Source organism: Aulonocara stuartgranti (genome assembly GCF_965226115.1).
Source record: "Aulonocara stuartgranti genome assembly, chromosome: 11".
Classification (NCBI taxonomy): Eukaryota; Metazoa; Chordata; class Actinopteri; order Cichliformes; family Cichlidae; genus Aulonocara; species Aulonocara stuartgranti.
The window spans coordinates 12,930,143-13,181,163 of NC_138947.1; the positions used below are offsets into that span (position 1 = coordinate 12,930,143).

Here is a 251,021-nt window from a genome sequence, read left to right on the forward strand (position 1 = left end):
GGGGACGGTGCTCTGTTTGATAAGTCATGCAGTGAGGCGGGGGATGAAGCTCAAGGCCACCAGCCTCTATTTGAGAATGCTAAGCAGGGCAAGCTTCGCACTAAAGTGGAGAATGGTGAGGCACGATACTGAAGGAGAAATTGGCTTTTATGTACATGATCTGTCATGAAATGTAGATGAAAGCAAATGATACCACATCCCGGTTTGTAAGCAAGAGTGTGCTGTTGGTCTTTGCCAGGTGAGGGCACCATCCCTGTGGAGTCAAGTGCCATTGTACCCACCTGGGATGGCATCCAGCACGGTGAAAGGCTGAGGACAATGAGCTGCAGTGATAAGATCCTGCGCTGGAATGTGATAGGCCTACAGGGGGCACTGCTTACCCATTTCCTGGATCCCATCTACCTGAAGTCCATCACACTTGGTAAAATATAAAGATTTCTTTGTGCAGATAAGAGTCAGTGAAAAATGGTGGACTCCCATTGCATTGGTTCTGGACTTGGATACCAGTTTTACAGCATGTCTTTGCGTCTCTTATCCAACAGGCTATTTGTACAGCCACGGTCACCTGACACGCGCCGTTTGCTGTCGGTTGGCCAGAGACGGCGAGGCTTTCACGCAAAGTCTCCCCGCTTCCTTCAAGCTGAACCACCCTGAGGTAACCGCACAGGTTTTTGGCAAGGTCACACTTGGAACATTAATCATGAACATTAAGTTTATTCTCACTAAATCCATCAAGCTGCCAACAATCCTATTTGTGCCTGCACAGCTTTCTTTTTTTTTTTATTGCTCATATTATTTTAAATTTGGCTCATCCATCAATTAACAAAAAGCCAGCAGGTTGCTGTTGTAACGCCAAGAGAAAAGGAAGAAATATTGCAGCTGCCACACTTTCAGTTTTTTCTTTTTTTGAGCCTTTTTTTTTCTTAACATTTTCTTGGTTTGTCATTTAGTTTGACACTAATCAACACAGTGTGACGCCTCTGACACATCAGTGATGCACGTGTTACTCATCTAATTAAAGAACTGCTAATTTACAAAATGTGCTCTCTCTCCCCATCCCTTCTCCCACACCACCTGGTTGGACTTGTAGGTCGGCAGGGTGAGTGTGTATGACTCCACACGTCACACAGGCAAGACCAAGGAGTCCAGTGTGAACTGGAGCTTTCCAGACCAGCACAGTGTTGAAGTGCTTGACGGGACCAAAGGAAAAGTAGATGGGTATGTAGCATGTAGGGACTGACATGTATTATCTTTACTGAATTTTTGTTTTCTTTTTTATTATTAATAGTAAGAATTGTGAGTTGAGTCTAAATCTACAATTGACATTACATTCAACAGCTTCAAGACTTATTGTATTATCCTTTTTGATCTTTATTTTCTTTAGTATAGATTATGTTTGTACATATAGCTGTTGGAGGCAAAATGCAAGTAGTTGCAACAACCAACTCATTGCCTAGTGGTTTAGGATGTTGCATACTCAACCTCTGGGTGATCAGTTTACTCACAAGGTGTTTGTACAGGTTGTATGATGGGAGGAAGCATGTCACAGTCTTGGACTGACTGCAGTCAGTCTCAGACAAACTAGTGAAAGCATGCAAATTATTGCTGTCTAACTGATCCAACACACTGCATCAATTGGAGTCAGACTGCGTTGAGTCAACTTCTCTGCAAAGCATCACTTTGCAACTGTTCAGGTTACATTCCAGTGTAAAAGCAATCAGAGCACCTGTGTCATTTTACAGTTGAATGGTCGTCCTACAGCAACTACGTCACTATTTGTGGAGGAATTTCTGGATTTCTGTTCCATGTGTAAGATTTGCACTCTGCGTATAAGTAGATAATGTCAATTATCAGTACATAGAAACAACAGATTTGCAGTTTTTGCTGATTTATTACAGTTAATCATCATGGTATTACAAACAGAGTTCATGCAGTTGCCAACTTGACCACATTCAGTCACAGACTGATAGCAGACTGACTCAATCTTCCTTAACCACAGTCACTTGAAGACAGCAGATGATGGCGAGGAGTCGCAGACCTGGTCCCTGTCATTAAAGAAACCGTTTTAAATGGCCTGTATTTGTATATGCAAGAGGAGTCCAACATTGTTGCACATGGTTGCAGTAATGTTGGTCACGCTGAGGTGTACAGCCACTGCTTTTCCTAGTGTGACTTTTGCATAACAAGGAAAAAGAAGTCAGACATTCTGATTTTAAATTGGATCACTTAATAGCTCCCAAAATGCTTTGTTGCTATCTTGAGCTGTTGTTCAGTGTGGGCCACATAAAGCTTTGAAAAGAAGTGTCTTGATGCATGCTCAATAATTCAGATAAAGGAATCCAACCAAGTTAATTCGGTTCATGTGGACCTACATTTTCAGTAGCAGAAATGTTTTATCGCTCATCCAGGTAACCACTACAGTCTCAGGAAATGTCTGGTGAGACTTCTTCAGCCTCACTGGACATTTGTGACATCGCTCATCCAAGTGACTTCCTGTCACTTGGATGAGCGATGAAACGTTTCTCCCACTGAAAACGTTGCATCCAGATGAACTGAATTAACTTTAGGGGATTTGAATGGATGCTGACACCCACTCTGGGGGAAACACTGAAGCAGGTTGTGATAATTCAGTTTCAGTTTGTGGAGTTTTTTCCCCTTATTTATCTTTATAACGTCTTCCCACACCCTCCTATACCACATTAGTAATAAAAACTCTTTACAAAACACCATAAACTGAAAGCTGTTTGCAGATTTTTTGCTTCATTGAATTTTAATTAAGCGAGTCAAAACAGAGCAGCAGGGAGCGAAGTAAGCTAAATAAGAAACACTGCATGATCTGAGGAAACACTTTGTCATGCCAGCCTGCCAGACAAACCATAATGCTTTTCCTGTCACACTTGTTTTGCATTTTTTTAAAACACTTTGCTAATGTCTTTTTTGTCCAGGACCAAACTGGCCGTGTCCCGCGTGTCCAAGTCCAATCTATTCCATCTTTTCCGCTCCCTGTGCCAGCGAAGCGGTCGCACTGACCTCCTCTCCCTGCCCTCCTACGCTCAGGCAAAGATGTCTGCTGTGTCCTTCCAGCAAGCCAAGCAACAGTTTTTCCAAGCTCTCAGCGCCCACGGCTATGGAGCCTGGATCGGAAAACCCCTGGAAGAAAAGAGCTTCGAGGCTGGGGAGGGAAACGGGAACAATGGGGCACCTGTGGGAAACAGCAACAATGTAGGAGCAGTGGAGGCGTAGAACTGTTGTGTCGAGTGCTTCATAAAATAATACCACTGGGTGCAGGGAGAAAAGCTCAAAGTGCAAACGGGTTAAAGACAAAAGGATAATCAAACAATGTGACGACGCTAGTGCCCCAAACTATGGAAAGACTAAAGAGAGAGTGAAAGAAAGGGACACAAGAAGTGAGTGGAATAGGTCAAGGAGGGCAAACCCTAAAGGATGAGTGAGTCCACAGCTGACAAGACAGAGCTCCGCGGGGTGTACAGAATATTGTAGACACTACATGCAAAAGAATTAGTCTGAAGTCAGTAAACCAACATGGCAGGCACTGCTCGGAAGCTCAGACAGCTTCAGTTTTTCTTTGTCACCGTTTGGCATTTGTGGTTCTTGCTTTCCTATTGTACTACTCGATGTTCCCGTTGCAAATGTCTGCACCCAAATCACTTGTTTTCTCTGCAGAGGAGAGAAACTGCTTATTGGAATTCAGCCTGGTGTGACCAGTGCCATGTAGCAGTGTTTGTAATTGTGATTAATTTACTTTGCAGTGGGAATCTTCTATAATGAAGTATCCCCCCCCCCCCCCCCCCCCGGTTCATTATGCTTTTATTGTGTTTAATGTGTTTTTTAGGACGAAGAGAAATAATGGGACACCCTCAGCGGGAACTTTTGGGTTGGATTTTTGAAACTGCATTGATTTAATTTTGATGTCAAAAGGAAAATTACAAGAATGTACATAAGCAAATCATTAATGTTCATTGTTCAACATTTCAGTCTTTAATTCCTGTACATGCTTTAAAGTCTTCAGTCAGACTTATTTTTAGTTAAACATGCTGATCGTACGTCTGCTGGCTGTTGTTGCAGTTTTTTGTCTTTTTTCCTTGCGTTTTGAGTATTTCTCTTCCTCCTGAGCTCCTGACCCTCTTCTGTCAAAGTGTTCATCAGTAGCTGGGTGTGTTTTTAAATCCTGGGAAGCCTCACGTGTCCTGCCTGTGGGGAAAGCCACCTTATATTTTTGAAAATATAAATCTAAATACACAAACTTTTGAAGCTCTGGTAAACTGGGTAGTTTTAGTTTTGAAAACTGGGGCTTAAGTTTTGTCTTTGATTTGAGTGTATGATGCTATATGATGTGTGTGTGTGTGTGTGTATACATATACATACATATGTACGTACACACACACACACACGTATACACATACACATATACATATATATGTATATGTGTATATGTGTATGAACACAAAGATGTACGGTGGGTTCCAAAAGTTTAAGCCTGGTTACAGAAGCTTTTATTTTAATGTGTGGCTGTTTTGTTTTGGGTTTTTATGTTTGTTTGTTTTTTGAAAATTTGAAATACACTTTTAGAAAGATGAGCAGTTTTAAGATTTGAACGAGCTGCTGTTTCCATTAAACAGACCTCGGGTTTTGGGAAGAATTTGGACGCGTCGCCTCATGTCAGAGATGTAATGTGACGCCGGATATCTCTCTCAGATGTTTGTGCTTAGTGTCTGATAACTACGGAGGTAAAGCTATGCAAGTCAGCTCTCTGATCCTTCAAACGGTTTGGGGTAGCTTTGATGCATGTATAGAGCCATTGTTTTACTGGAAAATAAATCTCTTTTTTTTGTCATTGGTTTTGAAGTTGCCTCTGTAAAAACAAGAGCAGCACCTCCAGTGAATTCTTGTCTTCAGCAGCGAGTTATGCAGCTGTGTATACTTTTTTTTTTTTTTAAACTCTTGGTAAATTCTGATCTATATTCGCTGCACTGAGCTCTACATGTATGTGAATCACTTAGCTCAAAAACTCAGACTTGTGGGCCCTCACTATGATAAAATGGGCTTTTTGGTTTAACGGTGTATAGCCGGTGTGTCTGTGTGTGTATGTATATGTGCAGGATTAATGTATATAAATCATTCTCAGTTGCTTTTCTATATTTTTCCTGATATTTTAATTAACTGACAGTGAAATTTATTCTTTTTTTTTTTTTAACAATGACTTTAACAAAAGTTAAAAATAATAAAAAAGTAGCAGTCTGTCATATTTTCATATTTTTCATCTTATTTCTTTGTGGGAGGCCTTGAAAGGCCTGGGGTTTGAAGTGTCTGAATGATACAAGGGCATTTAAAATTTGCAGCTCAGAGCTGCTGTTGAAGTGTTTTATGAGTGCTAAAAAAATTACTTGCAATGCCCTTATTGCTCACTCTTCATCTGTGACTAAGCTGTGGATTACACCTATGCAGAAACAATGAGTGGAGAAGAGAATTTCGAGTGTGAGGACGATGGTAATTTCTACAGCAGGGACTCCTTCCCTCAGGGTGGTGTTTTGATCCAATCTGCCTTCTGATAGCTGCAAAGCCTATTGCAGTGCTCCAAAGGATCAGCAGATGGAAACGTGTGCACACCTTAAGCCTGCGGGTCTGTTTTTGAATGCATGCATCAGGGAAAGCCTACATGAAACCAGCCATGGGTGACCTGATATTCATGGTGGATGCAAGACAGATCTCTGGGTAGATATGATTTGTGACTTGCAGAGTTTTGATCTGTAGATTAGCTCATTGCATTCAGCGATACGCCAGCATTAACTGTGTCATTTTCAAAGCTAGAGATGCGCTTATTTTCACTCATATTTTGTAACAGTACTTATCTTTTGTGACTAACTGCATTAGACTCGCACTGAGTAGAGAAATAGTGTACCCTGGATTCAACTTGATTGTCAAAAAATTAACTTGGATATTAGAATATTGGGGAGAAATTGCATGAGATTTTAGTTATGTGTAAATCATAAAAGCAGATTTCCTGGTACTTCACGCTGTTTTAGCAGTGTCATAATAGGATGCAATAACACAGCAAACATTTAAGCAAGCCGTTTAGAGCTGTCGCTCTCTGCAGCATCTCACTGGGAGAAAACAGTGAGTGGCAGCGATATCACGAGCCAATCAGTGCAGTATTTTTATTACATTTTATTAGATGTGGGTGCACACAAGTTGAATCACGAACACCCTAAGAAAAATGCTTTTTAAAAGTCATTTAAAGGCATGCCCCCGCTGATTTATGTGTACACAATCATACTTAACTACAGTTTGGAGCTAAGAAATAAGAGAGATTTCTCTGGTGTTGTATTCAAAACCTGCACATAAGCATGTTTTTGCTGTTCTCGGTGGTCGGTGTGCTATAGAAAAGGCCTGTTTCACTTGGGATCTCGACCCATCGAGTTGGATTCCTACTGTCTCTCAAAGCAAGTGTTTGGATGGTGGGAGGGCAGGACTAATGATAGGGGGAGAGGAGTAAAGCATGGGTGGAGGAAAGGATAGACGAGTGGAATGAGGCTGCATGAAGTGAAATATTAGTCAGGACCGAGGGGCTTAAACAAGCCAATCGATGCTCTCCAATAGAAATAAATGAGAGAGGGTAGGGAGAGAATACATGGAGGCTGAGAGGGGAGAGGAGTGGCTTAAAAGCCAAGCTAAAAAAGCACAAGATCGTGGTCATCCGAAGCGTGACCGGGTGGAGTGTCAGATCATTGAGGCACCAGGGAGGAAAAGAGAGAGCCTGAAAAGTATCACGGTGCTGTGAGGGTAATGGATGGTGTTTTGAGTTAATGGCAGTTGTACTGCAATGCTTCTTCTGATGCCTGACATGGTTAATGTGCCTAAAACTTGCAGTGTTAGTGCTGCAGTGGTGTAGTCAGTGCAGGAGCATGTATGCATGTAGAGCATTGTTTGCAGTGCTATTGATCACTTTGAAGTGGTTCTCAGAGAACTTATACTTAAAGACTAGTACTGCATTAAAACATAATGACAAGCTGAACCACTGGAAATGTATTTTGCCACAGGCTGAACCATGAGTAATGCCACAAAGTGTCATTATTAGAATGGTCTGGTAGCTTTTGTATTGACTAAATCTATGAAACATATCTAATGCTTTATTGATAATGCAGATGTAGTAGTTGAGGTTGAATGCTTAAAAACCTATACATGGTATTTTAGTTGTGACCTAGGATTGGGAGAGGTAAATAGATTTTGTTCTGCTACTGCAACCAGTAAAGCAGAAATACAATAAAAGCCCATTTATGAAATGAAAAATGAGGGGCATGCCCCCGATTTGGAAATTATTAGTATGTACATAAAAAAAATCTGTCCTCAAGACATATCAGGAGGACAACAACCAATGGGAAGACCTGAGGAGTAGGGGGTGGTGAGTCTATTCCTGTAATATAATAAAATGAAAACTGTGGATTGTAAGAAGCAATGCAAAAATTGAAGACTGTATAGCCTTTCTATGGCTCTGGGAAATCTTAGCCTGGTTTTGTGGTCTAAAGTTCTGGATCAAGTAGTTTTTTCCCTTTTTGTTACTTCAGATCGGCCAACTATGAACCTTTTTTCCAGTTCATTTGTGAGCGCTACAGTATATTGCTAATTAGAGACATATTTTATAGCCTAATTTATCAGGTTATCCAGCCATAAAAGGGTGAAAAGCAGAAAGATGAACTTGCTAATAGGGAAGAAGCTTAAGAAAACCGTTTAAGAGCCTGAATAGTTAAAACTGTATCTAACTATCTATGTACTTCTATCTACTGTTTAAGCCATAACGAATACATAGGACCAGTTATTTGTATTTTACTTATTTCATATTAACATTACACACTGGCCTTTGAGGTGTTGATTCTTTAGCAGTTTGCTCATTTGACTCTATGTTACCAGTGATTTTTTTTTTTTTTTTAGATCGAGTGACATTGTAATTTGGACTCTGCCGTACCTTAAATCAAGGAAAATGGATTTTATTGTGCACTGGTACTGTTGTGACCAAAATAAATCCGCGTCGCTCAGCTGAGAGACAGTAGACAGCTGACTCAGGAATATTGCGGTCACCTCAGAGACATACGATCACCAGCGCTGCATGGATTTTACTGTCATCGTGACGCTTTAAAGCTGGGCTTCGCCTCTGAACTCCCTGTAATACTTTAAAATGTTAGAATGAGGTCATCTGCACACACTTGCAGGCATACTTAGTGAGCTGTCTCTTCAATCCAGGGTGGCACGTAGCACACAGCATACCACGGCATTCCTTTTCTCGGAGGCCTGGAGGGAGCCCTTGACCTCCTGCTGCCTATACATAAAAGATATCTAAATTTGACACCACCTCTCTGATCTGTGAAGAAAGAGAAAAGGCCACATATCTCTCACACCCCCTACATCACAAAAACCATGACCATCGTTACTATCAGTGGGGAAAATGAGTAGCCATTAAAGTAGGCATAAAGAAACTTCCTATGGAGGGGGAAGAAACTTAGAATGAGGTAATTCCTCCTTTTCCTCCTGTTTCTCTTCTCATGATACTAAGTGTTTCTGTCTATTTTCTATGCATTAATCTCCCCAAAAGACCATTTCTGCATGAGAAAGCCTGGTCTCACAAAATTTCCATAACAAGCATGACTCCAGATACAGCTCTCATATTTTCATGGACTCAACTAGGCTCCTTAATGGCTGCTTCAGCTGGTTGGAGAAAAAAAAAACACAGATTAGGGGACAGGAATGTCATTTTCCTCAGGCTTGCGGGTTTAAGGCACAAACCATGAAGCGCAACATCCCAACCAGGTACATTCACTTATTATCACTCACCATTTTCGACACCAAGTAAGAATAAAAAATCCCTAAAGATATCAGCAACAATTCTTTAGTCAGTACAGCTTGACAATGACGTCAATGAGACAGTAAAGTCATTTATTTTTGGAAAAAACACTGAATATGGGGACAATAATTATGCTGTGAAATGAATTCTATCCATCAACCCAGATGAAGAACGTCTAGCTCGAGTCTTTGCCACAAAATAACTTTGTTGGGGTCTGTTAGAAGCAGCTGTAGGCAACAAGAGCTGGAGAAGCAAGAAACAGCACATCAAAACACTCCTTTACACATCCAAGACATCTTGAAAGCGTATTGAATTTCATTCAGCAGAGAGGATACCAAGCCAAAAATTGTTTTAGAGGAGCTGAGCAGCATGGACTATAAAATCTGGAAGAGAGACGTTCAATAAAGGAGTTACCGCCTCCAGCCACGAGCTGGGTTGACAGTGCACCCTGGAATATGAGCTTACCAGCTTCTCCGACCCTGTGATAGATTTCTAAATCGAAAGCCAAAACTAATTACTAATTACCTTACTTGTGGTATCCCTGACTTCGAACCTTAAAGCCATGCATGACTATGAAAGGGGGGAAATGGTCCTTGAACTTGAAAGTGTCAGGAAAAGTGTGAATAAGTGAAAATCCGGCAGTGACACTAGTCTGCTGACTGCTGGGTTTTTTTCCTTCTTTTTTTTAGTCAGCAGACAGCTGACACAAACACTCATCCAGTGCATCAGCATCACCACAGCACACACTTTGGTTTCATGCTGACACTGTGAAACTGTAGTTACCCCCTGAACTCTTCAAACATCGACTGTTACTAACAGGACAGCTGCACACACTTGTGAGCGGCGCACTTAACCAACCGGCTCTTCAGTCAGGGGGTGATGATGCCCTTTTCTATATACATTTTAGAAAAGATGGAGTGGTGACTAATATTTTGCTTGGCGTATGATACAGTTTCTGACAGACGCAGATTCTGATAAAGCTGCGCAAATATGCTGTGTTTACATATGTTTGTGTGTCTGAATGTGTGTCAGTCCTTTCATTAAAAGGGCACAGTTGTTTGGAGGCAAGATGTTCAGCTCTGATTGCCCGCCTCTTGAACAGGAGAGCGCGGACGCATTACCCGCGGCTTTCAAGCTCCACCATTCACTCCCCCTCTCTTTACGCCTCTCCCTCCCTGTATCTTTTACCCCCTGCAGGCTCCCATTCTCTGGATTTGATTAGTCTGTCTCAGGCAGCAGGTTCAGGGAGCTGTTTGCTCTGCAGAAATCCATCTGCATACATCCATCGTTTCTAGGCTGCGGGTTAGACTACACAGCTTCTAGGGCTCTATAGTGCAATCTGAGCCATTAGGATACAGTGGAGTCGGTGTAGGGCAACGATTAGAGCATGTCTGATAGAGTGAGGCCAGCCCAGTGGTCTATTAAGAAGAGTCATGCAGCTATGCAATGCACTTACTCATCACTTCCCTGACATCTATCATAAATGCAGTCAACAACAGGTTCATTATTTGGACAGAGAGAAAAATCGGCTTCTCCATTTCCTGTTATTCAGTGGCTTTGTAGTTTGGCCAGAGTGGGTTTATCTTTCAGAAAAGGAAATGTTTGCAGAACATTTCCTTTGTTCCATTTTTTTCTTAGCTTTACTTGTGTATTTTGCAACCCCAAGTCCAAAAAGCTGTCACACTGCGTGTAAAAAAAAAAACAAAACACAAAAAACCCAGAAGGCAACGATTTTCAAATCTCATAAACCCATATTTTATTAACAAAAGAAGATAGGAAATGTGTCAAGTGTTTAATCTGAGATTTTACTATATCTTAGCTCATTTTGAATGTGACGGCAGCAATACATCTCAAAAAATTTGCGACAGGGCCATGTTTACCACTATGTAGCATCCCCTCTTCTCCAAACAACATCAGTAAACATCTGGGAACTGAGGACACCAGGTGCTGGATTTTTTGGAAGAGGAATTTAGGATTCTCAGCAATTTTTGTTGTGTGTTTTTTTGGTTTTTTTTTGTTTGTTTGTTTCATGACATGCCAAACGTTTTAAATTGGTGTATGCAGTGTGCAGTTTATTACTGATTTGCTGGGATGAGCGCTATGATCCAAGCTCCCAGTTCCATAGGCACTAATGCACCCCCATACCAGCAATATGCAGCCTTTTGAACTGAGTGCTGCTGGATGGTCCCTCTTCTCTTTAGTTCAGAGGACACCGCATTCATATTTTCTAAAAGGAATCTAAAATTTTAATTTTCTGACCACACGACAGCTTTCCATTTTGCCTCCGTCCATTTTAAATGAGCTTGGGACCAGACGAGTGTTTGTGGTTCACGTTCACGCGGCTTCTTGTTTCGTTGACAGAGCTTTGATGTGCATTTGTGGCTGGTACAGCGAACTGTGTTCTCACTCAGTGGTTTCTAGTCATCAAAATTAAAAATGATATAATGTTTTTTCATTAATGATTAAAGTATCTCGGTTCAAACATTTGATATGTTTTCTTTGGGTTTGTGAGATTTTCACATCATTGCATTCTGTTTCTATTTACATGTTACACAATTTATACCTCCTCCTTCATTCCCTCCTTCCTTTCCTACTTGCACTCCACAACATTTCTTTAAAAGGTTTTAGCAGGTCTGCTCTGTTTTTGTGTGACAGCGGAAAAACTCATTACACACAAATATCTGTAAATATTTAAAAATATGATGAGTTGTAATTCATTAAACTGCCCATTGGTGTATGAACTCCTTGAATTGCTTTCTTCCCCTAGCTATGCCATTAAAATGATGGCTATACATCGATGCAAGCACAAGACTGATTCAGTCATAAAAAATGCATATTATAGAGGCATTTGGTATAATGATTTTTTATGCAGTAAATACACTTTTCTGTTTATATATATTTAATATCTTTATATGGTTTCTCAAGCAAAACCTTTTACAGCAGAACTTTTACTTGTGATTGAAGTTTTCAGTGTGCTACTTTTGATTAAAGAGGGAAAATTCAGATATAATAAATGTGTGTTTCTTATCACCAATGAAAATTTAATGTCTAAGCAATAAAGCCCACCTTTCAAAATGCAGAACTGTCGCAGTCCTTATCTTTGCCCTGCTTTTGTTTTTATTCTTCCACTCCTTCCTTTACCCTATCCACCCACTAGCTCTCCAGCGCCTTCCTTCTGTTCCCAGTCACCTGACACACACCCACGTCACTTATTCCCAATTTCTCAATCAGCCATGTTGTATTTATACCTGCCATCTTGCTATTGTTTTCTGCCAGATTCTCTCACACGCTCATGCTGTGTTCTCAATTCCTAATTCTTTTCTCTTGCCTGCCAAATTGCCTGTAAATCTGTACTTTGCATTTTGAATTAAACCAGCTGGACAAGTGAGCATTTATTTCTTCCGGCTTAGTCACAGAAATGTTAACAGAAAGTGAAGGTAGCACCTCTTAATACAATCTGTGACTTGGGATATAGTTTCCAAATATTTGCTATATAATTCTTTAAGTTTCAGATGTAATTTTTAAGTACCTAAAAATACCAGGAGGTACAGCAGAACAAGGGGGTAGAACTGCAGTGTCGAAGGAAAGGAGGCACAAGTTTTCAACATGCATGGTTAAACTGAATGTTAAAATTATGGATTCTCCTTTCCTTTAAATCGGTTATGTTCTCTTGTGTTTGTGTCCTCTTTCCTTCTTTTCTCTCCTTTCTCTTTCTCAGCTGATTGCACAGCCCCAGACTGGAAAAAGCTTGTGACCAGACCGTGCAGCTCTCCAGCTTCCTCAGATCATTGGGGGGGTTTTCATAAGTATTTAGTTTTTTATTTCCTTTCAGGATTGAGCCTGAAAGGTAGTCAGTTTTTTGTGGCTTTATTTGATAATCCAGTTTTGTTATTTCATTAGTTTAGGAGGGAATTTTCTGGGTCCTACAGCCCATTGTGTGTCCTCTTTATATGTTGCTGTCACTGAGATGAGTTGAGCCTTTATGTTTGTGGCTATAAGTCTGTCAACTGTTACTCCCTTGTTCTACTACACCAGTAAATAGTAACGGCCCTAAATTTATTAACAGTAAATGTTGGGACGTTGGTTTTTGGCCGTAGTGAGACGTGCACCCAAATTAGCACACATACTTTGTTTGTGTTATTGTTTCCTCAGGGGACGGGCACCAAAACCCTTTTGTACCATGCGGTAAACATGTAAAAACTGGGCGTTTTAACATGGTGACTTTCAGATTTAGCCTCATTTGAGGATCTGCAGTTTTTACCACTTTGTATTGGCTTCATTTTCTTTTCATATCTAGAGGTTCCTGCTTCAGTGATCAGCAGCATATGGAAATCCTGGTAATGTTTGTAACCTTTAGATAAATACTGTGCATTATGTATTAGACTCACTGAATCAGAGTGCTTACATTAACAATCTCCCCATTCATATAGTTTTTTATCTAAATAGTCTCTACGTATCAATTGTGCTGAGAGTTAAATGAGAAGACCACTTCCACTCACATGTCTGTAGTAAACATGAATGTACGTTACCCCATCTGGTGAAAAAAACCACTTCCCACAACCCTAATGGTTCACTGTGTCACATCTTGTTCAAGATGGCCTCAGCTATATGTGCCTCCCCGTTCACTTCCTGTAATGACTACACTGCAGGAAGCTACAAGGCTACACCTGCCCAAGAAATAGTTCTAGTGGCGGTCACATAAAACCACAACATGCAATACATTTCAGCTTTTTATGCAGTACTGGTAAGCTGATTTTGCTTCTTTAAGCAAGGCCAGCCTCACTATTTCCCCTGTTTCCAGTCTTTGTGCCATGCAAGCACAAGCAATTTCATATTTACTGGAGAGACATGAGAGTGGTATCGATCTTCTCACTCTCATCTAGCTATCCCTTCTAAGTACAGGACTTGAATGGAGTACTTCTTCCACCCCTCTTGTTGTTGAAAGGGAGACTTAACAGCCAGAAGATGTAAAGGGAACAGCAAACCAGTGTTTTCTGAATGAATGGACCTGTATATTTCAGCAACAGGAAATAAAATGTGTAAAACAAATATGAGTAGGTTTGTGAGAAATATGAAAGGAGGAAATGCATGTGTGATTGCTGCTTTGTGTGTGTGTGGAGGGGCAGAGGGTCAGCTGTCCTTTCAGTTAGAATCTAATCAGCCCCTCTCTCTTTTCACTCATGAGCTTCCTCGTCCAAATTCTCACATTTCCTCCACATCGCTTTCTCCTCCGTCCGATTGCACATTACTCCCATCTTCCATTTCCTCTTCCACCCACCTGCTTGTTGTGTCATTTAGAAGTTTTATGTGATTTATACAGTATCATTTCCTGTAGTCGGGCTTTTATGTGGCTTTAAACTCAGAGGGAGACCAGGAAGAAAGATGGATTGGCAGAGTGAGAACTCATCTGTACGCTACAGCGTTGGCATAGCAACTGTCAACCCACTTTATTATTTCTCTTTGTATTCTATTATTCACTTTCTCTTTTACATATTTCTCACACCATACATATGACACATGCTGCAGGGCAAGACTGTGGACTAACCTTTTCATTCAAAGGGCCCATCATTTCTCTTTCTCGTGACTCCCCACTCTCCATCTTTTCCTCCTGCCCCCTAACCGCTGCGCACAATATTAAGACTTGTGAAGGGTATACATTGTGGCCGGCCACTCTTCCCATTTCCTCTCAGTTCTAATCTCCCTCCGGGCCTCTGACACTCCTTTTTCCATTTACCAAGCTTCACTGTGTTGTGTTGCGTTTGTCAGACTCCCCCTCTTTCTCTTTCTCTTTTTTGTTTTCCAACTTTCTCGTCTGTGTTCTGCTGACCAAACACCTGTTTGAAAAAATCATGCCAGAACATTCAGGTTCAGGTGGGATTAATGCTGTTTTACATAATGTACTTAAGGGTTTTATTTCAGCAGATGAGATGAAACAACACATAAGAGAGAAACAGACCGACTTTGCCGGTTAACGCTCCTTCACAATCAGCCTTCGCACCGTCTATTGTGTCATTTTAATCGCCTATTTCTAAATATAATACGGTTGTTTGAAAAAAAAAATAGATCTGTTAAATTTTGAGGAATTGTAAAAATGTTCTCGTCAAGAACAATTTTTATGCAACATGACATCTGAAGGAATAGTTCAAATAGTTGCTATAAAGGATGGAGCTGGAACTGAAAAGCGTTTGATGAAAGACATAAAAGACGTGAATTATATTAAAAAAGATTTGTCGAAATTTTTAATAGAAACATTTTTGCAGCTTTGCATTCCTCATTTGAAACTTGAAGCTTAATCATAAAACTCGCTTTCTACACTAAAACCCACATATCCTTTTTTTCCCCTTGTTGATCTAACTAACTCTCACTCTTAGGCTGCAGCAACCCCATAAATAATCAAATAGATATTATTTGTAGAGGAGCATGCAACAAACCCTTACAAATAATGTGTTGAACCAGCCACTTTCCAACCGTTACCCACAGAAAAAGACACTGGTACAAGTCATGGCAATGAAAATCATGAATAAAATATCACATTTAGAGCATTCAGACTGGACAAGATATACAAATACAGAGGCGTACCGAGAGAAGATTCAAACTTAGATGTATAAGGTCACCATCATTTTCTGTATCACTGAAGGACTACGGTCTTTCTTTCACAGTGAGCGCACAGTGAGCGAGGTGTTGGTGTATGGCTGCTGCTGTATAAATACTTGGACTCATCCTTCACATGCTATGATTTGCTTTATTGATGTCTGTCATGTTGCATAATGGCAGGATAGGCTGACCTGTCATAAGGAAACGGTCTAATCCACTCCCACACAGTTCTGTGTCTGCTCTCATCAGATTATACCGTACCCAGAAAGCCACAGCCTAATGTTAAACCGATTAGGCCAGGTAGAATAGTCTAATTATATAAGATTATACCTGAGGATATACACTTGGCTGAATTGGGATTATAACCTGATAAGTCTATAGGAATCAAATCAGAGAATCCCAGTGGAAAATCTAGTATAAGTAGTCTCTTATATATTGCAGATCTTATAGATTTCTAAAATTATTTTCCTGTAGAATAACTTTAATATGTCAGTGATGTCATGTAACAATCTAAAACCCATTGCCCAGCAGGAATATCATTGCAATAACACAAGTAGTGATACTCGTGTTATACTTAACCCTGGTCAATATGTGGCTATCATCCATGACTATGCATGGTACCTTGCAAGAGGATACATTTGAGAAAAAATATATCCATCTAGATTTCTTGAAGATGAAACATTTTCCTGGTGCTTTATAAAAGAAAAGTGCTGGATGCCAAGACTGCAGATCATCACAGCTTTACGGAGTCTGACAATAGAAGCGGCACAGCAGCACAAAATGAGAGGACAACAACTTAACGAGAGGACTACAGGAGGAGAATTCAAAAGATTCTCAACCAGACCACAAATTTCTGCGTGTTAAAAAAAAATCTGCATTAAAAATATTTTGACACAGAAGGAATCACAACTTGTTTTGACCATCCCACGTGGTTACACAAACTACACTTTTTCAAGTTTTCTTCTGATATATCCTCATGATCCTGACACTCAAAGTTTGTCAGAGAAAAAAGATGCTCTGGGAAAAAAATAAAACCAGGTTTTGGCTTTAGATTGTAACACTTGGAGTTGGAGTAAGAGTGATTTGGTCACAGTTTTTAACAGAACCTAAATGTGTTTTTCAGCTCTACAATTTTCATGTGGCTCTCCTCCGCACTTAAGAAGTTATGACGCATCATAATGCTGGAAAAAATAAGGCTCACAGAAATTGCCAAATTTCAACTTACCTCTAATGTGTGCACTTTTGGGACTGTAACTTGGAAAATATTCACAGTAAGAAGTTATATCTAAGGAAACTATTCTCTCACAGTTGTCACAAAATATACATACAGTACTGTGCAAAAGTCTTGAGCAACCCTTCATTCTTCGTATCTTGCTTTCAAGGCACCAGAACCTCACATTTTTTTAAGTGGTCTCGATCAATAGTTCTCTTTGGACATTGGCTACTTTTTCATTTTTTCCAGTCCCATCCTTATAGCCGAACATTTTTTGTTTGTTTGTTTGAAAAAAATCACCTAGTTCAAGGGATGAAGCAGTGTTGCGTCTACACAGACAACACACAACTTAGCCAACATTTTTCCCAAAGGGCTGTGGGCTGAAAAGTTGTCCTATTTTAGCTTGATGTGCAGTGTGTCCTTATAATTCTGAGCAAAGTGGCAGCCTTTAAAAAGCTATCTACACCAGATGAAAAGTACCTGAAAGTCGTTTCCTTAAGCAATAATAAAAAATCCCTCAAAGATCTGACACAGGACCAGAGAGATCCAGCTCTCCCTTCAGTCGATGCATCTACCATTCACTGAAGCCTCATCAGAGATGGTCTAAATGGAAGGGTGGCTGTCAAGAAGCCGTTCTTACAGAAGGGCAACAGGGGAAAGGCTGAGGTATGGCAAATTACAGGAACTTCAATCAACAGGATGGAGTGCTGAATTCAAATGCAACATTTTTGGTTTACATTATTGTCAATATGTCCAGAGGAGGTCAGGAGAGAGGTACACCAGTGTGTGTTCAGCCATCTGTTCATCACAGTGGAGGCTCTGTTGTGGTTCGAGGCTGCATTTTAGCCAGTGGTGTTGGAGATCTTGTTGAAACTGTTGGAATTATGAATGCAGAAAAGTACCATCAGATTTTGATCCACCATGCAGTGCCACCTGGAAAGCATCTGATTGGCAGCAGCTTCATTCTGCAGCATGAGAATGATCCCAAACACACTGCCAGTGCAGTAAAAGCCCAGATAGAAAAACACACAAAGGAGAACTCTTAATCGTACCTCAACATTATTGAGGCAATGTGAGATCATCTTGACAGAGAAGAGAAGAAAACTCAGCCAATATGAAAGAAAAAAGCGAGCGTTGACTGTCCTTCAAGAAGCCTGGAGAACTGTTTTGGAGACTACTTAAAGACAACTACAAGAAAGTTTCCCTAAGAGAGTTCAGGCTGTGCTAATGAATAAAGGTGGTCATACTAAATCCATTTCAACCTCATTAGAATTGAAAAACGATATTTTTACCTTATATAGTGTATTTCCATGTAAGTCTCTGAACCCCTCTGAAAGGTGGCTCAAGACCAGAGATGGGCAGTAACGCGTTACTTGTAACTTTTTTCAAGTAACGAGTAAAGTAAGGGATTACTATTGCAAAAACGGTAATTAGATTACCGTTACTGTCCCGTAGGAACGCTGCGTTACTGCGTTACTAAAACCGTGATTTTTTTTGCGAGAATGTCTCATGACAGTGACATAAGCGAGTGCTACGTTCGTGGCAACAGCTGTGTGCAGATCAACAATGGATAATATATCCAGTACGGGAGAGAGTATGAGCGTGCAGCGTTTAAAGCGTGGAAGTACTGACCTTACTTTGAGTTTGATTCCATAAAAGGTGACAAAAACATTAGTGTCCGTTGTGCATGAGAAGAAAACTTCTTTTTGCAGCGAAAATAAACCCCTAAACTTCCAAGCAAGCGCTGAGTACGCTGAGGTAATGGGAAATTCACAGAGAAACTCGCGGATTCTTCCACTGACCGCTGCGGCACACCTGCACCAGGGTAAACCTCCGCCTCCCCTACTCCTGCTTTACAGGTGAAAATAGAGCAAAAGGACCGCTAGTCTTTGATTTTATTTATTTTCTGCTGTGTTTTACTTGCATCTATTTGAAAGACTGAGTGTAAACACATAAAAAAAATTATTTTATGTGCTGGAATGTGCAGAAAATAGGTTTAAATGTTAAACAAATTTCTTCCAATCTGAGAATGTTGCATATAATTAAATTTTTGCTTGATGCATAAAGTTATAAGGTTAAAACTAATAAAACAAGTTTTAAAAATAGACTTTTCCATTTGATTACATTTTGCATGATGGATTATGCAGAAAAAGTAGAATTAGGCTGAAAGATCTATCACTTTATCACCTATTCAGGTTGTAAATCGTGTTTTTAAAAAGTAACTAAGTAACTAAGTAATTAATTACTTTTGAAAATAAGTAATCAGCAAAGTAACGGGATTACTTTTTTGGGGAAGTAATCAGTAATTAGTTACTGATTACTTTTTTCAAGTAACTTGACCAACACTGCTCAAGGTTCAAGGTTCTTTATTTGTCACATGCATAGTTATACAAGTATAACACACAGTGAAATGTAGCCTGACACGCTCCTCGACATGTGCAAAAAAATTGGGGGGGGGGGGGGGGGGTGTAGAGGAAAAACATTATATATATATATATATATATACATTGGGTGAATGTGCAGTAGTAGCAGCAAGCAGGAGAATTCTGTACATTAATATGAATAGACATCTGACTATTTTACAGGATAGACAATATAAACATATTTAAAATTAAAGGAATTGAAATGTACATTGTGCCTTGGTTTAGTGTCTGGAAGAGTCCTGACTCAGTCCTGACTCAGTCAATTATAGATGATGTGAGCGGGCGGGTGTGTGTGTTTAGGGCACGGATGGCTTGGGGATAGAAGCTCCTCTTGAGTCTCTCTGTCCTTGCCCGGAAGACAAGGACAAGACAAGGACAACATACCAGCCAATGGTCTCAGATTAAATGTATCGGCATTATCTAAACTGGTTTTCTGAAAGTAATTCGTTTCACCTTATAATCAATCAAAATTTGATGAAATGATTTCAAACATATATTGCATAAGCGATGTTGCAGGATTGCTTTTATAGACCCGCATTAACATCTATATTTGTCTTAGGCATGTGTCTCCCCTCCACTTCAGTTTTGACTTACACGTGTGTTTGTTCTGGAAATGTTTCTCTGCGTGTTTTTCTGACGTGGAGTTGGCGGTCCCAGCATCCTTCAGTGCCGTGTTCCAACAGGTGCCATAAAGAAAAAAAACAACAACAAATGGCTCATATAGTCTTTATTACAGAGGCAGCAGCTACGAATGCCACACGGATCACTGGTTTTAATAATAACCCCGAAATAACCCGGTACAATAAATCTAGACAACCGTTTGGTGGCCACATCTTAAAAATCCTGCCACCTGTTATTTCGCCTTTCCGACTCCGTCCAATGGGAGTGAGCGGCAGGTCTGGAGGCGGAGAAAAGAGGGAGAGAAGTTGGAGGAGAGAGTGAGAGACAGAGTCGGAGAGACGGAGAGCCGTAGATTGAGTGTTTGTCGGTGGAGTCACATATTAAATCGCAGACTTTACAGCTCATCTGGGGACTCTTACTTCACATCCACGCCGTCGTCTTTCCCCCCCACCACCTCCTGTTTCATGCTGCTTACGTGCAGCCACAGGTTGACCGATTTATCCGAGTCACCATGGATTATTCCGCTTCATCCACTGCCGATTGCCACTGACAGGATCAAAATGGGAACGATCAATACATCACCGATGACTGGGAGAGAGACAAACTGATCTTATCAGGTGAGCGGAAGACGGAGCCATCATCAGCGGGGAAGCGACGCGCATTTTCGAGAGATAAGACCTGTGGAGGACCTATATGAAGGGAGACGAAGCGAAAAGATGATGGGATGGCCGTGACAACATGAAAAAGAAAAAGTGCTGTGGTCTGCTTTCATCCAGTCCGTGATTCGACACAACTAACCTGGGGGAAAAGGGACCGAGGCAGAAGAGGTCGGAGGTAGGTATATGGGAAACAGTCAAGGAGGAGATGGGTGGTCGTGAAGGTGTCTGGTTATATCATACTGAAAGTAGGCTGTTGTTTTGGATCAATCAGAGGATACTAAAACGCAAGCCAACTTATGGTTAACTGAGGCTTTCGCACTTCTGCTCTGATCTGGAATTATTATCCTTTAGTCTCTGAGGCTGATCTCATTTTCATAGTGTAAAGCCAGAGGATTTGCACCATCCTCCTGGCTAACAACACAGATGACATTTATGGAATAGATTGCTGGAAGCACTGTGGGATGTGAGAGAACAAGAAGACACTGGGAAACCGAGAGGGGAAGCGCTGAGAGAGGCTGACTGGGCAACTGACTCAAATGTGACTCAAGGAATAACATATTCCCCAATTATGACCACTTGTCTTCACTCTGTGTTCCCTCTTTGTCACACATCCTCAGCTTTTGGAGTTCAGTCTTCTCCCTCATTTGTTTTAACCATCCATCACAATGTTTTCCTGCTCCTTCCTTTGTTTTTTCTGTATGTCCTTCATTACCACATTACGATAAGGAACCTGTATTCTCTATCGTTTTCTCCGCGGGCCACTTTATATTTCCTCTCTTTTCTCTTCCTAGACAGGTGTGCGGCCACAGCTGTGATCATGGAGCCTCCCCCTTCTCTGAGCTTGGCTCTGCTAGGAGGGAGCGAGGATGAGGACCAGCGATTCCTCCTTCCCCTGGGCAGTATATCCCATCCGTCCACTGCTGGCGCCCAGCCAGGATCAAACCACTCCAACCACATGGGAGGATCAAGCCTCGACCGTCTAAACGGCAGCACCTCATCCCCCTCGCCCGCCACGCCCAACTTGCCCCCAGCATCTCTCCCGAAGTTACCACTTTCCTCCGCTGGAGCTCAGCCTTTGCCTCCACCCATCCCCAATGCCCTGCACCCCACCAGCACCCCACTCTCTTCCTGTCTGGGCTCACAGCACAGCCTGAGTGGGGACAACTCCCCAGTCTACAATGCCCTTTTTTACTCGTCCCATTCGCCATCCATGGAGCGGGAGAGGGACAGAGAGCGTGACAGGGACAGGGAGAGGGGGTGCAAACACAGACAGGCCAGCCCTCTGGTTCACCGTAGGGACAGTAACCCCTTCACGGAGATTGCCATGAGTTCCTGTAAGTACACAGGTGGCGTCATGAAGCCCCTGAGCCGCCTCAGCGCATCCCGGAGAAACCTAATCGAGTCAGACAGCAGCAGCGAAACCAAAGAGGGCGCCGTTTCAGCTGTTGCTGGCGCAACTGCTGCTGGGGGGCATGACCGGCAGCGAGAAGCCCCCCCTACCTGTTCGGTGACCCAGTCCTCCACCAACCAACCCCCAATTCAGAGCCCACCAGAGATTGTGATTTCATCCAAAGAAGATTCCCCGTACCTCAGAGGAGGTTATGACATCACCGACTCCACATCCAACCAGATGTCCATCTACCACCAGAACCACGCACTAGTGGAGAGCAGGCGTTCGCAGTCAGGGAGGGGCAGCAGGCAGGGAGGAGTTGGGGCAGTGGGTACCGGGGCCAGGGGCAGCACCTCCAAGGCTCCCAAACGAAAGAACCAAAACATTGGGTATAAACTGGGGCACCGCAGGGCGCTGTTCGAGAAGAGGAAGCGGCTGAGCGACTACGCCCTGATCTTTGGAATGTTTGGCATCGTAGTCATGGTGATTGAGACAGAGCTGTCGTGGGGCGTGTACACGAAGGTGAGGGACACAAATGAGTGACACTTAAAAAGACACACCAATAAAAAGATCACTTGTGCTTAGTGCTGGGGCTGGGCCATGTGTTGAAATGTTCTAACCATCAATAAAATTAATTATTTCCTGAGTTGAAATCTTAAGGAGGCAGACCACAAAATTAGAAACATAAACTGACAGCTCTCCCTCAGAAAATACTGCCCAGAAGTCATCTAGTCGCTGATAACTGAGCGCAGTCGTTGTCTTTTGGGAAACCAAGCTGCACTCCAGCCATGTCTTAGAAAATAAGCCTGATGATGACATAGCACAGTGAAGAGGGTTACCTCAGCTCACACTTGAAAATTAATACAAGAAAGCATGCGTTAGAAACTTGGAGTGTGGACAAGCCTGTGAATTTATCAGGCAGAGGGGTCTAGAGAAAGACATTATGAAGTTCCCCTGTGGGAATTGTAGGAGCCAGTGTCTTTAGCTAAGGACTGATACTCACAATATCTTTGCCTCTGCTGCTTTAGTTTTGGCTGTTGTTTTGTTTTAATTTGTCTGTCATCAATCCCCCCAGGCTTTTAGAGGTATGACACAAAATTACCACAGTGTCACGTTAATGTAGCTGCATTGCATATGCGTAACAATTATGAAACAAGGCTGTCGTTTCCCAGAAAGTTGATTCTGTTCATCTGGACGTGGCGTTTTCAGTGGGAGAAACCTTTTGTCACTCATCCAAGTGACTTCTTCAGTCTGAGCTGACTGCAGGTTTCCCCAACCTTATAAACAGTGCATTTGCATAATGACTGACGGCTGTCATGTATGTCATGGTTATATCTCTGGTGCTTATCTAGAATCTCCTGGGTTAACTTTGTCTTATTTGGGCTTTTTTGCCTTTTGCTTTTTTTATTATTTTATTTTACAAGCAGCCCATAAACACTGACAGGAAATGTAGGGGATAAAGAAAGAAAGAAGATTACATGTCCCAAAGGTCATCAGGCAGATTTGAACATTAGGTAGTACGATTACTGACCCTCCAAGTCACTAGGACACCCCATTTTTTACCCGGTTTAGGCGGTGCAGATGAACCTTTTAGTCACTGAATTCATGATTGCAACAACTATTGCAATGACCAAGCTTGACAGTTACTGCTTTTGGGTGATGTAATGCAAGGATGCTAAGGACATGGAGGGGGCAGATTATCAGAAGGAGGCCAGGATCTCATTTGTTTGTGTAATGGGGGGTGTAATAAGCTGAATAGGCCCCTGGCTGCTGTTCTCTGTTTATTTTGTGTGTGCGCGTGTGTGTCAGGAAGCCTCGGACCATGTTGTGCTCACCTTGCTGTGAGACACTTTTGTCCTCATTCTAGCCTCCCTTTTTTGGTCAGAGATATGACACAGGCTTTGCTTTCTTTAGTTCATAAGGTGGAAACATGACTTCTGCTTATGCAGCTTGTCATACATGGATCGCCAATGATGTGAAATAATCTGTGAGATCAGCTGAGTGCACAGATTAACAGGTAGCTTGTTAGAATAGCCCAACTGGGTGTGTTTCCCCATCTTTCTCACCCTCCACCTGTGTTTCTGTTTGCAGTCTGCGATCTCCGGACTCTTTCTGTTAATGCCGTTGCTAGAAAAATCTCCCTGCTGTGTCTTTTCTTCTACTTTACAAAAATCACTGCTTTAGAGGTCCTTTTTTTATTAATGAAAGTGCACGGTCTCTAATTCCCTTTCAATCCCTCCTCTTCTCTTTTATTCTCTTCTGTCTGCCTTTTCTTTCTTTTTTCCCCTGAAGGAGATGGCAGAGACTTATGCCCTCTTTTTCTGCCTGGGCCTTTTCTATTTCAACTCCACGCCTGTCTCTTTGTCCTGTTTTCTTCATTCCTTTCTTTCTTTCTTTTTTTTTTCCTCCTTCACTATCTCTCTCCCTCTGCTCCGCTGCTCTTCCAGTGGGCGTCAAACTGGGGGAGTGTGATCGGAAGAGAGAAGCGGCTGGGTGAGAATGAAAGTCTGTGGAAGGAGAGAAAAAAAGGAAAAAGGCGATAATGAAAAGCCTGATTTAGGTTCTTAAGCTACAATCAATTTAGCCCTCATCTCAAACAGGCTGCGTTATCTATCAATACGAATCAATGGAATGAGTGAATTCGAGCAGGGTAATCAAAGTGTTTGTCAGCACTCTCACCATATTAATTAATTTCTGATCATCAGGGCATATTGGGGGGGAAAACAAATCGTATATGAAATGTAGCAAAACATCGCGGTCTGTCTTCAGCATCTTGCATTTCTAAAGAGAGAATCCAGAGAGTTAAGTGTGCATCAAAATTCATCTTAAATGGAGACTGTAAAATTTTCTGTCTTCTTTATGGCTGCGTATTTGGTTTGACTCCAACAGACACTGGAGTCCCATCAGACAGCTAAAACCCTCACTTAGATAATTGAGGTGGATAGAAGCCTGCTGGCTGTTGTGGAAAAAAAAAATGGATTGAGATCCCGAGGATGAAAGAACAATCGTGCTGGGAAGATGAATGGGTGGAAGGAGGAGAGGTTCGCGCGCTGCTTTAAACGAGTCTAGGGGGCGAGGTTTGAGTGATTTCTTCCATTGATTATTGATAATCACACCCACGCACATGCACCGTGCACCTCCGCATACACATGCTGTGCAAACTGCTTTATTGAAAATGGATGCTGCCTTTCAGAGAAGCCATCCTTGAGAGCTCGTGTTGAAATACGATCGGTTAAGATCATTCGTCATAGATTGAAAATATATAATGCACGTGTATAAATATAGCCTCTTAATGGCTCCTTTAGGTCTCCCTTCTTTGACAATGGCTACAAAGCAAATGTCACTGTATACTGATCAGTCTGTGTAGCTCTACCTAAGCTTCTGCACTTTTTTTCTGAAGGTCCAGCTGCTCTAGCTTTTCTCCCAAAAATAGAGATGAAGAATAAGAATGGAACCAAACAGAGTTGGCTGGATTGTGTGGAGCGTGCATGTTTCTGTGTGTTGGAAGGGTAAATGGAGAGAGGTTAACTGAGGAGGACACAGTGTTTCGTGACTGTGGGTATTGTGAGTAAGCTATATTCCTGTGCAGAAACAGCACAAACCCTATCAGCACACTCTTATTTGCCACATCTAAGACTTTTCCATTCATTGCTGTGCAGCCTCTATCTTCAGTTATCAGCCTTTGCAATTTAAGTTAAGTTCAAGTCCATGATGAAGGCCACTTCTGTAGGACAAAGTTTGATTGCAGATAAAAATTATTATCTTGTACAGCCTTCAGCGCTCTAAGGCACAGCTGTAAATTCCTGCATTGTAAATATTCAGGCACGGTTGTTGAGCCTAGATAGATTATGTAGAGAGAATATTAAATGATGAAATAATTCATGAATGTGAAATAATTTAATTTTTGGCTCATGGTGACTTTTTGCCCAAAAGGCTTCAAAGAAAAAACCTGAGCCTTTAATTTGTTGTCATGCATTTTTAACTCTGCATGTTCTGTGACCTCTCCTCATGATCAGTGTCACTGCCACACACCCAGGATCGTGACATGTCAAAATGTTAACAGCAGTGTGAGGACAGCCTTCTATATGCTTCTATTATTATTTTGATGAGGAACAGGGGGTCCTGGTCTGACACGTGTCTCTGTCTGAGAATAACTGGGGCCCTTGGACACTTGGGACCTTAGCATGTGGGCTGTCACAGTCAGATCAATAGATCTTTCACAGAGGCTCACATAGCTCCTCGGGGCCAAGCTCCAAGCCACATTTCAGGCTTGCAACGCTGCTATTCTGAGGCGATGCCCTGCAGTTGTTGACTTCACCTGTCACACTATCAATGCGTGCATTTGGCATGTGTGAGGGTATCAAGTGTGAGTATGTACCCTCTGTCTGCTTCTCAACACAAGCATCAGCAATGCTGCCTCCTATTTCCCCTTTGCTTCCTCGATTCCTTCCTTCCTTTCACTGTCAGAGAAAGTCCCTCCGTTGGCGAGTCTTAAATATGCCTCCATCCCCCCACGAGAGTCATTGCCTTCTCAGCAGCCTTAAAACCTCTTCCTCAGTCCCTCCGCAGCACCACCATCCCTCCCGTTCTGCCCTCGCTCTGCTATCTCTGACATTTACTGGTAGACCTTTCTGCACATTTTCTCTGTTGGTCCACTTACAGTGGCTGCACGCTGCTTTAGAGACAGTACATGAGGTCGATCAGGGAATTAAACTCCCACCATATTCTCTAAAGAAGCTATCAGCCATCTCTGCATTTTTGTGCAACTGCACCTACTCTCCTTCTCAACCTTCTCCCTTTTCCTTCAGTCCATTACACACTGCCTTCATCTTCTAGATCACAGACTTCTAAGCGACTGTAGATCCCAGAGGTCCTACAACTAACAGGTACAAATATGCTTGTTTGAGCATAACAAGGCTAAGCAACCTCTGGCTGTATGTGGAAGTGCTGGTACTTACATGGTTATGTTAAAACTTGTGTGCTCTGATGGTAAACATTCACGTCACAGGGTCTCCTCTGTGTACACACACACATATGGAGTGTGTGTCTTTATGTATTTAGCTCTGTCACGTTAGTACCCATGGATGCACCTGCTAATGTGTGTGTGTCCACATCTCCCTTTGTCTGGATTTAATTGAGTGTGTATGGCCGTAATGGTGTATGCCGATGTGCATTCGAGTGTATGCGTATGGTGCGTGTGTGTGTGTTTACCCTGGAAGGGTGACATCGCTTCTGTCTATTGCCTGTTTCCCTGGAGACTGATTGCAAGAAGGCATCACTCTGACAGGGAGAGACCCCCAAGGCTAAGGCATTACATCACACGCAGACACATGTGCACACACGCACATACTCATTACAACCGCGTGGTAAGTGACACGTATTTTCTCTCATGTCTGTGTCAATAAGGTTGAGGTAGGGGCAATTGGGGGAAACCCTCTAGATACTACCTGTCTGTGTTTGTGTGTGTGTCTCCCTGCTAATTGAACTAAAGAAGCTCAAAAAGCTCATTATCCCTGCATGTTGTCCACAGAGCCAGTGATCAATATACGCTAATCACACACTTATGCACAGCTGGCTAAGAAAGAAAGGAAAAAGAAGAAACACAAGCATATGTAAGTTGTATTTCCAACAAAGGAGCACCAAAGAGCCAATCATCAGCTTCAAAACAGCCAAACCAGGAATCATGTCAGTCAGTCTGGGCCCTGTTAACATACGCAGGATATCTTTCTGTTATCTGGCTTCACTTACACTAACATTGGCAATCAGGCTAAGCGGTCACACTAGTGACAGTGCTTATTGACTCAATTATCAACCTAGCTTCGAGCACGTTCACATGAAAGAGTGCCATTAGTAGCATCTGACCAATCACAAACATGGATGCGTGAACTGGCAGCAGAGCGCCTGGTTTTACAAAAGATAAAAATATAATAATACAAAAATCTGAAGACGTTAAACACACAGTGCAGATTGAAACCGTCGCGGTAGTTGAAGGCAAATCAGCATGAGCATGAGTGTCTGCAGCAGGAGAAGCACTGAACTGTAGACGAGACTTAAATAGTGCTGTATGCACGTGCGAGTGTTTTAACTGCTTTAGTCGGTAATGAATGCTCGGTCATTAGGGCACAGGACAATCTGTGTTATTCCACCAAAGTAATATTGAGATGTGCATGAGATAGTTTTAGTGTGTATTTTTTCTGCTGCAGCCCTGGTGCAGTTTAAGGCTCTGAGAGTAGCCGAAAGACTAAATATAAAAACAAATTCAGTGTAGGAAAATACAATTGTTTCATCTAAGAATCTTCGAATTCTTATTGAATTTTATCAGAGAAACAAAGACTTTAGACACTGTTAAAAAACTGCAGACCCTCATGTTATCCTTCCACAGAGTCCAAGAATGGTGACATTACTTTGTAGGTGGTGATTTTATACCTCTTGATTTATAATCTTGAACATCGTTGTATTTTTACTCAGTTGTATATAGTATTTGTATTTGTATTCTATTTTTATCTTATTGTATATTTATTTTATTTTATTCTACTGTATATAGTATTTTATTTTATTCTATTCTGTACAGTTGTGTACTGTATTTATTCTTATTGTATTCTAATTTTTGCCTCATAACTTTTGCACTGTCCACTTCCTGCTGTGACAAAACAAATTTCCCACGTGTGGGACTAATAAAGGTTATCTTATCTTATAACCCGCTCCAGAACAGGTCATATCAGCAGCAGAAGTTACCATGACGATGTCCCCCAGTAGCAACTGAACCACTTTTTTAATACTGAAAACCCCGAGTTACATTTTGAAGTTACCTGGATAAGCCCAAATCATGCTTCCCAGTTTTTGCAGAGATGGACGCACAGTTCATTTTCACAACTGTTTAAAAAAAGTCCTTAATTTAAATTGGTGTATTAAACCAAATGTGTGCACATTTTGGAAGTTTGCTTACTTCTGTAAGCTTGAAGACTCAATGGACTGTTTTTACTTAGAAAACCTTAATTTAGCCATGCTGAGTTCATTATTTAACTGTTTAGGCTTTGATTATGGTGGATGTGCAGTGCGGTTTCTAGTATCCATGTGGCTAAAAACAGTGTATTAAATAACCTCTATAACTAAGTCTTCTGCAGCCATTAATGAAGTTCAGTCATTGTTGTTGGTGGGATGGGCCAGAGGCATCGAATAATGTTAGCACCGTGGATTGAGCCATAAATTTAGCTGTAATCTTGTGTATAGTAAAAGTAGAACATGCAGGGAGTTTTTTAACACCTTATTTTGAGACTATTTACCAAACTTTTTTTTATCTGCTTTGTCTGTTTTCATCACATTTGAATGGTGTTTTATGTCCCAGTGGCCATTGAAGTAAAAGTCATGCCTCTCCCTGTTTTATTACGCAGTTATACAGGCTTATTGACCTAAAACAGTCAGATGCACAAGATATGGTCTATATGAACCATATCAGCCACTTTTGTGTGGGACGGTGAAGTGTTAGGTTAACATTCACCCATTTTTTATCAACGCTGTTATCTCTGAGGTCAAAATGCTTCTATGTTTATGTTCCAGTTTCCTAAACTGTGCTTGTCCAGGATGAGGGTAAAGCGCAGCCTAACCCGAAACAGGTCACAGGTGACTCTATGAATGTTAAGAGGTTAAGTGCGACACAGAAAATTTCCCTTCAGCTTGCATATATGATTTGTGGTAGGGAGCTGCATGCTGTTTCCATAGATGAGCACCGCTAAAGCACAGGTGTTACTAAGAGCATTTGCAATGATTGCACTTTTCTCAGGTCTCACTATAAGCGATGGCAGTGTGTTATTGAGCCTACAGTAAAAGTACTATTAAAACTAAAGCAGCCAAATGAAATTCAGCCATTTATCACTTTTTTTTAAATGAATTACACCTGTGTTTGCACATTGCTCGTTGCCTGGCAACCCCACTGTGACAAAAATCCAGTTGGTGTTATTCATCACGAAATCACTTGATGAGCATGTAACTCAATAAACAATTAATCCTTACATTTCTGTTTATGAGCAGATTAAACCTTAAATGCATTGCTTTTCTCTAACCAGCAATCCAGCACCAATACGAGGCAGGTTAAGCCACGTATCAATATCATTCTGCTTGCAAACATAATTTAAAATAACAATACCAAATAAAGTTGAAGTCTGTTTTGATCATTTGTTTCTACAGGCAGCCTACTCCGTCATATGCTGTTGTAACAAAATCCTTTTGGAAGCAAGTTTCACCAATCAGCACCTGTCTTATTAACGCAGCTGGGAAGTTACTTCGTCTTAAAAAGATTCAGACCAAATCGAGATGAATCAGAAGAGGCGTTGCCAACACATTACAATCGACTTTTATTTCAAGTTAAACTGAACAAAAACTAGCAAACAATCCCGAATATGTCCTCAAATGAATTCAATTAAAGTGAAACTTTTCATTTTTAGATTTTGTTGTACTACACACACTTCGACACACTTAATGTTTACAGTACGCCAAGAAAAACTACGACTTTGCAACATGTAGACATTCCTGCTACCACACAGAAACTGATCCTCGACTATTAGCTGGGGTCAGTGAATTAACATGATTGGTTCATTTGTTTCCTGATAAAGGTGATTGGCTCTTTGGAGGGAGTGGTAGCATCATTGTATTCAGCACTCTTTGAGTGGCATGTCTCTCTCATATAAGGTCTGTAACACTGTATGGACTGGGATCTACAATCCAAAATTAGTCAGCACAGATTTACTTTTTATTGGAGAAAAAAATGGAAAAATGAACAAAGCTTTTTGTCATTTATGAAATCTCTACTACAGGACATTAATGAAAAAAAAAACACTTTGAAGAAAACAAGGAAGCTGAGAGCTTAATTGAATTACATGATTTAATTAGACAGGGTGTAATATTGTCTCATGGTATATATATTTAAGGATTAAACAAATCGTAGGTAAGGAAAGAAAGCCGTCAGGACACGCCCAGAAATTTCCCTGCACATAATCCGCCTGTGAAACCGCAGCTTGTCATTAATTAGTGAGTGCTAGAGGTGCCGGCAGGTGGGAGCTTTTTGAACTTTGGACAGACCATTACAGTCGTTTCCCCCACTGCTTCCAGCCTTCACGCTAAGCTGCTCTCTCAGCAAGATAGCAAACATTTTCCAAGTGGCAGAAAGTTAACTTGTTCCAGAAACATCACAGTTTCAAAGCTTTTTAACTTTTTTAATTAAGGCACAAGTCCTGCTTGTTGTAAGGAATCATGTGATGTAAAGTTCATCATCGACCCGTGTCTGCAAATATGTGCACAGGCTCTAGAAGTCGAAAGGAGCGCGCATGCACAGAGTACAGACTGTAGCGCGTGTGCAGTACGTGCGTGCCGTCAAGCCTGCATCCCACCAATTTCGCATCTGCACTGACATTAAAGTGAAGCTGCTTTTGTCTATAAAGACTTTAATGCTGGCGCATTCATTTATAATGCAAACACTTGAATCAAAAGGTGGCACTAAAAACTAATAGACCCATGCCAGCCTGTTAGAGTTTAAAAAAATCATGACTGTAAAAAAGCTGAAATGAACAGAAGGCGCGCCAGTAGGAGCATATATCTCCTTTTTGCAGTTAAGTTATTCACTATACAGGTGGAATAAGTGAAGTGCAAACAGGCAAACAAAATGCTTTTGACAGTGTAATGAGACAACTGTCAAAAAATCCCAACGACCAACAGAGTGCTGGGTGTAAACGAAGAAAGCGAGAAGGGAGACCGTAGAGAGAGAGAGAGAAGGGGGACGTAATCTCCCATCACATTGCAATTCACTAGTGTGACTGTGTTTAAACAGATATGGTGCTGAAAGCCAAGAGTGAAACCAGCATTTTTCTCATTAGCACAACAATGTTGGCTTCCTTTGCACCTAGTTTGCTTCAGTGGGTACAAATGAGATGTTAGCAACAGTGGAGAAGGAGACCGAGACAAGACAAGCAAGCACAAGCAAATAAAGACAGAAAGACAACAGCTTCGGGTAAGCTGATAGAGGAAATCAGTGCGAGGCAAAGCTAGATATTTTCCCAGTGTTGTGCGCTGGCTCATAAATGCACTGACATGAGTGACAAATGTGAATACATCCATACAGCATGTGCATTTTAGTGTATTATATGAACGGCGGAAGGGGAACCCAGCCTCAGATTCATTCTCAGATTGCTCTAATTACAGTCAACAGAGGAGCACGTCAGTGTGTATTAACCAACTAGACTCTGTGCGTGCTTCTGTGTGTTTGTTTGACATTGAATTAATACCATTAAGGCCACGAAGCATAGACAGAGACCCTAAATAAACACAATAACACACTAACACACTCTATTTTCCAGCAGGCTGAGTTGCAATATATATTCATGAACCCAAAATGCAATGTGGATTCTGTCTAATAACACCACGGAGGAAAGACTGAGTAATATGTGTCTAAACTCAGAGTGCAGACCCGGATTAAAGAGTGGTGATTAATGCTCAACAGTCTCCCACTTTACCCCCAACCTACCGCCTAAGTCTTAAGGTGGCTCAGGTCTTTCCTGGCGGAGGACATAAGGCTGTTGCGCTCGGTGTGTGACCTTGCTGGTCCCGCCAATGTGCTTTGAGTTTCTTATTTTTTCTTTTGATATGCGTGTGTCTATTCAATTGTGCATTTCAAAACACAGACCTTGAGCTGATGTGGACAAATGAGTCGGATTGGCAAGCTTTATTTTAAAGAATTAGAAAATGAATCAAGCTGACCGGTTTGTTTGAGTTTCTGAGCTTTTGCTTTTATGTGCTGATTTTTTATTTTTATTTTTGCCTTTGAAACGGAACATTTGCAATGAATGAAAATGTAATGAATTCCTTAAACCCATCCAGTGTACTGCTATGAAACAAATGCAATTTCTGATAAAAGGTCATACACTTAAAACTTGTTTAACTGGTGACGGATGAAAAGGAAGCGTGAAAGCAGTGTAGTTTGATCTGAAGCTTATGAAGTTTTTATAGGTTTAGTAAGTCTGTGGATCTGCATTTAATACTGTTAGCAAATGTACACTGAAATCTTTCTTTCTCACATTCATCCACTGATTCATTCCTGTATTTACGTTATATTAACACAACCAGATACGTCATTATCAGTATAGATGTATTCTCCAATGGACGACCAGACTCTCCGGAGAGCAGCTAACAAATTAATCGAATGCACTTTCCCCTTTGAATCTCTTTGTGTAGATCAGATGTGTGTAGCCCAGTGTATTCTGACCAAATGTACAAATGTGTTGTGTACCTGTGTGCAAACATGCGTATGATAGCACACGTAAGTGTTGCTGCTCTCGCAGTGTGAAAGGTGAGGGGGTTAGAGAAGCCAAATAAGTGCTATGAGTCGTATTGATTGGAAGATACTGGGCGTTGATTATAAGCCCTGTGAAACCAGACAAGGAGTTAACGCTCGACTGCAGAAAGATATTGATAGGCGAAAAGCAACCATTCAACTTCTGTTCTTTGAAACTGGCTTTTGTTTTGTCTTTGCTGAGAAATTGCAACAACAGTGCTGATGCTATTTTAGCAAAGGAGTGAGAGAGGAGTGAGTGAGTGGGACATCTGTGAAACCAGCCTAGTGACTGAGTCTGGACATTCAAGTTTTTTTTAAGACTGTTGTTTTAGGTGAAGCAGACTGAACTGAGTGGAAATAAAATCAGTGTAAAATCAAACACACAGCTAATATAAAACATTTTTCAAGGATCAGGATTTGGGCTTAGTTACAGAAGAGGTTCTTTCACTTGGTTCCAGTGAACCAAACTCTTAATGCTTCAGCATAACAAGACATTTTGGACAATTTCATGCTCTTAACTTTGTGGGAGCAGTTTGGTGATGGCTGTTCTTGCTGTTCCAACATGACTGTGCACCAGTGCACAAACCAAGGTCCATGGACATGGATGAGATGTTTTTCTTATTTTTTGTTTTGTATGTATGCATGCACACCTGTTCAACTGCTCATTAACATAAATATCAGCCAATCATGTGGCTGCAGCTAAATGCATTTAAGCATGTAGACATGTACTCATAAAAGACAGGCTGAGGTTTAAACTGAACATCGTGGGGAAGAAAAGAAATTGATGTGACTTTGAGTGGCACGATTGTTTTTATCACACAGTATTTGAAAAACTGCTGATCTTTTGGGATTTTCCTACATACATCTGTAGGGTTTACAGAGAATGGTTTGAAAAAGAAAACAGCCAGTTAGCAGCAGTTTGGACAATAGAAGAAAAACATAGCCTGGTCTGATGAGTTTTGATTTCTGCTTTGACATTTGGATGGTAGGGTCATTCGATTGTCACAAACAGCATAACTGTATGGATCCATCCTGCCTTGCATCAGTGGCTCAGGCTGCTGGTATTGCTGCTGACCATGTCCATCCCTTTATGACCACAGTGTACCCATCTTCAGAGGGCTCCTTCCAGGAGGATAATGCACCATGTCAAAAAGCGCAAATCATTAGAAATACCGGTTTCTGGAACACAGAAAGGAGTTCAATGCACTCAAATGAACTCCACAGTGAACAGATTTCAATCCAATAGAGCCCCTTTGGGATGTGGTAGAACAGGAGATCCACATTGTGAATGTGCATGTGTGATGTTATCATTGTAATATGGAGCAAAATGTGTTTCCAGCACCTTGCTGGGTCTATGCCGTGAAGAATTAAGGCAGTTCTGAAGGCAAAAGAGGTCCAACCCAGTATGAAGTGGGTCTGAGTGTATATATAAACTCACCGGCCACTTCATTAGTAAGATTTGCTGTGGAAATTCTCCCCGTTTCTGATGCTAACTTTGAATTAACACGTTGAAGTGCTTAAACACTTTTTTGACTGCACTGTGCTAAGTGTTGTGGAGGGGAATTATGGTGTGGGGCTGTTTTTCAGGGTTTGGGCTTAGTGTATGAAGAGTTCCTTTCACTTAGTTCCAGTAATACAAACTCTTAATACGTCAGCATACCAAGACATTTTGGACAATTTTATGCTCCTAACATTGCAGGAATTTGGGGATGACCCCTTCTTGTTCCAACATGATTGAGCACCAGTGCACTAAGCAAGGTCCATGAAGACATGGGTGAGCGACTTTGGTGTGGAAGAACCTCATTGGCCTGCATAGTCCTAACCTCAACCTGATAAAACACCTTTGGGATGAAGTAGAGCGGAAACTGTGAACCCATCAGTGTCTGACCTCACAGTAGAATGGTCAAAAATTCCTACAAACACACCCATAAACCTTGTGGAAACTCTTTCCAGAAGAGTTTAAGCTGTTGTAGCTTCAAAGGGTAGGCCGACATCATATTACACCGTATGGCTTAAGAGTGGCATGTCACGCACGTGAAGACAAACAAGCGACAAACATCCATTGTTTCAGACAATAGATGAACCAAGAGACGGCACCACAGCCCAGCATCAGATTAATACGTATTACTTTGAACTGTGAATCATGCTGCCAAACATAAAAACATACAGAGTTGGAAATAGTCATAGCTCCCCTCTTAATCAGAGGGGAGCTATAACCTTGTTCATGCAAAAGTTCACCTTGTTCATGCAAAACTAAATTTTGATGGCATCTCTTGTTGTAGCAGGTACCAAACTAGTTTTGTGACTGAAAAGCATGTTTAGTTTTCAAAATATCCCATGCCTATGGATGCACTCTGCACTATTAAAAATCACAATAGCAGTAGCACATACTCACACAGCCTTGTACGTGTTATAACTACCCCTTACTTTTTATGAAGATCAACATCCATAGTTAGTTTAAATGTTAAATAATTTTCTTCCTATTCAACCATTAAACATTTTAGTCTCAAAAAACTGCATCCAAATATGCACATCGCTCACTATAATAATATAAGCAGTATAAGTAATAATATAAGTATAATAATATAAGGCTATGTAATAATATAAGGCTAATTGTGTGTGCATGTGTGTGCGTGCCAGTCTGTGTGTGCTTTAGCAGAGGTCAGTGCGAGGTCGTTCCTGCATGCTACGTATTGCTAGTCAAGATGACTGTTCGTGGCAGGTCAGAATGACCCTCAGGCCACGGAGAAATGTCCCGGCGCTCCCGAGGGGCTGTTAGCGTGTGTTGTCGTCCGTCATTGTACTCTGAATATTAAACCAACCGTCATGGCAAAGTCAATCTGTGCATATTACATTTGTGCTCTAATGTCGTGTCTCCAATGATAAGTGTTTCAATTTTCTCTCTACAGAGCTCCATGTACTCTCTGGCCCTGAAGTGTCTGATCAGCCTGTCCACTGTCATCCTGCTGGGGCTCATCATTGCTTACCACGCGCGGGAGGTTCAGGTAAAACATATGTGCATGTGTTGTGTCTCGCTTTACTGATCCAGACAAAAAGATGAAGTTAAAATTTAAAAAAATCACACACACATAGCAGACTGTAATACAACAAGTTGCTATTAAATCTCTGGGTAGGCAATATCTCTTTTGCACTACTGGACAAAGAAAATCCATGATAACCTTTCTGCATATTGTGATTCAAATTAAGAGGGAACCAGACGTCTGCACCTCCCCTGGGCTTTGCTTCCGGGCTTTAGAAAATTTAGCTCATAATGCCAGCCTTTGGTCAACAAAGGGAGTCTGACAAATGAAGGTTTGTACCCCTTAAACCTGCACTTTTTTCTACTGGCCGGCCGGGGGCAACCCCTCAGGTCACAAAAAGAAGCCTGATTTTTATTGCAACATACAACAAAACAAAACTCCTTTCTTTATTTACAGCCTCAGTAAACACGTTCTAATGAGTGGCGTCAAGTCTTATTTTGTAATTTATGGTCCAATTTAGAGTAAAGTAGTCAGTCTGGAGCATCCTCAGTTCTCACTCAGATATGTCTTTTACATACAGTCTGAGGTCTCTTCAGGACAGACGGAGTGACTTGTGTAAGATGTTATAAAAACCTAAGAAATCCAAGGATGGAAATAAGATGTGATGCAGTGGGTTAGGCAGAGAGCTGTCAGTTTGGAGACCAGGGGTTGAATCCTCTGTGACGCCAATAGCATATGATGAGCCCATGCACGGGTGTCTAGTTTAAAGTTCAGGCATTTTTTTTTCTTTTTCTAAATTTCTACATTTTAGAATCTGGGAAGTTCCTGAAACGGCAGCTATGTTTATTGTGTTTCTCTTTAGGAGTGTTTTCTTGTGAGCCTCATCTGTGCTCTGTCCAAATTGTACACATTATGTTATCATCCCTTAGCCCTCTGAGACAGAGGGACCCAGATGTGTGTCGAATCCAGCCAATTAATGGCATTAATGACAGTCTTTGTGGGATCAACAAAACAGTCTTTGCGTGAAGTACATACACACTGAATGTTAAATACATATTCAGCCAATTACAGCCCTGTCATTCAATAGCTGCACAAAAAGCACAAATAAATATGCAAACACTCACACACGAGTCACACAAACACAGCCTTACAACCCCTTGTAAGTTTGAAATGATCAATCAGAAAGGCTTTCATGCTTCATGATATCTGTTTTGCTGTTTTGTCATTTTACTAATACAATGGTAGCAAAGTCATTTAGCCGGGGATTTCATCCGAAGCCATTTGCAATCGATGTGCATTGACTATTTATGGGAGCCTTGCGGGAATCAGACCCAATGAATACCCCCACACCAGCTATTACACCCACCAACGAAACCACGGAGCCACACTCATCCATCTAACGATGTGCTGGTTTAATGCTGTGATTTTTTTTATTACATCACAGCTTGGCTGTTGCTGGAAATGTCTATTAAAGTTCTGCTCTGAGGTTCAGGCTCTCCGTTCGCAGATCGATAACTGCTCGGTGATTTTTTATTCACTGTCGTACACAGGCACTGATAGGCTGGTAATTAGTCTTGGACAGTATTAAGAAGCCAGAACAGTGCGCGGAAGTGGTGCGAGTGAATAAACGTAGATGCGGTTTAGCGTTCATTGATAAAAGACCCTTCGTTTCTGCTCACAAATGTGTTGTCTCATTCACATACAGAGTCAGTCATCCACCCACACATGCTGTGGCTTCCACACGTGACAGGAACGTTAATACTGACAGAAGAACAGGAGATTGAGAGCGGCTACTGTCAGGCCAACAGAGAGAGATAAAAGGGTGTTCTGTTAATCTACTTCAGGAATAATTCCTTTTGATTAAATGAAGTTAGGAGTTTGGGGAAAATACCTTCAAGGTATACTTGGGTGGGAATGCCAGATGGATGGGGGTGGTAATGTTGGGGTTTACCTACAATCACTTTTCATGGGTGAATTAGAATGGTGATCATTTACACACATTATGTAAGCTGACAGACGTTTATATATTTGTTCTTTCTTCCTTTGGATGTTGTTTCTAATACTAACAGTGGTAACACTGTACTTACAAGAATTGCTAAGCCTAGAGACCTGGTTGCCGAGTTCCTGTCAACCAGTAGTTGCTGAAGGTTGCTGGGAATCACGATGAAATTGGTTGCTAGGACCCAGCCACCTGTAATACAGCCTCCCCCAATCCCCGTTGCTAAGTGAAACTGGTCGCAAAGATGTGTATATGGTGGTGTACTGTAAACCTGCATGCAATTGCTTTGGTTGCTAGGAGACTGATGCAGTTGCCCATAGTTTGTATGGAAGATATCAACTTGTCTGCAAATGATTCGCTAACAGTAGTTAGCACACTTTCTGTGCAAACACTTGCAAACTACACATTTTACTAATTGTGAAACTGATGCAAACTGGAAACAGAGAAAGTAAAAGTAAAAGCTGCCCCTTTTCAAACATGTTGGTTTCAGCAGTAAGGCACAATTTTTAATTTGAAGATGAATTGTCTTTGTATCCAGTAAGTAAATGGCTTCTGCATTAGCCTTATGCCATATGGGTGACTTACAAGTGAGCTAAACCAGCGCTATCAGATTTCTTACGTTTCAGTATTGCTAGCTGGTTAGTTGGCAAGTGTTTGCAGCGTCAACGTCTTCCATGCAAACTACAGCCGATAATGGCAGTCTACCTTAAACCAAAGCAAATGCAAGGAGGTTTTTAATGCAGCATCATCTTCACAATCAATTTCTCCCAGCAACAGCGAGCAACCTCTAGCAACCGCACACCAACTAGGGGTAATACATATTTTTGTGATCAGATTTTCTAAAACATTCCATTAAGAGTCAAACCAAAGTTGAGGAAACCTGAAATAATCGTAACTTTTCCTCAAATGTTTGACCAGAAACGCTGCATATAGAAACACAACTAAAGCATAGTTAAACTTTAAATAAACAAATGTCGACGTGAAAGCCTTAAATTCCAGGTTTTTCTGGTCTAGAAGTAATAATACTTCCTGGAACAGAGCCTTTCTCAGCATTATATCATGTAGAGCTCATGACGTGTCTGCCTGCTCCTGGTGCCTCGCGAACTAGAGCAGCCACAAAAAATTAAGGATGATTAAATATTGATTGTGTGTATCTCCTGTTTAGAAATGTTACAATGACTGATGCTGACTACCGTTTTGAACCTTAGGGTGTGTTTTGTCTTTCCACTTCTCCATCGACTCAGTCACTCATCCTGCGTTTGCTACAAAGTGAACTTATAGAGAACAAGTGCTGACAGCTGCTGCTACATTATTTACACTCCACTTGATGTAATGCTGCCACATAACTATACAGCAGATATTTATAATTATATCAGTCACATAAACAAACTATAGAACGGCACGTGTACTTGAGGCCTCAAAGCGCAGCTGTTTTTCGAAAAGTACATGTTGGAATTGACATATTTCTTCACAACACAAAAGAAAAATTTATAACACAAACCTCTCTACAGGTAAACTTTATTTACAAAGTGAACTGTTTCAACCTACACAAACACAGTGGAGACTGTACCTGTACCAATATATAATAATCTTATAAATGATAAAATTATAAAAATAAAAGTGAATTGAGTACTCATTCAGAGCACTCACATGCAATAAAATAACACTTTTTATTTTAGTTCCATAGTTATAACCTGTGTGCAAATATATCTTTAGCTACTTAACTCATTTTAATAATCATTTTTGAAATCCTGATGCCCAGAAAGAGACGAACCACTGCAAAGGTTGAGACGGCTGAGAAGTGTTGTGCTTACCAGGCACTGATGACCAGTAACAAAATCTTTATTTCACTGCTGCTTTTGTTGCATCTAAGCAGAGGCAGATAGACCTAAAAAAACCAGCTCGCTCATTATATACTAGCAAACAACTCAAATACAGTCCTGTAATTTGGTATTGTGGCCGTCAATTCATTTTTTAATGTGTTTTAAAACCACAACTGGCCAGTTTGTACTACAGCTGGGGAATTATCAGCTAATCCGATCACTGGCTTACTTGCCTATTTAGCAAGGTGTACTATAATTCACTACAATGCTAAATGCGATGTTGATCTTTTTTTCTAGAAAAATAGGCTTAGATGTGTGTACCTGCTTGAGATACTGAGCAGCTCTCTCTTCAGTGTGCTTTTCGTTAATGTAGAAAATGAGGCCCTTGATTATGGGTGACTTGGATAAAAGTTTCTTTGTACACTCATCACAAATGGTGAAGTTAGCTTCAGAGGGCAAAACGGCTTTTATATGAGACTGTAAACAAGTTTATTTCCACTGTTAAACTGAACATTTTCACAGTAGATGAGTCAGTGCCATTGAATGGATCTTTTTCCCATAAATTTGTGATTTTTTTTTTTCTGTAAACTTGCAGGACTTTTCTAAGATGTAAAACTTTTCAAGTGTTCTCTCATAAATTTTTAGTTCTTTCTTGTAAATTTGCATGGGTTTTATTTGTGGGGTTCACTCCTAAATATGTCTTTGTTTTGTTTTTTCAAAACAAAATGTAATTAAAACAGGAATTAGAATATAAAGTGTGTCATTAGAGTGAGAGGTAGCAGTTTATTTTCTTGTAGTTTTTTTTGTATGCATACAAATGTGCTTAAATGTTGAGATGCATCCACTAAATGCATGCTAGTTATGCTGGCTGCTCAAGGCTGCCTGTTTGCTTAGATGCATGTCAACATAAAGTGTGCCTGTGTGCCTCTGCCTTTTATTGTTGGATGGTTCAAACACACACACACACACACGAGAAGTAATGCTGTGCAAAATGAAAGGTATTGTTCAATAAAGATCTCATTTTCAGATTATGACACACTCTGCCGGTGCATTTTGTCCAGCATGTAACAGGATATTACAAGTACACACACGTACACACACGTACACACACACACACACACACACACACACACACACACACACACACACACACACACACACAGACTCATTCATGCACACAATAACCAGCAACATTAAAACTGCCAAAACAGCTGCAGCCCATCAGAGGACTGGCACAGGACCACTCAGGGTGTACTGTGATATCTGGCACTGGGATGTTGGCAGCACATCCTTTGGGTCCTGTGGGTTGCAGGGTGGGGCATTCATTGATCGGGCTTGGTCCTGCTCATCTCCCAGACTGGAGCTACTGGACAACACCTCGGGCTCTTCTTTAGTAATTTTTGGGGTGTGGTGAGGTGTATTTAGAAACCACCGAGTGTGCGCTTGTGCTAATGTTTAGGTACACTTCAAAGTAACATCCAGATGAATGCCACCATCCAAGGAACATAACAAAGTGATAAGTGTCATTCATCAGTGGTTTACTGTTATGGCTGATCAGTGTTCAGAGTAGCTGCAGAGTCACTTGAGAGCAGGAAACTGTTTTGGGTTTAACTGGTGGTTATTATTCCACATTCATCCCCCTCACTTTCTTTTACTGCTCTCTGTTCATTTGTTCCTGTGTAAGTCTTTATTCTGCATTTCTGTTTACCACCATTAAGATGTTTCTCTTTGCCTTTCTTTCTTCCTTCCTCCTGCTTTTCCGTCATTATCACATTAGATCTATCTCCCTCCTTCTCTACTGAGCCTCAATCCAATTTTGTTGTTAAGTTACATATCCTCCTTCTCCCAGACAGCTCTCCTCCCTTGTTACACAGCATTCAGCTTCTCACCTATTCACCCTTCTCCTGCTGTACTTTAACACTCATCCACATTTATCTTCTTCTTTTATCTTGCCCCCTTTTCACAGTGTGTTTCGCTGCATCTTTCCTCCCTGCCTTCCTCTTTTGGAAGTTTCTCTCGTCTTCCTCCTCTTTCTGTCTTGTCTAATCTGTCAGGGGACAGCCCAAAGTAATTGTGCTCAGCATGAAACAAGGAAAAACAATCCATCTTGACTGCAGTGCAGCTCATCGGTAATCATCACAGATTACAAATATTTCCCCTTATTCGCAGCCATCAAAGGGGAAAAAAAATAGCTCTGACAGTAATAATCTTGTTGGCTAAAAGTGATAATTAATAAAATGAAGCAAGGCCACATTGTCAGCCAAATATAATGGGTGGTTTAATAGAGACCAGGATCACCTCAGTACTTGAGTCTGTTTTGATTAAGTGGTGATTTTTGTTATAAATATCCTCTACTTCGAAATACAGCTCTGCGGAGCTCAAACTGATTGTGACGACTGTATATATAATTTTAGACCATAATCATTTGTCGGTAGCACTTTATAATGTCACACTATTAAGCATTAGTAAGCTATTAGCAAGCACCTCATATCATTACTCCTCCTTAGTATTATTATTAGTAACTTTTGATATGTTTATCCATCTTTTACTGTTGCACCCTGTACACCTATAACTGCTAGTAATAATATAACTGTAAATACTAAGGAGGACTGATGCTAAATAAATGATGAAATAAGCACTTGCTTATACCTTAATAGGGCTAATAGTTAGACAATAAATAAAAGCGCTACCAATTTGTCTTTTTTTGTTTTTTTTGCTTGTACATTGCTTTAAACCTCAGAAAACCTTCGCCAAAGTCTTATTACTTAATCATGGGCATACTCTATGGTTGCAACCACTGCATACTGTAATTCTAATCATGTGACATTTGCTTCCAAAAATTGGTAATTTCACTAAAATCTGTTAGTGATTTGTTTGAAAAAATGATCTGTTCATTGAGATTGGTTAATTCTCTCCAACAACAAAAAGAGGAGTTTATTGTCACAACAAACTCAAAGTTACAGTCAAAAAATTACAGCTACGTGAAAAAAGAAAGGCCATATGCAGTCCTGCTGCTGCAGTGGTCCAGCCAAAGTTCAGGCCTTAACCCAACCGAAATGCTGCGGCGTGACCTTAAAAGTGCTGCGCATAAACAAATGCCTCCAAACTTCAATGAACTGAAGCAATATTGTAAAGAAGAGTGGGCCAAAACTCCTCCACATCAATGTGAGAGACCGATAGAGTCGTACAGAAAATGATTACATCAAGTTATTTTGCTAAAGGTGGTTCTACAAGCTACTGATTTATGAGGTGCGCTCAGTTTTCACAGCGCTGCACAGAATCCTGCGAAAACTTTCTTTTTTGCATGAATGTATATTGAAACTGGGGGGAAATGAGTAACAGTAACTCAGGAGGCTCAGATTTACACTGGGAGTAACCAGAACGGACAAGATTAGAAATGGGTATGTCAGTGCTCAGGTCGAGTTTGATGGGATAGTTAGAGAGCCGAGGCTGAGATGGACACGTGTAGAGGAGGGGCAGTGGATATACTGGAAAAAGAATGCTGAAGATGGAGTTTTCAGGCAGGAGGAAAAGATGAAGACAACAGAGGAGGTTTATGGATGTAGTGAGGGAGGGCACACAGAGGGTGGTGTGACGGAGAATGTAGGGATGGAGATGGAGAAGGAGGCAGATGAGCTGCTGTGTCGGCCCCTAAAGGGAGTAACAGGAAGAAGAAGACTGAATGACTTAAGTTGCCTGCTTAGCTAATTGATTCGTTATTTCAGTGTTTCGTTCAGCTGGAGCACTGGTTGGCATCTGGGTGCCGGCAGAAATAAAATAGGGGTAAGTAGGAGTTCAAGATTCAGTGTTAAGTGAAGCAGAAGTGTTTGTGTGTGTGCGTGTTGTCACTTTTGGCTTCACAGTGAAAAGTGACAGTGAAAAGAGACAAGGAGCTGACATGAGAAATGTTTGATTTGTCAGAACATTTTGTGCTCTGTCAGCTGAGCTCCGCTGACATTCCTGGGTTTGCTTCTTTTATTTTTAATTCAGCAAACTGGAATGCTACAATACCGTCCCCCTCCAAAAAAGACAAATACAAACTTTCACAAGATGCTCCTGTTGTAACTTTGATTTTCATTACTTCACTGTATGTTTAGATGCAGTCATTGGAGTACAAATTGGCCTGTTCACCAAAACTGCCAAACTGCTAAAATACCCAAATGTTCCAATAACGTTCCAGAATTATTTCCCAGATTGCTGTTGGTTTTCACAAAAACCTTCTGTCTTATGTTTTCTCGGTTGTTATTGCACACTTTATTGAGCTTGTGCACCTCAGAAATCCCCTTTTAAACCTTTAAAAATAAACAAAGAAGCATCTTAGTCTTCTTTGAATTATTAATTTTAGAAGATTTCTAAAGCTAATTCGTGAATTGTTTTTGCAGCACAGATGGGTTTGAGACCTTCAGTATTAGAGCGTGCGAACTGTATTTGAATGTCTACATTCTGTTTTATTTATTTAAAATTCCTGACAGATGCTGGTTTAATCTTTAACATTAGTAAATTATATTAAGCTTTTACTAATTATAGACTTATAGAAGAAACTGCCTTCATTGATAAAATAATACGGGATAAATAAGGCTGTGTTTTTACCCTATATTTTTTTTTTATCCACGATGCTGCATTAATCTGAGTCCTTATGTCACAAAAACCTACAAATTGGTGAAATGTTGATATGATCCTCGAAAAACGTGCAAATCTGTACAGTTTTCTCCTTATTTTCCTCAGTGAGGAATAATAAAGTCTCTTCTTGTTCTGATAATGTCTCTGCAAAAATCTACACTTCTCAAGTGCTCTTTCAGGTGCTCATTGGTACCTCTTGCCTGATATTTCCAACTCCACTGTATGATTTGCATCAGAGCACAAGAATCAGAATCAGAATACTTTATTCATCCCGAGGGAAATTAGGGGTTACAGCAGGCAGCACGCTAATGGCGCATGCGCACTCACAAAGGAACCTTCTGACCAACTTTACACAAACATCACATTGGGCAGACATGTCAGAAGGTAGGCTGATAGGAAAAAAACAACGAAAATACACTACATGAGGTAAGAGGAGGAGAAAAAAAACTCCACTCAGACTGAGCTCCTAGTGGGAGAACAGTTTGATAAAAGAAAAAACACCTCAGCACAAAAGCACATGACTATCAATACACCATAGAAACACGAGACAAGCAACAGGGGCGGGTAAAGGGTAAGAGAGAGCCGGCGTAGACAGCGCATCCGGTCCTGCAGCATCTGTGCTGGTCCAGTTGACTGCTATCATCCCCGGTAGGGCACAAGCATCGAAGGCGTTGGAAAGGGAGGGGGATGAGTGAGTGCTTATCAGTGTAAGTGTGTGTGTGTGCATGTCCATAGTTTAGCTGAGACAGTGTCCTTCGGCCTATCAGGCTAAGTAAACAGTCCTCCAGCCAATCCAGGTGTCCTTCATGGGGCGGGAAGAATAGTCATCACACAGTCGTTATCAGGGAGTTGTTTTGGTGGGCTCCAGCCTTGGGCCTGCAGCTGGGGCCGTGGTGTCCAAATGTTGAATATTGTTGATTTCTCCTTTGTGAGCAGCTCGAATTCTAGCACTCCGAGGCTGGTCTCTCGATCTCCCGTTGAAGAGCTGCGAGCCTCCCCATGATGGTATCAAACTTCTGTTCCGTGGTGTTGTCAGTCTTTTGATTCTGAGACCTCACAACTGCAGTGATCCGTTCCGCGATGTTTTCCAACTGTCGCTCAAGGGTCTCATTTTGAGCAGGCCTCTCTCTGATGTTTCCCCTCATACGCTCAATGGTGTTGTTTTGAGCCTTCACAGCAGCTGTAAGCGTCTCCAAGGTGTTGACCATATTACGTTCGTTGTGAGAGGTCGCACCTCGTCCCGTCGCTTCGAATCCAGCGGGCAGCCTTGTGGGGGTTTGAACAGCCGGTTCCGCTTTCTTATTTCTCTGATAAACCAGGGCTAAGCCAACGCCGATCAGCATGAACCCTGTTATCATGGTTCCGAATAGGTAGATATCTTCAGCGTCCTCGATCGACAGTCCCGCCAGGCACACGGTCCTCCAGTTCTGCCACCCGTCCATCGTGTAACCGGCAGGGAAAGTCCCTCCAGGGCACTCAGGCTCTCCCGAGCCCCGACTTCTCGTTGAGAAAAGGGTGTCAATAGCACTCAGAGACCAGTTGATCAAATCCATAATTCTCTTTTAGGTTTAGAGAACGACAGGACTGCAAGTGGCCATCAGACCCTGCTGCATGGGGCTTGTTGAAGAAGTGATGACATTTTACCAGAGAGCCGTCTGGAACAAATACTTTGAGCATCTAATGGAGCAGTTTATTCCTTCCAGTTCCAGTTCAGATGCCTGCTGGGTAGTATTGCATTAACAGCTGTGATGCGTGTTTTTTGTTGTTTGTTTTCCTTTTTGGGGTCTTTTTTGTCTTTGTAGTAGTTTTAAGACTTCTTTAGAGGGTTAGTGCACAGATTTAGCTTCTCCTGCATTTGTCAGAAAAGCATGAAACTGTCCACAGGTCATTTTTGCAAATTGTGTTATGGCCTATAGTTACATTTTAATGTTAAGTGACCTTCAGTGGATGAGGGAAAAGTGCATGTTAAATGTGTGCTGGGTACTCTGCAAGTTACCACCCTGGAAATGTTTTTCTCCATTTGAACCTACATCGTGATGCCTAAATCTGGTCAAAAGTCAAATGTGTGCATACTTTTCTTTTTGTATTTTGAGCAACACTTACTGTACATGTGTGCTTCAATTACGGGGAGGAGGAACATATAAGATTGTTTAGTTCAAATAAACAATCATATATGTTGTTGTATTTCTGTCATTTTGGTTCCAAATGAATCTGTGTGAGGTCTGTTTATTTGCCTGAATTGATGTGATCCCAGTCAGTGGCTACATAAGCATGTGCTATCATAACCAGCGTTGCTGTCATTACTCCAAGAAAAGTGATGTATTACACATTACTTGTTACTTTTATAAAAATGAATGCAGTACATGACTTAATCCCTCACCAGAGAAAGTAAATTGTTAGTCAATTTGTTACGTTACTTCCTCATTACTCTTTAACAGGAATTCAAATGCATTTTCACACAACCACCACAGGAATCCCAATCCTAATCAGGACACACGGTCTGTCTTTAAGTGCATCCATCTGAACACAAAGCAGTTGAAAACCAACCCAAAAAGACTGAATATGATTTGCACTGTGATTCTACTTTAGAAGCACGAATAGATAGAAATGAGGTCTACAAAGCTGCAATCTGACAGCTCATCACTGCCTTTGTTACCCATTGAAGATCAAGCTCTGGCTGCTGGCCTGGGGGTCAGTATACACTCAGATTTAACATGGTTCTTCACCACTTTATGTCAGCATGCTGCCCGTGCAGATGTTTGCAAAGAGCCAAAGCGGTGTTGTTTCTGTCCAGTTTGCACTTTACCATCGCGCACTTGTCTTTACTTGCAATAAAACTAAAAGGGTTCATATATCCACCCGTCACGCAGATAACTGAGGATCTTTTATAACAAAAGTAACAACATAATTCTGACTTTAATGTGTTTACTGAATTTAGTACGGTAACTCGTTAAATTACTGCATTACTGAAAAATGCAAAGGTATTATGGTGACTTCTTACAGCCGACACTGTTCATAATATCGACTCGTATATTGACTCGTATTAGTCGCCAGTTTCTGAAGACTGTGTGTTGTCAAAAGTTCCAAGTTGCTTCCGAGTTCACAGTTTATGTTTGGGAACTTGATATTGTTAAAAAGTAAGCAGGCATAAGGATGAATGATAAATTCAGCAAAATTGGGTAGTATTCAAATTAATTCCTGGGCTTCAAGGAGAATTTTAAGTGGCAGTCGACACCTTCCTGTGCACCCCTGCCTCTTGCACTTGCTTAAAGGTCCACATTCTGTTTTAAAACACCTGCTCTATTTGGCTAATGAGTAGAAAGATTTTGTTACCTACTGATCGCGGAGAAATATTCCCAAATGAATGTCACTATTTGAACCAACTCAATTACCAGAGCACTCTCCACTGAGCGAATGCCCATCAAAGGAAAACTTTTACTTTCCAGTTCTGACACTCTCCATCTTCTCTTTCTTTATCTGTTCACGTAGGTCCCTTCTTCCCTTTTGCCTTCGTAGAGTTTCCAGAGTTTCTCCAGTTGTTCTAACATCTGCTTTTTGGCAGTTGCTGTTATTTTCCAACTTGATTTTGTGACCAGTGGTAGTTGCAGAACTTAGAAGTGGGGGTTAGAGAGAATCAATCTAGGTGCTGATGTTGTCGTTATTTTATAATAACAATCAACATTGTGCAGTCATGTGCTGGAAGTAATATTTGACAGGATAGTGTACAGATAATGTGCATTATCATGTCAGTTATTATCCTGTGAGTACAGGATTAGAAAAGAGCATATCAGAGGGACAGCTCAGGCTGGAGCTTGGAGACAAAAGGCTGAGCTGGTTTGGACATGGACAGGAAGGATCGTGGATGTATTGGACAAAGGGTGTTAAAGATGGAGCTGCGAGGCAGGAGGAAAAGAGGAAACTCTCAGAGGAGGTGAAAAGGGGTTGGTGTGACAGAGGAGGATGCTTGGAATAGGTGAGATGGAGGCAGATGATCCGCTGTGGTGACACCCACAGGAAGCAGCCAAAAGAAGAATCATTTCGTCATTTTCTTGCACGCATAACAGAAAGCTCCGTTTATTGTGCTTGCTATCTGAAACACCTGTCTGATTACTGAAGAGTGAAGTGTATCAAAAACGCAAAACAACCAGGGTTTGGCCTCTTTGGCCTTCAGCATGAAAATCAACACTGTCCAATAATCTAACCATAGTTAATTTGTCATCCTTGACAATACGTTTCTTTAATGAATGATTTCTATTTTTGATGATTGAGGTTGAACTTGCTTTTGTTTAACTGTAACCAGATAAAGTCAGTAAACAGACTATAGAAGATTTTTATCCCAGTGTTGTGGTTATTGAGCGTCAGCATCACCACACACCTTTAGTATAAATTTAATAGATGCATGAGTATGGATAGAAATAATGGAGCATTACTGGAGATTTATGTACAGTAGCATTAGTCTAGCCAGTGATGAATTTTTAAAACCAAAGTTTGCAAGCATCCTTTGGCTGATTCGAAAGATAATGATAGATGATTTCAAAGGCTAAATGTTTGCTTAGAAAAAGAATATTTCAGAAAGTTTCACCTTATCTCAGCTGTGTTTGATGTGGCGTCCAGAGACTTCCATGTATTTGAAGTTCTGTTATGTGATTCACTCTGATAACTCACGAGTCGCCTCTGTTCTTCACAAACACACACACACGCACACGCACACACACACACATGCATCATTTTTTTAGCTCATAAACTTGAAATAAATCCAGACGTGAAAGGCAAAAATTGAATTGTTGTTGAAATTAATCAAATAGAAACGCTAAGAGAGTGTGTGAGAAAGGGATGTTTCTCCAGTCCATTAGTGCACTTTAAGCATTACAGAGCTGTACTATTCAGTTACTTTTGGAAAATTTTAGAAGCAGTCCATTGATCAAGAAGACACGAGCTTGGCACTCACAGCTACTCAAATGCAGGCAGGATGGCATTAGGGTAATAAAGTGAGCAGCAGCCCTCCAAAAAGGCTGTGTCCTGTTATTTAAAGTGAAGTGCAGCCATAAGATGTCTAATAGTGGGACGGTTATTTTATGATGTCTTGCTCTCATTTTTGGCACAATGTACATTTGCCCTTGAAACTACAACCAAGAGGTAAACTACAGCATCCACTTTAGACTCGTAACGCGCAGGAAGCATTTTGACCATTTACTTCTAGGAATTGTTAATTTATCACATGGGATTTGAAGCCTCTGGCCATTGCTCACATCTCAGTTTGTCTTTCGTGTATTCGCGCTGAGGAAATTCCTGGTCTCCAGACAACGCTGCTGGAAACCTCTCCTCACTCTCTCCCACTTACTGTTTTTAGACTGGTGGCAAACGAGGCAGCATCACACATGCACACATACCTTTCCTCATCTCTCGCACTTTCCAACACTTCCTTTTCACTTTGGTGAACCCTCTCCCCTTCGTTTCCTCTTTCATAGAAACAGCCACAGGGGTGTTCCCTCAGAGCTGCAATCACAGTCAGGGAAAGTGTGTTATCCTCTCTGAATATTCACGTATATCAGGGTGTGTGAATCTATTTTCTGCCTGTTCTAGGGATTTCCATGCTGTAGGACCCAGACATCCCCCCAGAGCTGTGACTGTGTGTAAGAGTATGTGTGCATGCTTTTTAGTGTACGCTCTATCATCATCTCCTTCAGTGATTAGGACTGTCTCTGCCCCAGACTGGGGTTTAGTCTTTTTTCACTCCCATGGGAAATGGAGACTTGAGGCTGATTTGCATGCAACTGTCTCTTTTTTCAGTCTTTGCTGCACTTTATAGGATCGTCTGGATGTGTGCATGTGCACGCGTATGCGTGCTTGTGTGCATGCGAGTGTGCAAAATTGTCCTTGCTTGCTCGCTTGGTAGGGTCTGACCAGTGCTGCATCTGGTTCCGTGATGAGAGACATCTGCAATCGGGGACTTAACCCGATTAGAGAGGTACGATGGCCTGGGGGGAGCAAGAAATGGTTGAGGCATGGTTGGATGGCTGAGAAGAAAAGATGGAGAGGTCACAAACTGACCAGCGGGCTACAGACGTAGCAGCTGGAGCAGGGAGTGCTTTAGGTGGAGAGTGTCCTGTCAGACCTCACACCTTCACCTGTGGAGAAATCTCAGTCTATCTTTGGTGCTGTCATTTTTGCACATTTCTCCTTTTCCTTTTTATCCCCGTTGTCTTTTGCTGTCAGGCTTATTTTTTTCCTCTTCCTTTAACCTCCTTCTGTCCTGTCTGCTTTCCATTATATTCTTTGCCCCTTGCCCTCAGCCTGTAATGGCACAGACTTTAAATTTATCTATTATCTCTTCATCCTCATCATTGTTACCAGGCGCTTTATGGGTTTTTTTCACTCTCTTCCTGTCTTTTTTGTCTCCTGATGGCTGTGCACACATGCATACACTTTTCCCACACTCTCTTCCCTCATCCTTTCCCTCTGTCTTGGTCATGTGGGGGCAGTGGCACTCACTCATTCCAATTGACAGATTACTTTCCTAATGGAATTTAATTATTTATCCCTTCCTCATGGCGATTTAGCCAGGAAAAGACCGACAGCAGCAGCAGCAGTGTGCGGGAGGACAGGGCAGAAGGGGAAGGCGAGGAGGGGGGGAGAGAAAGAGAGGAAGGGAGAGGTGCTCATTTCCTCCTGTGGCAAGAAACTGGATCACCTCCGTTTTGATTTGGAGAAATGTCATTCAGCGAGAAAGGGAACAGGAGTGAGGGATGGTGAAAGAAAAATGGAGGCAGAAAGACGCCAAGAAACACAAATTCATACAGAGGGAGAAAAGAATGAATGACAGGTGGCTTGTGGGCAAAACGTGTGAGTATGAATGAATATATACATACATTTTACTGCATGGATAACACTCATGTGAACACGGAAAACCTGTTTTTATCACACAGGAGTTCATGACTTACACCGGATACTTATTCTAAACTTAAACACAACTATGATTACACAACTCCCAAACATGAGCCATAAACATTAAGTCTATTGCTCTAAATGGCTGGTGAGTCCCAATAATGTGACACTGTGAACAGATTTTTGTCACCTAAATCTGAGGGGTCACTCACACCCAAAACCATTGCGGGGAAGGTGGGTGCTAGACAACCTGTCTGTGCTTTCGTCTCTGTACCTCTTCACTCGCTGTCGTACACACCTCAGTCTCTTTTCTTGTGTCTCCTTTTTCCGTCTTCTTGCCGCGTCTCTCCCTTCCATCTTTTTGGCTCTCTCTCTCTCCCTCTCTCTCTCTCTCTCTCTCTCTCTCTCTCTCTCTCTCACACACACTGGGGATCCTAATTAAGCTTGGCTGCTCTTTGATGTTGTCGCCTTGGCAACAGTCACCATGACGAGGCTGGGTCTGCACACTCTCTCACCAACTCGCCCAGGCATACACAGATACACACAAGTACAGTGCACGCACACACACACACACGCACATGCAAATACGCGCACGCACACATAGGCTGTGTGAGACCATTAAAGAGTACAGCCAGCGTTTGACCCTTGGTGCAAATGATAGCTTGCAAAATGGCTCAGGTGTGTGCGCAGGCTACATATGTGTGTATCTGTACACATGTAGTCAGCATGTGTGCATACATGTAATAGAAGTAGAACAACATGCAACCGACCGTGCTAGACGAAGGTGATGATTAATGTGGAGGTGCATGCATGTAGGTGGTTGAGAAAGCTTCAGTTCGGCTTCATCACGACGGTGACCAGGTGGCTGTGACACACATACAGCTGTCATGGCCGCTTGCTCTTTCATTTGACCTCTTGTTGTATTTGTTTTGTTTTCCTAAATAAATGTTGGTGTGGGTTAAAAGCCCTTGAGATGAATCATGTGGTAAAGAGCAATTGTTAGCACTGGCTGTTTCTCCAGGCAGTACATCAATTGGTAAACTCAGCTGACTTCCAGCGGGGGAGTTCCTCATTTCTCTCCCCATGCCCCGACCTTTCTCTTTAGTCTCTGCTTTCTGGTTCTCTCTCGCTCCTTAACCTTTTCTCCCCCCAGCAGTAATCTCTTTACAAATTTTACAATTGAGTCCTAGCATTTTGTTTTGAGAGGTGAAAAATGTATGCCAGTGCACTGCAAAATTCCAACTTATCCCAAATGCAGAGCTTCAAAAATGGTGCTTTCTTAAAAAAAAATATTATTTTGCGTTAACAAAAATAATCCTCAAATAAGTCAAAAGTGTCTAAAGAACAAAGAGATTTTTTGCAGTGCCCTTTCTGACCTGATATTTCCTCATTCCTATCTTTATCTCTTCATTTCCTCTGCACTTCATCCATCTCTTTCCTCCTCCGCCTTCTCCTCTCATCAACCCCACCACCTCCTCCTCCCTAACCCCTAGCTCTTGTCAGCACCGTCTGGAGGACGGCCCCCGTAATGAAACCTGCTCTTACCACTTCCTTATAACGATGGCTTTGGTGACAATATCAAGTGTAACCACAGCAATTACAAACCCGAACGTCAACATACGAGGAGGGAAAACCACAATTAAAGTGGCCTTCTTTATTAAACTTAAACTTTCTGGCCCACTTACACAGCTGAAAAATGTTCACACCCTACAACACAATTTTTCTAATTTTTTTTTTACCAATAGTTAACAATAAAAAAAAGGATCTAAGTTTAATTTTAATGAAAAAAGTCCGCTCCGTACCATCTGCAGACTCTTGTTTATTTATTTTCCCTGCAAAAAATAAACAAATAAATCACATTCATTCAACTTAGTTTCGCTCCATATTTTTCCCCTGGTCGTCCGAGCCCCATCTGCAGTGGCTCAGTGTCCCACCGGTTTCAGAGTCATCGCTGGCATGTGCCCATGAGACCGGCTGAAATCACAGCATACTGCCCTTGTTTTTTAAATATTGTCTCTCTGATCATTAGAAACCTGTTTAGCTTAAGAGCCACTGCTCCAGATGAATCAGCATCTTTGGTTTAATTTTAGCAAGAGAAGAGTTTCAGGTTATATGAAAATGAGCCAAAGCACTGTGTGGGGACTGAATAGATTACTGATTAAATGGATGGTGTTTTCCATCTCAGGGAAGACATTTATTCTGAATTGCAGGTGCGTTCTTTAATCATCAGATTAGTCAGCTGTACTGATGAGAAAAGGACCGTGCCAACCGAGCATCACGATGAAAAGTTTTCTCAGCGACACATTAAAAGAAGCGTAACTCCTTTCCCCAACTGACTATCCACATGTCCTTCCTGTCCCCGCAGCTGTTTGTCATCGACAACGGAGCAGACGACTGGCGAATCGCCATGACGATGGAGAGGGTTCTGCTAATCGCCCTGGAGCTGCTCGTTTCTGCTGTGCATCCGGTGCCTGGGGACTTTAAGTTTCAGTGGCGGGCACGGCTGGCCTTCTCGTACGCGCCTTCGCAGGCCGAGGCTGACCTGGACATGGTGCTGAGCGTGCCCATGTTCCTGCGCCTCTACCTCATTGCCAGAGTCATGCTTCTGCACAGCAAACTGTTCACCGACGCTTCCTCCAGGAGTATAGGTGCCCTCAATAAGGTCAGGAGAGTTTTAATCTTGTAGATGTTTCTCTGAGCGGTATGCCTTCAAAAGTGTGGATGTGAAAGGTTTTGCTGGAAACAGGTGATGGAGTTGTAAAGGTATTAAGGTCAAGAGTTCTCTCCTCTGAATTAAGCCTGTGTCTATGTTGTGCCTTTTATCCTTGGCCTCTTTCGCTCTAACTATCTGAAGTTCTTCCTGCCCCTTCTGTCCTTCTAGTCCAGCTGTTTCTTTTCATCTACCGCTTCAAATCCCCTTCCTGTCCTTTTGTTGTCACTGTGCTTAGAGACTTAGATCTAAGCTGTGGTGGATCTTTCATAATACAATATGAGATGAGAGTGTGAAATGGAAACAAGTTATTGCATACAGCTCAAATGGGCCATGAAGAGAAAGAACTAGAATGAAATTGCAGTATGAGTGCAGAAATATGTTGAAGTCGTGCAACAAATGGCTGATGCCAGATTTGTAATGACTTTATACGACAAACATTGCTGTAAGATCAGGAAGTAGAGATGTTGCATGTTGCAAACGTGCAAACTAGATGGAGGAGAGCAAGTGCAGCGGGCGAGATATAGAGGAGATTTTTTTAGACGAGTAATTTAGCAGGTGGCGCGTGTATCGGCGACGGCTCTCTTCTGACCCTCAGGCAGCATCAACGTGGAGGGAAGGTGAAGCTGCCACTGAAGTGCAGCTGTAAATGACAACTCATTTATCAGCTGCTTTAGCCTTCCAGGGCTCAAGCATCAAATGATCCATCTGCCAGAAGTTGATTGTCTGCCTCTTATTGATGAATGAGCCAGAGATAAAAAAGTACACTGACACAGGCCAGTTACTCAAAGACACCGTATAACCTGACCCGAGTCAGAGGGCAAGCCCTGATCTCGACTCCAATTATAGTGGAGATTCTCTGAGTGCTGCTATCAAAAGCTACTCAGAGGACTAATTAGTAAAACATCAAGTCCGCTTGGGAAACAGTGTGCAGGATAAGGATTCAGAGCAGCACAAGATTAACTCCTGGGGAAAAAAAGTGAAGCAATGTGTGTATGTGTGTGTCTCTAAATGTCTTTTAGGTCCATTTTAACACGCGGTTTGTAATGAAAACCCTTATGACGATCTGCCCTGGGACGGTGCTGCTGGTCTTCAGCATCTCTCTGTGGATCATTGCTGCCTGGACCGTACGAGTGTGTGAGAGGTTAGCACTAAAGCTGGTCCGTTTGCGATTGTGATTTGGTGTTTATTGCGTGTACATGAGCGTACATGAGTGTGAGTGTTGGACTGTGATCAGATGAGGAATTCAACTCAGAAATTAAATTCAACTGGCAGAATCTATAATCTGAGACGTCTGTGCAACATAATCCCTCTTTAGACTTCAGTTTATGAGGCTTTCTCAGCAGTTGTTCAGGCAATGGATTTGTTACTTCATTTGTCTGCTTGTCAGACTAAAAATAAAAATTAAAAATCAATATAATAGTGTCTGAAGAAAACATTCATTAACATTAATGACCCTCCAATAAGGCATTTCTAAGCAATAAACAATCTGATATTGTTACGGGACACTCGAACATAGTTTGTCAGACACTAAGGACCTAATTAAGGACTTAATAGTTGATCATTTGTCAAGAGTAAAAAAGAGATAGCAATAACAGTACAATATAGCTCTCCTCACCACAGTGTAATGAAACATTACATGAGCAAACACGGTGCCAAATCCTCATAGAGATTCATACATTTACACGAGAATAACTAACCCACAGGTATGTTTAAGCACCCACATCAAAAATGTGTATTAAAATTCCCGAAGACATTCTGAGCTCAAATGTCCTGACCTTGGAAATATCACGTTGAATAAGCTTACTGACTTTTATTATGACAGAGATGTGACTGATGTCGCTTTTAAGTCTTTCTTTTTGATTTAAAACCATAGCTGCGGCTGGTAGATCACCAACTGACATGTTATATCGCATTTTTTTGATTTAATGTAAAAATGTACACAAAATTGTGGTTTTACAGATGCAATGACTCTGAAAAGTGGACAGAGCTGGGGTTTTTGTTTTTTACTGGTTTTTATGATTAGATAAGCAAGTCAAACAGTTCCTGTAATTTAATACACCAGTTGCAAATGTTTTACACATGTATAGTTGTTAACAAAGATATTAATTAACACCTAAAAGTATGCTTATAGCAGCTCAGTACAGTGTGTTACAGCTTTATTTTCATTCTTTCCTATTTCACATCTCACAATATGTGTTTTTCATGCCATATAAGTATATATATATATATATATATATATATATATATATATATATATATATATATGACATGAAAAAAACATTAAGAGAAATCCATATCATACTCAATACAGCAGCAAACACATGGCAGTACAGACTGGTGATTTATCGACCGCTGTTGCATCCAGCAGACAGACGCTCAGAAATGAAACGGCTTGCAAAGATATCTGTTTCTCTGTTGTTATTAAAGAGCACTAAATCCAGTTGTTCGGTTACATTTAAGAGATTGATAATTAAATTTTACAGATTATTTAATGCTTGTAATGTGCCATCAAGTGCAAAGCAAAAGGAGATGTATTCAAATGTTTTTGGAGATAAATCAAGGAAATGTAGGAAAATGTCAGCTGGTTAATAGGCTTGATTAAATGCATCACTGCCCGGCTGCTGGGGAGTCCTCGGTTGGTCCGTATCCAACTGGCAGAAACTGGCATTTTGCTTCTTTCCAAATCAAATTAATGAAGAAAAAAAAAAAAAAACTAAATGGCTTCGAACGGCGTCCAAAGATGTGACTTTTCAGTCTTAGAGAATAGAGAGACTTCAGAGCAAATATATCTGTTGCTAGCAAGCAAGGTTACATCTTATTATATTTCTGCTGAATAGTTTATTGAAAGAAAAACTTTGTTTCAGATCTGCACCAGGTTTGGTTGCTATGGTAACAGTGTTGCGCGTAGGGCAAGAACGATGGAGGCAAAAGATGCAGTTATGTGTTATGCGTCAGACAAAATTGCTGGAAACATTTATTTCGGTTAGACGCCCACATTCGCAGACAGGACCAGTGGGACAGTTATTGTTTGTTTGTTTTTATTCATTATTATTATTTAGATGTTTTACTATTGACTGACTTTATCCTCTAACAATAAACATGTTTGTTTTTTTTTAGGTATCATGATGCCCAGGATGTGACCAGTAACTTCCTGGGAGCCATGTGGCTTATCTCTATTACTTTCTTGTCTATTGGCTATGGAGACATGGTTCCTCATACTTACTGTGGCAAAGGAGTCTGTCTGCTCACGGGCATCATGGTCAGTACATTTCCTCTCCGTCCCCTCTCTCTGCTCTCCCAGTAGTGCTGTCCTCCCCTCGTTCAAAGGTCAGCAGATTAGAGCGCATGCTGTCATTTGCAAGAGAAATTCTCCCATTTGTGTAATTTGGGCAATCCTCTCTGAATTAGCCTGCATCTGTGCTTCTGTGTGTTTTGGGTGTGTAGGCGTGCAAACAAGAGCATGTTAGTGGTTTGTGTGTGTGTGTGTTTTTTTATGTGTGTGTGTGTGTGTTTCTATGCGTGTTATTCCCTTGTCTGTCCTCATTGCATAATGAAGGTCCTACCTTTCAGTGTGCCATGTCCTCCCACTCTCATTTTTTTCCTCTGTCGGTCTTTCATTTTTTTTCTTTACCACTTTCCTCCTCTCTTGTGCTATCTCTCTTTTTTGTGTTTCTCCTTCTATCTTTTTTCTCACTGTCCATCTCCCCTTCCCTGAGGCCATGTGTTTATTTCTATCTACCATCCATCTGTCAATGTTTAAGCTGCCGACTGATCCTCTATTTGCTTCACTTCACAGGTGTTCTTTCCTCCTTCGAACATTTCTTTCACTCTGTTTCTTCCACATCTTTGTCACTATTACTTTAACACTTCTCTGAATGAGTCGAGGCAATTTGCGTCTTTTGAAATGCAAGAAAATTAGATTTTTTTAAAATAACTCTATAACTAAATATTGCATGTTCTCAAATTAAATGTGATAAGTATGTTAACCTGTGCAGATAAGGTCAGGAAAGGAAAAATAGGGTTTAAAAATAATAATATGATTTTCTGGGAATACATTTCCCAAAGGACACAATGGTCCTCATACTTGTTGCCAGAGGAGAATACGATGACTGATAGGAGACTTTATTCAGATTAAAAGCTGGACTTCACTGTTCAGTGGTCCCTCAGCTTATTTGGGGGAATTACTGTAATTAACAGAATAGATATTCATTTTCCAAATTGGCTTTTGCCCATTATTATTGCCAAGTTCCAATTTATCACTGTGTTTCTTAGAAATCCTCAAGTAGAGGACATGAGAAAGATTGTATTAGACACTGGAAAGGTTGGTTGCCATGAACTGTAAATAATAATGTAATATGCTGTTTGTCTTCATTCATTCGTGAAAATAGAAGACATCATTACATATAAGATTTTTCCTTGTACTTATAAAAGCAGTGTGTTCATATGAAAGAAGACAATTTAAACAAAACCAGTCCTTAGATGAATCAGGGTATAAGGTAAAACTTGATTATATGATCACAAATATAACCTCAGTATATGACATTGACAAGATTGACATGAGTGGGTGTCATGTGAGTACAGTCATGTGAAAAAAGAAAGTTTCCATGGGAATTAGGACAGGGTGGAGGGTAGCTGCTAATCAAATGCATCTGATTACTTGATTATCAGCACGTCCGGTCACCACTATAAAGCACATATTTTTTCCAGTTTGTTGGTCTGGAGCATTCAGCTGTGTGTTAAGACAGTGCCACAATCTTCCCAGGAGTGGACATCCCAGCAAATGCGCTCCAAGGTCAGATTATGCAATGTTCTAGGGAAACAGCAAAAACCCAAGAGCTACAGCTAAGTTTATACAGACCTCGGATAACGTGTTAAATGTTAAAGTTCATGACAGTACAATTGGAAAAAGACTGAACAAGTATGGCTTGTTTGGAAGGCTTTACTGCAGAAAGCCTCTTCTCTCAAAATAGAACATGGTAACACAGCTTAGGGTCGCAAGTTGTTTTTGAATAAACCACAAAACTTCTAAAAATGTCATTTGGACAGACAAGATGAGGCGATAGCTCATTAGGTAGAGCGTTTGCCCCACGATCGGAAGGTTCATTTGGTCAGGGGGGAACCATTGTTGGCCATTAACTCCTCTGTATACCAAAGTATTACTAGAAAGCTAAAGCTTAGTCCATGCAACAACAACAATGCCCCAAATACAGCAGCAAATCTACAACAAAATAAGTGAAAAAGAAATGAATCAAGGCGTTACAATCTGTTACCCAGTCAAAGTCCAAGTGTCCTTAAGCTTGCTGTTTATAAATTAATGCAATGTTGTAAAGCGGACAAAAATGCTCCACAATGATGTAAGAGATTAATTGTCATAAAGGAAATTATTATTTTAAGTTAATACTGCTAAAGGTGACTGTAGTGTGATATCACATCACCTTTTGCTTGCTTTTATACATACACAAAATGCAAACGTTGCAGCCATTTTTGTGTCAAGGTGCCTCCAAAAGCGTGCTAAGAAGAATGTTATATTTGAAACCACAAACTAAGTCAGTGACAGCAACTCCATATGACACAGCTAAACAAGCTTCAACCAAACAAGTTTCAGATATCCCAGACGAGCCCCCAAATTAGTTGAAAACAACTAGGAGTCCACGGACACGTAACACACTGTATTAATACATTAATACATTAATACAGTGTGTAATAATATATATATATCAACCATCTTTGCAAAAAACACAAGTGCAAAAGTGGTCGATGTCAGATAGAAACCTGGGCAAATGGGCCCAAACATGAGCCAGCCCCCATAGTCTGAAGGACCAGGCACATCCCAATGTCTCCACCATCAGGCAGTTGTCCACATGAGCAGACTGGGACCTCCAAGACAGTTGGAGGTGTTACACAAATAAAACAGCTGCATAAAGTGTGCAAATGCTTAGTTTGAAATATTTTAAGAGCCTTCTTTTCGTTATAGTAGTCATAAGACCACCAGGAAAAAGGATTAGAAATGTGAAATCTCTCCACTTTCTTTGAACACCTACAGCCTTTTTTTTGCCAATGCCATTTATAACAGTATTGAAGGCAGTTGAGAAGTGCCTTGAGATGTAATTTAATGACTGCTAGACGTTGGTTTGAAGAAGAAAAAAATCAAGGGAACAACTTAAAATAACTCTCACAATCCAAACTACATTTTTTCTTTTCTTTTGCATCTTCTGTAGTATGTACTTTGGTCTTTGAAGTTATCTGTTAGATTGAAAAAGTTAATTCAAATGGATTTCTTATCTCCATAAGAGCCCAAAACCTGCATGTGTATTCTTTCATCCTCACTTTGTCCACTCTCTCTGTTTCTGCCGGCTCACTGTATAGCCCATTAAATGTGTGAATAAAAACACACTTACACACACATACCCCCATTTTCTGGATGAATCATCTAGTCTGTGTTTGAGAAAGAGTACTACTTTTACCGTAACACGCACACAAAAACAGACACAAAATGGGGTGCATACAAATGGTCCCAAGCCCACTGCTACAGACTCCACATCCTCCACACAACACTGACACAGAACTTGACATACACTCTGAGTACAGCTCCCACACACTCACTCCTCTCCTGTCACACACAAATACACTCTCATCACACTCTTCACAGTGGTCAAAGTGCTTTATTTTTGTTGATCATCAGAGATGAAGTGAGGCTGAAGGTGGAAAGAGAAAGTTAAAGTATAACTATACGAGAAAGAGACCAGGTGTAGCAATGTTATGGAATTACAGGGATTGGTGGGTCGGAGGGGAGCGCAGGGCTGACAGGTTAAGGCAGAAAACTTTTATTTATTTATTTCATTTTGTTGTTGTTATTTGTTTTGGGGTTTGTTTGTTTTTTGACTGTCTAAAACTACTGCATAATGAGAAATTCTCACTGTTGTTACTATGACAACACATGAAGGCCAACGGTGTTGGAATATACCACTGCCCTGAGGCTACCTGGGGGTGTGCCAGGTGTTAGTGTGTATTTGTGTGTGGTTGTGTGTTGTTGTGAGTGGGTGGATAGCAAGATGGAGGTTAGGTACACTATACCACAAATGTTGTGTACAGCATATGTGATACAGCACTTCATGTTGTACACAGGTCGTGTGTACAACATGAAGTGATTATTAAGTGTTTATTAAACTGCACTGAGAAGTAGGGCTTGGTCTATAAACAAATAAATGAATGGCAGTATAGTAAGACATAGCTGTAGTTATATGACATTTTATTATTCAAGGATTGGTTGTTGGAGAGCACTACTGTATGCATGAATAAAAATTGAATGTGCGTATGCTTTACCTATTTTTACTGTGAAATAATACAGTGGATTCCAAAAGCCTATGTTTACATGCAAGGTTTTTGTGGTGCAAAACCTTGGCATTCGATCCAATTGTAAAACAAACTGAAATCATATAGTGGGGAAATAATAATATTTTCTAATAATAACCTCTTTTCATATATATATATATATATATATATATATACATTCAAATTAAAGGTAATCTACAAAGGAAGCAATTTGCAGTAAGGTGCTGACCAGATATCAACTGAAGTCAATGAGATTAAGTGACGTCAAGTGAGAACGTGTGTGTCCCGAGTTGAACTTTTCTCAGCTTCTCAGTCAAGGTGACTGACTGAAGCAGCTATCAATGAGAGCAAAGGATACTGTCGATTAACATTTGACAGACTGGAAAAATACATTAGAAGGTTACCTAGGCAACTGGAGCCTAGAATCGCCACTTATGAACAACTGTCTGCAACAAATTTATGTACAACACGCTAATAACTGCTTGTATGGATGGGTTCTTTTTGGGTAGGAGTCTGAAAGTAGGGCACATCATGACTTGACAATAATTGGCAATATATTTGGCACAACTTAAGTTGCAAAGGTGCTTCAAATCTGTCAGATTACAAAGGCATCTCCTGTGCGCACCCCTCATCAGCTCATCTGGGCAGATATTTAATTGGATATTGGTTCGGGCTCTGCCATTGTACAGGGAGTGCAGAATTATTAGGCAAGTTGTATTTTTGAGGAATTATTTTATTATTGAACAACAACCATGTTCTCAATGAACCCAAAAAACTCATTAATATCAAAGCTGAATGCTTTTGGAAGTAGTTTTTAGTTTGTTTTTAGTTTTAGCTATTTTAGGGGGATATCTGTGTGTGCAGGTGACTATTACTGTGCATAATTATTAGGCAACTTAACAAAAAACAAATATATACCCATTTCAATTATTTATTTTTACCAGTGAAACCAATATAACATCTCCACATTCACAAATATACATTTCTGACATTCAAAAACAAAACAAAAACAAATCAGCGACCAATATAGCCACCTTTCTTTGCAAGGACACTCAAAAGCCTGCCATCCATGGATTCTGTCAGTGTTTTGATCTGTTCACCATCAACATTGCGTGCAGCAGCAACCACAGCCTCCCAGACACTGTTCAGAGAGGTGTACTGTTTTCCCTCCTTGTAAATCTCACATTTGATGATGGACCACAGGTTCTCAATGGGGTTCAGATCAGGTGAACAAGGAGGCCATGTCATTAGTTTTTCTTCTTTTATACCCTTTCTTGCCAGCCATGCTGTGGAGTACTTGGACATGTGTGATGGAGCATTGTCCTGCATGAAAATCATGTTTTTCTTGAAGGATGCAGACTTCTTCCTGTACCACTGCTTGAAGAAGGTGTCTTCCAGAAACTGGCAGTAGGACTGGGAGTTGAGCTTGACTCCATCCTCAACCCGAAAAGGCCCCACAAGCTCATCTTTGATGATACCAGCCCAAACCAGTACTCCACCTCCAACTTGCTGGCGTCTGAGTCGGACTGGAGCTCTCTGCCCTTTACCAATCCAGCCACGGGCCCAACCATCTGGCCCATCAAGACTCACTCTCATTTCATCAGTCCATAAAACCTTAGAAAAACCAGTCTTGAGATATTTCTTGGCCCAGTCTTGACGTTTCAGCTTGTGTGTTTTGTTCAGTGGTGGTCGTCTTTCAGCCTTTCTTACCTTGGCCATGTCTCTGAGTATTGCACACCCTGTTGACTATTTTGAATGAAACGCTTGATTGTTCGATGATCACGCTTCAGAAGCTTTGCAATTTTGAGACTGCTGCATCCCTCTGCAAGATATCTCACTATTTTTGACTTTTCTGAGCATGTCAAGTCCTTCTTTTGACCCATTTTGCCAAAGGAAAGGAAGTTGCCTAATAATTATGCACACCTGATATAGGGTGTTGATGTCATTAGACCACACCCCTTCTCATTACAGAGATGCACATCACCTAATATGCTTAATTGGTAGTAGGCTTTCGAGCCTATACAGCTTGGAGTAGGACAACATGCATGAAGAGGATGATGTGGACAAAATACTCATTTGCCTAATAATTCTGCACTCCCTGTATAACCATAATCTTCTAGTGAAGCCATTCTTTTGTTGATTTGGATGTATGCTTTGGAATGTTGGTTAGCCACACAAGCCGTATTATTTTATGGATACGTGCATTAAAAATGCTTTAACCCACAAGCAGTTCAGCTAAATCAGATTAGCAGTGGCAAAGCTTAGCACATAGCTTACGCTAGAGCCGTCTGTATTGGCAACCGTCTGTCAGTCAAAGCTTTTGTTCCTTGAGTCCAGTCTTCAGATTAATCTGTGACTCAAACAGGTGGAGGTGCGTTTAAAACATTTCCACTAGAGATCAAAAAATTATGTTTTGTAGAAGATTTACAATTTCTTTCAAGAACATCCACACTGGTTACAGGAAACTGCAGTGCCTATAAGAATCATTGTGCTGCAGAAACAATTCGAGAGACAATCAGAAGAAGGCAGGCTTTCAGAAATGGCTCTTTACAGAGATTGCCTGTTTTCAGTAGACGATATCAGGGGGGCTACATCAAGAGCCAATATGAGATAAATAAGGCATTTTTGAACTGTAAATCAAGAAAAGAGACCTTAAAAATATATATGGTGCTGGAAAAATAAATCATAAAAATAATATTCATTTATTGTGATTGCATGATGTATAGTATAAATTCAGGAGCAAGAGGTCTCCTTTAAAATGTCCTACATTACAGTGGGCTATATTTCCAATATTTTTAACATGTAGATTCATCCTAAATGTAGGCGTTACATTTAAGTTTTACCATATGACTGTGCATAATTATTTTTATTTCCTACAGCTTAACTGCAGTCATACTGCAGTTGTGGATGGCTTGCAGGTTAAACAGATGCAGACAAGCTATCATTTTTAACCTTTTTGTGGCTTTTCTGTTCTAAGTGCTTGCATTTTGAACACTAATTGAGCATATTAAATGTTTGTTTTTTTTTCAACCGTATTTTTTCCTCCCTCTGCATGTTCCCACTGACTGGTTTTGGAAACAATTTTCCACTGCTGTTTGCATTCACTTTTTACCTGGACCGCGTGGGTGTTACACAAAGGCACAGATGGGTGATTCCCCCTTTTCTGAGTGGGTAGACAGCTGTGCTGTACTGAAGAAAACAAGGGGAACACCCTGGTAAATGGAAGAAATCACAGCAGCATAGCCGTCATCAGTCGTGTCACTGCATGGACATTTCACTGGGAGCGCTGCTGGAAGCAAATAGATGCAGATGCATGTGCAAACAAATTGACACATACACACATATACGGCCACTTTGTCAACGCATGCTTCCACATACACACACACAAAGGCTGCCCCGACAAACCAATCAGTGCCCCGCTGTTTCTGACCAAGGAGGTCATTTGTGAACACGTGCACACTGCGCTGCATTTTGTGCTGTTTGTTATCTGAGGGCTCTGTTCCCTAAAGCGCAGACATGTACAAATGCTCTAAGGGGTTTCCATTGGCTCTCATCATATTTTATTCATAGTTTTTGAATAAACACAAATAGAGTGGATGAGTGTATAGATGTGGGCACTAAGGCCTGTTTGTGCGTTACATTTCACTGAACCCAGCCAAGGTTATTTTTGGCAAACCTGTCTTGTCGTTCAGGAGTGTGCATGATGAAGTCCCGGCTATTTCCTGCACGCTTCAAAATGTTGCATGCGCCCTCGCTGTTGCTCTAAGTCACTATGTTTCTCTCCTTATATCTCTTTATTCTGTCACTCCTATCCTCTGCCAACTGTGAGCTTCGCACACTTACAAGAAGGAAGGAAGACACTCATACATTTTCATTAAACACTCTTAATCTTAATTCATTACTTATCAGGAGATATGTGACCTCATTAACATTGCCTTCTTCTCCATCTTTCTCTCCTCCTATTCCGTGCACACACCCTCTCCTCATATATTCATCCGCCCATGTTTCTTCCCTTCCCCATTTATATTTACTCATTGCTCTTCACTTTCTTTATCTTTTCTTCCCCTCTCTCTTCTTTTTTCCCTCTCGGTGCCTGCCCCTTCAGAGGAACCTGTGAGCACTCAACAGCCCCATTGAATACAGTGTCTAATCTAAAAGTTAATTAAGTCTGTCTTCTTCCCTGTGTTCCTGCTCCTCTTCTCCTCTCAAGCATGTCTTTTTTGGTTGAGAGACTGCTGTCATTCTCTCCCAAATGAATTTGCCGTGAGTCCCACGTGGGTTGAGCTGGGATACAGACAAACTAGTGCTGTTTTACACTTTTACACATCCTGCAGGCCTCAAGCCACCAGTGACAGGAGAAGACTGACACCACGTAATTCGGATTGACAACATCCAATTAAATTAAATTAGTTGGTGTCAAACGGTGATATTTTTTTTTCTGGTTTTATCTTTAAGGGGCACAATTTCAGCGTCCTATAGAGGCGATATAGAAGGCATCTCATACCAGATGGATTGGAGGTGAAAATAGATTTGGCTTGCCTCTCAACATGAGGAAATGTGGATCTGGAACAGAGCTATTCCTCCTAATCCTCTCCTCTCTCCCATTCACTTCTCCTTCTGTCATCTTCATATTTGTCCTTGCTCCCTTCAATCATCTGAACTAATTCCCTGTCCAAAAACCACAGATTTACCAATTCCACCTCTGTACTGGCTGACTCTGTCCTCCTCCCTCCCTCCCCTCTTGTCTCTCATAGGGTGCGGGCTGTACGGCTCTGGTGGTTGCCGTGGTAGCCAGGAAGTTGGAGCTGACCAAGGCCGAGAAACATGTACACAACTTCATGATGGACACGCAACTCACCAAGAGGGTGTGTAGGCATGCTCGATGTCAGTGAGTGCGTGCGTGTGAATGAGTGTGTCGTCTGTAGCAGCGATAAAGCAAAAGCACAGAGTGTAAAGAGCACTCGTTCTCCCTGCAGCTGTCATTTGTAAAAGTGCGGTTTTTATGTGCAGTGCAAGTGATTTTACACTGTAGAATTTCTTTGGCGTCGAGAGCCCGGCTAAAAGGATTGTTCTTTCACTGCTACTGCGTCACCCTCCCCAACTAGCACATTACACCCTGTATTGTTGTGACAGAGTGCCATGTTATTTGAGTGAGCGAAGGCAATAAAAGGTCATCTCTGTCTCACTCTCTCTATTCCGCTCCCTCACTTACCGCCGCTCTCTTTTTCTTTCCATCGCCGATCTTTTCCCTCCCACACCTCCCCTCTCCTCTGACATTTGTCTCTCTTACAGTAAATCCTTTTCTCTCTCTCTCTTTGTCACATTTGCTTCTCTCCTTCCTCCACTGCTTTCTCCTTCTTCTGTTGCCCCCTCCCAGCCTCCGTTCCCCACACCCCATCTCTCCCAACTCCCTCCCTCCCTCCTCTGGTCCTTTTCAATTTTTCATACAGTTGAAAGACCCAAGTTTTAAAAATAGCTCCCATATCAAATATGTAGGGTGCATGATGGCAGCAGGGTTATCTGGGTGACTGAACGGAGTGGAGTGATCAATAATTTGAGCGTGGATAAGATATCGACAAAGAAACCAAATAGACTCTGTGTGTCAGTTGTAGCCAGGCTCTCTCTTCATGTTCCTGCAGTCTTTGGCCAGGTCTGTTTTCACAAGATGTTTACCATCCTTAACCATGTGCTCCACAGGTGTTTGCAAGGGCGGCGATATTTTGCAAACTGAATCTGATATGAACAGTTTATTATTGAAAATAAGATTTAACTACCTACCTTTGTTATTATACAACATATTCATTTTGCATCATTTAGTTGTCTGCTTCTGAAACAATGTTTGGCTACCATGAGCATTTCAAAATTCACAACGAGAAAATGACAGAGAATGCTGTTACACACTTGCTTTGTCTTAAATTATCTAAAGTTCATTTAGATATTGTATGTGGTGTCACACCTGGGAAATATCACATTTCAGTGTATTTTTTTTCTTCCATATTCAAGCTTTAATGTCTATGAAGCTATTTTCCCAGTTTAGACTGTTTTAAAGATTATTGTGTGCTTTGTATATGAGAAGCTGTAAAAAAAAAAATCAGTCTCCACCCTGTAAAATTGTGGTTTTCTACAGTCCTCCAAAACTGTTGTCAGAGACCAGAGTTTCAAATATTTTAGGGACTTTCAAGCATCCTTCAATATTTTGTTAACTTGAAATTCACTCCTGAGAGCAGGAGTACCAGATATTAACCCTGAAAAATATAAAGGACCAAGTTCAAGCAGTTTTTCTAGATAATGGAAATTTAAAATGGCCCTTAAAAAGACAATGCTGGAAAAACATAAAAAAAAACACCCCTACCTGAAATGTTACATAATATCTGCTGAAAAACAGATTTTTACCTTGGATTTTTTTCAAGCAAACCAATTTTTGTCAGTTGTGAAGTTTTTGGTTTGTTTTCTGTTTTTTTGTTTTTGCTTTCATAAATTGTAAAATTTGCTATAGAGACCAAAGATTCCAAGCTAAATATATCTCTGCTTTAAAGCCAGGCATTTTAACTCATGAGTCTTTGGAGATAGACTTGCTTTTGCAGCTAATCCCAATTGAGCATCCAAAGATTTGCAGTTTTTTGACCACAATGCTGTCATTTTTCAAATCTGGTGGTTTTCATTTTAGTTTAATAAGGTCTCAGTCACACTGGTCTAGAAATCAGACAGAAGCTCCCCTAAAATCTGTTGTCACTAGGGTAAAATCTGTATTCCCTGACCAGTTTCCAACATTTTCACTAAGTGTAAGCAGTTGTATACAGAATGGTAAACCCAAAATCTTGTGATCTTGTGATTGCTTTGGTTGCCAGCATGTTGTAATGGTTGCCCGTTGTTTTCATGGAAGGCACAAATTTGTCCACAGTCTGTCGCTAACTACTCGCCGATGGGTGGTGACATTGTTTGAAGTGCAAAGCAAACCCAAAACAGGGAGCGTAAAAACTGTACAGGCCTTACTGCAGCAGTCAAAACGTTTTAAAAGGCACAAGTTTTACTCTCTGTTTATGGTTTATGTTGCATTTTTTTTCCCTAACGTGGCATATCGTTTTTGAGTGTCTGCAGACAAGTTACCATTTTCCATGTAAACAGCAAGTGATCATGGAAACCTGCTAGTGACCAAAGCAATCGTAAAAGGGTTTTCGATGCAACACCATATACCTCTTTGCAACCAATTTCTCTTAGCAACAGAAGCAACTTGCAAATTCTCTAGTAATTCCTCTAGTAACCCATGATTACCACGGGATTACTGACTGGTCTCATGCCCTGTGTGAATAGAGGGCTTAGCAATTCACAGCGACTGCCACCAACCTCCAGCAATCACGCCCAAACAGTTGGGTATATATCTTTTTTCCTAGCGACCAGTGTGATTGGGGCTTAATTATCAAATTAATAGCTATTTAAATTTTGCACCAGTACTCAGTGCTTTGAGCTAACGTTAGCAGTTTTGCTAAGTGTTTTACCACCTTGCCTGTAGAAACTTGGCTTTTGTTTTAATGTTCAAAAGTTTCTTTGTTAGTACAGTGAATGTGAGTTTTTGGGCCTGCTGACAGCCTGGTGAAACGGTGTAGCCTGATCATATTAGCATGATCAGTTTAGCATTTAGCTCAAAGCACAGCTTCACCGCGCTGCTAGCTGGCCTAAAGATTCTTGTTTCAGCAGGTTACCTTAATTTGCATTCATACTCCTCATTGAAATGCAAATTCGTCTTCACCTCTTCAAGTGGCAGACAGTGTACATATCAATCATTTTTCCATTAGTTTTTTAGCCTTTTCAGCTTTTCTGCTAAACTCGATGCAGATCAGGTTATGTGGAGGCTGTGTGGTTTGTGTAGCTGGTAATTGTGACCGTAAATGTGCTAAATACTATAATCAAATGAATTTTTATCGTTTATTCAGCTAACCTACAATTTTTTCACAATCCCCTGGTAATTACAAAAGTACCGGTACATGTGTACCTTAAGTTTTAAAGGTTGAGGAAAGTCACCTCAAATCCCAAATTTTTAACTGGTAGCTAAAAAAGTATTGTATTTTTTGTCACACTGATCAACTTTATTAGCCCCTCAAGCAAAAAGATTATATTCATATTTTAAAGCAAATGCCATCATCATTAAGGGTAATTCATGATCTTAATAAACCCGCTCATCAAGTAACGGAGGCCTCCTAGAGCAATATGCAGCATGCTGCTTGGTGACATTTCCCTTCAAAGGGTCTACGGTTTATGCTGCGGTAATTGTCTCCTGCCCTCTATCACTGAGAGACCAATGATTGAAGCTGTTGTGTGCACATTGATTTACATAGCCGGGGCCATTCTTTGCCACATCTTTGTACCAAGAGAATACAATCAGTCAAAGCTTTATAATAAATAATGCAACAATAGCTTCAACATCTTGCCATCATCATATGTGCGCACACACACAAACAGACAGGAAAGCACACAGTCTGTCTTTCTAACTCACTGCAATGCTGTCTACTTCCCTTTGAAGGATTAACAAGAATGTCAATTAAATGCCAGAGAGACGCTCTTAGCTGATCTGAACGAGGTGTTGTGCAATCTAATGTAATTTTGTAATGTTGTCTAAAGAATAGGGTGTGGTTCATCAATAGCATGAAAATCTGAGCCCAAAAATCTCGCTGTAACTTTTCCTTATGATTTTGACACTTTTTGACAATTTTTTGAATCCTTTCTATTTTCATGATTGATGAATACTTGCTGCTTTCATCCTCGATCAGTTTTTTATGCAGAGCAATGTCAAGACTGAAGTTGATATTTTGAACCCCTGTGCAGTGCACATTGCGTGTGGAGGGCCTAATAACCTTATCGGGGAGAATGATTTCCTTCCAAAGACTAATGCACCGAGTTAATTTTCATGCAGTGCTCAGTGAAGTCTCTCCATCTGATAGGATTAATGCAAATGTTAATTAAATAGCAGTTAATCTAGTCCTTAAGTTGACTATGTGTGTGAGGTGTGATTTGTTGTTGTTTGATGCCAGGACTGTTTTTTCTTCTCGATTCTTGGTTTGTTGCTGCTGTTTTTTGTGGCTGTGTACTGAAGCACTGGTTGATTCAGAGCACTGCTGGAAGCCCATTTGGTCAAAATTTCACCCTCAACTTTCAGAGAGCTCACTCAACACCAAGAAAAGCAGGACATGCTTGCTCAGGCGCTAAGTCAGTGGGCTAACATCTCCTTCCTTTTGATGGCGCTACGATGTCAAATTCCAGTGTTAAATTCCTTTTATTGAAGCAGTAAGCCAGTTGACTGTGTGACTGTGGCTGACACTGTCTGTATCTGAGGTCATTACTTTTTTTTCAGGCTTTTAAACTCTCGTTCCAAGTTAGAAGCTGGAAAAAAAATCTTTCTAGAAATTTGCACTCGGGATGCATATTCTGCTTTCACACTGGACCACTACTTAATTCAGGGCACTTTTACGAGTCCCTCCGGCACATTTCAGAGCTTCGGCCTGTCTGAATATTCAGAGTGCACTCTGGACTCTGGCCAAGGAGGAGGTGCCGCAGTGCCTTCCAATGTTTACACCAGTAGCCAAATGGGAGCAATCTAACCCCCGAAGATTTCCACTAAGCTAGCTTCCACTCCACATAATAAAAATAACTTTTAGCAGCCTTTTCATTTATAAGCATATCGTTATTCATTGTTATTATAGTCATATTGTGATGGTGACAATTCATTCAATGCTCCACGAGTGCATTTACATATCTCATTGATGTTTTTTTTCAGTTTTTGCCAGTTGAACTTGCACATGAGCTTCCTTCTAATGTAGAAAATGTGTTAGCCCCCTAATAAGATCCAGTGATTATTTTAACTGTAATTTAATGTTCTGTGATTTTATTGATTTGTTTCACCTTTAACTTGAGCCTAAGGGCATCACTCTCCTTTGCTTTGGATGCTGAAATAGTGATTATTGTCCTTGTGTGTGGCCATGTTTGTGTCTGCCTAAGTGTCTCCTTGTCCCCTTGTCAGTGTGTCTGTGAAGGGAAGGTCAGAGCAGGTAAGGCCACGTGTCACAGTGGCACATGGATGAGTTTGTTGCCAAGGCAATTCGTCTGTTTGTTTTCTGATCACTGGAAAAACACCATTGTGTGTCCAGCATCTCAGAGCCTAATTACATGCACAGGTCATTAACCCTATAAGTGCTAGGCTTTTATTTAAATGTCCAATTGAGTAAAAATCTCCAGTTCTACTCTACAGCTATAAAACTGTAGGGCCAAAATTAATACATTTAGAATTAATTTTGATATATAATGTTTCTGCATCTGTGAGACTTGAAAATATCCAGCAAAAAAAATTATTATCTCTCAAAACTATAAATTACTAACATGACATGATAGTTTTACGCAGTTGCTGCACATTTGTCGACTGCACATTCATTATGTGAGTCTCCGATTCCACCACATCCCAAATATGCTCTGTTGGATTGAGATCTGGTGACTATGGATGCCATTTGAGTACAGTGGATTCAATGTCAAGTCAAAGAAACCAGTTTGAGATGAATGAAGCTTTGACATTCTGAAAGCAGCAATCAGAAGAAGGGTACTCTATGATCATGAAAGGGTGGACATGGTCAGCAGCATTAGCTGGGCAGACTGTGGTGTTTAAATGATGTTCAACTGCTACTAAAGGGCATAAATTGTGCCAAGAAAATATCCCCACAACATTACACCACTACTTCCAGTCTGAATCACTGACTGAAGCCAGGATGGATCCATGCTTTTATGTCGTTTACACCAAATTAAAACCTTACCATCTGAATGTCACAGCAGAAAGCAAGACTCATTAAACCAGGGAATATTTTTCATATCTTATGTCCAATTTTGGTGAGCCTGTGTGGGAATTTTAGCATCAGTTTCCTGTTTCTACCTGACAGAAGTGACACCGGTGTGATCGTTTGCTGCCCAGAGATGCTCTTCTGCATACCCTGGTTGTGTTTTCTTTTTTAACTCATTTTTATCTTCCTATCTGCTGAAAGCAGTCTGACCTCAGACATCACCAAGACTTTTTCAACTAGAGAACTACTGCTCGCTGGATATTTTCTCTTTTGCATGCCACTCTTTGTAAACTTTAGGGATGGTTGTGTAGTAAAATCAGAGTAGATTAGCAGCAAATCTGGCACCAAGAACTGTGCTAATTTTAAAATCACTTAAATTCCCTTTCTCCTCCATTCTGATGCTTGAACTTCAGCAGGTCAACTTGACCATGTCTACATGCCTGAGTATATTAAGCTGCTGCCGCGTGATTAGATATTCCCGTTAATGATAGGTTCACAAACAGCTGAACAGGTGTACCTAATAAAATAGCCAGCGAGGTTTTGTAAGTCAGTGACACTAATGGTGTTGAACCTGGTCTAAAAATTCTCAACAATTCTACATCCATTTTAGTCTCAGCAGCAATAAGAAGCTGATTTCATTTTAAGTGAAAGTGCCACACTTGGCAACCTTTGAAAATGGCAGTGGTTGTGTCTTTATAATCCTGGTATGTGGACCTCCAGGGTGAAAAAGGTTGAGTCTTTCTTGGTTTAGCAATTTAGCTTTACCTCTGATCTTGTTTCCAACTGATGAGAAAAAAAAAGTCTATTTCTCTTCTTCCCTTCTTTTCCCAGTTTTGGTATTTCAGTTAATGTTTATTTAGTAAATGGAAACGTTCTGTTTTTAATGTATTATAAACTGGGATTACATATATATATATAGTAATTTCAGTAAAATGTTTCTATTTCTGCTGATTAATTTATATTCTGCAACATGTCATCAACTGCCTAGCATGCTGAGAAGTGGGAGCCCCATGCGTTAACAGACTTTGCGTGTACCTGCCATAAGGTGTGCCACACAGGGGAGCAGCCAGAACAGATCTTTGACCCAAACCAGCCAGATGGCCCTAACATGGTTGCCCGAGTACAAGCCATATGGTCCAGGAATGGCTGCCGCTGCTGTCATTTGGTTTCTCGTGGCGTATTCTTAGCGGTTCATGTTGAGTCTGTTAGCTTTGTTAATGGAGTAGCTGTCTTTGCATCGATATCGACATTGATTCACAGGAGGAGAGAGACAATTAAATACAGTGTGCCGGTGGTGGTGGGGTCTTTGCAAAAAATACACAGTTGGGTTTCATTTTTTGTTTCCAGGATTTAAATGATGCTTTATAATCATCTGCACAAAAAAGAAAGAAAAAAAATGTCCAGCAGCGGTAGACTCCCTCTGCACTGCTGGACCTGTGCTTGAAAACTGTGGAAAAACTTCCGCAGCCTGCCATTCAGTCAGACACAAGATGCCATCAATCATCATCTTTCACTCACCCTGCAGCCATTAATCATGTGATAAACAAGATCTGGCATTTCAGTCTACCAAAGGGCCCACAGCTTTAAACAGTACTGAATGTGCTCTTTAGTGCCTGTAAAACAAAAAGAGAGAGAGAGAGCAATAATGAACTCTATTTATTCCAACATAATCTAAGTAAGTTAATACTAATTAATCTTACATGTATCCTTCAGCAGCATATCTAATGTAATGTAGTTTAGATGTAGTGTCTCAAAAAGCGCTGCTATAAACATGTTATATATAAACAACATTAGCGCCCCCGGCCTATTAAACAGCATGTCAGGGTTGTGATGGCTGTTTAAGATCTTTGCAGGTCTGTCACTGCCTGTGTTTGCCACACGGTTGGGAGGTCTGTAATCCCATTGATGCATACTGGAAGGTGATGCTTGCACATTCAAATTATGTCATTCCATGAATTTTAACATAAATGTGTTTTATTTTGTAGGGTTACTGTAAGTTTTGTTCTTGTGTGTTTTTTTTTTTAAATTAAGCAGAATAAAGGTTTTGGGGTTTTTTTATCTTTACTGTCTTTACAAATGGTGGATAACGTGTCGAATTTGCTGAATCACGGGGGCCTTATATATTATCTATAGTTCGCTCGATGAGCTCTATTTGATTTGACTTCCTCTGTGTTATTGAAAACACATCTGCAAGGCCCACGGCCTCCTACTCTCTTCATCTGTAGCCAATAGTGTGTGCGTGTGTCTGCATGTGTGTATGTGTAGGCGTGTATGTGAGTGAGCAGTCCTTGACTGCAGTGGATGGGTGCTGATTAGCCAAGCTGCCGGGGTCTTTTGTGCTCCTCAGACGGGGGTATAATTGTTCTTTGTTCAATGCTCAGCATCTCTTTGAAGTCTCTCATTCAATTTATGTCCTTACAGATTCTCTCTCCCTTCTCTATGGTGTCCACCCTCGCTTTTTTCGATGGGTGTGAGACCCCTGTGTTGTAATTACATAGCAACCTATAAAATACATGAAACATACAGGAACAAGTATGGAGCCGCGAGAAAGTAGAAGAATCCCGATATTTATCTAAATGACCAGAAACTGACATTTCAAACAGGCATTTTATTAAATCAAAGAAATCTCCCATTCTGCTGGTCCAAACAAATGAAGTGAAGAAAAATAACCGTCTTGGAGTGGCTCGCCACAACTGAGCATCATTACATAGGCTAATGTTCCTCCTCTGTAGAGATGGGGAATGCCTTTGACAGCTAGTTTGAGTGCAGTGACTGTGCAGCGATTGTTGCTTTCAGTTGTTGTCATAATTAAACAGAAGATCACTGGTTTTAATACACTGCGATGGTGCTGCGCTGAATTACTTCAGCCAGCCAAGATAATGCAGCCCCATTTGAATAAGTCTAAGATATAATGTGGCATGTAGACAAACCAAGAGAAGAGAGAAGTGTGTGTGAGGGGGAGACTCCTGTTGGTTCTCATTGCCAATCTCCCTAAGGAGAGAGCTGTTTATGCACACATGAAAAGCATTGGCAGGCAAGCCGGTATGTGTAGAGAGAGAGGGAGCATGAGAGAGAGACAGAGAGAATGAGGGCAGCCTCTAAGAAGAGAATGATGGTTTAGTGTTTTTTTTTTTCTTCTTTGCATAGATAATAGCAAAACCAGGGGAAAAAAGAGAAAGACGAGAGGGCTGGGCAAACCTGTTGCCAGTTTCAGTTGCTAAGGACCACCTGTTGCTAACAATAAGTGTGTATATGTGTGCTTATTCTTTTTTGGGAGCAGATAAAGAATGCAGCTGCTAACGTACTAAGAGAGACTTGGCTCATCTACAAACACACCAAGCTGATGAAGAAGATCGACCATTCGAGAGTCCGCAAACACCAGCGGAAGTTCCTCCAGGCTATACATCAGTGAGACCGCACCTCACACACAACTACATACACTCGCGCACGCAAGCACACCCGTGCACACGAGCACATGCGCATGACGGCGCTGCTGAGCTGATGAAGCCTTTGAAATCAGCTGTACTTTCTATCCACCCACAGGTTGAATCAACGCTGATCATCAGATAAAATGCATTAATCCCCGCACACACAAACACACACACACGCATGATGTGATTCATCATCTACGAAAGGGCAGGTTCAATCCAGGCAAATACACTTGTGGGAATGGATAATCATGTGCATTGTGTGCTGTTAGAGACACTCCGATCACCCTGTCATCTCTCCCAAAAAGTGATGCTGCTGTTACAAGTGCTCAGAGTGTAATTCACACACATAAAGAAAAGGATTTTTTGTATATCCTCCGTCCAGCATCTAAATGAAGGATCTCGTAAATGTTTCCTGATCCTTTGATCTTTAACGGTTCAACTTCAGGACAATTCAAAAGCCAGAGTCAAGAGACGTAAGGCTGTGTTAAATCTAGCATTCAAAGGCTAATCCTTATTCATGTGGACTGTGGACTGGCTGTGTCAACACAGCAACCGGGCTGACTCGATGGGAATAGGGGTACATTCTGTGGTTAAAATCTGTTAGCATAACAGGAGACGGGCTCAGCTGGGGGTGCAGTCTCATAAAGTCAGCCTCACAGGGTTTGTTTTATGAAAACACAGGTTAGTTCACCAATTATTGTATAGTGCTTTGAGAGTCCAATAGGCTTTTAATTGGACTAAAGTACAATGATTTTTTTTTATCAGATTTTTTGGTTTATTTCCCTCTAGGTCTTGTGCCCCAAAAGTTTTCCTTAATAATAATTATCTTTTAACTTTTAATGTTTCTTTTCCTGCATTCATTATATATATACAAATATATGTATTCTCTACTTCATGACAAGATTACTATGTTTCAGTCCACACTGTGCGCTTGCTGTTATTGTACATTCAGGTAGAAATGAAGCTCAACTTGGCAAGGTGACCGCTCCAGAGTGGTGTTGTCTGAACCCTGAGGGATTAACTCTCTGGTCCAACCACAGCATATTTACCGGGTTTCCACCCTGTATGTGTGTTTTATGTGTGCATCTGTTTGCAGATTACGCAGCGTGAAAATGGAGCAGAGGAAACTCAGCGATCAGGCCAACACACTAGTGGATCTCTCAAAGGTGAGGCACACATCAGTGCTCTTCATTTTTGCATACAGGTTAGTCGCTCATACCTGACATGCTTTTGCTCCCCCCAAAAATTTTGCACAGCATTTCTCCGTTTCCATGCTGATCTGCCTGTTTCTGTGGCTTTGCGTCTCCTAGCAACCAGAAGAAGTGTTAAAACAGGGATGACTGAGTGAGAGAGTGAGGAGGAAACGAGAGGAGGGAGGGGAGTGCTCGTGTTTTTTCTGTTACTGTGTGGGTGTTTGAGTGAGAATGTAAGCGCACGTGTGTGTGTGTGTGTGTGTGTGTGTGTGTGTGTGTGTGTGTGTGTGTGTGTGTGTGTTCTTTCAGAGGAGCGATGCCTTTAGCACCAAATATTTTGCAATTTTGCAATCTCAGTCTCAATTGGCCACTTGTGCATTTACCATGGTTACAGAGACAGGGATGTGTAAGGCAGGGACATTCTGTTGGCTTCCTTTCATCCTCTCTCTTCTCGCTCTTTTTCTTTCTTCACAGTGTTATAAAGCCCGGTCTAGTGTGATTTCTAATCCCTCTTAGTTTTTTTTTTGTCATTTTTGCTTAGTCTTTCTCTTTCTGACACTTTACCTTATTCTGTAACCGTGGGTGACCAGTTGCGGTCTGTCCACAAACTGACTCACCTAAGTGTAAACATTTGCAGGGACAGGGGCAGGGCTGATGGGATTTAAAATACCCTCGTGAAGACAAAGACACTAGTTAAAATCGCATACAAAATATGTATGTATATGTATTGGCATATGTAATACACACAAAGTTAAAACAGCAGAAAAACATCACAATTAAAAAGTTTATTATTCATTTGGCATTGCATTGGTAGTTCTAGACAGACAGTCACTGCTCCAGATTTGTTAGTGGTTGCCCTGAACGGCCAGTTTTAAAGCTTTCTTACTAAGGTGGTTAAGCCGTGCTGAAGTGCTTCATTTACAACTGTGGGATTTCTTTGTATTGTCAGCAGGCTGTCAGTTGTGGAAACACTGAGGCATATTATTAAAATTTCACCTATTTTTACACCTCAGGCTGTTCATTTTTCATTAAAGTTTTTCAGAATGTACTTTTTATGCTAAAAGATGGGGAAAATGTTTCAAGCTGTTTTCTTTTTTTTACCTTTATGCAGTGGTTTTACTCATCCAGCACACTTCAGATCAAACTGGGCCGCATGTGACCCAGCTAAAATGAATTTGACATCCCTGCTCTACTTAGTGTCTCTCCTTATTCAATACCAACGTATTTTGTTTTTTTTAAAACAAGCTTTCATAGAGCGACTGTGTTATCTTCCTGTTTTTACGTGTTTGCAGTCTGTCTCCCTTCTTCAAAGTACGCCGTGTGCACTGACTCATCTCCCACTCTCCACTCTCTCCTTTCATAGATGCAGAGTGTCATGTATGAGCTCATGTCCGAGCTCAACGACCGCAGCGAGGACTTGGAGCGTCAGATGCTGTCCCTGGAGCAGCGGGTGGAGCAGCTCACGGCGGGCTTCAACGCCTTGCCCGCTCACCTGTCTGCAACCCTCAGCGCCCAGCATGCTGCCCTGGTTCACCTGCTCCGGGAGAGGGATGCAAGGGATGGTAGAGGAGGAGGAGGAGGTGCTGTGGTTCCACTGTCCCCTGCTGCTTCTTTAACCACTGCGCCAGCTTCAGTTTCTCCAGTCCAGGTCACAGCTCCTGCACCACCTTCAGCTCCGGTTTCTACTTTGGCGTTGGAGTCCCCTCTGTCGCCCCCACCCCTGAGCCCAGAGGGGAGCTTGGAGGCTAGCTCCAACCCCAACACGTGCACCTCTAGCTGCTGAGGACAGCTTTTTTTTTCTTTTCTTTTTTTTTCTTGGACCAGGAGAGGACAAATATGAGGAAAAATAGGGAGGAAGGACGAGGGCTGCGCTAGTCCTCACACTTCAGACTAAAGGAGAGAAATGGGAGATGAGAGAAATGTCTGGTGATCCTCGGAAACTAACGCTCCAAGAGGGAGGGAGGAAGACTATGAGGAGAAATAATGGGATTAAGATGGAGGGCCTGTATGAGTGATGAGACATGTTAGGGACTTTGGGGCGCTTTACTTGATGAGGGAAGGAGAAGAAAAATGGGGATAAAATGGAGACTCTAAAAGGTGTGAGGGGGAGGAAGGATGCCAAGAGGGTGAGAAATTGAGGTAGAGAGAATGAGGAGGACGAAAGAGAGAGGAGGAGAAATAACGAAGAATAATTATATGAACTCCTAAATGGAATCCACTCCAATTACTGAAGAATGCCTTTTATTATCTCTATCTCTCTCTCTTCTACGTCTCTCTTTCTCCCTCTCTTTCCTTCCCCCTTCCCAATCCCTCACTCCCGTCATCAGGAATTAATGACCATGACTTTTTATCCTTATGATGTATTTTCTATCTGAATGCTAATTGTGTATTAACGAGCATCCCTTTAACAAAAGGTTCGATCAATACGACCACGATTTAAAAAAATGAAAAATAAAAAAATAAATAACTAGTGGCATGCACCACACACATACACACACAAATCATGTCATCCACGCAATACGAGCTAACACAGCACAAACACAAATATACAGACTCTCACAAAGGCCCTATTTACGCTCACACATAGAAAATAATGCACTAGCCCACAAGATGATACTAAAAGCCAATACTGCCAAGCACATGATGCACTGTCAATCTCCATAGAGCACTGCCAAGCGATGTAGACACACTGTAAAAAATGTTCATCTTAACAATTTATCTTTTGTGGGTGTGAGCTGATGCAGTAGTTTAGACTTACGATGCGTAGTTGTGACATTTTAACTACTCAGCCGGGAGAATTGTAACCGTTCAGTGAACTACACAAATTATAGATCAAGCTGAAACAAGCTGATACAGAGGGACGTGAGTCATCATAATGTCTGTTTGTGATGATGAAGACAGTAGCTGATGGTAAAATAACCTAACACAACTACTACAGGACTTTATTACTGCATTTACAGAATTACAGATTGAAACGAACTGATGTTTAAAGTGTACTTTGCTGTGCTGAAATGAGACTGTGGTCTTGTTTCATTTCTGTGGACGTTTCGTATGACAGCAGCAGAAGGTGGACAATTAATAGTTGTATTAAGTGCATTAATACTGGGGCGGCTATTAGAAGAAAAATTAGCTTATTATACACATATTTTTTGTACTGGCATTTAAAAATGGTTGATTGATTTCTGAAGATACCCGTTAAAACAAACGCTGCAGAACTCTAAAGTTGGCTCTTTGCACAATCTTGATGCTCCACATTTAGTGCGAGTACTCGTTTAATGCCACTAAATTTGGGTGTTTTGACCCAAAGATCTACAGCAGATGCGGTTAGGTCCACAACTTGTTGTCTTTTTGTCCCTCCATGCCACCACAGTGGCTTAGAAATAAAACTAAAAACTAACTTTAAAAAAATGCATTAACTGTTTAAGAATTATCCACATTTGTATACACAGTCCCTCATTTTCAGAGGCTCAAAAGTATCTTGACAATTGACAAGCAGCTTCATAGCTAGGTGGGGCCTGTTGCCTTGTTATTTCATGACGTGATTCAAAGAGTGGAATTTCTATTTCATAGTTGTTCATGGTCATTCCAAGTGAGGGAGGTCGTCATTAGGCTTAAAAATTCAAAATAAGTCAATAAGTGTCAACTGCTGAGTGGCCATTCTTGAAAAGAAAGACAACAGAAAACAACTGAAATGGATGATGAAAGAATGGCTAAAAAACAACTTCACAGCATCTAACTGAGTCAAAAAAAAAAAACTCTCACCAGGATGTACAGTAGGTGTATCACTGTCAAAGTCTACATCTGTAAGTTTGTAACTGTTAATCCAGAGGGTTTACAACAAGCTGCAAACCAGTGGTTACACTTAAGAACAAGTAGGTTAGATTATACTTCCTAAAAAAACATCTAGAAATTAATATTTAAATAAAGATGAGCCTGTGGCAGAATTATGGGAAGAAAGAAGGAAAGAGAAGGAAAGAGAGAAACACCTATTGATTTGAAGATAACACATTATCTGTCAGAAACAGTGGGAGAAGTGTTGGTGGAACCCCATCACTAGTGTTTACTGATGGCGTGACTAACAGAAGTGGCAGGATGAATTGTAAAGTGTACAGGGCTGTACTCAAAAAGACATGGAGTATTCGTCAATGACCAAGTTATTTTTGATTGATTGATTGATTGATTGAATCTTTATTTTGAACATGTTGAAAAAGTATATAAAAAAATAGAATTAAAAGAGACAAATGAACAAAGCAAACAAAAGGAAAACGAGCAACCACAACTCCAAATAACGTCCATGTTCAAAAAGGAGCAGGAAGAAGCATAAGCTTATTTAATCCCACCCCTTTTCCACTATCTAGTATCAATAGACTACAGAAATACCTCCTTGCAATTACATTATATGTTATGTGTAATTTTTTTTTTTTAATATATACACATATATGCTTCTATCTATCCATACATACGTATATACACACATACATATACACATTTTCAATAACCCCATTAACACCTGAAGGATACACAACCTACAATTTTATATATATATATATATATATATATATATATATATATATATATATATATATATATATATATATATATTTAAATATACCCATACCAACAAACCCGTGCATGCGCACACACATGAAAATATTAGACAAGAACACCCTATCAAATCTCTACTTCCTCCCTGCACCCTGTAAAAACCATATCCATAAACCGCTTTTTAAACTGCGCCATGCTTGGACATTGCTTCATATCTTTACTTAGTCTGTTCCACAGCTTCACTCCACACACAGAGATGCAAAAACTTTTTAATGTTGTACGGATACGAGGATGTTTTAAATTTAATTCCCCCCTCAAATTGTATTCCCGTTCCCTTTTAGAAAACATTTTTAGAATATTGTCAGGAAGCAGGTTATTTATTGCTTTATATATAATTTGTGCTGTGAGAAAATGAACCAGATCTGTGAATTTTAGAATTTTTGATTTTAAGAATAGTGGATTTGTATGATCTCTGTAACCAGTTTTATGGATTATCCTTATGGCCCTTTTTTGTAATATAAAGATTGATGATAGCGAACATTTGTAAGTATTGCCCCAAACCTCTGCACAGTAATTCAAATACGGTGCAATCAGGGAACAATAGAGAATGTGGAGTGATTTGTGGTCCAGAATGTGTTTTACTTTACTCAAGATTGAGACACTTCTTGAAATTTTGTTATGTATATGATTTATATGAGACTTCCAGTTTAATTTATCATCTATAATCACACCAAGAAACTTATGTTCAAGTACTCTTTCAATTTCCACACCATCTACATGAATCTGCACTTGTGCATTTCTAAGGGAATTCCCAAATAAGATAATTTTAGTTTTACTTAGATTTAGCGATAGTTTGTTCCTGTTAAACCATTTTTTAATTTTGCACATTTCTGAAGTAATTGTATCCAGCAGCTCCTTTAGATTCCCCCCAGAACAAAAAATATTTGTGTCATCTGCAAATAATACTAATTTTAATATATCAGATGCCTTACAAATATCATTTATATAAATAATAAATAATTTTGGACCCAGTACAGCGCCTTGTGGAACACCACAAGCAATGTCCAAGCATGATGAGGAATGGACACCCAGCTTCACAAATTGTTTCCGGTCACTTAAATAATTTTTCACCCATTGCAGTACAACCCCCCTAATCCCATACCGTTCCAGTTTATTAATTAATATGTCATGATTGATTGTGTCGAATGCTTTCTTGAGATCCAGAAATACTGTTACTGTTATTCACCTGATCTCAGCCCAACGGAGCAGCTTTTCAGTTACTGAAGACAAAAACTGAATGCAGAGAGACCCACAAACAAGCAGCAACTGAAGGCAGCTCCAGTAAAAGCCTGGCATCTCAAGAGAGGAAACACAGCGTTTAGTGATGTCCAAGGCTGCAAAGGATTTTCATTCAAGTATTTAGAACACTCCTTACTTTTAAAATCATGTTAGTTTGTCCAATTAAAGTTTGAGCCTTTGAAAATGGGGGACTGTGTCTAAACAGTTAATGCAAAAACAGGAAAGCGCTGTGAGTCAAAGCTGAAAGTCTGCACTTCAATCACATCCTGATTACTTGGTTTAAAACTCACTGTGGAGGTGTACAGAGGCAAAATCACAAAAGTTGTCTCTTTATCCAACAAATTATGGGCCTAACTGCACTGAAAACAATGAAAACAATTTTAACAAATCCTTTACTTGACTAAAGTCAGACCGACCTACATGCAACTCTATAAATATTGTCTGTCATTGGCACTTGTTAAAATCCAGCAGTGATTTAGCTGTATTTCTCTAAGTTGTTTTTATTAGTTGATTTTTTTATGACCTTTCATAAAGGGAAGTAGATCTTGTACTTTACTGCCATTCTTTGTCAAACTTGTGGTCCGAAAAACAGCTCACTGTTATCATGAATGTATTCTGTGTGAAGAAATACACTCAAACTCGCTTGCTCAGTCACTTAAACTGCCACACAGACACAGGAACAGACACCCACACGCACACGCACACACACACACACACACACACACACACACACACACACACACACACACACACACACCTCGACAACCAAAGTGCTCTCTCTTAAATGGACTTCAATAAGAGGCAGGGAACGCTGCTGTCACTGGGGACAAAAGATAGCAGGAGGCGTTGCAGATATCTTGACAATATTGCTGAGGGAATAACTGTGAAAATCTCGGCATGGACTTGTTACAGTGCTGTACATGGACTGCTGTAACAGATGAAGGTGGACTAAGGATGAACACAAGGGAACACAAATAAACCTTACAAAGGATAAATGGCCATGAAGGAACAGATGTTCATGAAATAAATAAAATGAAAGACTGAGATATATCTGAGAGGAATTATAATGACGTGATGGGAAAAGAGACAAGCCTACCTTTACATTGGAGACAATATTGAAAACTATCTTTTAGCGACACGCTGTGGCCGGAATACTGAATTACATACGCTTGGAAAATTGTACAGTATGCTGTTAACGAAATATAGCTTTGTATTGCTTAGTCTTTTCTACCATTATGATTAAAAGCAGTTATAGCTGATATCTTACCTTATTAAACTATAGTATTCTTCTCATTCGTCATGACAATTATAATATATGTATTATCAATACGTTAAATAATCACGAACAAGGAAAGTGCCGTTTGAGGTTGAAATTATTTTGTAATTTTATTTTATCAGAGAGAATTAATAAAGTATATATCTATAACATTACAGCTTTCATGTTTAATGAGTCTAAGTTTTTATTTTATTTATTTTTTATCATTTATTTATTTCGTTTGTATGCTTTTTTCGGGTACTTCATATTCCTCGGGGATTCATGTAATTTTAAAACAGCTGTAAACACTAACTCACCCTGTAGAGATTATGTTTTGTTCAGTAATTTATTAAATATATAAATACTGTAGGAGTTTTAAGAATTGCTACCACGTTTTATTTATTTTTCTGTTGTCTTTGTATCTTTCACTGTCAAAAGGGGGAAAAAATCTCCCCCAACTTGGATTTCAGCGTTTCTCTCGCTCATTCTCGCGATGTTTGGAAACAACGTTGGACAGTAACTTCACGCTGTCTTTAAGCACAGGGGCACACCTCTGGGGGCAGTAGAGAGCTAGAAGTTTGTTTGTTTTATTAAAATGGGCTTTTTTTGTGGAAGCTTTACGCTAGCTAAGTCGTCCATTTGTTAAGTCCTTTAATTATATAAGTATTGATCGGCTAACTTCAGTATGGTAAGATGCTGCAAAATTAAGCTACTGTGAAGTACCCCATTATAACCAGGCACACTTTTTAGCAGTATATTTTGCTTTCTTGGGCTAGTTGAATACTGTTAGCTTGCCAAATTACGGTGACATTATCAGTCGTGTGTAAAAAATTATGTTTTTGATGTCACAATACAATATTAATATGATTAGAGGTGGCTTGTCTACTTAGAAAAGTACTCACTGTTATTAAAACATACCGGATTGGTACTGAAGACAAAATATGTACTGTGGCATAACGCAAAGTCATTCACTGGGTTTTAATAAAGTTAGTGGGCGTTGTGATATATGACTTTGAATATATGTGAATCCAATTCTAACTGAGAGGACAGTGTTTGGAAGAAAAACCAGAAAGAGACATGATGTATTAGTGGGTGGTGAGTGGGTGTGTAAACATTCAGTGTCCAGTCTTTTCCAGTGGCCAAGCCTCCCTCTATTCATTATTTCTGTGTGTGAAGCAGGTCCTCCTTTCTGCTTTACCAGTGTCCTCTATGCTGGCACCAACAGCATTATAAATGAATGTGGGATTCTGGTGAGGGTAAGTATAAACTGTTGTTTTATTTCTTTCTGTGGTTTAACCCAAGTAAAGTGCCACATTTAATATTGTCATCCAGGTAATAAGGGCTACAGTTGTAACCCTCATTCATTCGTACTTTTTTTTGCATTCAGCACGAATACATAATGGGTTGTCTCTTACTTTAGATTGAGTTACAATTAAAGTACACAGAAATGTTGTTCAATTTCAATTCAATAAAACTTTATTGATCCTGAAGGTTGACCCCGCAGGAAATTGGGTTATGTTGTATGTCGTACAACAGTATGTAGTATTACAGCCACATTGTAAATGTGCAGGTCAGAAGTTTTCATACATTCATCATGGGCATGAATGTTATGACAGTTTGAGGCTTTTAATGATTTACTTGAACATTTCTCTTTTCAAGGTGGAATGATTGTATAGCACACGTCTTTAATGACTTAAAAAAACAATCAAATGTTAGAGTTAAAAGTATGCATACGGACTTAAATACACCCTATTAATATTTGGTAAATTGTTCCTTAGGAAGTCTAAGGAGCTTGGAAAGAAAAGTGTCTGGACTTTAAATTGCTTGAAGACGTTTCACCTCTCATCTGAGAAGCTTCTTCAGTTCTGGGGTCAAATGGTGGAGAGTCCCAGATTTAAACTAGAACTGAAGAAGCTTCTCGGATGAGAGGTGAAACTTCAAGCAACTTAAAGAAGTCCAGACGCTTTTCTTTCCAAGCTCCTTAGACTACGATGACCTGGATGACTTACACCTCAATCAGATGCTTTTGGTAGCCATCAGCAAGCTTCTGGCATAATGCTGTCTGGATATTTGATCATTCTTCTTGACAGAATAGAACAGTGCATTTAAATTGGTTCATTTCCTGGTGCTGATCTGGCTTTTAAGCCTAGTCCACAAATTTTTAATAGCACTGAGGTTGGGGCTTTGGGAATGCCGTTCCAGATGCATTATGTTAGCCTTCTTGATCCACTCCAAAGCCAGTTTTGACATGTGTTTGGAATCAATGTCCTTTTGGAACAAACAGCTGTGTCCAAGTTTCATCTAGCTGTTGATTTAAGAGTTGAAGAATTTGGAGGTAGTCCTCCTCCATTTTGCTGTCAACTTTGAGCAGTGTACTATTATCATAAGGAACAAAGTAGCCCCAGAGCACGATGCTACCATCACCATGCTTCACCGTGCTTTTTAGATTTGAAAGCCTCACCATTCAGATCCATAAGGACAAAAAAACTAACAGACTAAGGAACAGCTTATATCCCTTAACCATCACTATGCTAAATGCTGCTAAATTAATATGATCCAATATAATCTTTGTGTATGATGTTTACAGTGTTACAACACAGTCTCATATTTACATGTTTACAACTGTATTTTACCACTGGTACAGTAATACTGGCAAATGGGGACTAGTGCAATATGAAATCAATTGTGTTTGTTGTTTCTAAACATATATATATATATATATATATATATATATATATATATATATATATATATATATATATATATATATATATTGTATTTTCTAATTTAATTTAAATTTTATTGACTGATTGTTTCATATGTTCTGAGTTCTGAGCATTGGTCAGTGCAATAACAGCCATGCAAGTCCTTTATATGGCTGCAAAGAGGAAATACCAGTTGTAGTCAATCATGATCGCTAATGAGATGTTAATAGCTGTCGCCTTGTCAAGTTAAAAGACATTGTAGAACCTTCAGGATCACAAAAGATTTAAGTGAGTGTATGTATATGTTTGACCCTGTATGTGTAGTCTGTGACTTAGAGAAAATTTTAAATAAATTCAAATGTGTGCACTCAATTCTTGTTTTTAAAGCCATTAAAGATGTATATGCACAATCATTAAGCCCTGGAAAAAGAAGAAAGAAATCATAAAAACCCCTAAAATTACTGTAACACTCATGCCGATGATGAGTGAGTGTAAACTTGTGACCACAACTGTATACGCATTAGAAGGATTTTTGTTTAACATTGTATTTTGAGAATAGAGAAGCGTTAGCCCTGTTATAGACTGGCAAGCTGTCTAGTGTGTACCCTGCCTCTCATCCTATGACAGCTGGGATAGGCTCCTGCCATCCCTCAACCCTGAATTGGATAAGCAGAAGCAAATACATGAATGGCTGGAGAATAGACAATAGAAAAAAAGGGAAAAGGAAAAAAACAAAATACTATTCTGAGGGAAGCAAAAGTTAAATTGTTGAGAATAAAGTTGTTTCAAATCCAACTGTATCATTAGTGCATCGCTGCTGGATCCTCTACAAAATGCCTTGTGTAGATGAGTTAATGAAAACACACTTCAGAATTTTCAGCACACATACACTGTGTGGAATAAGTATGAGGGCTTTAAAGAGATGGTGCAGAAAACTGTCTGTTCAGAAGAGAGAAAAAAGAGTTGGCTGCATTTGTGCAGAGTGAAATAATTAGCAATGGACAAACACAACAATATCGATGCTTTAGCAAGTACAAAGGATGTATGTTGTATCAGATGATCAGGCTGTGACTTGAGAAATGCCCATGGACTAAGGGAGTTGACCTCATTCTCGAGATTATATTTATTTTCAGAATGAAACAGTTAAAACAAAAAATATTCTTTTTGTGGCTTCGATGCTACTGAGGTTTGCACTAAACTTGCTCCATCACAGAAGTAAGAAACAACTGACCTTTTGCTGGTGCTGAGAAATACGACTCAAATGAAATATAAACAGGGATGTAGCATACTCTGCCTTCTTACAAAAGCTTTAAAAGATTGAAGGAACTCTTCAGTGACAATAATGAGAACAAAAACACACAAATACAAGAAGAAAGGCCACGGCGTGCTTGTATTTACTTCAGTGGCTGATATAGCAGCAGAACTGATCTTCGGTTTGGACCTTGCCTAATTAACGTGTAAAAATAACCCTGGTGACAGACTCGCAGGTCGCTCATTCACTCATACTATGACACAGTTTGTCTTACTTTACATTTTTCTGTCTTTCTTGCTTATTGTTTGTCGGGCATATTGGTTCTAATTAGGTGTAATCCTTTGTTTGGTTTACAATCTCACTGTTGCAGGCCTAGCAGAGTGCGTTTGGAGTAAAGTTTCAGCTCATAATAGACATGGAAATAAGGAGAAGTACGTTTTCTCTTTGACTTCACTTTTTCAAGTTTTGTCTTATCTATTGAATACGCTTAAGTTTGACACATAAATGTGTTTGTATTATTAAACTTACCTAACTTTTTTTAACTGATTACTGAGGATTACTGAGGATTTGTTTTTGCAACGTTTTATGTGCTTCATAGCTTCAAAGTCTTCGTTATTACAGATGAGTGATAGATGTTTAAATTAAACACCTTCCAATTAGTTCACACTGATGCTTGTCCCAAAGGTGATCACACCTTAATCTAATGGCTTATTATGATTATAAATAAATTCATCTGTCACAATATTCACACATTGTTTCCTTGATATATGAGAGTGTTTGTTATTTTTTCATGAAACAGGTTTCATATAAACTGGCCTGTTGGGTGTTTAGCCAAGAGTGAAAATAAAGCAGAACAACAGAGGTGTGAAAGCCAGGCAGCCTGAGGCAGTGCTCTGCCCCGGGCACTGCACATACCCAGATGTGATGAGCTTGTTATCTGTGTTATTTACTGGCAGGCTCTACTGCCCCCAGGGCTTTCATCATCTCTCTCAGGCGATGTGAATTTTCATGATTGGGTTCTATAATTTTAAGGCCAAGGTAATGTCTGTAGTCTAGTCTTTTTCCCTCTTCCTCTTTCCACCGGTCGCTCTGCTTCTCTCCATTTCTCTGGAAACCCAATTACACTTTCAGGATCTCTGTCTGAGCCAAGGGTAGCAAAGAATATAGACAAAATTGAAAATTTAACATATACTTTCACTCATTTTTAGCCAAAAATAGTGAAAATATGTCTGCATGACATTTTATTACATAGGTGTAATTCACTAAGAGCAAAAGCAAGAAAATGGCAAGAAGGAGACACGTTACAGGACATGAAAGAACACGCTAAAGAAGTGAGAAAAACTGGCATTTTTAAAGTTTAAAAAAAACAAAAACATAATACTTAAGCTGATCACTTTGAACTGTGTGTTCAGCCTCTGAAATAATGACTTGCTGGAGGCAGGCTGTGGATTGATAACAGTGTTGGCAGTTCAATCCCAGGCTCCTTTCCACACGTTGAGTAAGACATTGGCTTTGATGCCTTGATTAGTGGATTGCATAGTGGCTTGCTGCCATAGGTGTGCTGCCAGTGGGTGAATGAGAGGCAGCTTGTAGAGCACTTACAATAAGAGCACTATATAAATGCAATCCAACAAAACAAAACCATAAATCACTTTGAATAGGAGCAACAGATATTGCACCCAAAAGATGATAACATTGATATTTAATGTGTCTAGACAAGAACTGCTAATCTACGTGTTTTACATCTCATTATCCATACTACTGCTCAGACATCATGAGCACCAGTTTTCAGACCGCAGCCTTTCATGTGAAGTTTCCAGGTTTATAGCTTTATAGTTAGAGCTGGATCCAGTAAGCCTTAACAATCCCTTAATCATCCTGCTATAGCCTGCCCTAGTCTCCCTATTTATTTTGTCTTGCTACACTCTGCTTTTCTGTCTCCTCTTTTCCTCCTCCCCCCAACAGGTAGCTACTTCACCCTGAGTCTGGTTCTGCTGGAGGTTTCTTCCTGGTAAATGCGAGTTTTTCCTTCCCACTGTCGCCAAAGTGCTGCTCATAGATCTGATCTGATTGTTGGTTTGTTCTCCCTGATATTATAGGGTCTTTACCTTTCAGTATAAAGCACCTTGAGGTGTTATGTTGCTCTTGTGAATATTAGCTGAAGCATTGCACACAATATCCAGTACTGCATAGAATTTTATTAAACAGTAGCTTTCTGTCAACGAATGAAAGACAGACTTAATACCATTAGTGTATGCAGACGGACCAAACTCCTGTGTGCAGTCAACCCTTGAAATACCATTGAGTGATTTTAATTTATAGTCTTAAGTAGTGGATGAAAATAACAGCGCAGAGAACTTTCAAATATTAGATATATTTTAGTGGTTTCTTATTTGCATTTTTATGTGGTGTGTTTTTAGGAAGCTGGAACTGATTGAAGGCCATTCATGTGAGGGAAAACATACATTTAGTTTGGTTCTCCAACATGAAAGGTTGTTTCAGGATTGCTTTACCTTAGTCAAAATGATTGAACCGAAAGGCTGGATATTAAATTGTTGCAAATGTGTGCAATATTCAGGACTGTTGGGGAAATGTTTTTAAATCACTTACTTCTGGTGTCTGGGATTTACGAGCTGTTCTTTGAAGATGCCCATCTGAAAACCAATTTAAGGTTCCAAGCCTTGTGTGTGCTTAGTAGGTGGTATGTAACTTTACAAAATCACTATATCACTATAATGTTGAGTATATCAGGTGTCATCTGGGTTTTTAGTAGTTTAAAGGAGTCTGTTTGACTCACCTAGACTGTAATAGTGGTCTTTTACAAGAATGTGCTTGGCTTACGTACCCAGCATTAACCAAGCATATATATACACACAGACACACACACACACACACATATATATATACTATGCTCTATTCATGAATATGTTAGTTTATTCATGTCTTTTTTCTCCATCCTAACTGATTCTACTGCTGCTTCTGCATAATGAACACCAGCTGCCTCATTAAGAATAAAAAACGGTCACCTAACACTACACTTCTGTATCAGCGAAGATGACTAATGAGTGTGCACGACATGGAGCTTTGTAAGTGGAAAAGTTGCTGGAGGTCTGGACTGGTCCATGCTGTACTGGTATACCTGTCAAATGTAATGTCATCATTTTAGAGTCGGGTCAAATATCACCAGGTTCTGTCAGCAGGAGACTTATGGCCGAATCTGTTATCTCCAGCTTCTTAGAGATAAGCTGTTCTGTACTGGGAGCCTCTGCAGGTCAGAAACACACATCATATGGATTTATGTGAGAAAGGACATATATGTGCACATACTGTTGAATTACTACTACTTTTCATGACATTAGTGCCCTTCAGGTGACTGCAAAGGGCTGATGTGCAGACTCATGTGCAGATCATTTTCATGCTCCGTCCAGGTGTTTACCTGATAACCACAGGAAAATATATTACACAGTGCACATGTGTGCTTTGCATATTTACTAGTAGAGGCAGTATTGACTTCACAGCCAGTGTGTTTGTTGCATGCGTGTATGTGTCTAAATGTGTGAGCAGGTAGATGCGGGGAGCCTTTACTCTGAGCCTGGACAGTGATGTTGCTGTGGTGATGATCAAAGGAAAAATACTGCAATAGCTGCGAAAGAAGCTGGGCAAGACTGCAGTTCAGAAAGTTGATACAGTTAAACATTAAAACACCACCTCAGAGAAGATGAATGACACACAGATACACGCACAAATGCACAGATACAAATTCAAATAAAGCTGTATAAACAAAAGCGAAATACGCACTTAGCTCTTGTCTCATAGTGACACCTTTCTTTGTGGCTCTTTTTCTCACTATATAACACTTTCCCACTTACACAGTGCAAATGCTGGCTAATTTGAAGATGAAGACAAAGTTAGGGATAATTTGTTTGAAGAAAATCATGCTCGACCGAATCTGATGCTTCGTGCGCAAATCATCTGTGAATCTTTTTACATTAGCCCCTCTCATAGCCAGTGACGTCAGCGGTTCCAACTTTGGGCCCAGCAATTAGTCAGAGCTCTGCTCAAGCCAGCTCTTTTGGCACCGACATCAATGCTTTTTCGCTGAATTGGATGGAGCCATTTCTAGATTAGGCACTGCCACTGGCATGAGTAAATAGATCCTGTAATGTTTTCTTTTTAGTGGTCACAAATTCACTTATTGAGATTATATATTCATACCAACCATTTTCCCATCTTTATGCGCCATACTGCCTTTGTGTTCTTCCTGTGAACCTTTGAACTCATCTGTGTTAGCCCAGCCTGCTTTTTTTCTCTGACTCAGCATCTGCCCAACACCTCCACATCTCTTAGTTACCTCAGCACTTTAACATCTTACATTAGTGGTGGGTGTGTTTGGTCATCAGATTGGCCCGAGTAAGCCAAAGAAAGAGTTGTGGAAGTACATCGCCATCCCTCACCTACTTACTCTCAAGCCCTCATTTCATAGACACCTGTATGAGCATTATTTTTTCATGCTTGCTGCATAAAATATATTACTTAAGAGCAATATACGTCCAGCCTTTTCTTTTCAATTAACCTTTCTCACACTAAATCCATTACAAATATAACTAGATCAGCAGGTTCTATAATACACATTCAATCTTAGGAGTAATGTGTTTGAATTATTAATGAGTTGTTTTGTTGGTATTTCAGATCAGATTACGGGCTCTTAAATGTCTGCCTGGTCCATTCAAGCTTTAGCTTCCTCTACATTAAAATCTGACTAACACACCCTGACTATACAACAGTGATTTTATTTTCAAAGTCTATTAATGTTTTATGTACAAATAAGAAGACTGGCCGGTACCCAAAGAGAAATTTATACAGTAATGTGGACTGCATATATATTTTCAGTCAGGCACTTAAAAAGGGGATTATTGTTCTTAGAAAGAACTGGCAAAGTTGAAATGCTTTATTCTCTAGGCGGCAGGCTGCTATGCATGAGTTGTCTTTTTTCTTGTCCTGAATGTGTGATAAACCTATTCAGTGTGGCGAGGAAGTAAAAATGATGTCTGCATGTCTGTAAACCGTGATGATCGTTGTTCAGGTTGATGTGCAGGTAGAAGCAGTGAAGCAAGGCAATGCCATTGTCACCACAGAAGTGGACCGGTACAATATCGGCTCCATGGTAACGCTGGCCTCCCACACTTCGCTCAGCCTGCATTCAGGGGACTTGCCTGTGCTGCATATGTGCGTGTGAGAGAGAAGGGGGGTATGAGAGCAGAGGTTGCTGATTGACCTATTTTCAGGCTGTTTGTATGAATTGGGATGAAGGGAGAAGTGATGGGGTTTTTAATGATGCCGCAGGGGACTTGTGCATTGCTTCCTCCTCTGATACGACTTCCACTGACATAACTGACATAACTGGGCTACTTGTAAACCCTCTGCATATTATACCCACAGTGAAGACCCAGACCCACTTGTAAGTCCCAGTTCACTTTTTCTCTCTGTGGGTCTTATTTGACTTTGTGCGTGTGTGTGTGTGTGTGTGTGTGTGTGTGTGTGTGTGTGTGTGTGTGTGTGTGTGTGTGTGTGTGTGTGTGTGTGTGTCAGCCCTCATTGTATATGAGGCATGTCTCAAGCTGGTGACTCCAAACCCTTAGGGGTGAGAGTGTTCTTGGTGAAGGTGGAGACAGTCAGCTAATTGGAGGCTAGGAATAGCCAGCAGTAAACTGGTACTCATTCGATTTCAATTCAATTTCATTTCATTTATATAGCAGTAAATCACAACTGTCACCACAAGGTCCTTTATATTATAGGGTAAAGATCTTACAGAATGAGAAACAACCCCCAACAAGGAGACAACCCGCTATGAGAAAGCACTTGGCAACAGTGGGAAGGAAAAACCCCTTTTAAGAGGAAGAAACTGCAGATTCTGGCTCAGGAAGAAGCAGACATCTTCTGAGAGTGGAGGGGGTGAGAAGAGAGAGAGAGCAGGAAGAGAGTCAAGGCAGAGAGAGAGTTTTAAATCAGCTTTTAATAGTTAAATTGAATAGTGATTTATAAACCCAATGAAGAGGAATCTCATGAAGAGTTGAGTGAAGAAGAAATGCTCAGTGCATCATGGGAAGCCACCAGCAGTCTAAGCCTAGTGCAGCAGAACTAAGGGAGGATTCAGGGTTACCTCATCCAGCTCTAACTATAAGCTTTATCAAAAAGGTTTATTAGGACACTATGATACTATGAGGGATTAATATGGTCTACTTTCTAGACATTGACAGTACTCTTGCTGCAGCTTCAGCTGAAGCCTGTATAATGTCGATAGAATCTCATTCTTAGCATCCAGGTAGGACCTTATGCCACCAATTATTTTGTGAACTCACCTTTTTAAGCAAAGCCATCTTGGCTGGGATAACCAGAAGCCAAATGCTTTAAGTGAGGAGTGGATCAGACTGATACTCTCATATTTGTTAGTTAGTGACAGCTCTGCTGATTGACTTCGCTTTTAAAACACCTAGGCTGTTTCCATTTTTATTTACATGGGTGTGTGGGACTCTAGTATATTGTTCAAATCTTATGAGATATTTTTAGAAATATAAATCAAATATATTTATCTAAATCATGTATATCTGTGTGTATGTCCAATAGCTGTTTGGTTTTTTCGGAGTGTTAAAACTTCTGGCCGATAGAACAAAAGGTTGAAAGTGGCCTATAACTTCTTCTTCTTCTCCGTCTCTTTCCCCCTCCTCCTCCTCCTCTGTTTGACCCAAATCCCACCCTCAGTCCCAGTACCCCACAAGCACAGCAAGTTTTTTTTTCATTTAGTTTAATTTCCTCTGCTCTTTTCTATCTTACCGCCCTGCTGCTAGCTGCTACACCTTCGTCTGCTTATCACAGTTATGCACTCACAGACAGACAATGAGCTGCATGCATCCACACACACACACACACACACACACACACGAGCAGAGACATGGACAGAATTACATTAGAATTTCATATTCATTTGAACAGTGCTTTGACGTGGCTCCACTCCTCGCTGCCTCCTTCCGACCTTCCTCAGCTTACTTCCCCAAAAAGTAATGTTGGTTTCTATAGTAACCGCCTGTGTCTATGTTAGAGGGGAGTTTCCTCACGCTGACTGAAAACGATGTTGAGCACGGGGAGCCACGGAAATACACACACTCTCCCTCACTCACATGCTTGCATTCGTAAAACTGTTGATTAGCAATCACCGTGTCCTTCACACTGTTTATTTTTAATGAGCTCAGAACAATCTGTTGATTGGGTGATTCCAACAGGAGTAACACGCAGCATATTACAAATTGAGTATTCACATCAGATGGAATTTTTGTGGCCCTTTGTGTAATGTGAGAAAGGTGAACATGAATGTGTGAAGAGTTCTCTTATTATTTTGCACCTAAGTTCCTTTTAATTGTAGGTTATAGTTATTTTCCTTTTTTGGGATAAATACATGAATACTCTTTTCTTTGTTGCACAGAACTATGACTGTGACTATTTTTGTCTGTGTTGTGTTTTGTTTGTAGCATTCTTCTTGATATGCTCGTCTCTCTGTTGGTGTGCTGCTGTGGTGCTCTCTTACTTTTCAAAGAAATGTAGGTCAGGTGGACTGGAGACTGTAAATTGCCTATTGTTGTGGGTTTTGTGCTTCCCTGCATGGAAAGGTCCCAGATATCTGTGATGTATGGGCATAAACAATGAACAAATTAATGAAGCCCCACGAGCCAGACTGAACTTTGCACCAGCTCGTTCAGACTCATCATTTTCACATTAATGCACTTTGCATAAATTGTTGCTCAAATGCAGAATTGCGATACTTGACTTTATGTAAAACACCAACTGAAATATGCATTAATATACTGCAGAACATTTCTGACAGGGGAAATAAATCATTTTGATCTCTGTGTAACGTATTTGGTAACGACTTGGACAACCATAAAACAACTAAGCGGCATCTGGCGAGTGATTACATATTTACATTTTCTAAGCTTCTCCCTCTTGTTAAGTATTGACAACAGTCCTAGCACATTATTTGTCTCCTCCATTAAGAGCTAGCCTGTGATTGGCCGACACAAAGCAGAAACAGCCTGTGTTTACATCTCTTCTCTGCCGCCTTGTTTTTCTTCCTCCAACTCATTTCTCTCACTCACTCTACTCGTTGCCTTGCCAAATATCTGCACAGATATTCTGCCAATCATATTTTCTTTCTCCACCTTTCTTCTCTCTTTTCCTCCTGGTGTCATGTAGTAAGGATGTAGAGCTGCAGTTAGCAGAGTGTGACCAGAAGGGGGTACAGTTTGACAACCTCCGATCCCTCCCAGTGACTCTGCAAGCTCCACTCCATCTCCCTAAATGTTCTCGCACACAGGGACATTCACAGCTTGCAGACTATTTCAGCTTCATCGTCAGAATAATTAATGCAGGAAATGATCACCGAGACAAGAATGATTAATTTTGAGCTCTGACAACACCGACATGACCGATTGTTGGTGCTGGGCCACCAGGCTTTTAATGCTCACGGCCATCCAGGGATAGCATCCATCACGGTGACCCTCACTCCTGCAGAGATGTGTTCAGTGTGTGTTTTTATGTGGGTGTGAATGCCAGCGTATGTGTGTGTATCATTAAGCATATGTTTACTAATTTAGCAGCCTTGTGACTGTGGAGGTAAGGGGTTACTATTCTGAGATAGTAAAAGATGTTTAGCAGAGCACAACCACCTGAGACCTCTGCAGCTTTCCTGACATGACCTGCCAGGGGCACGAGCTTTCACATTTCATCAGATGGAATTTTTGTAATGTGAGAAAAGTGAACTTGATTATGTGAAGACTCCTCTTATTATTTTGTAATAAAGTTCCCTTTAATTGTAGATGTGACTGTTCCAGGTTTTGGATTGCACAATAGGTTATAGTTATTTTCCTGAGAGGGGTGACATCAAAATTTAGGATAAATACATGAATACGCTTGTCTTTGTTGCACAGTATACTGTGACTGTGACCATTTTTGTCTGTGTTGTGTTTTGTTTGTAGCATTCTTCTTGATATGCTTGTCTCTCTGCCGGTGTGCTGCTGTGGTGCTCTCTTACTTTCCAGACAAATGTAGGTCAGGTGGACTGGAGACGGTAAACTGCCTATTGTTGTGTGTTTTGTGCTTCCCTGCATGGAAAGGTCCCAGATATCTGTGACGTGTGGGCATAAACAATGAACAAATTAATGAAGCCCGATGAGCCTAAATGCGTAAATTGGTGCTCAAATGCAGAATTGCAATACTTGACTTTACATAAAACACTTTAAAATAAGCTGTGTATCATTAAGCATATGTTTACTAATTCATTGACCTTGTGACTGTGGACGTGAGGGGTTACTATTCTGCGATAGTAAAAGATATTTAGCAAAGAACAACAACACCTGAAACTAGCTTTCCTGACATGACCTGGCAGGGGGCTGTGCTTTTACATTTCATCCTCTTTACCACATTTTTACCTTCACATATAAAGATTTTAGCTCTCTCTGTAGCACAGTATGACTAAGGTACTCTTGTTATAAGGTTTAAGGTAAACAGTCCCTATTATAGTGGCAGAACAATCAGGAGTGGGGAAGACTGGATGATAATAAAATCATTTGTCGATATTAAGTGTCCATATGATAATAAATTAAACTGAGAGTGCTTGCAATTGTGTTTTGCACAATTACTACCTCCATTTTGGAATGGATCATTTCTTAATCTTGCTTCTCTCACAGTTTCTCCCAGTTATTCTGCCAAACACAATTAAAACATTCATCTGGAAATAAACAGTTCTTCCATTTTTGAGTTTTAGTCGTGCCAGCTGGTTACTTTCAGCTAACAAAAATAAATAAAATCTTGGGATACATTTTGGACACTGACAAAAAAAATACCCAGAAGTCTGTTTGACATAATTTGTGTGTTGTTGTTGTCTTGTGTCCCAGAGATGCCATCTGGCCTGTGCGCCACGCTTTGTGTCAGCATGTGACAGGACACGACTTGTCACTGTGGGCTCCCAGGGGATGCTGACTAGTGGCTCAAACACTGACTCTCCTCTGCTGGAGGTCGTTGCTGTGGAGGCGTAGGGTCAGCCAGACCTTGTTCATAAGTGTTCAGGTCAGTTAATTAAGTAGGGTATACTAATGATGTGTAATGACTTTGGCCTTGGCAAAGGGAAAACTCAAACAAAGAGACATATGTGTACAGATGAACTGTGTCTCACCAGAGTGGTTTGTGCTTCTGCTACAGCGTGGGAGGGCCCAGTCAGCCCGTCTTTCCTTTGTTATAAGTCACTATTCTGCGATAACCTTGGTCAGTAGAGCTACGCTCACAACACGCACACACCCCCACAGCCTTTCTTGTACGCTCGTTTAATTTCTCCACAGTTTCTGGCTCTGGATTTTTCTTTCTTTCTCAACAGCCTTCTTTCATGTCAATTTTTCATTCTACTGCAGCTCTCATTTTGCCAAATTTAACGCTGAAAAGAGAATTCAAACTGCTCAGATCAATACTATAAAAAGTCATCTGCCATGTCTTTCAGTGATTTTTCTGCCCTTCTCTATCGATCCTCCTGTCCCATCCTCCACTCTGCCTCCCACTCAGAGATGACCTGACGCTGATTACTTCAGATTTTGACAGACGTTTTTGGTGTCCAGACTTTGCAGAACAAAGATTTTCAGCAGGGCCAATAACACCTCCCTTAGTGACTATAATCCCCAATATGTTAATGTTTTCCATCTCTACATCAGTCCAGAAGGAGAATGCATGACACTCTTTAATAAGCAAAAGGGTCAGCAATGGGTATTTAATCAAGCGTTACAGGGCAGACCTATAGCATCTTGGAAGAGGGAAAGTTTGCTACAGGTAGAGAAATTTAATGAGCACAAATGGGTAGAGTTTAGGCTGCTAGTATCTAATCAATGGGCTCATGTCCTCTGTCTTCTGGGTGAAATGGAAGCTTCCACAGTCCCTACTCTTTTAACCTCTGCAGACAAACACGTCATGGTGGTGGTGAGAGGGTTTCAAGCACACATGAAACTAAAGCATGTGAGGAAAAATTACCATGAGCATGCATCTTTTTCCATCCTTTCACTCTTAATGTGTCACTCTTATGCACCATCTTGTAAGAAAGCTTAGTTAGTGTTGCACTTTAGCTCCCCCTACCTTCAATTTTGCATTTTTACAGTCAGCCCTGACAATTCATGGCTTGCTGCTAACAAACTCTTCCCCCGTCATTCATTCCCTGCAGTTGTTTACGGACAGTCACTGTGTCTGTCTCAGGAGGGGTTTGTTACCAGCTGCTCTTGATGGGGCCTCTCTTTGTGGGGTCAGTTCCCTTTCTGTCAGAGCTGCTCTCAGGTGTCCCAGAGGTGCTGCCCGACCTGTTGGCACTCCACCGATCTGTGTTGCTCCCTGTCACTCAGCCTGGGGTTGAGTTTACGGTGATGGGCAGCAAGAACATGCTTTCATCGGTATGTCACGCAAACATCCACAGAATAGATTATTTGAGCCCTTCGTGTACTTACCCACAACTTAGGACATTTATGAAATTCACTGTGGAAAAAAAAAACTAAAGCGTGAGTGAAAAATCAATCAAAACAGAGGGAAGATGAACTGCAGTCTTCTTGACATCATGTAATTTCTTTGACAGACATTCATTATCTGCTTCCATTGTTTCGAGTAAAGACTCATTTTGGAAGCTGAAAGAAGTGGAATTGTTGTGGATGTAACATTTAAATTCCTGCTGTTAAAATTTCAAATATAGGTCAGTGTTCAGTGGATGCCTGAGCTCCAAACAATAGTTAATTATTCTCTCTCATTCATCCATTCATTGATTGCAGTCTGGAGACCGACATAAGTGAGGGGCAGAAATTTCTTTGGTGACACTGAGGTTATATGGTAAGTATCCAAACTCAGCAACCTGGACATTCATTGGAGTTAACCTATGGTGCTCTTTTTCTGCTCCATAGTTTTATTTTTTGAGCTATACTAGAGTGGCTTTGCATGACTCACAGTTCAAAGTAATCCTTATTTGTCTTACACCATGCTTTTGCGCAGAATCTCAGTTTATCCTGTCTGAAATAAGTCAGTCTAGCCTCTCTCTCTCCCTGTTACTGTTAAGAGGTTCTGAGTAAATCAATATTTAGTGTTAAATTTCAGTAGTTCAGAGAAGTTGTTATTAAAACAACTTTTTCAGCCGTGGACAGGTTTGGCTCTTCTTTTTCTATTTATTTTTATGACATGACCACATAGTGACAGCCATACTTTCTCTTGAGTAGATTTCCACAGCTGAATCCACTGAATGTCACCACCTCACCGAGTAGAGTTCAGACCCCGTCTCCACTCCCCCAGTATAATTACACTGAGCAGACATACATCAAAATAGTCAGTGACCTTATGACAGCCTCGTGGTCAGATTCATGGGTTCTCCTGCAGTAAACCAGTAAGCTTATCATTACTGTGCTCAGGTGTGACAGTATGGTAAAACCACAGGCTTTCAGTTACTGGACTTATTTTCCTGGATATGTAGGTTTGGGGCTTTTGTGAGTTGTTTTGCCAGGAAAATGGAAAATAGATGCAGCGATTTATTGAAATGTCGGTTGGGGTCTACGCTCTGGTGAGGTCGATCCATGAATGATGATGTTCTGTTGTGTGTTTTCTTATTCGGGTGCTTCTAATAAATTGGCAGTTTGTTTGGGATCATTGAAGATGCTTTCACAACAGTATTGCATGGTGGATCAGAATTTGCCTGTAGTATCTGACAGATACGCCAAGATTACGACTGATAGGTCTTTGGGAATCACCTTATTGGTGCAGAAATACTATTTTATTCCTTTCAAACGATGTCATCTTTGGCATGTTTCATGTTCATTAGAATAGAATAGAATAATCCTTTAATTGTCCCACAAGGGAAATTTGGTTATTGGGTATTCAACTTGCTGCTAGTAACAACATGCTATTTAAAATTGGTTCTTTGCAAAGCTGTCTGTTTTGTGCAGACACATGACTGGTTAATCCCACAGGTTATGTATCATTTTATGATTGAATGATTCATAGGTTAGTATCAAGTAGCTTATCAAACAAGAAAAGCTAAATAAAAAAGTGAAATAAAAAAGTACTGCACCTTTGTAAAAGCCTACACATTAAATCTAAACCCCTTATATTTGAATAGTGAAAAAGTGGTGGTATAAGGGTACTATATGATTAAAAGTATGAATAAAATATTAAATTAGAATGGTGATAGTGACATTAATATTAAAAAGAGATCATATAGAATACAAATCTTATCCTGTGTTCGTCATTCAATAAACACAAGCCACACCAGAATCTCATTTCCTGTTTACCATAATTTTATTTGTTAGTGTCCAATACAAGCAAGACAATAAAAATGTAACCATAGCAACAACAAAGTTATCAAATCCCTCCGTCTCCTGATTTAATTTTCATATTTATTCAGTGTACAAATCACTGCTGTCACAGAGGCTGTGCACAGGGCCTACGTGCGCGCAAGCGTAAACCACAGGTGAGAGTAACCTGCGGCCACAACCTGCTCCTGCAGTGTCAGCCCTTTCAGAGCAACTGATTTTTCACAACCTGACAAGAATTCATCCCACATGATCATTTGCACAGAAAGCTCGCAAGCACACATAAATGCACAACCACACTGTTCATTGAAATTTAATTAACTTCCTTTTTTTTTTTAAAAAAAAAGCAGAGCAAACAGTGTCCTTCCCTGAATAGACCCTCATTCAGACTGAGGGAACCCTGCACTGATGCCACTGACATCATCGCCTACTTTATAGTGCTGACATCACTGTGGCATTAAAACATAAGACACAAGAAATGTATTAATAATTATTCATGCAGAGTGCCCTTTTTACACAAAACTCTGCAGTCAAGTCAACTTTCTTGAGACGTAGCCACAGTTTGCTTCCTTTTCTAGAGCTGGCCCCCTTGTTTCCAGAGGAACTTTGCATCTAGTGCTGGGCCTCATCTCTGACCACACCTTCCTGTAAATCATTACTTAGTTGATGAAGGGTGTAATGCAAACAAATGCAAGACAAACAGAAACCCCACATGCATCGTGTCATCTTTAAAGGGTTGCCAGCGGACAAAAGCTGTGTTTTTTCCAGATAAAATGGTGAGTTGAAAGATACCTAATGAGATTATTTATCAAATGAAACTTTATTTAAAGTGAACAATGAATCATATAAGCTGTTGGTGGTCTCTCAACAAGGCCAGGCATTTTTCTGCATATTAAGTAGATAGACTCCCTCTTATATTACATGATTTAGCCATTCCCATTCCCTGCATCAGTTCTATGGCAGTGTCACTTGATGTCCATCAAGTTCTTACTCATCAGAATCAGAAGGATGTCGAACCCCATCTGATCAGGTTAGTGCTGTTTCCTCCTGAATGAGCATCCTAAAGAAAGAGGCGAGAGATTGTGGCTCAGACACTGATAGAAATCAACAAGACAGCTTTATTATAAAACACTTAGAGAAGTCTTGGTTATATTATAACCTTATAATCCTCCATAAATATCGACAGCCTATAAAAACGGCCAATCTTGCAGCAAGGTGTATCAACTGACTCCCTAACAAGAAGACATTCACCTAACAGTGAAGCTCATGCTACCATCTGCCTTCACAAAGGCTGAATCACCACCACACTCGTGGTTTTATTGCTCAGAGTTCCTGCTAAGAAGCTCCTGTTACCACAGCAGCGTGGGGTGGCTGTGACGATGACAATATCAGTAAAATTGAACCTTGAACCCCGAGGACATGAAACGCTACACATAAAGGCTAATTTACATACAGGTGACAGGTTGTTAAACGGACCAACAGAAACTGATTTTTCCTCATCGGGCCGGGTGTCGGGCTGAGCGGTGCAATCAGCTGATGCGATCAGCGCTATTTTATGCAATAAAATAATTTCCCTCTTCCCAAGCACATCCAGGCCACTACATACACACCACAAATATAACTATGTTTCTTAGCGAAGCACGACCAGGAATCCCATCACGTCTGCAGGGAAAATAGGTCAACGTGTGCAAAAGGAAGGAAAAGAAGAAGAAAAAAAAAGTAGTCGAGGCTCAGAGGAAGAGATGCCATACTTTTTGGAGATCTTTTGTATTTTCCTCACGTCATCTCACTGACTGGATTACTTCAGTTTAGAAGTGAGGAAATGTAAGTGAAGGAAACTATAAGGTGGAGATTTTTTCCCTGCGTACATGCTGATGAATGTTGGGATTTCCAGTTGCATTTGTTAAGAAATAGTTATGTTTTTGGTGTGACGCACATGTAGTGACTTGTGTAGAGTAATATTATAAACTGCTTGGCTGTGTTGGGAAAAGAAAATATTTTATTGCACAAAAAAAAGTGCTGATCGCATCATGCAAACATCTGCTTTGCTTGACTGCACAGCTCGGTACACCCGGCCTGATGAGGAAAAGCTGGAAATGCTGAACTCCAACTTGTCGGCCTGGTGACTCAAACAGGCTCTCCTCCAATCGCTCCTCATTTATACAGTGCTTTACAAACCCAAATATTACAGGTAACAGCTGGATTTTCCCCATTTCATTTCATGTCCTCTTTAAAGGAGACCTATCACCTTAAATCTATACTGGGCCTACCTGTTAATCTGAAAAAAATAAAATAAAATGTGTGTAAATGAAACGTTGTGCTTGCAGCCGATTGTGTAGGAATAGATCAGTGATGATGAATTCCTCTCACAACCACAAGAGTTACTGTATGCCTTAGTTGACACCCTGTTCATGAAGAAAACAATGAAAGGGCAACACAAAGGCAAATGTGAAAGAGTAACTGAGCGTGTGTACAGTCAAGTTCGACCACTCATCTCCGGCCTCTGGGGATTTAGGGAAAAGCTTCTGCCTTGGGTCATTAAAATATAATTCAGTTTTATTTACGTAGTGCCAATCCAGAGCAACCGTCACCCCAGAGGGGAGACAAATCTAGATTACATCAGGAAGAACACCACCCAACACAACTCTGCCGAAACAAACATGGGGGCAGCTAAAAGTAGCTTCTGTCTAAATTTGCATCAAATGCAAAAAATATTAGATTTAGACAAAAACTCCTGAAAATGTTTTTAAAAACAAGCTTTTAAAAGTTGTTTCCCCTCTCTATCGTTGCCATTAGAGAATCCTCCAAAAGAATCCCAAATTTAAATCTTTAAGCACCACCCCCCTCTCGCCATTTGTGTAGTTCTACACATATAGTTGAGATTTCTGGTTTCCCTGTACCTTCTGTCAGGCGAGCTTTCCCTCCTGTCGGCTGGCACAGGACCGTGGAGCAGCCGACACACAGAACTACAGTCTGAGCATGACTGAAGACTGTGGTGATCTTGTAGCACCCTGCAAACAGCACACAAACCAGTTAAACAACAACAACAACAAGATGATGATGTCAGGAGTACTCCTGATGACTGGTGTGTCGTTGCAGCCGTTTGTGTAGAAGAGTCACTTGAAGCTCATGCCACAAACGGCCACAACCGTCACTGTATGCCTTACTTGACACCCCAATCACTAACGAAGCAATGAAAGGGCAACACATAAAGGCAAGTGTAGCACAGGAGTGGAAGAAGTGCTCAAAGGTTTTCCAAAACATTAAATTACCCAAATAAATACTTCTCCTGCACCATGACTTACAAATGGGAAATACACCACTTTGATTTAAAACTGTAATTAGCTGCAGAACTCAAGCAAATGTGCTTATTGTTAGTGGACATGTTTCCATTTAAATCTTAAGTACAACTCATAAGTAAACTGACCTGGACACTTGACATCCATAAAATAGGAGTTAGGACTCTGAACAAGACGCTTTTTCTTGTGTCGTCTCTTTTCCTGCTCGGGGGTTGGGTGCAAAAGATCCTTCGCGAGCTGGGGGAGGAAAGCAACATTTTTTTTTTCATTTTATTTTATTTTAAACACGAGCTTTGAAAATAAATAAATAAATAATTAATAAAAAAATTAACCGGAAGGTGCTTTAACATGTAATTAAACTGCTGCGGTTGTAGGCCTCAGTTACAGCGAGGCAAAGGTCGAGACCTCGATACACTTCTCGGATAAGGAAACTGGAAAGTGTTAAAATGAAATTATCGGAATACTCTTGAAGCAATCGCAGCGATGCCGTTAAAAAAAAAAGCAATCAGATGAAACATCGTTAAGAGTTTAATTAACCCCCACAACACCCAACATATGTCACAGGTAATCAGACGAGCACGACACCCAGTTATCAGACTGCTGACTAACATTAATGCGCGACATTAACCAGCTTCCTCCCCAATAAAGACATTAAATACACTCAATGCTGAGACTTAAAGCGATACCGTGTGCTGTCAGCGAGCCTCGTGGGTTGCTCGTTGAGCACGTGTTTCGCCATATTGCGCTCGTTCACATCTTTACGTTTACATTAAAGGAAAAAAAACTGCTGACGGATTTTTTTTAAACGCACTTTTTAAGCTGTAAAATATTTTAACCGCGTTATAAAAGCACGCTTTATCGACTGAGGCAAGTTAGTAGGTACAAAGACGCTTTTGTTACTTACAGGCATGTCTGCGTGTTTGGACTCTCACCGGAAAAAGACCCGCTGTCCACGTACCGGAAACTGCTGACTGACTGGGAGGAAGACCTGGAGGAAGAAAAAATAAAAATACTCGTCGGTGTTTACGTGAAATTATTCGTTAGATAACATCAAATGAATGCTTGAAAATAACTTAATCGTGTAAATACACCGTGAATACAATTTTCATGTTTTTCTGTCGCATTTGATTAAATCTTCTAACTGTATAGCGTTTTCTTGACAAAGCAGACGATTATCCTGTAATTTAAATACTTTTTTCAACAATTAGAATTGTTGAAAAGTAGGTCAGACCCCTCATCATCTACACGTGAAACACGCGAGCTTAAATCCTTAAGTGTGTCCGTCTGAATATGCTCAAGTTAACAATTTTTGTTATAAGTCAGGGGAGCAAGGACTGGGCTATCAAATGCCCCAAATCGACCATCTGCACGATTTTTCAAAGTGTCGTTATAAAGAAGTCTTTAAAAACATGTTTGTTTGTTTGTTTTTCACTCAGTAAAATAAATTCAATGTAATGATGTCAGCATCCACTAGGAGTGGAAAATAAAGGACAGTAAAAATATAATTTGTTATGTTCCAAAATACTTTACATGTAAAAAGTGTGCCTCTGTGAACCCGCTGTGATCTGTAGGGTTGGATGGTAACACACAAACAGAGATATTAGATAAATAAATCTAAGTTGGCTTTAGTGGTCCGGCCTGTATGAACTAAAATGACCTCCGGTCTAGAGACATAAACACCCGAGAAAGTCAGAGGGGAACTGTTGTTACCTGCAGGTGACACCTGGGGAAAGTTACAGTGTGCTTCTCTTCCTGTAGGTGGTGCAGGTTAGACTGGAGCTACAAAAGCACTGAGCAGAATTAAGAAAGTGTCATTTTACATATATTCTTCTGTCGAGGCCAACTTTCATGCTTGGTGGTCACATTTTAAACGATGACTCTGATATCCAACAGTCTCTTTCTTGCAGGGATGTAGAACATTAGTTGTTATTTGATTAAGCTTCATAAACAATGTTAGCTTTGTATTGCTTTGTCTTATTAAGGGTACAAAGTATTCACTTAAAACGTACTCCAAGTAAAGGCCCTGCATTATGTTACTTAAGTAAAGGTTTAAGTAAAAGTACTCTTCAGTGAGGGAGAATTACATGAATGCAGAAGGACTTTAAGCAGCATTTTACTGTTTTTGAATATTTTTTACTTCAACCTCAATTCCTGATTATTTCCTTTAATAATCAAATGACTGAGAAGGAATCAAAGTTGAGCAATGCTGTTAGAGTTATCCAAGAGCATTTCTCAACAAGAAAACCCTATGATTATAGATTATAGATTTATTAATATCATTTTATTTCATGGAGGATGTAAGGAAAGAGCACATGTTGTTTAAACCAACTTTTTCACTTGTATCGGTCCATACACACGTGTTTACTGATCAAATGGTGCCACCTAGTGTCCGTGCTGAGTGAGTGCCTGCGAACTGTGAACCGTTCACTCCCATAAAGCTCTCCCACACGTAGCTGCTGTGGGATTGGGGCCGACAGCAAGTTCCGTTTTCTTTTTTTTTTAAGTGGTATTTCTGCAGACTGGATAAACTTGTTTCCACCCCGATATGCTTGTAAACGGGATAATAACGACTCTCTAATACATGAGGGCTGATCTGAAAGAGTCTGTACAACTTTATCCTGCGCAGTCCAAACACAACACGGAGGAGGATCGGAATTTACCGGTGACAAGTCTGAGAGTGAAAAGAGGAAAAAGAAGAGGATCCACTCGCAGGAGATTGCTTATTTTAAGTCACAAGGAAAAGAAATCTAGATTTAACGCGTTTGGTGGTGGATGAGAAGATCTCCGGTGAAGAGACAGACCAAACTTTCCCCGCTCCTGCTTTGACTTCTGCTTGAAGAACAACTTCGACCATGGCGAAAAAGTATGATTTCCTTTTCAAACTGTTACTCATCGGGGACAGCGGAGTGGGAAAAACGTGTCTGATCATTCGTTTTGCTGAGGACAATTTCAACTCTACGTACATTTCCACCATCGGTACGTTTAATGTTTGAATTACAGTCTGCGACATTTCTGCTTCAGCTTATGATTGGCTTCTGTGAAACTTGGGATATGAGCAAGACAAATGTTTGCTGACATTTCAAGCTCCGTTTTGCCTCTGTTTACTGTAAGAGCTGGTTTCCCGGACTGCTTTCATGTCCCAACTAGTCTGCGCTCTCTTATTTTCTTTTTCTTTATTTAGTCTCTCTCTCCTTTTTTTTCTTTTCTCCCTGCTGAATGTGTGTGCTCTCTCTTCCCTGACCCTCTCCCCCATCTCTCCCTCAGATCTCATTCCTCTCATTTGGCTCACAGAGGGTCCACCCACCCTCATTCCTATCTCTTTTACCATCTCTACGTTCCCAGAAGAATGGCTGGCTTTCTGGCATGCACAGTTTTGCACAGTCAACCCCCTCTTCTGCCCCGCACTGTCTATGTGTCTGTCAGCTTGTCCATCCAGCAGAAAAACACAAAAACACAGCAGTCTGTAGCAGTTTGCAGGTCTGTATGTCTGATCTTTATGTCTGCTTGTGGATGGCAACACCCTGGGGGGTAGGGGGTGTATGTTCAGTGTCGCCACCTTAGTGAGGGTGACTCATATCAACTGCAATGTATGAGTTTTTGTCTCCAATAGGGGTATTTAATGCAGTCTTTGCCCCCCCCCCCCCCCCCCCCCTTGTTGTCTCCCAGGAATCGACTTTAAAGTAAAAACCATTGAAGTGGATGGAAAGAAAGTGAAACTGCAAGTCTGGTAAGAAGTGGCATGTGGTTGTTTGTCTGCAAACGGTTTGTGATATGGTGAGGCAGATAAACCCTGATTTGTTGAGTTATCTTTCTCTGCCCTCTGACTGCCTCCGGCTCGTTTTCCTGAGAGGAAGGAGGAACCTCCCTCTTCTTGTCCAAATCAGGATTTTATGACAGGGTTCATGTCCAAGTCCATCACACACGGCCACCACAGAGAGCTACTCCATGTCATTTAAGGGTGCTGCTAGAGAAGATATAGCAGCGTCAAATACCAGCACGACAAAAACACGTTTATTTTTTGTTGGTTTTTTGGTCAGATTTGGCCTGTTTTGATTCCTTCTTTCACATCAATATAAAGGAAGTATTTGAAATACAAACGTAAATGTGTTTAATCTTGCTATAAATTCCTCTTAATGCATGCAGGTAATCTGTCTACAATTACAGCAAAGAAACGTATGGATTTTTACAAAACAGTTTCTCAAAAATGATTTTTTTCCCCTCATTTTAGAGCCTAAACTCTCCTTTTCAGCAGCACCTACAGACACCAATCATTGCTGAGCGATTCTCTTTATTCTGCTGTTTTTCTTCTTGTTTTAAAGAGAGGTTTGCTCATATATAATTCAGAACCAAATTTATAGAAGTTTTTTTCTGAAGACACGGTGAAAATAAACCTTTTATGACTGTTGACAGATCTTTCTGATTTATGGAGTACAAAAAATGAGAGATCCAAAATCCCCTCTATAAAAACCGTCGGCTCTGGGATGCCAGCAAAACACAAACAAGAACTTTGATCCTGGCTTCATCGAATGTTTACATTTCTCACCTGTAAAAGTTTGCAAAAAAGTTTAAATTTATACATTTTGATATTAACACATAGTTTCAGAAAACCTGTGATGCAAAAAAAAAAAATTCTTAGTGGAAGTATTTTAGTGGGAAAATGTATCTGTTAGTGCAAACTTACCCTGTAGCTTGTAGCCTGTAGTGTCTCACCTCAAATGAATCTTTCTGCATTCTGCTATACTCCAGGTTTTTTTCATATGATAGAAGTATTTTAAAGACCTTGCAGCACCTTTTTGATTCTAAGTGTGTGCTTTTTCTAGGGACACAGCAGGGCAGGAGAGATTCAAGACCATTACAACAGCCTACTACAGAGGAGCCATGGTGAGCGCAGTATGCCTCCAGGACAATCAGGCCTGGATAATCAGGCTGACATCACTGCCTCTTTGTGCTCAGTCTGCACCTTTGACTGACTCTCTCTCCTGTCTGTTCTCTGTTCATCAGGGCATCATCCTGGTGTACGACATCACTGACGAGAAGTCCTTTGAAAACATTCAGAACTGGATGAAGAGCATCAGAGAAGTAAGCCGGTTTTCTATTAGCCGTGACAAAGATAACTAGGAAAGACCAAGACTGCAAAGCTAATGAGTTTATCTGGTCAGTTCATTTAAATCAAAGAAGCAAAATTCCTGTATCTTCTACTGAGGAAACAGTAATCTCTACACCATTATGTATGTGGATTGTTCTCAGGATAACCTTTCTTGTTCATAAACCAGCATAAAACTATCCAGCATGGCCTCTTGTGCTCACTTTGTTAATGATGTTTTTCAACCAAAGTAAAACTTTTAGTTGATTAAGGACTGAAGAGGTTTTCTACTCACATGTTGGCTAGGTGTCACGCTGTGTGGGAGACCTCAGATAAATGTAAAACTTTCTAAAGTCCTGGCTAGCAGCTAGGAGCCACGCTAACAAGGGCATAACATGAAAGGAAAGTTACCGCTGTTGTCTCACAGCAAGAAGGTGCTTTGAACCTCCTGGTCGACTGGGACCTTTCTGTGTGGAGTTTACATCTTCTCCCTGTGGCTCCAGCTTTCTCCCACAGTCCACAGATTTCTGGTCCTTTGAAATAAGGTTGACCGATGGTTGTTAATTGGACATAGGTGTAGATTTGACCAAGCATGTGTATATGTGTTTTTGTTAGCCCCATGCTGGACCTCTGCCCACCCAGTGGCAGCTGGGGATAGGCACCGCACCCGGGAACTCTTAGTTGGATTTTTAATGTTGCTCAGATATTCAAGAAAAACTAAAGATAATGCAGGAAGCAAGATTATTAAAACTGAACTAAAACTAGATGTTAAAAAAATCAATTAACTAAAGTAAAATAAAAACTAGACTTTTGAAACAAGCTAAAGCTAACAAATGATTTTGTGAACTTGTGTTACTTTGGTTAAAAAAAGATATAAAAACTTGCCTTGAGAGATGTGTTTATTGACACTGGCATATGCCCTCCACACACAGGAATAATAACAAAGACTAAAAGTAAAACTGAAATGAATAGAAACTTTTCCATAAATAAAAAATGAACTGAAATGGGCAAACCGACTGAAACTAAACTGATTTAGAAGCAAAAACTCAAAATGAAATAAAAATAAAACCTAATGAGACTAATTACAAAACTATAAGAAGCTTTTTCAATAAGTGAATTCTGCCCATTTTAATATTCCAATTAAACAGACAATATGCAAACACGTGGTGTTCAATATCTTTACATCAAGTAAAATTAAGAACATATTATAGCTATAAATGCGTAACCAGTGTCATTGTTTACAGATATACATGGCACTTGCTTACCTTCTTCATTTTCTTTTTGTTTTTTTTAAACACTTTCATGTAAGCATTACAACTGAGCTGAACTGAAAATCGCTTTTATAGCTGTTTTCAGTCTGTTCACAGCTGTTAAACATATGAATGATTCAGTCACATTTTCATAAAGCAACTGTTATGATTTCATGTATTTGTGGCCCGCAAGTTGTCAGCGACTCTGAGAGATTTGTTTTGCTTGTTTTGCCTGTAAACAAACTGTAGACGGCAGCACTGACGAACTGCGGAAAGATGGCAATGGAGCATTTCAGGGAAATGGTCTTGGTTTAAAGGGAGAAACCGCTCTGCTGACAAACAGCTGCTATTAGTGTCTCTGTTGAGGTTTTTGCTCTCTGTGCTCTCTTTCACTTTGTTGAAGTCATTTTGATCAGTTAATCACATTCCCTCTTTCCCAGAATGCATCAGCTGGGGTCAGTCGGATGTTACTAGGTAATAAGTGTGACATTGAGACAAAGCGGAAAGTTTCCAAGGAGACAGGAGAAAAGGTAAGATGTCGCTTGCGTTTTTTTTACTTGTAATGAAACAGCAGAGGTGTAGGTTTACTTTGATGGTAGTTAAACTATCATCCAGGGTAAGATACACATGAGTAGATGGATTCAAAATTAATCATTTGTGGGGCTACTTTGCAAAGATTTCATTTTGAGAAAGAATATTGCATGGATTCCTCCCTGTTAAACTTTAGCGGACAGGAATGCTTGGGAAATGGTCAAAGTTGCTAAATTTACTCGAGATAAAACCCAGGAAGTGATTATTACCCATATCCTGTCCTCCTGTAACCATCTCTGTTCCTAATGTTAACAGCTGGCCAAAGATCACGGCATCAGGTTCTTTGAGACCAGTGCGAAGTCCAGCATTAATGTCGAGGAGGTGAGCAGTTTCTCCATACATTGAGCTTGTTTTATTATAGCTCTTTTGTTAATGTTTGTTGTGTGTTAATATGCAACAGACCTATATTTTCTCTCTTTCTGTGTTTCAATCTATCTGTCCTGCAGTCTTTTCTGGCTTTGGCACGAGACATACTACAACAATCCAGCAAGAAGCCAGTAAGCCAAAACACAAGATCAGTAATGCAGCGCTATAAAGAGTAATTTTGCATGCTCTACATACTGTATGACGGTAACGTAATTTTTTCGTCTGTTTGTTTGTCAGGGCCCCAGAGGTCAACAGGTGAAAATCACCAGCAGCACAGAGAAAAAATCCTCCAAGTGCGTTCTTCTCTAGACATGATTTCACTAGTGTATGGAAGAAAGAACATAGAAACTTAGGAGCGCCTGTGTTGACAAGGAAAAATGTGGCAGGGTTTGCAAATATCAACGACAGAGAGGTGCTAAAGCTCTGTTAAACTACACTATACTCCCTTTATAAGTTCTTCCACAAGAATTCTGCTGTCTCCAAAATAATATATGGATAAAGCAGCCCCAGTTTTTCAGACTGAACATATCCTTTATGTGACATCTACTGCGATAAACATGATTCCACAAAAAGTTGGAGTCTGACTCCGAGACCTTTAAAAAAAAAAAAAAAAAGGTCCCCACCATGGCACACATTGCTGTCACTGACCGTATATCTTTCTCGCTTACGTTATCGTTCCTACAACAGCACACCAGCACTTAAAAGAACTGCAGCTGTCTCTTAATGCTACCATTTCATTCATTTCTAATGTGTGAGCATGTGCAGGAGTAGCTTTATGGAGCTCAGTTGGCCGTAAAACACTAATGTGGTCTGTTTTGATTCACTTGATGGACACAGGGTTTTATTTAGAGTTCAAGTGGTCATAAGCATCTGAGAAATTGAGGTTTAAATACTACTGGGGAATTCTAATTTATTAAAGAGGACCTATTATGCAAATTTCCAAATTCATATTTTTTAGTCTTGGTCTCTGCTAAAGTAGCTTTACATGATTCACACCTTTTTTTAAATGTGTGACCTTTGTGCAGACCTTCCCTTTAAGCCCACATAAGGAATATGTGGGCTCTGACATGTATAAAACTGAGTTTTTGGCTCACATGAATTGCTTGCAAAAACAGTGACCTCATTATTATAAGTTTTGGCATTAGCACAGTGGCATATGCATAACAAAAAGGAAAAGCATGATAGGTCTGCTTTAAGTTATAAATGATAAAATGACCAGAATTGTTAGAGCGAAGGTAAAAACATGACGTACACATTAATGATGAAACAAGTTGGTCGCTGGACTTGAATGTGAAACAAGTTCTGTGTAAAACAACGCCTTGTTTTAATAGATGAATGGATTGAGAATGTGGATATAGATATTAGATATGGACAGTGATAAGTGCAATATGAGAAGATGAGTGGAGAGATGGGAAAAAAAAGATGGATTAAGCAAGTGAATGGGCAGGATGTAAAAGCCTAGGAAGCAGCAGCGTGCTCATGTGTCCCTCATAGCGAATTGATTTAGTGGGTCTTGCCTTTTATCTGAAGTGCCTGGGAAAGCTCTTACTAAACGCTACCACATATTAGCGACATCTGACATGGCAGCCTCTCTGTTCAGGCAGTTTGATGATCGTTCAAAATAACCGATTGCAGGTCTTCATCTGATTCTGACAGATCTTTTTTTTCTCTACACACACGCTCTAAATTTCTGTTTTCTTTTGTAATTTCCTCCACATTGTTAGTTTTCTTACACCTGCCAGATTGTATGCAAGACCTGACGCTTGATGAATAAAATTGCAAAACTATAAATATATTGTTTGTTGTATTTTTTTAAGTTCCTGTTGGTACAGTGACGCAATAGTTTTTCTTTCCTGGTTTAGCATTGTCATAAATGTTATTCTCTGTATTCACATTTGCCTTAAGGGGCTTTACAGTTTGTACAGCATCCAACATCCTCTATCTTTAGATTCTCAATCTCGATAAGGGAAAAGCTCCCCTCAGAATCCATTTAAAGGGGAAAAAATGAAGGAAACCTCAGGAACAGAGCAGTGATCCCAGATATGTGAAATAGTGAAATGACAGCTGCACAATTTCAATACTGAAAATCATAATGTTATCAATTAGGAAAAATATGGATACAGTGTTGTATTGTGAAAGACTTAGCTAGGCAGAACATCTTTTTTTTCTTTAATTAAATACCTTAAATGACATCAATTAAGCGATGTTAAACTCTGTGTCCTAGTCCATAGACTTCATAGAAAAGAGGGACATAGGTTATAAAACTGTGTTGTGGGGTTTTTTGTTTTGTTTTGAAAATTCTTCAGTGTGAAAGCAATTTCATGATATTCAACAAGTAAGTGGTGGCTTTAATTTTTCAAAAGCACATTTTAAAGCATTCTTTAAAATTGGGGGACTTCATTTATTTATTTATTTTAGGGGTTTTTGGGGGGGGGGGGCACTGTCTGACATACCTGAGTGGGGGGGCTTTTATTTTGGAAATTTCAAATGCATTTAAGCCATAGTGAGTATAAAAGATGCACATAGCTACCATAACATCACCCACCGGTTTGTGAAGCCTTGAGATTTGCTATCACCATCTTGGTTTCCAAAAGAAAAAGAAAAATGATGTGATGTGATGACTGACTGTGAAACTGTGCTCATTGGCTAAGGACTTGAGATTAAGAAATTGTTTGCCAATGAGCTGTGGTTTCACACCACAGATTTATTTTGAGACATAATATGACAACGATTTACAAAATACACTCATTAAAAATTATTATTATTCAATACGACCCCACATGAGTGGCCAAGCCTTTAAACTCAGCAGGAAACTGTTGGCAGAGTTCAAGTTAGAAAGCAGTTTTGTGACTTCTATAGAACTGGAAGTGTTTTTGAAAGTTATCACCTTCTCAGAGTATTCAACACTTCCACATGGGCTTTGTTTTTCCGACCTGGAAGATATATCCATCTTTTATTTTGTCTGTGGTTAAAGCATACTGGACATTCCACACACACAAAAATTAGGGCTTTTACTGTGAAAATCTATCATCCAAGTATAATGGTAACGTCCTGTAAGTCCCGTAGTATTTATTTTGAGAATCTGACACCGAGATCTGTTAGTCACTATGAGGGTCTTTGAACGAACAAGAAACATTACATATGATAGACACATCGCTGGTTGTTTTAGACGAGCCACCTACAGGACACACATTCTCACTACAAAGAATCTCTGCCACCGTCTATTTCTCTTTCTTTCTTTTTTAACTCTCCTGCCAACAGCAACTGCTTCGGGTTTTTGTGTGTGTTGTCGTTGTTGTTTTAATCGTCGCTGCAGCAGTAAAAGCTGGATCCTGTCGCTAGGCAACCACCCCTCCTTCCCAGCATCAGCACCAGGACTGTGTTAACGCTCTCTGCCGCATCACCGAGTTGGCTGCACGTTCTGCGTGCCTTGTCATCACGTATAGGGCAGGTTGTGGTTTGCAAACACGATCCGTTCCTCTGCCAGAGTCACAGCTCGGCTTGGAAACAGAGGAAGAGATGCGAGGGCAGCAGAGGGGAGGGGCGAGCAAACACGATAATGAAAGATAAACTTAAGTTGCTGTGCTATGAGGGGGCACGGGAAGGCTAAGCGGCTGTATTGGTGTGATGTCTGGTGAAAGGCTGTGAGGTAAACGTCGGTGGTACATACACACATTCACAAACACACGGGCTGAACGGGATGCCCGCGTGACTGCAGGGAGGAAAGAGGCGGCGGAGGAGGAAGAACAAGAGGAGGAGGGGAGTCTAGGTGCTTGTGTGGACCGCCGCAAAAACCTCCGAGGTGGAGTTAACAAAGATAGATAGTCTGCTGGTAAATATTCCAGCCTGGCTGCTATTTTGGTGCAGTTTGAAAATCGATGGAACATTTATTTCCTGTTCATGCCGGGATAGCTAATTAGTCTTAGGGTGATCTTAGGGTTTTGATCTCCTCGCCGTCTTTTTTTCTCTTCCGTGACAGGATAAGGAGCTGATAAAAAGGTCGCGGGAGGGGAGCGCACATGTTCAGATGATGTTCCTCAAGACTGGACGCACGGACTGACCCCCACATGCCGCCTCTGCTGGGAGTAAAACTACAAGCGAACAGCTGCTATCTCTGAGATGCTTTAGAATTTGCGGCCTGCTCGGGTCTCCAGTTACCGCAATGCCACGGGCTAGAGGAGGGAGAGAGGGACGAGAGGAGGTGGAGAGGAGGAAGCAGCAAAAAGCAAATGAGTAATAATAGCAATAATGTGAAGATTTAAAAGGAAAACGAATTGCCCAGTTTGCCTGTTAGCGTTATAATCAAAGAATGGCTGGGCAGCAGAATGGCGTAGACTGTACTATATAAGCTACATTGGCTTCTGAACTGAGTGGGGTGAAAGAGACGCTGTGTGGACTTAAAAGTATAAAAGCTGAAACATCAGATGAGGTGAGTATGGTGCCTGCGACTGTGTGGTAGCAGCTCATTTTTTCAACTTTCTGCTGACAAAGTTATTGGACTCACTGGCTGGACTACAGTGTGCACCATGGGACATTGCGCAGAACCTGCCAGTGGAGAATTTGGTGCATAACTGTGACAGAGCAGAGCTCTGAAGCCAGCATTTATGTCTCTCTCTCTCCTGCTCTCCTGTGCTTCTGCCCACACAACTTGTCTTATGAACCCGCTGTAAGCGTAAACCCTTTCCCTGCCTCCTCCACAAGCCAAACATGCCTTCACCTTCAGACTCTAGCAGCGTGGCTTCAGCCTCTGGGTCCCGGGGTTGGTCAGACAGCCGCAGGGGCATGTCTGGCCGGGGGCCTGGTGGAGCCCGACTGCTCCTTTACCTGGGGCTCTGCCACCTGGGCTTGGGAGCAATGGTCCTGGCCTTCTCTTTCACCAGCATGGCCTTCACCACCACTCCCCGCGTAAGGCAGTCCTGTCCATTCTGGGCTGGTTTCTTTGTAAGTGTAACTCGTACTGAAAACAAACAACAGTATGTTACAGCAGATATACTAAAGGAGGTATTTCATGGTGCACATGCTTTTTGTTTCCAGGTGGTGGCATCGGGGATTGTTGGAATAATCTCATGGAGGAGACCTCTGACGCTGGTGGTATGTGTAGCACATTGCATCAAATCTTTCTGAGAATTTCAAACTTTTCATCCTTTTTGGCATAAAAGTGGGAGTTTAAAATGTGCATTCTTACATAACTGATAATTGAGGGTCTTTGTACTGGGGTGTTTTGTCACTATGTGGTTTAAACAATTCTATATCTGCATGAAAAAATCTATCATATTTTATATTTTGATTACACTGTGCACATGAAGTAAAACACTTAGCAGGCTTAAGATTTCAGTGCATTCAGGACAGAAAACAGGACCAGGATCTAAAACAGGCACTTTCATTGAACATGTTCTTTACTCTGGTTGAAAGCATCTTGAACCATGAGATATCCTGCTGTGGTCTTTGGTTGAATGCCACACTCTAACTCAAACGTCATCTCTGTGTATCTCCACAGGTGTCACTGTTTATGCTGCTGTCTGCAGTGTGTGTGATACTCAGTCTAGCTGGCTCAATGCTGTCCTGTCAGAATGCACAGATGGTCAAGTCCATGCTCACCTGCCAGGTACAGTGAGCAATATTATGCAAGCTTCGTCTTCTACCTTCATGCTTAGATGCATGGAAAACGTGACAGGAATAGCTGCAAATATCCACTTTTGGTCTACCGATTAGTGCTTTACACCAATCCAATGTGTTTAGGTGGAAAATGGTCTGTGTGTGTGCTGTGCACGCACAGACCCCTGCTCCACAGATGAGGAAAAGCTGGTCCTCAACCAGGATAATGGGTGCCACTCAGTCAGAAAACAGCTGAAGGTAGGTAGAATATTTTTTGACCACACTGGAAATCCATTTTCCACATAAAAGATTACATAAACCAAGATTTTGTTTTCTTTTGAATGCATCGTCTATACAGGACCTTTTGTTCAGTGCGTGTGGTCTCAGCATTCTCTCCACCATCATTTGTACCCTGTCCACCGTGACCTGCAGTATCCACATATTCTCCCTGGACCTCCTGCACCTGGTAGGAACAGATTCAGCACATTTTACATTTAAAATGTGGACCCTGCAAATGTGCTGGACTGCTGCCTTAAGAGATTAGAAAATATATAGTGCTGTGAAGAAGCATTTGCTCCCTTCCTGATTTCTTTTCTTGCATATTTGTCACACTTACCTGTTTCTGATTTTGAAAAATGTTTAAACATTTAGATAAAGATAACTCAAACAAATACAAAATTCAGTTTTTAAATGATTTATTAAGGGAATAAAACGTCCAAACCCACCTGGCCCTCTATGAAAAAGTAATTGCCTGAAACCTGATAACTGGTTGTGCCACCATTGGCAGCAAGAACCGCAATCAACAGTTTGCAGTAATAGGCAATGAGTTTTTCAAACTCGCCATCAGACCCAACTGTTCTTTGCAGAAATGTTTTAATTCACCCACACTGGAGGTTTTTCCAGCATGCACAGCCTGTTTAAGATAAGTCCTGTTTAAGTCTGGACTTTGACTAGGCAACTCCAAAACCTTAATTTTGTCATTTTTAGCCATTCAAAGATGGACATTAAGGTGTGTTTTGGATCATTGTGCTCCTGCATAAGCCAAGTGTGATTGAGTTTCAGGGCATGAAATGATGGTTGGACATTGTCCTTCAGGATTTTCTGATAGAGAGCAGAGTTCATGGTTCATTCAGCTAAGGCAAGTCGTCCAAATACTGCAGCAAATTTTTCACGTAGGGCAGGTAGGTTTGCATATTTTTTTCCCTTAATAACAGAATTCGTCCTTTAAAAACTGCATTTTGTATTTACTCAGGTTATCTTTGTCTAATTTTAAAATTTGTTTGCTGATCTGAAACATGTAAGTGTGACAAATATGCCAAAAAATAAGAGATCAGAAAGATAGAAGATACTTTTTCACAACACTGTATCTTTTAAAGATGTACCCAATTTTTTATTCCTGTCCAGCTGGCCCCACATCGCTCTCGGTCTGTCAACCCAGAATGCACCACTCCTCAGGATGCCTTCCTGACCAACATCATGGACTTTGAGGAGTTTGTTCCACCCATCCCTCCACCCCCCTATTATCCTCCTGAGTACACCTGCAGCTCTGAGACAGATGCTCAGAGGTACTAAACATGCACTTAAAATGCATCAATATCACTTGTGTTCGACGTTTAGTAGCCATTCACTTACATGATTAGGCTACATTTTGTAAAACCAAATGATTGATATTTTTGAATTCACATTTAGCATCACCTATAATGGCTCCATGGAGAGCCCCGTTCCCCTCTACCCCACTGACTGCCCTCCTCCTTATGAAGCTGTGATGGGACAGAGAGCTGCCAGTCAGGTAAGTATGTGTGTACTTGTATGTGTTTGTGTGATGGACTTAGTGAGAAGCTGATCTTTGTCTTTTGTGACTATCAAGGCCACAGTGTTTGACCCCCACGGCACTGAGCTGTCTGGAGAGAGAGGAACTTCCACCGCCTTCAGTGGAGAAGGTTAGCTAATGGAATATATGTTTTATGGAGCCATTTGCATTTGGAATATTAAAAAACAACTATTATTAAAAAATTATTAGAAAAAGTTACTAAAAATCAACACAATTATCATTTTAAAAACTAGTTCCAAACTTGAAGGGGTACTTCACTCCCAAACCAAATATACAGATTTTTATTTAGCCTTGTGTAGGCGAAGAGGGTGGGGGACGGTAACAATTGGATCCGGGTTGAAATGAAAAGAACGCCAGGCAGAGGTATTTAACACAAAAGAAATCTTTATTATAATCAATTAACTCAATATTCATATAAACAGTAACAACAAAAAGAGACAGCAACGCTGCTTTAATGATAAATCAGACAGTCCAACCCAAAGAGATGGTGACCACTTCAACAAAGAAAACAACTATAAGGCTTCAACAGAAAAAGACAGCAACGCTGCTATTAGCAATTACTAGGCAGGCCAAACAAAATAATGGAGGCCACCGACACTTAAGGAAAACCACTGCTCAGTTAAGAGCTACTCACAAAGAGCCACACACAGCAGGCCTTCTCCACACCTAGACCAGTATCACACACTGACCAGCACAGAGGGGAAAACCACCAGAAGTCTCTCCCACATCCACACTGCTCTCCTCCAGCTTATATCACCTCTGAGGGTAATTGGTGGTCAACAAGGGCAAATGAGCAGCAGGTGTGTCCTAAAGGAGAAGGCAGGGACAGAGAGAGACAAGGGGAGGGGCAAGAAAGAAGGAGGAGGAAAGGGAGAGGACAACACCACGCCCACACACTCCCACGTCCTCACAGGATGTAACACCTTGCTTACATGATTGTAAAAAGACCAAAACATTAATACACATATTTTAATTAAAGCAATTTTCAAGCCATACAAGGTAGCATTTTAATATAGGTGTTACTAATCATATTAATAATACTCTGTTCTAAACCGGTACACAAACAGATGATTTAGGTACACCAGTGTTAACCTGCTATTAAAAAATATGACTGGTGTGAACTCTGTCTATCTTTTTCTTTTTTTGTTCGTCATAATTTCAGAAATGGGACAGTACTGTTGTTATGACATTACATAATTTTTGGGTTGTTTTTTTCTTTTCTTCCATTTTTTGTTCCTTTGTACACTGCAAGCCAAGTGCCATCTAGTGCAATTCAACAGAAAGGTCGACATCTCTACAGCCACAAGATGGACAGATACTTTTTTTAAACTACATGCTAGAGTAAAGAAAGAAATAAAAATAAAAATAAAGTGTGGTTAATTTTATATTGGATTAAACACAAGTGTTAAACCTCATCTGCCAGTGACTTTTTTCAAATGTCAGCAATGTACTAAAATCAGTATTCACTGACAGTAAATATATTGAATTAATCAGATCTATATTTCAAATTAAGACAAACTGAAAATGAAACATAAAGCAGTGTGTAAAAGTCTTGCACCACTTCTCATTTCTTTATATTTTGCTCCAAGGAGCCACATATTGTCTCTTTTTTTTTCAGTGATCATAAGGAATATTTCTCCAGGCTTTCTGAAGTTCTTGCAAAGTGTTTATTTGAGGATTGGTTCCTTTGCCACTTATTTTCAGTCCAGTTTCTACCTGACCATTTTCAGATTAATGTTTATTTATGGGGTAAGGGTTAAGGTTATGCTTATCATGCCTCTTAAGACTGACCATTCAGGCATGAAAAGCCTCCTAATTCAAGGGATGAACTAGTGTTGTATCTGCACATAACAGAGAACTTAACAAAGAATCCATTTTTAACTGTGTCTTTAGACACTTTGTTATTAACAGCCTGACACAAAAAAAACTGATCATTTGTTCACACAATATTTTTCCACCAACAAGGTGATTCCCAAAGAGAAGTGAAGCCTCATCAGAAATGGTCTCAGTGGAAGTCTGGCTGTCAAGAAGTCATTGTTAAGCAAGGGAAACAGGGACAAAAGGCTGAGGTATGCCAAGTTACACAAGAACTGGACAGAAAATCAGTGGCATTAGGTCTTATTGAGTGATGAATCCAAATGTGAAGTCGTTGGTTCAAATCATCAATAATATGTACAGAGGAGGTTGGGTACAATGATCTACAGCTGCCTGTAAATTATGGTTGAAGCTCTGCGATGGTTTGGAGCTGCAGTTCAGCCACAGGTGTTGGTGATCTTCCCAAAACTAATGAAAATATGATCACACAGAAGTACCCTAGAATTTTGATCCACCATGCAACACCAACTGGAAACTTCTGATTGGTAACGGCTCATTCTCCAGCATGACAATGATCTCAAACACACTGCCAATGGAGTGAAACCACACCTGGATAGAAAAACACACAAGGGAACACTCAATTGCAGGCTGACCTCCTCAGAGCCCAGAACTCAACATTACTGAAGCAGTTTGGGATCATCTCAACAGTAAATGGATCAAAAGGCAGCCAACAGCCAAAGAAGAGCTTTGAATGTCCCTCAAAAATCCTAGAACTATTCCTGAACACTACTTAAATAAATGCCAAGAAAGCTCACATAAAAAGATTTCAGGCTATGTTGAAGAAGTAAGGTGGTCATATCAAATTTTCGCTTTCAAGCTCATTAAAACTCCACAAACTCTGTGCAGTGTTGTACAACAGAAAACAAAAAAGCATTAAGTCATAATTTTTACTGACAATATTATTGCTGAGGTATAGTAAGGAGTTTTCTTAGATTACTTAAAAAGTCCTATAAATGAAATCAAAATGTAACATTTTCCCTACATAATAAAGGATTACCTTTTTTTCTTAGTGTCTATGGACAGTGGATCTCTGTTAATGTCAGAGATTGTGGACATCCCTGATGATTCCTCCCCCTCTGAGGACTCCTGCCTCTTGGAGGTTGGGCTGAGAAACCAAGGGGAGAGGCGTAACAGGAACGCTAGTGAGGGTGGAGACGGAGGAGATGGTAGGGAGTATATCAACTTAGGTGGCCCACCGTGTCAAACACCAGAGAGTCCTCTGGCAGGAGGGCCGAGATCCAGGCGATTCCTCAGAGGAGAGCGGTCCAACTCCTGCTCCTCACCCAGCACAGCCACCACCACATACAGGTGAGTGCAAACGTCCGATGCCGGGTTAAAATCAGAAGTTGAAACTGCAAACACATGCCAACATATGTTTTGGCATTTTCCGGTTTTGTCATCCAGGTCTCCAGTGTTGCGGCGCCAGACCATCCTGGCTAGTAGCTGTTCCCAGCTGGAAGGGAGTTGCACCTCTCAACACCAATCCTCGATCCCAGAGATTCGAGTTCGCCCCTCCACCCCTTCAGTCCAAGGAGCCATCCCAGCCTCTTCTGCTCCCCTTACCTCATCCTCCTCTGCTACCAGTGAGCAACCCCATCCGCACCAACCCCTGTGTCTTCACCGGAGAGCTGGGAAGAATGAAAGAGATGGAGAGAATGTACAAAAAGACCGGGAAGGCTTCCTACGCCTTGTGAGGTCACACAGTGAGCCAGGTCTGGGCTCCTCAACTGAGAGAGGTAAGTCAGACACCAACGTAAACACATGTCTTAAACTAGCTTTATAGATCCCATAACCTGTCTGAACTTACATTTCTCTAGTTGACTTTGGCTCTGGAAGCAGCAAGGCATCTATAGACACAGGTAAGAGCTCACTCCTATGGACCTTAAAGATGAGATAAACTTTATCAGGCAGTGTGATGTACAAATGTTCTTAGTTAAAGAGCTGAACCTTTGCTGCATTTCATCACCACCTCTGTCATCCTTTCTTCCTCTTTACTTGAGATTGTCTAATTAGAAGGAGAAACCCCAAAAGAGATCATGTCTCAGTTGTTTTGATCAGACATAGCTCAGCTCATTTACCGCTAATTGCCCTCATTCATCAAAGCCTCTTAGCAACGACTGGAAACGTACGCTTCAGAGGAGACATGGAGATCCAGCCCCATGTGCACGTGATTTATGAAACTTTTCCAGAACATCAAAATTAGCAGTGATTTGATTACATATTGATAAATGACATCACTTTGTGGAAACAGTAATGTGCCTTCTTATCTGCATTTTCTTTTTCAAAGGACAGACCCCAATGGATGGATGCTCAAGCAGCAAAGTCATGGATACAGTACGTCATGGAAAAATGCAATAATCCATGATTATCCATGATACAGGCCTTAATGTCACTATCACAGGCATAAGATTTTAGGTAGCCTAATTTATTATGGGAGATTATTCCATCAGACACACTAAATAGTATGCTCTTTACTGTCTAGTCAGGGGGACAGTCTGGTACATTCTGTAATACCATGCAGCACTTCCTACAGTCTATATACACTATACCTCTTTGAATCATCAGCAGCAATATTTGTGTTTTTGCAGCTGTTTCATCTGCTTTTTTATGCAGCAAAAGTCAGAATGTTTGTAATTTAGCTGTTAAATTTCAGCTATGTCTACCTGTATGTTGTTTCCCTCACTTCCAACCTTTCTAAGTATATGTTAAGGTTGTTTTTCACCATTTTGTTTTTCTATCAGCTCAGGACTTTTTGGTTTGCAATTTTGTCTTGGACTCGGCCTACATCTTTATTTATATAGATTATACAGCAAGAATAAAAATATCAACACATATTGTACTGTAATGTGGAGGGATCTACAGTTTTCCTGTGGCATCTCGCCAATCAGACTGCAACTACTATATACTGCTGCAGTCACATTTTTTTTCTGTCTGCTGGTTGGGTGAAATTAGCTGAATGTCTAGAGTGAACAAAGATCCATATTTTAAATCAAGTAAATGGGCCTGCCCCTGGCAACTTTTCTAAGGTGTACCTTGCCTTTTGCCCTATGACAGCTGGGATTGGATGGGAGGATGGATAGATAGATAATTTATTCATACTTAGCCCCCTGCAGATCAGCATTATGCAAGTTGCTATAATGGTCTGCACAGCTCTGTGCCTGTGTCTGTTTTTTAAGGATATTTTTGACTTGGCATTGGGCTTGTTTTGTCACACAGACCTGGCAACTCTGCTGCTGGATCAGCTAAAAGGATATTATAGCTCTGCATGTAACATTTTCTTTTTCTTCTTATGCAAAGGCCCATCCTCTGAAGCGTGTCTGTTGCCCCGCACTTCTGTGCCTCCGGTTGCTGCTCTGCCCAGAAAAGGCAGCATCAAATTAGCAGCCACGGGGGTGCAGGTCCCCTCCAAACCTGCACCCACTTCACCGTTACGTTTACCTAAAGACTGCCACCGTTCTCTCGGAGACCTTAAGGCAAGTCAAAAAAAATTCTTGAAGGAAGTTACAGGAGCAGTAAGGTGGCAAATATGAACGGCTGTGCAGTCTGCTCATTCTCTGATCTCCTTGTGTTTCCGTCAGGTCACTCGGGTTCTGGTGGCTCGCTTCTTGCAGCGCTCCAAACGTAACCTGGCACCCCCATCTGAGCATGCTGGCAGCGCAGGGCAGGGACCTAAGAGAAGGAGTGGAGCTGAGGGTGCCAACCACTTGCCCTTGGAGCAGGTATAAAAAGAAGTCCTGATTACGCTGTTATGTCACTTTGCAGCAAACCTTCTGCCCTTTCTCACAACTTCATAAAAATATCTTCAGGTGTTGCGAACGCCTTGGAGCACAAGCCGCGGACAAGCCAACCATCATTCCCATCATCCTCATCGACGCGGACATCACCATTCCCACAGTGACAGTCGTCACAACCGACACTACAGCAGCCGGGCGCCTGAAGGGATCCACCTGCGCAGCTGTGGAGATTTAAGCTTCTCCTCCTCAGCGTCACTGCGTCGATTAGTGACACCTCATGCACCACATGGGTCATCGGGAGCTCTCTACTCAGAGTCTGCACTGTGAAAAGAAGAGGAGAGTGAAGGAGGGGTGGAGGAGGAAAATAGGTGGCACGCAAGATGACAAGGCTGTAGGGGGAAATATCTAGAAGCCTATTGAGATATTATTCCCTCCTTTGTCTCTTATTCACTTCCGTTTCTTGGAGCAAGCTGTGCAAATGGCCTTACTTAGTGGTGCTCTTTATCATGTGAACAACATCTTAGAGCTCCCTCACAGATCAACAGCAGTGCAGTGCTCTGTAGATGTTTATTTCTGATGGGCTCTCTTTAGAGAACCTATTGGCCAAGATCAACCTACCAGAAGCATCTTTTCTGCCACACCAATGAGCTCCTAACTCTGACTGGAAATGGAACTCAACTAGCATTCAGATTTACTTACACTTACTTTTAATCTCAGTCTGTTACACAATGGGTTGCAATATGCTTCTGGCCCTTTTGTACATTGCTATTCATTCACGGGATCGCTCAGGTGAAGTGATCAAGGAAAGCTCTTACTTTGTCTTCCATTGATTAAACAAAATGCATCATCATATATTCAGCTGAGTACAATGTAAGATAAACAGACAACACATGAGAAATGCTTTCACATTACTAAGTTGCTAATTTTGTGTTTTTCTAATTCAGTCACACTTTTTCCACCTACACGATGGCCTTCGAAAAATAAGGCAGCCAGCATTCAGACACTGACATTAGTGCACGCCACAGACACAGGCTCAGCCTGTGAAATGTACTCTCTGTGGGTGGCCCCTGGACACGGTCATTTCATTTGCCCGTGCGCATGTTTTGCTACAACCGGCGATACAGCAGAAACCTTGTGCATTGAATCCTGACTGTCTGTGTAATTAAGTAACATGTCCTTCAGAATGTCTTTATCTGCATGTTTTGACTATGCTTCCTTTTTTTTCCTCCCCTTGCACCCAAGACCTGTGATAGTCGGCAGTTACAATGTATTTGTTTTAATAGCTAGCTCTAAGGACAAGGATCTGCAGCGCTCCCACGGGCTCCAAACATGCCTCTGTATCCAATTTGATTTTAATCGAGTTTCAATATGTGACACTGGCTAAAGCAGCTTGATCCTGTAAGATAAATAGGTGTAACTTGTACTCCGATGATATGAAGAGTCTCTCGCAGTAAATGTACAGATGAATTGATTAAGTGGTCAGGCTTCACAAAATGTGTTAGCACATGTCCCTGTGGACTCTACGGGTTGCTGATGGTTAGTTGAATGACAAAACAAAAAGAAAATCTTCCAGATACTCTCATGACAGGGAATTTATGATGGGTCTGGCAGCTCTGGGTACTGAATTTTGAAGTGTAATAATATATTTGTATCAGATTGGATTTCTTTTTTTCTTTAGAAAGACTTTCTGGTGTGCTCACCAAGTGATGATACTGAATACGTATCAGTAAAGGCACATTTTGGATACACTCATACGTATGTATCTAAGTTTAAAGATTTACACACATACACACTTACAGGCACATGCATACACCTATAAAGGCACTGAGCTGTGTTTCTACCTCCTGTCTTGCATAAAACATAATTTATTTCAAGAAATGTATATCTGTATTGCAGGCTTAACAGGACAGAGCCTTGAGATCTGAACAATAAATGTAATCTAAGTATGACACCTATTCCAGATTTTAAATGCAGTGTCAATGTATTTCATGAAATGAAATAAATGATAGACAAAATGCAGTGTTGTGCAAAAGTCTTCAGCAACTCCTCATTTATTTAGATTTTGCTAGTAAACTGTAAAGTAGCTTCAGTGTTTTATTGAAATATATGCAAACATAAATGGAAATACAGTGTATAAGGTCAATTTTAAGCAGCTATTATTTAGCTAATATTAAATGTACAACAGCGCCAGAACTCTCTTAGGCAAGATTTCTTATAATTTCTTATGTAGTCTTGAAGGATTGTTGTCCATGCTTCTAGAAGTACAATCAAATCTTTTCTTTGGGTGTTGGCTGCTTTTTCATTTAATTCTCTATCAACATAAAGCCACGGCTCTGAGGAGGCCAGTCCATGACTAATCATGTGTGTGTTTTTTTATCCAGGTATGCTTGTAATGCATTGGCAGTGTATTTGGTTTCACTGTCGTGCTGAAAAAAATAAGTTTTTAACCAAATCAGATACTTTCCAAATGGTATTGAATGTTGGATCAAAAGACCTGTTTTCCAGATTCAGCTTAAGAAATAAGAACAAATTGTGTTTTTTTCCAAGAGACTGCAAGTAACAAAGAGCCTCAAGATACAATTTAAAACTGTTTCTTTGCCAAGTTGTCTGGTATGTGTAGACACAACATTGGTTCATCTCATGCGTTAGGTGCATTTTTATGCTTGAATTCTGTCAGATTAAATTGGATTAACAAACAATAAAATAAAGTAATATTTATGGTAAATGGCCTGTATTTATATAGCGCTTTACTAGTCCCTAAGGACCCCAAGGCGCTTTACATATCCAGTCATTCACCCATTCATTCACACACTGGTGATGGCAAGCTACATTGTAGCCACAGCCACCCTGGGGCGCACTGACAGAGGCGAGGCTGCCGGACACTGGCGCCACCGGGCCCTCTGACCACCACCAGTAGGCAACGGGTGAAGTGTCTTGCCCAAGGACACAACGACCGAGACTGTCCAAGCCGGGGCTCGAACCGGCAACCTTCCAATTACAAGGCGAACTCCCAACTCTTGAGCCACAATCGCCCACTTATAATAATAATAATCTCAAAATGGCAAGATACAATGACTGGACTGAAAATTAATGAAAAGGTGGTCAATGTCCAAGGAAAAACAAACCTTTAAAAAAGCTTCAGCTATTGCTCAAGATCACTTTAAAAAATTGCTTGCTCCATGCAAGCAAAATAGAAAGAAATGAGGAGTGGCTCAAGACACTGTAAAATACCTGTGTTGTATATAAGTACAAACTAGGATATAATATATTATTTTAAAAATACAGTATAGAAATTATCTATGTACTGAATAGGATCATATAATTTTCTTATATACTGTATACTACTGTGTACTATAATACAGTATAGAAATTTCTTCATTTGCTTTATCATACTCCTCTCTCCACTCTTGCCACCCCACTTAAGCTCCGCCTCTTCTCAAGTCCTATTGGTTAGCCATTGTGAAAGCCCATCCTGGTTCGATGCACCAAACCAATGAAACCCCTTAATGTCAAATGGAGCCTTTTAAAATCTCCGCCCATATTTAACCACTCGCAAGGAACACTGGGACATTTAGTTCGACTGCGGTGTAATAAAACAGACAGCAGCGTGATAGCAAACTACAGTCTGATATCCTGGTTTTAGGAGACGTTCACAGACTCCAGTTTGACAAGACTGAGAAAGTGAAGACCGGCATTTTATACTGTATTACATCGTGCAGTCTGGGATTACAGGGCGGCGTTATTATGGTGAGTAAAGGCATTTGTATGAATAAGAAACATTTTCATTCGTTATGTTATAACTAGCCTAGAAGGCAGAGTGAATTAAGGAAAACGATGTAAGCTAAAGTCAGCAAACGCTTCTTTTCATGATAACGGAACTAGCTAGCTAATAATAGTTTCTCTTTAGCTTAATCCACTCTGCCGGATAGACCATTGCCTAGTAGTGTTAAAGTAACCTGGTAGTGTTACAGTCACCTGGTTGATCCTCATCTGGAGCAACCATGTGATTTACCTTTACCTATAGAAACGTTTGTTACTGGTCGGCACAATTGCACGGTTGAAGGGTAATGAGACGCTTGCTGAGCTGGGTCTCCAGTGCCCATAAAATTATCCGGACCGTTTGGCTGACCGTGTCCCCCCTCGGGCCAAGAAACACCTCTCACCTGCTGTGCATCTCGTCTTTGCAGGGAGACAGAGTTTGCAATGGGACGCACAACAAGAAGGCTCTGCTTTCAGACCCTCAGCTGTTTGAAGACCAGTTTGAGGAGCTCGTCACAGAGCTCACAGAGAGAGACTTTACAGATCCCGTGCTGGCAGACGCATTGAAAAGACTGAGAGAGGTAAGTATGTTTGACTGGTCTCTTTTTTTTCATTTAGCAGAGGGGGACAATGATATGTAGATGTTCATGTGTGTTTTTGTTTGAGGTTTTGGTATACAACACTCCTGGAGGAAAGAGGAACCGAGGCCTTTCTGTGATTGGCTCACTCAGGGAGCTTGTCCCGCCCTCCCAGCTTACCCAGGACACCGTGCAGCGGGCTCTGTTGGTCGGCTGGTGCATTGAACTGGTGAGGGTTTGGTATGGCGTGTTAAATTAAAAGTCTGACCGTATTTCATTAATTTTTTACCCATTAAAAGTCAGTGTCGGTCACAGGTGATTTTAATTCTGTTCCAACCTAATTAAGCATTAAGATGTTAAGCTGCTTTAAAAGATTGCACTACATAGTTATGACCTCCTTTAAAGTCTGCAATCTTCAGTAGGGGCTTGGGACCACAATAAGCAGTACAAACAATATCATTACTACTTTAACCAGTAACTTTACACTATCCTCATCTGCAATCATGTTTAATCGTGATTTATCTTTAATCATTGTTGAGGCTGGATTTTACTAAATTGACAGGAAGGTAGCTGGAATATGCAGGTTGTGTGTCTTTAAAACTTTCTCTCACGAGCAGACTCTTGACTGTAGCTTTTAACACTTTGCACAAGTGCTACGTTTTCTAATTTAGGTGTTGCCGCTGTGTGTCTGATACTTGCAGCTTCAAGCGTTTTTCCTCGTGGCAGATGACATCATGGATGGATCTGTCACTCGGAGAGGGCAACCCTGCTGGTACAAGAAGGTGAGACTTAATATATTCCAGAAAAGGAGACTAGTATGAGTTTGTGCTGTGGTTATTTTCCCACTTCCCTCTGGTTACCTATATAAATCCTACCTATTGGTTTGCTTGTTTTTGTTTTTTTTAGGATGGTATAGGTCTGGATGCCATTAATGATTCCTTTCTGTTAGAGGGGTCAATCTACAGACTGCTTCGCAGATATTGCAGAGATCAGCCCCACTATATTCACCTCCTGGAGCTGTTCAACGAAGTGAGTCTTCTTGGCTGAAAGTGTGCTTGTGCATCTGGCAGCAAATTCATCACTTCGTTCGTAAAATGTATGCAGTAACGGCTCTTAAAAGCCAACTGAGAGACTGCTGAAGAGGTTATGACTGTGGTTACGCATGATTTCACTCAAATGTCCAGCTTGAGCAATATATTATTGCATAGTTAAATCCGGCTCAACACTTAGTCATCTTCAGCATTGTCCACTGTCCACAAACTACTCCTCAGAAAATGCAAAACATCCTTCAATCCATTTTCTTTACCGCTTATCCCGTTCGTGGCAGTGGGGAGGTGGCTGGAGCCTTTCCCAGCTGCCATAGAGGGAAGAGGAAAAAATGTCCTTTACAACATTTTCCTCAAGCCAACACTGTCATCTTGCTGATGTGTGTTTTGTTCAGCCAACCAATTTAATCAGCCTGCATATTTAGATTGTCATGCAAACTAACCACAAAATTTTCAACACAGTTTCCTAATTCTTTAATTAAAATCTCTCAAATTATTCATCAGCTGTCAAAACATTTGCCTATTAAGTGACCGAACAGTTATTTCAGAAACTCAAGTACTTGTGAGTTTTTACTTACCTTGTGTGTTTTCTTCTTTCTTTTCCCCTCAGGTCACTTTCCAGACAGAACTCGGTCAGGCTCTGGATCTCATGACTGCTCCACCCAGACAAATTGACCTCAACAGATTCACCATCGAAAGGTCAGAAGGGGAGAGAGTGTTGAAAGATGAGTGTTGTTTATTGCAATAAGTATTTATTTCTTTTTCTTTTTTTGTCTTTAAGGTATAAAGCAATCGTAAAATACAAGACTGCCTTTTATTCATTTTACCTCCCAGTGGCAGCTGCGATGTATATGGTGAGTGTGTCAACTTCATGTTGCATAAAAATGGAGGTAAAATAATACAGCTTTAAAACACTCTTTGTACCTTTTTTCTTTTCCAGGCAGGAATCAACAGTGAAGAAGAGCACAGCAACGCCAAGCACATCTTACTTGAGATGGGGGAGTTCTTTCAAATACAAGTAGCTACTTTTCCTCATCATTGACCTTCATAGCATAATATTTCCCATTCGTTAGCTGCACGTGTTGCATAATACGCTGCTGACTATTCTGTTTTAATGACCATCTGATGTATTCTGTCACAGGATGATTACTTGGACTGTTACGGTGACCCTGCTGTGACAGGAAAGATTGGCACAGACATTCAGGACAACAAATGCAGCTGGCTGGTTGTGACAGCCTTGGAAATCATGACTCCTAAGCAGAGAGAAGAACTAGAGGTTGGGCCTCATTAAATAAATGCTTCTCTTCTGATCACGTAAAATTTATAAATATGTGGCAGAGTTGGGTTGCCACTGTGTAGAATTTTCATTTTGATGATGCTTAGCTGTACGTGCTCTTGTTTTTTATCCTTTAAATGTGCATTTGTATGGTTGTTAGTTTTAAAACTTTTCGTTTTTAAATCAACTGATATAATGAGCAAAATAATAATATTAACCGTATTAATACATTATGTTGCAGAGAAAGTAGCAATCTCTCTATCTAGCCCTGTCCCTTACATTCTTGTAATATTACTTTGTAATTAAGGGGGGGATTTTGAGTTAACATAGCATCTCATCTAGAGAGAATTTTCATACGGACAAGAGAGTAACCACTGTTTGTGTATACTGTCGTTAGACTCTGCAGTAGGATAGAATAAACATCTAGATCTGCTGCCGGGGTAGCTTCATTATTCATGTCAGCTGGTTGCAGAAATTAGTCCTTGGCATCGCCAGATGTTGCTAGGGCCTCAGTCACATGCCATAGAGACCAGTCAACGGTTACACTCTATTGTCTGCTTGTTGTACAACAAGTTGAGATACATCCAACTACAACAAACTACACAGCAACTTGATTTAGTGCTGGCAGTTATGCAGCTCTATGCTCTAAAGCTCGCATTGCTGGCTTGCGTCTTCTATAAGAAATCAATACTAGTTTCTGGTGGAGTAGTGGTTCAGCTCTGTTTGCGTCATATGATATAAAATTGCTAATCTTACCCTTAACTTTTCTTACTAGCAGATATTCAATGTTCTGGGCATCCAGAAAATTCCCCTGACGTATGTGATCATTGGTACAGTTTAAGTCGGTATTAAAACGTCTACACCTTTAATTCTTTGACGTTCATCTGTTCCCACCTTGTTTAGACTCATGACTAGAGTCATTTGTTAGTGTTAACAAGTTCATTTTGATCTCCTCCTCAGGGATGTTATGGACAACATGATGAAGCCAGTGTGGAAAAGGTCAAAGCACTGTACAACAGCCTGCAGATGCCATCATTGTACCAAAAATATGAAGAGGAAAGCTACCAGCGCCTCCAGAAACTCATCGCCAGCCACGCACAAAACCTTCCTCACTCTGTTTTCCTCAATTTTGCCCAAAAAATCTACAAGAGAAACAAGTGAGAGGGCTTGCTGCTTTGTAGAAAATATGTTAACAGCATCAAATACACAAGTCTGGTGACTCTTATGAATACGCACAAGCAGGTCCTCACTTATTTAAATAAAGTGTTTCAGACTTCAGCAGTGTAACTCAGTCAGGACTTTGTTTAATAGACGATGTCCTCTGTCAGAGGAATCTGACTGATAGAAGGATAACTTTGGAGTGAATCACAAAGGGTCTGATTTAACTTCAGTGTGCCTGAACTGAGGAACACATGAGAGGGATGATGGATTAATGTTTTTTTGATTGCATAATAAATGGGTGAATGCTGATGGCAGAGGACAGATGATGAAAACTGACAAACTGTTCCATATGTTTTATAGTGTTTAAAGTCCGTACTAGCCAAGAATTTATTGCTTTTAATAAATAATATATAGTGTATGAACAAACATGGTTGTGTACATTTCATCTTTTTGTGTGGTGTTATGTTGTTTAAAGAGACAGGATTTTTTTTTTTTTTTTAGCACAGCTTTTCCAAACATCCTGGTTTTATTTTGTATGCTTGCGTTATTTTACTTTCCTCACACAAATCAAAATTATTAACCACCATGATGCTAATAGTCAATGGTGTGTCCAATTTGCAGCCTGTAGTCAGTTCTAGTTTTCACAAAGCCTCACATACGTCTGAGCAATCTCAGCCCAGCTCTCAAGCTCCTCCAGATTTGATGGTCTTCCCGACAGATTTACAAAGTCAGGGCTTTGTGCAGACCAGTCTGTAATGTTCACTTTGGCCATCTGGAAGCAGTTCTTCAACAGAGGCAACAAATGTTTTAAGTCACTGTCACCTTGGAAAACAAAGCGATGACTGCTTGAGGTTTTCTTCCAGAATCTTCACATATCCTTATTTCTTTGTGATTCCTTCCACTTTCATGAGATTCCCAATTCCAAATGCACTGAAGCATCCCCACCATGATGTACCCCCAATACGGGTGTTCTTTGGGTTGTATTTCTCTCCCTTCTTTCTCCAAACATAAGCAGCATCCCTGCTCTAGATTCAGCTCATCTGAGGAAAGCACTCAGCATATTTAGCATACTTTAGTCTGACTTCAAAATTTCTCACAGTTTTTCTTTCCAGAGTGTTTGAAATCTTTTGCTTCCTACGTCTACGAGACTTGGTCTGTATTGTGTGGCTCCCTTTGAATTTCTTGATGATACTTCTCACTCCAGTTCTTGACACTTGGATATGCTGTGATACTGTTTTATATCCATCTACTGCTTTATCAGCATGAATAAGTCTTTTTCTCGACTCATAACTGATATCTTCTGTTTTTGGCATGATTTTTACTCAAGTGACGACTCAAACCCTTGCTGACATTTTTATACTGTGTTTAACTTGGAGGATAACCGTCAGCTTGAGCTTTGAGCACTACAAAATAATAGCATGTCATTGCACAGCAGTGGTTCATGATATAGCTCAATAAAAAGATCCGTTTTTCAGCGAGCTAATAATTTTGGTCATGGTATTTGTTTCTGAAATAATTTTGTTATTATGTACAAATAGAAATAATTGTGTGTGTGTGTGTGTGTGTGTGTGTGTGTTGGGAGAGGATAATAATTTTGTCCTTTTCTATATGTATTTAAATTGCAGTTAAACGCAATTAAATATGACTTTTTTATATGAGTTAATTTTCTGTTAAAGAAATCACCAAATGCATAAATCATGATAATTGGGCGGTGAACACTTGAGACTCATTATTTTAAGGAGGCAAAGCTAAAAAGGACTATAGATTAACTGAATGTGATGATAAGGCGAGGGGTAAGGGGTGTGGTTTGATCGGGGGAGGTGGGGGGATTTCTGGATGCTCGCGAGAAGACAGATGCTGAGGCTATTCGAGATTCACATTCTCACGGACTGGGGATGTGAGAGAGCCCGACGAGATGGAGACCTTCATCCATCTTTATCTGAATGTGAGTCAAGTGCATTTTTATCAGCTTTATCGTGCATGTAGATGTCTTTCAAGCGAACCTGCATGAGACGATCGGGTAAGAAAATCCTCCTCTTACCCCCCCGAGACTGCGTAGGATAAGACAATAAATTCCTCTGTTCGCGGTGGCATTTGTCGGATTAGATAGCTTTGCGTAAATACGCAAATAACTGTTTTGTCTGTTCTAATTGTAGTGTGAAAATGATGGTTTTTGTCTGAGTTGTAATAGGGGCGTATGGGCCCGTTTATCAGAGCGATGCGGGTTGGAGGTACTCCCCTCCTCCCTCCTCCACCCATCCACCCCTGTCTCCATCAGCTCTGTGGGATCAATAGATACAGGGTTAAACTCTGAGCACAGGACGGATTGCATTACATATGACGGTATGCTGTGTTTTATATTTTATTTCAAGGCTTAGTTTGCTAAGGGCCATCCCGACGGAGGCCCAGCAGTGTAAACAGGCACTCCAGTGATTTATATTCTTCAGTGATGTGAAGGGCACTGTGGAGGAATATATGAGCAATAGCCTTCAGTAGATGGGCTTTTAAAAAGCAGACTGGGTGTTGTTCTCTACCGCTGAGTGATTATTTCATGCTCCACTTAAATGTATGTGTGTTTTCTTTGTTATTTACGATTTGTTTCTTTTGATCCAGATTTCCATGAATATCATAGCCCAGTGAAGACGAGCATAACTGATGACAGTTATCAGACTATAAATTAGCTGACAATTATTATTACAAGGAGAATCATTTCATGTGTGTGGGTGGGTGTTTGAATAGTTGGGTGTTGTGTGACACCAGCAGATGAAAGGAGCCGTGAAGGTATCTTGCAGAAGCACTGCATACAAATAGAGAAGCTCTAAAAGTATCTATTTAGCTGCAAGATTGCAGGAATTAAGTATTCGAAATTTTGTATGGAAGACACCACCTTCTGTATTACACTATTATCACCGTTTGCATCATCTCACCATTATGACAATGTAATTTTTTGTTTATGTGGATATTATTATTCCCAGGGACGCTGGAGCTTATCCCAGATATTGTAGGGTTCACTCTGGACAGGTGCCCAGATCTGAATAATATTTTTGATCATATTAATAGTCATTTTAAGCCCTAACATACATTTTATATGTTAGGGCTACATTTTTCCAAACAGATGAGTCCCAGCTGTGGTCTTTAGATGTCTCAGTACCTACCATAGTACCTCTAAATCTTATTCCTAAGGTGTCAGAATATTTAATATTTTAATATCTAAATATATTTATATAATATTTAATATCTAAAGCTGTCAGAATATTTAATTTTTGGCTTTAAGAATAATTCTGCTAGTCTAAATAATAGAGCTACTTTTAGCTGCTCTCTCATTCACAAGGGGCCGACACAGTGAGTAGCTCTTCATGTTTAATTTGGCAGATTTCCTTCCAGGATCAAACCGGAAATCTTTCATTTTTTTTAGGCAAAGATGTAAACCACTGCCACATTAGAGAGCCAGTTTGCCAGTATAAAAAAAGTCTAAAAAATTATTTGCATTTTTTCTCAAGAAAAAGTCCCTTTGATTTGTATCCACAGCATATGGTCAGGGCTTATCAATGATGACTAAGACCTCACAGGGTTAAATGATTATTTGATTATGACTCTTGCTGATTCACTTTCAGTGAAACTGACTGCTGGAGAGGCTGTGGGATGGAAAGAGCAAATCTTTTCCATATATTTTTTTGACGATAGGACAGAATGGCATTTGGATATCTAGTTTTCAAATCTTATATTTAAGTACCATCACACCGGCTTATATATTTCTATCAAACCTGTAATGATCCTGGTTGCTCTGCATGTGTTAGCAGATTTGTTTGACTTCCTGCAGGAAAAACTAACCTTTATTTGACCTGTTTATATTTGATAAATGCTTGAAAGGATGTAGTAAATAATAATAAAAATTCAAACAATGTAAACCAGACTTTGTGTGAAAGTGTACAGTTATAATTTAACACCGTGTTACACAGCAGTGTAATCTGCTGCACTTGGTTTTAAATATTTTATTTGTTTGTTTGTTTTTTACTTTTGGTTGGTTTTGCATTTATTGTTTGGATTGGTATGCTCACCTTTAATACTAAAAGAAAAAATCCCACCTCAACACACACACACACAGAGGAATTAAAATTAACTACTAAGAGTTCTCAACGTATTTATTTTAAGGGGCAATGCTTGACAATGTGCTACTCTAACTGTGAGTCACAGTGTGTGACTTCCCGGGCTGTGATAATTACAGAACAGAAAACCCTCAAAAGCAGTTGCCTTTTAATGAATAGTCTCGATGATGGGTTCGCTTCAAAGCTTAAACCTAATATGCAAACATGTGTAGAGTAAGAAATCGCTCTGCGATGAGCAGAAGCTGCTCGTATTTGTTATTCACTGTGTGTCTTCTTTGATGTTACAGGATCTTGGGAGTCACGCCAAGATGTGACTGTCACGGCGCGTCATAGTTTGGAGGCTCTACAATACTTGTTTCCATAGCAACAGAAATATCAGAATATCCAAAAAAGTCCCATTCCCACAATGCAGTCCTCTCAGCCGCCGAAACCGCGGCGCTTTGACGTCAGCAGACGGACCAATAACTTAGCTGCACCAAAGTCTCACGGCCCTGGGTTTCAGAGGGAGGATAAAAACATGAACACAATCACCACGCCGTCCCCACGCCGGGCCACCAAGGGTCCCACTGCTCCCTCCAGGACCAGAGTGGGCGTACAGCCTCGAGCTCCAGTAAGCCAGTCCAGGTTAAGCTCACAGAAACAGGGTTCTACTGTCTCTAAACTAGCTAAACCCAAACCCAAGAATGCCCGTGCATCTGCAGCAACTCAAATTGTACCCGCAGCGGATCCGCCTCCTCCGCTTCCCTCGGTTCTTCCTGTTGACCCGAACTGCAACGAGCCGAGCCTCCCGTGTCTATGCTGTGATGGCCGATCCCCGCAGGACAACAACAGCATGTTCAACCACAACCACAACAACAACAACACCATCTCCCTCAGACATCAACTGCAGCTACCGCCTCCACCGGCCCCGATGCCCCTGAGGCAGGATGGGACCGGGGCCAAGGAGCAGGCACAGGCAAAGGCCCAGATGGAAATTTCTGCCTGCCCTGCTGCCAGTCTGGAAAATGAAGAGAAGATTTCAGATGAAAACACTGAAGTAGACAATAAGAAAAATGCAAAGGTGGAGGAAGATGATGAGGAAGAGAGCAGCGGGGATATTGAGATTGATGATGAAGAGGACGATAACGATGATGATGAAGATGATGACACCCTGGTCCCCTCGTGCTGCGACTGTCCCCCCTCCCTCCTGGAGTTCTCGCTCTCCTCTTCTACCTCCTCTTCCTCCACTTCCATCAGCTCCTGTTCTGATCTGGAGTCTGACTGTGCCGATCAATCTGCCTCCATCTGCTCTTCCCAAGATCAAGACAATCTGTCCGTCTCTCTTTCCTCCAAAGACCACTCTCTCCTACAAGGCCCTGATAGCAAGCCTCCTGCTCGCTCACCTCCATCCCTCCCTCTGAACCGAAATCCCTTCTGTTTAACATCTCATTCCCCGAGTCCACCTTGCTCCCCAGATGAGGGTTACCCTTCTGCGCTTGACTCACCTTCCCCTGACTACTTAGGAGTCAAAGATGATTCTGAGGTCACCAAATTAGGCTTACTTGACTTTCTAGAATCGGTCGGAGAATTTGGGAAAATGGAGCGATTCAGCCAGGTGATCCAAGTGGCTCGCTGGGATCTGGACGGGGAACAGCACTGGGATGTTCTGCGGGATCGCTTAGATCACCTGGATCGTTTGGAAAAGGTGAACAGGGAAGTAAAACTGACCTACATTGCCAGACTCCACGAGAAGGGACTTGATCTTGGAGATCTGGATGAGCAGGACCTTTCGGATGTCATGGATGAAATGGGCAACATTGACATTCCCTGGAAGCTGTATAAAACACATGATGGAACGATGGGAGAATCTCAGGAGTTTTCCGATGCCGGGGTCGACTTAACCGCTCCGTCAGACTGTGAAGATCCCCTCGTTCCAGATTCCCTCACACCTTCCCCTGTTGAACCGCCACCTAGACCCCCAAAACCTCCAGCGCGACATGCCAGCGTGAGCTCGGACCTCCACACCTACATAAATATCAGCAGAGAGACCACCTCCATTGCTGTTTCCACCTCTCCTACATTGTCTACCTTCTCACCTAACTCCTCATCCCCCACATTCACCACTTTTAGGTGTGAGAAATCCCTACCTTCATCTCCACCATCCATTCCTCCTCTCCCTGCTTCTAAGCCAGTTCCTTACCTCACTCTGTATACCACCCCTTCTCCACCTCCCTCTATCCCCACCCCAACACCTCCTATCCCTCCACCTCGAAAGCGACACCTCGCACGGAAGGAAGCGCAGCGCCTCGCGGCTCTTCAAGCCGAACAGGAAAAGACCCCCATGTCCCTCCCCCCACCTACCACCCGCCCCCCACCACTCCCTCCTCCACCTGTTATCTCAGTCTCCTCTTCCTCTCCTCCTGCCATACCACCTCCACCTGCGCTGCCTCCTCCACCATCCTTCCACGCATTGGATGTAGAGATTCGGAAACTGCTCATGCTTGCTGGACTTACCCAAGCTGAGCTCCTCAAACTCAGCCCTGAGCTTGGTGTCTGTGTCGGGGGGTTAGAAGACGAGGGAGATGGAGATAATTTCATGAAACCGAAATCTCTGGAGTCGCAAGAGTTCAGTCTGCGGTACAGAGAAGAGGAAAGTGAGCCTGACACACAGCTGGTGGCCAGAGATCAATGGGTTGGCACTGAAAAGTTGGAGGGAGATCAAAAAGCAGATATAGCTGAAGAAGGCAAAAAGAAAGAGGAGGGCAGAGACACACAGAGAACAACGTCATTTACTGAGATGGCAAGGAGAAGGAAGAAAAACACTGGCTTGGCATTCGACCAGTACTACAGTTTAAGCAATACACATGAAGATAAAGCAAAGAATGTGAGCTTTGGGGCTTCCCGTTATTCTGCTGAGCCACCAGAGTCACCGCCGCCTCCTCCTCCCCCTCGCCCTCTGCCACCCATTCCTCCATGTTTGCCATCCCTCAAAGTCAGCACTCTGCCCGCCAACTCTGAACAACCTGAGCGTTTTGATTGGCTGATAGCATTCACACCTGAGTGTGAAGCCCCACCACAGCTGCCACCCCTAGAAAAGAGAAAGGCATATGTGGAAACCCAAAAGAAGCCCAATTCGTCAGGTACCTCTCCAGGGTCAGCTCCAAAGGTCACAACCTTTAAAGAGTTGCGTTTCCGCAACAAGAGCTCCTCTCCTCCGACTAAGGTGATCATTGAGCCCGATCCTGACCCCACAATAATCACTCCAGATCCAGATATACTCTACAACTTAAAGTGGAGGAAACATAAGGAGGGAAGTGATGGCAGCCAGTGGGAGTACACCTCTCAGGCTCAGGCCCTCTTCATGCAGCCGCCGCCAGCCCTCACCTCAATGGCTGCTCTGCAGGAAATGCTCCAGAGAGCTGATAAGGAGGGGGGGCAACTAGAGTTGTGCCCATCACAGAAGATTGGCTGCTCAGTCAGTGACAGCAGCCTGTGGACCTTGGGCAGAGAGTGGGAGGGGGAAGAAATTAAGAAGGAAGAAAAAGAAGGGAAGGACAAACTAAAGGAGGAGGTGGAGGTGAGAGGACAAGCTGATGGAGGACGGACTTTTGAATCAAGAACTTCAGGTGAGTGTGATTTTAGTGGTAGTAAATTGGAAGTTATATTCAATAACACAAAGTACAGTCCTGCCTGTGCATGTGCATAGAAGAAAGTAAACACACAAAAATAAGTCAGAGCAAATTGGATGACAGAACAGATCTGGGACGGGCAGATGATGGAGAGGAACAGATGGGGAAAAGGCACGCTCACAGTCGTCTTGCTCAGTTCTTCAGTGATGCACAAATAATATCCTTTGACATTACAATGAAAAGAAACAGAAAGCCAAGGGAAATGAAAAAAAAAGTACACTCATTTGTGGAAATGATAAATGGAGCCACGGAAGAGAGATGGAGCGGGAACATGAGTCACTGAAAAGGATGATGCAATGATGCGATGGCAGGGGATAAACAGGGTGATTTTAGATAGGGGAGTAAGAAATGTGAACACAACAGTGAGAGATGGAAGAATATAGTGAGGCTAGTGAAGGTAATATGAGGAGAAAGGGGAGGTTGGAAACTTTCCAGCCAGTATTTCCTGTACGGGTTATCAGTGTGTGATGTCATCACAGACTTATTCAATTATTCATCCACTCTTCAGATTGAGGGGGAGAGGAATAATGGAGCTCACTCACTTTAAATCAGACTTTTTCCTGTTTCCTGTTTTTGTTTTTTTCTTTCTTTGTTGGCATCCTGAAATATTTTCCTTCTCCCCTCTCTCTCTGCTTCTTTAATAGTTTTGAATCCCAGTTTTGGGACATTTATGTGTTTTTACTTATGCTGTCTCCACCCCAACACCCCACCCTTTGCTCCCTGCAGCACAGATAGCTCAGATCAGGTTACGTAGCTCATATGGTCCTACATTAGGCTACATTAAAACTAAGTTGTTCATGTACAGCAGGGTGTTTAAAACCAAGACTGGATAATTTTTTCTAAATGATTTATAGGTTAAAAATTTATAGGTTAAAAGTTTCAGATCTTTTCTCAAAACCACTGCAGTGAGGTAGGTTTGGGGGATAGGTGTATACACCTTTAAGAGCTGAAGGGGTGGATCTTAGTACATGGACCAATTACTGCCAGCCAGGGTCAGAAAACTAGGAAGTATCATGTATTTGTTGCAGTTCAGACACAGCTCAAGTCTAACCAAGGTATGGTTGCTTTCTAGCTCCTTTTTTAGTTTAAGGTAAATACAGTGTAACGAGAGTCGGGGTGCCACTCTGAATTTCCACAAAGGCGGGCCTGATGATTGAGCAGAAAGGAACAGAAATCTGTTATCTGTTGACTGACTCAGCAGTACAGTTTTTGCTGTACTGGTGGAGAAGGGAGGGGTGGTGGGGAAGAAGGTAGAGAGAGATAGAAACTAAAAGCAGAGAGTGAGAGAGAAGGTGATCCGGAGGTGATGACAGCACGCACTGCAGTAAAGTACAAAACGTTTAGCAACACCAGTCACTGACTGTGGTTATCACTCATAACTCTCAGGTGTCAAACAGAAATCTGATGTCACAAAGAAAACGTGGATTCTTAACACGTGTTGTAGTAGGATGACTCTTCAGGAATGGCATTTTAATTATGATGAATTAAGCGAGTGAATGACAGACCGAGTCCTTCTACCGTGCAGCTGTGAGACTGCTCCGTAATTATTCTTTTACAGCCTCCGTGTCATTTCCTGTCATGTCAGACCCCTCCTAAGCGAAAGACTGTGTTTATTGCTCTTCATAAATCAGCTCCATTGACTTCTATGCACCGTCGGTGTGTAACTGTCAATCAGACGTTTGACTGGAATAAATACTGCATGGTGTTTTGAAGATGACTGCTAGAATACACATGTGCATTTTTTCTCTCAACAGACACTAACATGTTCTGCATCTCTCTCTCCTTCCCATTTCTTTGCCGCCTCTTTCTTACTTTTATCTTCCTTGTTTTTCTCACTTATCCATCCTGTTTGGTTTGTTTCCATTCGGTTGTCTCCATTTTGGCATCATCGCTCCCTCATTACCATTTATGCTTGTGCGTCTGCCCTCTCCACCCGAACTCCTGCACTTTTTGGCCTTGCTCTCCCTTTGAACCGAGCAGTTTCCTCACCCCCGCTCTCCCTCGCCCAGTCCTCCCAACCCTACTTCCTCCACACCGCTATCCCTTCCTTTCGCCCAGGCTACTGTTACTCCCACCCCCTTGCAGATCCCAGGCCCCGCAGTCATGTAGGCCAAGGGCCCACAGACACACACAGAAACACACGGTGGACTCCTGCTGTCCACTCAGCTTGTATCCACAGAGATGAATCGAGCTCTGGGTTTAAAGATGAATCCCCGGCTGCTTTTGGTGTAGAGTCTCCACGTGACTGTGGGGATAAGTTTAAGCAAAACACACATTCAGCTTACCAATATAACAGCGATCCCAAAACCAATGAAAGGGACTTTGCAACTGAGTCAATCTGCAATCTTGACTCCCTTTACCAAAGTGATTCAGAGAAGCAGAATGATGCCAACGCCGTGTCTGTTAGCAGCACCGCTGAAGCTCCAGGTTGCACCACACCGTATAAGAATATCGATGTTATGATGATGTATTCAAACAGCATTGGTGCTAGGGATTCGATGTATTCAGAGAAGCGCTCACTCTCACACACAGACCAGGTCAGCATCAAGGCTAGGACATCCAAAGATCTCCCTCCCCTCCCCACCTATTACCTGTACCACCCTAAGAACTGCCCTCTTCACAGGGGGGCTCCCCCCCGCCTCTCTCCTATCGGAGCCCTCTCCCCTCCCCATCGCTCCGGAGCACCCCCTCCCGGTGCAGCAAGCTCCTCCCTCAGCTCCCCGCTTTTCCCCCGCTCGCACACCTTGCCTGCCCTCGCTGCTCCCCTCTACTATCCAAACCTCTACCCTCCTATACCGCCCAGGGCGCCCCCCCTACCCCCAAAACTCCACCAGGCTCCTCTGCAGTCACGCGTGGCGAGTAAGATCTCTCTCTCTCTCCATACATCTTACACTTTTTCTCCTTGTCTGACATCTCGCATGTCTGTCTATCTCTCTGTCTGTCTCTATTTCTGTCTCTCTTCTCTCGTCTGGATGTGGTGGCCTACACGCTTGTGTCACCTATGGCCCCGGGGGTTTGCAGATTTGAAAGAACTAGGTAACTGTAGCTGTTTTATATATCAGAAGGTGCTTCCCTGCAGGCCATCTGATACGTCTTATCTGCTCTGTCCTTTCAAATCCGCAAAGGGCCTTCAGAAGGGTAACAGCTGTTTCTGTCACAAGGTGTCTAGAGTCACTCTCATCACTGTCTCTCTCTCTCTGTCTGTCTTTCCTCACCTGTCTGTCTCTTTGTCCCGATATTGTTCTTGTCGTCTTTTTGTTTTTGCATGGTGTACCCACACAGACACGTGCATTTCATGCAAAGCGAACCTTAAGTAGCTGCTTGATGATGATGTGATGCTAATAAATAAATAAAGTTTTCATTTTTATTTGTTCTGTGTTCGGTTAAGATCCACGGCATCCTGTCCATTGTACACATTTGCATTTATCGATCTAGTTTATATAAATACATTTATATAAACAGCAAAATGTACTTTACACCTACCCTTTGCACATGGATGTACTTTCTTCTGACCTGGTTCTTGTGGTAGTTCCTACACTTGTTTGTTCCTAGCTCTGCAGTTCCTCCGTGTATGCCTATATTAAGTATGTGAGTATTTGTATAACTGTGTTTGTGTGAGTTGAGGTTAATTGCATGGGATCCTGTTTAGCCCTGAAGCAGACAAAAAGTTGTGTTCACAGATCCAGTTGTGAAAACCTCATCACAGTAATCCTACAGGATGTGCTCGCTCACTGTTTGTCGTCAGCAGTAACGACTGCTTCCATCTGCTTCTATCTGGCTTCTTCATTGCTTAACTGCTCCTGCTAATAATGCTAATATTTTAGTTGTTTTGTTTCTTTTGGTGGCGATTCATTTTTTTTTAAGTTTGTTAATTTGTATTTTTTTTATCACTTGCATACAAAGTAATTGCGATATATATTTATTTGGGGTTTTGTTTACCATCGCTGTCAGCTGTTCGCAGTGTCTCATTCGCTGGCTCTGTGCTGAAGACAGACACACCCTGGATGGGCGAGGATGTGAAGCATCCAATGAGAGGTCTTGGCCTATCCTCTCTGTGCCTACAGGAAAAGAAAGGTGGGGTTGGATGTACATGTGCAGGATGTGCGTTTGTTTGTCTGTGCACGCTCTTCTAACCAGCTTTACACCCGGTTCTCCTCTCTAGCCCTGGTAGGCGCAGTTAGTGTGGCAGTGGAAGCCATATTGGCCCAGTTCAGTTCTTCAAGGACTGTGGTTCAGAAGGTCAGTACCTGCTGGTTTGATGACAGTAGCTAGAAGGACTGTGTGCTTTTTCATTTTTAGTCACCCTTTATAATCTATGTTTTTTTGGCTAAACTTCATGGTGTATTAAATTCATTATGTACCTTTGAAAATATTTCCCCTCTTCCTTCTTGTTTTGACTATTGTGTGCCTTCCTCCAGTCTTCCTCAGTTAATCGGGTACTAGAGTATCTTAAGATAACCCAGTTTCTTAGTCACAAGAATTTCTTTGTCAACTTGCTGCTCACTCACCACCCAAATCATCCCTCATTACATCATGTTGATCATCATCACACAATCCCCCTTTTCCACCCCTCCCTCTCTCTTTGAGTCATCCTTTTCATCTTCTTGTCCAATCGCTGCACATCTTCCTTCTCACCAAACACCCATTTTTTTTCCCCCCCCAAACCGTGCTCCCTTCCTTTCTTCTCCTCTCCTCAGGCCTTATCAGGAGACAGCGCTATAAATCCATCACTGGGCCGTCTGGTGCTGCAGTGCCTCTGCCCCGCCCTCCACAGCTTGCTGACTGATGGCTTGAAACCCTACCAGAGTGACCTGATTGCAGGCAGAAGGCCAAACTCTGCTTGGAGTCTGGTCCAGGCTTCAACCAGGGCAGGTAGCATATCATGCATCATAGCCGTGGATATTAAAAATCAGATATTATCCTGTTGTTCCTCTTGAGGTTTGGTTTCCTGGTTGATAGTGATAAACTCTGCAATTCGTCTGTCTCCACTTTTCTCCCACACCAGTCAATACTTGTTGATTTTATCATCTAAAATGCTGAATAAAGTGAACACCAGGACACAGATATTGATTGGCCTACGAGTGCCAAGCTTCACAGCAATTTTTCACTCACTTCTGTAAGGTCCTTCATTGATCTCTCTCTCTCTCTCTCTCTCTCTCTCTGTGCATTTTATCCTCTTCCTCCCAACCGATCTTCCAAGGTCCTAAAACTCATGCCTTGTTCAGTCTGCAAGTTCGAGTTGGAGAGCTACCCCAGCTCAGACAGAGCAAACACAGGTTCAACGCATTCCTCCTCGGCCTACTGAAGTAAGCAGTGGCTATTAACAATCCTTGATCTCCACTGACGACTCGTTTAAGAGCATGCTATTCATTTTATTATTGCACTCACAAGGCCAGATTTACTAATGGTTCTGCGCAACCACAAAACCATTTTGTGGCATTCATTTACCTCATATACCTCAAATTGCAGTAAATTGAACATAGAAAAAAGACTTGTTACATTTTGTGCCTGGTGTTGTTGTGATAGTTGCATTAGCAGTGTTCATTTATTTGGAATGACAGGATACCAGTGTGAGTACGTAACGACATGGGTGGATGGGTCAAAGTTGTGAGTGTGTGTAAAAGGTTCGACTACATCCTGTAACTCTTCGCTCGGTCTTAACTCTGCACGCTTAGATCTGAGCTCCACATATTTGTGGTCCGTAGTAATACTGGTATTTTGATGAAGTGGAGCCTAACTTAACCAAACTGAAGTGAACTGAAGAGTCCTGATGTTAAATAGGCAACAGGGTTATATTTTAGAGTGAGCTGATGGTTTTCAGTGTTTCAGGCATTTAGTCTCATTTCAGTTTATTTATTTATTTTTGCTCCTCTCTATCAGAGCTGTTACATACCATATTGGAATGTGGAGCTGAAATGAAAACGGGATCTTTGTTAATGTGTTAGAAAAATGTCTTCATCTTACAATATGTAATATTGACTGAAATAGGTATTTAGCGCTTCATACAGCCTGCAGGAAACAAAAAAGCAGATCATGCACTTGCATAGCGGCACAGTAACAGTATCTTCAGTAAGACACCAACAATAAATAGTGATTTGTGTTCTCCTACACATGGTGCAGGTCAGCTGTTACACATAGTGTGTAGTAACGCAGCTCTCGTCTGCGCTGCACCGGAGTCTCAGTCCTCAGGTTCACACTCAGTCTTCAGTCATTTCTAACAGTGGAGTTCAACCTTATATTAAAGATATTGTCTCTCCTCCAACTGCTTGTCATTTTCCTGAATTCTCTCACTGTTTTCAGAGAGAAACACTTGAGTAAAACCTGTACTTGCACTGTTTTACTACACCCTCATCGAGGCTGCTTGTTTTTAACCTGCTAATTTGTGCTGCTCTTGCAGAATGCTGAAATCAACTGCCTGCATTCTTGTTTATAAATTAGCACATTGTTAGTAGATCACCCACATAACTTTCCACTCACATGGGCGCATTTCTGCATTTGGTAATTTGCTCCACTTAGTAAATCCGGCCTAAACTGCATAATAATTTCTGTGCACGTATCTTCTTTGTATCCTCGTTACTCATCTTCTTTCTGTTTTTGTCTCGTAGTACCAAGCTTCTTGACTTCTGGCTGTCTTACCTTCAGTCTTGCAGTGGTAAGTTTTCCTCTCTTCTAGCAGTTGTTGCAGTTATGAGCAGGGTGCAGTTTGCCAGGGTGGGGATGCAAATGCAGGGGATTTTCCCCTGTTTGATGAATAAATGAAATGAACTCAGAGTATCAGGAGACCGCTTGCCTGATCAGTGACTTCAGAATTTCCTGCAAAGGTGAGCTCCACAGCAGCTGCTGTGACGGGCTGATTGAGAAGAGCAGTCACGCGTTCATGTAAAAAGAACCTGTCCACAGTTCAAAGTTAGAGCAGGTGATTTGCGACACTGTAAGACGAGGTTACAGAAGAAAACAGGTAAGTGTTGAGAGAGAAAGGGGGAAGACACTCAGCAAAGGGCTGTGGGTCAGACTCAACCTGTGCCACCGAACACTGACCATAGGGTACGTGGTCACCTGCTGAGCAACCAGACTCATTTTTACACATTTTTTAACTCTCAAACTCGAAGATCTCCAATTGATTCAGTAAATGAATCATCCAGAGAGAAGGAAAGCGAAGCACTTCAGATGACGCGGGAAAGCAGAAAAACTCTTTCATCAAAGCAGGCTGTTTTCTTGATGTAGGTATATGCTATACAGGACTAATTAATATTTTTCAAATGCAGCATTTTGTTCTGTTGAAATTTGTACGTATTTCTTTTCAAATATTGAAGCTTAATGGCAAAATACTATTAATTGGATTTGGGACCTTATTCTTGCATGTCAAACCTTTTATACGGCTGCATTTGATCGAGACGTAAACATTAATATTTCTCTAGAGGCTGTTAATATTCCTCATATTAATTTCATTGAAAAGAATTCATGAGAATATTCTTGTAAAAGCTGTGGACATGTGTTTACGTCCTGAATTTGTTTAGTTGGATTCTCTAAACGATACATTGACAGCAGCGATAAATGCCATTATTTTCATGTCGTGGTGCAAATCTGGTTACAAGCATAAATGTAAATACTGAAACTGACCTCTCTCTCTCTCTCTCTCTCTCGCGCGCTCTCTTTTCTCAGATGTGCTGGAGACCTATTACCACCCCACCTCTTTTATGCGTCTGTCGCAGACCGCCTGCCAGCCTCTGTTTGAGGAGCTGCTCCTTGTGTTGCAGCCTCTGAGCCTGCTCACCTTCAACCTCGACCTGCTCTTCCAGCACCACCATTTAGAGCCAGAGAGTCACAGGCCAGAGATCCCCAGCCCTCCCTTTCCGGATCCTGGATCCCAGCTTTCAACAAATGAGACAGCAATAAATGGGTCTCAATCCAAAACTCCAGACAGCAGATACAGTGAAAGCCTCTCAGAAGTAGACTTTGGAAGCCCAGATCATCAGTCAGCTAAAGATGCTAAATCATCACCTGTGACTAATTCAGATAATGGAGGATCGGCAGCGTCAACAGATACCAGTTTTGGACCCACAAAGGCTTCAGTCACTCAGGAGGAGACGAGTCCTCAACTGTTGTGGGTCCAGGAAAAAGAAATTGAAGATTTGCCTCCTCCTAACGTTGAGGAAGACAGCCTCGCTCAGCAGGCAGGACAGGTAGCCACAACTGTTCAACTCCTCTGCCTTTCTATTCAATGATGATTGTGTGATTATGCAGAAATTAATTTATCTGTTTTTTTTATTTACAGGTAATTCAACAAGGATGGGGTGCTGTGGTGCGCTGGGGAGGCCGACTGAGTCAGAATCTGGCTGAGTTGAGCCTCTCTGCAGTGAAGAAGGATGAGATGAACACAGATCTGCCAGATCTCCAGGCTCAGGCAGGAAGCGACTACACTCCAGTCAGCGGTAGTACTCAGGTTCCCTGGGGTCTGGGCCGGCTCTTTGGAGCCTCCAAAACTCCCACCAGCCCGACAGGTCACACACAACCAACCAGGTCAGTCATTAAATATGTAATAGTTATTATGTAGTCTAGACTACAGAAATTGGTTTTACTGATAATCAATCAATTGAATAAATTAAATTAAATCAGCTTCTGAAGACAATTGTCTGTGACTCATGCCTGTTTGTAATTTTCCAAGTTTCTGTAATTTTCCTCAGACGTCCCTCTCAGTGGTTTGCACCCGGTGTCACTGCGCTGACCCGAATGGTGAGCAGCAGCTCCACACCAATGCTGAGAAAGATCCCCGAGACTCTGGGAGAGACCGGATCAGAGTCCGAGAAAGATGTCGACACACTGGAGATGAAGGACAAACCCAGACCACTCAGGTACAGCAGACATAAAGTGATGGCAATGATGGATAAGGAGCAATGACACAGCATTGCTGTTTTCTCACTGTTACTGTTGCAAGCGCTGATTCTGTTTCCAAGTTTTAAATACATTTATATGACCTATATTGGCCTTTATAATGTAGACCAGGGGTCTCCAACTCCAGTCCTCGAGAGCTACTGTCCTGCAGCTTTTAGATGCGTCCCTACTCCAACACAGCTGAATCAAATGGTTGGATTACCTCTTCAGCACGCCATCAAGTTTGGCAAAGGTGATAACAAGCCATCCATTTGATTGAGGTGTGTCGGAGCAAGGATGCGTCTAAAAGCTGCAGGACAGTAGCTGTCGAGGACTGGAGTTGGACACCCCTGATGTAGACTGTCTTTGTTAAGTGAATGGTAACATCTCAAAGCCCAAAACTGGCAAAAATCAGATGACAGCAGTGTAATTTTGGGTCAGACCTTTACACAAGTGGGATCCTAGTCTGCATATGAAAGATGGATCCAACTTCAAGGTATGAGTAGTGATACCAAGCTAGTGCCTCAAATCTGCATGCTCTCTTCTCATCTGAGAAGCCCCATTGTTTACACACCTGTGACAAAAAAAATTGACCCGTGATGTCAGTAAGTTGTCCCAATGATTTTATGGTCTCAATCGCTGGTTTCAAGTCAAATTTTACATTTCCATCCAGAGTAAATTAGATGATAGGGTTTGTCTGCCTTGTGAGTGTGCAGTGTCCTCTATTTTTCACCCAGATCTGGTTTCAAAAGACTAATATGGTCACAGTGGGTGACACAGTTATTTTTATGTCTTTTCTTTTGCAAATCAATATTTTTCCCCACTGATAAGGGCGGCAGGGGTTATACCAGAGACACCAGAATAGCTGCTGTTATCAGTCTGAAGTCTTGTAAACGGTGACTCATCCCGTCTGACATTATACGCTGACGTTACTCTTTGTGGCTGGTGTAAACGTCGATCACTGCGGCTGAGACAGTGTCTTCTGTCCCAGGTCGGTGCGAACGCTGTGTGACCACGCTGGATCCGGTTCCGAGCTCAGCTTCCGCAAAGGGGAGGAGCTCGTGGTGTTAGGAGGCGTCGATCAAGACTGGATTCGCTGTCGTCAGGGAGACAAAGAGGGGCTGGTACCTATTGGCTACACCTCTCTCATCATGTGACCATAACTGCTGCACTTAATCAACACTAAAAAAATCAATAAATAATTATGAAAAATATATATATATAATTTAGGTGAGTATTGAGAGGTTATGGTAAGGCTGCACTACTCTGAAAGGGATATTTCACACAGGCTCGGTTACAGTTTGAGTTAAGGGCATAACACCATCTGTTGTGCTTTATGTGCATCAGAGGCAATCTGCAGCCCCCCCCCCCCCCCCCCCCCCCCCCCCCCCATTATGAACATATTGGAGCTTTTCCCATCACAATCATTTCAGTTTGGTAGCGTTCAACTAATAGATTTTAGCAGCAGGAATTGAGCAGATGGTGCGAAATAATGACTCGACTCAAACTTGGATCATTTCAAACCAGAAGACCTTTGATCCTCGAGTGAATTATCCCTTCAAATGCCTTTTTTCTCCATTTCCGCCTTGCTTGCCGGCCGCTGATCTGAAAGCGATCGCCAAAATTCTTTGCAGTCTGTCACACTCGAGTGCGTTCAAATCAGCGGCTATCTGTCGCGAGGAGGCGGCGGTCGACAGCCTGGCTGCAGGTCGTCCAGTGGGGAAAGCATGTCGGAGTAGTGGGCCGTAGCTCCTGTTGCATACTGCGTAGTAATGTAGTGAACTGTAGCTGTGTAGACCCGTTCTATTGACCTTTTACCCTTATTGACCTCTCATCTTTCTCACCTAGTTTATGTGTGTTTGACATGTTTCTGCTACTGTATTTGACTGTATAAATATACATATAAAAATATATATATATAAATATATAGCTATATAAAACGAGATTGATATTACCAAGATAGATAGAAAGGTAGATAAATATGAGAAAGTAGCAGCTTAAGGCTGCAGCCGTATTGATGGAGTGATTATTCATCTTTACATTTGCAACAACATGAAGCGGATGTCATACATGCAAAAACAAATGAATATGTGTTTATTTTAAGTATGCAATCCAGTATCTTCCCTATTGTGCGCTTTATGTATTGCCATTGTCATCATATTCATAACATGATTAAATTGAGCTCATACCTTTTAAACTCTGTATGCACTGTAATGTACCACGAATGCTCTGAATGAAAACATCTTAGATATCCCACAAAGTTATAGACGACAGCGACCTGTAGCCAGAATCTCACAGAGCCTCCGTGGGTTTTAGCAAAAACCCTCACAAAAGTCTGCCCCGCTTTCTCGGCACTGTCTGAATTTCAAATGAACGCAGTGAGAAAAACCCCAGATGTGATGTCGATTCATAAATGCTACAAGTCTGTGGGTTTGGTGGCTGGTCTTCACCTCGTACCTCAGCTTTTGTATTTATCTTAACCCCATGTTTGCCGATCATAATCATTGATATTAATGGTAGTGGTAGCAGTGGAAGTGATTCGTTTGTTTTGTTGTTGCTTAAATGAAAAGAAAAAAAAACCTGTTGTTTTGTGTCACATAATTATTAGTTATCTGTATCTATGACTATGCATATATTTAAATGCGCAACTAGAAGTGTGTTTAGTTTGTTATAAAGTCGATTTTAATTTGATGTTATCATGCAAGAGGAAACCGGAAGCATAAAACGATAAGTGCTTAAATTAAAAAAAGAAGGAGGGCGATTTTTAAGCGGCCAGGAAAGGCTAACGCTAAAGGACCTCTATTCAATCAGCAGGAAAGTTCCATTGCTATTGATCAATCAGGGAAAAGATCAGTTCTGCAGAGTTTCAGTGTAGCATGCGATTGCTGGCAACAGTCCAGTAGCATTAACTTAAACCAGTGTCATAACTCATTATCAGGAAAAAAAATGCCAACACAAGTGATTAAAAGAAATAAAAGAAACAAAGTCTAGATACAGATAAAATATCAGTAGACACATTTAGTTTGTTTGTTTCCGATGTGAGATTAAATGCATTTGTTTAAAAGCTATTTATTTATGGGATGTATTATTTATTGATCTTGAGGTTTCTGAAAGGAATAGCTCGCTAATTATCCGGGTTTTTCGTGTGCGAAAATGCACGCATGGCCGTGTGTATGTGCGTGTATGTGAAGTGAAAGCAGAGATGAGTTCGAGCACTTCTCTGTCAGCGCATCCTGCACTTTCACCTGTGTGTGTGAGTGACAGTTAGTTCTGTTCCTCCCTCTCCTCTCTGGTGTCATGTAGCCCGTAGACATCCCGTTGTCCTACTGTTGCGTATAGAGTGCCCCTCTAGTGTCAGTCACTGTTCAGCTCCTGCATGTGCTTGTTTGTAAATACACCAAATAAAATATGTATAAACCAAACATGATCACCTGTTGGAGTCATTTTTTTTTGCACTATAGTTCATGTAAAATCCCCTATTAAGCCAGAACCTCAGCTCTATACTGAAGAGAACCTGTTTATGTGTTACAATGGTGGATGCTCAAAGTAAGCATGCTAAAGTTTAAAATAATGAGATTATTTTATGTGGAGGTAGTGAATGAGCCATAATCTCAGTTCAGTCAGGTTTTTCTGGATCTTTCTTGGATCTTCATGTTGTCATGGAGAGGGGATGTCCTTAATTAAGACATCTCAGGGACACAGCTCTGACTGTGAGGACAGCAGTCCATCTAAACAAGGTCCAGTGTAAGATAAATAAGGATTATTTTGAACTCTGAGCCATGGACTTTGCATGTTTCTTAATATCGATTGCATTTCATTTATTTGTTGATGTCTGAAATGTGCAAGATTACAGAGGAAATGAGGAAAGCTCATAATGTAGTATCCTGTAAAAACAACAATAATAAAAAAAACACAAAAACTTTTTTAAGCTCCTGAGAAATCATAATCTTCCCACTTTATTTACTCAGATCAAGATCTCTGGGTGTCTTTTGGACGTTCTGAAGGGCAGAAAGAGGAGAAAACGTCTCCAGGGCGAGCTGCAGCCCTCCCCCATCTTGTAACCGTTTCTGTGGTAGCGTCCTCCTTTGTGGGTCATTATGGAGGACAACACATTGTGAGATATACAATCTAACGCCACTAGATAGCACTGTTAGCTCAAGCTGATGTTAATCAGCTTGAGCTAACCCCCGTCCCCTTATAGTAAACAAAGCAAGAAGGAGGTCTTTAAGCTGAGACACCACGAGCATTCAGGGTTTAGTACTAGTAGACATAAAATGCTTTTATTATTATGGATACAGAGGCAAAAAGTTTGAGCTGACATTCTATGGCGTTGAGTTATCACTGTTTTTTTTTGTTTGTTTTTTTAAGCACATTATCAGAGGCAACAGGCAAAGGTTACATGTCATGCAAACTAGATAAATAACTCTTTACGTGTACCTTTGCTATAAAGTTAATCATCCACTGGCAATAATGTAGTGCTCTTAGTTTAAAAAAGGAAAGAGGGAAAAATATACATACAGTATGTAAACAGTCAAAGAAATTGCACTTTCTTGGCTTGTTATTAGAAGCCACACTACTGAAAGAGAGCAGAAATGTAACACTGGAAAAACTAAGTCACTGTCACTGATTGTCTGACCAAAAACAAAAGTAACGCTCGGCTAAAGAAAATCAAATAAAAACAACCAATAAAAGAAAACCCAAACAAACCAAACAGACAAGTTATGTCCTACAAAAAACAAAATAAATCATATACAATCATAGTCAACTTTAAGGGAAAATGTCTGATATATTGGTCAGCTGTATAGTTTCTTAAAAACATCTTAGTAAAATGAAAGGTTTATTAACTTTCATGTATAATCCAGACTGTATTGTGTATAATACTAATTTTACACGCTACTGCTGACAGAAAGAAAACAGGTCTCTCGATGTACTGTACATTCACACGTAACTAAACGCTTATGTTATTCCAATAAGTGGATTAGCCCGATGTTCCTAAGATGAGAACAAACTACTTTGCATCTGTACAGAAAAATGACCTCCAATCTTCAAATATTCACAACTTTTTTTTTTCTTTTTCTTAGTTTATCTTAAAAAGGAAGTTCTTATATAGTCCTTATCAGAGGAGATATTGCTTTTAAAGACTGCATGAGTTCGCTTAGGTACGTACACAAGACAACATGGCACTTCTACAGAGCATTTGGGGCAAATCGATTCTCATTCCCTTTCCGCTCTCCTTCCTCCCTCCTGCCGAGGACATTCTGATTGTCAATGCTCTGAAGCAAAGAGTGAAACATTCTCAAAGGCAGTCTGAAGTAAACAAAAACACTTTTTACACGTCCACCTCTCCTCCCTCAGAAGCAATACTGAAAATAGTTAACAATAAACATTCCTATCGTGAATATATTTCGTCCATTTCTTTTAGCGGACACGACTCGAGCTGTCTGTTTTTTCTCCAAAAAATAACTTCTTTCTTAAAACCTCATTAGAAATTCTCTTGCAGCGATGCCAAAATTCCTATCACTAAGCCCACCCCCTCCCCTGCCTATTCACTGGTACATAGCAGACACTGTCTTGATAAAGTGAAGAAAACCCCCTAACACTGTCTCAACAGCTTTTAACTGGCTCACGTCTCCTCTCGTGTCATTTTCCCAAAGGTGCAATGTGACTTTGAAAGCTTACCAACTAAATGAGCGTTCAATTTTGACCTACTTAGGGCCCAGGCTACATTTTGTATTGCTCTGGGCAGCCTGCGAGCTCCTCGTCTCTTGGAAACGTCGGAGCTGAAATGCTGAGTACCATATAAGTCCATATCCAAACTCCCCTGCAATGTCCGTCTTTCCCAAATTTGCTTAAGGTGCTGAAGTAAGAGCAATCAAAGTGTACAGTATGTGTGTGTTTATAGTGTGTCCACTCAGCATACATACAGTCTTTAGTGTGCTTGTTCAATCAGCACTAGTGCAAATTCATTTCAGCTGGTCTGTTTCTTTCTTTCTTTCTTTTTCTTTCTTTCTTTCATACGGGACAGTCTATCTCTGTTTCTCTCATCCCTCACCGCTCGGACAAAAGATGTGTTGCCATGGTTTCATCCTTGATGTGGATGCCCTTCAGAAAGCTAGGATCAACACACTCATCTGTCAGCGTTTGAGATGTCTTTCTTTTGCATTTTCAGCTGGTATAATTCGCCAGATCTCGTCTCCTTTTTCTCGCTTCTTCTCTGCGGGACTGCCATTGTTAACAGCAGCGTTGTGACATCAGTTCATCTGTCCAGTGGTGGGTCCTGGTCCCTTTCTCAGAGTGGTCCCACCTACACAAAAGAAAAGATACTGTCAGCTAAATAGTACACATACTTCTGGCTTCTGCTTCAGCGGCAGACGTTTCACTTACCCCCTCTTTTTAGCTTATGAATGCTGCAGGTTCAAAAGTAAATCATTCAGCCGTTTCCTCCTCTGTTCTCTGCTGCAAACTTCTCCTTCCCCTTGTTTTTCTTCCTCTCCCTCCTCCTCATGTCTGCTGTGGGTTTTGGTGGGCTGGAGTGAACAAGTATGCACAGTTAATTTCAAAAGCAGATTTTTTATCCTTGTGGAATTTTTGCATTGTTAATATATATATATATATATATATATATATTTTAATGTTTGTAGATTTGTTGACTCACACAGGGGCTGGCAGTGAACGAGCTGGAGGTGTCCTGACTTTGGTGGGGGAGGTCACTGCTGATAACTGTCACTTCCACCCCCACTGGATGATCTGAGGGTCAAAGGCCAAAGAGTTTTCTGTATGTTAGTGAAGGCGACGTAGGAGGAAATGAAAACTGCGCTCGTTTCTTTTACAGAAATGTCTGTAATTATGCAAGTGTCCTTATTTCCCCTTGATTTCTATCTGCAATCAGTCATGGAGTCTTTGATGGAAACTGTGTGTGGTTTCACTGTTAATGGGGAAAGTTGATGCCTGCTGGGTTCTTGGACACCAGCGGTGGATGACAGAAATGGGGAAACATTTCTGCAGGCTGAATTCTGTGGTTGGAAAACCACTTAGTTTTTGTTGCTGAGTATGATATGCAGAGACAAGCCAGTTGTGAGGACGGCGGTCTGTACGGCACACACGTACACATACATGCACACGTGGAGGAAAAGACACAACACAAGACGCCGAAAGAAGTCGGTAGAAATGAAAATGTATAGAGTTTAAACCACATACACGGGGGCATACACGAACACCTACAGAAACAAAAACTAACACACACACTTGCTTCATGGACCTGACTTGATGTGGCTGTCGTCCCCATTGGCTCCTTCACAGGACAGATGTCGTGAGTCGCCCTCCTCTCCCTCCCCCTCTGCGTCTCGTTCTCTCTCCCTCTCTATTCTCATCCGGATTTGTCTGTCTCTCACCAGCTCCCAGTTCCTCACAAGGAACACATGGTGCTTCACCACAAAGCTCCTGGCCCGGCACAAATGGAGAAACATGAACTGCTGACATTAGTTCAATAATATCGCAACAAATAGTTTAATGTGAAACGCGAATCGTCGTGTACTTTCCGTACCTCTCGCTGCTGGTCAAAGGCTCCATGTCGAGGTGCGGGAACAAGCTGGTAATGTCACTGGAGCTCTCCTCCTTTACAATAAATGCAGAGACGCGCGTAAGCTTCGGGACAGATTATTGCAAAAACATTCATCACTGGAATCAAATAACCACGAGCCACAAAAAACTCACCGCTGTCTGCTGATATGATGCAGTCCTCTCTTTCAGCCGGCCTGAGTGAATCAGAGAGAAAGAAACACGGTAAGAAAGAAATTATCCGGCAAGTCAGCTAAACCTGACGACATCTAACAACTGCTGTAACACTGTAATAGCGGCGACTCACAGTAACGCCGCTTCCTCTTCAGGGGGACAGCAGGCTGTCGGTGAAGCTGTAACCAAACAACATGAAAGTTAGATCCAAGGACATTTTTTTAAAAGCTTGTGCCCTGCAAAGTCTGATCTGGTGTGACTGTACCTGGTTGTGCTGCCAGAGCCACATCACATCATAGGGCAGCTGGAAATTAATTCTTTTTAGCCTCAGGTACTTCCCTGAAGAAGATAAAGTGAGCTTAGCTGCATTACTACAAGAACATAGTACACACTAGCAGTGTTTACATTTTCTTATATACTCACCGACATGGATGGGAGCAGGTAAAAGGCTGTACTCGTTCTCCCCTGGCGTGTACTCCATGTTCTCTTTGCAGTTCTTCTGGGTTTGGGAGGGGGGGCTAGGAAAGATGCATAATAAATATTTAAACAAACAAACAAAAAATAAAAAACAGATAACGGAAAAAAAAACCCCCATTATAATAGTTTGTTTATGGATTCAGTCAACTCACTCTGTAGTTTTGTAATCATCAGAGTAAAGACCTGCCCTCAGGAATTTCTTCCTGGGAGGACCATCGGCCTTTTCCTCTCTTTGGATGGTTACGGGTTGGGGCGGAGCCTGGTCGACGTCTGACTGGCTAAAACATTCAGGGAGGGCGTCGCACTCGGATTTATCCTCAGCGACACTAAAAAGGAAAGCACAAAGAGAGAGATAGAATGATAGAGAGGGAAAAGAAAGAGAGAAAGGCACTGGTTTAGCACACAGTGCTGAAAACGATGGGTTAATAGGACAGTAGTGAGTGGTTGTATTGAATTTTCAAGTCAACCAGCTCAGGTGTTTACCTCTGATGACAGGGCGAGTCACTGTGTTTTCTCTTCCGTCCTCTCTTCCTCTTGGCCTGCAGCTCCGACTCCGTCACCTGCTGCGCCGTGTCGCCTCCTCCCCTGTCTCTCTCTGGCAGTCTTTCTTCTGTTCTCCCTCCCACTTCTCTCTCATCTCTGACGTGGCTGTGTCCTGGCAAGATTTCAGGTGAGGACATGGACGGCGTTGCAGATAAGTGCGCGAGGGAGGACACAGAGGAGGGCAGCGGGTGCTTCCTGGGCCGTCCTGGCCTTCTTTTGTTCTTCAGCGCCGCGCTGTCTGACGTTGGCACACTTTTCTGCTGCCCTCGGCTTCTCGAGTCACCTTGTAAACCTGAAGTCATCGAAATAACAAGGGGGGGGGGGCAGTCGGAGGCATGAGGGGAGGGTGGGGTGTAAGTGGTGGAGAGGAAATGAGACAGATGTGGATCTGTGATTGAGCCGGCAGGAGGTGTGAGGTGAGGCCAGTCTAGGCTGAGTCATGCACATAGGCCGCACATTAGGTGAGTCACAACATTTCCTCTGACCATTTCACTTCTGGGAAACACATTAAAAAGTGATTTATGCACGCCACAAAAAACAAGGAAAAGAAAAACAGACATAAACACTGTGCATCATGCATACTTTTTCAGTGAGCATGCACAAATATGCACTAAGCACACTATTTATTTTTTACAAATTCGGTTACTGTGAAATACAACCCCAGAAAGCTCAGCAGCTACAGACGGCGAACGGATGTCAAATGTATTCCTCCGCTTGCAAAAACATTTTTCCTTTGCCCCCCGTCTGACCTCTGTGCTATTCCTTTATCCATCTCTCTGAGGTCATTCGTCTTTTTGTTCCATTTTCCACTGCCAGTGACAAGACTGACCACTCTTTCCTTATTGGATTTTTCCAAGTCAAATAGGCCTTGTTGGGCAGCAGTGAGGGATAGGCCAATCTTTAAATAGCCAATCTGGTGGTTAACTAATGACTGTTCTCACTGGGTAGCCCTAGGCTGCAACAGCGTGTGGTTCACTGCCGACCAGGAAGATTTCAAAGATTTTCTGGCAGATTCCCATCAAGACGCTGCTCTCCTGTTATAACACTTTATAAAAATTCCAGCAGATAGTGGTTGCTGAGAGGCTGTGTGTTTGTGTCAGGCATCGTCTCTCGCACAGCAGAGAGAGTCTGAAATTAGCTATAAAAAGAAAGGAGTCTGATTTCCTCTCAAACACCCTCCAGGCTTTTGATGCATGGCTTAACAACACCTGAGAAAAAGCAGCGCTGTCCCTATACTGGGGACACTACTGATAGCACAGTTTCATCTCCACATTGCACAAATATAAAAATCTGTCATACCGTGCAAGTGGAAAGAAGCTCTTGGCATAAATCTTATTCACTCAGCTAGCTGTCATGATTTGCTCGCTGCTGTCATATTTCAGTGGTAGGTACATTTGATGATAGATTCCCTGCTTTATCTAGATTACTGTCAGTATCCTATATATTCATATTCTCCGCCGTTGACACAGTAGCAGAACACAACAGCCTATTCGCAAAACTCAAAATGCTCTCAGTGGAGATTTCTGTAGCATTCATCAGCACAGTCACGCTGTCATGCGATCGCAGCCTCGCACTGATCGATCGGGTGAAAGCAAAGACTTGTCAGAGATCAAATCATTCATGCACCCTCACCTGCGTCTCTCCTCTCTGTCCACGCCGGTTCGTGTCTCCTCCACGACCTCTCTACATTTCCTTGATTCCTAATGGCCAATCCACTGCTCAGACCCCTCCCTCCTGTTGCTATGGCAGCAGACGTGAACAGGTTGGTGTGTGTCGGCGATGGGGACGTCCTGTACAGATGCGACTCTTGAACATCCTCGTCCCCATCTTCGTCCTCGCCGTCCGACGCGATCAGTCTTCCTGCATGCTGGTCTCCGGTGAAGCCTCTCCAGCTGGGGTTTGAGTTTCCGAACGCTGTAGCTCCCAGACTCCCAAATTTCGCCCAGCTCTGACCCAGGCCGCCCCATCCTCCTCCGAATGAAGACAGGTGAGAGGATCCCAGCCCCAGTGACGTGAGCGAAGTGTGTTTGTACCTGTCTGCGGACGATGACGATGAGGCAGCGGCAGCAGCGACAGCGGAAAAGGAATCATTTCCATTCTCACGCAGCCAAGTTGATTCTTTACCCAGCATGCTCCCTGTTCCCCTTGCCACTTTCCTTCCTCCTTCTCCTTGCCCCAAAACGAACCCCAACCTTGACTTTGAGCAGGCCAGCCCCTCTCGTTCCACTCCATCTTCCTCCTCGTCCTCGTGTATCTCCTCCTCCTCGTCCACGTCTCGTTCGCAGTGCCTGTGACGATGTTTATGTTTGTGTTTGTGTTCACTCCTCCCGCAGCCGTAAGAGAAGCCGGATGCGAACCCTGAGCCGAGGTGTGGCCGTCCTCCACTGCCTACCCCGATATCCCCTTCGATTTCCCCTCCTAAAGCTCCCTCCCTCAGCAGCCTACTCCTCCGCCTGTGAAACCTAGGTGGATTAAGGAGAAAGTGGGCGTGGTGGGGCTGATGAGGGGCATACTGGTGGGGAGATGGAAGCGTGTAGGAGGGGAGGTGGTGGTAAAGTGTTGTGGTTGTGGGATAGCTGTTGTAGAAGCCCATATTCTCAATGGTCTCCTGAAACTTTGAAGGGCAGCCGCATTGCCTGCGGTCTGGCTTTCTGTTGCAGTGGCAAGGGTAGAAAGGCTGCGGGGAGAACGTGGGATTAGCAGAGAAAGATGACGGGTGAGGAGAGTAGAAGCCATTTAGATTGATCCTGAAAATGTTGGAGCGGTGGGAAGAGGAGGAATGATGTCGCCTTCCTCCGGCAGCATTCGCACTCCCATCAAAGCCTTGTCCCAGTCCTGTCCTCGCCCAGCTACGCCGTCCGATATGTACCTCGCTGAACTGACTGATTAAGTCTTCGAGTTCGGCCAGAAACTCTGGGTCCTGCATGTGCAGCTGCTGGTGCTTCTTCTTGTGTTTATTTTTCTGTCTCTTCAGTGCATTGTGCCCAACACAGGAATAATAGTCCGAATGAGTGCACTTGTTGTGTCCTGGACAGGGGCAGGGACACAAGCAGGTACAGGAAGGAGAACAATCGTAATCCCTGCACCTGTGTCGATGTCGGTCTCTGTGCCGCTCCATGGTATTTGAGTTGGCCATGGGGTTGGTGTGTCTGGGGATGTGAGACAGAGGCAAAGAGACTGGAGAGGGACAGTCCATGATGGAAGAAAGGTGCCTTTGACCACCTAGAATCGCTCCTGACCCCTGACCCATCCTCAACACGCCCCGAGGTCCCCTCATCTCCCCTCGCTCAGAGACGCTGTTGTTGTCTGTTCCGATCCCGCTGTCGCTGGGCAGGGTCTCTTCGCTGTGTGATTCACTCCTCGGGGACGGGGTGGCCTCTTTCAGGTGGCCAGGAGAGCCAGGTGTGTGATGCAGTGGAGGGGTGGGGCAAGAGAGCTTACATGAAGACTGGTGAAAGGGGAAGTGATGCCTTCCCTGACATGGACAGCTCTTCTTCACAAAGGGAGAGAGCGATGAGGAGGAGGGAGGACGGGGGGAGGTACAGGAGGAGGATGGGGAGGGGAGGTAGAAGGGGTGAGGAAAAAGTAGGGAGGATGTTGGTTCTGCGAGGCTGCCCTCACTGTAAGGACTCTGGGCCCCACTGGAGTGAGTAAGAGATGGGGAGGGAAACGGGTGAGACGGAGGAGGCTGGGGTTGGTTAGTCGAGAAGAGAGAAGTTTCTGAGGGACTGGTAAACAGAGAGGAGTGAGTGGAGTTCTGGGAGTTTGAATTTAGGTTGGCGGTTTGGGATTTAGGCTTGCGTCCTCGCCTCTTGCCCATGTAGATGGTCCCCCTCTTGCTCACATTGATCTGAGGGCCTAGCTTACTTCCAAAGGAGGAGGACAGGGCTGAGAGTGTGTGTACTGTTGTAGCCTCTATCGATTTACACATTCTCTGAGAAGTCTCACCATCTGCTGCCTCTCCTGCCCTTCCTTCCTTTCCTAAATACCCAGACAGCATTACTTTGTGAAATCTCCTCTTCTTTCTTTTCTTCATCTCATTAATCAGCCTCCTGAGCTTTAGCTGCCTGTTTCCCTTTTCAGGGGGGTGAAAATCTTTACCACTCACTGTATGATCAGCGTGATTTAGTGCATCTCCACTCGCCTCCTCGGGGAAAGGTCGTTTGGGAGGCCGGCCACGCTTCTTGGGGCTGGATTTAGACTGAGCCACACACTGTAGTATTGCACTTGGCTCCAGCACAGGGGCTTTCGGAACTCCGTCACAGCCCCGGAGAGGCACCTCAGTTGCGATATCGTTTGGTGTAAGCTGAGGGGGAGGTTCGTCTAAACTAGAGCTGTAGGATTTAGGACGACCCCTTTTTCGGGCCGTGTTTATGGGGTTTCTGGAAGAAGGGGGGCTGGATTCTGATGTGGGGTGATTCTGCTTTGGGGTTGGAGGTTTGGTTGCAGAAGACACTGGGGAGGAGCTGCTGGTTAGGGAGCCAGAGGTTGCTGGGTGTGACTCATCACTCTGCTGAATAGTGGCTTTGGCAGGAAGGGGCGTCTTGGTGTTCTGGGTGAAACTCAGTAAAGGATTTTGTAGTGAATCAGAAGGAGCTTCCTGATTTTCCACTCTCTGAGCCCGGTGCACCAGCTTGGTCCAGCTGGGCCTTCTGGCTTTACGTTTTTTGAGCGGTCGGCTATCCTGCTCTTGTGGGGAAGAAGGGGGAGAAATGGGAGAATGGGCAGAAGGCGTGGGCACAGGGGGAGGAGCAGAAGAGGAGGGGTGGCTTGGAGGCACTGTTGAATGTCTCGAGACGTCCTGTTCTTTTGATTTACTCGTGTCACCTGTTGTTGTTGCTGCCTCAGCTTGTGTAACTGACTTGCAACTGTTATCTGTCTTCTCTTTCTCATCTGGTCTGCCTGTATTCACTAATTTGCAGGTTTTATCTAGCTTGCCGTTGTCAGCAGTTTCCCCACATTTTGCACTGTTATCCTCTATTCTTTGTCTGTCTGGGCTGAGCTTATCCCTCTTTTTCTCAACCTTTCCTCTGTCACTCTTTAGATCATCCTTCCGTATATCATCACTTCTATGTCGTTCATCCTTTTCTTTTCCATGTCTCGATTTCCCATCCTTCCCTTTTTCCTTTTTCTTCTTCTTACCCTCCTCCTTTCTGCCCTCGTTTTTTGCTTTATCAGCCTCCAGCCTATCTCGCTTCGACTTCTTGTCTTTGCGTTTCTCTTTTTTTGCTTTTCTCTCTTTCTCTCTCTTTTTCTCCAGCGGGTGCTCTACAGAGGGATCGTGACCTTGGGATTGGACAGAGAGTTCCACAGTGGGGGATGACTGCGGTTTTGGGGTAATTGAGGGATAGGAGGGAGATTCTGGCCTGCTCTTATTGGAAAGGCTAAGTTCTTTATGGGAACCAGTGGAGACTAGAGGTCTTGTTGAAGAGTCCATGGAAGAAGTAGAGGTGGAAGTGCTGTGTTTTCCAACTTTGACTTTGGATGAAGTAGGAGTGCCAAGAATGTTAGAGGAGCCTTTCCCATTGGACAGGCCCTTCTGTTTGGTTGTCTGTACCAAACCATTATGCTTCTTGGAGGTGTTTTCATCATTCCTGGTTTCCAGTGGAGACTGCGTCTGGATGCATGGGCTGGAAGGAGTAGTTGAAGCTGCCTGGTCTGTTGTGGGTGAGCAGGGTTTGGGTCCTGCAAGGACGGGCTGGCCATTGACGCTCTGAGATTTGTCTTTCTTCACTCTCTCAGATGAATTCCCCTCTGTCTTATCGGCCAGCTTGATAGGAACCTGAGAGATGAAAAACAGAGAAAAAAGAAAGAAAGAAAAAAGCAAATCTCTGTCATAGGCATCTTTTAGTTTGCTGTCAACAACAGTGACGGACAATGAAAAAGAGACAGTAACTGAAATTCTTTTGTTATTGTTCCCCATTAAAAAGGACAGTGAAGATAAAAACGACTCAATCAAGCAGAGAAACGAGGGCACACTGAGGAGGAGAGAGTGGAAACAGGAATGGGGTTGACAAAGAGAGGAGAAATACAAAGGCAGAGAAACGGAGAGGAAGGGAGTGGGACAGGGACCGAGGGGGAGTGAAAGATAAATGAGAGCAGGTAGAGAAAAGAGGGGATGTAAAAATAGAAGAGAGGGACAGATATAGAGAGCCAAGCAGAGACAGAAAGAGAGGGAGAGAAAGCCTTGCTATTGGTGGCTATAAATTGCCACTAATACAGATGAGAAGGCTTGACATTTCATACTTGTTCTGTAATTTTGGTATGCTGTAGCTTGAGTGGCGTTTGTGCAGCTAAAGCTATAAGCTTTCCCTTGGGTGATTGTCATAAGGACTGATGGGCCAGTGTCTGTAATAACTCCAAGCGGTTGCCGTGCTGTTGTCCTATTTATAGGTCTGTTTTTAAAATGCACTGCTTGAGTTTCAGGATTGAGACAATGGCTGTTAGATAGATATTACAAGTGAGCTCAATGCTGGGTGATTTTGCACCACATCAAAGACTCTATGAGAATGGTGGTTAGCTGTAAAAAGCCTAAACAAAGCACAAAGGTGCCATTTCTCAAGCTAACTTCAGCTAATTGCAGATTTATTCAGATTCAGATCAACTTTATTAATCCCCCTAAAAAAGGGCAATCTGTTGGCAACTGACATGAGGAACGCTGTACATATGTGAGGCCTTGTCCTTAACTTACCTGTTTGGCAGACTTCGTCCCTTGGCTGGTTACGACAGGGACAGAGGCCGGGCTGGAAGCTGTAGAAAATGTCGGTGACAGCGACAGTGACTGTGATGACGAAGACAACAACGGTATTGATGATGTAACTGGTGGTGAAGCAGCAGATGCAGTTTGTTTGGATGTGGTCTGGACAGCATCCAAGCCTGAGTGTTGCTCCCTGTTTGCTTCGTCTGGGGCAGAGCTGGTTTTACTCTGCTGGCCCGCTCCCCCTCCTTCTCCATCGCCCTTTAGCAAACCCCCCCTGCCTTGTCTCTGATAGGTCCTGATGGTGGGCTTGCAGACGTAGCTCTCCAAGATCTTGGGCGGTTTCTTGGTGCGCTTGGTTTGGAGACCAATTCGGACTCTTACATTCCCCTCGGGGCAGCTGGCCTCTCTGCCAGAGAGCTGAAGCTGTTGCTGCCCCACGCTGCCACAGCGCCCCTCGATGAGCAGCTCCAGCACTGCCCCCTTGTCTCCTTCTCTCTTTCTTCCTCCTCCCTTTTTGTCCTCCTCCTTTTTTCCCACTGCCTCGCCATTCTCTACTTCCCCTCTCCTCTTTTTCTCTGCCACTTGGTCCTGCTCAGAGTCTTCAGGTGCAGAGGCGGGGTCCAGAGTGGAGGCTGTGGTCGGAGGGGTTCCCCCCTTCACTCTCTGGTCCATCAGAGAAGTCGGGGGGAGAAGTAGGATGCTGTGAGGTTACCAGTACAACACTTTAAAACGACTCCAGTGGGGTTGGTGGGGTCAAGGGTGAAGAGCAGAATGCAGGTGTCGATCACAAGGGTCACAAAAAAAAAAGATCCAGTAAGAGTCCAAGTGCAGCTCTGTACCTTCATCCGGCAAGGGAAGGTCTCTCTGATGTCCTTTACAGTTACACTGAGACAGAGTAAAAGGCAGAAGGAAAGTGGAAGAAAAGACAGAAAGATAGAGAGGCCAGTGATTAGTCATTTCAGTGAGCTAAGATGTTGAACAGCAGCAGTACAGGAATTGAGGGGAAAGTCCCCTTCCTTCAGGCAGCTGTAGCGAGGTGCTAAAGTCTGTGTCCACAGAGATGATCTCATCATCCAGAAAACCCAGGAGGCCAATCAACGTTGCTGATTCCCAGAATGTCGGCATTAGCTGGAAGACTGACTTACATTCCCCCCAAAAAAACAGCCTGGGCTAGTTCGCTCCGACAATCCGCAAATATCGATGGAGCTAAAAGACAGCGAACACACCCCAAACCTCTACACTTTTCACTTATGTCGTAATCCTTCCCGTGTCTCTCCGCAAATCAATCTATCAATCAATCAGCTTCTGGCTAATTCAAACACTTGATCCAGTCTCCTCCCCTGCTCCCTCCACTGTCTTTGCGCCTTCTGTTCTCAGCTACTCCCACAAGCACTCCTCCTCCCACCCTTCCCGCTGCTGTACTTTCTTTTCTCTCCGAAACTCCCCTTTTCATGTTTGGCAGTAAGCTTTTGCATGCATTCTCTATTAGTCCCTCCACTCTCTCTCTCTCTCACTCTGTGTGTGTGTGTGTGTGTGTGTAGACCACACAGTAAAATGGTCAACTCATACACTGTATCCATGTTAATCAGAACCATATTTCCTCTTCCTTGTCGTTCTTTTCCTTCTCTCCAACTTAAATCTCTCCATTCACAGTCCGACTGTTCCCCTCCTCCCCTTTCAGTAGTGGTAACACAAATCCGTAGGAAAGGGTAAAACTTATTTTTGGAAAGGAGCGCAAATTCCTCCTCCTCCCATTGCTTCCTCTAAGTCAAGTAAGCTTTTCATTGACCCCCATTGTAAATGGCCTTTTAATGTGACATTATAGTGAAGTAACACACCCTAAAATAACATTCTCCTCACCAGGAAAAAACTTTCACTCTCATTCGTGGTGTTTCCAGACCGCTTTTCAACGTGTCGAAGGGAAGCAGCATCTTTCTGTCATGCTTCCTTCATTATTCGCTCTCCCTCATTAAGGGAGACACTCATCCATTTTCTAATAAAACACACCCGGGCAAGCATTCTTGCAGCTCTCTCCTGAGCGCCGCCTCTTATGAAATAGCTCATCTGTCTCTCAGCGCTCTGAACTGCCCCCTTAGACTTACGAGAGCATCTCAGATAATGTTTTCATTTAAGAGCTCAGTGGGCTATCTCTCGTGCCTCTTGGTCCCTCCCTACACACCCAAATCATAGAAGCTCAAATCAACATCTGTTTCAGTAACCGCTGTTATGTAACAGTTTTGGAAAGCATTTCCAAGACCAGTCCTCCTTACAATGAAAGAAAATGAGCGTAGAGGTGGACAGTGGTCCTCTTGAACTTAACTGCGGCAACTTTTATTATCAAGTCCACTCCAGAAGCCTGTGCGGAGGGGCCGTGAGCACAAGCAGTATGAGTTACAAACCTGTTTGTGAAAACTCGCCATAAGAGGAGAGCCAGAGTGGCAGGTTTTCAGACTTAAAAGGGCAAGCCCATTCAGCATCAGTCAGAGTGCATACTAATGGCTTTTTATAGTCTCCAGAACTATACCTCTCACACATAACTCAAAATTATTCTAACATTAGACCAGAAGCTATTTCCAGTGACAGGATGATGGGTTGACTTGACACTGTAGTCAGTGCGGTGGCTCGGGAGCGCCGAAGCAACGATTAAATCATGATAATGGCCCACCATATTTCCAGCCATCATCACCATCCCATGACAGCGTTATCATCGATAACTACAACACTATTATCATCTGCCTGACAACAGCATGAGCCCAGCTGGAAATTGGGCCCCTGTGATGGCATCTGAAATCACTGAACCACGAAGCCTCGCGGTAAGCGTACGGGGAAGTTTCTCACGTGAGTCCCCCTCCTCAGACGCGCACACGCACACACACTTTCCCTCTAGTTAGTGCGTTGGCCGTACATTGTGTACCCGGGTCGCAGCTGCGTAGGCTCACTGATGTTGCTACTGTAGATACAGTATGGGCAGTGGGGGTGTTACCGCACTGGAGCAACCTATCACTGGTTTACCGAGGACGTCAACAGGAGCTTCCTTCTCCATAATGACTTTGCGCACCTCGGAAAATCACTACCCGCCTGATGCTGTCGCACTTACAAATGATACACACATGCACGTGTTGTTGTTGTCGTCACTCCTGTCTCCTATTTTGAGACATATCGCACATCTACGCGCCCTAAAACATGACCCAGCTGCACGTTTCAAACTCAACATGGAAGTGGGAGGCTACGTAGCACGAAAAAATGTGCTTGCTGGTAGTGTTTGTGCTGGTGCGGATTAGTACCGAGCCACCTTTTTCCTCAGCCCCCCCTCCCCGCCTCTCCTCTCTCTCGCTCTCTCTCTCTTCTATCTGTCCTCTGCCAGTCCTTCTGCTGGTGTCAGCAACATTGAAATAAGAAATATCACCGTGCGGGGAGAACAGAGGGGAGGGAAACACACTCGGCAACAAGGGATAAAATTAGCGCAAAGCGGATGCACAAAATTCTTAACCTGCTGCGCTTTGAGCCCGCTGATGATGACAGGCCTGCACGCATTAATACGGACTGCCATGACAAGCAGTAATAAGGCTACGTAGGCTACTTACCCCGAGAGCGCGTCCCAGAGCCAACTGCGTTTAGGCAGGAGGTTAAGGTGTTGCTGTCCTGCTCTCCCCTTTCGCACCAGCGGCGATCCACGGCTTTTTGGTGCATTAGATGTTGCTTTGATTACATAACTAAGGCCAGCGGAGGTTAAAACACCCCCTAAAACCGAGTTTCAGTCCCATCAGAGCGCAGAGCCTACTGTGCAACAACATTGGCGCGGGTGTTTTCATAATCATACAGTCGACGGATCTCCGTCGGCGCGTCTCCGCAGCTAGGTGGCGGACTGGTTACGCTGGATCTTATTTTTTTTTTTTTTTTTTGCCTACTTCTCTCTCTACCCCCCTCTCTCTTTCTCGCTCTCTCTCTCTCTCGGGGGGAGGGGGGGGGGAGTTACACCGCTCCCGCCAGTTATAATGGCTCAGATTGTGCTCTCGTATGCGCACAGCCTGCTAACGTGTCGTGGCGACGGGCTGAAGGCTGCAGCTGCGTGTGTGTGTGTGTGTGTGTGTGTGTGTGTGTGCGCGCGCGCTCGGGGTACAGGGCTGGCAGCGCAGAGGGGTTGTTGGATGTGCGGGAATGCAACTGCGTGGCCATTTTCATGTGGCCAGAGGAGGAGATAAAACGGTGGATACAGCACAGGATCTCATTGCGGTTCATAACAGGCGATCGGGGAGGGCTATTTAGGCGCTTAATAAAATGGCGACGACTTGGCGAAAGTAGGCTGCTGGTAGGATTTTGGGGAGCAGCCGAAAAGTTGCGTCGCGTCATGCAATACAAGATTCGGCTTTACGCGAGTGGGAGAGGCACGCGGGGATGGTAAAAGTTGATACGTGAGAGCTGTTTACCGCGCGTTTGGTAACATTTCCCCCAAATAATAAAAAGCACACAATTTGAACATGAAACATTTGCAGAAGTGTGTTAATATGAGAACACAGTCATAATTAGTAGTGCTAAAAACAACAGTCACAGATATATAATTACAGTATAGTAATGATTTATTTGGCAGTAGAAGCGGTATATTCTCCAAAGAGTTTAGTCCACTGTTAGGTCCTGATACGCATATAAGATTTGGGGAGCCCCCGTGCCTCCTATTCGCTACACACTGTTTACACCGTGACCTCTAAATAACCATTAAACACACTGCAGACTGCACCTGACCGCGCACGTCTGTATGATCCTGAATTTGTTAGTAGCACTAAAAGTCCTGAAAACACGCACCATGTAAGGAATATGTGACAAAAAGCAGATAGATGTTTGCCCCCGTAAGTTTTAAGTCCAATTAACAAGCACGCAAATTTTTACAAACCAAAAAGTCCTTCAGGCTCTCTGGGCCTCCTGGGAAAAAGTTGTTGTCTAACCCTTGTGACACAACCGAGTTTTGCTTGTTGTTTGCTTTGTTTTTTTAAATTCTCTGTCAAACATTATTTCGAATAAAAAGGGTCCAGATTTATTCGACTGATACTGAAGCCAGGATCTCTGTATGTCAGTCAGTTTCAACGCAACCTTATTTTAAATGTTAACGACAGCGCTCGTCTATTTTAGGATCAGTGTACTCGTTATAACGTGAACAACTGGGAAAATAAAGTCGAACTAAAGTCGATCAAAGTGATTAAAGTTTAACAATTGAAATGCTCATTAAATACCTGCATTGGTGCGAATGACTAGAAAAAAACGAGAGCAAAAGAAAATCAATGCGGAACTGAATTTATGCTCAAAAAGTCGCATAAAAACTTTGATCACATTGAGATAGACAAATATCAGAGTCCTAGAGATGCTTAGAGACACAAACATCCATGTCTATAAGATGCCTATAGCATGTATGCATAATGAGAGCGTAAGCTTTCAAGATTATTCACAACGAGCACTAAAGATAAGAGAGATATGCTTTGCACACTTAATTTAATCAGCAATAAGGTTTTGTTGCTGTCGTTGCGATAAAAAGTGAATACTTGATCCGTTTCAAACACCTGCATAAGTTCTAAATGTTCAGAACCTTTCATTGTCAAACACATTATAAAATAGGTGATAATGCAGGGCATTCTTAGTTAATTACTAAAGAAATGAGCATTGCCGTACAGAAAATTTGGTCTTTCATGGGAGCAATTTTCCTGTGATTGTGGGTAGACGCAAATCTGCACACAGTAGACCATAGAGCAAAACAAAAAAAAATCAGCATACTAATTGCAAGTCCAATTAATAAAACTAAGAAAATAATTTTTTTTTTTAATGTTATACAAACAGACACAAAATACAAGGGCAAATTAGTGAAACTGTGTCCAGGGGAGGACTCTGATACTCTGACCTAAAGGATAAAACATACAGAAGAAATAAAGTCAGAGATAAAAATTTATTTAAGAGTGAAGACAGAGTGTTGAGATGATGGAAGAAGTACTTTGAGAAGCTTGTGAATAACGGAAATGAGAGAGAGAGGAGGACAGATGGAGGAAAGTTAGTGGATCAGGAATTTCAGAAGATTAGATTTCAGAAGAGCTGCTATAAAGAGGATGAAGAGTAGAAAGGTGGTTGGTCCAGATGACAAGCCTGTAAAAGTATGGGATGTCTAGGAAAGATGAGAGTGGACTTTTTTCTTTCTTTTTTTTTTTTACCAGATTCTTTAACGCAATCTTGGAGAGTGAGAGGATGACTGAGAAACAGAGAAGTGCATTGGTACTGATTTTCAAGAACAAAGGTGAAGTGCAGAACTGTAGTAACCACAGAGGGTTAAAGCTGATGAAATGCACCATAAAGTTACGGGAAAGAGTTGCTGAAGCTAGGTTAAGAGGAGAGGTGGGGACATGATGTTTGCTTTGAGGGTGTTGATGAAGAAGTATAGAGAAGGTCAGAAGGAGTTTTACTGTATCTTTGTAGATCTAGAGAAAGTATACGATAGGTTGTCAAGAGAGGAGAAGGAGGCATATCCTCACGCAGGACAAGCACGAGGACAGCAAGACAATGATGAGGTGTGGAGTAGGTGACAAATGGGTTCGGGGTGTCGGAGGAATAACATCGGAAATCATCTCTGAGGCCCTTTTTTGTTTGTAGTTTGGATGGACAGGCTGAAAAATAAGGTAAGACAGAAGTCTCTGTGGACTGATGTTTGCAGGCAACACTGTGGTTTATAGAGCATGGAGCAGGGGAAAGAGAGTCTAGAGTGGTGCAAGTGTGCTCTGGAGAAAAGAGGAATGAAAGCCAGTAGAAACAAGACAAAATAGATGTGTGTGGATGAGAGGGCAATAGAAGGAAAGATGATGCTGCAAGGAGCAGAGGTAGTCAAGGTGGTGACTTGGTGAATTGAAATACATGGGATCAATGATTCAAAGCCACAGACAGTGCACAAGAGAGGTGAAGAATAGCATGCAGAGAGGATGGAGTGAGGGGAGATGAGTCTCTGGGGTGATTTGTGACAGAAGGACAGCAGCAAGAGTGAAAGGGAAGGTTTAGAAGATAGTAATGAGACTGATGGCAAAGCAAACATAGAGACAAACTAAAACATACAAAATCTCATTTACTTAGTGCAATATATATTCCTATGCAATACACATTTCAATGTGGAGTAAATATCTAAATGACTGTGCAATATTTTTCTCATACTACACTGGAATTTGGGAACTACCGTCTCATAGCTGAAACTAATTTACATGTTACTTCTTTTCTATATATATATTTTTTAAACAAACACAACAACAACAAACAAAAACCTTAGTGTGCACTGTTTTATACACCATAAAGAGATATATATTTATAGAGTATTTATTTGACTTTGACTCTAATCTCTAAGAGTTACCTAGACCTTAGTGTATGTCTCCAAATTGCAAATACACATTTTTATCTTTATCTCTTATGATGTATGGTAGCAGTGACAAAAAGACAGCTGGAGGTGGGAGAGTTGCAGATGCTCAGATTTTCACTGAAGAATGAAAAAGATCAGAAATGAGTATATAAACAGGAAAGCTCAGGTTGAGCAGGTGGAGACAACGTTAGAGAGACAAGGCTGAGATGGTTCGAACATGTGCAGAGGAGGGATATACTGGACAAAGGATGCAGAGTATGAAGCTGCCAGGCAGGAGGAAAAGAGGAAGACCTCAAGATTGGTGGATGTAGTGAAGGAGTACACGCAGAGGGTTGATGTGACAGAGGAGGATGCTAAGGATAGGTTGAGATGGAGACAGATGATCTGCAGAGGTGATCCCTAAAGAAGAACACGAAGTATATTGCATGAGCAAAGACATTTAGCTGATTAATTTCTCATCATGAATATTCATCACGAGCCTTGTAACTTTTTTTGTTTAATCTCCAGGCAACTAATCTGATGGTTAACTGAGATTACTGTACCGTTGCTGTTAATCTTACCTAAATCCGGAGAACAGGGATATATCTAATGCTTTAAAGATCACTGTCTTTACCCTTTATAATGTATTAAACAGTCATAATAACTGTACCGTAATTATCAGAGGCCAAACGCCAAAGTCTGATAAACTCCATTTTCCTCATTTGTTGTCGCCTCGCCTCGTGCGGTCTGATTGGCTAAACCACCGCGTCACGTCACTTCCTTTGTGTGCAGCATGATGGCGGTGTCCATGACAGGTCTGGCACATTGACATCGGCTCGGTTTGTGCAGTATTTACTTTCCGTGACCGGAGTCTGGAGAGCCTTTTCAGCAGATGACGTTTGTCGAAATCTTCCTCACTGAACATTTAATGAAGTGAGTCGCAGGTGAGCAGCTTTCAGCGTCCGCGCGGCTCTGGGTTCGTTCCCGTTACTTATTACATACGTGTCTGCAGGACGACACAGCTAGCTGTTAGCTAACTGTTTATGCAAGGTTACAGGACACTGGTGTGTGTTTATATATCCTGGCGTTTTGAATTGTTTCTCTCTGTCCACCCTGTTTCAGGTCATGGCTCTTCACAGATTGTCCTCAAGGCTACGGCCAACGGTGAGGATAGGCTTTAGAAGCTGCTTCTTCGTAACCTGGACAGTACTTAAATATTTCACTTTATTGTCAAAACTGTCAGGTCAAAAATGTTTTTACTAACAGCTGTTGTGGCAAAATGTTGCAGGTAACCCACGTAAGGTCCCTTCACAGCGGTGGACGCAGGCAGCAGCAGGAGGCTGTGGCTGTAGACTCGGAACCGGAACCTTTCTCAGTCTTCAGGACACCGGAGAGCGACCCGGTAAGCAAGACATGAGGCAAAGCTGGATTCATACTCGTGTTGTTGGGATAAGTGTTGAATCATTAGTCTATTAAACATGTACCTGCCCAACATTAACTTAACAAAGAAAAGCAAAACAGATGAACAAACCACCACTGCCGCTCAACACACTGAAGGGAAAATTATTTAAACACAAATCTTTATTTTAAAAATTTTTTTAAGACTAAAAATCAGCTATAGCAAACAAAAGGTCCAAACTTACCAAAATGAAAAAACAAACAAAAAGAAAACGCATTATCTTCTATTTCAGGTCAAAAGCCACATGTTAGACTTTACATTTATTAGTGTTTGTTCCTTTTTTTCCTTTTTTTTTTTTTACTATAAGTTGTTATTTTTCTGAATAGAGGAAATTGTGTTTGATCTAGCTGAATTTCTTTTACGTTCAGGTTATGTTGCATAAATGTGTTGCCTTGAAAAGCGACGCACTCACAGAATTTGGTGTCTGTTCAAAAGATTTGTCAGTGAGCATTGTCAGTCTTCATTTTACGGTGTTTCATTCTTTCTTCTGCTGTCCTGAAGATTTTTGTTTGTGCTGCATGAACTGCATGAGAACTCGTTCGTGACCATTACAGCCAGATTGAGATTTATACGGTGAAAATGGTTACAGGATGGTGGATAAAATGTTGTTATATAGAGGACGAGTATATATTTCTGTTTAGGGCAATCTGAGGGTTGCTGAGCAACTGACAAAGATCCAATTTAAAAACATTTTGTTGCAGCTTTTATAGAAATGCGACTGCATTGCTTATTCTTAAATCAGATATTTGGAATTTGTTGTCCCTTTAATTGAAATGACTGAAAAAAGCTTATGAGTTTGACCTGCGTTTCCTTCCAGGCATGTCATTCAGAGACGCACATCGGACAGTACTACACTCTGCCCTCTGCACATATCCGCACGCTGTTCCCTTCAGGCCTCCCTTGGCGCTATCAGCAACAGGTAAGTTCATCCTTGGATGTGAGATCTGCATAGAAAAGTTACAAATGTGACCTTGTTTGTAGATTACAGTGTAGTTTTTCTTAAATGATTTAAGCAGCACTGATAAATTCTTCTCCATGGTTTTAGGTGAAGACATTTAACGAAGCTTGCATCATGGTGAGGCAGCCAAGCCTTGAGGTCATCTCTTACCTGAAAAAAACAGACTACAGCAAACCTGCTCTGCGATATTTATTTTGTATCCTTCAGAAACACACCTGCGCTGCCGCTTACAGAAAAGTGAACGCACTCTAGCTCTTGATCCTGATTAAAGCAGTCGTTGTCCTTATCAAGGTGTTCAGATGGGCAGAAGGGTACTGGGAAGACGATTTCTCTCTGTCACGCTGTCCACTTCTGCTACACACAGGGATGGCTGGTGCTTCATATTCCTGATGGTGAGACAGACACACCGGCTAAATGTCTGATTAGTAAACAGTAAGAAAGTGTTTGGGATGCGCTGATTCAATGGCCTGTTATGTGGCTCGTTGACTGGCATCAACCTGTCAGCAAATAAAATGACCTTTAGTGATGTTTTTCTGTTGTATGCGATCAACTTTCAACCACCCTGCTTGCAAATCCAATGATAAATGTATTAGTCGTTCAGAAAGAGTGTGGTGTCGGTTTAAAGGTCTTTAAACCTATTTATTTATTTTTAATGATGAATATATTATTTCACAATCGCTGCATCTCCTTCGTGAGAAGTTAACGATCAGTATCTTCTTTGCTCGCGCAGCTCATCAATGGGTGAAGAACTGTAAGGAGCTGCTGCCTTCATCCTATAACGCGTCTCGCTTTGATCAGCCATTACAAGCCACGACATGGTTACGCAACTTCAGGCTCACCAACGAACGCTTCCTTTCAAAGGTAACAATATGGACACAGTAATACGCAGTATTTAGAGTACTTTGAGTATTCAAAGTGAGATAAAGGCTTATCAATAAGCTGGACAAGTACTGGCTTTGATGTAGTTTAGGACTAACTTAAGTTATTAAATGACACCATTTAAATCTACCCGTCTTTACCCCGGAAAATGGTATGTTTGACATGGAGACACAGGTTCCTGTAGCATGTAAATTTCAGCGATGGTCTTCATCCAAACTTGTGTAACATTTTAAAGAAAAAATGTTCCACCAATAGCACACCTGGTTGAGCAGACGACCCGTGTGCCATAAACTGTGATCATTATTGATCCAGTAGTTTGGATCCCAGTCCACTTCATTCACTTCCAGCCACTCGCCCTCTTTCTGTCCCTACTTTAATGGCTAATCTATACTGTCCTTTCTACTAAATGCACCCCCCTAGAAAAAAAATGTCTATAAATAGTAAATATATGTACCCATATGTAACCACCAAACTTGAAAATTACTATAACTGGCTTAAATTTTCCTTCGTTAGATTCCGTCTTCAAGTCTTCTCCTTATGCACGTCCAGACCACTTCCATTTTTACGATGTTCTGTTCTGACTACTTGTACTTATGAATCTGTGATTTCACCATGGCAGGAAGTTTCTGTCTACACTAACACAATCTTGGCTCCTCATCTACCCTACACACCAGATCTGTTCTCCTCTGACTTTCACTTCTTTCTCAAAATAAAACCCTAAGGTTGTCATTTGAACACACTGGAGGAGATTCAGTATATATTGCAGGTGCACATATGCAAGTGGGCATAAAAGTAGTTCAAGGTAGCAAATCTAAAACTATGAGAAACATTGAAAGGGTTGGGTAAAAGTCTGGTGAGGAATTCAAATAGAAATGATGAGAGTTTAATGTTTTTGTTTCTTTGCCAGATAAAGACAAAGCATCGCTACATGTGGACAAAGAGAGAGTTCACCGAGGAGGGAAGTCTGCTAGGAGAGCTGGTGGATCAGGTGAGTCCTCCCTCTGTACAAATAAGTGGGAGTTCTGTTGTTTAGAGGATTTGTGTTTACCCTCCAAAACATTTTCATCATCCTGTTACTGATTCTTTTGTCCTGCCTGACTGATTCCCAACACACAGGTCATTAAAGTTTCATCTTTCACCTTGCCTGTGCTTGCTGGAGATCAATAGTGAATGAACTGAGCACTGATGGATCAGAACAATACTTTTGCACCATGCATGCTGACAAATGCTGCAGGAATTTATATGCAGCTTGTCAATTTCCCACTTGTATCAGTTGTCTCATTATTCCCATTTCTTTAAAAGATGGTGCATATATATATATATATGTGTATATATATATGTGTATATATATATATGTATATATATATATATATATATATATATATATATATATATATATATATATATATATATATTTATTATTATTATTATTATTATTATTATATATATATTTTTTTTTTTTTTTTTTTTTTTTTTCTTTAAATGTAGGGGTAAGCTTGTCATATATATGGATAAAGCTTATATTAAGCAATTATCCTACAACAGCGAGTAGACAGACGGGTAGCCAGGTTTTTTTTCCTTTCTTCTTTTGGCTTCTGTATCAAACAGCTGGATGTTTACAGGCTTCCCCGTCCCACCCACACGCTACAATAACTCAGATTTTCTTCTGCTGCAGAGTTACTGTTATTTATATTCTTGATTTTGCTTCCATAACAAATGGTATTGCATCACTCTAGGGTATATCTCGTGTGAAGAGCAGCAGTGATGTTGTGGGGGCGGTGATGAAGGAGCTGAGGCTGCAAAGCGGGCAACCGGGTTCAGACTTCCACTTGGCCGTGGCAGTGGATGGTGTCAATGGCCTGTGGGGAAGATCCACCATCAAGAAGGAGGATAAGAGTGCTGTGAGAAGACACATATAGAGTCCTGTTATTCCTCAAAGATGTTTTCAGGCTTCTTCTACGTTTGCCACAGATGGAAAATCTCATGCGTCTCACTTTCTCACTGTTATCAGGTCGATCCAGAGGAGCTCACTTTGATTTATAACCTGAGGAAGCTCATGAGGAACGACTGGGTGAGAAGAGCACAAGGTGTTTACGAGAATATTACGTTGAAGAGATTTTCCATTAACGCTCTCTCTCTCTCGTTTTAGACTGGAGGCGCCATTATCGCCACTCTGTCCCAGACGGGATCGCTCTACACCCCCAAATCTGCCTACTTGCCTCAAGAGCTGCTCGGAGAGGTTAGAGGTCATTTGATTGTGCTTTATTATCTGTAGCACTCGCCCTCAAGCAGTGACGGCAGATTAGTCTTTGCTTGTCATTTTCAGTTTCGGCTATTAGTCAGGAAATTGCAGACTGAGCAACATTTTGTTGTCTGTGAGCATCAAATCATGCTGCATAACCAGCAATATTGTCAGAAAACAGATTTCTTGTGACATTTGTCAACAAAGGATGAATCTTATTCTTTGTTTAGTGCATACACGCCCTCTTTCTTTAGTAAGCTGGCTCTTCTATGCAGCAGCATGAATGTGAATGCTTCTGTTACTGTTCCCATTCTGCTCGCTGGGTTCAGTTTTGCAGTTATACAGCGTGACTGTGCCAATGCAGTCCGTTCTGTTCATCACAGCCATATTTGTCTGATGTATGCGTGTCACAAGATTCATTTGCAGATGGACCGATAAATCCATCTCTGTCGCCCACTTCTTACTTTGGATAACGATTAAACAATAAAACTCAAAGCAGGCTCGTAAAACATTCTGATCCCCCCCCCATTAAAAAGTGTTGGTGATGTAAGTTCACACTGTGTGGGCTTGACCTGAACTTTTTCTTTTCTTTTAAATGCATTAATTCATATTTAGAAATGTGCATTATTGATTTTTTTCCCCTTTAGTGCATCTATCTTATGTAAAGACTGATATTTGTTAGAGCCTGCAGTGCATGTTTTGCATTTTTATGATGATTCATACGTTCTCTATTTTTCTATTGTAAGTTATTGTCAGTATGTAAGTGATCATCAGCTGTATTGAAAGGCTTTAAACATGGTTGAAAGTGAGATTTGATGTTTTGTGTTCTGTTTGTGTTTTCATCATCAGAGGGGGTTTGACAGCATGGATCCATTCATTCCAGTTTCTGTGCCCAACTACAGCGAGAAGGAGTTTGAGAGCTGTTGCCTCTACTATATGGACCGCCACTGGCTGCAGCACCCACAGAGTGAGCGAGGATGGTGATGGTGACACTAATAACACGTAATTTAGGCTGTGTTTCTAATATTTTAATTTTTTTCCTCTAATCAGGTCGAACTGAGGAAGGGAAAAAAGAACTCGTCTTCTTGAGCAACAAGAATCCATCAATGTTGGACAGAATTTGTGGCTTCTTATGAGGATGCAAACAGATTAAAATCTCTCTCACACACACTCACTCACTCACTCACTCACTCACACACACACACACACACACACACACACACACACACACACACACACAGTATCGGTCTACTAGAAATACAAAAACATACATGTGTCCATGTCTGTAATATGTATACTGTTGTAAACTATGATGCATGCGTGCTACTTTGATAATAAAATGTTAAAATAAAGAAAATAGTGCTTTTGGTTTTGTCAGCACTTTGATCTTATGTGGTCCGAAATCCTCAATTTCTGTCAGTGTAAATAGTTTAACTACACATTTAATCAATTAGATATCTTAATATAGGATACTGTAATGTGTAAAATTACAGAAATCTAAGTTTAATTACTTTGGTATATTGTGAGTGGCCATGGGGAAGGTATTAGGAAAAGCTTTAAAATTGGATGCAGTTAAAAGTCCAGTCTTTCTCAGGGTGATTCTGGCCCCCAGGACTTTTGTTTCACACCCCGGAGTTTGGGTTTCAGGTACAGTCAGAAACACACTTTTCAAAAACCAGGACCAAAGTCCAGGTGGATCTGCTATACCGAGCAGGATTACTGGATTCACACAGGCATAGGAAAGGGTTGCTGATCACCATATGCTGGGAAAAAGTGTGTATTCCCCAATACCAACCAGCTAGCAAATAGAAAATTGTAATTTCAGTCATTAAGTGTCTACACCTATATATCTCTGGGATTTACTTAATGAGGTAAATTCTACAAGAGAATATAGCAGCCTCTCTGAACATTTGATAAATGGCAGTCATCAGGACTTTGACTAGTTGATAAATAATTCACTGGGGTTGAATTTTACAAATTTTAATTAATAATTTTAAAAACTGTAACCAAACATCACTGGCTTACTTTTATGGTCCAAAGTTGTTTGTTGATTTATTATGATCTACTACGAATGTCGGTGAATAAAAGCAAGCTGGTTCAAAATGCAGTACTAGTAAATTTACTACTAGTCTAGTTTCATACATTCACCAGCTTGGAGACCACGTGTCCCATTTCCTGTTGGCCTGCACTGCATTTTTATCCCTCGTGCCCTTGTCCCACATATTACGACAATGTCCCACATTTTAATTGGCTCAGGTTTCCAAACGTGAAGTCATGTCTCACAACACACGTGTGACACAAAAAGAATCACGCAGACCTAGAGATGCATCCTCCCCGAAACCCAGATATGATAACCAAATGGAAAAGCCGCTGAAAAGCTAGCGTAACAGAAAAAGACATTACAATACAGAAATGGAGGAAGAACTTGACATTTATGCGTAAAGCCTATTTGATCAGTGAAGAAATCGGAAAAAGTCGTTCAAATAAAATAGCTTTTATTCCTTACAAGATGTTAGTAACAGCAGTAATCTGTTGTTATTTATTTATTTATTTATTTTAAATTGTTTTTTTCAAAGCTTTCAGGTTCATAATTTCTCAAATATAGCGCATTGAGGTAGCTTGCTGTGAATTGGGGCTATATAAATTAAAATCAGCTGAACTGAAAACCTTTCTGAGGTTATTAATATATTTACAAAATATTTAAAAATATTTATTTTTGTAATTTTCCGTATATTGTTCTATTGCCCAATCGTGCAGTTACGTAATTGGCTTAGTATTTTCTTCCTTTGCACTTCTTGCTCTCTATGTTGCAATAAAGTTGATCTAAAAAAAAAGTGGGGAAAAAATGAAGGTATAGCACCACCTGGCTGCCGATGCGGAATATTGCATAGTTGTTCACGTGATCATATGTAACGTCACATGACTGGCTAATAGGGAGGAAGTGGGGAAAGTTGTTTGGGATGACATTTGATCAAATTGGAGAAACGTGAGGAGGACTGACCTTTCTAGTAACTCTGTAGGACATGAGGTAAACTGCAGGAGCGTCTAAGGTGAGCACATCTTCTTCTACGTTTACAAAGTGCGCCGTATGACAAGGATATTAGTAAAAGCACGCACCTCTGTCTGATACGTGTGTTTTTCTAAATAAAAACTCGCACTTCTATGTTTAAAACTACTCTGTTTGTAGATAAAATGGCCCTTTCATCTCTGTCATCTGTCCTGTGGGCGCTCCTTTTCGTGGCAGCACAAGTGATCCTCTCTGCAGGTAACCAGGAAAACACACAGTCACACACACACACACACACACACACACACACACACACACACACACACACACACAGCTTGTGTGTCTTTTATTACTGCAGAAGAATAATTGTTAACTAGATTTATTCTTCTCCCAGGTTACAATAAATGTGTTGCCAGAAACTTTGGCTATGACTCTGTGGTGTGTGAATGTAATTCGACATATTGTGACAGCATTGGATCTGTCAGCCTACCTCCACTGGGCCAGTTCTCGTCCTACCTGAGCAACATTGCGGGCAGCAGACTGGAGGCCAGTCAGGGTGAAGTTCGGGCTAACAGCACTGGAGAAAGTGGGTAGAGGAGTGGCATTTTAAGATACCATCAGTGATGCTGGAGCAGGTGCAGAGCATTTCTGTCTGCTTTTGTGTTTCTTTCAGGGCTCAGGTTGACTATCGTTCCCTATCAGAAGTACCAGAAGACCAGGGGATTTGGAGGGGCGATGACAGATGCAGCAGCCATCAATATACTCTCTCTTTCTGCTGGTGCACAGGAACAGCTGCTGAGGCAGTACTTCTCCAGTGAAGGTACACTGCCACTGTACCGGGGAGACATAGCCTTACAGCCTACGAAAGGGCGATACAAAGTCAGGCAGTAAAATAATACTAATAGGTATAAGAAGGGTAACAGAAACGAGGAGATGTTAGACAGTTTGGGGTATTAAAAGGCACTTTTTTTTAACTTGCATCAGCAGCATGATGATCATCAAAACATGTCATAGCCCAGTATCAGCACCAGTTATAATTGACTGAGTGATTAAAAAATAAAATTATTCCCCAATGATATACACAGATGTAACAAATATATGCAGAATAACTAGAAAAGGGTTTTGTGTCTAATTGTGTCTCCTTTTTTATTTTCTCTATACATTTACTGTTACACTGTTACAATGGTAGTACGACATCAGTGAGACAGCATGTCCCCAGTGATCTGAAGGGTACTTAGCACAGCAAACCCACTCACCTGCTGTTTAGACCTGGTGTGTATGAAGGGCAGCCAATCAGAAGAAAGTGTCATTAAAGAATGGGGCAAGGGAGCTAAAAAAAAAAGCTTGTTTCACAGTGGATGAAACTGCACCCAGGCCCAGTAAAATGCAAGTGTGGTGAACTGTAACGCAAAGCTGTTCTAGTAGAGTCAAAGTTTAAAGCTATAGAGCTGGAAATTAGTATTAGGGCCCTCTATAAAGTAGAGTCTCATCTAATTCAGTTACAGTTTGGTTAGAAATATAAAACCTGAGGACATGAAGAACAAAAAACGGTGCACATCCTGCCAAGCCCTGATCATTGACATCACTGGCCTGAGGCAAGTAATAGATGGTGCCATGATTACAGGATTATTGACACTTGTAGATGTCTTAGAGCAGCCAAAAAGGAAGAAAAAAAGCAGATCAAAACCAACAGTCATTCAACACAATTACCTTCATTCAGGAAGGAAAAAACGATTTTAACCAAAAATGGCCTTAGTTCAATTATTTTCCACTTCCCAGATGTCCTGCTTCCCTCCTAAGCTGAGGCCAGATGTGTTTATCTGGTTAACTGAAAGGAGGAAATCATTTTAGTGAAGCTGACTGCACTGTGGGAAAGCGGTCGACCAGTAAACACCAACAGCTGCCTGGCAAATGTACGGACAAAAAGGGTGGTACCTGGGTTTTTTCTTTTCTTTTCTTCTCCATTGGAAGTGGACTGTCTGGGATTCCCCTCTCTGTGTGGAGGCTGCTCACTAGGACGAGAGTACAATGGCGTAGGTCGGCAGAAAACGCTGAAAGAGCCTTCTCCTGGTGAGGAGGTTGAAAGACTGTGAAAGTTGAGCACACCTGCAGAGTTCTTTTCTTGCCCAAAAACTACAACTACAGCCATGACTCAGCTACTATGAAGGGCATCCTGCCAGAACAGCTTCCTTGGACGTTGTTATTGATGCCTCAGATTTCTGGAAATTTATTGCATGGCTTGTTCACCAGTCTTCTAAAACATATTCTTTAAAGAGTTTTTACACCGTGGAATAAAATGCTATAATTGTTGAGTAATAATACTGATTTATCCCCCAGCTTTGGTTGTGTTGATGTGTTTTGTGGCAGGTATCGGCTACAGTGTAGTGCGTGTCCCCATGGCCAGCTGTGACTTCTCCACACGTCTGTACACCTATGCTGACACACCTGGAGACTATGATCTGCACAATTTCACTCTGGCCCCAGAAGACATCAACATGAAGGTGTCTGTCTTTTGTCTCGCACGCTGACACGGCCGTTGTCGCCCATGTCTCATCTTACCTCCTTTGTGTTCCAGATCCCTCTCTTGCAGCGTGCGCAGGCCTTGTCTCCTCGTCCTCTGTCTCTGCTGGCCAGTGCCTGGAGTGCCCCCGCCTGGATGAAAACGAACGGTGCACTCACAGGAAAGGGCTCCCTGAAGGGCCAGCCAGGGGGCAAGGAGCATAAAACCTGGGCTCAGTACTATGTCAGGTGACTTCTGTGGCTTAAAATCAGATTGATATCAGATATTGGAGGAGCATGATTCAAGAGAAATGTATTCTGTTTGGTGCTTTAATCATTTCCTGTCAGGTTCCTGGAGGAATATGCTAAATATAACTTGACCTTCTGGGCACTGACGACAGGAAACGAGCCCTCTGCAGGAATGATGACAAACTACAGGTCTACTCAGATGCATTAAAAGTTTTTTTCATATAAAAAATGTTAAGCATTGAGCTGTGGATTCTAAATTTTGCAGCAGACTGACAAGCATATTTGTCTCACTGCAGTTTTCAAGCCCTGGGCTTCACTCCTGAGGAGCAGAGGGACTGGGTGTCTCTGGACCTGGGCCCTGCCCTGCACGCTTCGTCATACCCACACACACACATCCTCATACTGGATGACAGCCGCATTCTGCTGCCCCACTGGGCCAAAGTGGTGAGTCAGTAAACAGAAGGGTAGCAGGAAAGGTCATGGCAAACTTTATTTTACCTGAGGCAAATAAGAAATTAAAAATGAATCAGTTTTAGGAGAATAAATGAATCCAAAACATCTTAACAAGATAACTTGAAAGCCTAATGTAGTGAAATACAAGAAGGGGAAGAGGGAATAAAGAACTTTTTTTGACTTCAAGTCTCACAAACTTGGTGTCCAAACTGCTCAGCAAAGGAAAAAATGTCAATCTGATAAGCTGTTGATAGAAATCAACCCAAAGAACGACGCTTGTCTTGCTATTTCACGACAGTTAAGAATCAGATGAAACCAGGCTAAAAGCAGATTAATGCAAATGTTCTGCAGTGGTTCAACAAATAAAGTCAAAACCACTAACACTGTAAGGCATCTTTCACAATTATGTTGAGTGAAGTGCATTATTTTTCCTTTTCAAGGTCTTGTTAATCACTGTTTCAACCATAATTTCCATTAACATGACTTGTGGAGGGATATTAAAGTATATATGGATGAATTAGCCACTTACAAACTCCAAAGACTGATTTACACCAAAAAATAGGGAAGTTGTTGGATCTGCAAAAGAAAAATGCAAGCAACAGGCAAAACTGTGGCCCTGTAGTCTAATTTAACCAAATAACTTATTAAAATCAGTATTTACCCATTATGCTATAATTAGCTTCCAGTTAGCCTATTGAGGCTAGGGGAAGGACTTTAAGAAAAAAAACTTGGTGTCACTCGATGAAAGTCCAGAGGAGAGTTTATAGTGGTAAAATGAGTCGTGACTGGAATTGGAATCACATAAAAGGACATTTACTTTACTCAGTGTCTACAGCGGCTGTGAGGAAACGTATATTTAAAGACTTTACTGAAACCTTTTGGGAGGAAATAAATCCAGTATTTTGTGTATACTTTTCTAGGACTGATCTGGAAAATTGTGGCGCTGTTACTTTAACCACGTGGAAAGTTTTATTCCTTATCTCTGCCAAGGAGGTTTGCACGTGTGTGTCATCTTTCTATCTGTGAAGTTATGAGTGAATTCTGATAAAATTGAATGATTTATTGATAAAATCGACAAAAAGTCTTAATGCTTAGAAACTATGATTCTTACAAGTATGGTGTATTGTCAACACACAGAAAGTACCATATAAGGATTTAAAATGTCACGTCACGTTTGACCTCTGACCTGACAACATACGCTTATAGGGATATGTGGGGATTCTAAATATGTTAATATATTACGACATTGTTATTTACTTTACAGTAAAAGCTTATAGCTTTTAAATAAATACCAATTTGAGTACATTTACAATGTTTTATGAATAAGTGTTTTTTTTTTTAAAAACAAAGCAAAACTTTTTTCACTTGATATTTATTAGTGTACATTTAAACAAATGTACTAAACAATAAACAATCAAAATTATGTGAAGTATATTAAAATTAGCTATTGGTTTTAACTGCACTACAAAACTTCTTACATTTCAAAATAACAAAGAAAACAAAATGAATATGTAAAAATGCGAAAGGTTCCCCTTAATAGTAAATACTGTCCAGCGACTGAGCTGCCCTAGCAGAGGTTTGTGCTCTCTGAGTGCTTCTTGTTTTCGTTATTATTTTTTCCCTCTTGTCCCTCCAGGTCTTAAGTGATATTCATGCAGGAAGGTACATCCATGGTGTGGCAGTCCACTGGTACTTAGACAGCGTTGTGCCACCTGACATCAGCCTGGGAACCACCCATGACCTCTACCCGGAGTATTACCTGTTTGGCACAGAGGCCTGCGCTGGTTGGAACCCGCTAAACAAAGGAGTGATGCTGGGAAGCTGGGACAGAGCTGAACAGTATGCACATGACATTATAGAGGTAAGATCATATTATCTGATGCGTGGAGGTTTGTGCTTGTTCAGTCAGATCCACTGCAAAAAGAGAATTTGACAAGCTGTGAGCTGTTCCAGAAAGGTGAGTCACCTCCCTTCGTGCTGCAGTGCAGGTTGTGCACACACTCGAGAGACTGCAGGCCTGCAGGCCATCAAAGCAAGCTGGAACTGGTGTTTAGTTTCTTCTTTCTTCACTCTCTTTCAAGGGAAATTGGACTCCTTCCATTCTCTCTCTTTTGCATGGGTGAATTCAGGCTGCAGACGCTCTGAGAGTCCAGAGGAATTTGTTTATGTAGACGTGCAATCCCTGCGATAGTTAAACAAAATGCTAGTTCAGCAGGCTGACTAAATTACACATCTTACTACAAAACACAGAGGAGGTAGCAGATAGTAAACTGTGGGTGTTTTTCTCCACGGCAGGACTTGAATCATTATGTGGTCGGCTGGACTGATTGGAACCTGGCGCTGGACCCGAACGGTGGACCAAACTGGGTTAAAAACTTAGTGGACAGCCCTGTTATAGTGGATGCGACGCGTGATGTCTTCTACAAGCAGCCGTCTTTCTACAGCATGGCCCACTTCAGGTAGTCAGGATCTCTGCTCACACTGAATGCTACATTTCACCCGTTCCATTACTTCACTGAGATCTTCTTACATGATCTTTCTACACAGCAAGTTTCTGTGGGAGGGGTCTCAGAGAGTGGGGGTGTCTGCCAGTGGAGAGACACACCTGGAATTTTCTGCCTTCATCCGACCTGATGGCTCACTAGTGCTCATCATACTCAACAGGTAAGGCATATTTAATCTGTTGTAGGAAATGTGGCATGATGGGTAAACACTGAACTGTTTCTATGCTTTGTTTTTCTTTTTTAGATCATCATCAGACATCCTGTTTGAAGTCTGGGACCCTCCTGTGGGTTACATCCCCTCCACTGCTCCAGCTCATTCTCTGCTCACACTTGCTTGGAAAAGGCAGTGATCATTAAAGCAGTTTCTCAGACTGCATATTTGTTTCAGCTGAACCACATTAAAAGCATTTCTCTGCGAATTTGCACACAGGATGATCATAAAACCTCCTGATTTTAGGGCCTTAATTTTTGTTTAGCTCCTACCTCTGGACCAAGCAAGCAAGAGGAACCTCTGACATAAATGTAGGGCGATTGCATCACTTCAGCATTCCTTTTGGCAGTGTGAATACAAACAGGAAAAAAGCCCTTATAAGCCCCTAGTTCTTGAGAAAGATTTCAGTGTGGCTTTGGGAGTCTCCACAACTGTTTGGTCCAAAAACCCCTAATACAAAAGCTGTTTTATGTTTTAAGTTTCATCACACAGACATATTATTTTGTTTTGCTGTGATTTTTTTTTTTTTTAAACATAACTTGAGTAATTCCTGTATTCATTTAAAATAACCACAGGAAACCAGACATTCAACACATTATTTCCCCTTTCAAATGTCTTGGGGGGGGGAAAATGATGCCTGAAAAGAATATACACATTAGCCTGTGCTACGTAATCACTGGTGCCTTGATTTCCTTTTAATAACATGCTTGACATGGCTCTGATCAAATCATGTAATGCACTGAATCTGTAAATAATTTAAGTTGTTGCTATTTAATCATATTTGCTAAATAAAACAATGTTTGAAATTTGGAGGAACAACTATTACATGGATTGTGAGCAATGAAAATGAAACAATGACTTTTTTTTTCAGTTTATTAATACATCATAGACAGTTTATCATAGACATTTTTTTCATATATATAATATACAGTTTCATTACCAAGTATTTCACATTTGGGCCTCCATTCTCATGTTTATTTCTTTGCAAATTTTAAGTTGTTGGACTAAAATTATTTACATCAAACAGTGATAAAATGTGAAACAAAAGACAGTCGTAAACAGGAATAAAATGACAGAGGGATGCCAGCTGTTTATACTATACACACCAGGAGGAGCATGTTGAAATATGAAGCATTGTATATGGGGCCAAGCTCTGAGGATTTATTTTTATTCCCTTGCTGGTACTATGGGTAATTGTTTTGTTTTCTTCTGATTTAGAAGAGTTCTGAAAGGTGTCTTGAATCCCTTACTTTCCTCTGTAGTTAGTCCGACCTGTTTGTGACCATTTTACAGCAGCAACTCCACATGATTCCTATACAAGACTGTCGTGCTCCTGAAACACTGCAGAGTGTGCACACAAAAACATAAACACCTTTACAGTCCAATCCAATTAAACACTAACATATCAACAGTCACTCGACATCTTCCTGACACAATCTCAACAAAGAACATTATACAGACCCTTCATAAACAGCATTTATTTCAGGGATAAAGGTGTTCATGCTGTTATGGGTTGCCTCTGTGCATGCGTAGAGTGAAAAAAAAATCACCTACAGTCTTTTCATATGCTTACAGGGCTCAGTTGCAGGATTTAGGTAATCTTAAGATGAATAAAGAGGGAAAAGCATGAAGAAGTCTGGTATTTCTCCACCATAGTCTATTGCAGCAGTATATTTAAAGAAAAGATTTGAAAGCAGTTTCCTGGGGGGTTCAAAGTACAGAGGATATGGGCTTGATAAACAATCTAGGCTGGTTTGTTATTAGGCAATAAAAAAAAAGATAAATCAGAACTTAACTGACTCTTAAGACGTCTGCATTGGTACACAGGTGAGGAGAAAGGCATTATAATAAAAAGTAAAAATACAAAAACTCAGACAGAGATGATTATGACTGCAACGGAGATGAACAGAGGGAAATGAGAAGCATTTTGTCTTCTCAGTGGGCTGCTTGATGTAGGCGAGGAGAACTAAAGGGATGCGACAGGTGGGTGTCTCAGAAGGACCATCTCTCCTGTGTGCGAGGGTCCGTGGAGAGCGAGGGGGACTCTGATGGGGGCTGGCTGCTGCTGTCTTCTCCGTTCAAACTCTTCCTACACACTGGACATGTGTCATGCTGCACGGCCACAGAACAAAATGCAGAAAACAGTTGCTAAGCACAGTTTTCTCACAAGTGTCTGAGAAGAGTTTTAATAAGTGGAACATTATTTCGGGCCTGTTTTAAATGACGTCAGTCTGCTCTTTGTCTTTGATTGTGACTCATTTTTAAAAATGTTTCAATCTGCTCAGCCAATTATGTGCTATCCACAGCTTCCCAACTGCTAATATCAAATAACTCGAAGATGAATGCAAACAAATTTTCAGATTTGTAATTTTTTTTTTTAACCTTTTGTCCCATGCAAATTCCAGGTAGATTTTCAAAATAACACATTCACAGAGGAGGATAACATACTAAAAGCACCATGCAATAATAAAAACACTGACTGTATCATTGCAATAAATAAACTATCGGGAAGCATTATTCAGCATACAGAAGTGGCATTAAAACAACACTTCATCAGTTCCACTCCATTATCATCAATTTAAGCTAAGTGTTACTCAGGTCCCACCTACATGGCATTTCCATCATGACTCAGATAATCAAATCACATATTTGAGGTTCCTGTAGATCTGAATGCTCTCAAATGCAAAGTGAATAAATAACACATAGAATCCTCAATGTCATGTATGGTCTCTGGTATGGTTATATTTAATAAAAATTCAACGTTTTTGATGTGACTCACCATTTCCAGCCACGGTACTATACAGTCTGAGTGAAAGAAGTGGTTACAGGGTAGCTGTCTGACGGGCTCTCCAACTCTAAAGTCCTCTTTGCATACAGGGCATTCCATACAGCAATCTATTGAAGAGGATATGTGTTTTTAAATCTTTTCCTGACATCAACACCCTTGTCATTTTTGATTGAGACAGCTTCACATATGTTTACAAAGTGGTACAGCTACGTTTCTTGAGGAGATATACATTACACTTCTCAACAGAGAATAACACAAAGTCCTGAGAATGCACCTGGACATTCATCTATGCCTTAAAGTCAGCTATCAACAGTCCTGCAGCAACTGGACAGCATAACTAGTCACACAGTTACAGCTGAGTGGGTAAAATAGGACAGCATACCAAGAAGAGGAAGTCAAGAAGAACAGAGCCAAAAGAGGAAAGAAAATTGGGGAGGTGAAAGACCAGGAAGCAAAAATATATATATTGTCATGGCTACTGGGCATTTCGTCCCTAACAGGCACAGTTTCAGAAGCTCCTTCTAACAGGCAGCAAGTGTATACAAGACATTTAAGTGCTGTGAAGATTTTGAAACAACTATGTATCAACAAAATGGACACTTTGTCCTTAGCTATTTTTTTTCAAAGCTGAAAACAAGTAAAAATAAAACATTATATGGAAACATGTCAATGAGTGCACATATACAACTAAAGCAAAGTAATACTTGGTTTAACATTTTTCTGGAATGCATTACTGATTATTTTGTAAGCGGACAGCATACAACACACTGACTTCAAGAGGTATGAATAGTGCGACCACTATTTAAAACACAAACTTAGTTGTAGTAGTAATAAATAGGGGTTTGACCTGACAACTCGAGCAATGGCAAAACTGCAATTTGTATTTCAAGGACAGAATAAAGAAACATCAGGGGACAGTGAAGGAAAAAAGATAATCAGAGGTGACTGACCGGCTTGTTCCTGAGAAATATTGACAGTTGGGAGTGAAGAGATCTTCTCCTTTTCTGCTGGCGGAGGTCCTGTGTTCTCCAGCTGACCTAGTAACTACACAGACACGGGCACATATGTAAATACATGAGAAGAACACAAATTTTGTAGACTATTTTATAGTTTGTTTACCTGTGTTATCACAGCATCTAATCCTCCCTGCCCCCATGCATAATCCCCAGGGTTAGAGTGCAGCATCCCTGTCCTGAACGAAACACAAATAGACCTTTTTAATAATAATAATGTTATTTTAAATTGTAGTAACACCTTGTTGCTCTATAATGTCATATTACCATGACAGGGGAGGGGAGCCAGGGATTCCAGAGTTGGCAAAAAGACCAGCAAGAAATTGTTGTACAATCCTGACAAACAGAAAATGTACAGCAGTTAATGTCATTACCAAAAATAAGATCGGTTCGGGGGAAAGCATAAATAGCACTGTCATTATAAGTGGGAGTATTCAAGGCAGAGAATAGAGCCAGGAAAAATGATGAACTAGTGTGTTACTCACCCTTCCACAGCAGGCGAGCGGTCTGGCCTACTGCTGCCTCTAGACCGGTATCTCCTCTGGCTGCTCAGACGAGGGGGGCGTCCTGGTCCCCAGTGTTCCCCAGCTCCTAGTAGGCCCCCCATAGATCCTCCTAGGCCTGCTGGGACAGATCCCCCAATTGGTCCCCCTCCTAACCCTCCTAGGTCACCGAAACTCCCCAGGCGCCCACCAGGGAGCCTAGGTTCTGAGTCTGGGCTGTCAATGTCTCTTGTAAATGGCCGCTCGACTAACAAGAGGTGCCATAGCTTGATGAAATAATAATAAAGAAAAGAACAGTAACAGAAGAAAAGGAAAAGATTAAGTAAAGTAAAACATACAATCATGTTAATTAAACCTCTTTATCCCGTATTCCTTCCTCAACTCCCCAAACCTTTCAGATCATGTCATACCTCTGCAAACTGTGTGGCTGTGTCATCTAGCCCATTGGCGCCGACCTCTAGGAGACTGAGGGAAACAGCGCACAAGGGGACAAAAGACTCATTATTAGCAACATGCACTGTTCAGCTGTAGCGTAAGCCTGGAACAAAACTGCAGAGTGAGCCTACAAGTTACAACAGTGCAACATCAGCGTTCTTCAGTACATGTCCATGCTCTTGTTCCAGCTAAAGCCTGTGTGTGTGTAGACATCATATGCTGTCTAGAGAAGTGAAATGGATAGTGACGATAATACAAAAACCTCTTACCTGGAGTCTTCTGTTACTTCCTCAATGAAACCCGAGTCACATCTCGGACAGATGTACTCCTAGAAATAGATTGAGCCATGTAAGAGTCAAATAGAAGAGGAAAAATTCATTTTATTTATTTATTTATTTTTTTAATTTCCTAGACCCTACTATTCAAACTATTCATACTACATAAACTATCCAGTAATTTAAATATTCTATTCTCAATTATATCAATTCTCACAGAAAAATAAAATAAAATCAGGAATCAATAAATACCTGGAATTTTTTACATTAAAATTCAATTACACTATCAACTGAAAGTATTTGTTTGTGTTGGTTAACTATACACCACTTTGCATGTGTGAAAATGAGATGTGACAAAAGGTAATATTCCATCACTGTCAAATCAGCATCCATTCCACAAAATAATTACAGCACGTAAAGACATTTTGCGGCCTAATATGGCACACAAAGAAGTACAGCCAGATAATATCAGTAAGAAGTGTGACGGCCTGTATTTTGTGAATGCAACCAAGTAGGTAGAGCTGGTCTGCCAACCACACCTAAAGAGAGGCGTTATAGAAAACCTGTGTAACAGAATGAGGAAAACACTGCTACCAGTTTATTTGTGCAGCTGGTGCAGTTGTACACTAAAAGCACAGACTTATAAACCATGAAAACAGGATAGAAGCGGGGTCATTTAATATACAGATAGGGTTATGAGAGATTAAAGCGATACCCTTGTTGAACAGCATATGTGTATTAAAAGTAGGTCACAAAAATACCAGCCTTTTGTATTATGCTTATACCATGCTTAAGTTCACATGACAATTTTAAAACTCATATTCGCACAGCATAGAGAAATTTGGGGATCTAAAATGAATTTTGTGGTTAAAACGTGTTAAGAAACTTTGCCGTAAGCAAAACAGTTTGTATCAGTTGAGTGTCAAATTGGACAACCTCACAGATTATACAGTTTGTTGAATAAAACGGACAGATGACTGAGGACTGGTGCCTGGGCTGTACTGTAGTAGCACAGGTCGACAATCTTAGGTGTTGGAGTCACTTAGCTCAGTGAAGACATGCCATAGGACTGACTGTGCCTGGGACACTTTAGAGTCAGTGACAAGGAGGACTGGAATTACCCTCAGCTGGATCATAAAAATAAAAGATTAATGTGTCTCTAGTGGTGATATAAAACCAGTCAACAGTTCATTGTGAATATTGTAATTTATTTTTTTTTTTAAACAGGGCAGAGTTTGTCCACAGTATAAGATTATTTTTGTCCAAACAAAAAATACTTTCTTAAAGGACTATGACAACCAGCAATTTTTTTTAATTATTTTTTATTGGGGGGGGGGGGGGGGGGGGGGGGGGGAATCTGAGATTTCACCTACAAAACACAAAACACCACAGTAGTAAACAGTGCCACTGAGAACTGTGAGAAAGCTACAGCTGACCCTAACCTTGTATTGGAGTAGGTTAATTTTAGGTTGTTGTATTTAATATACTTGTAACACACTGAATACAAACACACGCCATACTATTTAACACGTGGATGACATGTTTCAAACACGTTAAAGTTGCTAAGTATGTCACGGTTTAGGTCAGCATTGAGTCCAGAGTTTAGCTTCTACTTTTAACTTCAAAACTGAAACTGAATACGACATGTTTAACTATGTTTCCAAAAATCCCCCAACTCGTCCTGTCAACACTGCGTTTTTATCGGAAATTAAAAACTAACCAGCTGTCAGGCAACTAAAGTTAAGTGTGAAGCACTAAACAAAGGCAGCAGTAACGCAAATGTTTTCGACAAGTCCTTGTTGTTTTGAGGAAAAACACAACATCCCCCGAACTGTCACAGCAGAGCTTCGAGTACACTGCTTTGACAGAAACGTCTAGGAAAGTCTAACAAAACCTGTCGATATTTGCTTTTAATGTCAGTTTTTTCCCCCCACCCCTTTCCTTTGACGGAGCTCGTAGCTGGAGTTTATTTTAGTGAGTTAACAACAGCAGACGTCGCTAACTGCTAACAGGCTAGCTGGGGTTTAGCTGTAGCGAGAAAGCAAGCGGAACAAATGGCCGTTAGCGGTGAGGCAGAGCTGTCAGCCGGACGTATTCTAAAAGAGTCTGACAGATAAACAAGAAAAGCCTCTTGCTTACCGGTAGTTTGGGGTTTACTTCACCTTTACAACAGTGACAGAAAAACCGATGCGGGGGAACAGCCGCAGCCTCCGCCATCTTCCCCAGAGCAGCACAAACACTGACGTCGGTCCTCCACAAACCGAAGGCAGCCGTCCACCTCCAGCCCAGCATGCACCGCGGCGCCGCTGGCTGGAGTCCCAGCTCACCGAGGAGCGGAAGGAAAAGTGTTCGTGTGTTGACGTCAAGAAGCCGCACGTGAAGTGTTCGGTGCGGGTGACGGAGAATAAAAGCAGCATATGTTCAGAAACTTCTCAGCTTAAAAGGTTTGTTTAAAGTGTTAAAGAACGGCTGAAATGGTCAGCTGTAAATGTTAGCTTTTCAGTTAGCTTAGCATGCACTGCTCACAGGGTTAACTTGGGGTTAGACAACACTATTTTCTGTACTCGACAAAGATGCTTCTGCACAATGTGTCATTTACACATGTACTTAGAAATTCATCAACAGTGGTTTAAATATAACTGAGGTCTGCAGTCGCTTAAATCTAAGTGGAAACTTGTTGTTTCTGTTCAGTAATGTGCAGTACAACTTTTAGCCTAGATAAGACCAGGGGCCTGTTCTTCGTACCGCGCTAAGTGAGTTAGCTGGATGAGATTGTTGACGATTTCGCGTGATCCTGGATCGTTCGGTTCCCCGAAGCCCATCCGGGACTTGCTGTCATAGCAAGGGGGGAGCAGGTTTACTTTATGTAAACAGGATTAGATCGCGGCCACGCAGGTATGTCCGCGTCATTCATACGAAAGCAACAGCGATATTCCACCACTGTTTCACCATAAATAAATAACATCAATGTAACTAAAGATAATGCAGCACTTGATCCTTTTATTGATTTCACACAGATACATACAGGTCATTCCCTAAAAAAGGGAAATGTACTATTAACATTCTATTACATGTATGTGATTATTACAGATGTAATTCATATTTCAGAGTAGTAATTGTAAATTACTTCGTGTAATCAAGATGAGAGACCACGGCTATAAAAGCGAAGGTGGATTTGGGAAGTCTGTCGCAGTCATATCCTGTCCGTTTACGCGAGCAACCCATTGCGGAAGGTGCAAGATTGATAAGGAGAGTCCTCAGAATTCAGCGTATATTGCGGGACAGACAGGATCCTTTAGCTCAGCGCGACAGTGTGCTCATAGAGAGATATCGATTTTCCCGTGAGGGTATTATTCACTTAACCAACTTGTTGACGAGGGGGTGCAGGACCACCACCTGTCTTTTTTTTTTGCTCTGCCCTTTTCTTGGTTGCTGTTATGAACAAACAAACAGAGTATTCCAGGGTCTCTTTCCAAGAGACGACAAGCAATATAAGTGATAAATATTACCATTCTGTAGAATATTCTTATATTTCACTTTTACTTGTTCCCACGTTCTAGTGGGTCCTGTTGTGGCTCTAATGTGAAAGGGGATATAATATAACAGAGGTGTGGACTCGAGTCACATGACTTGGACTCGAGTCAGACTCGAGTCATTAATTTTATGACTTTAGACTTGACTTGAAAAAATGTTCTAAGACTTGTGACTTGACTTGGACTTTTACACCAATGACTTGGGACTTGAATTGGACTTGAACCGGTTTACTTGAAAAGACTTGATATTTTACCCCAAATATAAAATTTAACATGCATATTATATAGAGATTGAAAATGTGACGTCATTCACGGGTAGAACCGCAAAGGATTCTGGGAACTCGTGGCAAGCGGTACTAGCGCACGCAGGCTTTCAATTAAAATCAGTTAAACAGCGATAAAAAGAAACACAAAAATGTCAAGAAGCCGTTGTATTATTAACTGCAATAGCCGGTCGCATGACAGCCACGGGAAGCCGACGGGTAAAGAGATCGGTTGTTATCGGATTACGTCGTTGAAGAGAAATTGTTCAAGCCATGTTTCCGAAGTAACAAAGACGCGACGGATGGCCTGGATTGCAGCCATTCAAAGACCAAATATAACGTCCCAGAACCCTCCAGCTCACAGGTTAGTCTGCTCCAAGCATTTACACGAAGGTCAGTGTTTTTTAGTAGTTAATACGTCATTTTCATAACATAATTAGTGATATAGGTTACAAGCAAGTCTGGCGCTGAACAGAAATTGTCGCGCTATGCTCCTTTATTTATTGTGCATAAATAGTGAATTGTCCTGACACAATATTGCGTTTCGCTTCTGTTATTATGGTACATTGACAAAAACATATACTTTTATTCACAGGATAAAACAGGTTTTTTGTATCACTAATTGCCCAGTACGATTACAGCATACAATATTGTTGTCACTGCTACATTTCTGTAACGCTACCAGAAATTATTTCCACTACTAATTAATTACCGTTGAGCTCAAAGGTCCTATTAATAAACGGTTAATGAATGTGTATTTATGACGACAATTTGTGAGACTGGTAAACTTATGATACGTACGATGGTCTTTCGTTCTACACGGTGCGTTTCAAGGTCCTGCACCCATCCGTCGGTAAACTGTACCTGGGCTTGTTGCAGTGACCTGAAGTTACTAAACTTCATGAGTGTGTGCACTCACTCCAAGAACCGTATAATTATAAATATGCATATAAATATGCTAAGATGAGATAGCTGACTTCATCTAACTAGCAAATGTTGTCCAGGCTACCTTGGTGATACAGTTTTTTTTAATGTGTATGATATTTTTGTCATGCGATTTTAAAGCCGGTCCTACAACCGCATCCAAGAATAACATGCAGCTTATCTCAGAACTGTCGGTGAAAATTATTCTTGGAGCTAGGTTTAATTGAGCTGCATTTTAAAGAGGTGCAATTTCACAATTTGTGTATATTTTCTAAGTTCACTATTTTGTCATGTGTTGAGAAAAACACAGATTTAAAAATTACATGGTCTAATATTTACATTTAGCATATAACTGCAACATTATTTTTTCGTTTTTTTTTTTTAAAGACTCGAAAGGACTTGAAATTCAAAGTTTCAGACTTGTGACTTGACTCGGACTTTTACACCAGTGACTTGAGACTCGACTCTGACTTGCCTGACATTACTTGAGACTTACTTGAGACTTGCAAAACAATGACTTGGTCCCACCTCTGTAATATAACATATTATAATATAATATAATGTAATATAATATTGGATAATATGGTGTGATATGATAAATCTACCCTACCGCCTACTGGTGTTGGCCAGAGGGGCCGATGGCGCAATATGGCAGCCTGGCTTCTGTCAGTCTGCCCCAGGGCAGCTGTGGCTACAACCGTAGCTGCCTCCACCAGTGTGTGAATGTGAGAGTGAATGAATAGTGGCATTGTAAAGCGCTTTGGGTGCCTTGAAAAGCGCTATATAAATCCACTCCATTATTATTGTTATTATTGAATTACTTACGAGTTTGATTTGTCAGCAACTTTCTGCCAGCCCTCTCTCCTTGCTTTTGCAGCCTTTGCAGTGTTCCCTTGCGTTTTAATTAAACTCTGAAACTCCTGAAATCCCTCACTCAAGAGTTCTTGCTCTGCTGCCGAAAAATACCGAGCGCGCTCCTTCGACATTTTCGCCGACCAATCAAAGGGTTGCCGATCAATGTTTCTACTATCGATGCGTAGCCCCTGTTGGGCCACCCAGTGATCTCACATTACTTCATCCAGCTATACTAATCGTCAACAACAGGTGTGTTCGGGGAACCGGAATAGCGAGCTCAGAGTTAGCGCGATGATTTGGTCTTGGATGTTTCATTTGATCTTGGATGTAGTAAGCGACGTACGAAGCACAGGGCCCAGTTCTGTTGTCAGATTGTAACTACCAAAAATAATGTGGTTGCTATCGAAATATATCGACATAATCTTAAAAATAAAACAGTAATTTTTTTGCGTTCATTTTGTGTCACATTTTCTTTTTGTGACAAATCAGTTACACTTGGAAACACGAGTGTAGGGAGGTGTGGAGAGACAGTCGGTAATAATAACAGTAATACGTGATATTAGGCGCCTTTCAAAACAACCAAGGTTACTTTACGCTGAAGAATTGAAAAACAATATAAAAATAAGAAAAGATCGATCAAGTCAATAAAACAATATATAAAATCAGTAAGAGCAGAGGTTTAATATGATAGGTGGAAGACAGTCAGAGTGCATATGCCAGTTTTGAGACGAGATTTAAAAATGAAGAGAGTCAGTGTTGTGGATTTCTGGTCGGATGCAAGTCCAGAGGCGAGGAACAGAGCAAATGAAGCCTCTAGACCTCATGGTAGTCAAACAGGAAAAGGGCGATGAGATCGAGAGAAGAAGAAAATCTGGGATTGTGGATGAGTGTGTTGATGTGCAGAATTTCAGAGGGATGTTGCAGAGTGATGTTCTGTAATCAATAGGATATTTAACTGTGAGCCAGTGAAACTCCTGAAGTACAGGCATGTTGTAAGAAAGTGAATTTCTGGATGGACTTGAGAAGGGAGTTAAAGATGTCGATGGATGACGTAACCAGGATGGTGGTACTATTGAGTGTGAGAGATATACAGAGGTAACTAATGTTATAAAGACTGAGTGAGATTACTGCTGTGAGTTTGGAAAGAAAGTATTGCATGTCAAGCAAGATATGTGGACTTCAGCCAGAGGGGAGGGAGAAACTGTGGAGTTGTCATTGTTAATTTAGCTACAACTGTACAAAAAGTCAAGCATTTTATTATCAATATTACATGCCAGTGCTGTAAGTATTGTTTGGTCTGTTCATGCTGTTGGCAAACTAATTTAGGTAATATATTTTAAATCAGTTTTACAATGTGAACAAAATTTTTGGACTGTGAGAGCAAGCTGGAGTACCCAGAGCGAACCCACAGTGTTTCAAGTCCCCAGCTGTTTCAAATCCCAAGCTGGCTAGTAGATTCAATCCCAGGACCTGCTTGATGTGAGGTGATGGTGCTAACATTGGCCTAAAATGATTTATTATTAACTATAAATCAGATGTTGTAGTTTTTATGCTGTACTTGCTGCCCATGTTGGTCTTAATGCTGCTGATGAATTTCATACAATTACCAGGAAATGGACCAATTTGTTGATAGGGCTTCAGGCCTTATCATGAGTATTTTTAGGTCATACGGTTCCCATTATTAATAACATTATCATTATTAATGAGTAAGATGTTATTGTTTGTTTGAAGTTAGCTGCTTCAGGATTTTGCCTACTGATCTGTACTAGGGATGAGTATGATAAGATTTTGCTGATGGCAGTGACACAGATTTTGCTTATAGATCCAAGTCTTTGTTGATTCCTAATCATTTTTTGTTGTTGTTTGTTGTTTTTGTTGTTAAAAAAGGGTTTTCAGTTTCTGTTGTGCTTCAGAGTCTCTGAGTCTGAAGTTGGTATAGAACAAGTTAAAAAAAAAGTGATGCATGTGATTCAAGCGTGTGAGAAGTCCACTGTTAGAGACACATCCTACATTGCTTATTTTAGCATTCCTTTTTTAATTCTCCCCTTTTGAATTATATTTTTTTGTGTTCTTGTAGATAGAAACCATATATTGTTTGCACCTTCTAGTAAGGGGACACAAATTATTATGGGGTTTTATGTACATCTTAATATATGAACACATAGCAACCAGTGATTTGCACATAGCAACAGCAGTCCACCTCCGTCATAATAAAAATATATTTCACACACTCCATAAAAAGCATTTACTTCTCTGTAGAAATGTGTTAGTCTTTACAGAGATAAGAGTTTGGTTTTTGCAGGGGGCGACTTATTTAACCTTAAATTACAGATCTCTTGTATCCTGATATGATTCTAATTTCAGGTTTATTACATCCAGGTGTTAAGAAAAATGACACTATATTAAAGGAATATAGAGGAATACTGGAATGCTGTTTTTGTACTGATATAAGTAGTTACTTACAGCTATACTAGATTTTAGACCTTTCATCACCTGTGTGTTCCTGTTCTTTTGTTTGTGCAGATGACAGCCCAAGAAGTGCGCCTGTGTGGTCTTTTGCTGCGGGAGCACTTTGGAGAGGTGGTTGAGAAAGTGGGAACACACCTGCTCAAATGTGGAGCACAAAATTTAAGAACCATCATTCATGAAACTGGCCTCTCAGTGGACTTGGTAAGGAGTACTACACCAACTCTGCCTCGGCTTGTTAAGCTTGCTGAGTTTATATTTATTGTATTTATTTATATAACACTGTGTTCCAACAGCTATGGCTTTATGGCCATTTATCTGAAAATTCTGTCGTCTTACATTTTTATTTGTTAGAATTATTATTTTATAAAAAGCTAATTAGATATGATAGATGGCTCCATAGTGTAGGGGTTACACAGTTGTCTAACAAGTGTAGAACAGTACAAAGTAGCATTTAAGGGCATATGGTAATTAAGTTGAATGGAGCTTTGCATAACGAACAGAAGCAAAGATGTAGTTTTCTGAGCATAATACACTGGAAAAAAGGCAAAAAAGCGCACATAATTTGGAGTTACCTCATTAAATCCTACTTTTACCTTATTAATTAGAATAGATTTTTTAAAAAAAATGGTTAAGCTGCAGTTCTTCTGCAGAGACCTTCATGCTTTGTGGTGCATAGTCTAACTCACTGGATGTGGATTATAGGTATTAGCCTGCCATTGGTCACATATTTTACACTCTTATTAATCTCCAGTCAAGTTTTGTCAATTTTACCTTTCTCAAAAGAAATGTGGATCTAGAAACAACAACATCTAAGCTAGGAAACCAGACAATGAAAATAAGGAAAATGTCTTTTTTTGTTGTTGTTCTCTGCATTAGTGAAACTTGAATCGCATTGAATTCTGTCTTTACCTGACCGTTGTCAGTTATATTAAATATCAGAGGAAGCGATAAACTTTTTCCCTTCTTTCATTTGTTTATTTCCAAATCCAGGTGAAGAAGTCTCTGTGTGTCCTCGTGCAACACGGTGCCTCTACATTCAGTTCAGGCCGCAAAGGACCCGGGAGCCCCACAGAGTATCACGCCAGCTGTGACCGAATCCTTAGGATTCTTCGCTACCCACGATACATCTACACTGCAAAAACCCTGTATGGTGACACAGGAGAGCTGATCATAGAGGAGTTACTACAGAGAGGCCACACGACGATGAGCAGCACCGTTAAGACGGTGGCAGACCGCCTCACGCAGAACATGGCAGGTCAGTGTTGGCATCAAGCAAAGAACACATACTTCTATCAGTGGATGTTTTGACAGCTGGATTTTGGTCTAGTAGATGGACATGCCATTTGCTACAACCAGTGTTTAAATGTTTATGTGGAAAAAAAATGTCAGGATTAGCAATTAAGGTTTCAAATGAATATCTCCCAAAAAACTTGGAGGCCTGTGAGTGAACCAGAAGTCCTAATATCTCTTTTGACTTTATCAATGTTGGACTTTTGTTAGAGACTCTAGTACTTGCACTGTCTTTGTAATTTAGCTGTGTGAAAAGGGAATTAAATATGACTTGGGTAACACCACTTTTTCTCTGTTGTTGCTGCAGAGGGCCTCACCATGGATTACAGTGAAGTGTCCTCGACTTTTTCCAAACTGGTGGAGACCCATTTTCTTCAGCGCTGCCCTCCATTGCCAAGAGTGGGAAATAAAGACAGTTCTGCTCCAAGTGAGACTCCTGCCACTCCTGGTACTCCGGCTGCTCCCGTTAACACTGCCCCACCCACACCAGAGAGCTTCCCAGAATGCTATAAGGTACCTAGTGTGACACTCATAGGGCGGGGCAAACGCCAGCTCGCCAGTGAGGATGGAGAGGAGCAAAGAAGCGCAAAAAGGGCCAAAATGGATCCACAGGTTAGTTTTTTTAACCTTTTTGGTTACTTTAACAAATTTGCAATGTCCTCCGTCCATTATATCTACCTTCCCGCTTATCATTCATGTGACCTTTTATTTCTCTGTTTGCCTCTCATATGCTCTGCTTCATTCGGCTCAGACACATGGTGACGAGGGGATTTACTGGCAGGTGAATTTTGAACGGTTCCATCTCCACTTTAGAGATCAGACCATCATCAGTGCTGTTGCAAACAAGCTGGACCAGGTGATGGGAAAAAGTATTATAATTTTTAATTTAAGGACACTCATTTACTTTCTTGCGTTATGAAGATTATTTTGTTGATTATTATTGTTCATTTATGTACACAACACCTTTTAAAAATGTGGTTTACAAAGGAAAAACAAAATATGCTACAACATTAGAAATATAACAAATGTCCACAAAAAACACAGTAGAGAGAAATAGTTTATTAATAAAAGGTACATTTTGATCATACATTTAAAGCTGCTGCTGGTTATGCAGGCATTAGTAGTTCAGGCAGGGAGCTCCAGACCTGAGAGTCCTTAGTGCGAAGCTTAGTCATTCATAAGAAAATATGGATGCCACTGTTATGTCATTAATTCAATTAATGAAGAAGTCATTATGAGTAGCGATGATATGAGCCTGCTCTTATTGTGAAAGAGCATGTTATAGTCACTATAAATGCATATATAGTATAGTATATGTGCGTATACTAGAATGATTTATTATTGTGATTGATTAAGAATTTAATGACTAATTATCTTCTTAATCCTCAATATGCAGACTAGCAGTGAAATAGTGAGGACCATGCTGAGGATGAGTGAGGTTACAACCTCGCCCATGGCCACCTGCACAAAGCCCCTCTCAGCCAATGAGATCTTCAGGTCCCTCCCACCCAGCTACAACATCCTCAGACCCATCTTAGACCAGTACCTCACTCTGCTGGTGGATGACCCGGTATGATCTGCAAACACCATATTATGTTTTCTGATCTTTTTTGTTTGTTTGTTTTTTAAATAAACAAAAAACACAATGTCTATATCTTCTTTTCCTCCTCTTTTTTAAGATGGAGTTTGTGGGGAAGGCTGGTGAAAGCGGAGGAGGGATGTTTGTTGTCAGTATCCTTTTTCAGATTTAAAAGGTCCTGAGCATTTTCCTATGAAGCAGCACACTGGTTGATATGATTTAATTCAGGAATCACGGTTGCTTTTCTAAGCTCCTCTCTCAGATCTGCACAGAGCACTGGCCAATCTGGCACGGGCCACACTCGAGTCTGTAGTACAGGAGAGGTAAGCCGGTGTGTATGTTAAATAATATATATAGCTGTGAGTGTCCTATTATCACCAGCTTCGTGTTACTGAAGTCACTCTTAATCTGACATCAGGTTTGGCTCCCGGTCGGCTCGCATCTTTCGTCTGTTGCTAAGAAAACGTCACCTGGAGCAGAAGCAGGTGGAGGACTTTGCTATGATTCCAGCCAAAGAGGCTAAAGACATGCTGTACACACTGCTGTCACAGAACCTGGTCCAGCTACAGGTATGCGGATGATGGACTGTTAGTTGTTTCGGTGTACTCAGAGAGAACCCACACATGCAAACTCCACATAACTCCACTGTTGGCAGCAAGAACTGCAATCAGCCATTTGCAATAATTTGCCAATGAGTCTTTCAACATTGGGCCTCCTCACTGTGGAGGCCCAATGTTCTTTACAGAAATATTTTAATTCATTCAAATTTGAGGTTTTTCCAGTACGAACAGCCAGTTTAAGGTCATGAAAAAGCATCTCAGTTGGATTTAAGTCTGGACTTTGACTAAACCTTTGCACAAGCTACTGCATAAACTGAGTGAGTCTTGGATAATCAAGATGTTTTCTTGGCAAATGTTAGTCAAGGTTTGTGCTCTTTTTGGTCAGCAGGTGTTTTGTTCTTGGATCTCTCTCAATGGCGCTCACTGTGATTCGCTGGAGTCCCAAAGCCTTAGAAGTGTCTTGTAACCTTTTCCATGATTGAAGTCAATGACTTTGTTTCTCAGCTGTTTCTTTAGATCGTGATGCTTTGCTTTTTGACAACTTTCAGCCTATTTCACTTTGTGAGACAGCTTCTGTTCAAGCGATATGTAATATATAGGTGCTTCTTTAGAACTGCATTTTGTATTTACTCAGCTTATCTCTGTCTAATATTATTTGATGATCTGAAACATGTAAGTGCGACAGGCATGCAACCCCCCCCCTTGTTTTTCAGGAAATCCCAAAGACTCCTGACTATGCTCCCTCTCGCACCTTCTATCTTTACACTGTTAATCAACTCCCGACTGCAAGAATGCTGCTCCAGAGCTGCTACAAGGTAAAACAGTAAACTCATTACATGTAGCCTTTAGAGTTCTGAACAGAAGAAGACAGCTAATTGTCTTTCATTCTGGTATTTGCCTCCGGTAACATTATCTCTAAATATTTTCCTTCTGCAGACCGTAGCCAACCTCATAGAGCGACGCCTCTTTGAGACCAAAGAGAGCAAGTGAGTCTTTTCATTAGTGATATATTTTGATGCATCTCACTGCAAGGCAGATAAAATCTTTTGTCTGGCACGCACGTTGCCACAAAGAAATGGGTTGACGGTTTTTGGTTTACAGGCGCTTGCTGGAGAAATCTCAGCGAATCGAAGCCATCTTGGCATCTCTGCAGGTCAGCGGGGCCGAGCCCGAGCAGCTAACTGAAGTCGAGGAGATGATCACTGCTCCTGAAAAGCAACAGCTGGATACCTTAAGGCTTCACATCAATAAGTAGGAAGGCAAAACAGAAATTCTCTTTTCTAAAGGCGACAAGGCTCTTCGGTGGTTTAATCAAGTCCTTTTTTCACTGTCTTTTTCTCCTTTAGGTTAGATTCTGCAGAAAACCAAGTAGATGAAACCATCTTTCTTCTAGAGTCCTACATCAACTCAACCAATGCATCTTCATGACTTATACTTTGGAGTTTTATATTTCATCCATGCAGTTAATTTTTGTGTATGATTTCTGCGTGCGTGTCAAGTATGACTTTTATAGTTTATAGCTCGGATGTTTCTGTTTGGACTGAAATAAAATCAGATTTTTTTGCTTTACCTTTTTGTTATTACATTTACATCAGCAGTGAATAAATAAAGAACAAGAATTTGTCTTTAACTGTTTTAATTAAAGAACAAACAAAAACTGAAGAATCAAGTGACTGAAATATAAAACCATAAAAATGTCTGCAAGTTAAATAGAAGGACTGTGGTTTAATACACTTTGCATTACTTTAAAATTAGAAAAAGATTATTTACATAAGTGCCCCTGACCCTTGAAACAGTGGGTAGCGCATTACTGTTGAACCCCCTCCCCGATACTCTTTGGTCCTGAAGGCCCATCTCGGGACTATCTTTGTGTCTGCCAGGAGGGCTCTACTCATCTGACAGTCTTCATTGCAGATGAGTGTGTTCTTGGCAGCAGAAGTTTTGCTCAGTCCTCATGGTTTTCATCCTCTTCTCTCTGTTTGCGTGTGAAGAATCCAAGCTGATAAAAAAACAAACAGAAAACAAGAAATTGAGACAGATTTACTACTTTCTGATATTTTCTTGAAGGAATCTGATGTGAAATTTCAGCTCCAAATACCTTCCACAGTATGAAAATAATGAGGGCCAGCAGCAGCAAACCCCCTATGATGCTACCAATCAGAATCCAGAGCGAGATGGGAATAGCTCGGCCTTTCAGCACTTCCAGCACAGTCTAAGGAAAAGAGATGAAGGGAGAGATTAGAGGAAATTAATTTTATGCATATTGTGCTGCTCAGGATTCTCTTGGGTCTTACCTCCCTCCAGACTGTTCCTGCGCTCAAAGTAATGAGGTTAGTCTCCTGAGCTGTGAGTCGATATACGCCTATTATCTTCACTGACTTATATTTGGCCTAGAGGAAGAGGCACACAGATTATGACCAATGTTTGTGCCACAGGAGCACAATTTAAAAATCTGCGTATGTTTTGTTACTCACATTTCTGAAAAAATCATCATGAACTCTGCGGCTGACCCGAATGATGGCATCCTTTCCTCTCGGAAGCTGCTTGACTTGGCACACGACCTCTGTGCACCATGACCTGCTGCAGTTCTACACACGAAAACATGTAAACATGAGCCATATTAACATCTTTGCTTTTGCAGTGTTCACCAGCAGCTCTGTGGCAATTTAGGCCCTTACCAACATGTCATCCTGCATCATGTCTTCAGGATGAAGGGGGCGCACATCTCCCTGTCTGGCCTTCAGCTGTGCTGCATCACTGAGCACGCTGCAGTTCACCGTGACCTACGGGGTAATTTACATATGTCAGGTACGATTTTAAAGCATGATAAGAATACACAGAAGCAGTACTCACGTTTATTGAGAAGACATCGGTGACAGTCATGAAGACTCTGTCACCTGCAGCCACAGAGGGCAGATGCAGACGCAGCTCCAGATTACTCACAGAGTAACAGCCGAGATTCTGCAGCTATAAACACAAACAAAGCTAAAAAGTTTGCCTTGTCTTATTTTTCTTACTGTGATTATAATTATATGTTTTTATTGGGACCTATATAGAGGATATACATTTACCCTGAGATGTGTGTAGAATTCTGGTCCAATTGCTTCCGACATTGTCCGAGTAGGATGGACCTCATAGCGGTTCAAATTAGATTCACTGCAAAAACAGGGAAAAGATCAGCACATAAATGCAGAGATAAACCAGTTCATGAGTTGAGCTTAACTAGATCGATGCTGTACAAACACACCTGCTAACAAAAAGGTCTGGTTCATACTGAACAAAAGTCTGGAGCTGAACACTGTTGTCCCCCAAAGTGTCTTGTCTCTCCACACTGTCACTGTAAGACAAAAGAAGGGTTACGAAAGCGTCTCAGTTTAAATGTCTCCTAAATACTCCAGCATCTCAAAACGTGGATGCAAACAGATGAAGACAGAATTATTAGCCCCCCTATTAAATTTTCTTTTTTTAAGTGTTTCCCAAGTGCTGTTAAACAGAGTAAGGATTTTTTTTTTTTTTACACGGTTTTTCCAAACATCTTACTTTTATTTTGAATGCTTACAATATTTTACTTTGCACACATAGATAAAATTATTTCACAAAAACCAAAAAATACCAGTTTTTTTGCTGTAAAACAAGCTGGAGTCAGTCTCGCATGCATCTCCTGAACAATCCCAGCACATTCTTCTTTGCCCAATCTCTCAACATTTGATGTCCTCTGGCATGGACCTTGGTCTTTAGTTCACCCCACAGATTTACAGTGGGATCCAAGCAATAGCTTTAAGCAGCCCAGTCAGTAAAGTTCACGTTGGTCTTCTGGAGCCAGTGATTCACCAGCAGCGTATGTTTTGGGTCGCTGTAGTGTTGGAAGACCAAGTGACAGCCCAAACCCAGTTTAGCTGCTGACTGCGTGAAGCTTGTTTAAAAACTTCACATATCCTTCTTTCTTCATAATGCTTTCCACTTTGATGAGGTTCTCAGTTTCAGGCACACTGAAGCATCCCAACAGCATAATACACCCACCACCTGTTTCACTGTGGGGACGATGTTTGTTGGGTTGTACGCTTCGTCCTTCTTTCTCCAAACACAAGCAGCATCTCTGTGGCCAAAGAACTCTAGTTTTCGTCTTAACTGACCACAGGACGTACTTCCAGTACACATAAAATTCCAGCTTATTCCAGTTTATTCTATATTACTCCAGTTTATCCCAGTATGAAATATTTCTGCAGGTTGTTCTTAGCATACTTTAGTCTGGCTTGAAGATGTCTCTTATGTAGAAGTGGCGTTTTTTGTGCTTTCTTGCAGTCCATTCCTGCCCAGGGTGGCGTTGACTATCTTCTTTGAGATTACATATCTTGACTTGGCTAAGTCATTCAATAGTCTCTTGGCAGTTGTTCTGGGGTTGTTTTTTTTTGACACATCTCTCACTAGTTTTCTTTCCAGAATATTTGAAATCTTTCACTTCCTACCTCTGCCAGTCTTTTCTGTTCTGTACTGTTTGGCTCTATTAGAATTTTGTGATGATACTTCTTACTTGTGAGCAGCAATAATTCTTTTTCTCAAGTCTAAACTGAGGTATTTTGTTTGTTGCATGCTGTTTTCTCAAGTGACAGCTCAAACCTTTGCTGTAGGTTTTATATTGTGTGCAAATTGAAAGATAACCTTTAATTTTACAAGTTTTGACCATTACAAAGTTAAAGCACATCACTGAACAGCACTGATTGGTGCTATGGCTCAATTAAAAAAAAAAAACAGTCAGTTTTTCTAATATTTTTTTCAAATATTGTCCTCATCTGTAAATACTCCAGCATCTCAACACGTGTGCATGCATGCTACTTTGCAGACAGCTACCTGGATGCATGGAGCTTCATTTTCACTTGATTGTGCAAAGATGTACAGCTGAATTCAAACTCCAACAGGAAGTTAACCTGCAAACAAAAAAGAGAGCAGCAACTTGCTGAAGTGCCACATCTAACCTGGAGGAAGAGAAGTATGTGTGGGCTGAGTTGAGTGATTGATGGAGCTATTTCCTCAGCACGAACGTACCTTTGACTGGGAGCGAAATACTGGATAACTGACATTGCATGAGTGGCTGTTGGCGCTAAGAGCTGTGCACTCGATCTTGAAGTGGGCAACCTCCTACGATGAAAGAAAAGACACGAAGAAAGAGAGGATCTGTGCATGTAGATAGATGTTTATGGTTACCTGGTCCCTCATGTAATAGCAGTACATGTGCTGTATTTACCCTGATGCTAAGGCTGGAGAAGTGGAGGTTGCGTGAGTAGTGCAGCGTCAGGCTGGTGTTGTAGGCGTTTTCCAGTCTGTTCTGAAGCTGCACCTCCACTGCCAGACGCCTACGAGGGCTGCGAATCACATAAGGCTTTTGTCTGTGGAGGAAACACAATGAAAACTCACTGAGACCAAAAAAAGGGAAGAGAGGGAACACCAGAATATCTCAGTTCTGTACCTTGTCCCAGAGATGTCCATGTGTGCCTGTAGCACCAGGTCAGTTGTACACACATCATCCTCACCACAGTCTTTAAAAAATGGGATCTGGACAGGTATGGGAGGCAGGAGCAGCATGTTGAACGAATGTGGACAACAACAAGGATATATAGCGCTAATTTTTGTGCCACTCACAGATTTGTTGATAGTAGTCGGCCACCCTTCATCCAGCACGGGACCACTTTCTGTGTTGTTGATCTTAAACCACAGTGAGAAGCTGATAGGACGAATGTAATCTGCTGTGTCCTACATTGAAGACAGAAAAAATGTAAAAAAAAAAAACAAAGAAATGTGACTTTCCCATCCTGCTGTGTATGAATGAAAGATGGAAGGTGTGTACCGACACTCACATAGACATGGAAGGGAAGTCTGTAGCACAGAGTTTTCCCTGTCTGGGCTCGTACAGCCAGCTGGGTCTGTCGGTGGGAGCTGTCATCAAACAGCGCCCGTGCTGACAACTTCCTGTCATCCAACATGGCCCGCACCCACAGATCTGAAGAGAAATCATGCAACTGAGGCAAAAACTCCATCGATAGGCTACTTAATGTAGGGTTTATAAAATATATACATATATGTATAAAATATATATAAATGTGTCAACCAAAACTGTTGCTGCGTGGTCTTGGGGAGCGGGACACGGCTGTAAAGCAGGCGGTGGCATTGAGACAGGCGGATTCTCTGCCTCCTCTCTGGCAGGTCTTCTGAATGACATTAATGGAGTGCGGCTGGAAGGACAGACTCACATTGATCTGGACGATGCTGCGAGAGCTAGAGACAGAAGGGACAGTCTCAAAAAGCAGTATTTATCCATTTATGTGCACAGTTATAATAGCCAGTAGAAATTTTTGTTATGATTCTAAATGTGGGAACTTGTTGTTTATAGATGATACACAAGTTATGTTTTATATGGCTCCATTATCTAACACTGCTTGCACTGCTTTCTGCCTGTTACACTTTCCATCCTACCCACCTGAGCAGTACAGCACTTCCCTGCGCTCCCACTGCCAAGTCTATTAGGTCATCTCCATCCAAATCCAATTGAGCATTCAAACTTCGGCCAAAATACTGCAGGGAGGGGGAAACTGATGATGCAGCTATCCGCTGTGATAAGGAGAGAGACAGGAATTAGTCTAAGTTCTGAGATGCACCAGTAAAACTTGCAGTTGTAAAAAGGGGGATACCTGTTTATAGTTGTGGATGACATAAATACCGTCTCCGTGATAAACATAGATGGCCCCCCGGTGTTCATCCTCCAGTGGGGCTCCCACCAGCAGATCCGTGAAGCCATCATGGTTCAGATCTGGAGTGGGTGCCAGTGCATAACCAAACCTGGCATCCTGGGACTTATTGTTTGACTTCAGCGTTCCATTGGATACAAAAATGTCCTCCTGTGAGACACGAAGAGGAGGAAACAAAGAAAGATGAGTGGATGGTAACAGGAGACCCTGTAGGAGAAAAACAGGGATATCATTCATTGTTGTATATGACAGGAATGTTTTCATAATAACTGATATGAAGGTGATCGATCCATGCTGCTGCTGTCTTACTCCATTGAGAGTGTAGATGTAGACTCGTCCAGCCTCCTTGTTTCCTGACCCAAGGTACATTGGAGCAGCAACCAGAAGGACATCAGTGATGCCATCCTGGTCGATGTCTAGCCCACACACTTCACTGCCGAAATACGAGCCAATCTAAACACAGATACATGTTATTTCATCTTACCGCCAGCAGGGGGAGCGCTTGCTTTAACCCAGAGAAATCAGACTCCTACTGTTTGCTGCTGAAATATTAAAAGCAAAAACAAACTGAAGGGAGACTCAAACAAGGGCTTTACCTGCTCTCCATTAAGCGCCTGCACAATGTTGACATCGCCTTCATCGCTGAGTTCAAACAGAATGACTTTGCCTTTGTGTTTGAATCGAGGAGCTCCAGCTACATACACCCTCTTCCAGTCACCAATTATCACAGAGGTCACCGTGTAACCTGGAAACGCGTATGAACACACCTCATTCAGCACTGAAAACCTAATCTAAGGCTCTTTAAGAGTTACATTAATGCTGTATCTTATATTAAACGGAAAGACCAGGAATGTTTACTTTGTTTGAAAAAAGTTGTTATTTGATATTTTATAAACCAATATTTGCCATTCTTTTTAGGAGAGTGGGGACGACTCACACTCTCCAGTATGGTTTAATATGGTCATCTGCGTTTGTAATACCAGGGTAAGTGTGAGCCATTACATGATTGTTTCATCAATGAAGATAGTTTTTTTTTAATTTTTTCTATTTTTTATTCAATACCACACACAGTAAGTGCAAAAACCAAAGCATTCAGTGTCATGTTTGGTGGTATGATGTGTGGTTACCTAAATAAGCAGCATGATTTTTGAGCTCCAGAGGAAACTCGCTTTCAAAGGCCTCTCTGGATGGCACGATTCGCCCATTGGTCCCTTCTTTCAACACACCCCCATCCCAGTCATAGGCCCCCACCATGCCAAACAAAATGCCATCCTGAAGAATGGAGCAGGGAATGAATGATGTGCAGAGATAAAACTCAACTAATTGCTGGCTCACAAAGAATTAAATAAAGTTGGACTTACATCTAGAGTGTGCGTGGAGAAGCCGATCTGAGACATCTCCATGTGGAACGAGCTCTCGTTGTAACCCAGCGTACCTAAAGGAGGAAAACAAGTCATTCCGTGCTCCTTTGCCCATCTCCTCCCTTCCCTTTCCTCTCTCTTTCTGATTGTTGGCATCCTCACTCACACTGGAGGTGGCAGACATTTCCTTTTTTCCTGTCTCTTCCTCTCAGATTTCCCTGAACATTGAAGGGTGGCATCGCTTTTCATCGTCCTTCCTATCATCTTCCCACAAATACTATGACAGCTGAACATGCCCTTTTTCAGTTTTCACTGCTTTGTTCATCCATGTACATCCTCCCCACACATTTCTTTCCTTATGTAATTTTCTTTGCCAATTAGACAGATAGAAAGCTATCATTTCTTTAATTTCACCACATTTATTCTTCAACACAGTCTGAACTCTCATAGGCAAGTTTTCTGTAAGCAGTCTTCGGGAATAGTTCTCCAGGCTTCTTGAAGGACATTCGGAGCTCTTCTTTGGATGTTTCTGCCTTTTGTTCTGTTCTCTGGCACATTGATCCCACAGTGCTTCACTAATGTTGGAGTTCAGGGCCTCCATTGTATTTTATAGAGGGTCATTGTCACCTGGTCTGCTTTGTACACATAGATGACAATTTGGATGAAAAACTTTCTGATTTCCAACGAGGCTTCAGTGGATCAGGTGGATCTCTCCTGTCCTGTGTCTGGACTTTCAGAAACTGTTCCCTTGCACTGCTTCTTTTGCTCTACACATGTCCAGTTTCCTAAAAACTTTTAAGAACACACTGCACATTATGCTAAGTTTTTTTCTGTATATTCAAAGAAACGGGGAAACATTTTTATGTATTTGTCTGTTGTGTGTAGACACAACACTGGTTCATCCATTCAGTCAGGTACCCTTTTTATGCTTCAGTGTTAACTGGCTTCACAAACAAAACAACTTTCCTCAGGTGCATGGGCAGAACTGAAAATTAGTAAAAAGAGCAGCCAATGTCCAAACAAAAACTTTGAGAGACCTTTGAAAACCCTGAAGAACTATTGCTCAAGACCACTTTAAAAATGTACAAGAAAATGTACAAGAAAGTCTGAGTGGCCACTCAAGACTTTTTCACAGCACTGTGCAACCATTCAGTCTTTCTTGCTTGTGAGCAACAGCTAGCACATTTTATGCAGCACAACACAGCAGGTAAACTGCTGAAAAACCATGTGGATTGAAAGTCACCTTCAAGAGTGAAGATGCGATCTCCCAGTGCATCAACAATGTCGTTGAGCGCAGCTTCGTCCGTAACATTGAAAAAATATTTGTCATCAGGGTCGCTGGCGATGAACTTGATCTCCTTAATGAAAGTTTCAGGGTCTTGCTGTCTCCGGATGTAATGACCCAGGACCTGAAGAAAGTCAGAAAGGTAAAAGATCACATGGGAAATGAATGAGCACATAACACAAGCTCAGCAAAGTATTGATGAAAGACCACAGATGAAATTCTGATGTATACAAGCAGGTATCAGAGCAATTGCTCATCCATGTTTCTGCTGTGACTATCAGTAAAATCGACTGAGTTTGGAGATGTGCCAGTTTCTGTGTCATTTACCAATAATTGATACCAAAGTCAACAAATCGAGTGGAATGCATAAGATGGAAGAAAAAGGCAGCCACCAGAGATTTGTAAATGAGGAGCACAGGCCTAGCTGCGAGGTGAAGAGATGACTGATCCAGAGAATATACTGCAGCGGCAAAGGCTTATGGCTTAACGCCTGAAGTACAAATGAGAAAATTCCATAAGAGAAACCAAACCCAAGATCTCCCCCTGTGACTTTAGCTGCCAAGCAAACTAAGGAAATCCTCTGTTTTCAAAGGGCAGGGGTGCAGTGTGTAACATAAAGGCGAGCCTGCGTATAAATATGTACATTATGAACTTGTAGAAGTTGAGAAATTCCACGCAGACTGCCAAATACTGCGAGCTCTCGCATGGGCATAAAAGGGCAACAGGGAAAGAAGAACTGTAAAGTAAATGTAACTCTTCTGATTGGTTTGTTTCCACTTTACAAGCTTCCAAACATACGGTGCTGCCTAAATGCTTTAGCCTCTGGGCTGCACTGATGTAAAAAACACAGTTTTCAGTGACCGGGCGCTTTTTTTGCTCTTGTTTTGAGAGCTCCGACCCCCTTGGCGAGCCATTTTCACTGCGCACACACACGGGCTGCAGCACAGAGAGCAACATGAAAACATGGCTGCTGTTATAAGCAATAATTACCTCTCATCACTTTGACTTTTTTGGGCAAACATTCAAACCACCAAACCCACCCCATTCACTGTCGTTTGCTTCAGCCATTTTTTGTTTGTTTGTTTCAATATTTAAGTCTGTGACTGTGTATAAAATGTCTGCTCTAGCAGCACCTTAAATATCTGTCACTACCTGTTTGATTCCCTCCATGAAACTGTGGTTCACAAAGTATTTTGTTTCTGCAGCATATTTTATTACTTTCTCCAGGTGATTTTTGGAGCCAAAGAGTTTCTGGTATCATAGACACAATAAAATTTCATCTGTACTTCTCAAACCTTTTGTCTTTTTTTAAGAGACATTTTTCTCTATGATTCACACACTTTCCTTAAGTGTGGTAAATGGTCTATATTAAAACTGTTATCCAGAGAAACAGTGGCTGTAATAGCTGCTACTGGATTTTCAGAGTGGCGTTAGTTTGCCCACTAGTTTGGCTGATTAATTATTTTCATTCAAAACTATTGAATGAAAATAATTCATCATTTGCTTTGTGGATGATGAATCCAAACAACTTTCAAGATTCATCAGTATCACCAGAATCAGTTGTGCTTTGAATTTAGTCCTAACTGGGAACTGCTGGTGTCCTAACAGACCAAACCAGGGGTTATGCTGAGTAACGAATCTCCTTGGTGGGCCAAAGAGCCAATGCAGGCTGAGTGTGGATAAGAGGAAAAACATGGATCAAAAAATGTTGAACAAAAAGTATTTTGTTGTAAAATAAATAAGTAAAAAATGTATATGGTGATTCTGTACAGAGCTTTGAATCTTTGTGGAAGATCCAGCTTCTTATCATGTTAAGAAAATAATAATTATCTCAAAGTAACAGATTTCTGTGATTATAGCTCAAACTATTATAAAGAATATTTAACATTTTCCTTTAACAATCACAGAAACGCTACAGACTTATCTGCATGCTCTGATACCACTAAAAGCTGCTAGAAGAACATTTCTATCTTGGCCCACCACTGCTTAATGAACAGACTGAAATTAGTTCCTTAGATGTTTTCCTGTAGCGAAACATTAAAGGAAGCAGATTCAGGGAGACATGGGAGAATATTCACTGATGATGGCTTGATTAAACTGCGGGATTTATTGTTCCAGAGGTAGGGCTTACTCGTTGTTTCAACAGAACAAGTTATTGAAACTGACTCGTACTGTAAATAAGCTTCTCCAGTCAGTGATCAGTTTATCTGATCTTCTCTAATCTACATCTGTTTCCAAAGTGGCCCTTTGCCACTCTTCCTGCATGCTTGGCTCATGTTCTCCTCTTCTGCGGTTCCAGCGGAGCCTTTAGGTTCGTTTGCTTCTCTTGTGGGTAGGGAGGGGTCTGCAACCAGTCCTGCCAACTAGAGTCTGTCTGGCTCTCAAAAACAAACCACGCCACCACTCGGTGTTTTTCTGTGTGTTGAGGGGGTCGGGTGGGGCTGGAAAGGAAGAGTTTTTGTTCCCAGTTGGCTATTTTAGTAGACCCAAGTGGGTCATTTAGTAATTTGGAGTTATTTTGGGGTGGGGTGGTGTTGATATTGTCTGGTTCATTCGGGGTGTATATATTTGCTATACCACTTTCACACAATGTGTGAGGAATGCCAGGGATGCGCTACACATCCTGCATATGGCGTCGATTAGTTGTCTTTTTATTAGTATTGTAGAAAGAATTTCTGAATCAACAATTTGAGCACCACAAAACGCACAAATTGTCAAATAAACCCCCAAAGATTATCGTTCTGCTGAGCTTGGACAACATGCACTCACAGCGATGGCGTATCGGGTGATGTTTCTTTCTTCGCACTTCTCCAGAGCACCTTCTAGTTCATCGCCATCGTGGGACTCTCCATCTGTGACTACGATCATCACCTTGGTGGCACCCTCCCTCGCTCCACGCTCAGGACTGAAAGCCTCTGTGCTACAAAGAATGAGAGAGAGACATATAAAGCTTTAAAAAAATATACGTCAGTTGGTCCTGCAGATCTTGTGAAACAGAATCAGATCTTAGACGTGGAGAACGAAAGAAAAACGGAGTCAAAGTGTAGCTAGGAAATGGATGAAAGGGAGGCTACCAGTGAGTATCAAGTAATTTAAATAGACATCCTCTGTAAGATAACACACGACATTAATCCTTTCTCTGAGAAAAAGAAAAAGCTAGTAAAACACGGAGTTTGAGTTGCTTTCATCGAGCGCGATATAAGTGGCCCAAGTCACAGCTGGACCTTTCCACAACTTTATTAGTCCAACTTGACACACATGCATCAGCTGCCAGTTGACTCCAACCAGTCACTGCGTGCAGTGTGGATGTGTCACTGCACACAAGAACCACATTTGTGCATTCCAGTCCAGCTGTGCTATGACACACAGACGAAAACTTGACAAACACACAAACAGACCCGAGCTGCACCCCCCCATTTGTCTGGAGGAAACCTGTTCTCAGTGGGAGCTGATTCAAGCACTGAATAGGGTTGGTAAGCCTCACACACACACACACACACACACACACACACACACACACACACACACACACACACACACACACACACACACACACACAGAGTGAATGAGGCAGAGAAGTCACTGCTAGTGAACTCAGTCATTTTCAGGCCTAACTCCAGCCCATGACTAAATATAACGTTGTGGTCAGCCGCAAGAAACTCTGAGTTAAAAACAACAGTTTCCCCTATGCAGTCTGCAAATTACATAGGGTGCAGAGTAGGAGAGGAGAAAGAAAGGAGAGGAGTTAAAAGAAAAGGAACAAATGAACGAGAAAAGTCACGTTAAGATGAGGGAAAAAAGCAACAAACAGAAAAACTACAAACACACGAATGGAGAATAATGACAATAATGGTACTATAATGCAAACTATAAGTTTTCATTATAAGAACAAGAAGAATAAAGACAGTAAAATTACATCAAACATTATGAGTGCAAAACCCACTTCGTTGTGCTTATCGTTAAAATTTAGTGAATTATACAGCAGAACAAATGTGATGGGAAAGATTGAAAAGAACGACAGAAGAGTGGGGGGCAGTGGTGGAGACAAGATTGGGGAAAATGAGGATACAAGAGACACAAAAACAGGCAAGAAACAAAGGAAAAATAAAAGGAAAAGCAAGAAACAGATGAGAAAGAAGGACAGGGAGATGAAAGAGCAGAGAAAGTGATGGGAGCTAATTGGGAGGCCTGGCTGTATTTACTAGCCATTTTATGGAGTCATAGCAGTGTGGTAATGACACAGCACAGCGGTTTGTGTGTGTGTACTTTAGTTGTTTTTCTGCGTGTGTGTAGAAGGGAATGGTGTGCGTCTCAGACGGGTGGAGCGATAAAAAAAATTAGTGGCAAATCCAATTCTAGATGGGTTACTTCATGTTAATGAAGCAGTCATCTAGTCTGCAATCAAATTGTACTCTAGTCTGGTACTAGTCTCATTTCATTATGCAAGGAGATACAAAACAATCAAGTTTTAGGTAAAGTGTGTAACTACACTATACAAGTGGCAGTCAGATTCAGGTCAAGTCCTTGACTTTCCTCCCACAGACAAAAAATGTTCCTCATGCGAGCCGTTATTGTGAGCTATGTTTATGATTTAAAGTTAAAGTACTTCTAGCAGAGTGAAGAAGCACATGCATAATGTTTGGTGGTGTCATTATTGTGATACGGGATGGAATCTGCAAATGTTGTCATCTTTGTGCCTAAAAATCGAGAGTAAAAACCAAAGCAATCAATGGGTGAAACTTCCAGACAGTCACAGCTGAAACACAGAGTGAGGCTGAGTGACTCCTGGCTGCAAAAAGAAGTAAGATTGTGTTGAACTCTATGAATAAACTACCCTACTCCTCACTGAATTTAATACCTCACTAAAGTTTTTATAAGAAGTTTATGACCTCGATTCCCAGTTTCAGTTCTTTTTTAACATAACATGATGTTCATTTGGTGATTCATTCTCCTATTTAGAGTCCAACAGATAATAAAGCAGAGAATGCTTTGGGATGGGTCTATTTATTGATAAGTTGTTACTCTATGAGAGTGCAGTGTCTCCAGAATCTGAAGAAATCTCTGTGTGCAAGGGACAAGGCTGAAAATCAGAACAGGACCCCTGTGATGCCTCAGGCAGCACTGCATTAAAAGATTCTGTCTGTTCTGTGATCAGACAAATCCAAATGTGAAATCTGACAGTGAGAGGGTCCATCAAACATGTCATCTCTGATGATATTGGGTTGGATGAGTATCTATTGCATTGGCAGCTTGCACATCTGAAAAGATAACATCAGTGCTTAAAGCTATAGTGATGGACGCAGACTTAACTTAAACTTAGAAAAACCTAAGCTTAGAAAAACACATTAAGACAATAACAAAGTCAGCTAACTATCATCTCAAGAATATTTCAAGAATAAAAGATCTGATGTCTCTACAGGACCTGGAAAAACTAGTCCATGCATTCATCTTTAGTAGGCTTGATTACTGTAACAGCATCTTTACAGGTCCACCTAAAAAAAAAATCAGTCAGACAACTACAGCTCATTCAGAACTAAGACCAAAAATGTGGACCACATCAGTCCAGCTCTGAGGCCTTTACACTGGCTGCCTGTCCGTCAGAGGATAGACTTTAAAGTTCTGATGCTGGTCTATAAAGCTCTGAATGGTTTAGGACCAAAATACATCAGTGACCTCCTGGCCCAGTATGAACCTTCCAGATCCCTCATGGATATCTGGATCCTGTTTTTTATCCGTTCCCAGAGTCAGAACCAGACTCAGAGAAGCTGCATTCAGCTTTTATGCTCCACATATCTGGAACAAAGTCCCAGAAAGCCTCAGATCAGCTGAAACACTCAGTTTATTTAAATCCAGGTTGAAGACTCACCTGTTCTCAGCTGCATTTGAATAAAGCCTTTGCCTATATAACGCTTTCTTTCTTTCTTTCTTTTTTTTTTTGAGGGAAGGCTTCGCATATTTCAGCAAGACAATGATAAACTCCATACTGCAGCTACTAGACAGCAAGACTTCAAAGTAAGAGTTCAGGCACAGAGCTGGCCTCGTTTTTCCTCAAATTAAATATATTTTCTCAGTTTGAATATTTGATACCTTTTCTATGTTCTCTTGTCAATAAAATGTGGATTTTTGAGATTTACAAATGATTGCATTCTGTTGTCAGCAACCCAACTTTTTTGAAAAAAAAAAAAAAAAAAGTCAACAATTGAAAGCAGGGGTTCCACAAACCAACAGATAATGTAACAGCAGGTGAGATACTACCCATCATTTGGCTCCTAATGCAGACTGTGTTTTGTGGAAACACTGCTATGTTTTGTTTCATGGGTCGTGTCACATGATAGCAGATGATAGCTGATATGATTTTTTTAGTTGGAGGACTTACTGAAGCATTTCTGTCCTACGTTTGCCTTGAATTTGGCCACCAATAAGTCCTTCTCTGTGATTAGTTTTCACTAACACTAGCTAGCTTAGCTCAAAAAATCCCTTTAATTGTGGGGGTTTCTTTGTGCATTTTCCCACAGCTGTACTTTTATAGCATGCTTATCAAGTTACGCACAGTAGATCTGGTCGGATTATTTCTACCAAATTAGGTGTGAAATGTTAATCATTTGAATAAACCATCATTCCTTCTTTCCAGTAGTCCCAAATAGTTCTCCTCCTCAAATAGTTAGCTCTCAAATATGCCAAGCCTCAGAGCAGTCAACTTCAAGTCAAATCGAAATTCCTGATTTTTATGGCATTAATGTGAATAAAGTCTAAGATCAGTTTAAATCTGCACCGACCGCTCTCCCAGGAACTCGAAATCTTCTGTTGTTCTTTCGGGAGCTATTTTAGCTAAGTGCTTCATTTTAGGGTAGGTTTCTCATAAGGAGATGGTTGGGGTAAAGGCTGAAAGTTAAACACACAGTGAAGAAGGTTAACGTTGAGGTCAGGAGGTCAGGGAACAAATGCTGTAACTGTCAAGTCTTGAAAGAATAGTTAAAAGGCATCGTTCGTGAATTTAACAAGTTATACATGAGTCCTCATTATGTGTGTGTACGTGCGCACGTGCATGCTGTACGTGTCTCTGTGTGTATTTTTACAGCTGTAGCAGAACTACTTGGCTGACCAGTCTGGGTCAGGTCATGCCACACCTGCAGCTGTGCTGAGCCAGCAGCCGGCTAGCCCAGCTCAGCTAATCTCGTTGTTTTTCTTACCCCGTCACTTTCCTGCCAGTGCCAGGGCTGCTATCTGTCCATCTGTGCATGAGTATGTGAGAGTGGAAGTAGATATGTTTATGAGAGTTCGTTTAGAAGTTATCTTTTGATAGTCCCGCCTCTTAATGTCAAGTTAATGCCTATATTTTACTTGTTTACACTTAGACACACATATACAGCATATAACTTAGCCCAACCATCACATTGGGCAGGGAGCGAAGATGACAGTTACAGTGAAAGCAAAAACTGGATTTCCAATCGCTGGCGTTTTAAAGTAAAAAGCTTTAAGACCTTATACTGGTTTCCAGGGACTGCTTTTCCACTATCGTTTACATGTCCAACTTTTACCTTTAAATGTACCAGAAAACAGGAACCCTCCAATTACCTGTGTGAACGTGTGTGCGTGCTCAGAGACACACATACCAAAATAACAGTCACGGCCACACATCAGGTCTGGGTGTGGTGCTCTATGTGGGTATGACTTTAATAAAGGAGGAATTTTGTTTTGAAAAGAAAGATTTTTCACTGACCTGCCAACTTCTTTACACTTGGGTTACCAGCGTTAAAGCCCCCCAACATACCTCTACAAAGTGATGGATGTGTGGAGGAACTGGGTGACAGTGCAGCCATGAGGAAGTTATAGAAGACTGCCTCAAAGGTCCCTTATGCATTTTATCTGGATTTGATCTTGCACACTGTACTGAACCGCCACTTATTTCCTTATATATTTTTTATTTTAATTTTGAAGGGGTCTTAAGCAAAGGTCTTTCAATGTTTTTCACTGGTTGATCTTTGAGTCATTTTCAGTCCTTGTACCTGTTCATTTTCAGAGGATTTTGTTTTTTGTTAAATCGCTTAACACTGACTTATGACTTTTACCCTTCAAACAATCAAACAAACAATTTAGCAATTTACCTCGAGGGCCGGTGTCCTGCAGGGTTTAGATCTCACCCTGGGCCAACACACCTGAATTAAATGATTATTTCATTACCAGGCCTCTAGAGAACTTCAAGACATGTTGAGGAGGTTATTTAGCCATTTAAATCAGCTGTGATGGATGAAGGACTCATCCAAAACCTGCCCTTGAGGCCTGGAGTTGGACACCCCTGGACACTGAGTGGAGCCTCCGTCGAGGTTTGGAACTGCATTTCAGCTAGTTATGTTGGAGATGCAATACCATCTGGAAACCAGCTACTTCTGAAATTGTTGTTGGGCACTAAGCGTTTATGTATAGGGAGTGTAGAGTGGTTTGTTTCAGCTTTTTTGCTTACAACAGCTGCCTGAAATCAGTGAGAATGAACTCAAGAAGTAAACCTGTCCGAACTAAAACTATTGGCTGAAAGATACTTGTGTGGTGTGCTGCCACTACCGCTGACTAATTTTGAACAGAAACAGATCATACATTATGAGAAATCGAATAGTTTTCCATAAATTAAACATGGAGCATATTGTTAGAAAGGAAATTAGAGAAGAAGAAAACAGATCTGATTGCCATTATAACTGAAAATTATACAGTGATCTATTTATAAGCACCAACTATTGTTACAAACAAAAACCAAAGCGTCACATAGATTCCAGTTAACCTGCCAAATCTACAGCATGCTTTAGAATGAGAAAAATCATCCCCGACTAGTAAACTGCCATGCCTACCAGGCTGTTTCAATCGCATATGCCGTGCGCGTCTCCCGTCCCTCCTGTCGGCTGATGTTCTTGGCGGCCTCCACTACCTCCTGTGTGGTCTGGTAGTCCTTCAGAGACCACTCGTGAACAGCTACCTCACCATACTGCAGAATACCAACCTAAATATGGACACGCGAGGGCAAACACACGTACAGAAACACACAAGCATTTCAACAATGCCACATGTTATTGGTTGCGCCAGCACATAATTGTGGAAAGCAACATCTGAGACTTTTGTTTCTGGGTTGAACTATCTCCTTAAGTACCAGTCCTGTTCTTAAAGCAAACAGTGCACTTGGGGGATTTCTGAATTCATTCAAAAACCAGAGGTATTTCCTCTTCACCTCACATTGCCTGCTACCCCTTACCCCCCACCTCCCCTTTTCATTACTCAGTTCTCCTTTCACTCTTCTAGTTGCTTTGCTTTGAATAATGTCACTAGAAACCTCACTTCCCCTCCCCAACTCATGCAGACACACACACACACACACACACACACACACACACACACACACACACACACACACACACACACACCATCACCAAAACCCCCAGCTCCCATTCCCCTTCAACCTCAAGTGAGCTGGGCTCATGTCCCTTTACATTACTCCAACTATTCTTCTGGACATATTTGCCAAACTGGTTCCTAATACGTCCCTGTCAGCATGTTTTCATTCAAGGGACTAGCTTGTCTTACTGCTCTGGGCTGCAGCTAAGGGGTTCCAGATATTTAAGTGGGAGACTCACTCAAATTTAAACCCACAAGTTTCCATTACTAGTGTAAATAATATTTATCGGCTGTGCAAATACACACTGAATTGGAGTTTTACCTGCATCTGGTCTGAGCTGATGTGGAACTTGCTGAGGATGTTACTGAGGAAGTTTTGGACCTCGTACCAGGGGTAGATGCTGTTGGAGCCATCCAGCACGATCACGATGTCCATGTACGTCGAGCACCCTGCCAGATATGGACGTTTAGAAATGTTTGGTTGATTGAAGCAGGTCTGCAACATGTTTCTTTGCCGCACTTTGTGGGTTTTTTGTGTTTGTGAGTGTGTTTGTGTAAGTATAGTTACTTTGTGCTGTTGGAGCGATTGTCTCTCTTGGTTCTAGGTCATCGCTGACTGAGGCACAGATGCCAGTGCTGAACATAGATGTACCACACTCTTGTGACCACAGTGGAGCACATGCCTGCAAAACAGATGCACACACACACACACACACACACACACACACACACACACACACACACACACACACACAAGCATCTGTTTTACAGGTGAATTTCACAAGTAGCTGTAATTAATTTGAACAGAGTTTATTCTTTTCCACTGTTTGTTTTACGTGCACAAGATGTGTATCAAAGAGTTTAAAACATGGAAATGTGCACACAAACATACCCACAAACACACACAAAAACGCACAAAACGATAACAATTAAATCAGGGCAGATAGGGAACAAAAAGAAAACAAGTCACAAGAGGGAATAAGTCATGGAAAAACTACAATAGTGTGGTTTGGAGGACAGGAGAAGGAGGGAGACTATTGTCGACATGCTGGCAGTCACAGTTGTCATGAGCGGTTTCACAGAGCTGGAGCACAAGACCAGTATGAGCGATTTAAACTTGATTGTGCTAAATGTAGGGAGGGTGAGTAAGGAGGTTGGGGAGGGGGCACCCTATAAAAAATATTTCTGCCTTCAAAGCGCGCCATTTATTTGGCTTTCCATACCAAGAGGAAAGAACAGGGGCGAGTGCAGAGACAAGAGATAAAAAAGAAGCTAGCAGAAAGACAAAAGAAGGAGACTGAAAGTGGGGTGAAGTGGGGGTAGAATGAGAGAAAGAGAAACATCCTGGTTTTTCTTGCCCTGTCATTATGGAAGGGTTTCTCCTCAGGCACACAGACAGGCAGAGAAGAAAGGATGGAGAGAGAGGGATGGGAGGAAACGATGGAGGGAGAAGATGGAGAAAAGCGAAAGAGGTGCTATGGCTTTTGGTAGGTCTGTCATTAACAAAGGGCCGGAGACGCATTCCGATCCTGTTATAGACCTGACCACTGGGGTTAAGATAAACACACACACACATGCCCGCACACATGCCTGTGCACACGCGCACACAAAAAACCCGCCCAAGCTGGCTAGCGTTTTTTGAACTGTACACGACTCCACGCCCGAAGAAGCAGTAAAAAACCTGGCAGACACCAAAACACGCAAGCACACTTGCCCAACATACACACAGAGTTACACAAAGAAGGCATGTAACACAAACTGCTGTCTCCTCGCTAAGGCAATAAGTGTGTGGGTCTGCAAGCCAGAAGCCTCAGAAGTGCAGAAATTAGGATTTCAAGAAGTTTGTCTAAAAGCTAAAGTCTTAAACCTAAACTCGAGTTAGATTCTGTCCATAAACGTTGCTTTGCACTTGACTTCATCAGCTTGACTTTGAATCATTCATGTCTGGTTATTGTGTCAGTAACTACAAGCTCTGTAAGTTCTCACATTAATTAGAGTCATGGTAAAAAGAAAATACACCCTCCTTAAATTCTAAGGTTTTACCTATCAGGACATAAAATAAATTATGTGGTCCTCACGAGGTTCGATTAAACTATTTAAATACAACCTACACTGACAACCAGCCCACTGACATACTGCAGTTATTGACTATTGACCAGTGGCTCCAAAACAAGATCAAATCATGACCTCTCCTCCACTGTGCTTGACAGTATGTCTGAGGTGTTTGCGCTGATATGCTGTGCTTGGTTTTCACCAAACATGCTGCTGAGACTTATGACCAAACAGTTCCACTTTGATCTCATCTGTTAAATAGACATTACTCTAGAAGTCTTGTGGTTAGCTACTTTACTGTGTAACACGCTGATTGAGGCCTGTACTGTCTGAGATGTGGCGCTGGGGTTTTTTGCAGTTTCTCTGAGCATTGTAGAGTTTGACTTTGAAGTGAATTTTCTGTGACTTGCACTCCTGGGAAGATTGGTAACTGTCTTGAATGTTTTCCACTTGTTTGGAAATGGGTTTAAAACACCTTCCCACACTATGTAAATGTGCAAATTGTTATGGTTCAAAATATTGGGGATGGAGACAAGAGAAAAACCACAATAACAACACTGGTCCGGCCGGGTTAAGTCAAACGATGATTTTAATAGTCACACGCGTGGGAGATGGACACTGTATGCAGACAGCCTCAGATCTCAAAATGGTGGAACATTGCTCAAACTCTTATAGCCTCTGGTGCCTCCACCTTATCATAAAAAGCCTAAACATTCACATTCTTTCTCTCACACAGCGCCTAAGCTACGACCTTGGCTCCCTGTTTATCTGCTCCTGCTGAGTTGGGGCAGAAAACTCCAGCATGTTCTGTTCTCTTCTAATCAGACAAATAAGGTGATGACTTTCTGCAAACAGTATTTTCTTATAACTCAGCAGCATAATGCATCATAAAACAATATCATTCATTCACAATAAATCAGCAGTCTAATGTAATGCAAATCAGTTTAACTAATGCAATAGTTATCAGCTTCTTCTAATTCAGGAGAATAATGCAAACTAAAACTACATAATAATTCACAATCTTTAGTTAGGGGTATAACATGGCATAAAATACTATTATAATCTAACAAAATGCATGTCCAAAATTAAAGAAAAGAAAGAGGAGGATCAGTGAACCGCTTGTGGTCAAATCTAAATTCAACTAAAAACACTCGAAGGGAGCGAATTCATCAGAATTCTGTTGAACAAACTCAACCTGGTCTGACCACATCCCTTCAGGCTCCCACCCATCAACCCACTGCCCATGTAGGAAAAATAAAAAGCCCCGTTTTCCAGTGTTGATGCCACATACCAGGAAGCCATCAGGTGAAGTTGGTGTGAGGGTCATTCCCAAGTGAGAATTCCTCAGATTTTTAGAAACGTTCTGGAGAGCCGTCTCACCTGAGCGACACAAACATCTTAGCTTTGAAGTAACAAATCCAAACATGAATTGAGGATTTTTTTCCTGCATATTTTCTTCAACTCATAGTTTCTCTCACCTAGATTCACTTTATTGCAGCTTGAGTTCTTCTCCCGTCCCACGCTGCATTTGTACACATCTCCTTTCCTGTTGTTGGGCGGCCCGTCCCAGGGAGCACCAACCAGCATCCTTTACGGAGTAATTCATTCATCATCAAAATGTCATCCATCGCCCGCTTTGTGTACATGTTATGACAGTTTATTTATGACTGTGTGGTTCCATTAGATTATATTTGACTGTCTCCCTCACAGACTTACGATTTCTCTCCATCTGCTTCATGCTGCAAGACGGAGAAGCCGAACAGCGCGTCCTCTGGACCGGTGAATATGCGCGGGTGCTTTACATCTATGTTGAAACACTGACAAAGCTCTGGAAGACATGACAAAGAACATTTTAAACACCGATGACAAAAACAGACAACAAAACAGTGCTCACTTAACTGAATTTTGTTCAATTAAATAATACAACCACAAAAAAAGTGGCATGCTCCAATAAATCAACTGAATCAAGCTGAAAAAAAACAACAAAAAAACACTTTAATGGATAACATTAAAACTACAAACAGATAATGCTAATCCTCTCGTTCAGAGTCATTGGGGACAAGGCATTGCTAACAAAATCCCCATGAAATGTTGCAGATCCCAGTCTGATTGAGCAGCAACAGGACTGCCAGCTGCCAATATCTGGGTACCAGACACCACAGGACAAGATCGAATGTTACAGCCCCAGTAAAACTTCTTCTGGCAGGAGGAAACCCCTCTACCCTACATTTTCCTGTGTCATGTGTTATGGCTGAGTGATGTGTATAAAGCGTGGAAGATGGGTTTTTTCTCTTAAAGATTCACGTAAAAAAATTATAGGGGGGAAGCTGTGCATTCAAAGAAAAGTTTGAAGTTTAGATTTTAAATATTAAACTAACCCGTTAGTTAGGTGGTTGATTTAGTATACAAACTGTAACTGGGGAAAATGCTGGAATTGTAATGGTATTAAAACCATAACTTTTAAAGCATCCATCCATCCTCTTCCACTTGGAGCTGTAGCGTATCACTGTTATAGGGTGAGAGGTGGGGTACAGCCAATCTGTTGCAGGGCTAACACAATGGACAGGCAGCTATTCATGCTCACTTTCCCCTTTTTAGCCAATTTGGAATAATCAGTTGCTCTTAAAGCCTGGCGTGCATGTTGGACTGTGGGAGAAAGCTGGAGTACCCAGAGAGTACCCCCACAGACACAAGGAGAACATTCAAACTCCTGGCCTGGATTCAAACCCACAACCTTATCGACATGGTAGTACAAATATAAATCATTCCATCTACCTCTCCAACTTATGCTTTTTTATTTATTCATCTGTTCATGGAGCACTAAAGTTAATGCACTTACATAAACTTTATTCATAAGCTGTCAAAGGCCAGTGAAAAACTTGGACAACTGTGTGCACTATGTGTAGTTAGAGCTACAGTGAAGAGTAAGATTATTATTTCATGTCTTGGCCTTGGAGAAGAGAATTAGAGGGGACAGGGGGTGGCGGGTAGGGGGGTGTCAAAAAGATGGATAAACAAAGTGACCAAAGGCCGTCTCTGAGGAAAAAGAGAGTTCAGTCTAAGGGGAAAGAGGGAGACGAGAGAGAAGAGAAGAAGCAAAGCAAGGAAGGGTGTGGGTTAGAAAAACTCTTAAATATAGTGAGCTCCCTGTTATGACACACAAGCTGCCCTTCATACTTACAGGGAGAAGCGAGGGAGACACAGTGAGATGGTAGCTCACTGACTTGTTTACATCTGTAAGTAAGCTGAAGCATGTTTGAGCTGCTCGGTGCTGATGATCAGAGCTAAACTAAATGAATAAAGATTTAGGAGTCAAACAGCTTGAAAATAAATAACACGGATGTTTCAGCATCCATTTGAACCTTTTTAAAAGGGAAACATTAAAAAAGATCAAACTAGGTGCAGCAGAAAAACAGACCCTGGACTGTTAATTCGTACACATTTATTCCTCATAAGCACCTGACACATAAGTGACCCACAGCTAATCGACTTGCAGTCTGGGGACCCGGGTGTGTTATGCTAGGTGCAGCAAATGTAGATGAGATGAAGAAGAGACCACAGAGCTCATAGCTCACTTCTAGCACCACACCCTCACATTGTTTTTCAGTGTCAGACTTGTAATCTTCAATGCCAACAGATGCCAGCATAAGCACTGTGATGGAGGAAGGACTCGCATCTTCTACTTAAATACAGCTACTTATACTTTTTATTAGTCCTTTATTTATCTAGGTAAATAATCTCATTGAGATTAAAAATCTCATTTCCAAGAGAGACCTCATGGCAGTAGAAGTCTATACACTGCAGTCTATACACTGTAGTCTACACTTATACTACGGTGTAAACACAACGTCCTGCATTGAAAATGTAAAAACATTTTTAAAGCAAATTATTTAAAATGGAAAGATCGCATCTTGGGATTTTTATACTACCCTGGTTCAAAAAGAGAAAGCACACACGTCGTTTTAGGATGCTATTAAATAGCTTAATTAAATAAAACAAAGAAACCAAAGATTAGTAGGAGTGGTTGTCAGCAGATTAGTGTATATGCAGGGTAAGTGTACGAGTGAGTGCAAGAGAGGAGCAGAAAAAAAGCCCCCACGAAGGTCTGGCAGGGCTGCTTTAGACGGCCCCGAGCCTGCTCAGGTATGTTACATCCCAAATTAGGTCTGCTCCATCCACCAGTTACCCGGAAGAGATAGACAAAGGCAACAAAGAAAACAAGGTCAGCCCTGTGGCCGTCACAGTAGAAGCAGAATTTAGCTGTTGTGAGCAACTTCATGTCCAACTGCAAGTTATATTTGTTTCATTCATAACAGAACAGCCAGTATCATCATTTACTGCAAGTATTGAGTATCTAGCTGTCACATAGTGAGGGAGAAAGGGCAACGGTTACCTTTGAGATGTAGTGGAGGACAGGAAGTACTGGAGAAGTCATGAAAAAACTCACAAATGCCTAAATTTGTGTTTAAATGGTGGAAGCCAGGCTTTCTGCACTTTTCTTCATTCAGCCTGTGTTTAGTGGTGACTCGAACAAAATTCTGTCACGGATCCAAATTTTGGTGACTCTTAAGTTACACTGTGCAAGGAGTATTTAAGTTGTAGCTGAGGTAATGCTTTAGTGAGGTTGGTGTATTTTTTTGGGTTTCTGTCAACTTGAAATTAGAGCCTGGTCCCTTAACTTGGTATTTTTAAAGCACCCAAGTTAAGCTTCACGTATTATGCTTTGTGTTGGGTTGATCTGGTTGACTTATTATTTAATAATTCAATCATGCATTACCAATCGACGTAATATAACTAAGCTGTTCCAGCATTTCTCTTTTTTCAGTGTACATACAGGTGACATATATACGCTGAACGTGACATGTGAACCAATCCAATTTATCTGAGATTTATCTGATTTTGGCTTCATCTTTTGCATTTCAAGCTACATGTAACAGATAGCAGGTTATTTCCAAACACCCATAAATAGACTGAGTATGTAATGGACAATACAAGTTAAAGAAAATGTTGTCAAGCAAACATTTAAGCAGATATATATGTATTTCCTGTTTCCACTGAAGTGGTTGAAAGTAGCTTATAGGATATGAGCCAGCTGGTATTTCTTGCCTACACAGTTCCCCATAGATTAAAGAGAGTCATCGTGTATTATTTTCAGTTCAGACTGAGACAGCTCTGCAGCTCTCAACAGTCGGTATTTAACTTGTCCCACTTGTGTGTCTACTGTATGTTATTTGTAGGGTGTGTTGGATGTGGTTGCTAAAATGGGCTTTCAGAATGGCTTCAGTTTACTGAGCAGTTTAGCAACATCTACAGTTCCTTCCTAACAGTTCTGTAACTTCTCCAGTACTCCCAGACTGGGAAGCAGACCAAAACACTGGTGGCATGATTATGAAACAGCTGCTTACACACTTGTGTCCAGGTACTTTCCCACAACTAAACACAGACAGTCACAATTCTGTGCAAAAGTCTTGCCTCACTCCTCAATTATTTATACTTTGCTTCTAAGGAGCCACAGTTTCCTAAAGTTTTTAAAATGGTGTTGAGCAATAGTTCTCCGAGCTTTCTGAAGGTCTTTCAAAGTTTTTCTTTGGACATTGGCTGCTTTTTCACTCATTTTTAGTCAGGTTCTTGTCTCTAACAATTTTTTCAGAAGAATATTTGTTTGTTTGCTTTTAAAACACTTGACACTGACCTATAAATCATTCAGGTTAACCCAAAGGATAAACCAGTGTTGTCTCAACACATAACGGACAATTTAGCAAAGCACTCATGTTAAACTGTATCTTTAGGCACTTTATTGCAAAGAGTCTGTATGAACAAGCATTATTTGTTTCCATTTTTTTACTCGAATCAATGAAAAATGTAAGATAAGCCAGGTCTGACGGGCATAAAATGATATTTTTGTACCAGCAAAATGATTCCCGAGTGCTATTAGCTCAAAACTTGTTTTTGTGTCAGCGTAGTGTCATAGTGCCACAGCATTATCTTAAAGCCAGCAAAGACACATGACTGAAGCCTCATCAGAGTTGGTCTCAGTTGAAGACACGTCTGCGTTTTACCAAATTACACAAGAAATGGAAGAAAAATCAGTGGCAACAGGTCTGATGGAGTGATCATCCAAATTTGAAATTTATTGTTAAAATTCTCATCAGTGTGTATGGAGAAGGTCAGAGGCGAGGTTTTTGCATTTGCCGCATTTCAGAGAGTAGGGCTGGAGATCTTGAAACTGATGAAATTATGAACACAGAAAAGTACCATCAGATTTTTATCCACCACACATTACCATCTGGAAAGCATCTGATAGACAGAAGCCTGATTTTCCAGCATGAAAATGATCCCAATCACATTGTCAATGCAGTAAAAGCATACCTGGATAGAAAACCTCATAAAGGAGCACTGTGAGTCATGGACTGGCCTCCCCAGAGCCCAGACCTCAACATCAGTGAAGCAGTGATCATCTTGATGGAAAACAGAACAAAAGCTTTGAATGACATGAAAGCTGCCTGAGAGAGCGCAGGCTGTGGAAACAATAAAGGTGGTCATATCAAATATTGACCTTCAAACTCATTAGAATTTGACAAACTTCATTTGTGCCTTACACACTGTATTTCCATGTATTCTTGCACATATTTCAATAAATCGCTGCACGTATTTCTCAGTTTCCCAGCAAAATATAAAGAAACAAGGGGTGAATCAAGACTTTTGCACAGGATTGTACCTCCGCCAAGCCAATCAGATTGGGATTCCACTTGGTTTAGAGAATGAAACTAGATATGTTCAGTGTTTCTTTTCCGTCCCTGCTCATGCTTTTCTTACACACTGTAGTTTCTTCTACCTGCTTCTTCACTTTTCTCTACAGATTGTCTTTCTTGTAACATGACTGCATTGTCACACACATTTTGTCTGGTTTTATCTACATAGACGTACTCACCACATACACCTACAAAGATGGAGGCTTTCAGACATGGCAACAGCAGATATTCTGGTGTAGATTAAGTTATGTCAATAAATTATTACACGCAGAGACTTTTTGTCTGTCACCACTTTGAGTTTGACTTTATTGGTTGTAACTTACCTTGACAACAACTGGATGAGAACAGCAGTGACGCAGTGGTTAACCTGTCACCTCACAGTAAGAAGGGTTCGGGTTCAAACCTGCTGCCAACGGGTTCCCTTGATTTTATCATTTGAATGTTCTTCTTGTAGCTTTCTGGGCTCCCTCCAATGTCCATGAAAGCTAAATTGTTTGTGTTTTCTAAACTGGCCATAAACTACATTAGCCCTGTGATTGATTCTGACCCTAGAATAGCCATGAGGGGAAGATAAATGTGGTTGTAAAAAGACTCCTGACTTGGCCTTTGCAAGCACTTTGCTGCTGAGCTTATAGTCTCACTCTTTTTCTCTTTTTTTAAATATAAAATGATGGGCATTTTACAAAAGTTGGTCATACTATGGTTCACTAAGCAGGTTTCTGTTGATTAAAAGATGGAGGGAAGGTGAGATGAGACAATTCACCAACATGACCCTAACATAGGTAACACAAACCTAACCTGCTGAGCTCACTGTACCACAAAAAATTCAGAGACTTATACTGGATGTTTCGATGCATGCTTAATCATCCAGGTAGGTAAATCCCGAAACGTTTCGTCTCTTGGATGAGTGACAAAACGTTTCTCCCACTGAAAACGCTATGTCCAGATGAACAGAATCAGCTTTTGGGGATATACTGGATGTTGGAACAACAGAAGGCTGATTATTGGCCCGTACAAATAAACGTGCAATTTAATTCGATTCAGTGTAGCTCCAAATCACAACAACAGTTCCCTCAAGCTGCTTTACAGTGTAGACTAACGGTCCTACAACATTAGAGAGAAAATCCCAACAGTTAGATGACCAGCTTACACATAATTTTTCCAACTGCACCAAACAACAACCAATTTTTAGATCAACTGATCAATTAGTTCATCATTAAGTATTAATAGCATTGCAGTGATGTTAATAAAATGTAATTATTTATAATTAGATCTTCTGGTTACACATTTACAGTTGATTGAGTGAGATATAAATGATGCAATAAAAAAGTCTATTATACTAACTATGTTATTCTAAAAGTGTTTATATTTAGTCGTCTATACTGGAAGAACCAATGAGCATTGTCTCAAACACTGCCTCACAGAGCTGCTGGCATGGTTGTAGACCCTTAAGCCTTGTTTCTGCTGATTTTGCACATCAGCGCAAGCTTCCAGTATTTCTTTATCCAAGCCTCCAGTGACTAAGATGAGCCTCATGCATCTATCCAGTTCTACACAGATGTTTTAACAGGCTTCAGCATTGGGGATCCGCGTAGGCAGCAGTATAATAATTCTGCAGTCTTTATTTCCCTTGCCAGAGAAAGAAAATCCATTTTCCCAGGCTTTTTGCAATTAGCTATTCTTTCAGATTGACACCCACCACCCGTCTTACACACTGCAGTAAACTGTTTCTCTCTTTTCTTGAGACAATGTCACCCACACTCCAACTCCAGATTTCTTCCCACATCAAAGCAGGGATCTGATAACAGCTCCTGCTACTGATGTTCTCTTTTATCCTCGTGTTTAGCTCATTCTCTCATGAGCCTTAAATTGCTCATTTTATTTATTTTTTGCCCACTCTGCTATAAAATGAGCAGACACACACGCTATAAATGCACCACAAGGACAAATCTCCCATCTCAACCCCTGCAGCTTCCAGAAAACTGTACCATCATTCCCTGTTTTCCCTGTCCTGCCATCCCTCCTCTGGTTGTATTTTCATCTTGGTTTATATATGACACTTTACCACAAGCTGTCTGACCACCCATTGCCATGACAACTGCCGGCAAACATTTATCAAGCCAAACTAAGTCCAGATTCGCTCAACCACACGCTCAGCTCTGGGCGCTACTGCTGCTTGATGTGAATAGTTGCGATTGTGTAGTACAGTATATGTATGTGCATGTGTGTGCACATGTCGGGCAAAAGGAATGGAACTTAGCACTATAGTGTTTGGGGGACTACAAAGACATGCCAGCATTTAGAGCATTAACTAAAGACAATGATGTATATCCCTGTCCTCTTTAATTTACACGTCTGACTTACAGCACCTCTGTGAAATGTCCTCGAGCAGAGATGTCTTATTCAGTCTGTTTCTGTCATCTGTATTGAAGTGACTCATAATGTTCCTCCACTCATTCTCCCTCCTTCACCTCTTCTTACACCCTTCCACAGATTTTCTCTCCATTATCTCCATCGTGTTCTGTTCTAATCTCTGTCACCCTCTCGTGGGGAATGGGGGTGGACGAATAAGAGGGGGAGTAGGAATGAAAGTCAGCGAATTATGGGAGAGTAAAAGAAAACACGCAAGAAGATAGCTGGGAGAATAATAGCAAGAATTTATGAATGAGCAGTGAAACAGAGTGAAATATGCACACACACACACACACACACACACACACACACACACACACACACACACACGCAAACACACCTGTGTTTGACATCTCAGTAAAAGCATAGCAGAGTGTAACAGACATGAGATGCCTGCTGACCACATCAGGGGAGTTCTGCTGAAGCCATTAACATGACACACATACTCACTTACCTACATGCTCCTGTGTGAGACATGCTTAGGCTTACAAACTCACACGCAGGGACGAGCGTAAACACTAAGCTATACTGCACGAATTAAAATAGAGGCTACATGGTTAAAAAGGTGAAAAAAAACGTCGGCTTGTTCATGCTTTATTGAAACGTGTAATGGAGTGTAATGTGTAAAACCACACCACAGGCTGCTGGTGTTTCTATGAAGGGTATATGCGCCGGTGAGTGTAAAGCGTGAAACATTCGTACCTGATGCATTCCTCATTCATTCCTTGGGGTCTGAACAAGGGTGAAAATGGGCAGCGTGGATAATCACGCCACAAATTGCCACAAATGACCACAAATGGCAACATTTCCTTCTATAGATTAACCTCAGCGACTGTGTGTGATTTGACACAGGTACAGATTTAACATGCCTTGCAAAACATAATCTCAACGCCTATTGATCTAATTTTGCATCGTGGTTGCATGGCGTAGGGCAGCAGTTAACCACTGCTTATCAGCTGCATCAGTATGCAGACAACAATGGCCTTTTTCTTCACTTTCTTTCTGGTGGGTGGGAACGTCTCGGTTTGTTCTGTGGCACAGCGAACATGAGTACTGAAGGGGAGCTGATGTTCATGCTCCATGAAGAAACACACATGGCACAGGCACCCTATTAGGGGAACTTTAGACATCAAGTCTAAGAGATGGCTGATATGGCCGGTGAGGTCGTGTTACACAGCTGCCAGGGTTTGTATGTGTCAGCTATAAGCGGATATGAACCGGTAACCTTTTGGCTCTGAGTACACGTATATCTGATGGTAGCTGGAGACCTCCAACAAAAATGAAATATGTCCTCAGTTCAAACATATGTGATAGATTTACTAAAGGATCTGACTTTGAACCAAGAACCGGTACTCTTTAGGCACAGCTTCCTTTACCTTTGATTTATTTGGCAAATGGAGTGTGTCCAGGTGTTTTAAGATTCCCGCTTTCCTTCTTTAAGCACAAAATCATCTGAGGAATGTCTTCATGGTCAGTAGTTTACTGTCACACAGTGTTAAGTGGGCCTCAGGGAGGCTGCCACACCATCACTGGCACATGCTGTCTTTTAAAGTTGAGGGAGGTTAATCACCAGTAAGAGAGGGCTGAGTGAGGGGTAAGGAACTGGGCAGTGGAGCAACACCAGAGCCTTATTTTACACAGAGATGAATATACTTAGATTTGTGTTCACAGCATTGAGTTAACTGAATTAACTGAATGAATAACTTCACCTTATTTTAAACTGTCCTTCAGTTTTGTTTGGCTTTTTAAAGAAATGTAACAGGTTTTTTTTAAAGGTCTGAAATATAGGCTGAGATGTGGCTCTTACCTTTAAGGAGGAGGATAAACTCCAGGCACAACAGGTATTTACGCAGCTCCATTTATGAATCCGAATGAAAGAAGTCTCTCTTTAATGTTTTTTTCCCCTTTTCCCTCGTTTACTAGGTGGAAATGAGGAGCGTCGTTGCCCACCGCACACATACACAGACACGCTTGTTTTCAGCTTTTTCTCTTTCCAAGAGATGCGTAAAAGTCGGCCAAACTGTGCCGCGGTGGCATGCCACGTGCGTGAATGGGGTTCAACTTCAGGAGCTTAAATACTGATTCAACGAATAAAACGAAATATCTGGCTATGATTTTCTTCTTCTTCTTCTTCTTCTTCTCGTCTTATGTTAAAGTGAGCGAAAACGTCTTAAAAATGTAAAAATGAAAAATCAACTTTGTGACGTCTCAGTGACCCATGGCGTGACAATAACTGCACCTGTCCCATCCAACAAGAGGCCGCAGTTCCGACTCATTAAACCATTACAAATGTGTAACGCCTTCACAAACAGGCAGGCAGCAGCTTTATCCCTCCAGACTCCGGAGCGCGTCTTTGAAGCTCAAACTCCTCTGACAGAAACTCCGCTCATCAGTCCCAAAGTCTGAGGAGCGCTGTCGTGAGCGGTATCTTTGACAGCACGTTATCCATGATCCACTCCGCTTATTTCTCTTATTTTAGGCTCCCCTGCTTCTTTGTCCGTGTAAATATGTGTCTCTAGTAACGGATTTCTCTCACGTTGAAATGAAAGAGTGCATTTATCCTCACAGCTCCCCTCCCTCCATCCACCAGACTCCTCTCTGAGCAACTGGTTCACAAACCTCAAACCCACATCTCCCCTTTCTCTCCTCTCCTCGCACTCGTTTTTCTTTTTCAAACACTCAGACCGTTTCTCTCTCCTGTACACTTTTCTTCTTTTTTTATGATTTACGAATAAGGAGTCAAATTTCACTGTTTTTGACACCGTTTCTATGTGCCTGCAACGGGTGAGAATCAGAGTCAGTTACTGACTGCAGTTAATACAACATTAATCAATCCTTTTTTTCTTTCAGAAACCGTAAAAGACAAAACAAGTGTCACACTGGCAGGGGGGTGTGCTCAAAACTCCCAAATCAAATGCTGCTAACGGGGGAATAATGATTTATAGCACTCATCATTTCATAAGACTTAAGAGAGGCTGAGTAAGAGGTGGCCTCTCATTAAAACCAAATTTGGTTTTATGTACCAAGCGCTACTTCTGCTGTGACAGATCAAAATGTCTGATGAAAAGGTGACATGAATCTGAGTCACATGGAAATGAAACAGAAGTGCTCTGAATCGGGAAAAGTCACATTAAATTAGCTAACACAAAAACTGTGGACAATAAACATTACCATAACCTTTGGAGCAGTTATTTGAGATAATTCTGCTTAATTATTTACGAATTAATGATAAAATGTTTAATTCTGTGCTTTAGAATCAGTGCTGTAAAGTCACCCTTTGTTGAAATTCTTCTAGCCTAGTGGGCATCGCTTCAAGCGTGACAAGGGCACCATCTACAGGACAACAGATGTCAATGAATGCTTTCATGAGAAAAGGAATGCCGTAAACCACCGGTTATTGTTTTCACCGTTACCTTATCTCAGCCCCAGCAGGCAACAGAAAGAGGTTTTGGGATAACATGTCATAAAAACACCAAATTAAGATTTTCAAGAATGGTGCTCATTCCTTCAGTAGGTTTTCAGAGATTTGGGGAATCCAAAACAAGGAGCACTAATGTTGCTTTTGAGGCTTGTGGTGACTTATTACTTAATGGTGTTTTTCCATCTGTTATCCAACTCACAATGCTACACTAGCATAAAGTGGCCCAAAAGAGTAATTTGAGCATATAATTTCACCACGTGTGTTCTGCCATGCATCACACTGAGGCTTTTGATAACTAACTGATCAAAAGTAAGAACACATAAAAATGCAAATTTCACATAAAATCTTGCTTATCCAGGTTTACCACATCCTTAAATTTCAGTCATGCAGTGATCATTATTTTGAGCAGTGGTTTGGGCTAACCACCTTCCATGACATTTGGTATCTGTACTGTTGTACTAATGGCAGGAAAACACATGCTGAACTTATCTTATGTGCCATGATGACAATCTCCTGTCCCACCACATCTAAGAAGTGGCCTATTGGATTCAAATGTGGTGACTATGGAGGCCATTTGAGTACAGTTAACTTGCTGATTTGAGCTTTGTGACATGAGTAGCTTCCCGCTGGAAGCAGCCGTCAGAAGATGGATACACTGTGGGACAGACACGGTCAGCAACAATACTTAGGCAGGCTGTGGTGTTTAAATGATGCTTAGATGGTACCAAGGAGTCATTTCTGGCAACGATTTTTATGCCAAATGTTGATCCTACCAGCTGAATGTTGCAGAAGTAATCAAAACTCCTCAGTCCAAGGACTATTTTTCCGATCTTCCTATCCAGTTTTGGTGAATTGTAGACTAAGTTTCTTGTTATTAGCGGACATGAGTGGTACCCAGTTTGGTTTTCTGCTGCTGTAGCTCAACTGCTTCAGTTTTTGACATTTAGAGATGCTCTTCTGCATACCTTGGTGTTAACGTATGGTTAATTGATTTACTGTTGCCTTACTTTCAGCTCAAAGTCCCATTTTGGCCATTTTTCTCTGACCTTCTTCATCTGCGAGGCCTTTTCATCCAGAGGACTGCTGCTCATGGGATATTTTCTGTTTTTCAGACCAGCCCTTCTAACACCTACAACCATGCCACATATACAGTCACTTAAAGTACCCTTTTCCCCATTCTGATGCTCAGTTTTGACCATTACTATGTGCCTCACTGCACTGAGTTGCCGCCCTGTGATTTTGCATTAATGAGCAGATGAACCTGTGCACCTAATGAAGTGTAACAGGGCGACTTTAACCCTTGTGTAGTGTTCACGTTTTTATGTCTGTGTAGATTCTCAGTCATCCAGGTCATGGTAATCTAAGGAGCTTGTAAAAGAAAATTGACCCCTTTTCTTAAACATCTTCAAGATACTTAAAGAAGTCCAGTCACTTTTCTTTCATAGCTCCTGAGATGTTCATGTTTTTGTTAGTTAGTCACTTTTTGGGGGTCTGGTGGACGCACCGCATATTGGGCTTTTTCAAAGAAAGAAAATTAAACCCCAAGCCAAACCCAAACCAACCTGATGCCTGCTGGGAGAAGAGAGGATGTTAACAAGCCTTAGCCAAGTGCCAACAGATGTGCTTCCCCTCACACACTAACCATCCCCTAAAGACAGAGTCTGATAGAGAGGGCAGAGTGGGCAGGAGGATCACGCCTGCCATGTCTTTATTGGTTTTACCTGTTTGCATATATTATTCCTGAGTTTGCTGTTGTATTTGGTTTGTCGTTCTGTTTTCTTTCCAGTGTTCCTCCCTCTGCTTCTCGTCTCCTCTTTGAAATTCATGAAATACTTTCTCGGACTTCTATCTTTGCAGCTGTGTGCTCTGCATTTGCTCTACATGACTGCCCCCTTTTGGACACACCGCTGTGTGCATGGGTTGGCACTGCCTCTGCTTCCCCTGAAATAGGACTGGCCACCACCCGAAGACCACTGGTGACACTGGATTGTTAGAGTTAAGCACTGAAAACATGAATTGGGACTCTGCAACTTAACTGTACATTTACTCAAATACTTTACTGAGGTACAGTTTAATGTATTTGTACATAAATATTTCTGTGTCATGCCATTTTCGATATTTTGCATGTAAATATTGTATTTTGTACACCACACCATTTTTTAAAGGTTCATTTATTTTATTTTGCAGATTTTAAACTATAAATATGATAACAGTTTAGTCTCTAATGATCAGAATTATGCACAGAATTAAAATTATTTACAACTGCAACTTTAAAGCAGTATACTCATTAATTTGAGGGAAATTAAGTACCGTATTTTTCAGACTACAAGGCGCACTTAAAATTCTTTAATTTTCTCAAAAATCAACAGTGCGCCTTATAATCCGGTGCCCCTTATGTATGAACTCTGGTTGTGCTTACTGACCTCGAACCGATTTTATGTGGTATATGGCGCTCAAAAATCTGTCAAAAAATGTTTTAGTAGGACTTTGGTAAGCTACGAAGCCACACCGCTTGATGGATCGTCGGAGCATTACGGCTACCGTAGTTGGAATCCTCATCTGGGTCCAAACTCCGCTTCAGGTCCCAAAGTCAAACGAACACTGTGGCATCACTGAGAGTCAAAAATTGTCTAAATTCTTTCATCTATAATAAAATGATCAGTGTTGCTGCTTTATCAGGTGTAACAATTAAGTTTAACATCCAGGCATCCATGAAAACAGAATTTATTAAATTTAATGGAGTTAGAAGTCATAATACAGCATGTTCTGGTGTATTATGACTGAAAGATTTCTGAAAAAATTAAAACGTACAACTCTGCTATCACTTCCAACATAACTGAAGACAGAAAACTAGACAGTAGTGACTTTTGTAGGGTTACTGAAGTATAGTAACCCTATACTATAACAAGCTAGTATATAATGATTTGCTACGTGATCATAACATAACATATATCGTAACATAGCATAACATAAACACAGGCTGTGTCTCAAAACGTAGACTGCATCCACAAATGCGTCCTTCTTTTCCCCGAAATTGAAGGATGGGTCGGGTGTGTCCTTCGTGGCCCACCATATCCCAGAATTCATAGCACGGCCCAGCCAATTCCAGTTTCCAACAATGGCAGCTGCAACTAAGTTTTAATATTACTCTTATCAATCTTTCTGGGTCACAAAATAAACTTTTAACATATTTTCAGGTGAGAAAATAACTGTGTAAACTTCAAAGTTCTGCTTGGTTCATCAAGACATCGGATATTTGCAAAAGTGCTCCAGTGTTTTTGGAGACATCTGTTACCCACTAGCTCGATAGCTAGCCGGGGGGTTCAATGGTCACTCGAGCCGGCGAGAGCAGCGGACTCCCGGCTTCATCGTTTCCAGACCCCCGCTGTCTTTCGCTACTTGGGTAAAACATGATATATAAGTCTCTCGGATAACTTTTTTGGTGTTTTATTTGTTCTGGAGTAAATCGGTTTGGCTGAGATCAAAGTTATTAGATTAGATTTGATTAAATAAAACTTTATTAATCCATCGGGTGGGTTCCTCCGGGATTTTCACACAATGAACGTCAAACAGAAAACTGATTAAACAGAAGTGTGAGACGGTCGAGAATTTACGCCAGTGAACTGTTAAATTTTAGATAGCAAGGAGCAGATGGCTAAGTTTATTAAACTCCACCCACACAGCCGTGATGCAAGTCTGAAGGCTAGACTGTCCTATTTCACAGCCTCGCACTTCCGGCCTTCTCGGTCTTCGAAGGATGCGGCCTATGTTTTGGGACACAGCGACAATGTAGCTGAAGGATGAACGCTAACCTTTTTCCACTCGATAAAAGTTAACGTGAGGGTTCCTGGTGGTTAGGGACAAATGCAATCGCATGGCAGGATGCTGTAAACGGACCAAACTTCAGTCAGGAGAACAACTGAGATAATCCATCCACAGTAAGAGGTTAGTCATTAATATACTGCAACAACATAGGAATAGAGCAGCTGTGAGAGAATTCAACATTAATGAAGAATGAGCTGAGTAAAGTTTGACTTAATGCGCCGTATAATCCAGTGCGCGTTATGGTCCGAAAAATACGGTATATGTCGTACTAGTTGGCTGATTAAGTAGAATTGTGACTTTTAAGTAATAAATCAAAATACTTATTTCTAAATTTTGCACAAAAAGTTATTAATTGTCAAATCAGGTTTAATTTCTTGTGCAGTCACATTTTTATGTAATACATCAAACATATATATCAGGGCACAGGGATGTGTTTTTCACACCACTTTTTTACTATATTGATGTCTAATCAAATATTCTTGTGAGCACTGGGCTCCCCTGCCTTGTAATTGTTCTCCTATACCAAATAATTTAAAAAGTCCATGTGGGCTCACATGACAGTGAGATATTATGTTTACAGTTTTACTTTATCAGTGTGGTTTCACCTTTGAGGGACTCCGTCCTGTAAGAGAGACTCATGTTTGTTGCTTTAAATCACCCTACAAGAGTCCAAAAAGACTGACTTTCTTATTTACAGTGTTTTTCACAAGGGATAAAATGAAATGTCACCATCAGCTGTTCGATGACTGAGGTACTTGAACAAAGTATAACAGTAAAACTTTGCTTATTTTATTTTTTCATAAATAAATCTGTGAAAAATGGACTTTCTTCATCGGCTGGGTGGAAAGAAGACATGCTGTCTGCCACAGGATGTATAAAGATTAGTTGAACCCAGTTTTTGACCTTTTGCATAAACAGGTCTCAAAATGGCAATCGCTGGACTTTACAAAAATAAATTAACAATCTGCTGTGACTTGTGACTGTAAATAGTCAAGCTCCATATAATATCTTCTGCTTAAGAGTGTAAAAATATAGCTGTAGTGATAAAAGGATGCAAATACTATGCTGCTGCTATAACAAATGCCTCTTATTACCACTTGGTGTCGCAGTGTTTCAGTATTTGTATCTGTATTTCCTGGAAGAGCAGCCTCGTGGTGTGTGTGCACTCTCTAACCTCTCTTCAAAATTTGTATTGTTTCCTTTTAAAGCTAATTGCATAGCTCATCCGGGGCCAGCTTGTCTTCTGGTTGTCAGTACAATGTCTCATGATGGTCAGCTGATGTCAGATTCATATTATGCTGAATTCCTCCTTTCCCACTTAAAGGAATGCTGCAGAACATCTTTTTTTTCTATCTCTGGCTTTTCCAGGGTCATCATGTGGCGATGGATTTCTGCCAGCGGCAGCACGCAGTGCACCGGGTTTACAGAGTAAACTCATAAGTGGCCAACACATCTTGAAGGACTCCATTTGCTTTGATTCATGAGTCCAGTGAGGGAAAGTTAATGATTATTGGAAAACTGACCTCACCCTCTCCGGCATTCCCCTTTCATTTACTGCAGAAATGACTTTGGTTTTCATCAGCGTCCTTGACATTATTGCCTCCACTTTCTTTCTTCATCTAGTGTCTCCCTACGCAGAATCCAGCAAGAGGCATCAGATATTCCCATGAGCTCTATGCACAATGACTCAAAGAAACATCAAGCCAATATTATTTTTGCAATTATGTATCCTAATGTGTTTGGCACATCTTGGGTTCTGTAACTCGACTAGCAACATAGTTGTGCTAACTGGCAGCAGCATTTAATGTCACACGCAATCAAACGCCGCTGTAGACAATCGCTGAGTCTTGCACTGAGGTGAAACCTGTGCGAGAGCCAACTCTCTCTGTCTGTCTCACACACACACACACACACACACACACACACACACACACACACACACACACACACACACACACACACCACAGACAAACTGTTTCACACCGGTTGGCATTATGCAGGAGCCCATTAACATCAATCATAAAATCAAACTTTTCAGAGTCACGCTGCTGTGACAAAACAGGTTAAATCAAAGCAGAGCAGATAACTTTTACAGCATTTAGCAACCATTGATGCACATTAAATATAATGTATTTATTTTATTCTATGCACAAGTAAGCACTGTTTTACTTTTTCTAGATCTTTCCCACAACTTTAAAGATGAAAACTGGTTAGACTTTAATATTTATGGGTTAGTTATACCATGCATATTTGCATAATTTTATTAGACTTGATAGTATATTAGATGACCATGTTGTCTTGTAATTTCTGGTCAAAGAATAAGAAATATGCCAGCAGAAACCGTTTCAAACTGCATGCGAGTTTCATAGTGTACAAAACAGCAGCAGAGGCTTTATGTTGGACTGATGTCTGCTGCTCAGTGTGTCTGCTTCGCCCTTTCCAGGCAAATCTGCATTTCAGCATGAGCTGAACATGGAATGTCCGCTGGGTGTACTACTTTAGTTGGCGGCTCTGTGGGATATTTTGCCTGTTGAATGATAAGTAAATCAACGTCAGACCTACAGTCTGGCTATAGATAGATGCAGGGCTGTAGGAGACTATAACACCAGTGTGTTAAATTTTATCAGTACAGTACAGCAATTGTGATTTGTGGATAGTTAGACAGTAGTGACAGTGGGGTGTTAGTAGACAAGCCTTTTCCCCTTTCTGTCATCAGGAAGGGAGGCGTCCCCCCTGATGGGTTTGGTTGGAATTCTGCCAGTGTTTGATACTGGTGGTTGTGACTACGTGGCTTATTAAAGAAAGGTAAGCTTTTCATTTTAGTGATACCTGTTATTTTAATTGGTGTTGTTGGTCTTTGGGTTTCCAGTTTCTCCTACCTTCTGTGCACTGATGTCATGGCAGTAACTCATTGCATGGATATGGCATAGTTATTGATGGACTGGTTTGTATATTTCAGAAGCTGCTGATCTACTGGGATTTTCCCACAAAGCCATTTAGGGTTTACAGAAAATGGTCTGAAAAAGAGAAAATATCCAATGGGTGCCACTTTTCTTAGTCAAAATAGCTTGTTATACCTGTCAGAGCTCAGAGGAAAATGGCCAGGCTGCTTTGAGCTCATGGGAAAACAAGCAGTTCAGATAACACTTGTTACTGCAAAGGTATCAGACGAGTATCTCTGAAGGCACAAGAGCACACTTGAAGCTTGAAGCAGATGGGCTACAACAGCAGAAGACCACACCAGGTACTGCTCCTCAGCTAAGAATGGGAGACAGAGGTTCACCAACACCACACATTAAAAAATTAGAAAAATGTTGCCTGGTCTGATGAGTTTCAATTTCCTCTGCAACATTTAGATGATAGAGTCAGAATTTGGCATTATGAAATCATGGATTGGTATCAATAGTTCAGACTGGTGGTGGTGATGTAATGGTGTGGGGATATTTTCTTGGCATGCTTTTGCCCATTAGTACACTGAGCATCATTTAAACAGCACCGCCTCTCTGAGTATTACTGCTGATAATGTCCAACCTTTTATGACCACAGTGCACCCATCTTCTGATGGCAGCTTCCAGCAGGATAATGCACCATGTCACATAGCTCAGATTAAAACTCCAAATAATTTTTTCCAACATGACAATGAGTTCACTGTCATCAAATGGCCTCCACAGTCACCAGATCTAATACAGTGCCGTTGGAATGTGGTGGAAGAGGAGATTCACTACATGGATGTGCAGCCACAAAATCTGCAGCAACTGTGTAATGCTATCAGGTCAATATGGACCAAAGACTCTGAGGAATGTTTCCATTTTTGAAAATCAGAAAATATCTCCTGAACTTTATAAATGGCAACCACACAACCACATTCCAGACAAAAGACAGAGGATTAGTTTAAAAGGAAATATGTTGAAACATGCTTACCTTTGTTAAAGTACAGCTGCATCCATCTGTTTCAGGTAGACACGCCACAGAGCAGAAAGATGATGAGACTTACATTGCTGATGTTCAGTGCCGTGACGCTCTCGATGTTTTGAAACCTTGTTCACTGAATGAGTTGGTCAAGTTCTATCCTGATTATATTTCATTCTGTTGGTGGTTATGTCTTCTAACCCCAATCATAAACAAATAAAGCTGGGAGGCACATATGTGTTGTGTATACGAGAGAATAAGAGCATGCTCTTGTGGTGTTAGCTATAGCAGCAAGAAGAGTTGTGAGCATTTCTGTGTCACGCTGACAGCCCGATGACTCATCAATGAACCAATTTTAAATTGTGTCTTCAGGATTCAAGATTCAATTCAAGTTCTTCAATTGAATCTTTGAAAAATTCCAACAATAACAAAATTTGACAGAAATAAAATAGTATTTTTGGATCTGTCTGGCCCTTAAGGAAAAAAAATTTAGGACCCGAGAGATGCAGTTGACCCTTCAGTTGATCCATCTCCCATTCACTGAAGCCTCACCAGAAATGGTCTCAGTAGAGGGGCTTCTGTCATAAGCCATTCTTATAGAAGGACAACAGGGAGAAAAGGCTGAGTTGTGCCAAATTTGTAGTTTAAATTATCATCAGTATGTACTGAGGAGGTCAGGAGAGAGGTGCAACAGTGAGTGTCTACAACTATTTATAAAACACGGTGGAGGCTCTGTCATGGTTTGGGTTGCATTTCAGCCAGTGGTGTTGGGGATATTTAAAAAACTGAGAGAATTTTGAATGCATAAAAGTCCCATCAGATTTTCATCCAACATGCAATACTATCTGGAAAACATCTGATTGAGAACAGCTTCATTTTTCAGCATGACAGTGATCGCCAAAACACTGCCCATACAGTAAAAGCATACCTGGATAGAATAACATACAATGATACACTACCAGTCATGGATTGGCCTCCCAGAGCCCAGACATCAACAATATCGAAGCAGTCTGGATAAGTATTCCTGAAGAATGAAATGACAAGAAATCTTACCTAACAGAGTTCAGAATGTGGAAGGAATAAAGGTGATCATGCCAAATATTTTTATTCTAGCAAAAGTCAAAGAAATGAGGGGCATCTCAAGACTTTTGAATGTCAAAATGTGTTCTATAATGACTAACGCACCACTACACACACTGCGTTTACTATTTATTATGTATTCATGCTGTTGTAAAAGTGTTGGCTTGGTTTCTTGAAGACCAAACTATGAGGGAGAAAGAATTGGAAGAAGATCGTGAATTTCTTTGTGATCAAGTGGAACTCTTAATTAAAGTAGTACATGAAGGCAGTCATAGAGGCAGAACACAGACTGGGAATTGTTGGCATGTTCAGATTGGTACATAATCAGAAGAAGCAGTGGAAATGGGGTAACCAGACAAGAATGATGAAATCTGGGAGCCTAGGTATAATAATTTGGCTTAATTTTTGTGACTGCTAAGACTAAATGAGGAAACAAGTGCAGACGTCTGTGTCAGTGCTTCCAAACGTCTCAATTTCTGACAGTCTTGACTAAACCACACGTCTGGGCATTTCAGAGTAAAACTGGGTCAGCAGAGTCTCCAAAAGCCTCTGTTTTAGAGCTAAAAGTAGCATGTTGTGCACTAAATGCAAGTGTTGCAAACTTTCTAAACACTTTGAAACAAAGTTAGTGTGCCTGTAACTGTTACTTTGTGTCATTGCCTTGTTTGTGCATCTGTGTATTTCGGTGTAATCATCTGAAGTGCCCTGACAGGAGTGGCATATTTGTTTAGTCACCGTGTTCAAGTATCGACAGTCTTTTTCCAAAATGGATTACTCCACCTTTAATTTGTTCCCACGAGGAAAGCAGTTGCACTATTTTTGCTCTTTCAGTCATGCACCAATTTCCGAGTAGCAGCTCTGGGAGTTTTTCATGTACACACATGCTTTATGTGTGTGTGCGTGCACATGCGGCAGCCAATAAGTTTTCACAAGGTGTGTTTCCTCCAACCCTGCTTCTCAAATCACAGTGCTCTGCAACCAATCAAATGACACCACAGCGCACCTCACCCAGCATTACGCTGCGTCCAGCTATGACTCGCTGTTCCCAAGTGTGCTTGAGCGAGGAAAGAGATGGAGAGAGTGAGAAAGGGAGAGATAGGGGTGGGGGGAAGAAGTGGATAAACATAGATGTTAATAGACTGAAATGAGGTTTTCCCGCTTTAATAATTAAAATGAATAATAAGTACAAGTTCAATCATAAAAAGCATTATGGTTGAAATATGTTTTTTCAGTTTACATGTGCACTTTTGTGTGCATGTTGTTTTGCATATTAATGCATGTGTGAGACTTTACTGAGTGCTGATCCTAAAAACAAGGAGTGAGTCATGTCGATTTAACAGCTGCAGCAGCTGTGATGCCTGATGGTCCCTCTGGATGCCTGCCTTCACACCCCCACCTCCATCTCTTTTGCACTGGACACAAAAAAACCTCAGATGTATGGATGAATGTATGAATGCATGGATGTGTGGATAGATGGATCTACATGTTGCGGTGGAACAGGGGACAGAAGACCAGAGGATAGGCCATATGGGTTCCATTCACATACGGGTTGCTTAAAGGCTGAAACATGATCTGTTTTTAAATGTCACACTTTTTTAACTGCACTGTCTTTTTTAATCATTTAAACATTAACAGTCTAAGCTGGGGAAAGTGCACGAATCCTTGGGCTAATCACATTAACAAAGATAACTGGAGTCAGGAGTATTTGAGCTACTCTGACTTACATTTTCAGTTTGCTTTGCATGCACTGTGCCCCCACAAAAAGAGATCACAAGAGAAAGAGGCGAATGTCCTGAAGGAATTCTTAAACACCAAATAAGGATAAAAAAAAATAAAGCAAGACTGCCAACTCAAGGCTTAAATGACTCTTTATTAATAAGCAAATGACTGGAGCTTGTTCATTCTGTTTTGTGTACTGATGAAACTAAGGTGGGATTAAGGCATAAAAAGGACACAAGGCAAAATCTTGATGTTTACATATGGTGGGTGAGCTTAATGACTGCTTTACTGTCTCTGTGCCTATTTAGCTTTCCTTTATTGAAGGGGAAAATGGATGCACAAGCACATAATTAGCCTGCAGTGTCAGTTCTTTGCAGCAAAATGTGCCCGACTGTCCTTCCTGTCTCTATAAAGTTCACCCTCCCTCTCTCTATCTGTCTTCAGATGCTATCTCCCATCTCCTCTGTGTCCTGCAGTGTATCTAGAGTTCACCATTAAGTCTGTGATCAGATTTATTACATTCTTCACCTCTACAAAGACTTCATTCAGTTCACCTCCAGCATACTGTAAGACTATTGTCCTATACTTAGAGAAGGATGAGTGTGCTCATGCTACACTGTGATTTTGCAGTTTGGAGATTCCCCTCAGTGAATAGACATGAGGAGCCTCAGCAAATTGAATCCTTGGCCTCATTGTGTATAAGTGAATTTGTCATCTTTTATACAAATAGGACTGAGACTGCCTCTTCAGTCTCTGACTCAGTGTCTCCAAGTCTCTCGGTTGTGCTCCTCTTTGATTTTATTTTCCTTAATGGAAGGACTCTCTGGCCAGATGTTAAAGTGAGGATATTTTGAAGTCTGTCGGTTTGAGTCAGTGGGTCAGGGCGCCAGCCGAATACTTTTGATTTCCAGACTTCTTCCTCTGACCTTTACTGCATGCCTTCCTCTCCCTCTCATGCCTTTTCTTGGCTGAATAACAAACTTCTAATTTAATGGAGGAGGATAATTTGATTTTTGTTTGTGAGCTTATGGATGTGTTTAAAACTGTAGATTTCCATGTGCTGCAGCCAGTCCGGTGTGTGTGTGGCATGATGTCATGTGCACTATTCTTGACCAGTCTTTTACAAGAGACCTCAAAGGTTCCTGGGTGGTCTAATAGTGTTTGCCACAGGAGATTGGTGCACTTTACCTTCAGATGTGTGTGTGTGAGTGTAAATCAATATCCCGGACAGTGACACTGCCACATGCATACTTTCCCTATGAATATGTGTATCAGGAAGATGTAGTGGGAATGTGCTGCTTTTTGCCAGGTGTGCTCTCTGAGCACCCACAGGACATTTTTCTTTCTCTGACGCCTCCCACTCCTTTACAATCTAACCCAGAATGCACTTGACCCTTTTCCTCAGTAATTCCTTCAACCAGATCACAAATCACCTGTCTTGACTTTTGTGACACGCACTCAAGTATGCAGGCAAGAACACACTCAACTCCTGCATGCGTGTAAGTCATTTATCAAACGCCACCCTGAGTCAGCCATGGCCCCGGGGCAGCTAAACTAACCTGCTCCCCCACAAACTTCGACAACACCAACATCTAGTTTCTATTCAGTTATCTGCGATTGCCCATGGTTACTTGTTAGACATGTTCAGGTGGTGTCAAGTTTCCACTTAAATCTGATGGATGAAGAGCAGCAGTTGTTAATCATTGTGTATATGCATGTCTGTATTTTTTTCCTACAGTATATCCGTTACTGTTTCTCTTACAGTGTTGGCGTGCAGTATGTTTGTCCAGAGTTTGCCAAGGTATTCCCATATCTTCTTTTCCTTGCTATGTTTTCTCTAAAGCCAACAACCTGCAGAAATAACGATGCTGTCAGGATGTCATCAGCAGACACGAGTGCGCTCGGTGTCTTCTTAGTTATCCATACTGCTTTTTTCACCTGTTTTTGTGCACAGTGTTTTATAAACTGCATGTAGAGTGTGGGTGTTGGATGGTGTGTGTGAAAAGTTGACAGAATGTGTGTTTTCAGTTTTCTCTGTGAAATGCATGTTTTGAAGGCGTTTTGAAGGGGGCCAGACAGCTGCCTTTTACTGCCCCAGGGGGCAATAAACAGAGAGGGAGGGGCAGTTATTTACCTTTTTTATTAGGGCAGGAGGCAGAGGAAGGGACTTTATTGGGGTCACACCGTAACTATACACAGCTGCAGGGCAAGAAGAGAAATAAAGATGAGATAGTTCTTTAAAGAAAAAAGTTTTGTCAACGCTAAATTCCTCCCTCAGGAATCCATCTGTACTTTTTTTCACTTATTACATGACCGTAAATGTGTGTGGGATATTGTTTTGTCAATTCCCCCCCCCTGCCTCTTCCATTTCCAGGACCCTTAATGGCCTGCTTGTTGTTAAGCACATCTGCTGTCAATCAGCTGTACCCTGTAATCCAAGTGGCATTTCCTGCCATTAGAGGCACGCCCACTGCCCGAACTCTGACCATTTGACGATTGGTCAAGAGGTTCAACGTCTGGCCCAAAAAGATCTCGGGCTGACCTCTATTTGTCCAGTAACGCTCCACAGTTGCAATAATATAAAATCCATAAATGAGGACATTTAATGGATTAGGCTGACCTGTCAGAGATTCCTTTTAACCTTTTTTCCAAGAAGATCAATACCACTCTTGTGTCTGGGTCTCATCTACCTCAAATGGATAATTAGTTAGCTTCAACAACCCTGCTCTTTGTATAGGCAGAAACACCCAGCTACCAACACCTCTAAACATGAAGTGTAAGATTAAAAAAAAAAACACATGTAAATAAGTAGGTAAGGTCCTAACATTTGGTATTTATAGACTTTTTTTTTTTTTTTTAGTATATCACATTAACTAGTTGTGCTGGTTTGGGCAATTTTGCTGCCTCTGACTATAAACAATTTTAAAGGCTTTAACAATTGGTGAGGAGATATCTGTTTCGTCCTCTGGTCATTGTTTACAAATAAATATGTTTTTTTAATAATAAAAAGCTAAATAATCATCAGGTGAAACCAGGTGAAACTCCACGTCGACTGTTTACCTGCACATGCAACCAAAGCCTATGCAAATCTAATTGGTCAATAGAACTCGAACTACAGTAGAAACCTGTTGTCTACAGATTCTGCATTTTTATATGCAGACACATTACGTGGACAAAAGTAGTTGGCCATCTAAATCTTACACCTACAGGAGCTGCTTGGTTATGGAAATCCATCCACTCCTGGTGCAGCTTTTGCATTGCTGTTACTGCCAGACTGGGTATATAACTTATATTATATACGTTATTGAATCAGCAGAGTCCTGGAAGCCAGATTACTTAAATCAATGTGTCAAGCCAAACACATATAATAAAGACATACGTGAAGGCCGGGATTTCCTGTAATTTTCTTCTCCTAAATTCAAACATAACTGAGCTTACCCTCTGTCTGAAAAACCTTAGAAACAATGTGTCTATTTTGAGCAGGATACGTCCTTGAAGATGCATATCAAACAAATACGTAGGACTGCTTTCTTTATTCTGTGTCTCAGATTAATTCTGAAAAGCTAGTTTGTGCATTTGTTACTTTTATGCTGGAAAATTATAATTCACTACCGTCAGGTTGCTCTTAAAGCTCTCTGAAAAGCTTTCACCTGATCCAAAATGCTGCAGTGAGTATGGACAGGGATCAGAAAGACAGAGCATATTTCTCCCATACTGGCCTCTCTTTATTGCCTCCCTGTTAAATCCTGAATCAAATCTAAAATCCTTCTCCTTTCATACAAGGTCTTGAATGATCAACTCAGGACTCACTGTAGATTTTTATTGTAATAGAGCACTTCACTCTCAGACTGCTGGCTTTCTTGTGTTTCCTGGGATATTTAAAAGTAGAATGGGAGGCTGAGTCTCCGGCTATCCGGCAACTTTCTTGTGGGGTCAACTCCAATTTTGGATTTTGGAGAA

The 251,021-nt window shown here is 41.3% G+C and overlaps 13 protein-coding genes and 1 long non-coding RNA gene across 26 annotated transcripts in view; 10 read left to right on the top strand and 4 right to left on the bottom strand.

Moving 5' to 3' along the window:
- adar (adenosine deaminase RNA specific) overlaps positions 1–5,266 on the top strand; it is a 16,376-nt gene extending 11,110 nt beyond the window's left edge. For all 3 annotated transcript variants that reach the window (XM_082552070.1, XM_082552072.1, XM_082552071.1), the window contains exons 12-16: positions 1–115; positions 239–421; positions 543–655; positions 1,091–1,218; positions 2,946–5,266. The exon at positions 1–115 is cut by the window's left edge and continues 13 nt beyond it. In XM_082552070.1, coding sequence (XP_082408196.1) covers positions 1–115; positions 239–421; positions 543–655; positions 1,091–1,218; positions 2,946–3,243 — 837 coding nt within the window. In that variant the 3' untranslated portion in view covers positions 3,244–5,266. The remainder of the gene's footprint in view (positions 116–238; positions 422–542; positions 656–1,090; positions 1,219–2,945) is intronic.
- A 14,733-nt stretch (positions 5,267–19,999) lies between these two features.
- Positions 20,000–78,831, top strand: kcnn3 (potassium intermediate/small conductance calcium-activated channel, subfamily N, member 3). Its single transcript, XM_082550768.1, is given in 12 exon segments — positions 20,000–20,539; positions 21,156–21,760; positions 21,762–21,855; positions 21,858–22,276; positions 35,984–36,079; positions 53,748–54,044; positions 55,115–55,236; positions 57,213–57,354; positions 66,182–66,292; positions 75,525–75,652; positions 76,772–76,841; positions 78,232–78,831. Coding segments are annotated over 11 exon segments (2,478 nt in total). The 5' UTR covers positions 20,000–20,539; positions 21,156–21,181; the 3' UTR covers positions 78,652–78,831.
- Positions 78,832–84,481: 5,650 nt separating this feature from the next.
- On the top strand, positions 84,482–99,865 carry LOC309717842. Its single transcript, XR_014279825.1, has 3 exons — positions 84,482–85,223; positions 97,869–99,395; positions 99,765–99,865. It is a non-coding gene; the product is annotated as an uncharacterized lncRNA (long non-coding RNA).
- Positions 99,866–101,252: 1,387 nt separating this feature from the next.
- On the bottom strand, positions 101,253–105,592 carry rps27.2 (ribosomal protein S27 isoform 2). The gene is made up of 4 exons (XM_082550770.1): positions 105,492–105,592; positions 104,716–104,824; positions 104,189–104,299; positions 101,253–102,348 (listed from the first exon to the last, which is right to left on the bottom strand). The coding sequence occupies exons 1-4, from the start codon at positions 105,495–105,497 to the stop codon at positions 102,320–102,322; spliced, it is 255 nt and encodes an 84-aa protein (XP_082406896.1). The 5' UTR covers positions 105,498–105,592; the 3' UTR covers positions 101,253–102,319.
- Positions 105,593–106,992: 1,400 nt separating this feature from the next.
- Positions 106,993–113,668, top strand: rab13 (RAB13, member RAS oncogene family). Its single transcript, XM_082550923.1, has 8 exons — positions 106,993–107,563; positions 108,254–108,314; positions 109,408–109,468; positions 109,589–109,666; positions 111,361–111,450; positions 111,767–111,832; positions 111,958–112,008; positions 112,115–113,668. Exons 1-8 carry the CDS (start codon positions 107,440–107,442, stop codon positions 112,184–112,186), a joined length of 603 nt encoding a protein of 200 aa, XP_082407049.1. The 5' UTR covers positions 106,993–107,439; the 3' UTR covers positions 112,187–113,668.
- Positions 113,669–115,330: 1,662 nt separating this feature from the next.
- Positions 115,331–126,918, top strand: fam189b (family with sequence similarity 189 member B). 3 transcript variants are annotated; one of them, XM_082550920.1, is made up of 16 exons: positions 115,331–115,709; positions 115,857–116,306; positions 116,549–116,818; positions 116,912–116,968; positions 117,375–117,482; positions 117,617–117,730; positions 117,831–117,938; positions 118,877–119,037; positions 119,162–119,261; positions 119,340–119,412; positions 122,189–122,486; positions 122,583–122,914; positions 122,996–123,037; positions 124,476–124,651; positions 124,757–124,897; positions 124,985–126,918. In XM_082550920.1, exons 3-16 carry the CDS (start codon positions 116,585–116,587, stop codon positions 125,237–125,239), a joined length of 2,199 nt encoding a protein of 732 aa, XP_082407046.1. In that variant the 5' UTR covers positions 115,331–115,709; positions 115,857–116,306; positions 116,549–116,584; the 3' UTR covers positions 125,240–126,918. The 3 variants fall into 3 exon arrangements, with proteins under 3 accessions (XP_082407046.1, XP_082407047.1, XP_082407048.1); XM_082550921.1 differs by having other exon boundaries at positions 116,579–116,818; XM_082550922.1 differs by having other exon boundaries at positions 115,331–115,679; positions 115,857–116,818.
- Positions 126,919–128,448: 1,530 nt separating this feature from the next.
- fdps (farnesyl diphosphate synthase (farnesyl pyrophosphate synthetase, dimethylallyltranstransferase, geranyltranstransferase)) lies at positions 128,449–133,158 on the top strand. The gene is made up of 10 exons (XM_082551944.1): positions 128,449–128,659; positions 129,100–129,252; positions 129,338–129,478; positions 129,951–130,031; positions 130,156–130,278; positions 130,906–130,994; positions 131,077–131,149; positions 131,236–131,313; positions 131,437–131,571; positions 132,532–133,158. The coding sequence occupies exons 1-10, from the start codon at positions 128,657–128,659 to the stop codon at positions 132,730–132,732; spliced, it is 1,077 nt and encodes a 358-aa protein (XP_082408070.1). The 5' UTR covers positions 128,449–128,656; the 3' UTR covers positions 132,733–133,158.
- A 1,441-nt stretch (positions 133,159–134,599) lies between these two features.
- On the top strand, positions 134,600–152,804 carry rusc1 (RUN and SH3 domain containing 1). 2 transcript variants are annotated; one of them, XM_082552219.1, is made up of 12 exons: positions 134,600–134,677; positions 137,126–140,443; positions 142,487–143,365; positions 144,458–144,580; positions 144,669–144,745; positions 145,204–145,378; positions 145,707–145,812; positions 147,112–147,158; positions 148,169–148,689; positions 148,782–149,026; positions 149,191–149,358; positions 150,369–152,804. In XM_082552219.1, exons 2-12 carry the CDS (start codon positions 137,245–137,247, stop codon positions 150,532–150,534), a joined length of 5,706 nt encoding a protein of 1,901 aa, XP_082408345.1. In that variant the 5' UTR covers positions 134,600–134,677; positions 137,126–137,244; the 3' UTR covers positions 150,535–152,804. The 2 variants fall into 2 exon arrangements, with proteins under 2 accessions (XP_082408345.1, XP_082408346.1); XM_082552220.1 differs by lacking the exon at positions 142,487–143,365.
- An 826-nt stretch (positions 152,805–153,630) lies between these two features.
- LOC309717755 (uncharacterized protein) lies at positions 153,631–168,952 on the bottom strand. 4 transcript variants are annotated; one of them, XM_082552562.1, is made up of 14 exons: positions 168,413–168,941; positions 164,820–165,713; positions 159,761–163,910; positions 158,069–158,420; positions 157,738–157,911; positions 157,532–157,626; positions 157,374–157,447; positions 157,242–157,287; positions 157,091–157,131; positions 156,921–156,991; positions 156,636–156,817; positions 156,033–156,124; positions 155,762–155,904; positions 153,631–155,681 (listed from the first exon to the last, which is right to left on the bottom strand). In XM_082552562.1, the coding sequence occupies exons 2-13, from the start codon at positions 165,498–165,500 to the stop codon at positions 155,776–155,778; spliced, it is 6,087 nt and encodes a 2,028-aa protein (XP_082408688.1). In that variant the 5' UTR covers positions 165,501–165,713; positions 168,413–168,941; the 3' UTR covers positions 153,631–155,681; positions 155,762–155,775. The 4 variants fall into 4 exon arrangements, 3 of the variants coding, with proteins under 3 accessions (XP_082408688.1, XP_082408689.1, XP_082408690.1); XR_014279806.1 differs by lacking the exon at positions 153,631–155,681 and having other exon boundaries at positions 155,883–155,904; positions 156,623–156,817; positions 168,413–168,952; XM_082552563.1 differs by lacking the exons at positions 153,631–155,681; positions 155,762–155,904 and having other exon boundaries at positions 156,621–156,817; positions 168,413–168,952.
- Positions 168,953–172,924: 3,972 nt separating this feature from the next.
- Positions 172,925–179,104, top strand: dap3 (death associated protein 3). Of its 3 annotated transcripts, none has more exons than XM_082552567.1 (13): positions 172,925–173,155; positions 173,302–173,343; positions 173,468–173,581; positions 174,456–174,557; positions 174,684–174,792; positions 174,896–174,988; positions 175,327–175,457; positions 176,383–176,463; positions 177,212–177,376; positions 177,487–177,546; positions 177,625–177,714; positions 178,567–178,684; positions 178,768–179,104. In XM_082552567.1, exons 2-13 carry the CDS (start codon positions 173,305–173,307, stop codon positions 178,851–178,853), a joined length of 1,188 nt encoding a protein of 395 aa, XP_082408693.1. In that variant the 5' UTR covers positions 172,925–173,155; positions 173,302–173,304; the 3' UTR covers positions 178,854–179,104. The 3 variants fall into 3 exon arrangements, with proteins under 3 accessions (XP_082408693.1, XP_082408692.1, XP_082408691.1); XM_082552566.1 differs by having other exon boundaries at positions 172,925–173,112; XM_082552565.1 differs by having other exon boundaries at positions 172,926–173,123.
- A 1,522-nt stretch (positions 179,105–180,626) lies between these two features.
- On the top strand, positions 180,627–187,450 carry gba1 (glucosylceramidase beta 1). The gene is made up of 12 exons (XM_082552572.1): positions 180,627–180,767; positions 180,905–180,982; positions 181,119–181,310; positions 181,398–181,544; positions 183,092–183,225; positions 183,300–183,472; positions 183,572–183,661; positions 183,769–183,916; positions 185,562–185,786; positions 186,221–186,384; positions 186,473–186,589; positions 186,674–187,450. The coding sequence occupies exons 2-12, from the start codon at positions 180,910–180,912 to the stop codon at positions 186,777–186,779; spliced, it is 1,569 nt and encodes a 522-aa protein (XP_082408698.1). The 5' UTR covers positions 180,627–180,767; positions 180,905–180,909; the 3' UTR covers positions 186,780–187,450.
- A 47-nt stretch (positions 187,451–187,497) lies between these two features.
- rnf115a (ring finger protein 115a) lies at positions 187,498–193,946 on the bottom strand (the record flags this gene model as incomplete). The annotated part of the gene is made up of 9 exons (XM_082552573.1): positions 187,498–188,752; positions 189,420–189,535; positions 190,379–190,472; positions 190,548–190,620; positions 190,709–190,777; positions 190,927–191,210; positions 191,355–191,409; positions 191,649–191,707; positions 193,794–193,946. The coding sequence occupies 9 exons, from the start codon at positions 193,944–193,946 to the stop codon at positions 188,633–188,635; spliced, it is 1,023 nt and encodes a 340-aa protein (XP_082408699.1). The 3' UTR covers positions 187,498–188,632.
- Positions 193,947–193,983: 37 nt separating this feature from the next.
- polr3c (polymerase (RNA) III (DNA directed) polypeptide C) lies at positions 193,984–204,696 on the top strand. The gene is made up of 13 exons (XM_082552571.1): positions 193,984–194,098; positions 199,753–199,899; positions 200,689–200,953; positions 201,296–201,600; positions 201,740–201,844; positions 202,385–202,558; positions 202,668–202,719; positions 202,830–202,890; positions 202,986–203,136; positions 203,841–203,942; positions 204,064–204,113; positions 204,229–204,378; positions 204,474–204,696. Exons 2-13 carry the CDS (start codon positions 199,753–199,755, stop codon positions 204,553–204,555), a joined length of 1,644 nt encoding a protein of 547 aa, XP_082408697.1. The 5' UTR covers positions 193,984–194,098; the 3' UTR covers positions 204,556–204,696.
- Positions 204,697–204,806: 110 nt separating this feature from the next.
- On the bottom strand, positions 204,807–235,707 carry itga10 (integrin, alpha 10). Of its 3 annotated transcripts, none has more exons than XM_082552569.1 (30): positions 234,915–235,707; positions 225,660–225,771; positions 225,422–225,531; positions 225,235–225,323; positions 222,460–222,574; positions 222,214–222,341; positions 221,354–221,502; positions 215,283–215,433; positions 212,472–212,637; positions 211,229–211,302; positions 210,995–211,139; positions 210,464–210,612; positions 210,138–210,320; positions 209,811–210,017; positions 209,600–209,730; positions 209,231–209,397; positions 208,980–209,122; positions 208,765–208,875; positions 208,592–208,677; positions 208,370–208,511; positions 208,171–208,263; positions 207,976–208,052; positions 206,375–206,464; positions 206,199–206,283; positions 205,981–206,094; positions 205,806–205,910; positions 205,602–205,715; positions 205,422–205,517; positions 205,226–205,339; positions 204,808–205,126 (listed from the first exon to the last, which is right to left on the bottom strand). In XM_082552569.1, the coding sequence occupies exons 1-30, from the start codon at positions 234,964–234,966 to the stop codon at positions 205,073–205,075; spliced, it is 3,552 nt and encodes a 1,183-aa protein (XP_082408695.1). In that variant the 5' UTR covers positions 234,967–235,707; the 3' UTR covers positions 204,808–205,072. The 3 variants fall into 3 exon arrangements, with proteins under 3 accessions (XP_082408694.1, XP_082408695.1, XP_082408696.1); XM_082552570.1 differs by having other exon boundaries at positions 210,177–210,320; positions 234,915–235,706; XM_082552568.1 differs by having other exon boundaries at positions 204,807–205,126; positions 209,811–210,320.
- Positions 235,708–251,021: the final 15,314 nt, after the last annotated feature.

What these genes read in the sequence shown, in the direction of transcription:
- rps27.2 (XM_082550770.1), bottom strand. An exon ending in TATGGATGTCAAGTGTCCAG is followed by an intron (nt 104,300 to 104,715) that starts GTCAGTTTACTT and finishes TGCTGTTTGCAG; the next exon opens with GGTGCTACAAGATCACCACA. An exon ending in GAAAGCTCGCCTGACAGAAG is followed by an intron (nt 102,349 to 104,188) that starts GTACAGGGAAAC and finishes CTCTTTCTTTAG; the next exon opens with GATGCTCATTCAGGAGGAAA.
- rab13 (XM_082550923.1), top strand. Translation starts at nt 107,440, where the DNA reads ATGGCGAAAAAGTATGATTTCCTTTTCAAACTGTTACTCATCGGGGAC. An exon ending in GGATGAAGAGCATCAGAGAA is followed by an intron (nt 109,667 to 111,360) that starts GTAAGCCGGTTT and finishes CCTCTTTCCCAG; the next exon opens with AATGCATCAGCTGGGGTCAG. An exon ending in AACAATCCAGCAAGAAGCCA is followed by an intron (nt 112,009 to 112,114) that starts GTAAGCCAAAAC and finishes TTTGTTTGTCAG; the next exon opens with GGCCCCAGAGGTCAACAGGT.
- fam189b (XM_082550920.1), top strand. Translation starts at nt 116,585, where the DNA reads ATGCCTTCACCTTCAGACTCTAGCAGCGTGGCTTCAGCCTCTGGGTCC. An exon ending in CAGTCAGAAAACAGCTGAAG is followed by an intron (nt 117,731 to 117,830) that starts GTAGGTAGAATA and finishes TCGTCTATACAG; the next exon opens with GACCTTTTGTTCAGTGCGTG. An exon ending in CACCGCCTTCAGTGGAGAAG is followed by an intron (nt 119,413 to 122,188) that starts GTTAGCTAATGG and finishes TTTTTTTCTTAG; the next exon opens with TGTCTATGGACAGTGGATCT.
- fdps (XM_082551944.1), top strand. An exon ending in CATTGAAAAGACTGAGAGAG is followed by an intron (nt 129,253 to 129,337) that starts GTAAGTATGTTT and finishes TTTTTGTTTGAG; the next exon opens with GTTTTGGTATACAACACTCC. An exon ending in AACCCTGCTGGTACAAGAAG is followed by an intron (nt 130,032 to 130,155) that starts GTGAGACTTAAT and finishes TGTTTTTTTTAG; the next exon opens with GATGGTATAGGTCTGGATGC.
- rusc1 (XM_082552219.1), top strand. Translation starts at nt 137,245, where the DNA reads ATGCAGTCCTCTCAGCCGCCGAAACCGCGGCGCTTTGACGTCAGCAGA. An exon ending in TTACCTTCAGTCTTGCAGTG is followed by an intron (nt 147,159 to 148,168) that starts GTAAGTTTTCCT and finishes CTCTTTTCTCAG; the next exon opens with ATGTGCTGGAGACCTATTAC. An exon ending in GACAAACCCAGACCACTCAG is followed by an intron (nt 149,359 to 150,368) that starts GTACAGCAGACA and finishes CTTCTGTCCCAG; the next exon opens with GTCGGTGCGAACGCTGTGTG.
- LOC309717755 (XM_082552562.1), bottom strand. Translation starts at nt 165,500, where the DNA reads ATGGACCAGAGAGTGAAGGGGGGAACCCCTCCGACCACAGCCTCCACT. An exon ending in ACCTGCTCCCATCCATGTCG is followed by an intron (nt 157,448 to 157,531) that starts GTGAGTATATAA and finishes TATCTTCTTCAG; the next exon opens with GGAAGTACCTGAGGCTAAAA. An exon ending in CCTTTGACCAGCAGCGAGAG is followed by an intron (nt 156,818 to 156,920) that starts GTACGGAAAGTA and finishes GTGCCGGGCCAG; the next exon opens with GAGCTTTGTGGTGAAGCACC.
- dap3 (XM_082552567.1), top strand. Translation starts at nt 173,305, where the DNA reads ATGGCTCTTCACAGATTGTCCTCAAGGCTACGGCCAACG. An exon ending in GGTGCTTCATATTCCTGATG is followed by an intron (nt 174,989 to 175,326) that starts GTGAGACAGACA and finishes TTGCTCGCGCAG; the next exon opens with CTCATCAATGGGTGAAGAAC. An exon ending in AGAAGGAGGATAAGAGTGCT is followed by an intron (nt 177,377 to 177,486) that starts GTGAGAAGACAC and finishes CACTGTTATCAG; the next exon opens with GTCGATCCAGAGGAGCTCAC.
- gba1 (XM_082552572.1), top strand. Translation starts at nt 180,910, where the DNA reads ATGGCCCTTTCATCTCTGTCATCTGTCCTGTGGGCGCTCCTTTTCGTG. An exon ending in TGGGCTCAGTACTATGTCAG is followed by an intron (nt 183,473 to 183,571) that starts GTGACTTCTGTG and finishes ATTTCCTGTCAG; the next exon opens with GTTCCTGGAGGAATATGCTA. An exon ending in TACAGCATGGCCCACTTCAG is followed by an intron (nt 186,385 to 186,472) that starts GTAGTCAGGATC and finishes CTTTCTACACAG; the next exon opens with CAAGTTTCTGTGGGAGGGGT.
- polr3c (XM_082552571.1), top strand. Translation starts at nt 199,753, where the DNA reads ATGACAGCCCAAGAAGTGCGCCTGTGTGGTCTTTTGCTGCGGGAGCAC. An exon ending in CTGGCCTCTCAGTGGACTTG is followed by an intron (nt 199,900 to 200,688) that starts GTAAGGAGTACT and finishes TTCCAAATCCAG; the next exon opens with GTGAAGAAGTCTCTGTGTGT. An exon ending in GGGCCAAAATGGATCCACAG is followed by an intron (nt 201,601 to 201,739) that starts GTTAGTTTTTTT and finishes CATTCGGCTCAG; the next exon opens with ACACATGGTGACGAGGGGAT.
- itga10 (XM_082552568.1), bottom strand. Translation starts at nt 234,966, where the DNA reads ATGGAGCTGCGTAAATACCTGTTGTGCCTGGAGTTTATCCTCCTCCTT. An exon ending in CGACTACTATCAACAAATCT is followed by an intron (nt 208,678 to 208,764) that starts GTGAGTGGCACA and finishes ATACCTGTCCAG; the next exon opens with ATCCCATTTTTTAAAGACTG. An exon ending in ATGATGATTTTTTCAGAAAT is followed by an intron (nt 205,518 to 205,601) that starts GTGAGTAACAAA and finishes CTCTTCCTCTAG; the next exon opens with GCCAAATATAAGTCAGTGAA.